The sequence below is a fragment of the Gallinula chloropus genome, assembly GCF_964237585.1.
Source record: "Gallinula chloropus genome assembly, chromosome: 17".
NCBI classification, from domain to species: Eukaryota; Metazoa; Chordata; class Aves; order Gruiformes; family Rallidae; genus Gallinula; species Gallinula chloropus.
Genome location: NC_140102.1, coordinates 2,198,172 through 2,486,529, shown reverse-complemented (window position 1 = coordinate 2,486,529; position 288,358 = coordinate 2,198,172). Strand labels below are relative to the sequence as shown.

Genomic DNA, 288,358 nt, shown 5'->3' with positions numbered 1-288,358 from the left:
CAGTTAAATGAAACTGATGAGTTAAAAATAACAGAACTTATGTGTAAGTGAAGATCTAGTATGAGTCTAAAAAATACCAAGTTTAAGTTCATTGAATCATTTCTGTTAAGAAAAATCTTAGCTAATTGCAAACTCTTGTGCAGTATTTAGGCTAATGAATGTGCTGGTGTCAGAACTCAAGCACGCACCAAAGCTAAACCAATCAGAATTCTGAAACACTAAACCACCCCAAAAAACACCCCCAAAGTGCACAGACATGAGGAACTACATGTTGAATAATACTGTCGATGTTTGAGTAGTCATCACTTGTATAAGGCAGTTGTGTAAATACCAGAGATCAGCTTAAGAAATGAAGAATGCATCTCCATAAAGAAATAAAAGCCCAATTCTTAACTCATATCTTGTCATTTCTAGTCAGTTCCTCATTTATTAAAGTATTTCTCAGTTGTTTACATACAATAAATAAAGTCCTTTAATGAGTGTGTTGAGACTACTGCACCATGGAGTCAGACATCCAGAAATGTCTAATTAAGCATTTGACCACATCCATTCTAAAAGGAGAAAGTTTGGAGACAATTACTGTGTCTGTACCTTTATTAAAATGGCTAATTAGGTTTTATTTGTAAGACTGAACTTTAATCCTCCTGCCTTGCATCCATTCAACTGAATTACCAGCTAATATTATAGCGTTTATTCTCTGAACTTTAAGCATGGGCCTGCCTCCAAAGACAGCTGACAATATAGGTAGTAAACTCTTTAGCAAGTAAGTGTACACATCATCAGAAAAGTCAAATTCTCATTCATAAAAAGTATGCAAAAATCTCTTCTACAGCATTATATCTTTCCTCTGTCAAGACAACGTACGTGCTAAGATGGTTGTACTCATCCAAAACCTGCCAGTTGCCAGAGCACATGTACAGATCTTAGAGCACACAGCAATGATGGCAATGACAGTGGGTTCCAGTTCTAATCATCAGCTCTCTGACCATTACTATAATGTTTATGATTACAGCAACGAGTTGAAAATTCCCCTTTCTCATGCCAGACAGCACTTAAAGGAACTAGCAGGGCTAAAAATTCACTCCACACATCACAACTTCAGTGACTGATCTAACCTTGGTGTCTGTACTTACATGGCAGCCACCTGGTTTGTTTCTCTTCTCTCCACACCAGTAAGCCAAGCATTACCTGCACAGCTGATTTATTTATTTATTTATTTTAAAATCCAATCACTACAGCAAACTCAATATTTTCAAACCTTGAACTTTTCTGGACTTTGACTTAAATTTTTAAATTGTCCACTCCTTAACTGCAGTATGTTATCTCAAAGTTACACCATGCTGGATTTTCTTTCAACATGACAGAGTGGTGGACATCATGCTTTGCTTTGTAAATTTAGAATATAATTTTCCTTCTGTGGAATCAGCTACAAATTTACACACTGAATTCCTTTCTAAGCAGCTGCAGAGGGCTAACTGCTAAGAGCAGGCAACAGCAAAGCCCGCCCCCATCTCAAGTGGGAAGCCAGGCTGCAAACCACCAAAATGCCAAAGGCACAAAATAGCATACTTGTCCCAATTTCTTCATGTTATTTTGGTATACTTTAAAAAAACCCAACCCAACAACAACACATAACTCATTAATTATAACCTTTCAAAAGTGTTTTCCTTTCCCCCAAACTGTTAAAATTTAGTAGAACTGCAGCCACAGATCTAATAAAACTATTTTTAGCCTTTGTTATGCAGAGAACATCATGAAGAGTCCCATCCTTCTATTAATGCAAATGTATTGAAGCAGTCAGTGCAGGAAAATAGAAATGCACTGTTTCTTTGGACTCCAGTCTCTAATGTCGTTGCTGATGTGCACATATCACAGAGAAGCTAAGTAAAGAGAACACAGTCATTTCATGTGTCAATAGGTACTCCCAGCTCCATAAAGTGACAGCTATATGTATATTTTATTGCCACATTCATGTATTTTATAAATTTCCACATTTAACGTCCTTTTAATATGTAATGTTCTTATTTTCTGGTGACTGAGCTGAATTGCCAGAGTGTGTTATAAATGGAAATGCTTTTGATAATCACAGGCACTGTTTTTCTCTTTAAAGTGATTCAGTGCTGATGAAAGGGGCCAGATTGATGACCTTGCAGATTGGAGTTCCTTGTTAATCCACAAAGAAAACAAGGCACTGTCAGGGCAGTAGCTGGGCAGCCTCCCTCCAGTACATCTCCATCTAAATCCCTAAGAGAAAAATTTAAAAAACAACATACATATCCATTTCTAAGTGACAGCCTGACTCCGCCTGTTCATATCCTTGGCCTTGCTTCTTATTTTTACTAGCAGAGAAAGTAATCAAAGAAAGCAATGCATTTCTGGGATTGGATTGCTGCCCACAAGCTGTTTCCTAGCACACATTTAAATCCAGCAGCACACACCACTCGTTGGCCAGCACATGCATCTTCAGTGTGTAGTTAAAATTTGAGAACATAAATGTGATTTGATGAAGCATTGAGGTGAAACTACTGGGTCTTGGCTTCAAGCCCTCCTTTTCTGAATGGAAGTGGTTCTCATCTATTGGGTGTCCCATCAGGAACATTTTCTTCTGTGTGTTTCTGTGATAAGGACAAACCTAACCAAGATGGATGTACATAACCCTCAATTTTGTCACTGTTATTTATGAAAATGAATATATAATTTATTAGCAATGTCTTAAGTGTTGGAAAATATTATTTTGGTGTTTAGTTATCTACCATACAGTGTACAGCAGCAAGTGTCACAGCTGAAATACAAGGCCTAGACACTTGTCTACACCACCTGTAACTTCTAAGCTATAAAAATGAGCTTGAAATTTAAAGAATAGAGGCCTTGTTTAATGACACACAAATGTCTGCAATTAGGGGAAAATATGCTAGCATAGAAATGAATAAACAAGTAAAAACACTGGATTTTAAAATACCAAAAGTAGCTCAAACCAGAACACTTAAAACAGACCTACAGGGCTTAGTCATCTGGCTACATGAACATGACAGAGTGATGTGACCAGAAAAAGGAGCTTTTTGTTGTGCAGAGAGCTGTGAGTCTAACAGCTTTCTCCAATCTCCTGCCATTTGCAAGTAAAATTCTGCCTGCCACAGAGAAACAGGGAATTGATAACGGGTCATACCCTAACAGGTACCCGGTTATAAAGCTGTTTTCTTATCTCAATAAAATGTCATAAATAATGACCTGCAAATCTTCATGGAAACTACCCAGAACATGCTACCTACTGCTAAAGGAACAGGGAAGCATCAAAATATGCTCAGTGTGCTTTGCTTTGAATCACATTCTGCTCCTTTATGACTACGTTTCACATTTTATGAATTCTAAAAGCCCACACAGAGAGAAAGAGTTAAATCCTATTTGCCTTGCTGAAATGAATAGTTTCAATTACATCTTTGAGACCATGTGCTCAAGCCAAGATACTTTTGGCTCTATATGAGCGTATTTTTTAAGTGTTGCTAATTATTTATATAGCTCATTATCTCCTTGCTACGCTGAGCACGACTCATTTCCCTCGTCCACCCACTGCCTCTCAGGTAACAATGAACTAATGGTTTGGATGTGTCTGAAACTATTACTTTTTCAGGTGGGAAAGAATTAACCAGCTCAGCTGCTTTAGAGGAACTTTCAGTGAAATCCAAAGATCAGATCTCACTGTTATTAGACTGGAGAAGTAAGGTACTTACACTGGTCCTTTCCCCCAGTACAGACAGCTGTGTGCCTGAGGAAAGCATAGGAAAGAACATCCCAAGAGATGATTGCTTCAAAACTGGTTTAACTACAGTAGCTAATGTCTATCCCTCCAAAATAAAATAAGCCATTCCAAGGCCCCAGTTGGTGTACCAATACTGGTGCATACTTCCCAAGGAGAGAAGTGGCCATTTCTGTAGAGCATGGAGCCTGCAGGCCAGCATACAGTGGTTGGTGCCCCTCTAACATGACAGAAAGCAAGGCTTATGGGCAGGCTCCCACAGTCCTTAGCATGTCTTTACACTGAATAGATAGTGTTAGAATGTATTTACACATGTTAGTTGCAACTACACACAATTTGAGAGCCCTGTTCTGCAAAACCTTATGCTTATCCATGGCTAGTGTGATTCGCCAGCAAGCAGCAGTGGGATTGCTCGTGCTGGTTATTTACAGTGGTAGGTAACTGAAGTATTGCAGACACCTTCACCTACCTCACAACTGAACAGCAGTCTGGCACAATGAATGTTTTCCAGTGTTTGAAGACACCCCGAACTCCACACAGCCAATGTTTATCAATTAGAAACAGAATTGGAAGGCTTCTTTGGAGGGCAGAATCACAACTGCTACTTCAAATCATAGGTGCAACCTCTAGACCATTTCAACAGAGAAGCAGTTTCTATGCCTTTGCTAAACTGATCTTGTCCAACTCCCAAATTCATTCTATTCTTATCACAGCACCTTACCCTGAGAAAGTAACTCACACCATTTCCTGATACGAACTGAATGTTCCAAGTTGCAGGAGTGTTTGCTGAAGGACAATGCTGAAGACAACAGTACTTCTGACATTAACTTCAGCTTCATTTGCCGTAAGAATTAGAACTTATGGGACTGTAGTTTGCAGTTGTGTAGTTACTTTTGATCTAAACACAAACTTTCTGCATGATTTATCTTTTATATGCCTTTTCTCTGTGATGTGCCCCAAACAGACACACAAATACTGAATCTGTGCATATAAAATATGCATGAGTGCTAAGCACAGGTTAAGACAGGAACCTGTAAACTTCAATACGCACTAATATGCTCCTGTTCACAAATATCAGTTTTTCTGGCTATGTCTGAGGAAAGAGGACAGCTCAGGAGTAGAGTTTTATATTTCTCTTTGACATTCAATACACTTCTCCCCAATATGCCTTTTCTCTGTGATGCACATCTCCAAGGCATGAGCTCAGCATAGGTTCTAATATTCATATTCAGAAAGGGATTTCGTTTAAAATCTCTGTCTCCCAGCTGTGCTGCCTTCACAAAGTGCTGTACACTTTGTACAGCATTTATATGAACTGGAATTTTAATCCAACACTCCTGGTAGTTTTCAGCCAGTGAAAAGTCTGGTAGCTCTGAGCAGGTTTCTTGCTGCAGATCCAATCACTAGTACTTGTCCAAGAAACAGAGTGAAAAGTTTGTTCAACATTTATATGCTGTTAGACAATTTTTTGCTTATTCATATAGATAAAGCTGTATCTTGCTTGAACTACTCATATTACTTGCCTTCCCTTCAGTGGTACTACTGGCAATTAGAATTTGACCTATATTGGGGGGAGGAAGTGGAGAACACCAAGACTGGCGAAAAGACTTGCAGATGTTTACAAATGGAATACAGACTATAGTGATTGCAATATTCTGCCACATAAAGGCTTGAAATACATTGAAAGACTTGGTCTGGTTCAGTTTGAGAACAAGACAAGAAGTTGAAGAACTAGTTGTTTCAAAACAAAAAACCAGCAGCAAAATTAGTATGAAATGGTTAGGTTTTTGGCAGCCTCAGCAGAAAGAGCCTCAGACAGACCCAGACTGAATATGAAACAAACAGAGGTTTTAGTGCGCTTCCTATTGGAGAAAACTTAGATATTCACTCTGATATTTTCATCATGTGGGTTATAGTTATGACTGTTTGAAGATAAAATAAAAATTCTCATGCATCTGGTAAAGGGAGTCAATAAGTCAATTATTTGTATATTAAATCTCAAGCCCAAATCAGACAGCCAGCATCTAAATTCACCTCTGAATTCAGTAGTAACACCACTGAGCCTAAAGAATTTAGTATGGGGTTTAAATTTGAGGCTTACTTGTTTTTATATCATCTGAATACTTTTGTCTCCACCAATTTACTGGATAAGTAGCCTTGCAAATGAAGCTGCTACAAAATTCTGCAGTCTGATTCATTAGGGAAGAAGTTAATTAAATCGTGTTCTCTCCTCAGATGCACTATTTTGACTTAAAGATGATTAAACAAGAGGCAAATGTAATTAGGATAGGAAAAAGTATAAGCAAAATAAAATTAATCTTATCATGCATTTCAGAAAAATGAAGTAATAAATCACCTTGCTCCATGAGCCTTTTTTTTTTTCTCTAACTGATAATGTATTGAGATTCTCTACCTTCCTTGCCTGATACAAGTATTACATTTGTTGAGGCAATTTAGAAGGAAGCTGGGACTGTGACAACAGACAGTACATTTAGGGGTAAGATAACATATACAGCCAGGCTTATGCAGATGGCAGCCTCTTGGAGAGTAACGAGCAGAACACTGGGCTCTGAGGTTTCCAAAAACACTGACTACCTTCAGAAAGACAAAATCAAGATTCTCTCTCAAACAGAATCACAAATCCTATCCCAGGTTCAGAAAATAGCTGTTTTGGGGAGGTGGAACCTTCAAAGGTGTGTGTCACTGTTTGCTGGCTGGATGTGAGTAAATGACAGAGCACAACATGCAAAAGGAAAACCCGTTTCCTGAAAGCAGGAGCTGGCAATGAGAAGATCTGCATTCAGTTTGAGTCTATCTTTGATTCTCTTTAGATATTAATTAGCTCATTTTTTCTGTTCCTTGTAGAGGAATAGAGATAAGAATGTTTCATTGCTCTTGTCTGTTCAGACTGGCTTCACTGCTCAGTTATCTCAGTTATTCTGAAATAATTTTGGGATGCCTCCCAAACCCACAAACACAAACCCAAAAAGCCTTGTTTTCAATATAACAATCCACACAGTTTGAATATATCATATACAATAAAGATTATCAGATGGTCTTACATTTGAATTCTAAAATTCAGTAGAATTAATTAATATATTCATGAGACAAATCTCAACTACAGACCTAACACTGGAAATATATGGGGTGTATTTTTTCCAGAATCATAAAAAGGCAGCATTGCATCCAGTGCAGGCAAAGCTTCCCTGACTCTGGTAAAGGCCTGACTCACCTGTGCTCTTTTGAACATCTGAGCACACCTCATCTCTCCAGAGCTCCCAAAACAGCCACTGCCACACGTGCAAAACACTCGATCCCAGGCAGGGCCAGCCACACTCCTTTAGAGTTTCTGCTCTCCTCCCGACCCACCCTGACTGTGGCTCTGATTAGTCCACCAAAAAAACAAAAAGGTAACTATGCTGCAAGAGTTTTTTCTATTAAAAGGTCAGCAGTGTTTTTAAACTGAGGGAAAAAGAATACTATATTCTAGGGAAGCAAGGAAAAAGGTCAGCCTGCTTTCATGGCTACTAATTTAATTCAGTCTTCTACTGGACACTTATCATTGTTTGGGCCTTTAAATATCTTTTAGTGCTTTCACTCAGGAATGAAATAACCTGCTTGAAGTCTGATGAGGAAAAAAAATCTTGGTTAAAAACACATTAAGATCTATTTTTGATGGAAGATCTCTTCACAGCCTGCAGGTAGGAAAGGCTTTTATAGTACTGGCACTGTATCAACAAAACCAACACACACTTCTACATCTGCATGGGCAACAGTTAATCATTATAGTAATAGTGCAATGTATATTATACATAACCACATTAGTATATTGTACATTATTACACTATAAAGTACATTGTACTGATAGTATAATAATGATTATAATAATAGTAATAGCATTAGAAATGAAATGTTATGTAAGTCATTCTATTGATATGAAGAAGAAAACTGATGATGGAATGGTAAAAGGAAATAAACTCTTAAAATAGCTCATTGGCACTCGGCACCATACATTTAAAAATGCTCAAGAGAGACCTAAAATTATAAAAATTCAAATACAGTACCATTAACTTCAGAACTTCTCAAAATCCAAATACTGATTTTAGCCATGGATATTTTTGCTGTCATAGCCAAAAATCTCACTTGAAAGACAAGTAACATTAAAGAGCTCTTTTCATAGAGCCAGCTATCCAGGCTAAACACAAAGCATTATAATAAGATACATGAATGCTTCTGATATTCCACTAATACCCAGACTCATTGTTCTGCCATCATTAAGAGACTACAACCCATCTCTGAACAGCAAGCAGTATTCAAAATATTTACAAAGTTTAAGACCTTTTTTTTCCTTTCAGCCCAGTTTTTGCCTATTATTACAAACATCTTGTGCCCTGACCTCAGCCGACAGTGAATCCAAGCAAATGTTTGGGAAGCACGAGAGATTCCTACTTTGCACAGAGGCAAAAAGGTTGAAATGGAGCAGAGTGTGTAGCTCAGAGAAAACCATGTATGGCAGAAGACTAAAGCAATTACAGTTTTTCCATCACGAACTTGTGATAGAAGGCTGTATCTCTGCAAACTGCTGTTGTTATAGAAACTCTGCTGACATGTTGTTACTATGGTGCAAGTGGCATTATACTCACACTAATGTCCTTTTTATCAACCTTGGTTCAAAATTCAGAGCACTTTAATTTACAATCAGGGATCTGCACGTCATTCGCTGCAGCTGCAGGCAGTGTCAAATGCTGCTGTTGCCTGGTAACTAACAGGTAACCAGTGCAAGGCTGTTATATTTACCTACGTGGAAAGCTAATGGCAGAAGGCAAGGGAACATTTGCCTGTAGATAAAAAAATTTGGTTTCTGTGTACTAAAATACAGGATTTTCCTCCTGCAGTGAAGCCACTGCTGAAACAGACAGTACCAGAATGAAAAGCTGCACTTGTTCTCATCTTCAGTGTCAGCAATTAAAAGTTGTTGTTGCTGAAGTAGGCGTGGCAATTCATGAAAATGAAGTAAGGAGTGAGGAGGAGTAAGTTAAAATTTCAGTCCAAACTGCTGTAACTACAGTATGAAAGAAACTATTTAATATTTTGTTAGGAAATTTTCATCCTGGCACCAGAGTATCTAGTGCTCTCACTACCCAAACACAAGAGGCTGGTTTGGGTGTCCTAAGTTTACCCTTCATCCAGAAGGCTGCTACTGCTCAGCAACTGTTTAGATTTTTGTGTTTCCCTTTAACTACTGACAAACCCAGCAATGGTTACAATGAACGGACTCAAAGATACAGTCTACACCAGACTGAAGTGACCTGCTGCAAATAATCATTTCTCAAGATCCTAATCCAAAGCCACTGCTTTTTTGTTTTACAACACAACTTGATGCTTCTTGAAAGCATGAATTATTTGTGTGAATGAAGCTAACAGTAAAATTCCCACTAATTTTAAAGGCATCCTATTTTTGCCTCAAGTTGGTCCTTTCTAAGTGCACTCACTGGGTCTGGGTCTACAAACACCTACCTAACTTATCAGATGCCTTCTGTTAAGGGAATTTCTACACACAGGGTTAGAAGATTGACTTCACTTTTTTAAATAGAAATATATTCCACCAGACCTTAACATTCAGTTCACATCACAGCTATGTAATTATTCTTTTCAGAAGCAGAGATGCAAAGAAGGCATTAACAGCCGTTCAAAATATCACATTTATGCACTTTTTTCTTGTCATATTAAGTATAATTACTTCTGATGCAATCAAACTCATATCCTTCAAATGGATAAATCTAGCACCAAAATAGAACCTCAAGCTTCAAATATCAGGCTCTTAGAGCAAAGCTTTAAGCCTTTACTTTCAGTTCAGTGAGGTACAATGTAATAATAGTGAGAACATCAGCTTTAAAAATAGCATATTTTACTGACTTTAAGTTATTTTGGTTTTTATTTGTTGCAAAGTGGTATATATGAACTATGTCTTCTCAGTCACCAAGAGATGTAGATCAAGTAACTAACCAAATTGTACGCTCCTCAGAACTCATCATTACCTGAAAACATATCACAGTACCTTATTTTTCATAACACCTACCAGGCCCAAAGGGTCTAAAGGACTTAGAGTATGCACATATTATTCACAGAGATATGAACATATATCCTTTTGGCTGGCACAATAGCTCATTTTTTAAATGCAAGAGTATAGAGTAGTAGCAAATATTCATACATGTTGGTCTAGTTATTGGACTTGGTCTTGTTTAAACACAGATATAACTTCAACTATGCAATAATGAATTGCAATCAACTCTATGCAGGTACAAAAACTGTGTTAATAGCTATAAAGCATTGTTATAGAATAAACCTTTATTAGCAACTTCTCTGTCCCTTGCACATTCTAAGTAATACAGTACATTTCCTATAGGTTTTAATATTATTTATAGTCATTAAGACACCATACAATACCAAACATAGTATTCCCTGCTGTCTACTTTTCAATAATCTGTGAGTTGAACTCACTATAAATGTAATTGAGCCATGTTGTGTTTGTTCTTAAATGAAAATATTTTATCTGAAAGGAAGTATTCAGGACACCCCACTGTCACACTTATTCCTCCCTGGAAGATGTCTTCAGGTATACTAACTTTATCTTATAGCTTTTATATGCAAAGAACCCTGCTAAAAGGTTCTTCTGTGAATGCAATAGGTGCCTGAAAATCACAATGCATGCAAGCACACAGAATTCCAATTGGAAAAAAATGCTGACATTCAGAATCGAGTGTCAGGATGTATACACCAGCACAGATTGGAATGTGCTGATCACAACCATTAAGCACTGAGTCCTGCACTTTTATATTCACATATCCAGAACAAAACATTGGAACTAACATTTGTGTAACAGTTTTATTTAATAAACTCTCAGTTCATACTTAAATTATGCCTCAAGTACATATGTAGGTTAGTAAAGCACTAGTACTTGTCTACAAGATTCTAAGGAATCAATACAAAACCTGTTGCTATAAAGATTATGGAGCTAAACCTTCCTTCTTTCAAAGACAAAAAATCCCAAGCCCTGATGTTAGTGCACATGCAAACAAAACCACCCAAACAACAAACCAACCAAAAGACCAGGATAGACTGCAAAACTACACTTGTCTTTCAATTAAACAACTGCTATAGAATAGGAAACCCAGAGAGGACTTACTAAGAACTGCCAGTGATGATGCTCCTGATTTAAGGTGGTGACATGAGACTTAGAAATCTGGTTCTCTTCTAAAAAGTGGTTGTCATCAAATATTTTCTGTGATGTTGCAGGTTGCAGACATGATGAATCATTTCCAAACTGTGTAGAACAAAACAAAACAAGTGACCAGTCTGTTAAAGTGGCATTTATACTAGCTGACAGTGTTGCATTAACATGTTTTCCATTGCACGTGCTCAAAAAAGCTGCTCCAAAGTGATGGTTAAATATACATGTTGGCCAATAATCAAACACCATTTGCAAAATTACTTGATAGAAACCAGACATTCCCAAGATAGGCACAACCCAAAGACACTGAAAGTAATGGGAAAACTCACAGGTAAGATTCTAATCTTCAGGTAAGAAGATTCTAATCTTCTTAATTCTAAAAATCTTCAGTTAAGATTCCAGCTATTTATAATTTAGCTTCCTAACCCAAGAAAAGAAGCAATAAAAGTAGCTGCCCTTCCTTAAACCATTAGTCAATCAACTTTAATACCACCTACAAGAAGTAAGTTTGTAAGACTTAATTTACAAGGCTATAATTCAAGTGATAGAATGAATTGACTAGAAGGACAGCGTGCAAGTATGAGCAAGAAAGAAACTTCTACTGGCATGGTTAAGTTCCCTCTAAACCTCCAATTCAACACTTCCACAAGAGACACATTGAGCATTTGAGCAGTGCATGGGGCCAGGAGGTTTATATGTCTGTTCATAAGTGATTCCCTTAATTAAACCATGTACAGTGTATGATTGTTCACATACATACCTCGGAAAGGCTGAAATTTCAACACCATTAGATGCATTGATTACAAGAATAGAAAAAATAGAACTGTAAAGATATTTTTCCCAGAATTTCTCACATTCATGTATTCAAATCATGTGCTTCATGGAAGTTAGCTAGCAGGACCTGACACTGAAGCAGTCTGGTCCTGAAGGACTGCACCCCGTGGAAGGGACCCACACTGGAGCAGTTTGTGAAGGAATGCAGCCTGTGGGAAGGACTCACATTGGAGCAGTTCATGAAAAACTGGCTCCTGTGGTAGAGATCCCACCATTTGATTGGTAATAAGTTTATTTCCCCAAAGGAATCTGCTTTGCCAGCTTTTTGTTATATTTTTCTCTCCCTTGTCCAGCCTAGGAGGAGAAGTGATAAAGTGGCTTTGGTGGATACCTGGTGACCAGGCAGGGTCAACCCGCCACACAGACATACTCAGAAAACAGAGGGTGTTTTGCAGCTAATTTCTGTAAGAACTTTAGCTGTGTCCTCACTTTTGCACAAGGTCTTCACAACTCTGAACCACATGCTCTGTCTTCACATCCCTCTTTTTGCAATATTCAGGTCAAAATAATTGTCTGCAAAGATGCTAAGGCTCTTGATTGAACAGATTGAGGTGTTGCCAACACAGGTGTGAAGCAGTAAGGCACCTTTCAGTAACAGTCAATTTGGTTTGCATTTCAAAAACTAGAAAATAATGAAAAAATAGTAGAAAGATTTGCAGATCAAGATCAGCAAACTAATTTGAAATGAGCCCTCATTTTTGCAGAGGTAGCTTCATTTCAGCTGTGAGAGGGTAGGAAAGACCTTCAGAAATGCTGAAATGCAAGCCCAGACAGTGTACAGTACTCTGGACCCAACACACTACACTGTGCAGTCAGCAGGGCAAAGGTAGCAATAGCTTCCTTCCACCCAATAAACAGCATTTAGACCTTGTCTCATCAACATCCTGTTAAAAACTATCAAGGTATCAGTTTCCACCATCTTCCACCCCTCAACAGTCATATTTTCACATAAGAATCTTTCTGGTTCTTCCTTATGCCCAAGAAAAGATTCTCTATGAGCATTTGTCACAGGTATCCAACTGCCCTCCTTAAAATGCTAAGTTGCTTCAGTACCTAGAAAAATGAAATTATTCTCAGCCAAGCAACACACCAAGGTTACTCTCACCCCACCAGTGTTGTTCCATGACTTCCTCCCACTCCCTCTTTCTGTCTTATTAATCTTGTATTACCTGGTGAACTGTGAACTTCTCAGAGAACTTACTTTTGTTGTTACACATATATAACACAACACTCTCTGAAGTCTGAATCTCTGCTAAAACTCACGATGCAACAACACAAAAGAGCTGACATATTTAGTGGCCTCAGTAGATGTTAAGCATGAATAAGTTCCTCCAAAGACTTCAATACTCATATTTTTTCACTAACATGGAATTCTAAAAATAATTTTGGATTAGTTCCCCTCCACACACAAAATGGCAAGGCATATGAATCGCATCCTATATGCACAAGCTAAATATCAGAGGTTATTGTCTAACAGATTGTTCAGAGTTAATGATAGATACTTCCACTCATACCCCCACATTTCCATCTATTTTAATCTATTTACTTACATAATGTTTGATATCTTCATCAGCACCAATCTAATTCTGATGGCAACATCAAGGCTGTACATGTAGGACATGGGTAATCCCACTGAAAAGTGTGCATCCTTACATTTCTGTTAGGCTTGGGCCTGGAAGCATAGGAACTTTTATTTATTCATGAGTTTCCTGAGAAGAACTAGTGGTTGCTTTGTTTCAGCTGAATAGGATCGTAATTCAATCTTCACTGGAACCTGTTTATCTGAATGACTCATTAAGGTGCAAGCTGACTGCTAAAGAACTCTGTTTCATAACAACAAAGCCTTTTGTCAGCAGAAGATATGTTTTGAGAAGTCACTTTAGAAAGTATGACTTGATCAGAATTCATTTTTGAGAGATAGTACCATTTCTTCAAAACATAAATTAAGTGAAGCACCTTCACACCTGGAACAGTAAAATTTTGCTGCATGGGTTGTGTCATTGGGTGGCAGAATGTTTTATGGGCACAGGCCTTGAAAATGCAAGCTCACAGCTGCAGGGACACTGGAACAGGAGGGTTTTAAAGTGCTCAGGATTTGGTATTCAGGCACAGGATTGGCAATCAGCTTTTCAAACAGTGCTGTTGCTATTCCTTTGAAATAAGTCTTCCCAAAGGGCTGAGTATGAATGACAAGGAGTCAACTGGAGTTTCACAGATCTACAGCACTAGTATCTAGAGTTTTACTATAAAAACAGGTAAGAAATCTTAGAGCCATCTGCTTATGATAATATTCATTAGGGAGCCTTCATACACAAAAGTTGAATAGTTGACCCTTTACAGATCTTTTCCAGAGGTCACTGCTATAGCATCACACGAGATCTAAGACAACTCAAAAACCAGAGGAGTTGTTCTTGGGAAGTTGCCTAGGAGGCAGAGCACAAGAGGTCAAGTGATAGACTAAAGTTACTGCTGGCTACTGCTTCAACAGCTCTGGCGCCAAAAGAGCAGAGTCATGGTTTACAACGGAGGCAGAATACAGAGGATTTATGTTCTTGTGACATATAAGTTTGCTTTTACATTCATATTCACACAACCTTCATTACAGATACAGAAAAGATATTACAAATCAGGTGCTGAACTGAGGTGTGTGCATTTCCTCAGGGTTTTTTGAACCCTGGAGAATGCCTGCTTCTTAGTTTCATCCCCTGATTTGGGACTTGGATATTTTAGTATCTTCATCCTAATTTAAAACTAAGACTTATCTCTGCCACAGAAAGGAGCAGAAAAAGCACTTCAGCTCTTTCAGTGTTCTAATGGCGTAAAGCCCTGCACTTTATAAATGAGCCTCAACTGGATATGCAGTTAGCTATTTTACTGCTCGGTTTGCACTTGACAACAGTTTGAAATAGGAATTATTTCACAAATAATTCTTTCAGTTTGCCCCTAGGCCCACGGGACATATCAATTTTTGGGGACAGTCATCACTTCAGTGCAGAAGGGAGTGTGCTAGGCATGGTCTTGCACACTGTATTACAGCTACGACACCAGGAAACTCCCACTAAATGAAAAGGGAACTCCTGAAGACCATTGGAATAGACAACATGGAAAGAGATGTTTACAAAAGATGAGTAGGAGATGAAAACACATTTACTGTACTTAAATAAATCTAAATAGACTCACTCCTTGTGTTCAGCTGACAGTCTATGGACACATTCCTGACAAATATTTTCCTAGGGATTTTGCCTTACAACATCTCCACTCTTTTATTGTATTAATTTAAAAATCTTTCCTGTTGAAGCTGATCTTTCTGCAAGTGTTCCAGTGATCTAATTTAACCTTCTTCCTCACTCATCTCTATGCAAAACCATTTGCTTATACTTATTCATCATATGATCTAAAAGGGATTAAATACATATGGTTCATTATTGGCTATTAACCAAAAGCAGACATTATCATAATCAACAGTACTGAAGCCTTATTATTTTAGGGTGACTAACCTCCAGAAGGGAGTAAGAGGCCAAAGCAACATGCAAGTCCTAAAAGCTGCACTGAATTATCTTAAACTTTAACATTACTTAGCAGTCATGCTATTTTATAATACAGTGATATAAAGTATCGATACATAAAAGTTCAGCATAATGAGCCTTTTCTACCATGGTCTATTGGACATTTAAGTCTTTTTTCAGTCTACATATTTCTCTTCAAGCTGAAATCAGCAAGACAGAAATGTCAACAAAAGGTAGAGGTTTAAATCTGAATACTGACATTCTAAGGAGCAGCTATAAATTCATACCTTCATTCAAGCTCCCTTAAAATTGTAAGTCACATTGGAGTCTAAAACAGTATTTCATCCAGTACATTTCATAGCAGCTAAATGTTTTCTGATTGGTGACATACAAATACTTTACCAACTTTGAAGATAAAACAATATAGCTAAAACCCCCAAATTACATTAATATTCCTTACAATTACATTGACATAGTTGTGAAGCAGTATTCTGGAAATTAATTTGAAAGATGCTGTCCCTGTGTCATATATTTTACAATCTGTAACTGTACATTGACTTTCATCCCGTAATGCAAGTGACAAACCCACTGTGATTGAAGAATCCGTAGCCAAGTGACAAAAGACATTCAACACAGAAGGCAAAATGTCAACAATTATAAAGTTATCAGTCTGCTGAAGCAATTCTTAAATGTTGTGTTTCCATAAATCCTTCACAAAACACATTCCAATCTTTTCTCTTAAACTGAAAGGATTACCCCCAGCTGCCTCTGATTTTAATACATGTCCTTTTTCTCCTGCCTCTATCAGAGAATTATTCAGTCTTACTGAAATAATCAGTGGTATTACAATGTATAATAATTATGCAGCTCTACACTCTGTGTGGGCGTGTGCAGAGAAAGACATATTTAATACACATGCTAAGCAAGACAATATATTTTATTTATTGTCTATAATTAATTTATTACAATTTATTACTGTCCTATTAAGTCTAAGTAGGTAACAATAGGGCAAACCCTGGACTAGCAGCACTGTGGAAATGCCTCTTAATTTTTAAAATTAAAAATACCACAGAGAACGAATTCATTATCTGTTCTGTGGTAATGCAATATAATACTGCAGAGAGATAAGCAAGGGACACAACACTGTACTACCCACAGCACAGATAACTATTGCATGCTTCAACAAGCTTACAATGTCTATCTGTCCGTAGTAGCTCACATATGGCATCTTTTATAAAAAAAATGAAAAAATAGGAGATTTTACATCTGCCTGCATATTTTCACGAACAAGAAAATTGATACCATTATAGCATTGAAATATAACTACATTAAGTGCAAAAAGTATGTGATCTTTGTGACCATAAGGAAAAGGGATGGGCTACTGCACCTTGTGGAACAGACAGCATCACGGTGACTTACAGAACCCCTCGCAGTTCCTCCTAGAACTGGAAGAGAGAACTGATCCAAAGTCAAATGCCAAGGAAACATAAAATGCCTGCAGCTTCCATGTTTCCTTAGTTCTCTTACCATGTCAGTGGCCCATACCTGACCTTGTGCAGTTTATAACATCTGACAGGGTCAGAGTACAGTGATTTGGCCGCAGGCAGCCACCTTTACAAATAATACACAGAAACATACACTTTGCTGTTCATACAGCCTTGCCAGCAGAAAAAACTCTTCATGTGCTCTGCAATCTTACTCCAAATAAATAAATCTTCACCCAATAAATAAATAAAATTACAATTCTGCATTACCACCAAATCTTATTCAAATCAGTTTATCAACTCAGCCACTGACATGGGAACATGACTGAAGTTAGCTGTAAATAACACACACAGGAACACGGGAGAAACTGGAGAAGAGGTGACAAGCTTACTAAAACACCAAAAATCTTTTAAAATTTTAGTGCCTCCTAAGAAGCAAGCCTTGAGGAATTCTGAAAATTGCTGTTCAAGGAAGAAAACCCCCACGTTTAATCAGCTGCAAAATCACTACTGACCTGCAAGAAGACACCTCGAAGGACTCAAGTAAAAAAACATGGCATTTCATGATTCCTAAACTATTGCTTTTGAACTTTTTATCCACAGCATTGCAGATCTAAGTTCTCGGCTCTGAATGTATTTTTCCCTTCTGTAGCATCACTCCCCCAATCTTGCACTCTAAGACTATGATTTGCCTGAGAAAGTCATGACTTTCATGATCTCAATTTAAAATGAAAATAAGTTTTGAAAGATCCTACACTGATGTCCTTAGAAATGGTCCACACATCAGGTTTAGTGTCAGTGATGTTTAGAATCAAGCTCTCATGAAACATCTGAGATGCCATCTGGATAATCCATCTCCTGATATCTTTCCATCAGTAAGGCTGAACCATGCTATATATGTTTGTCTTAATTTTCTAGTATTAAGTCAAACGTTATCCTCCATCCTTATGGCTGAGAATATGGAAATATTTTGATGATATCTGTCCTGTTATTTGAAAGCTTTCTTGTTTATTAAACAGTCCTCAGTTTTGTACTACTACTTCATATTTCAAAGTCACAAAACAAATTAATTAGCAAGATCATGCCACCTCGTCCTTAATCTCATTAGAAAAGACTAATGGCTACAGAATCAATTCTTTCATAGAGATTATTGCCTTCACACCATTAGCCTTTACATCACACAGGATCGTTTTGAATTTTCAATTCCATTGTAATTTCTTCCACTAGTTTAATTACAACCCTTAATTAACTCTCTCCTTTAATCAACTTTATAGCTATGTCCAGTCATTTATGGCTGCATACAAAAAAGAAACAAAGAGGCATTTGCAAACCTGGAAGGCCAGCACAAGAGCTTTCACAGTATTTAGCTGGCCTTAACCTCTGTTCCAAGCATTCTTTCCTTTAAATATCCATAATAAACTCATGACAAATACAAAAAACCCCCCCACAATTTTAGCAAGGTTTTACAAAATCATGACTATTTTAGCTTTTAAAGTTCCCAAAAATCAATGGATTAGGGATTATATCAATATGCTTTGCTGTTTTAGTTTTCTGTAAATCTGAAGAATACGTAGCTTGGTTACAGTTTCTTAGCTACTCCAGAAGGTAAGTTTAAAGGGCAGGTGTTTTATCTGTATTCCAGGAGGATACACTGGAAATTTTATATCACACTTGCCATACACACATAGACATCCTGTCCTGACATGGAAAACATGAATCCACTTTGAGCCAAGGAGTGTCAGTTGCAGAATAGGTGATGTATTTTAGGAAGCTTAGCTGCTTGAGGTAAACTGATCAGAGAGGTGCAGCTAGAGCTGAAGAACTATTTCTAGAATGTCTCCAAGGTCAAATTCACTCACACAAATCTACTGTATCTGAATCCAAAACAATCCGTAGGGGCTGTCTGACAGTGAAAACAGTTGTAAACGGTTCAGATATATTAAGTTTCCCTTTAACTCCTGTATAAAAAAGGTACATGAGCCTCTCTGTTTCTCACTGAAATACAGGTATCAAATACTTGCATGACTTTTCACTCATTTGTTTCAACAGGGGCAGAAAATCCATCCTATATTTCTGCACAATTCTTCTTTGTGTTTTGTAATTGAAACAGTAACTTCTCAGGTTATATAGGTGGTATATTTTTCAGAATACATAATTTCATTTCCAAAGCAATAACTGATATTTTCCAACCTCATGCTTCACTATTATTGTAAACAGATTAATGGCACATTAGCCACAAAGCTAATATACTTTGAAAGCTGCCAGGTTGCCCTTTTTAACCATTCTGTACTGGGAAGATAGAGAAATCATCCAGAGCCATTCACCCCACTTGTTAAAACAGTCTATACATACACATGCACATATTTGTATTGGTAATTTTTTTCTGCTAATACTACTAAGTCTTTAAAGTGCCTATATATGTGTGTATATATATTTAAAATAAAGCACTTCTTATTAAGGAAAATGTGTACTTTACACAGTTTACAGTAAAGTCCAAATCCAATTTTTAGGAGTCAATATCTGAGCTACTCACAGATCCCATCAGGTTAAAAAAGATCCCTAAATGTATATATATATCACAAATTTTCTGCTCAATAAGATTTTGAACTTTCCTTGAAGTTCAGATTGTGTTGGCATTGTATATGCCTTTGTTTTTTAAGTATTTGACACTTTTTAACTGGGCATAAGGGAAAGGTGCTAGTCTTCAGTGGCCTCCAGTGAAAGAGGAGGCTGGAATGACTAGGAGCAGCCTCTGTCCTTCTGTTACCTTTTAACTAGCTCTGCCCACATCAGTGGGGTTTTTTTTCCCCTTTTCTTTCCTCTCTTTCACAAAAGAGAACTAAAACCTAATTTATGTTCCTTCCTTATTGCAATGTTGCAGATAGCACAGCCACATCCTCCCAATCATTAGATCCTACAACATGGGAGCTATTTTTGCCATTTCTTTCCACTACATCACACACACTGAGACTTTTTAACCTGCCTCCTGTCCCTCCACATCTCTGTGATTACCAAAACTTGTCAGGCCCTCATCAGACTTTTTCTTGACTAGGGCAAAATCCTTGCAATCCCAAACACGCAATTTGCCCTTTTCCAGCTGTGAAGTAGGCAGCTATTGTTATCATACTCTTTGCTTGTAAACCACTTGTGAGTTTTCTCATGTGCTAAACAGGAATTGATCTCTTAGGAAGGGCTTTGAAACAGCAGATGAATTTGGAATAGCAAATTTTCCTATAGGTTTGACACAGTTCTACTTTTGATTTGCTTGCTGAATATTCTTCCTTGTGATAATATAACAGAAATTTATTGTGATTTCGTGATAAAGAGCCTAAATATTTTTTTACTTAAATTTCCCTCTTTCATATTTTCACACACAACTCATAAAACTTTCTAGTTACTTTTTTCTTAAAGGCTTATTAGAATAAATGCATCAAAAACAAATTAGCAACAAAAAATAGAAATGCCTACAACCTCTCTGCGTGTAATTTTTTTCTCTTAAATGCAAAAAATGAGACCAAGGGAATTCTATTTCACTGAGCAAATTAACAAAAGGTCAGAAAGCTTGATCTTTGTCACTGGTGTACTCTGTCTGAAAGCTGAACTGCCATTTAAATATTTATAAGGGAGAGCTGTAATTGCAGGTTGAGAGCTGTGAGAGAACTCTGCATGGACAATACAGGAAACACTGAAAATATTCATGACATGGGAGATATTCTACCAAAGGAAAAACTTGGGTGAAGGAAAGGAGTGCTAACATGGCATTTTAATAGTTTCTGAATCAGGATATAAAAGAAGGTGACCTGAACACTCTTACTTTTGGTACCTGTTAAGGGAAGACACAGAAAAGATAAAAACTGATGAAAAATACAGTATCAGATGATACTGTATTGCACAACCAGCAGTAGATGGAACCATGTTTCATTTTTGTGAATATATTTCCAATGAAATAAAGAAAAAAAGGGGAGAAGAAACAGCAGCATACATTACAAAGTTGAGAGGAAAAAAACCTGTTCCAGACCCTACTGCATCTTTTAACATGGCTTGCTACTAGGAACAGAGTTATGTCCCAGGGTTCTTGCTAGATTATCTCCTTCCCTGCCTCATTTTAGTGCCTTCAATTAAAATACTTAACCCCCTAGATTGATATCCATTATACTGAGGATTCTTTTCAGGCAATTTATTCTATTTGGCACCATAAGAACAACAAGAAAGCTCATCGAATTCACGGTCAGCTCTTCCTACACAATGTTTGAGAAGGATGTAATTGCGAGATCAATTATACATAAGCTGTTTCTATCAAAAATACGTACAGTGAACTTGATACAATTACTTTTTAAGCCTCTGAAGACATTGAGTATTCAGCTTAGAGTTAAGAAACAAGTAGTCTCACAAGGACCAGACTGACATCCTGTTCTGTTGTTGGTCTTGCACATTCCACCACTTTTTAGAAAGGATGACTACCTGCATGGTCTCTACCTAATTAGCTCTGTGATACGGAAAGTTTTGAAACCTATCTGTCTCTGAAAATCATATACTGAATTTCAAAAGAAAGAATCACATCTTCTCAAATATCTTTTTTGAGCATATAATAAAATACGTTCACAGATTAAACAGTCAACATCCCAAAATATTCCACTGATGACACCTGGTGGAGTTGCACAGTGATGTCTACCAACTTTCAGAACACATTTCAGACTACAGGCAACAAGAGTATCAATTTTTAAGACCACAGGTCACATGAGGATCCACATTACATATTGAACATGGTATGAAATCTTTAATTCCATTTTGCATTCATGGGCCTTCAAAGGAAAGTGTGCCACAAAATGAAAAAGTGCCATAGCATTCAGACCATTTGGTATTGTGCAAAAAGAGAATAAATTATAGAACATGGTTAGGAAGATGCAAGGCATCATTAACAAGCAAAGTCCTTCATTCAGAGTAAGTCATCTCAAATGTATGACCCAGGAGCAAGCTCATGAAAAAGCATTACGATCTCTCACTTCACTAATATTTGGGGTGTCAGCCAGGATAAAAATTGAGGTACATATTTAGAGCAGCCCAATTCATGAGTTCACAACTTTTTATATAAGCAATTTGGGTTTTTTAATGCAAAGAGACTGCTTAAGAAAAAGAATGCACTGCAAAGCTCATCAGCACGTGCTGTGTCAAATAGCCACTATATAAGAGCTACTGTGAACACCACCTCTTGTTCACAAGTCTTCTCAGCAACTAGTTGAAGAATATGCACACAAAAGATAACTATTCACTTGCCTTGCTCTTACATTTGTCCAATTAGACTGTTGATAACAGCTGAAGAAAGCATACTGAACTATGTGGACCTTTGCTCTGAAGTTATTTTATATTCAAATTATGTAATATAATGTTCTTTATATCCCTACACCCATCACTACCAGTCATAGCATTTGCTAGTTTTCAAACCCATGATTTCTTATTCATTATTTTAGTCAATGTTTCTGTTTCCAATTTGGGGTTCGTAAAGCATGAGACTATTTCAAGATTTCCATTCCAGCATTCCTAGCTGAAACATCCATCTAAAGCATATTCATGCAAAGACATAGAAATCCTTCATTTTCTGTTAGCATTTCTTTCAATAAAACATGACCTATGTCATTAGTCATGCAAAGCAAACAAAAAGGAGTTCAGAATATTACTGAAGCAATTGATTATCTGAATTAATTTTTGTGAATAATAGTGTTTTGCAGTGAGAATGGGCTAATAATGAGATCGGAGGAAAAAGTCAATATTTTATCCAGCTCTAATAAGTTTATATCAATAGTGAACTCTTTCTCTACTTGGGCAGATGCTAGTACTAGGTAAGGGTAAAACTTAGGTTCCATAGAGTAGGATCTGCATTTTATATGAATTACTGGTCTCTTGAATGGCTCAGATAAAGTCTATTGATAGGAGGTGTAACTCAGTTATAAAATCCATCTCTGTACTGCTAGACAGGTCTTCCACAGGGTCTACCATCTTGAAATAAACCCTCAAGCATTTTTTTGCAGGAGGAAAGTGAGATGACTGGTGAATTGCCGCTGCCCTCTCCTGGATGAGATAAGAACGGGACAAGCATCTATAGTCCCTACTGCTCTGGGTTAACAGGGAACCGGCAACTACTCCACAGCTCTCGACTTTTATTTTCAAAGTAGTATTCTTGAATGTTATTTTTATGCTTGCCATGCGGTAAAGATATACAGAACAGCAACAGCAAAATGGCAGTGACAACAACGTTGGTGGCAATAATGTACCCTGAATTTTTTGAGAAGTTGACATTAGGATGCTGCTCCTTTCAGATACAAGAACCCACACTTGTTGCTTTTGAAAATCAGCCTTGGTGATATGCAAACAGTCTAGCTGAAAATGTGATCACAGACTCATTTCCTGTCCCAGCTGTGACAGGGTTGTGACCTTTAATAAAACTGCTTCTTCTGCTTGTTTGGGCTGCTATTGAGAAGTACTTCAATGATTCTCTGTCACCCCTTTCATAGGATCAAGAATAAAGGAGTAAGGAAAGTTTGTCATCAGAGCAGAAGAATGGGATTCAGGAGATGCAGATGGTGGATTACACAAGTGTCTCAGTAGGCAAAAGAACACAGACATGATACATAAGTGGGAAAAGTGGTTCCTAATTATTCGTATCAGTAAAACCACACACTGATGATGCCTGATTCCATCTCTCTCTGTTCAAACATCTTTCCAATCTTAGCCAGATTGAATAATTCCTATTATGACAGGAAATAGGAAACACTACTGAAAATGCTAAGTTTAGCTTGAGGGTAATTACACAGATCTAGCTTTGGGTGAATGATGATCTTGACTGTGAATGGGAATATTGTTTAGAGTTTTTAATAAACAAATTTAAAAATTAGAGCTTACTTCTCACTTTCAACTCAAGAAAGAACAATAGGCTGTACTGGAGGCTATCCAGGCATGCAATCACAGCACTGGAACAGAAACATCCATAGCCTACATCACCAGAATTATAAAATAAAAACAGACAGTTGACACAACAAAACCACTTGATAGGCAATAGAATGCACAGCCCAACCAATGGAGGAAAAGCAGGAAAACGTATTTTGATCTGAACTACCTGAAAAAGTGAACTGCTTCCTTCCAAATTAACGTAACAAACATTAGCTAAAGCTTGGGGGTTTATTTTAGACAAGAATAATAAATATTAAAACATGAAAACCTTACAGCTACCACAGACCTTTATCGGAGAGGTAGTATAATTTAGGACACCAGGTATGGCATTAGAGGAGCCCTAGGATCTATTCTTACCTTATTAACTTACCCCTCCTGTAACACGGGATAGTGACATCTATTTTCTACTCAACTGTTTCAAGGAGTTGATTACCAGTGCCAATGCTGCATTTGCACAGTCTTAGGATCTGTAACAGGGTTACTCTTGTGCCATTTCTCTGCTACATGGTGCTGAAGTAACAGAAGCCTGTGTAATCACACGTTGGCCGTGTCTGTGACAAATTTAGCTTGACCCTGCTCTCCTGAATCAGACATTTGGCAGCTAAGGCAGCACGTATGTTCTGCAGCATGTGCAGCTGTTAGAAAGGTGCGTGGAAGACACAATGACACAGAATTGGTCTGCATTTCCACCTAGTTAGTTCACGTCCCACTTACAGACCTGACAGTGCATTCAGTGTATAACGTTATCCTCACTGAAGGGTTCCAGCTTTGTATTACCCTGGGGAAAATACTAGCATCTTACTGTCTCAGCCAATACGCAAGGACTTGCATTTGATTGGGATGATTATATGTACTTGTAAGGGTTGAAATACTCCCCTTGTGCAATGTTCCTCTCCAGAGTGTTACTCTGCAATTATTTGTGGCCCTATTTTCTAAAAGCCTGGTACCCTGAAGTCATGATACGTGCTCAGTGCTCTTGAAAAAAACTCTAGCTTTCATTTTGGTTCCTGAACAGGAAAGCAATGCCAAACTGCAGACATTTAGTCACTTGAAACACTTATAGTGGAAGACCTTTGAAGATTGGCATTTGCTTTAGCAGACATCAGCTCTCAAAAGCACTACAATTTTGAGGGTCCCCATATTTTTAGTTACTGTGCCAAATTACTCTGAATTTAAATTAGGTAAATACCTAGCTGCAGAAATCCTAAATCAGTGCAAGAATCTGCTATTGAAGTTTCTATGATTTAACACTACTTTACTTTGGTACCTTCGGGTTCTGACACAAACAACTTGTGTTAGGGTCTTACATCTAGAAAGGACTCTTAACTACATGTCCCAAAAGCTGGAGTATCACAGAACATCTCAAAAAATACTGTGGCAAGAGCAAGAAATGTGATTCTTAGGGAAGAAGACCAATCGCACTATCTAGATTAATATTTGAACTCAAGAAATATTACAAGCATAAACGAAGATAAAGATGCAAGTGAAAACTCTATACACATTTCTTTCATGAAGTATGAATATCAAGTAATTTACTAATTAGAAAAAGGTTATTTAGCATAAGGATGGATGATTTCTCCATTTTGTTCATGCTGCAAATATGGACATTTCTGTACTGGAAAACTGGTATAAGAAATGTGATAAGAGCTTCTGATAAATGTGTCCATAACTATTTTTCACAGGCTAAAAAGAAGCTCTGCTTTAGCTATTAGCTCAGACTTCAATAAACCTGACTAAAAAGGAAAAAAAAAGGAAAAAAAAGAGGACTTTATGAAAACCAGATACCCATCAATGTTAAATGTTTTAAATATTTGAATGAAAATGAAAACTCACAGCATCACATATTAAGACATACTTGAAACTCAGGTTTTATGAATATACAAAGGATTCCATGGTTCACATGTCAAGAAATAAGCAACAGATCCGAGTTGTTGCAGTTATATCCTTATTCAGGAAAGCATTTAAGCCTCAATTTTTAGCAACATGTTTGAACAAACCATTGTATCATTCTGCAGAAACCAGACACTAACATCCCTGGGGTTGATTTTCATTTACATGTGTTATATATCAGACATACCAACTTTTCTTCCATTTGCACACGTTACTAATATCTTTGTTACTGGCATTATCTCCAAGTGACACTACCAGAAGTCTATGGAAAATCAGGTCTCTAAGCCCCAAGTATTATCAACCAAAAAAATGTAAATCCTTTAAAAAGAATTTGAGGTGGCTTTTAATGAGAAAATGACAGTCAGGAAAGCATCTAACTCCCTTTGACAAAAGCAAGAAGATAAGAACTAAAGATTCATCTCCACAAAGAAATCTGAAACCCAAACAAAAGCCAGAAAATATCTGATAACAGCTGATATCTTTCAGTAGCCAAACCATCTGAGTTTGCCATTCCAATTTTGGCAACAGCAAATGCATCACTTTGGCAAAACCAGAATCTCTCATCACTAGACAAACAGCATCTTGAACCTGCACTGTAAAGCCATGATTTTTCTATCCACTCCTATGTATAGTACTTTCAACGACTTCTGTGGTGAACAGCAGTACCACTGTTAATTCTCTGATCACCTGGTACCAGGGGTCTGTTGATAATTATAAATGATTTCATGACCAAGTTTAAATGTATCTGCCAAAACAGAAATTGAACCTGCAGAGAGAAAGTATTTTTTTCCCAATGCAAGTCTTTGACATAAGCCTGGCTGGATCTGTGCCTACATATGGAGCCAAAAGCATTAACAAACAGACTAGCCCTACAGCACAACCACCTGAGCACTGCAGGCTTCCCCCTGCATTCCAAAAACACTGCAGTCCACAGCTTTGGCTCTACAGGTGAATAATCTGTCATTCTGGCCACGCACTAATAGGCTAATCAAAAGAGATTTTCAGCCTGAGGAGTATAGAATGTGACTGCTTCACCTTAAAGGGAGATGTGCCAACATCAGAATAAAGCCTTCCAGTCCTAGCCACCACTTTGCAGAAGAAACACAACTGTTTTTTCACGTAGTAAAAATTTTGGATTACTGACACGTAAATTATGAATGATGTACTAATCTTTATCAGAACCAAAAATATTTTTAATTTCTTCCATAAATCTTAAAGGTGTTCAATATTAAAAATTAATCACATTTCTATACGAATTTGAACATGTAAATCTTCATGGGATTCTTTTATTTATCATCAGAGACTATACACTACACTTTACCTAGTTATCTCAGTCCTCTTATAGTCAATGGAAAAATGGGCACTTTAAGATGCAATTTATCTCCACTCTCAGACAGACACTAAAAATAGAAAGCTTTCTCTCTCCATCTAATTTTTCTAACTTATTACTGAAGTGCCATATTGCCCAAGCACTAGCCATTTGTCATGGTGATGGTGATATAGCTGGCCCCTTTCTCTGCCTAGACTTTACAGCAAATTTACCTTGACCTCCCACTTGCTTTTCTTATGAGTCACTTAACAGATACCTAAGCCCCATATACATCCACCTTCATTTCACATGAAACTCTGCCTGTAACAGCTACTGACACTTGCCCCTTTCCAGAGAACTCTTTGAATAAAGGCAAGTTAAATAACCAAATTATCACAGGTCCAGAATTAAGCCCAAGAAGAAAGAATCAATTTACTTTGACTTTCCTAATAAGTTATATGAAGATTAGTTAAAGGATTTTCTTTTTCTCTAGCCCCCATCTGAGTCCTGTATAAGCGAAAGGACAGAACTCATGATATGCAGGTCTCATGAATCTTCCTCTTTGATCTGCTTAATGAAATTGAGATTCATTGCAATTTTCTGCTTTCCATCATTTAAAGACTGCAGTTACTTTGAAGATTCCTTGAAGCTTACAATATTTTTCCTTATAACCAGATTCTATTTCTCCTGGATACAATTTCTTTATCACTGCCAGTATAAGTTGCTAATCTAAATCTTCTGTCTAAAGCAATCTAGACTTAGTGAGTTCCACAAACTTGACTTCTGGCTTGAATTTATGTAGAAACTTTTCTAGAAAAGTTTTTTGCTTTCTCTCTTTTACATGAGCCTCATATTTCTAACTACTGGTCCAAGTACTGAGATAGCACTGGAACTATGAATTCACACATGCAAAAAAACAGTGGAACAGAAGTCTTCATCAAGTTAGTGGTTCAACTGCTGGGTCAGTACTGAAGCAGTTAAAGGCATTACCTTTTCTGTTCCAGAATAGAAATCCACAATCATGTAGTGACCATACACATTACTTAAGGAGAAAGATGTTGCTTCTCTCCAAGAATTAGTCGCAAAAGCAGGACAACCAGGGCACACAACAGGAAATGCCAGTGTCCAAAGCTCCTGCTGGCTGAAGTACAATCAGTCAAATTCCTCTGAAAAAAGCCTTTTGCACATTCCCAGTTGCCTTTTGCCCATGGATCCTCCTCTGCTCCATGGTCCCATTCCTAAGACACTCATGAACGCAGGAAGCAAACAAGTCAGGCTGACAAGATGCACTTGGCATATGACATAGGTGAAACACACCACGTCATTCTGCAAATGACAGAGCAACATCCAAGGGTGAGAGAAAAGAATGAGGTTGATTTGGCTTGTGAAAGTCTCGCTTCCATTGTGACACATTTGAGAGGTCTGTAAATAGGTTATGAGGCCCTTGTTTGGACACAGTTTTGATATGTTAAAAGGAACAACACCACACTAGGTCTGATTTGCTGCCAAGCCTTGTACAGCCATTTCCTTCCTGAGGTAAGAGAACAATACAACCAGAGGAATCAGGGTATAATCTTTACATTGACCTTCCACCTCTTTACCTTCTGCAGAGCAGATTAGTGCACATTCTATTTTAATTCTGCAGGAGAGCAATTAGCACAAAGATTGGAATCCATGAATAAAAATAAACAAACACAAAACCCACACCACATCTCCTCTAAGTCTTTACCTTGCATGTTCTGCTGGCAAGCTTAGATAAGCACACTAGAGAGAAACTAAGAATGCTCCAGACGGTAAAGGTTAATATTGCTGTGGTATGGCTTGTTTTTGCACAGTGATTAGGCTTGCTGCCAGACTGATTCCTTCAATGTTTTAACTATCTGCAGCTTGAGTGATTACATTAATAAACTTCCAGTGCAGACAGCATGCTAAACTCTAGCCACTGTTCATACAGGAAGAGAATGGCAATCTTTAAATACGCTTTCTCTTCAAAACTCTAAATATAAAAGGCAAATCCTGGCCTGAATTTCTCAGAAAGGAAAATTCCTTTGAAGCCTTCAGCATTCTCTTGATTCTCAGAGGATTTTTTGGACCAAGAGAATTCCCTATCAGACAACAAAAGACTTTTTTATTTAAGGTTGTAGCAGGAGATCTAAAATTCCTATCCATCACCCATCACAGATCTGCAGAATTCGGATCCAGTCACACCATCCCTGCAAATTACAGTTTGAAGACTTAAAGGTCAAAAACATATACCTGCACTATTAAAGCTAAGATAATAAATCCTCAGAAATGACTTATATTCTGAGAGGAATTTAGCTCATGAGAAGTCAGGCCAGAAATCTTCACATCCACTCCAAAATAAACAGAACCCTAAGTGATTGAGCTGCACACAATCCCAAGTGCATCGTACAAACTAGTACATTATCAAATAAGGATGGGGAGCAATTGAATCCTGTTATGTAACAAATAAGAATACCTTCACATTGGATAGCAAGCAAGACAAAAGGGAAAATTTTAAGCAATGTATTACAAGCCACATTGCTTCACTACTCTCTGAACCAACAGCAATGAATACTTCTCTCAGCAACTGCAATAAATACACTTTGCTTTTCTTGCTTTTCTGCAACAGGAACAACTCCCTGCTTGCCCCAACTCTTGACTTCTGCCTCCACTGTATCCAGAAAGGAGATGAAAGGAGTATTTGCAGCGTGAGCCAGACATTGTAACCATGATCTCCCTTGTAGGCAACTACAAACACTTGTTAAATAGTCAATAAATGCCTTTTTTACACATGGTAGTTTCATCACTTCACTCTCCATGACTACAAGTTGTACACAGCAGTATACAACTGCAGTATTTTTTTTTGTTTGTTTTGATTTTATTTCTGCATCAGGAAATGACTGAAAACTGGAAAGGTTTCATAGATATTTTACAGAAATCTACACGTTTACCAATAAGTTTGCTCAGTGGAGCAGACCTACGGTGTGGGCGGAACATCCAGGTTTTATTCTCAGTTCTGTCACTGACTCACTGCAGAAACTTGGGGAAATCATGTGCCCTTCTAATCAAAACGGGGATAGTTTTTACCAAATAGATATGCAGTAAGACTTTGCTAATTCATGTCTGTAAGTACTTCACAATCCCAAGACAAAATGCACCCTATGAACTCATAAAACACACAGTAATTTATCTATCGAGTAATACATTTAACACTTCTTAACCATGAACCCTGTACTTGTAAAAGGCAAACTACGGCCATTCCTTTCTAAACAGACCTGCACGCACAGATCCAGAAAAACTAGGGACTCTGTGCCTCCAAATCTTCTTCCACCTCACTGAGGTGGAATCATCTGAATACTACCAGTATCAAACAAATTGCCTGGAGACAATCATGTACAAAACCAACTCAACAACTAAGAAAACAAATAAGACTGTTTTCTGTATGTTTAATCATTTACAACTTGATCTTCAGGTTGGGCTTCAACAGAACTGCTCTGCAATCCTTCTAAAGACTGAAGAAATTGAAAGGGCAGCAGTAATCCATGATGACCAGAAACTGTAACAGGCACAAATCTAAAAGAATACAATATAATGGCAAAAAGTAGACAATCTTTAGCACAGAAAGCTTACTGTAAGTGTAGCCATTTATTAGTATGACCTTCTCTTATCTTCATGGACAAAAACTGAGTTCCTATTAATAACTCGTTCTACTTGAAACAGATGCATGAGAAGCTGTCACTCTAAATTGTCTTCAATTTTGCGCCTACTTTCCATCCTCCCTTCACAGGACTATGGCATGTATGCTTATTTTGAGACACATGTAATTTGCTCATTGTTTTAACTTTATTGCACTTATCATGCTAAGCTGGAAGATTTAACTTCAATTTTCCCTCCCACTTGAAGAAAGTTTGCTTTATATGCTACTCAGCTTAAAAAGCATTTTGTGCTGGAGGTTTCTTCAAAGTCTTAGTTCCAGAATCAGGTCCAGATCCCTTCTAAAAAAAAATTCACACCTATCAAGTGACTGAAAGAAAGTTCCTTAACTCCTGCTTAATCCAATCAAAGGATCAAAACCACTACTGCAGTTAACATCCACCTCTCCAGCTGATCACTTTCCTGAAAGCATCCTCAGCAGAAATCAACACGTTACTCTGAGAAGCTGGCAAGTATGTAACAGACACAGGAGTTTTCTTGTCTAGAACACAAGCAACTTCTGGCAGCAGGGCTGCAGGGGCCTCTGTGAGGAGACACTGTGACTGCTCCACACCAGACACAACCCACCTCAGTGATGAAAAAGCAGAGGCAAAAACATCTTCATGCATCAGATCATCAAGAGTTCTGCTTATGTGGGCCTGCAAGAGCTGGGCTGAATTGAAGATGCAGCCTATGGGTAAGCCATACATACCCTGGTAACTAGCCTTCCAGAAAAAGGAACTCCATGAGCTTAAGGCACGTGGAGAGATGCACTACCCAGTTATTCATTGCCTTTTGTGCAGAGACTGCTGACACCTTGCATTTGGTTGTCATGAAAACACATCATGTTTTAAATTAACTGTACATGACTATTAGTGGGTTCTATCAATTGTTATGTTCCTTAAATCACTTCCCCATCTCTTCAATTTAATAACAGATGTTCCCCTCTGGGTTTGCTATTGAGATGTTAAATTTCCCTGGATACTTCCCCTCCCTGATCTTCATGACTGGCTTTCATTTGGCATAAACCCTGAGCAGGTATTCTTGAGACAACACAAATAATAACCCAATGTATGTGACCCCCACAGGGATAACAATTTGAAATAAGAATCTGCTTTACCCTGGAACACCTTTGGGAAAACCCTAAAAATGAACAGCAGACCTATTCACAAGACAGAAAATCTGGCAGTGAGAGATTAGGAGAAACCTAGGGCTTCTGGAGTAGACATATCTTTCAGTTAGGACCTTTGGAATTTAAAATATTCAGTCACCTACACTGAGAAAAATACCACAGGCACCATGTAAAGACTGCAAAAGTAAAAGGTTTTTCCTTACATAAATAGTGTTCACGTGGCACTTTGAAGAAGGGGTTGATTAAGAATTACTGAATTCAGTGAACAAGCCCACAAGGCACTTAGGTGAAGGTAAAAACAGAAGCTATGGTAAACCTGAGGCAGACAGATGGTACTGACAACTTACACTAAAAATGAACAGCTTTACACCATTTTTGAACACTTCTATCATCTTGACAGTCTTTTAGTGTTAGAATTGGAGCATTAAGCTTATATAATATATACACATTTTATATAAATATATATTAAGGCAGAATTAGTGACTAAGTCAGACTCTTGCCTAGTTGTTTTGTTACAATTAGGCTACAAACATGCTCTTTTATCCTTCTTTTCTAACATAAAGTGTTCAAACTGTTGGTTTATTCATGTGGCCCTTTCCTTTTGCTTGTTTCACCTTTCCTCAAAATAAACCCTATACTGACAGAAGAAGGTAAAGCTTTAAAATGTATCTTCAGTATTTCACATAAGTAAACATACAAATTGTTTCAGTTATTCATGATGGAAATAATATGGCTTGTTTCATCCATTTTTCTCCTTCCCTTTTTGATGTGTATCATAATTTTATGAGACATGTAACACAGAGTAGGATGTTGTGACTATTACCCTGAAGTATTTACTTGATATTTGTATTATTTATGTAATAGTAGTCTATTATCAATCCAATAATGATGGATAGTGATAGTTAAATGTTCCTGGGGGACTTCACAGGCCTTCTTCCATAAAGTAGGTTTGATGGGACTATAAAAATCCAAATGTATTTCTTCCCATGCACACTTGTACTGGATTACAGCAGTGAGATTCACACACATGAGAAAAGATTTACTACTTATCTGAAAAAGATAAGTTATTCCAATAAATTGAGAAATTCTGATTATAGGAACAACACAGACCTTTAAAAATACTGCAGCTCACAGGCATGCATTATTATTCTCCGTTAATGCCAGCAGGTGCAGTTATACTTTTCATGAAAGCTGCAGATAGTAAAACCGAAACACATAGTGGTACATGCCCCAAATCTGTATTTTTCTAAGAGCCATGATTGCTATGAAAATGCTGTCCTCTTGGCAATTATTACACACCACAAACAAAAGACCATTTTTATCCTCAAGGCAGTTTCAATGTCAAAGACAGTCCTATTTTACTTACTTGTAAATTTTAGTTTTAAAGGGGCGCTAGTCCACAAATGAGAAAGTTACAAAAAGCTAAACTGTAGTATATTACTGAGGACAAAGAGAGGACCAATGACAAGGAATTAAGGAGGATGCTGTCATTCATCAGAACTTAATAAAGAACGTTTCTGAATTCAGTATTAAATCAACCAAGCTATCACAGATATGAACTGATTATAATATGCAAGTCTGGACAGACACCAGGAGAAAAACTTCATACAGGGAAAATGGATGGATCTTACTTGTTAATTCTGTAGGTTCATCATAAAGATTTCTTATTTACCTCTTATTTTTGACTCTGCCTTCTTGCTGAGTTTTTTAAGTCTCTCCATTTCTTTCTTCCTCCTTCAGCAGCTGATCTAATTTCTACAAGGAACTAGTACACAGAGCTATCAAGTAGGCAAACTAGGCTGGTCCAAACCCAAAACCACACCAGGGAAAGTGAATGCTTTGCTCCACCTTTCCTTGTCTACAAGAGACTTCTGTCCTTTGCAAAATAAAATGTATGAATTTAATAATTTATTTTAAGGGGTTACATGACATTTTCTCTTTCAAACGATACTTTTAAGTAGGTGAGGAAACTAAAAACTACCCATGGCATTAACCCTCTGCAGAACTATAGTCCACTACCTCCAGCTTCTGAAAGTCAATTGAAAGATTCATCTCTGCTTTTGGTTTTCTCTTACTGTAGCTAAATAATTTCTAATACTTAAAAAAAAATAATCCATAAACCCTATTCAAAGAGTGATGCACATCAAGACTCTTCTTTTGACAGTCATTCTTTGTAAGGAAAAGAGATAGAAACGGCCATGCTAGATCTGATTCCAGACCCATGCAGTCTAGTACAAGTTGGTTATCAGATACTTAAAAATAAGGCACACAAAACAGATAGATATCCCCCTGTAACACGATCTCTATTGTCCTACAGGGTCAGGAATAAGAGATGATAAATACTAACAAAACACAAAAGCATGCAGGCCTTAACATCCCCTCTAATTCAACTACAGTCCTGTTCCATCCACACATAGTGCATAGCTCAGACGAGTCAAGGAAAACTTCCTGTTGCTTAGTTGCAGGAAATCAGAGCTGAGAAAAAATCCTTTTTAACAGCAGCAGTCTTTTAAAAGCTATTCAATAAAAGTATATTAAAAAATCAACCACATTGTTTGTCTAAATGTGCTAGCAACTTTTTACCTAGCAGACTCAATTTTAGTTACACAAATCAAAACATGGGGAGAGAGGGGAAGAGAGACACAGCAGGAAGTGGCTAAAAAGTAGAGTAAGGGGGGAAAAGGAGGCTGCAAACGCTGCATCCAATTGTTTATTTGGACTGACAGCTTTCTGAGAAGTGTTCAGTGCCCCATTCAATGAGGCTGTTACTCAGGACCTGGCCAGCAGCTCTTCCTGCAGATCAGAAATAGCAAACAGCCCAGATGTTCAGGGTCACACACTTGTTGCATCAATGTTGACAGTTATGTTTAATGAAACAGAACTGGGTGTTCATTTACTTAAAACACACATATATTATATTCACGTAGTGTTTACTATTCTCTGCTCAGAGCAGTTTTAGACAAAGAATCATTAAAACCACCCAAGCCCCACAGGCACACACGTGTGTTACACCATTCGTGTGAGCAGTACAATGGCTTCATTCAGCATTTGATTCTTTTAGCTCTTACCCATCACAGGCAGCCTTTCTTCCTGTCTTGTTCTGTTTCCTAAATTGTTCTGCCTTATTTTAAGACATTTTCCATAATCCATATATTGAGAAAAAAATATGTATTTGCAAATCTTCTATCATTAGATCATAAAAATACCAGCAGCTTGAAGCTCTTTCTAATTCATTTCCTTTTAACAGTATTTACTGAAATTAAAGAGAAAGATTTCAAAAGGAAATCTAGAGAGGTTGCAAGTTAAGCACAAGGTTTATGTTTTGTGATAATTAATACCTATCAACATCAAAGCTGGCAAAACTCTTATTTGCATCTAAAAGCTGGGATCAATATCTATAAAGAAGTCACTGAGCAGGTTTGCTTTACCCTGGGGTTATGAGAGGCTTCACCTTTTGGAACTATGAAAAAAGGTGTCTTGTTCCATGACTGTAGGAAATAAGCTTAAGTTCATTTGAGCCATCACAGCTATGACAGTTGGTATGACATGAAGGATCTACCCTGCCTTCCCAATTCTCTCTCCCTTAACAAGATTGTTTATACAGGATGCTACTCTGAAGTTTATAAAATCCATGCTTTTATTTCCTCCCTGGTAGGAACCCTCAAGAGAAGTCCATCACAACTGCTGTTCTATAACACTCATCGCTGGCAAAGTACCCTGGAGCCCAGGCAGTTCTGGTAAGACAGACATTGGATTACTGCTGATAGTGCAAGAAAAGATCTATTGTAAGTCTTCAGGTTTTATACCATCATCTGTTTGGGTCAGCCACTTGTTGCATCCTGGAAGAATTTGGGATAGAATTTGTTGGGGTTACAGCACTCTTCTTACTCAATGATTGTAAAACACACTAACTATATCCTGGTTTTGTCTGAGAGTTCTTCATTTGGTTTTTTGTCCCCTTTTGCACCTGGTGAGCACATGGGGAATGAGGGGTTGAGAAAATGACCAATGTAGCCAGAGTGCCTTAAAAGAAATTTGTTCCAAGCATTCATTACATTAATTTAATTGTCACTGGTCTGCTGTCACAATGTTGTTGTGTGTTCTCAGAGCCAAGGAATGATCAGCAGAACTCGCTCAACCTTTAACAGCCCCTCTGCCAGACATGCTAGAATTCCACTACGAATTAGAGTCAAAGGCAGTCAAGTGGTATGCCACAACTTTATCTCACAAAGGCATTTTTCTCAGTCCCTTTGGCAGCAGAATGCAGGCCACAGTTTGCTTGCACTTGGAGGGTCATCCAGTACACCCGGAACCCTCTGGCCCAGGGGTGGAAACGCAGCCACACCATTTGCCATTTTGCCATCCAGACAGCACTGGAACAAGGTGAAGCTCCAGAAGACCTGCCATACGTTGATGACATCATTTTATGGGGCAACACAGCAAAAGAGGTTTTTTTGAGAAAGGGAAGAAAATAGTCCAAGTTCTTGTGAAAGCTGGTTTTGGCATAAAACAAAGCACAGTCAAAGGGCCTGCTCAGAAGGTCAAGGGACCCGCATAGGAGGTCCATTTTTTAGGAATAAAATGACAAGATGTTTGCCATCAGATCCCAATGGATGTGATCAATAAAGTAATGACTATGAGTCCACTAACTAGCAAGAAGGAAACACAAGCTTTCTTAGGTGTTGTGGGTTTTTGGAAGAGGTCCAAATCCTAAAGAACTATTAACAGAAACAGCTGCCTTAATGACAGGTTTAAAATCCAAAAGCATTACTGTACCCACCTGCCTTACCACACAAACACAAAACTGTTTTACAGTTGCTTCTTTGTTCTTATCCTAATTCATCCAGCAGTCAACAACTGTGATAACACAGCAGCCTTAACAGTTCCCACTCAATCTTCAAATAAGCCAAAGCTATCAAATCACTGGGAATGTATGGTACATACATTTGTATAGATGATTTAAGACTGGTGAGCAACAGAGAGCCCTTCCAGCAATGAACCACTTGTAGTTTCAGTATACCCAGTAGGTAAGCAGGCAGCCATTAGGAGAACAGACAAATTGACTAGAGCCACCACAATTTATGATAGCACTTTTAAAAAAATTAATACACTCACAAATTCTTTATTATGAGTAGCTCACAGGCAAACAGTTAATTTAAAGTGAAACAAAGCATGCTTTTAGAGGATCAATACTTCCACCTCCTCCCTTCTTAAACAAGATTTAATTAAGAGAAACAATACAATGGATAACATGCTGGATAGGATTATGCAAACAATATCCATAGATATTGCATTGGCCCTGCTGAATAATCTTGGGCAAATAAACCTGAAGCACGCTGAAACTTTCTCATCTGCAAAATGGATGGAATGATACCAACTATCATTCTTAGGCACTTCATAAAGAGCTTTTAGTGATAATTGCTTTTATAAAATAAGGGCTACTGTAGAAAAAAATGCAGGTTTGCAGAATCACAAATTTCAATAAGAAATTATAAACTTGAAAATCTGGCCTCATTAAAAAAACATAATCAACAACCAACCACACAAAATTTCAACTATTTGTTCCAAGTTTCTAACTGCAATTTTTGTTGCAAGGCTGTGGCACCTCACTGCTACTGAGCCTTCCTAGCAGATAAAGAAACTGAGGCAGAAAGACCTGTGATTTACCTGGGAACACACAGCATGTCAAATGTCAGAGCCACCAACAAGACCCAGCCTCCAAGGCCATCCTGGCTAGGACACCAAAATAGGACTTACTTTCTTCAGGGCACAGAGCTGGTCAGCTAGCAATGGAGTGCTTAAACAGGACTGGATAGTGCATAAATATGCTTCAGGCAACAAAAATGTGACACTCTATGTCAAGTGGGACCAAAAGATGATGCTGGTTAAGAAAAAGCAGTAGGAGCTATAATTCTGTGGATACATTGCTGTCACTTATAGAAGTGCTCCTTTTGCAAAACAGCCACCTAATGAATTACTGCCCATTAATAATTGATCACCCCTACATAGCATTTTTTTAGACTTCTGTATTGATTTATGTTTTCATTTTGCATAATGCACCAGAGCCTAATTAAGATCCATAGGAGGTGAAGGTGTGGGGGGACTGACTGAGAGCTTCTCTATGTTTGTTCAGTACTCTGGTCACTTCGGAACTAAAATGAACAAACCTATCAAGAAAACAGAGGGGATCCTAGCATACCGCATTTAATATTCATTTGATCATTACCTGGCATGTCAGAGGGTTTAAATCTAACCCCTCCTCTCTTCTACCCTGCCGGAAAAGCAGACAGTGCAGACTGCAAAGCATTTCAGGGAAATAAGACAATTGGCCTGACAACTGAGGGCATAAATCTTGTGCCAGAACAAACCATCCACAAGATTTCTACAGTCATTGTACATAAAAAACTTGATCAGACAGTTGGCTTCAGACAGAGCCTTATGTCGGGCCCAGTATGACACAAGCACATTTTCCCAAACTACTTAAAGGTTATGTAATAGAGATCTGCAGAGCATTAGCAGTCACATGACATGTCCCACTAAGATTTCAAACTGCCACCTACAAAATTTAATTAGCAAGCAGTAAACAAGGGAGAATGGAAGAAATAGACCCCTGGAATTGACAGGGAATATTCTTAATGTTACTAACTGTATGTGGAATTGGGGGCAAGGGAGCAGGGAGGACTGAAATGAGGATTTAAATAGGTAAAGCTGTGACTGTCACAGAAGAGGGAGAATGAAGTAAACAGGGGACTGATTCAGCCATGTATTGTTTGCTATAGTGACAACTGGGAGCTTCATCTGGCTGAATTCTAAGCACCGTCCACTCTATCTGTCTTCCATAAAAGTTTAGCCCACTGACTGTCACACTCACAGAGACAGTGTGCTGAGATACCCCTCCTGATGTAAACTGGCACAGATCTCTAAAAGACCCTGCTGATTAACATCAGAGAGTATTTCCAAGTCAGTCAATGTTCTTAGTAGAGATGCACTTTCCACACCAGTGAAAAGACACTGCAATATTCCACACAGAAGTACCAAATAACATTTTTCAACTGCATTAAAAGGAGGTACAGATATTCAGCAGAAGCTGAAATGTTCAAGCCACAAAACAAATTCCTGATTCTGGGGGAATTTAATCTTGGTCTAGGAATTTTTGTAAAGCAACCCTAAACAAGTTAACCTGGCTCAAAAAAACCCCTTATTTTCCTTCCAAAATTGGCAAGAGGGGAGTATTATTGCAATTTTTTCCCCCACACGTCGAGTTCAAAAGCTTAATTGAAGCTTTCTATAAAAATGATTTATACTCCTCAGAAAAAAAAAAAAAAATCCTTCTAATGCCAGTGGAGGTGGAATGTAGAAGGTAAGAGGTGCATATGCTGATTGCCTGTCAGCCCACTGTGCTCAAACCGGGCCTTAAGGAAGGTATGACACTGAAGGGCTTGTTACAGGATAATCTTCAAAAAAAAAAAAGGAAGATAATTTCTAATTGACATTAGATGAGAACAGAAACACTACCTTAGTGTTACATTTGTAATGCTTTTCCCTTGATTCTTCAGTAATATTGTGCACTGCTGCTGCTTGCTAATCAACATCAAATGTTTGGCATAGTAACACTTATTGCCTTAGAAACCAAGTGTTATACTGTTTGTAACACAGAAAATATAAAACTTTATGATAATTGAAAAAAATATTAAAAATCAGACTATTGTTCCACTTCCCCTGTCCTGACTTTTTGCACTGTAAATGTTTCTACCAAACCACTGCCACCATCAGGGAAACCAGGCTCTTCAAACTGAACATACCCATAAGCACAACAGAAAGCTTAGCGAATCAAATGTTATTCCAAAAAGGTTTGAATCAATTCAGGTTCTTCTGACTTTTGGAAATACTTTTCTATAGATCAACAGCATATAATGGAGACTGTCAAGTGATTTATAAGTAGCATCTAGAAACCTCCATTTGGATGCTGAAATCAGTCTTTGGTCTGAAGATCTCATTTTCTAAGCAGATAAAATAAGTATAATGTAGTGGGAAGGGTTCATTGTTATTCCCATTTACAGAAAGAAACCAGAGCCCAGGAGATACTAAGATTCACACGGTATGTAGCAGAGCTGGAAGTCACACTGATTTCCTCATCAAGCGCCACACCACAAGCACAAACCAAAGTGTTGAGCCACAAGCCTACAAGCCATCATAATTTCCTCACCAAAATGCCACACACAGGTGGCTTCAACCATCCCTTACAGGATGAACATGACTCCAACCTGCTATTGAACACAATGCTTACAGATAGCCAAGAAACCCTCCATGACCACATTCAAACTGCAGTGTCAAGCAGCTGCTCCAGCAGATCATTAACTGTTCTCCCAGGGCAGTGCTCTCACTGCCATTTCCCAAAAGCCCACTCTGTGCTAATAAACTCTATTTTTCCACTGGTGAGCAGAAACTGGTTTCATGACACGTTGCTTTGAAGAAGCTGCATTTTTCCAGCACAATGGCTACATTCCAACTCTATTTTTAATCAGGTTATTGGTAGATATTTTGCAATTCTAACAGCAATGAGCAAACGCTACTGTCAGCAGTGCTTCATGACAATTCTCATCCGTGATGGGCACTCAGCTTCAAACATCAACAGTCAGAGAAGAGAGAATCATCACTGACACCAGGTGTTTTCTAGAAAATCTTCGATTTCAGTTACATAGTACTATGCATGGGAAGGTTTTCAAAAGGATAGAGAGGAGATGTTACCTATATAGCTTGCCATTCTATCAAAAGCTCACCGGACACAACAAGCTGATGCTATGAAAGGGGGAAACAAAGGATTTACACAAAAATCCATTGTAGCCAGAAGCTTGTGCTGAATGCTAACACAAAAAAAAAGTCCTAGGAAAAAGTCGTGATTGACAGATATTTCAGCTACTTTAACATATTTTTTACTAGTGATGAGGGCCTACAGCAATTTCAATTTAACAAAACCCAGTTTTCCCCCTCCAACCACACTTCATTCAACATAAATATGGAAAGGACAGGACAAAGATGCATGAGCAGTTAATTTAGTATTTCAGAATAAAGTCACTGGGATTTTGGATATTTAATTTTGATACGTAGTGGGGCATTTGACACATGTAAAGGAAAACTCCTTATGCCAGAGAATACTGATTAGCCAATGATCACAGGCATCTTATTTCTACTCTTGGCAATCCAGAAAGCCTCAGACCTCTGTAATAAACTATTACCAGAATGGACACTGTTGTGCTTATACATTCATTTCATACTCAATGCCACACACCTATCTAAGCTACAATAAGCATGCACATGTAGCAGGTGTTTAAAATAGAATGACATTCTAACAGATACATGTTTTGTATATATACACAAAAGTACATCCCTAGCAGGTATCAGTATGAGATTGGATACATACAGAGATGCTTAAGAGTTCTGAGCTTGTAATTGTCAGTTAACTAAAGTAGCACATCTCAGCTATTCAGATCATTTTCACACAGATATCTGTGGCACTGCACTGTCCCATATTGTTCCATCTCACTTTCCCAACCCCTAAAAACCATGTGCCATTTTAAAGCTATAATTTGGTGACAATGCTAAAAAAAATTCAACACAACAGATTGTTCAAAAAGGGGCTCCAGTTACACCCAAATATATAAGGTTGTATATAATAACACTGTACCTCTGTCCACTGCCTCTAGTATACAGCTGTGCTGTACGGTAACAGGCTGGAAGCCATTCAGATACACAGCTGTGAAAAATCAGGGTTGCTGTCTAGTCTGCAGGCAGCATGGCCACTTCCCTGACTTCATTTAGAGTAGGTCTTTTTCCTATTAAAAAGGAAGCAATAGGCAGAAATCCACTGCTCAGGACCACCAGATCTGTAATTAAACTAACCAAGTGTTACCTAAAAAAGACCCAACAGCCTCCTTTCATGTACTAGAAGTAATGCATATGTATTTCAAAGAATGTCTACAGTGGTGAATCCTAGTTGACATATGTAAGATTTGATCTGAATTGCCTTCTTCATTTGTCAGCTGGGTAGACTTGAAAGCCCTCCTCTAATAAAAATGTATCACCACCTGATCAGAAAAGCTGAAACATAAAGTGACTACTGTAACTTTCATATCAGTTCATGCATACTGCTGTTTTTTCTTCTTTTGAATTTATGGACATACTTTAATTTCCACTTGCCCTGTGTTTTAGTATTTCATAAGGCAGCTTTTCTTGCTAAGCAATAGTCCCTGTTTGTATTTTGATGATGCCAACCATAGTATTCTTTCTCTGTCTCAGCATACTTGGTAATTCTTAACGTTAAGATCAATGGCTCTGACTTCAAGTATTTCTTCAAAATATACCCAATCACTTGACGATCAGGCTCAGCATTTATCAGATGCAGTGACAAGAGACATTAATAAGTTATTCTGCTGAGTTATTTTATAAAATCCAGTACCTCACTACCTGCACTGGACAAAAAATACCAGTCAGTGTTCTACCACTAATATAGCAGGCAGTAACAGCTTAGAAAGAAAACCCAAAGCCTTTATATGCACTTAGATTTTCTTTAGTCAAAACTGTACTAAGACCACATAAAACTGTCATGTCGACCCTCACATCACTCTTGGACAGGCATACCTGCTCTGTCCAATGCTATAGGAATGCTATATTTTGAAAAGAGGTTGATAAAAAACCTGCAGTAGCCTCTGTAATACCAAGCACAGCATCTTGGTATGTGTTACCTAATTAACTGGTGTTTATATGCATATGCTATAATAAAATGTCATTATTCTGTTCTACGTACTCATATACATAACATACTTCCCACAAACACTATGTATAGTGTGTCCAGATATATATATAGCTGCAGAAGATCATTCCCTTCTATCAAAAAGGATGAGCTATTTACTTGTAATTGGTCTAATTTAGCATTAGAAGCCAGACAAACACCATGTATGATTTCATTAGCAAGGTCTGTATGGAAGGAGTAGTCACATAGATGACTTTGCCACGCCATGCCAAAATACATCTGCAAAGCAAACAGATACAGTGAATATGCACTGTGCTTGGGGGCTTGCAGGCAGGGGGAGGTGGGGAGGGGGAGCTGCTAGCCAGTATGATTACTAACTTTGCCCACAGACACTGATACAGAAAAGGAACATGGCACCATCAAATCTGTCAATATAGTATTTATTCTATTGCCAAATTTAAAAGTGACTGGAAAATGACATCAGATTAAACATCAATAGGAGGGAGGATGGAATAATCTAGCAAGAGTTTAATCCCTTTACCTAGTGCTCATGCAAGATACTAACACATTTTATTATTCTAAGCAGCACCTAGAAGAAAAGATCCAGTAAAGGGCATCAGCAAATTGCAGCAGAATAATAAAGTTTGCCTGCCACCGATAAGAGTTACTGCTGCATTACTGCTAACTAAAAAGAGGATTCTCTCCCACATCCCCCTAAAAATCTTCAGCCCTCCCACCCTCATTTGGATGGTAAAGCATTTAACAGAAATAGCTATTTTTAGAAAGGGTGAAATCTCAGCGTACCTTCAAATCAAGTGCTTCCGATGTTCAGCAAGATCATTGCCGAGAGAACTGCAGTCTACTGTGTCAAATTACAACCTTGTAGAGAAAGGCGGCAGCGTCGGCAGCAGCAGCATTGGTGTGTTTGCACTGCTAGTATTCAGGCTAGAAATGATTCATTAGTTGTCTGCAGGGAGGCAGGGTGAAAAAGAGAGAGCAAGCATCATCGGCCATGCAGCAGCTGCCAGAGCCTATGAAACAGCAGCGCTCGCACACACAGACGCACACAAAGATGGCTTTCCCTATTTGCCGGTTTCTCTTTCACATAGTATTAACCCCGACACGGCAGCAGAGCACGGACAGGAGCTGACAAGCAGCAAGTGGGATGGCAGCAAGGGTGTGTTTCAGTGAGGGGGGGGACGGGGGGGGAGGCGGGTGTTGGGAGATTTTATTTTACCTCCAAGTAATGCTATCACAGGATCTTCTCAGTAGGTCATCTGTGGCCTACTGGCACGAACCAATGAACTGTAATTGTGAGCTGCAATTTTTTTTTCACTCCCAAGCTGCCCAATGGAAGGCTTAGAAACTCAAATGCAGAAGGGTATTAAGACAGATTACCTGGAGCATCCTAACCATTCTGTCGTTCCTCTTCTCAAGAAAACTGTATACAATGTACTCACACAAAACTTGTATGTATGCAACGACAAGCTCCCCAGCAACTAGAGGGAGACACTGTAAGGGGATACAGGGAAGGATTTCAAATAAATCCTTTTTTAAAAGCCTAGTTTTACTATCCTCCCCCTTCCCTTTTTTCTTTTTTCTCCAGCAGAGATGATCTGACTCAGAGGATCTGACTACTTTGGTCACTCAGTTTAATGTAACTGAAATTTTAAAGGCTGATGAAGGTTAAATTATCAAGAAAACATATGAAGTTATGTTAAGTGGAACTTGTGTATTTTTGTTTCAGTGTTGAACAGAGGAAAGAAACATTGCACTCTCAGGGCACTAGTTCATTAAATTCTGTTAGTGTATCATCAGAAATACATCTCTCCATTTAATAATGTCTCACTTTTATCCCCCAATTAAGTGTCCATGCAACTGAAACAGGTGATATTAATTCATAATTCCCTTTCAAATATCAGTCTTCTCCCCCAGTTTTACTAACAGGCATGATGAGGAAGAGGAGGAAAATATTCTGAAAAGTTTGGCACTAACAAGAGGAACCAGATTTCCCCCAAAGCCTAATAATTCTTTGTGCATTTGAAACGTACAGAGAGTACTCTCATCTCTGGGAACTGGCAGCATCAGATGCTTCACTGGATGGTATTATGATCCATTGAAGAGGGTCTGGTTAGATGATCTCTCTCTCAGGTTTTGTCTCACCTGGATTGCCAGTCCATAATAAATATGAACCTTGAACCATTCCAAATAGCTAAGGAATCCTTCCAACGTGGTATTGCCTATATTTCTGCATATTCAAGTTCCCAAGAATCCATCTGAGCACCTTATTAAGGTTTATTTACCCCTAAAACTTCTAGCAATGTTGTTGAATACCACCACTCATTTGGATGAAAAGCATTTCTCTTCAGAGATTTAGAATTAAAGCATGGTGCAGAGTATCACAGTGTGGTTTTCAAAGTAACTTATTACTTCTGGAAAATCTGTCTCTTGTTAACAAACGAAAGAGCTAAAAATCTGATTCTTGCTTCCATAATCTTGGAGGCAAAAAGAAGAAAAACTAGAAAAAAAGGAGGAAAAGGGTTATAGACCATGTGTGCTTTCTTCCCTGAAGGTCTACCTTGGTACATTCTAGAAAGAATTTCCCAAACGGAAAGCCAAGGTTCTAAAAATAAGGTATCCAAGACCACTCTGATGCAAATCTCAGCCCCAGATGACCTTCCCTGAGATTACTCATGACTGTAGCGGGAACAACAAAACTCTGGTATTTTTGGAGAGAAAAGCTGCTCCTACTCGGGATCATATGTTCCTTCCCAGATTAGATTATGGCATCAGGCAAGTGCACTTTTACTTCTATAACCAATTGTGGCATAATTTTTTCCACTTTTTTAAAAAAAGCCCTCTAATTTTGGCAAGTTAAACTTCTTTTTTCCTCGGTTGAGCTACACATACACTTCAAATCCAAACGCTCCTTCTGACTATATCAGCACTTACCATATTGTGCTTCAACAACCAACAGAGATCTGCAGCATACGACACAAAGTAAGACCAGAAGACTCCAGGTGATACATTCTAGAAGTCTTTTCTAGTTTGGAGATGAGATGAACACATCTGATGCTTTATGTGTATTTGTACAAACAAAACTAAACTTTGCTAAACCAACTTGATACTTGAAAGTAAGTCAGATCTCTGTAAAATGGCACAATTCATGTGTTACACCGAACAGAGCCAACACATGCCTTTCCAAAGGTGGATTTAAACAATGTATATTTATGTATGTGTGTGTATTTATATACTATGTAAATGATGATAAACTTTCTGGAAATCTTGTTTAAAATATGGAAAATGATATTAATATTTTAAGTCACTCTAAAAGCAGAATAACCACTAATTTTAAAATGATTAGGACAGATTTACTGCTATGAAGAATTAAAAACATATTATTTATCTCAAGTAAATGTTATTTCAAATAAGCATTTAGAAACTTGAATCATTAAAACTCGACATATTTGACTTGTTATGCCACAGCAGATGAGACCTCATGTTTCATTGGAATTGTAGTATGTTAGGACATTGTTAACATTAACAGTTTATTATTAATTTGGTAGTATATGTGGCCAGATTTCAGCATCAAGTATGATATAGCTTGATAGCAACTTTTTCCCCATTCATGCTGCTGATGGGATGCTGATAGCTGGGAAAGCACATATAACAGTGCTTCTGAGAAAAGAAAGGGAATTACTGTTCTGTATGCCAGGCCAAGAAATCCCCCCAGAATAACAATCCCAATATAATGATCCTACCTTCTGCTAGACAGTATTCTCTAGAAGAAGAAATAAAAACTATATCTTTCCATATATGATACAGCTCTATGAAATGTCATTTTAACTATGTAACCTTTCACAGGCCATAGTGAAATCCCATGTTCTTTCCAATATTTCTGAATTGCATGGAACAATTAAAGTAGACCCTAAAAGATGAATCTTCCTCTTAGACCCTTAGTATGAAAAATAAATCTTGCAGTGCACTGTTTTATTCCAGAAACGAAGTCAAAATGATGATAAACCATTCCCTTCCTAATTCCACTGTGTACAGTGAGGTAGAATGAAAAAATAATAAAGGAGCTCACCTTGCTAGCTGCCAAAACACACACAGGGCCTCCTGTGGAGATAAAGGACAGCTGTCTCTGAAGCCACAACAGCTCCTTCTGAGATTGTTTCAGTAACTCCTCTGTGTCGCCTGGCTTCTGCCCCATCAGCCCTTCCTGCATGACAGGAAATTTTCAGTTTCTATTTTCTCAAATATATGGTGATAGTAAAGTATGATTTACCACAGCTAAACTTCTAGCTAAACAAGAACATCTCCTATAACCATGTGCTATATTTACGCATGTGACTTCTTCTGCTTAATTTATTCCTCTGCCACCTAAAAACCGAGACATCTTTTCACAGCCTCAGCAGGACAACATCCTACACCCTGAGTACCCCAATAATTTAGGCCTAATAAGCTTCATCTAGCTAAAAGCAAGTTAGATTGAGGTAGAAAACAACATTGGTAATTTCAAGCTTTGAGAACCACAAGAAGTTCCTCTTACATATTTTACTATAACAAAGGGCTCAGAAAAACTGATGGTGGGGCACAAGAGTAGTACAAGAAAATGCTGAGAAGGGGAGTTTGATAATAATATAGAAATTTGAAAGTATAGGAATATCACTTTAGCAACCCAAAGAACAAGTTTATATCCTCAGCAAAAGTCTTAACTTGAGGCTAAATGTATTGTGAACTCAGACACAAACTCCCTTCCTGCATAATAATTTATAAGATATTTGATATTAATAAACTACCTGTTTGGATGAAAACTGAGCAGAAAAATACCTTTTCTACTTGGTTTGAACACCACTATGAATAAACTATTTTTAATGTAACTGCTTACCAACACAATTAAGATCTTAACAACAGAACTGGATTTTTACCTACCTTCAGGCATCCTAGCTGATTTTTGAGTTCTTCACACTCCACTTGCAGCAGTTGGACCTCCATGTCTTTTATACTTTTGGATTGTTTGCTGATATTTTGCAGATGCTGGGCCTTAACATTGACAAAGTGCATTTTCTGCTTTAGTGGAAGTGTTCTGGTAATTGTTTTTGTGATGACAGCAGTGTTATTGGATGACAATTTCAATGAAGTTGAGGGGCTGACATCCTGGTAAAGAGAAAATACATTTTGCATGTCATTTTTGCTAAAGCTTTGACTGAAGCAAAGAGTATAATTCAAATTCTTTCAAAAGTCATACTACAAGTGCATTATTTGAAAATTTTCATCAGACCTTTCAATCAAACAGTAAGTGAACAAGAGACAATATCACTTGATAAATCACTGTATCCTTGTCTCTACAAGCATAACACAAAGAAATGAATATCAGAAATTTTATTTTGGGTTTTTTTTTTTCCTTTCTTTCCATTCAGTGGGTGTCAGCCAGCCATGGTCACTCCGACCACATCGATACCAATGTATTTACCACTTGATGGCAACATAGTGCTGCTGCTCAGCCACTACTTCTGGTCCTTCACTCAGTGTTACATCACATAGACAATTAAGAAGTTGTCCTTGCTGTTGAATATGCACCTTGTTTGGAAGCTGTGCTCCAGCTACATCCAAGATGCTGTATTCCAAGAGGCACAGTTGACCATGTTGCAAACCCTTCACTGGGCATCAGCTGCTATATGGTCAAACTTATTTTACAAGAGTGGTGGAAGAAACTAAAGCTCCTTTCCAAGACTAGACAATCTCAAGTCTTCTTGCTTTGCATGCCGTAATTATCTTACTCTCTGCCCTGTCCCAACGTGCTGTCTTGTGCTATAAAATAGAGTACCACTTCAGCAACAGTATGAGAACCCAGCCCAGTGACAGAGGTTTAGAATTATAGATTCGCTTAGGTTGGGAAAGACCATTAAGATCATCAAGTCCAAGTATTAACCTAACATTGCCAATTCCACCACTAAACCACGTCTCCAAGCACCACATCTATATGTCTCTTAAATACCTGCAAGTATTTAAAATGTTTCCTTGGGTGGCCTGTTCCAATGCTTGACAAGCCTTTTTGTGAAGACATTTATCCTAATATCTAATGTAAACCTCTCCTGGTGCACCTCGTTATTCGCCTCAGCCTCCTTTTCTCTAGGCTAAACAACCCCAGTTCCCTCAGCTGTGCCTTGCAAGTGCTCTAGACCTATCAAAGTTGATTTTGCAAGATAATAGCGGCATGTAATAAATTCAGTTTTGATTAGGAATGTCCATTTGTGCTGTTAAAACTGATTTTAGGCCTCAGTACCCCAGATCTTTACAGAAATTCTGATGATGAATACACAGCCATTTTACTAAAGCAAACGGCATTCTTACAAGTCAGCATGATTGCACCAGCAGCTTCCATTCACAGAACCTATTTCTCCTGTGTTTTTTAAACCAAAATAGTCTGGATATCTTTACATACAGAAAATGCACAAAAGTATTAATCTGTGGAGGAAAATAAGCTGTCTGGGTACTGTCATCAGAAATTCAGATCTCCTTTTTTCTAACATTCAGCCGTTTCTCTGAAAGTCCCTTAAACGCGTTTGAACAAAATGGCGCCCCCTGTGGCAACTCTACACACTCAACTACTGATACACAATCGTAGACTCATTTCAAGTTCTTATTTTACAACTAAGCTCAAGGTTAAGAGACAAAAACCCTAACCTCTTACAACATGCCTGCAAAAATCACACTTCCAGGCTGGTTCTGCCACTTACAGCCAGTACATCATTTGAACAAGTTACTCATTTTTCAAACAGAGTCTATGCATCAGACCAGCCTGGTGTAGCTTTAATACAGAAAGCTCGCAGGTGGAGATAAGACAGGAAAATCACTTACCTTTTACCATCACAGGAAAAACAGATTCCTCTCAGGGAAAATTAATTTAATCTTTTGCCAGTTGAGCAAGCAACACCTTCTTCTCCCACCTTTCCAAGGCTCAACTTCTACCTTCATTCCCAACTGCTTCATCTTCCCCTTCAGGAAAAGCCCGCTCCACCCTGGTCTTTACAAAATGGTGGCAGGGGACTTTCTGCACCACTGCCTGTGGCACCACCTGCTCTGACCTGTGCACTCACAAGGCTGTTTCTCACACCTTTTTCCTCTCTTTGTGCCGATTTTGCCCTTTTTCAACATGTTTTCCCAGAGGTGTCACCAGTCTGGCTGAGGACTTAGCTGTGCCCTGCTGTGGGGTGTCTGGGACTGGCCTTGCCTGGCGTGGGCAGCCCCAACCTCTCCTCACAGAGGAGCCTGTAGCTCCCGCCACCAGCACCTGCACACAGACATCCATCAGGTAGGTTCATTTAAAATACATTAAAATGCAATCTAATCATCAGAGGGTAGCCTCTGCTGAGGGGGTCAGCATTCTTCATCTCCTGTGTCTAAGCAGATCACCGACAGCCTGTCATGAGGCAGCAGCAGAAACGAGGCAGTAACACAAATGAGAAACAGGTGTGTAAAATGGCGCAACTTGAACTAACTTCTCCTTTTTAAAGCCGAAAAGGCTCCACATTTTGAATAACAAAAACTTTACTGCCCCAAACTAGAATACTGGGAGAATGTCATAAACAGAGCCTGACACTGACCTCAAATGAGTAATTCAGGTATAATCCAGCAAATGCAAGTGCTGTGCTCTAAAATAATTAATTTTGTCATGAATGGAAGAGAGCTAGAAAAGATGAATCAAACTGTGGTGTGTTATATCTGCTAAATCTGCACATGAATATTTAACAGGCAAGTTTCTTCTATTAAGCGTTAAACTGTTGAGTAAATGATACTGTAAAAAGTCTTGAGAGTTGCCAAACACTTAAGTGTTTATTGATTTTTTTAAAGCAATTTTTATCTTGTTTTTATCTACTGAAGGGAGAAGCACTGAAAGCTCTGGAGAGTGAATCCATTAGTGAATAGAAAAGATGAATCAGAGTAAACATCAGATAAAGTTCCCTATCACTAATGCACCCCAATGACATTGGAAAAGCAGTTTCCCTGTAGATAAACAGGGTGCTTGGTCACAAGGGCATCCTCAGGTTATCCTCACCACTTCCCTTTTCTATGCCAGTCTCAGACTTCATGCTGTTTGGAAAGGTGTTTCTACCCCTTCTTTGACAAGCCTCACATGCAAACTGATAGGCTGGAATCACGACAAAAGGAATTTATTATCAGGGTGTAATTTTTTTGTTGGGTGATTACTTCAATTTGACTAATGTTTTAAATTGGGTCTTGTACAATGAAAGCAGCAAATAACTGTAATTAAGGAAAAAAAAAAAAGAAAAAGGAAAAAAAATCATGATGGTGTAGTGCTATAACCAGTTAACATTCATAGCATTTCTCTTAAAACTGCAAAGGGTTAAATAATTTAATGCTGGACTATAAAAGCAAGACATAAAAACGTATGAGCTAAATCTCAGTGTGTCAGGTGCCAGGGAGGGTGCAGACAATCGTGTCCCCTGACGTAGTCACTTGTGATTTGTGTCAGTGCTGTGACAGCTGTTTCAGCAATTGGCAGTAAAGCCACTGGAAGATTTCAGAGCATGCAACACTCACCTTGCTCTTCTTAACACTTATTGAGCTGCTTTTCAGTTTGCTTCTGCCCTCGGATCTGCAGTGTGGAGGCTTTTCAGGTGTTTGTTTTGCTTTCTTGTTGCCCTTTTTGGACTGTGGAACAAAATTCATCAATAGCTCATTAAAACATATTACAACACATCTAAAATGTGTCTTAAATCAATTTGCTCTTGCATGGTAAAGCACAAGTTCCAAAGTACAGAACTAAGGAGGGTTAATGGAACAAATGAGATGTGGCATTCAGTACACAGCAGAGGACAAAACATCTCTGTGGCAGAGCCCAGTCACTAACCCTGTGCAGTGCTAAGCACGGTGTGAACTGTGCTAATGCTAGAGAATGAGAGACTAGATACCCCTGCAATCCAAATAATAAGTAATAGCATTAGGAGCAATTTGTTCCTTGCATGGCATTTTGTCTCTTTGTCAATCTCAGGAAGAATCTCATATTGGGTTTAGGTGGAAGATGGATAAAACAGCAGGGATGTAAGTAGCATGTAGTTAAATGGTAAATGGCACTGCTTCATCAGATTACACAGTCAAAAGAGGGCAGTTTCTGCTACATCCCTGGAATTAAGTGGGATAAAGAAGCACACAAAGAGGGACCTTTGTTCCTTCTGCTGTTACCCAATACAGATTGACAGTGTACAGAAGAAATATGCAGTATTATTTTAAGTGTGCTAGAGATTTAAGCATTGATTCCTTTTTTCAAGTTCAAGTTATTGCTGAAATCATGTCTGTTTTACATGATGACACATTCAATGTAACACAATCTTGTTTCCAAGGTCATAAAAACTGAGATAAAAAACATAAGGCAACCAGGGAATTGGCCTCATACCCTGTTACCCCAACATTAGTTTGGTACTCTTTCTTTTAGGAAGGTTGATGCCTCTTTCCTCTGTTCATGGATGTTTAATGGACAATTCATAATGCAGATTGCTGTTGTCCCTCATTCTCTATGCTGTCTATAAACACTGGCAAAGCAGCTGTTTTTTTTTTTACTTTACGTAACATTTAATCTTGGATAACCAAGACCGCTCCCAGAGGGTAAACAAAGTGACTGAGATCTGTTTTTCCAAGTGCCACTACCCTTATTTTCATCCCTCTCTGCTGATGGTGAGTCAGGCTGGCTGTGTTTGGCCAGCATGACTTGGCATTTTGTACCATTTGAGATGTGGGTTTTGTCTCTGGGAGAAGTTGAGCTGTGCAATGTGAAACAGGACACTGGATCAGGAAAATGAAATTTGGAGCCTCCAATCAGTCCTCAAAATTATCTAATTAGAAGGTGGTAGGAGGAAAAGGCAACCTAGCCAAACAAATAAAAGAAAAAGTGAATTGGTTCTAATGAAGCAGAGAGCTGCTTGGAATGGAAAGGAAACCTTTGCTGTTCTGCAGCCACTGTCTGTGACCCGAAGGTGGTCATTAGAACTGCTCGTACGACAAACACCAGCCATCTGTCACTCGTTGAGCTGTGATGATTTCTGCTATAGGCCAGGATGCCTGGGAGGAATCCAGAAGTCTTTTCTTAAAAATTAAACCAATTTTCTCTCCCCCATATTCTCTGATTTTTTCCCTGGTTTCATCTGAGGTTCCACTGGTGGGAACCCACCCCATCCACGAGGACAGCAAAACTGAGGGGGTAGTAAATACACACAACAAATGCAAATATACTTGAGCAGGGAGGCCTATGTGCAAGAAAGTTATTATGTGAAATAATAAACCAAAGGGTTTTTTATGTGAATTAGGCATTTTTTAAAAATGTCATTGCTGGACCCTGAATAGGATGATCCATATAAACCCAGACAAATAGGAATTTGTTTGTTGTTTTTAATTCGCCACCACACTTGGATAATAAAACCAGATTAAAACTTGTCTGGAATCTGAGCTGGCCCCATACATAAAGTCAGTGCAGCTCACTGCAGCAGAAGATGATGATGATGATGGGGGCAGAAGGGAGGTTGTTGATGCTGACAGGAGCAATCTTCACAGCAGCAGCAATTGGCACTGACACCGTAGACTACCACATTAGGAAAAACAAAACGGAAGGCTTGTTATTCCCTGGCCTTGCTCACACTTTCTTTTTCCCTTTCTGTTTGTAAAGCTCACGGCACCTCCCAAGAGTAGAGTCAGAAATGGGAAATCCATTGCCCCTTCCAAGCTCTCATTTCCAAACCAGGGGGGTCCGTGAAATCTTCCTGCCTCCTGAACCTGTCATATTTCTCTCAAACCAGAATAATTCATTTTTATAAGAACATTAAATATATTTTTTCTTTAAATAATCACTATTTCACTGCAATTCAGTTTTGATTTTACTTCCATATGTTACTATATTATGTTGTGGTGCTACATATATTAGCATGCAAGAACTGAACTTTTAAGGTTATAACAGATGGTAATGAAACAGTTCCCCCTTAATCATAGAAAACATTTTAATGCAATTAAAATAATTTCAAATTTATATTCCTAGTGCTTATATCATAGGGAAATCAATGAGGGCACTTACTTATATCTGTGGAGGATAAAAGGAATGCTACATAGAAAACCAAGAAAAGCATCCTGGCAAGTCTGAGAGTCATTCCACGTAGCACACACTTGCCTATAGCTCTAGCAACGAACCAACTTAGAGGAGAAAAACATGTAGAGGGCAAATATATGATCTAAAACCAACTCTTGTATAGGGGTATGTGACTCCAGGATTATGGGGATACATAGAGGCTTTGCCTTCATTTTCTTCAAACTCACTTGAAGTTTACAGTAATTTGTTATTTCTAGGAAATAAAGGTATCAGCTGTAATTAAAAGTACATTGCAGCACTTGCTCGATTTTATCATCCTATGGCAGTATCTGGTTTTTAAGACTGATTTTTTCCAGGGTTTTATTTGCCTCATATTGGGAGGAAAATTAGGCCCAAAAATACATGAGGGGAAACTGTATAAATGGGAACTCTGACAAAAGTGTTATAAATAGCTTCAAAGTCAAGTGAGCGCAAGTGTGCCCAGCTGTCATGCATTGGGTCTGAGCAGAACATCAGACCTTTTCTCCCAGTTTGTCCTGGCAGGCAGACTGGGTGCTTCTCTGGCACAGATCAAATCTTCAGGCAGAGGGCAAGATTACTGTAACCTAAAATTAGTGTCCTAAACTCATACGTAGGCTGTCAACTATCCAACTTCATTTCAGAACTACCCAACTTCATGTCAGAAATGCTGATCACACAATATCCTGCTGAGGGCTTTGAAAGCCTTCTGCAGAAGCTTGCTACAATTCTTAGAACAATTCTGAACCTAATTTTAGGGGAACTGTTCTAAAAACCTTGCCATCAGTAACTATTGAGGAACTGTGTAAATATGTGCTGAGAAATAGCTTTATATTGTAGGAGTAGGTTAAATGTACTCTTTTACACATGCAAATTAATTTATTTAAGAATAAATGTATCACTTAGTAGGCAGCTTAGGAAGCAGAGACTTTTATATGTGGGGAGCATGAAAAGGAGCTACAATTACTTAACAATGAATGCCTAAAAATGTAGGCACTGGGGACAATAGGACCAGTTCACCACGAACGATGATGTCACACATAGGTAACAGTCAAACACAGACCAGGCAACCATCTTCTATAAACCACTATTATCATGTGTTGTGGTAAATGCTGGAGACTACTGGGTTCAGGCATACTTTAGTCTGGGTTTAGACTAGATGACTAGTTTAAACCCACCAAACTATAATTTTAAACAAGAATTATTTATGATGAGGATAAAAATATTTCCTCGACAGAAGCACAAGAAATAGGGACAGGTTGAAAGAGCAGCTGTGGTCTTCTGGGACTATGAGCTTGGCTTTTAAAATCTCACTTCAGACTTACCAGGGTACCAGGTTTTACATGCTAGGAGAAGTTTCATAAGCTGTAGAGCAGCTCTTCTTTGATAGAATTGGCTTCATTACAGCCACAGCATAACCACCCCGCCTTTGCAGCCACCAAGAGTTCACAAATAAGCTGCACTCTGGTTGTGCTTCTCATCCATGCACTTTCTGCTTAAAAACCCACCTCCACTGTTTAAGCTGCCTACTAAATAGAAGAACTTGGGGATTTTAACTAATTACTTTGCAGATAAGGGGCAAATCCTAGAATATAAAGCTTTTTACTAATCAGGCTTTATGTAGTTCCTCTTTATAAAAAGATTAAAAAAATACATATAGTTAAAAATTGCTTATAACCACACCCCTTTAAAAAAAAAAAAACACCAAAAATCCACCCACAAAACCCAGGCAACTTTTCATGACAAATTCCGGCACGTTCTGGATTAGAAATGGTTACTCACCACTTTGTCTTCTTGTTCTTTAGTCAAGGGCTTGTCCTCTTTTGATAATAGTTGAATTGCCTTAGGGGAATCCAGTACAGAATAGCCAGGATCCAGACTGATAACTTTCTTCTATAACAGAGCAAAAAGGGCTTGAGAGCATTTCAACCTTTGAGAGAGAAGCCTAAGTTTGCCTACACAACTCCTGAGTTTTAATAAAATCAGCCAGCACCATTTCACTCGTTACAGCTTCAAGGTAACAGACATGTTACTTAGGTGTTTCTTTTTTCCTTTCTACAACCTTTGTTTCCTCCTTCCCTTCCAAAATACCCATGGCCTCTCTTACATCATTAATTCAAGCTTGGGAGCTGCTGGGTGGGTATTCTGACATGCCTGTAAAAGAAATTGCCTTTCCCTTTTTCCTCCCAGGGCTTTTCAAAAGATAACCAAGATATTTAGTCACAGGAGAAATAAGTATGCCTTAAAGTTTCCCTTTTCCTCTGAAGTATTTTATTGCAGATGAGCAGCCAAAGTGGTTTTGAACCTTGGAAGCTATTGCTTTTAGTAAGAGGGCCTCCCAAATGCTTGGTAGGTATTGTGAGGCAGGAGGTCTCCTTTACAAAGCTGCTCCTTAAAAGCAGTGGTACTGAGCCTTTCCTTTTGGAGAGCACATAGCTTCCTGTCAGCACTCAGAGATTCTCCACCTAATGGGAACAATGAAGTAGTTAATATTCAGTAATAATAGATTGTTCTTACTTTGATACTTCCAACAGCTGAGTATAAAGTCCTTAACAACAGGTCAGCATGGTTCAGATAAAAACATAGTCAGAGAGTGAACCTTAGAGTTTCAGTGGTGTTTTATAGAGTGATTTTTCCTCTCTCCAGAATCAGGACAGGGGTAAACAACATTTTCTTTAGGCCAGCAATCTAAGAGATTCCTATCAGGAGAAACAAAAGACTGTGCCTCAACACCTACCAATGTATTCTGGTGTTTTCTTCAACCATGTTTAAAAAGCAGAGGTAGATTTCTACTGAAAACATACACTTGATAGTTCTGTTTTGGAATGGGGTAGCTTGATGGCTGCAAGTTTTGCCCTCAAAAGGAGATGAGGCTTCCCACCCACCTTTCTGCTTTGCTCTGAACTGCAGGCACAGTGACCCAATTTGAGATGAAAAAGCCTAGAACAGATTTCAGGAGGAATACGCAGCTCCCAATCAGCTGGGATGCATTTATATGCTGAGAAGCTAGTATCCAGCTTGCACTGCAGAGAATTCATAGACTGCTGAGGTTAGCAACACTTTGAAAAGATTATTTAAAAACCCATCAAAAGGCCATGGCAAGGAAAATGTATCTGCAAAACACACAGAACCCATTGGGTTAGGAAATTGTGTTCTTTTATTGTGAAAACATATTGAAAATAAAAAGAAAAACACATGGGAAAATAAGAAAGAAACAAGGTCACTGTCCTGGTTTAAAAAAAAAAAAAGAAAAAAAAAGAAAACAGCAGGCTATATATTCCAGGTATTCAGTACAGAAGCAATGATGAGTTCCCTAACTACTTCCCCTAACTAAACTCATGGGTCAGGCACCAAGCCTTTCGTGTCCAGTTATGACCCTTATTTTTAAGTGACAGCTAAAACTGTATTCAGAGAAGTTATTCTTGCAACACCTGTACAGAGGAATTCAACCTAACCTTCCTGCTCCAGCTGAAGGGAGCAGCAGAAGCACAACTGCTCCTATTGGGCACCACACAGAACTAACTCTCTAATCCATTCTGGGTTGTCCAGCTGGGACTGGAAAGCTGGTGTCTACAGGATACAAATGAAAAGGTTCACACTGAAGATGCAAGTTTGCTAATGCCTCTATTCCTTGTTTAATGATGCTATGAATACACTTACCAGCACTCACCTGCAGCCTGAACTTGCACTGCACACTTCACAGGGCAAAAGATGTACTTTCTGTAGTTAACAGAGGGAAAACATTTGGAGGGGATTGACAGATTTATATCAGAACTGTGCTTACTGGCATGATGGCTTAATACACAAATTATTTATCTTGGGGATCACAGGTTCAAGTCAACTCTGCAGATCAGCCTGAACCTTTGAGGCTACAGGAGTACTGCCATGAATTTCAATGAGAGAAGCTGTCCCTCCTTCAACACCAAAAGGCCAGCAGAATAAGTACATCAAAGCTCACTTGTACACGTGCAGTTATTTCAGAAGCTCACTTAGCTGTCTCTATTCATAACTCCTTGTAGTCCTTCCCACTATCTAAATGCATTGGGTTTAGATTTCATTTCATAGCAACTATGTGAAACCCAAGACTACAAGGCTTAATAAGCCTTCTGAACTTTTCACTTCTAACAGATTCTCAAATGGTCCTCTCTTAGAGATTTTAAATACACTGCAGTAAAATTAAAATACACTCCTCCTCATGCTGTCTACTTGTCTCAAAGGAACAGAAGGTAGGTAGGAGATCAGCTGCCCTTTGTAGCATCTCCTGAAGCCAGTGGAAAGATTCCTATAGGAGTTGGATTCTAAATAAATGCCCAGCCCTGCTAGAACAGAAACATCAAGCCCCCAGACCCTCTCTGAGATTAAGGGTGGTTTTTTAATTTTTAATTGATTTCTAATCATCAAGAACTACTTCATCAGCCATGGTAGCCTGGAGTACCATCACTGCAGTCAGTGAAGCAATGCTTCACCAGTGCAGCAAATCTAGATCTAGCCTGTGACAAAAGATCATCTCCTTAGGGACTATATACTGTTTAGTCATTGCTAATGATATATTCATGTAGAATTGTCTATTTTAGCAGCAAGTTCACAGCCACACATCAAAACACTGGTGAAATTTTCATTAGCTATCAAAACACTAACAATGCTCTGAATTTCTTACAGGCAAATGAGTATATCTTTACAAAAAACCCACCCCAAAACACCAAAAAACCTCAAAATTCCATGTTTGAAACAATGTTATCATGAGCCCCAAAATAAAACTAACAGCAAGTCAAACTTCAGCTCCAATAAGATAAATGCCAACAGTAGACTGATACATAGACAGTAACACTACTGCTCCTATCAAGCCATACCAGCCTTTAACAGGCTGAGCTTTGTTTTACCCATAATTTATTGTGTTCCACATCACAATGAAAAGCCTGAACCTAAAAGCCTCTTACTACAACTGAGGTGAGCAACTAATTCTCACGTGACAAATGATATCCAGAGCAAGAGTGCATATTTGGGCATTACAGGCAGCTGTGTCATTCTGCTAAACAAAACTGTGCAAAGTAAATATAGAGGAAATTGTATGGCAATACCCTGAATTATTGAAAGGCTAGCTATGCAGAACCAACATAATTAAAGGGTCTCATTATCTTCTAAATAATCATTGTAAATAATGCTTTAGATAATTACTTCATTAGTTCTCAAAACACTGGCTTTTATTCTCCTCTGAGATTCCATCCACTAACTCTACTCTGAATAAATTGCCAAAAGGGAAAATCAGAGCAGAGCAAGCATGTGAGCTGGAAATGCAAAGAGTACTTGTATGAACTGATCTGAACCTGGGATGTTTGGAATTGTTTGTTGCCCATTTTCAGGTTAAAAGCAGTTTAGTTTTATGTATACTTTTCCTTTTCTTCAGCATGTTTTCTGATGCAGTTAGACTCATTTCCTAGCAGCTATATTTATCCATTTAAAGATGGTTGGCAGCAGGGTGGATAGAAGAGAGATTAGTCTAAGTCATGGATGACTGTCATTCTTAACTAAATATACATATTGCCATTTTTCTTCACTACAAATACCACGAGGCAGATTCAACACAAGCAGAGACTACATCTCTAAAAGAAATAGGATAGCTGAAGACCAAGAAAAGGAACAGGCAGAAAAACTTATACAATCTGCAGTTAGATGGCTCAGTAGCTAAGAAAGTCTGCATTTGGAAAAGCATCTTTTTCAACTGCACCCTGTGAGTACTGCCAGTAATTAAAGAAATGGTGTGAAAAAGTGGCAAATGTGTTCCTGGTCAGGTCCCAAGTCCATCTGTGGCACTGCAGCAGGCTGATGCTGACAATCAGGACATTAAAGGCCTTTGCCAAACGGCCATTAAAGAAATTAGAGTAGCACAAGGAAAACGGGTCTGTGTGCAGAGCAAGTCAGCAATCGGCCTCTCCTTTGGGTAGAAAGGGCACAGCAGACAAATCATCAACACTAGAAACTGAGGAAAGGGAATTAATTTTCACAGGGGTGATGGCTGAGGTTGTAAAAAGGGAGATGGGCAGCACTGCCAAGCTTGGAAACAATTGGGACATGTTTTGTAGAGATGGACACTTTTTAAAGAAAAATGCCCCAAAGCCAACTTATGTGCTGGTGTTAGAAGAAAGCAGCAGGTTTTAGGGCATTTAAGTTCCTCTTCAAAAAGGCAACCTGGTGATACTGAAGTTATTTAAGTCAACGGACACTATATAGACATTATTTGAGGTTAGAAAACCAACATTAGGTAAATACTCATGGTTAGACTGATAGACTGCCCTGACAGTGCTGTGGTGTATAAAGTACTAAGCATCAAATAAATCGTATTATTGCAAAAGCAGAAGGCTATTCTACAGACATTGCCAGGCATACATCAATCATCTCCAGAAAGACTGGGAAAAATGCATCCCAGAAACTGGTTTCAAAGTTCTACAGTAATTTCTTTTTCAAGAATAGGGAAAAGGAATCTTACTTTTTTCTCCAGTCCTTGAGTCAGTGTCAGAAGCTGGGCACTGCTAACTATGCTCATGAAAAGAAACGAGTCCCTGCAGCGTTCTCCTCCCCGCTTCCCTGCCATGCCAGCGTTGACAGGGCGTTCCCACACGGTGGCGTATCCGGGATGGAACTGCCGCCCCGCAGAGCCCATCACCCTGGGAGCCTGGCGGGGGTTGACTAGTTTTCCTCTTAAGAGAGAGACTAAGAGAGTCTCTCTTAGTATTCGCTTCAGGAGTTTCCGAGTCCAAGAGCCTGAGTCCTTAGAGACTGAGAGACTCCCAGTACTCCTGAAGCGAATACATTAGGCGTCAGAGCTGCGAATGCAGTAGAATTCCTTGTCAAACCCTCTCCTAATGATTATGGTTTAAAATCAAACATAAAATGCTGCTTCAGTTACAACAAGAGGATTTGACTGAACTCCCCATCGGGCTCCTTGTTTGCAGAGTAAAACCATCTCCCTGCGGATGCATCTTCATGTGGTCCCTTTAGCTGCCAGTACCGCACAGCTTGTGGTGTAACACACCAGGGCAGCTCGCCTCTTCCCCCCCTCCCCCCAGCACTCTGGTCATCTCATCATGAAACTCAAATGCTTCAGTCTGAGCGCTTGAGTTTCACTTGATTTTCACTTGGATTTACAGCAACAATCAAGTAAATTCCCAAGCACATCACACTAGCACCTGTTTAACAACCCAACCCTGAATTCAGATTGCTCGGAGTTTTTACTCACCTGTGTGCAAACTGGTCCTTTAGACATGAGCAGCTCAGTTTACCCCATGCCAAGAGGAGATATGAGCCCAATTCAAAACTGTGCTCAGCAGAGTTAACCTTATCCACTCTATACGGATTTAAACATTGAAAATGTTTCCTTGCATCCCACACCTATGCGGATTACTTTGTTAATTTTTTGAAGAAAACCTAATTTAAAAAAGCATCATCAGTGGTGGCTTATGTTGTTGTCATTGTATGTCTCTTGTTGATCTTCCCCATGCATTTTTCAGTGATTCATCTTTTCATTCAGAAACCATGAAAAAAACCCAAACAACCCTTGTACAAAGGTTTGGGCAGTAGTTTTGTGAGTTGGTTTGTCCCTTTAAAAGTAGTTACCAAAATAAGATGCACACGAGGGACCAAGCCAAGCAGGCCTGCGGATGTGCCTAACAGCTTCAGGAGTACCCAACTAGCAAACTACTCCGCTACTCACCTGAAGTTTACCCTTCAATGCAAAGCTCTAAGCCAAGTCAGAGCAATGAGGCAAGAGACCTGCTTCTGGCTTGGCAGCTGTTGGGAACATTTTTTTCTGAGTTGCTTTTGCAGAGGTACTCTAGTTTAATTGCTCACACTAAACACAGCCCATCTTTTCCCTAGACACAGCTCCAGATTGCTAGCTGTGCTCAAACCAGAAAGCCTGGGGCATGGCCTGGAAGAGTAAAATAGGAATTAATTGTTAATTAATTAATTAATTTCTGAAAGCATTTCTATCCAGCTGAAACTTAACAGCATTAAATAGACAAGGTTGGGAAGGAGCTCTAAATGAAATGGATTTGCCTACCCCATCGCCAGCACTGAAACAACCTGCTGTCCCCTTGCCCAGTATGAAACCTACTGATGAATTAAAAACAACTCAGGGATTAGTCACACTGTTAAAAGATAGCACCTTGACCCGCAGCCTGCTGTTTCCAAACACTGACAGAGCACCAGGCAATGTGCCAAGTCAGCCAATATCCAGCCAACACACAGCATCTGCATTGTGGCCAAATTCCTGGAGGTGTGTGTGAGGAGTGTTACCAGCAAACCCAGGTACAAGCTCTGCAGAGAGAAATGCTGATTAAGATCATCAAACCAATTGCAAAAAATCATTCAGATGATGAACTATGAACTGGAAAAGTATTCTTCCAGACTGCTGAACGAATGGGACAAACAGTGAAGGGTTTGGGCACTTTTGAATGCATCATTGAAGGAGTTACAACTAAGGAGAGGAGAAACTCCCTCCCACATCCCTGTGTTCCCACAGGATGGGCATCTCTTACTGCCAAGCTGCTGCAGATGCTGTAAGGCTGCAATGCCAGTTTCTCCTCTTCTGTGGGAATCCTTTATCACTTGTAATGAGGAACCAAATTTAGACCTCAGTTACACTAGGGGATGTAACTCATCAGTGCAGAGGGGTACACCTGGTCCAAAGGTTTAATACTGAAAGAACAAAATGTGCAGAAAATCCAAGCATCAACACTAGTTCTTTCAGGTCAGCTTTTGTCCCACACTTACAAAGCACAAGCAATACTTTCCTCAGCAGTGAATTTCTGTAAAGTACTTTAAAACTTGAGACTTAAAGCTGTCTTCACCAATTTGGACATCCACTAAACCATGGTCTAGGTAAGAGCATGGTGATCCAACACTGCCAGATAGCTCAGGTGCCATGGGGGGAATCACAGCTGCAGCAGTTATTCATGGATTTTAGAGGTAATTTTCCTTCTGCTGGCTAAAATAATCTCACAACACAGATGCTTCTTAAAAAGTTTGTGGAGTTTTACTGCCTGGGAAGATGGCAAAACATAACTCCATGTTTTTGATAGGAACAGTAAACACATAGCATGAGAGTTTTTAAAGATTCCTAGGAGTGTTTCTTCTAACATACACAGCCCAAAGGCAGAGAGAGTCTTGGAAGCTGAAAGAGGCATCTGAGTACACAGGCTGTGCTCTGCCACACAGATCCCATGTCATCTTGGACCAGTCATTTCAGGGACTTGGATGAACCAGGACTTAACCTTCCAACCCTACACGTAAGCAGGACAGCTCTGTGACAGCTCTGATGAGTGTTTGATTCTACTGTGACCTACAAATGGGAGCCAAGTAAAGCCTTGACCAGGATTTTGAATTGTTACAATTCCTTCACTTCTATGTAGCAATTTCTCATGGGACAATGACTTATTTCAGGTAAGAGGAAATTTCAGGGAAGATGAAACTATTCACAGCAAAGAAAATACCGTCTCGTTATCTTTGTTGTAAAATATAGCCCATCACCCTCTGCCCGTTGTCTAAAGCTCATGAGTTTTGTATTTAGTCCTGAGTACAGCCCTCAAAATAACCATTCACATCCTTCAGTTAACAGAAATTTGTTCTGTAAACAGGCGAAGGAAAAAATTCTTCACAAGGTCAGATCTTGTTTGCTGGACTTCCTACAGAAAAACAGTTCCAGTAACTCAGACTATTAAGAGATGCTGCTCTACTACATGAACAGTCATGACAGAAAAAAGTTGATTTTAAAAAAAGAATAAACGCATGCTTAAAGATTCACTTAAAGGTGTTCCATTCTGTGATGTAGAACAGCAGAAGAATCCCGTCTGACCTCACCTATGACACTGATTTGAGCAGATCACTTCCCACCTGAGTAATTCTTTGGTTCTATGACATAGAGGCTTATGTCACAGTTCAGGAAACAGCTTAAAGCAGCCAGTGATTTCTTTTACAAGATTACAACACACACGTTCATTCCTGCATGCCTTCTCATCTACAAGCCTCCACATCTCATTTCAGGAATTTTCAATCTCATTCCCTTAACAGGCTTGCCCAACATTAGAAACATCAACGGAGATTATGTAATAGCAGAACTCAAAATAAGTAAAAAGCCTTGGAACCCCAGAAAGTTCACAGTTCTGTGTGGTACTTCCAAACCACCTTGTCAAACACGCATTGAAGCTGCTTCTCCATTTGCTGTAGATTACATAAAAGGACTGTAAAAGGAGCTGTTACATAAAGGCACCTCTGCCCAGCCCAGATTCATTCTGACATTCCCCAACCTAAGTCCCACTCGGTGGTAGCTAAATGTTGTCCAGCTCCATTTTCTTTCAACTGACAGTACCTGAGATGGGCTGACCTTAAGAGTCTCATGCTTCCTCTAAAGTACAGATACAAGAAATCTTAGTTTTCTATGCAAAATAACCTGTTCTATTCCCAACCCACAAATATTAGCTATTTCTATCATAACTAAGCTATTTTCTAAGAACTAGTGTTGAACACCAAAACCCTTCTTTCCCCCGTATGCCTAAAAACAGGCTCAAATGCAGCCAATAAAAGCAATCCTCCACAGCACATAAACACACTGAAGTTGCAATTACTTACCATTTCCATCTATTTCCCTTTGCAAAACCCTTTATTCCAGAAGCACTTTTGTTCTTCAGAACCTAGTTACAAGAGCTTATAAACCGCCCTTATTATTCCAAACCGCTCAATTTGCAAGTGCTTTACTACTGGCAGAAGGATTTGGCATGTTTGACAGAGGCAGCTAAAAGAGGCTGGGATCGGCACCGCGTTACTGTACGTGACGGGCAAGGCTGAGCTGATTCACAGGTGCAAAGGCTGCCCCACTGCCTGCAGCACCAGGGAGCCCGCCACGGTTATTTTCAGCCAGATGAATGCATCACTGCAAGTTCCACGTTAGGTAACCTAAGTCTTTAAACCCTCATTTACACTCCCCACCCCTCCCTTCCCCAAAAAACAACCCCTACAACCCACATCCAAACTGTTCTCTCATAACCACATTAGGCACAACTGTTTAAAAAGGTGGGTTTTTAAAAATAGTATCATTTTTTTATATATATACAGAAAAAATCCTTCCTTATAAGCAGCAGCTCCCTCATTTCCCTTGGTCTTCTGAATTTATGAGGCTCCTATTCATCAAAACTCACACAGTGCTGTGACAAACAAACCCCGCGTTGCCTAGAAATGCCTGGGATGCATTTTACACTTGAGAGCAAAGAGAAGCAGAATGAAGACAGATAATTTTTCCAAACAGTTTATCCTATTGAATCCCCTTATGCTCAGATTTGGCGGCCCTGGGAGGAGCAGCAGACCTGCACTTACAACCAGCCTGAGCACACTGCTTGTACAGACAATTGTCAGAACAGCCATGTAACATTTTCCCTATGCTCAGGTTTTATTTTCTTCGTTTGCCTTATAGTTTCTAAATTCAACATTCCCACTCCTATCCCATTTTCCCAATACCACAAAAACTAAGATCAGTTACCTTAGTCAGGGGTTGGCCAAGTCGCAACTTCTCAGAGCTCCAGTATTAGCCCCACATGCACATCCCCATGGTGTTAAACTGCTACCAAAGCACCAAGAGTGGCACAACCGACCTTGCCCTCAGCAGTACCACACACTTGCTAGGGCACTGACTGTATGGAAGGCTCATGTGTGATATACAGAGGAGGAAGGAGACAGAGAAGTGGCACCAGGAGAGAAGCACCAGTCCCCGTGGCAGGAAGATATTTTAATTCTGCACTGTGATGAGGAATTTCTGAGAATACATTAATATTTTTACTAAAAAACATTCCCACATTTAACAAGTTTAATATTAAACTAGAATTTCATGGGCACAGTTTAAATTAACAAATCCCATTAATACCTTCAGAATTATACTTACTTGGATCATCTCTATACCTTCTTGGGTAAAGTTTCAGGAAATACATTACCTTTAGGCATGTAGGCTGTGTGACATGTCATGCAAAAACATACCAGCCTTCCTCAAGCACTCACTGGAAATATTCACAAAGGTCACAGTAACATCACGAATATAAAAATAGCCACAAGACAGTTGCTTTGATAAATTTATTAGTGCATAGGTTAGATTTACTTCCCTTCCAATGTTAACAGAACAAAGAGGTTGATGGGAAAACCCCTTGTTTTGTTTTAAAACAAACTCATTGAGGCAGCTATATAACAAACAAGTACAAAGTATGGAGTGGCCTAATCCGATTTCTGATCTTTATTGGTAAATTATTGCATTATAAATAAAAAAATTCAATATGATGGGATTTGGGGGTCATTTTATATAATCAGCCGTTAAACAGCAGAACTGATTTTCCTCCCCCAATCTAATTTGTTTATCTGTATAAATAATATTTAATGATAAAAATCTAGAAGAACTATAGAATAAAAATATATTTTACCTAGAACAAGTACTGAGGCAACCAATCTTTCCTTACTTTGCATGTAAACGTCCTCACAACCATGGGTGAGTGCTCTGGACTCAGAGGTAAAGCAATTTGTTCATTAATGAAGCTGAAATTTTCTGAGCGACTTCTTTATGGCTGACTTGCAAAAAGACCAATGATATTTGTTTTAACCATGTTTGACATCTGAATAGCTCCAGCACATTCACAGTGTATTTGGACACCAAAGCAGGAATATTCATACAGACTATATAAATTGTAAACTTCGCTGGATTTCATTACATCCGACTGAATTACAGTTTACTGAGGAACTTTGATCTCAGACACTATCAGCAAAACACAAATTTAAGGATTCTAACCTCTCAGGCCCAAGTTACTGCAGTAAACATCATAGCTGAGTATTTGGAAACATTGACATGTAGTTTTAGACTGTCTTTAAAAAGGCACACATTATACTTTCCTCTAATTCTCTTACAGTGTAAATATATCTACATATCTACATGGATATTCTTAAACAATGAGAAGCCAAAAAATCAGTTACAAATATTTTACACACAAAATACAAAAATAACCTGTAACATTAAATGCAGTTATTTGGTTATGTGTGAAGCCTGTCCAGCTTTCAAGTCTTGCAAGCTAGCATTACAACAGGTATAGCTACTAAAACACTTCATACATGTTATTAACACATACACTTCATAACAAGTCAGTGTCTTAGTTTGTATCATGTTTCAGACTTCTGAGGGAGTTCATCCCCATGTGCTATATTATATTCACACATCAGCGTTTGCAGGCTACTGAATAAGAATCCTACCTTGGCTTTAGAGAGAAAACCTGGAATTTTTATCATGTTTACACGGACAATAAGGCTGAACTTTTGCACCATAATTATTTGTAAAGTTATCTGCTCAGGTTCAAATTCTTTTATCAGAAATGTTATAACTAACTTTTTTATTATAAAAGGCAATATTTAAAGCAATTCACCTTAGTCACATTGAAAAGAAGAAATAAAAAAAGCTGAAAAGTGTTAAAAAGGTTGTGGGGTTTCTTTTCCTCTCACGTAATGCAATAGGCTGACAGTTAAATAAGTATTCTTTTCAGGATAAAATATTTTAGCACTTGTTGGAGAAAATATTTCTTAGTATAAACCTTAACAAGGTTAAGGTGACTAAATAATTAATACACTTAATGGCAAGGCTACATCTCAAAAACGTTCCCAAGAGTGCTAACAAAAGCAGCACTGAGGAGTACTAAAATTCGTGCTTAGAATTGTATTAGCAATAGGAAAAAAAGCCAAACAGTCAAAACTCAAGTCTCTCAACTCCCTATTTAAACTGTTTGTAACACTGAGATACAAAAAAAAAATCTTAAGTTACATTAGTTTAAAACAATTAAGAGCAAGTTTCAGTCTTACAAATGTATAGTTTATGATGAAAATCCATACATACACTAATACATTCTCATCTTCATTTATGAGTAAACATTAAGCGTGATTTTGTTTCATTTTTAACCATTAGTCATAGGTCATCACCAGGGAACAGTGTAAGGCATCATTTATTACAGAGGTTGGGTTTTAGGGAAGATCTAGTTTGGAGTTTCTGGAGGTTGGTAACTCTTGGAATGCGCTTGCTATCATAGTGTTGTTGCTAGGATAATTCCAAGTATCACAAGCAATACAGTTACACATATAATAATGAACATCAATTTCTGAAAAAAAGAAAGAAAAGTTGAGATTGAAACACCCTGTCAGACCCAGAATTGTTTAAATACAGCCTAGCCACAGAGAAATATTAAATACTGATACCTAATCTCAGTGTTTGGGTTTTCTTTCTACAGAATACTCACTGCTATCATTTCTTAGGCTTTCTTTTCTAACATACATGTAACCATAGTTACAAGACAGAGCTATCTGTGTTAATATTTCTGCAGTTCCCAGAATGCTTGTTATTACTCATACCCAACTTCTGTAAATACCATTACCTAGAGAAACAGATGCAACAGTGAAGGTTTACTTATTGAGGTCAAGTCTAAGTACAGTAACACTACTCACTATCACCCTCCTTGGATAAATATTTGTGGTCTGCTCAAACCTTAACAACTGTACACTTGGTGGAATTCAATAAAACATCAGTAAAAACACCGTGTAGGTAACAGCTCAGGAGAGCTGCAAGGGGGGAAAAACCAAACCCAACCCAAAACGGAGGGGAGCCCAACTTCAGGTCAGGTGTTTCTGACTATAAGCAATGATACAGTATGTCCTGTTAACTGCCTGCAAAGCAAAGCTGTGGAGAATGGTAACATCAGAACCAAGCACTCCAGAAGAGTATTAGTACAGCGAAGTGAGTCAGGTGTCTGAACAAAAACAGGCCATTCATAGTGCTTCATACATGCACTGAAGCCACTGCTGTAAAAAGGTGCATTTCTACTGGACTGTTTTCTACTTAGCCTGGGTAGGGGTTATCTTAAGTAGATTAGTACAGTCAAAAGCTGAAGAGTGAAAGAATTTTCAAATCTATGTCCTAAAATTCCAGCTGCAATCTTTGCAGACTTCCTTTTAAATATACATTGTTACTTCCCACTGTTTCATTTAGCCTAGTATTAACAGTGTTGAAGTAAGAAATTTTAGGATGTTCTGCAAGACCTAATAGCAATTCATGGTTGTAAACATCTACTTTTATAAAAACTCTACTTAAAACCAGAGAAGATCCTACTTGAAATCCCAAGTGTAACTAGCATCCCCTGTGTCTCAGTGCATATTATCTGCTGATAGGAATTTTGTTTATTAAATAATAGGTAAATCAAAAGGAGCAGGAAACACTAATTGATTTTTTTGGGTCGTTTCCTTCTGCCTTTACAAGTGTGAGGTGGTGATAGTGTTCTGTGGATGAAGCAGCTTACCACTATGAGTCAGTTTTAAACAGTCCCAGAGGTACAGAAGAGCCACCAAGGCACCTCGTGCCAACCCCCCCAGAACCACCCAGATTTTAAGGGTTAGTAGAACAACACTAGTTACCAGAGAAAATACAAGAGCAAAATTAGTTCATTCGTTACTTACTGCCACACTGGCAGGAAGTCATGCATGCTGAGGTTATCCAAGCATCACCGAATACCAACAGACAAGCCAATAATTAGACCAATTATGGAAATCAACACCAATGACACAATGATAATTATCCACATTTTCTGTCAAAAACAAGGTATTTTAATATTAAGCACAACAAGAACTGCATTTATTTCCAGCTTATAAAATATTCTGGTAAATTTTTATTCAAGCCTGCAGTATTCTCAAGTTGAGATAAACTTATCTGCATGCAAAGAATAAACCATTTTAAACAATGTTTACAGGTAAATTAGTATGATTAATTACCTATAGAATGATCAAAGATTAAAAAAATAAATCACTGTTTACAAATACATTAAGTGGGCTCTTTGGACTCTTAATAGTTTTAAGTATAAAGATGCGTTACCCGTATGTTGGTGTGTGTCTATATAAAGATACATTCACTCCCTCAAACCCAAATCGCCAAAAAACCGCTCAGAAAAGCGCCAAAAGGCAAAATTACATCAGAACATTTCAGTCATTCTGCAGCCATACAGCTAAAAAATACAAAAATAAACTACTTGATAGTTTCATTTCAGATTCAGAACTTGGCTGGAAAGAGACACACTGAATTCTATTCAGTGTCTATCCAGTGTATGTCCTCGACTACAGTGATGGGAAGAGAGATACAGAACTACAAAGTTATGGATAGAATCCTAAAAAAAAAAAGTAAGCCTCCTTCAGCAAAAGCAACAAGTTTATTTTTCCTGCTAAAACATGGTGATTTTATAGCTATAAATCCAGACATGCTTACCACGACCTTTCTGCTTATTTAGAGGGTGAGTAATTTAAGGTGTCGTAGTAGTTCATAAGACCCATCAGTGAAATTATCTCTTAATACAGTAACTCTTCTTTTGGGGTTTTTGCAGTGTAACAGCAGCTTAAGTGGAAACTGTGAACACAGCCATAGCTGTGCATGAATTGCTTATCCATTTTTGTAGTACAAGAAGTTTCTGTCCTCCTACTAGCAATACCTATTTTTAGTATTAACTATAAAGAATTAATTCCCATTAGAAATGCCCCACTTCCTTCCAGATTGCTTGTTTTGTTTCTTTTTTTTTCTTTGTAAAATCCTTTGGTAAATCTTCTCCTGTCATATATTAATTGGTAGCAGTGCTTTCTAATCTTATTCTAAAGGTCACAACTATAAAAAAGTAAAATGCATATATTAATTCTGCCTTGAAGGACTGAACACAACAGCAACAGAAAAATCAACTTATAAGTGAAGGTCACTTCATACTGTGCTAAATGAATATACTGGCTGGCACAATTACAGAAAGGTAGCATACCCTTCGAGCTTTACTTTGATATTTAACTGCCTTTTTTGTCTCTTCTTTTGCATGTTCCACGTAATCTGATGCATTCATCACGTTCTTTTCTATGTTGTTGATCATTTCACCCTTAAAAATGGAATTTTAAAGAAAAATGTTATTATTGGAATCCACGGGTCCTTGTTTAATAAACCTCAGAGAAGAACAGCTATCAAACATCAACAGTTTTTTTAAACAAGCAAATAATGTACATATAAGCAGCTGACTTTTTCTTCTTCCTTTGGTGTGTGAACGAAAAAGGGCATGAGAAGGGAAGGCTCAAAGAGCTAACCAAACAGGAACAGGGCAGAGCAAGCACAATTCTCCCTTTTGCAAGAACAAATACTTAATATCTTAAAACATACCTTTGAATGTGACATATGCTTAACAGCCACAGCTAAAACTGCCATACTAAGGAGATTGGAAATCCGTAAGGGGGAAAGGATACTAACTATTTAGACATAAGGTTCTAAAGAAACACACACATAAAATAGCAACTTCAAAAGCTCCTCAACTTGGAGGGTTTGGAATATCAATACATAATAAATTCAAATTAGTTATGGTGAATGAAATTTGGTAATGAGATGGAGGGCTGGTGAAAAATTACAGGAAGTCTATTACCTGTGTTTCTGTCCATCAGAAGAAATAATCAGCAGCAGTAAACAGCAAAGCATTAAAGAATGATGCACAAGTAACTGTTGTTCATTTTTTAATTCAAAAGAAAACTGCTACCATTTTGCCTGGGCTATAAATTTAATATAAAAGCAACACAGGACTTCTAGGACAAAACTCAATTTTACAAGTCCTTTTCAGGAATGTTTCTTTCCTCAACTTTATTCTTGTCACTTTCCTGCATAAATCAAGGAATTTTAAGAGCAAAAGTTAAAAATATTTTTGTTACATAATTTTTATGTACAGACTATAAATAGAACAAGTTTAGGTAGATATCAAGACAAAAACTATGAATGAGACTACTTGTCAATCCATTTACATTCATGTTAGTTACAGCAGTAATCACACCTTTGTATTAGGGACTAGTTGCACACAACCTTGCTAAGTGCAGTTCAGTCTACCCCAGGAGTCCATTGCATAGCTGTGAGAATCCTAAATTCCCAATGTATTAGCCCACAGAGTTGTTCTTTCTTCAATATGCATGACATGTTCAATCATATTGCAATATAAGCATGCTGTTGAAAATATTAAGTACACCAACTGAAAGGAAAGCTTATGCCTACTTATTTACAGCATATACTAACTACATCTAGGCTGTACATTAAAACAAAAAACCTCCAGTGATTAATTTCCACACGTTCTAATCCAAACCAATCACTGTATTATCTGAATACAAGCAATTGTTTCTGCACATTTCCAAGAGGAAGGCAGGCAGAAAAAAAGTCCCACTTATGTCAAAGTGTTTGAATTGGTTCCTTTACCTGAGTCTCCACAAACATGGCCATGTCCATGAACATTTCATGTAGCTCCCGTATGCTGGTTTCCAGTTTCATAATATCCTTGTGACGGGACTCAATTTCGTTCAGAGCTTGCCTAGTTATTTGAGAGTCTGATATAATCTTCAGGAGAACAAAAGAAGTTAATTAAGTATGTGCCAAGACACTTCTCAATAGTGGAAGCAGCAGAAAAAGAGAGAGAAATAACTGGAGCAGAAATACATACATCAGAAGTGAAAATTGATGGGTTACCACTCTCTAACATTTCTTCCAGTTCCTCATCAGTGGTGGTCTTTCCAGCTAGGAGACAAACAGCACTTGACATAACATCACTTGTTCAGGACAGAACATCAAACTGTACAATACCAGAAGGATGACAATTCTAGAAAACTCTCCTGTTGAGCACTTTCCACAATGCAGCAATGGAGCATTCAGCCATTGCTTACTGCATTCTGCACATGGAAAACAGGAAGATACCCAGTAATAGAGAACAGCTAGAGATGCAAAGCTACAATAAAGAACTCTTGGGTGGTGCTTTTGTCTGTGTGTATTGGGGTTGAGGGGTTTTTTTGTCAAATCAAAGACTTTGATTTGATTAGAACCATTTATGATGTACATACGAACCTTGCTAAGTGGAGCATTATTCAGAAGGATAAACCTGAGATTCAGAGTACTTAAATAACAATCAATATTTACCTATTCAACTGTGTCATACTGGCAACTAATTTACTTGCTCCCCACTGCTGAATGGGCAATAAAAACCTCTACGCAAATTTGATTAAGTAACCACCTGATTATATTCGTGTCCCACACAAAGAAGATTATTGCCCATAACATACCTTCACTTCTACTTTTTGGACCCCATCTAACAATTAACATTGTTCAGTATTTCACATATAAGCAAACTGAAGTTACACAACACACAGAAACAATTTCTACTGTACAGCTTTAAAAATTACCCATCACCTCTCTGTTCTTCCCATGTAAAGAAAGTTGAATGTCTGTAATAGCATTTATAATTCTATGCACCAGATGCAAGTTACAATCTGAGTATTACTTTCTGATATTAAGTCCCAGGCATTCTGCAAAACTGACTTTAAATTTTTTAGTACTGAGAGAAAAACTGAAGGCTCTAATTGGGTCATAACACTGACTTAGAAGGTCCACGTCCTGAGGCATTACAGTTCCTCCTCTCAAACATACAGGTAAGGAGGATTTAACTTGCTGAACTGTAGCATGAGAAGCTGCTGACAACTTGAGAAGCACACAAAAAGTGAAGTCTTCTTGTAGTTGGCCAACTTTTCTGTTTGTATGTCCTACTTCAGCACTACAGGGATTTGCTTTTACAGGAGATATTAAAAAGGCTATTTTTAGGTACAAGATGTTCTGAATATTTTCATCCACCTTTGAGGTTGATGCTGTAGTACAGAGTAGTGACAGGTGTCTTGCTGAATACTCTTAATAATCAATGATGAAAAGTCAAATGTGAGTCAGTCAACAAATGATTAGAGTGCAGAGCTGATTTTATGTCAGCTGAATTTAACAAATGTTATTGACAAAAATAGCACAGGAAGAGTTGTCCTGTTTAGCATGTTAATTTTGGAAAGGCTTTTAATAACACTTGCCATCTTTAGAACGCAGCTTTTCTTAATGTTTTGTTTAAAGATGCAGCATTGAAAATAAATGAAATAAAAGGTCTTTCCTTTCCTAATTTTCTACATAAATCAACTAGTGAGTTTTCTCTATTTTCTTGACAGCTGTTCAGTGCCACTCAATAAAATTACTTTTCTCCCCTCACATACTTCAAGATCTCCAAGTTGTATGACACTTCATACCATCTTTAAGAAGGAAGGGAGGTACTAACACCACATTTCATCTTTTTAAGAAAGCATATTTGAGGTCACTTACTTATCTCTAATTGCCTCTGTATCCGACCTTTGCTGCGCTCTCGGAACAGTGTTTGGGTCTCATTGTATTCTGTCATGACCTCCACAAACTTGTGAGCTAACACAGAATGCTGGGTTTGGGGGATTTAAAAACGGGGAAGAAAAACAGTTATTTATTTCACACAGCAAGTACTACTGTACAACAACTGAAAGTGGTAGTGACATTCCAACAAAACAGAACATCAAGTTCTGAAACTGTTTCAGACAAGTGAAACTTACTCTCTGGTTCACTAGAATCTCTTTGTTTTCTTTAAACTTAGTAGGTGATCGTACCTGTGTTTTCCTTATCCTGAGGTCCACTGATGTCCGATTAGCATTTTCACCCTGATCAAAGCTTTGTTCAATAGCTAAGAACACAAGAACATTATGAGTCACTGCTCAGTCAATTATTTAATAGCATAGCTCAGTAACTTTGTAAATACTATTAATTATGTCTTTTCTCCCCCCCGATACAAGCTCCCCATAGACATGTTTAACATTTCAGGCAGAGAAGAGAGATGGCAGTAATATGTCAATATATACACACACACTTTGAATAATGTCATTTTCAGTTGCAGAATATACTTCTATAGAGGAATTACTTTGCATTGCAATGTTCTATGCTGTTTTTGAAAGCAAGCAAGCAAGGTCTTTGCCCTGTTCCACAAATGAGGTTGCACTGAGACAGGGTATTTATCAGCAGTGAAGCTTGACGTGAAGGAGTGAAGCAGAGAATGATACTGTTACTGACATGGGCTACACAGCAGTTGGCAGGGAAGTGGTTCGTGGTTTTGTTTTTCCTAAGTGCTGTCCAACCCAATTGATGCATGCATAATACAACTTGTAAAGTTGAGAAGTTCAGCTGCAATGCATTAAATTTTTAACACCACCCTGAATCATTACCAGCAACAGCAGTTCTGCTGATCCTCACAGCTTACCCTTTAACCTCGCTCGGATTTTATTAGCGATCTTCTTTATTTCCTCATTTAATTCTTCAAGTTCTTCCTTTGTTCCTGTAAAAAATATATATATATACTTTTAGAATTGTTAATGATTGACAGCAGTAAGCCACAATCTACAACTCTACTTTGCAATCTCATAGCTGTATTCAGTACAGTTTACTGTACTTTTAAGTACTTTAAATGCAATTTACAGAACAGCGCATCAGATTCCTGCTCCTTATGACAGGCCTTTACACTTGGGAAATTACCAAATCACCCACTAAAGTACGTGATAACGTAGTTCACCTTCTTTCTCAATGTAACACTTCAGGGTACTATTCATTTGCTGGTCAAAATGTAAGTTCCCTGAAGCCTATCAAGTGAAAGTACAGATATCTCTCTTCTTTTAGTTCTGTGTTTTCACAGGCTCATTGCTTTTAACCTTATGAACATGACTGTACCATACACTACTTTGATGTTTTGAAGAATACTAAGCAGAGTATCCACAAAGAACCTGCTAGATCTCTGTTGAGGGGTTTACGGAAGACACTAGATCCACATGAGCAATGCCACGTTCCTGCACAAATCAGATGCATTACTGAGCACAATTCTTAGCACAAACACAAGCTGATAAATGAGATGAGACCACAGACTTTGAACATGGGATGAACCCTTATTAAATCTGAGATTGACTGCATACAAGTTCTTAAGACAAAAAGCAGTCTGCAAAACCATTTCTAAAAATACTAACATATGCCCATTGATGAACAAAGAAAAATAGGGGGAAGAATAAAAACAAAAGCCCACAGTTCAGTTGTCACCAACAAGATAAGCGTGAAGCTCCCATTGCAACATCCCCCCAAAATATCTTAGTCTCTCTCCTTCCCCTTTCTTTAAGCCCTGCCCACAAACCCAGGCATGCCTTCAACTAAGCAGTGTTGAGAACCGAGGAGGTTCTGTGTTTCTGGGTAAGTCCCTAAACTTTAGAGTTCTCTTCTCAGAAAGCACATCTTCCCTGTCAGCTCTGGACTGACAGACCCTGTACGCAGAGCTCCAGCATGGCACTCTCACTACCACTAAAGCTGTGGTGTTAGTGTCAAACAGGACCATGCCCCCACTGAAGAAGAAAAAAAAAAAAGATGACAGGTCTGCTGCATGAGCCTCAGTTGACAACTTCAATATTTTCCCAAATTAGAAGAAATTTAAGTAGCTTCTAAGTTTCTGAAGACACAATCAACTCCAAGATACCACATCAAACTGAGTTTTGATCTAGCAAAGGTTTGGATGATGCAACAAATGTATTCATTCTAATGAGACTTAAAACAGTTAAAAATCAGCATATGAAAATGCTAATTCAGTGTTAAATATAGAAACATTGAAATAATTTGTGTTACATTTTGCATTCTGAACACATGAATTTGTTACCTATACATCGCTAAACTCCCCCCCCCCCCCCCCAAATTATTTCAGAGTATCTAGCCACAGATATCTGAAATCTGAGAGAAAAGTGATACTTACTTCCTTCGGGATTTGGTGCTGACAGGATAATGCTGTGCTGTTTCTTCACTTCTTCCACATTTTGTGCTATTTTTGCTATATTATTTCTAATTTCCTCAACCTAGAAGAGGAGAAATATGGCAATGAAAACATTAGAATAATCCAGGGAAAAATAAAGAGGCCCAAACAATACCCACTCCCCAAATTGTTTTAAAAAAACCCCAAGTATTTCATTGCAACATTTGCAATTGGAATCCCAGCAGAAATGCTGACATTTAAACAGCTTGCATATTTAATTTATGGAAAAATATAGTAATAGCAAATATATTATGTGTGGCCAAAAACATAGGTGCTACTATTCTTAATAAAAAATAAAGATTTTAGAATTCTTTAAGCAAATTACTTGTCATTAGGGAGTTAAAAACACTTCTACACAGTAAAGACAGAAAATACCCTGAAATAAACAAACAAAAGCCTTACTGAGGCTTGATTTGGAATAGCACTATGGGTTTAGATACTTTGTTAAAACTAATTACAGAAATTAAAAGGCACAGAGGGAAAAGTGTAAGCCTGTAAGGCACAGTGAAAATTATCATTTTACCTGTTGGAAAAAGTCATCCATAAAATGGTCTTTTTCAACAATAACTGTCTCCCCATCTTCATTTCCTTTACACTGCAAAAGACAACAAAACAGTATCACAGTCAGAGGATTGTAGGGGTTGGAAGGTATCTCCAGAGGTCATCGTGTCCAACCCCATGCCAAAGCAGGGTCTCTAGGACAGGTCACACAGGTTGGCATCCAGATGGGTCTTGGAATATCTCCAGAGAAGGAGACTCCACATCCCTGAGTAAGACTCAGGATACTGTTCTGAAAGAACAGCTTCTTCCACCTTGCTACCACATGCACTTCTCTGTCAATAGTCTGCAAAGTCAAAAAAATTAAGTGAAGTTCCCCTTTTCTGAGGACTGTAATCTAAAAACAAACACACAGAGAGGTCAGAGAAAGTCACCTGACAACCACAGAGCTGCAAATGCTAAGCCACGGGCTTCTCTGTAAACTGCTTCAGGACAGAACCAGTCTGTAAGTGATGTCACAGGTTTCATTACCTGACATAAAAGTTACTAAGATACAACTTGGCCTATAAAAGTTCTCTCACAGGATAAGGACACTTCCTCAGTGAGTCACACACAAACTGAAAATAATGTTCTGTTTACTGAGGCGGTAAAATCAAACCCTCTCAAAGATACTACCAGGGGTGCTGATGACTGACTTGTGATGCAACAGCTACACATCTAATGAAAGCTAGAACAAAAAGCTATCAACATCTCACTAGTTTTGCCCTTGGGTGCTTTCAAGGCTGCCATGCCACACCAGTGCAGACGTCACTATGCTACACTAACCCACACATGCATTCCATAATTGATAAAGCCGTACAGCAGCAGCCAGGGAGGCAGGAGCTCAAGCTGACAGGCTCTCCAGAGATGATCTGCAGGGCAGAGCCCAATACATTCACTGCATCCCACTTCCCTAACCCTTGAGCCAGCCCAACAGAACATATGGATCTTGACACTAACTGAGACTCAAGTTTTGTCAGAGGCAAACAGAGAACTACTGTTCATCATAAAGGCAGAATTCCAGCTTTCTCATTCTCTAGTTCCCTCTGTAGAGCACAGGATGCTTGAACTGCATCGAATCAAAATTAGAACAAAATTCTTCTTCTACCATCAAATCATGAATTATCTGTTAGAAAAAAAAATACAGGACTAGTAACACGAAGGGATTTTCACATGCAAAACTTTTCTCACAAGTCCCTCTGCCTCTGACCTTCTAACACCCACTTTCTGCTCCTAACCCTTGAACCTATTACCCAATAATCCCTTTGTTTCTGGTTTTATTAAATTAGGAGATACATTATTATTTGCATAACAATCCAGCAATTTAATCCAATGTCAAAAGCTGCTACTATCTAATAAAAAATGTTATAGTTGATGCTACATGCATCAAAATCTTCAAGAGAAGTTTTGCTTTGTGACAGTTCCTTTCCTGCAAATTCAGGGAATACTTTTGTCAGAAATCATCTGCTTTTTATGGTCAGGGGAACCACAATGCCTCAACTGAAATTACAGAATTTAGATGTTATTGCTCTCCCAGACCACCCTTCAATCACTCATAGTGCTGGATGTCATCACAGGCTTTTTCTAGTTACTCATTTTGCAAAGAGGAGTGCTAGAACTTGGTATTAAAGAACCTGTCCTCAGGGACTGTAATCAATTAACAGTCTTGCTTAATACAAATGACCAAGGAAGTCTGTGCCAAATGAAGTTACCCAACTCTTACCCATACTAGAGACTGCCCTACTATAAAGGTACCAGTTTTAAGTTGACATTTAAGAATAAGCTACACTTGAAAAACATAATTTCATTACCTACATAAAAGATGACCACCTGCTTATATTTACTGTGCAAATAATCTTTCTAATTGTTTATAGTCACATCCTGTATTTAATTAATTGCACTAAAAATAACAAAAATGCTATCGGCTAAGAAACTCCACATGTCAGCTTTCAGTTTGGTCAGAAGATCTCGATGAAACATTAAACACCTGAGTGAATCTTCAACAAATGAAAGGTACCAAAAAAATCTCCCTCAGAAGTCTTGTCTGTGACTGCTGGGCTGGAAGGAAGCAATCACCATCACCCTCCCTGCAGTCCATCCCACCTTCATTTCACTTTCACATTTGTTTGCAATGACACCAAGTGACAGATAAATTTCCTGTCTACAGTTTGTTGGAGGATTTATGGGCAGCCCACCTTGAACATCAGCACTTAAGAAAACACCTCATGACCTGTCAACCTCTATGCTCTACATTCTTGAATCACCACTGACCTAACTGTATCATCACATACAGCTTACATGATAACTCTCTTCAACTTCAGTGATGCACCTTCTTTTGGCAATCACACAATTCAACCAAGAACTCACATCTGTCATCAGCTTTAGCAGAAACATACAGTTTCCTCCAGACTTTACCTTCTCAGTATAAGCACTGTCACAAAAAAAAAACCTGATAGAAATCAAAGTTTCATGCCAACACCAAGAGCAACCTAATGAAATCTGTTTGCAGCTCAGAGCGTGACCTTGGGACTGCAAGTCTGGTCAGACAACTCCATAAACAATCATAGATTTATAAAAGATATCAAGTTCCCTCAAAAGTTGGCTTATATGACAGAATCCAGATATTCAGAAAGTATTTCTCAACTCCAAGTAGGAGCTGTCCTGATGCTTTACCAACCTCTAACACCTGCACCATATAAACAATAAGCCTAGCTTGCCATGTTTTACCAAATTAATTACTCAACTTTTGAAACTGAAAACACCTTCTGACCTAAAACCATCCTTATTGCTTGCCCTTGAAATTCCAATCTAAGTTAGTTACTGCTTGGCCCAGATCACCCCTGGCAGGCTGCAATGGTACCAACTGGTCATCACCATCCCCAAGGAGCGGGTTACACAGTTTTGCCTTATAGCAGCAGTGTGTCAAGTAATTCCTTTTTACCAGAGTGGCCAGAGTTCTGTCAGGCAGCTCTGGCAGGTCAATCATTAACATACACCTAGTAGCACTATTGTACAAGCAGAAAAACTGTATGGTAAGCAACTACAAGAAATGACACTGTTAGGACATGGAAAACAAAGCTCATCTTCCAAAAATTCCAAGTTCAAACACAGACTAATGTAAGGAAAACAGCTTGGTAATGTTTTCCTCCTCCTGGAAAGGATCCTTCTGCATTTTTTCTGTACCACCCAATAAAGTGGCTTACATCTTACCTCTTTCTTAAATGTTTTAACAATAAAACTCATTCAAATTTTTTTGTTAACAGATGTTTAAGAGCACATCTGGTTTCAATACCTGATACTAGCTCAATGTGCTGAGCTGAGTGTCTGAACACAGATCCTACAACTCATTTTAAGATGGGAGAATATTTTACACAACCATTACTACATAGTTAATCTGTTGGGTTTTTGGTTTGGTTTTTTACCATAGTATGTACTAAAAACTACTGCTGAAAACAGCACATTGGATGAGAGAGAACCTTTTATTAATCTTTTAATCATACACTCATTTATCCTCAAAATAACTAAATCCAGCCTAGGATTTGACCAATTGTCCGATTAACAAAATCAAAGGACAAACTCAAGCAGCTGAAGCAAGCCCATTTCAGCCTCCTTAGAGTAATTTAGAGATGACATTCAAACAATCCCCAAGAAGCAGGCATACACAATTACTGTTGTTATCTTCAGAAAAAGCATGTACTTCACAAGACTTTCTCTAGCTAGAAAACAAGAGGAAGCAGCATTATCTGAAGGCTCTATAATCTGCACGCCTTCAGCAAGCCCTTTTTCCAGCAGCCACTCGAGCCCTGCTCAACTGCCTAAACACAGTGTATTAACAGAAGTATCATAAACTTCTTATAATTTTATCTTAATGGCCCTAAATACTGATAAGTAACAGTTCTCCCTCTTCTTTGTAAATATAAAGGAAAATCTAAAAAATGTTGCAGCTTTAGCTGAGAAAACAGCTTGCTTGCTATCAAATGAAATCCAAACACCCCCAGGAGGACATAGAAATTTAAATTTATATTTAGATAAAATGGGTCTGTGTCGACTGGCTAAAGCATTAGGATCTCTTAAGCTACTTGTGTACCACAGAGGGTCTTTGCAGGAAATAGGGTGGATGGAATTTAGGGGTAAGGTACAGTCAAATTAACACACAATGACATTGTTCTATCAAGACAAGGCATTCCTTAAGATGCGGCAGGCCCAGGCTTATTCAGAAACCACAAAATATAAGCTCTTCACTTAACGACTTAGCCAAACAAAACACAACGGAACTACACTGTCAAACTGAAACAGTTCGGAAATTAGGCAAATAAATGTTCAATGTATTATTTCTTTGGATTACTTATTCCTTTTTAAAGCAATCTTCTCCAGGTGTGACCAAGGAGCACTGTTCAACACATGTATACGAGTAAAGAGAAACTGCTTCTCAAAATGGTACTTTGTGGTATTTCAGGTAAGAATATAAGTGGAAGTCATTAATTTTCACTGGGAACTCGTGGAACTAGGTTTTCCTACAAAAGCCATCTCCCTCAGGTATGCAACTTTGCAGAACTTCATGCCAACTACATGCTTTCACATGATAGTGTAGATGGGATCTTCAATAACTTCTACCTTTATTTGATTAAGTCTCTAAAGTATTTGTTAATTCTATAGCCAGTGAAAACCATGCTGATGAACATAGAAAGTACTACAGAAATAATGACCTTTGTATTACAAGTAGAAGCTTGCTGCAGTAACTTCTCAGTTCAAGTAGCTTGTTGCAGTACAGTAACATTTTCAGATCTTAACTACTACAACAAGCTTAAAGTCACCTACATGCAGTCACTTTAAGAACTTTTAGCTCTATCTGAGGGGGGAGGTAAGGTTTGGTTTTGCTTGTTTTACAATTAAAACCGTACAACAGACCACTGCTGCTTCCTCCCAGTCCACATGAAATCTCTATGCTTAGGACTATAAATTAAAAGGTAAATACCATCACTGTTTGCTGCTTCCTCCTTCTGAGAAGCACGCACCACTACTGAAATTTGGCACTACCTGGACACGTTTAGGAATAGGGAAAGGGAAGAAGTATACCTGAAAGAAATTACACATTTCTTTGGCATGACTGAAGCATCCTTCCTGATAAACATACTACAACCTAACCATTGGGAAACCTGTCAGATGGCAATTCATCCTTGTGGAGAGGAAGACAAAGAGCCTGGTAATCCCATCACTTCAGAGACAGAGCTTCCAAGATGTGTTTTGTGATTCAGAAGACACGAACTTAATATCATGATGGAAGAGCCCCAAACCCTCATGCCAACACCAACATGGATGTGGAGTCCCAGAACTATCACAGGAACTCCTGTGTTCTCTATTTCCACTTTTTTTTTCAGAGGGGGGGAAAAAAGTCAAATATCCTTTTATTTTAACCAAGCCATATCCTGTTGAAAACAGACATGACAGTACCTCCCTTCAGCTTGCCCTTCTTTTTTTAGGATACTGCTTCCAAAGCACAAATAAGGGAAAGGAAAAGAGTCTATAAACATAACCAGCTACCATTTTGTAAACACACGAGAAATAAAACCCGCAGATGATGGCTTTATGGGCGCGTTCCTACTCAAACCAGCTCCCGGGCAGAGAGACCTACCCCACCACCCCACGGGCAGCTGGAAACACAACTTATTATCTGGTTTATCTGCCATTCAAAACGCGAACGCTCGCAAGGCGCTGGAGGTCAAGAGGAAACGGGGAAGGTGATCGACAAAAACCGGGGCAGCTTCAACTTCGCTGCCAGCTGCCCAGGCTCCGACGCGCCTCCCCGGCTCTGGGGAGGAAACCGCCCCCCTCCCCGAGAAGGGAGCTGGCAAACAGCGTGAGGCAGCCGGAGGCCTCCCTGCCCCCAGGGACGCGGCCGAGGCGCCGGAGGCGCGGAGCCCGCGGCGGAACATCCCCCGTCCCGCCGCTGACCGTTACCTCAGGCGGCGGTGACGGCCCGCACGGCCTTCGCCCCTACGCCCTACCCGCCGCCGCTTTTGTCTCCTCCCTCCCGCCTCACTTCCCCGCCTCAGCCCGCGCCCCGTTTCCCCGAGAGCCTCCCCCGCCGGCTACGCCGCTCCCGACCCGCGCCGAGCCCCCGCCCTCACCTCTGCCAAGTCGGCCAGCCGGTCCTTCATCCCCGCGGCGGCTCGGCGCCTACCCGAGGCTTCCCCGGCTGCTCCTCGCCCGCTGCTGAGGGCCGCCCGGACCGCTGCCGCCGGGACCGCCTCCCCCTCTCTCGCCCGCTCCCTCCCCGTTCGGCCGGGCGCTACGAACGAGCCGCGCCACCTCCCCGCTCTCCTTCCGCGGGACGAGAGGCAGCAGCCCCGCCCCTCCGCCCCGCCCAATGTCACGGCAACCACGGCCCGCGCATGCGGAGAAAGGGGCGGGGACGGGACTATGTCCCCGCGCCCCGGCGGCGCCGCGCAGGCCGGGTATGTGCAGCGACCATCCTCTTGGGGGACCCCGCCTTAGGTAGTGACGTCACGGGGAGGCCGCGCGGGCGGGGCGCCTGTGCTGCCGTCCTGAGGCGGCTGCGAGGCCGCAGCCAGGCAGCTCCGCTTCTCTCGGCTCGGCTCGGCTCGGCTCAGCTCCCCGGCGGCGTCAGAGCAGGCGAGAGCCGTCAGGAAGGTATGGCTGAGCAGAGCACCGCCACGGCCGTGCTGAAGAGGGGCTCTGCCAGAGAGAAACGCCTGGTGACGGGGAGCTGAGGGGTACAGGGGCACCTGTAAGGAGGTTCCCGCCCCGGGAAGCGGTGCTGCTCGGCGTACCCCCGCCGCCGCGCAGCCAGGCGCGGTCCCGGGAGGCTGTCAGGAGGGAAGGAGTCCTCAGGAGTTGCGCTGCCATTCTTTCTAGCTGAGTTTTTGTTGAATCGTTCTCTAGCCCGTGATGTGGGTGGGCTGCGGGCTGCCCCTGATTGGTGTTTGGCCCAGGAGGTGTAGAGGCAGCGTCCCCTCTGCTCATCGCAGCCCACCGACGCGTCCCTTGGCCGTGTCACAACGCCCCGGTGCGGCTTGCACGCTGCTCTTCACCCACGAACCAGCTCCGAGTGATGCGGATCACGAGTGGAAAGGAAAGAAACCTCAAAACAAAGCCACACACACCCCTATTCCCGTTGTGCAGAACACGGCCCATCGACCAAGTTTAACCCTGTCACTGAAACCTGTCACCTGTTAGTGGCGTTTAGGGCTCTAGTAAAACAACCAAACTCAGCCCCAGTCCTCAACCTGTACAGTTACAGGTCTGCTTTACAGGCCTGGGGGCTTCTAGGAGACACACATGGAAGGCTGAAAGACCTCGGTGTCCTGAGGGGCTTGCTAAAAAGTACTACTGGACTATAGTCAATTACCTGTAATTAGTGTCTCAGTCCTGTCACATACAGACATTACCTTTTGTATGTTCTGTAACTCTGTGTCCGGCAGCTGTAAATGAAAGGATTGTTACTTTTGGATACAGAGGATAATAATCGAACCCATTGTTTTGCTCATGTATCCAAAGTTTTATTCCCGTGCTGGATATGGATTTTAAAGATCCTGAACTAGCAATGTAAGTGGCTTTAATGGCAGTAAATTGCTGACTTTTTGTTAAATCTACCTCTGCCCTTCATCACTGACCTAGGAAATGCTTATCTTCCAGGAGTGTGGTCTCCTAATGGAAGATGTGGAAAAAAATAATAAAGTTTGTCTTTTTAATATGTATTTTGATTCTGGTTTGCTGCTGTGTGATCCTTTTTACCTATCCATGCTGAAAGTGACTAACTTCCTCTTCAAACCTTGCAGTGTAGTTTCCTGTGTTGCCTTGAACACCACCGTCCAGACCTCCATTCCCCCTCCAGCACATATTCCAGAGCCATTTCCGCAATTGCTGCTTTAACTGGGAAGTAAATTATGTTCCTTTTCATTGCTTCCCTGCCTTCCTTTACAGTTTACGGAATGATTTTGCTTCCTGCTAATGGAGCAGTTACATTCCAACAGGCTGTTTAGCTCTGTGACTGATTATCTCCAGGACTACCTTCTGTATCATTCCTCATGGACTTAGTCACCACCTTTTGTTTTCTGCATTTATCTGTGTCAGCGAGTCCCTAAGTTTGTTCACAGGTGACCTGAGTCAAGATCCAGGAAAGGAAAAGCATCTTTTAAAAGAAGTCCTCATTCTGCTGATTATCTAGCGATACCTTAGATTCTAATCTTTTAGATAGTGACCTAACAGTGCTGCTGAGTGCTTGGAAGTGTTTCCATGCCTTTGCAGAATGGGGCTATCTGGAGAAGACCTTTTGTAGCTCCTCTGAACTGAACCCTTAGTGATACATGATGATAAAAACGATTATTAAATTTAGGATTCCACTGAGGAATTTATCTTCATTACAACAAAACAAATATTTGTGAGTAACTCAAAAGCTGTGATAGGAGACTTTTTAATTAGATGTCTATCTTAATTATTCCAAATTAAAGAATTAGATAGTATTACCATTTAGTTTGCAGGGGGAAATACAGTTTTACTGATGTAGTTGTAACAATACTGAGAAGTTTCTGAAGTACACTGAGCATTTCATAGTTACAGATTGATTTTTTTTCTGCTGGAAGTGTTTATGTTCTTAAAAACTGCCAAACTTCAGTAATGTGGCTACTATTTATATAATGCATGCCTATTTATCAAGAAGAGAGGTGGGATTCACAAGGGTTTTATAAAGATAGCATCGTGCTGAGGAAAAAATTAATTTGAGTTACATCTTCTAAAAAATATCCTTTCTGACACCTAGAGGTGATCAGCAAAAATACTAAAAAACACACAAACACAACTCGCCCAAAAAAGGGAAAGCAAGTTCAACAAGCCAGTGATTTTTCCAACAAAGAAAGTCTTATGCAACATTTGGACTGGCTTTACACTACCAAACAAGCCCGAACTACAGCAGAACGCAACCTCTCTTCTAAAGCTTTCTGCAAACATAGCCTGTGTCTGTAGAAAATGAACAAGAAATGAGCTTTCTGTATACATCACCAGACACGAAATATTTTCTATGTTGATTAAATACAGAGATACTAAAAAAACCCCAACCCACACAGTCTAGATCATGGGGCACTACATAGACCACATGAAATTTGTTTAGGTATACTGGAGTAAAAATCAAGAGACCTTAAACGTCAGTGTGAACCCAGGAGCTTGATATTTATAGATCTATGTGAAACATGCTATTGGAAAGTCTGTTTTTGAACAACTTGGTTCAACTGAAATTTGGCCTTGTGAGCTTAGAGAACTTAGTCCAAATGCAGGGCTTCCCAAAGAAGTTTCCATCAATGCCCTCCCTAGCCACTCAGGTTGTACGAACTCACAATGTCTTAAGGTAGAAGGAAAGTCCCTGTGAGCACAGCCTGAAAGCTGTTCAGTTAAATTCTCTTGCTGCTTGTAAAGACTTTATTAAACCATGGTGGGCACAGTGTAAAAGGTGCTCCAAGGCACTTTGTGTGCTTAAATGAGTTCCCCTCTAAATACTGTCATATTAAATTTGAAAAAGCTCCAAATATTCTCAGTTCAGTCACCTGGAGTTCAGCAGAAGCCTATTCACAGTGCACTGGAGCTTTCAGCTGTGGGGACCAGGTAAGTCTGACTAGAGTTACAGAACGATTGACTTAATAACTGGATCCTAGAACAGAAAGCTATTTCATGGGGAGTTTTTTATAGCACCTTGTAGGACTTGGTGTAAATACTAATTATACTCAATTAGAAAACCCCCAAATAGTCTTAATCCAGGCACTTGGGGTGTGGTAGGAGCAGCTCACGGTGCCCTGTGGCCTTCAGTGGTGGGGACCAGGTAAGCCTGGCTGGAGCTACCGAACGACGGGCTGAACAAATCGGGCCCGAGTACAGCCAGTTCTTTCATGGGGAGTTTTTCCTAGCACCTTGTAGGCCTCTGTCCACAGCAAGTCACCCCAGGTGACTGAAACTCTTCCTGACGCGATTTCAATGACCAAACTGATACCCCCTCGCAGCTCAGCCGCACCCCACAGCACACCTCGGGCTACCTCGAACCCGGGCGGTGTCTAACAGCCGGGCGGGAGGCAGTTCAGCGAGCGTGCGCGCCCTCCTTGCCCACACCGCGACGTTAGCGGCTGCCTTCATCGAGCGGGCTGAAGGCTGGCAGGCCGCCGTCACCCGCGGGGAGGCCGGGCCCGTCCGCCCGCCGCTCAGGACCCGCAGGCCGCCGCGCCCAGAGCAGCCGCGCGCCCAGCCCGCTCCCGCCCGCCCGCCCCCTCCCACGTGACGGCAGGCGCCTCCCCCTCCCTGCGGCCGCGCGGCGTCGCTCTCCGGGTATTTGAACCGCGCTTCCGCCATCTTCCCAGCGCCCAGTCACTGAGGAGAGCGACGCGGAGAGAAGCCTCGCGAAAGGTAACGAGGCCGGGACGTTTTCCTATTCCTTCTCTTTCTGGGAGCGGGTGGAGGGGAAGCGTGGCCGTTTGTGAGAGGGGTGAGCGGTGGGGATGGCGGTCACCGTTAACTGCCGCCTTGAAGCGGGGGATAGGCGATAAGGTTGGGTTGTAGTGAGGCTGGGCCTCGGGCGGGCGTTGTGGCTGGGATACCTGAGGTGAGCGGTGCCCCTTCTCCCCGCGGAGCGGGAGGGGGATGAGGCTGGGAGCCGCGCTCCGCTCCGTCCCAGATAAAAAGGCGGGAGGAGGGTTGGAGCGGGGCCTCCAACGGCCCCAGCCTGCAGGGGGGAGGGGAGGCGGCGCGCGCGCTGCTCAGTCATGGTGGCTCATGGCGGGGAGAGCGCGTTAGGCCTTCTGGTGGGGGCTGGGGGGGGTTGCTGAGGCCCGGCCAGGGGAAGGCCCCGCTCGGGAGCCCCAGAACACTCGCTTCTGGGCTTTCCCGATCAGAAGGCAGGTCCCAGTGAGGGACGGGATCCGGGGCAGGTTGGGGAGGGCTCTCTGCGGAGCGAGGCCGTGGTCCGTTGTCGCCGTGGTGCCCTTCGCAGGCCGCGGCTCAGCCTCTCCTTTTTGCAAGCCCGAGAGCTAAAGGGGTGCGGCGGCAGCCTACCGTTACGGGGCTTCGGGGGTGGGCGGGGAGGTGCCGCCGCCATTACCGCGCGCACTCCCGCCGCATGCGGGGAGACGTGGGGGCGTTTCCTGCCCCATGAATGGGCCCGGGACCACGCGCGCTGTAATGCCGGAGAGGAGGGCGGCGGGGGGGGGTGGGGGGGGAGCGGCGGCGTGGGCCGAGCCTCGGCCGCTTCGCCGGCCGCGCCGAGTGGCGCGCAGAGCACGCGCCTGAGGAGGCGATGTGGGAACTGAGAAAAGGCGCCCGGCCTCTTCCGCCTCGGCCTTGAATCGGCTCGCCTGTTGTGAGCTCACATGCTTCCATTTCCCCTGCAGACCCAGCATGGCCGCCCAAGGAGAGCCCCAAGTGCAGTTTAAGGTAAGAGACTGGCTTGAGGTGTGGGGTCCTTTTCCTCTTCGGTAGGGGAGTACTAAGAGTGACTTTTGAGTGCCGACGTGGATGGTGGGTGTAATTTCTGAAATGCTGATTTTTCCTTATATGTCCAGTTAGTTTGCTATAAGTAGGGTACATAACTCGCACAAAAAGATCCTGTTGCACCGCGTTGATCTGATGCTACCTGTAGTTTAGTGTAATAAATTTTACTGATGTGTTGCATATAGAATGATTTTGAAACTTCTAGAAGTGAAGTTAACAGCAAAAAGTGTTTGGAATTAATTAAAACAGCCTGTTTTCTGCCATGTGTTGTTTAGGAAAGGAAACTTTAAATGTTAGGAAATGGAATGTTCTGGTGGTTGGTTTGGGGGCTTTTTCTTTTTAATAGCTACAGGGCTGTGAGATGGCCTCATGAAAGGCTGTTACTTCTATTCCTTAGAATACTCCATTATTCTAGATGTTAGTAGGGCAGGCTTCTTGTTTAAATTCTGGGATTACTGTGGATTTCTCCAGTTTGTGTGTTTAAATGAGTTCCTCTAAATTGTTACCTTCAATTTGAAAAAAACCCAAATATTTTTAGGTCAGTTGTTTGGAGTTTAGTTTTCAGCTGTGAGAATCAGTTAAGTCTGACTAGAGTTACAGAATGATGGACTTAACTTGCTGTACTTGGATCCAATTTGTTATTTCGTGGGAGTTTTTTATAGCACCTGGTTGGACTTGGTGTTAATAAGAATTACTACTACAAAAATGAGCACGAAATGTTTCCACAAGTGTATTGCTCTGACTCTTTCTTTCTTTATCAACAGCTTGTCCTGGTTGGTGATGGTGGCACTGGTAAAACAACATTTGTAAAACGTCATTTGACTGGTGAATTTGAAAAGAAGTATGTAGGTATGTGTGAACAAATAAGAGATCTAATATGTTAATAGAAGTGCAATTCACAACTTGCTAAATCCACTCTTTCTTTTATAGCAACGCTGGGTGTTGAAGTTCATCCTCTGGTGTTCCATACTAACAGAGGCCCTATTAAATTTAATGTATGGGACACAGCTGGCCAAGAGAAATTCGGTGGCCTGCGAGATGGCTATTATATCCAAGGTAAGATGTGTGTATGTGGGAGTGTTCTCTACCTCTTACAGTTCAGTGATTTAGTTGTGTTGGTCACTGAAAGCTGTCAGTATGGCTTGCAGTGATGAGCTGGTTTCTGGGTCTTCAGGCTCTGCTCATAAGTATGATTTTTGCTAGGTAACTTGCACGAATGTAGGAATGTCTGAAGAGTGTGTCAGTGTGGTATGGCAGACTTGGTATTAATGAAGAGTAGTGGGGTGCCTTAACCACTGAATTTTATCAGCAGCTTTTTGGTAAGAGGTGAAAGTATTCTTCAGTTACTGGAAACTTAGAGCTTTATTAACGTACAGTGCTAAGGCAAGGACTAGCAACACACAAACTTAAATTTTAGGTAAGATTAAGTTGTACATCTCCATGCCAAGGTCTAGCCGTCTTTTAGAAGGAGTACTGATAATGTCTGTTGTGCTTGCCTGAGCTCTGTTGTCAGTACTTCAGTCACTTGCATATCCTTAAATTTTGCAAGGGATTACCAGAGTTTGATGTTCATTTTCCTTTAGAAGTCTCAGTCAAGCCCCCTTGTTCTCTGAAAAACTGCTAGATGAGGGCATCCTGAGATGTTGACTACTTCACCTGTTTGGAAGTCTCAACAGGATGTCTGAGATTTTGGTACAAATTAATTAGGACCTATTTTACTATTATGTAAATACAAGTTGACTATTGTAGTCCTTGCATGTTCTCATACCATGCAGTGCCACGTTAGTCACTGGACAGATGCATTGATGAAGCTAGCTGGTATTTAAGAGGGCATTCAAGATGTGAGATGACATGATCATGGGCTGAGTTCTGTGGACTTGTGTGTTGAGCTTGTTAACAGAACGTGGGCTCTCAGAGTTACAAAGCTGAGAGGGTAAAGTTAATGCAAATGCTTAACCCTACTGTGGAATTTCTATAGGTATATCTTTCTTTCATATGAGGAGGAAGTGCTGACTCTCCGGATGTAACTCTTGACTGTTCTTTTCTTGCAGCTCAGTGTGCCATCATAATGTTTGATGTAACATCAAGAGTTACTTACAAGAACGTACCTAATTGGCACAGAGATCTGGTACGAGTATGTGAAAACATCCCTATAGTGCTGTGTGGCAACAAAGTGGATATTAAGGACAGAAAAGTCAAGGCAAAATCCATTGTCTTCCATAGGAAGAAGAATCTCCAGGTACGTTGGTGTGAGTTACAGTGCTCAAATTTGTTGGGTCTGACTGGAGTTGGGTTCTGTGTAGTGATGAAGTATTATTCTGCCTTGGTCACTGCAGGCTGTAATGTTTCAACTTTACATCCTGCTGTTGCCTGAACCTAACTTCAGGGAAGGGGGAGGTAATGATAGTGAATATGATCATCACTGGTCTTGAGCAGAAGCTGTAAGGTCTTCAGGAGCTTGTGTATTTGGTTTTTGTTAATCGGAATTAGCAGATTTCACAGAATTGAAACTAGAGTGGATCAAGTCACAGGAAAAAGATAATCTTTGGTCAGGTGGGATAACTTTTCCATTACCAGTTTCTGCCTGTTTGCAGAAAACAGGCATTTCTAGATACTTGGGTTGTAACTTTCTGAAAGGTTGAACAGAAGTCACAGTCAAAGAACACTGAGATAAAAGCAGAGCTGGTTGTATTATGTAGGTTAATCTTGGTATGCCCTAAGTATCAGGTGTCTTTAATTTTTGATGCATACACTTTTTCTTTCAGTATTATGACATTTCAGCTAAGAGTAACTACAACTTTGAGAAGCCTTTCCTCTGGCTTGCCAGAAAGCTAATTGGAGATCCCAACTTGGAGTTTGTTGCCATGCCTGCTCTTGCACCACCTGAAGTTGTTATGGACCCAGCACTGGCAGCACAGTATGAGCAGGACTTACAAGTAAGTGCAAGGACACAGAGGGCAGCTACATGTCTTGTAACCAGTGTTTGGGGGCTGCTGGGGGAAATAATTGAAGAGCAGTTTTTGAGTGTAACTTCTGTGTTCCAGATTGCTCAAACCACTGCACTGCCAGATGAAGATGATGACCTGTGAGGGATGAAGCTGGAGCCCAGCGTCAGAAGTCTAGTTTTATAGGCAACTGTCCTGTGATGTCAGTGGTGCAGCGTGTTTGCCACTTTATTATCTAGCTGAGCAGAACATGTGCTTAATCTTTGGGATGCTGAAAGAGATGAATGGGCTTCGGAGTGAATGTGGCAGTTTAAAACAAAACTAAGTGAAAAAAACCAAACACAAAACTTCATATTTTGGACCTGCATATTTAGCTGTTTTTTGGACTGCAATTACTTCCCCTTTTGAGTTTCAAATATAAGACTGCTGCAGTCACATCAGAGTGTTAAGTGGTAAATCTTGTTCCTGTCATTCCCATTCTTTTTTGTTTAGATAATAAAGTTGTATTTCAAGTATCTCTAAGCAAGTGAACTTTCATGCATTAAGAAAACTCTTCAGAACACCTTTTGTTCTTCAATTGAAGCTAGTACTTGGTTGGCTACTGCACTTCTCTTTTCTTCCCTCCTGCTTCTCATGTTATGCTCCTCTTGCTAAATCAGAGCTAACAGTTAACCTTCCCTTAATTTCCTGAAGCGTAACTAAAGCACCTGAGTAAAGCTGAACTACCTTTCAGGTAAAAATGAGCTGTGGACACTTGACTGGTAAGTGTGACTGGATCAGCGTTCCTATGACATGAGTATGTGGTCTGCAGGGTGCAGAGAGAAAAGTATAGTTCAGCTTGCTTATGCTACCATTGGTTACAGTCTCTCAACTCCTAACCTTTGAGTATGTTCTACAGTATGCCTTCATGGAGCTCTGCATTTTTAGTACCCAGAAACATGGCATCTAGGTCTCTTAGGTGACTTAAAAGCTGTATCTTTGCATGGAACATTGTTCAGTAGGGCTAGAGCTGATCAAACAAGCATCTCAAAATTCACTAACTAGAGAACAGCTACAGTTAGAGCTGAGAAGCTCTTCTTGGCTACAAAACAGCATATTAACTAAAGCATCATTTATATAAATATCTAGACTTAACTGTAACTGCACCAAGTTCTTAATTTGAAACTCTTAGCTTATTACAGCACAAATGGTGGAAAATGTCAACTTTAACACTATCTTGTAGAGATTAATCTTGGTCAATATTAGTACTGCTAGTAAACAAAACTGAGATACCATTTTTCAGTAGTGTTTGAGTACATGAAGCCTTGAACTCTTCAGTTTTGTATTTTTGGTTTCTTAATAAAGTGGAGCATTTCATTTATTCCTTTTAACTTGGATGTTTGTGTATATAACTCCATTTGAATATTCAGCTCTTCTGGTACATGGTAGTACAAAGTCTGCACTATGGCGATTATGCAATACTGTTGTAGAAGGATCATTTTGAAATTAATGAGTTTTGGAGTTCTGTGCTTTGGGGGGGTTTGTGGGGTTATTTTCAGTTACCCAATGAGAAGCTGAGCTGAAATTTGTCACTTTGAGGTCCTGAATACCTCATACACTTAGTTTGTGAAGAGACAAACTTCCAGTTAACATACCATTGAATCTTCCTGCTGCATCATCTTGCTTTAATTTCATATTGTAGGTTCTTGCTTGTGTTGTTACTAATTTACCTGTGCATACCTTGGTTAATACTGCTAGCTTAACTATCTGCTGCTGCTTTACTGAGTATTTTTTTTGTCTTTTAAAAAACACTTAAGCATCACAAATTCATATAGGAAACTGCAGTAGTTCTGGAGTATTGTTATGCCTTAAAGTACAGCACTGAAGTTGTATTTCTACAGTGTGTCTGTGAGCTCACAACCTGTCTCCCCCACACAGGTACTAGAAGGAGTTCAGTTGAGAAGGTTTGTGACAAGTATAAGCTGCTCTGTGCTTCACTTTGTAACCTTCAGGGTTGACTTCCAAGTTCACAGAAACAGATACGTGAAGCAGGTGGCAATGCTAACACTGCTGTAATCTCTTCAATTTAAAATGTTTTGGGAAAGGACTTCAGTCTGCTTATACTTAGTTTATCAAGCTTAGTCCCTGTTAATTGTTGGTTATAAATAATGTAGGTAGCGGTAATAGGCACATGCAGATTTTTCAGTTGGAAGTTCTTTGGCTGTGCAGTTTTACATGAGTTGGGTTTAGGCCAAATTAAAATTTTAACTATTCAGTCAATTATGAAGGAGAATAAAAGCTGTTCAAGAACCTCTGTACTAAAATAGGCACATCTGTTTATTACAGCTGCACTGTTACCAGGACTGGAGTACTTTTGTTGCAATACCTACTGTGTTGTAGTTGCTTGACTGCTGCGTGGTTAGATGAGAGTAACTAGGAGTCGTGTCCTCTAGATGCCAGTTGGTGAGGTTTTCCCTCACTGCAATCTGTTTGCAGAATTTAAGTAGGTTTTTGTTAAGACTGTGCTCAGCTTTTAACTTTCAAAAGCAGGAGGTATGTTTGCTCATCTTCGTTCTGGGATAAAACTGGCCAAGCCCAGAGGCTTGAATAGGAAGAGTAGGTGAAATTGTGCCCATGCAAAAAAAGGCAAAAGCATTACTCCAGGGAACTGGCAGAGGAAATATCTTGCTACTTAATGCCTTTAACTGAAGGAACATTTTAAAACTGCCTTTAACAAAAAGCTAGGGCTGCCCTTGCATCTCAGGATTTCAACAGAATCTTTTTAAATTGGAGAACGCTTCTGCACAAGAAGGAGAAATCATGCTGTGCAGGTTGAAGCATTGCCCCTCTTCTGCCTACAGTGCAGCAGAGTTTCTATTTGTTAATTCCTTTACAAATGATTCTGGTGTGTTGCTAATACTCTTAATCCAGACTGATGCAGAAAATGGTGCTGGGACAACTGTTTCTTCTGCCTTCCACCTTTCCAGAACAAGCCAGTTTCCCTGACCTGTAGTGGCAGTATCACAAAACTGGCTGCTTTCTCTCACCTGAGCTCTGGTAATGGTTTGTTGCTATTAGATGAGGCTTGATTGCAGAGTCATTCAAGTAACTGAAGAGCTAAATCTATTGGTCCTTCAATCTGTTTTCATGAGTGCAGGAATTTATAGGCTGGCTTTGTGTGTCTGGCTTCTGTGCTAGGCAGGAAAGTTTGCCTAGATTCCAGCACTAAATGAGGATATGCATGGCACAGCTGTCCTAGGCCTGTTGATCTTTCAGACCCTGGAAACAGCTGTAGGGATTTTGAGTTTTAGTTTCCCTTTGGCTTGTTTGTAATTGTCCTTGTGCTTCAAGCTGTTGCCTTTGCAGTAAGGAGAGCAATAAGGTCTGATCTAGAGCTTGCTCAGCTGCCTAGCAAATGAGGTTAAGTTAGGCTTGGAAGAATTTTGTGCTTGAAAGGCAGGCTTAATGTGACAACCTGTTTAACAGACTTAGTGAAATTTACTGATGAGCCAAACTACAGTCTCTTCAGATACCTAGTTATTGAGTAATTGTAGGGATGTTGAAACATGATGCCTTTTATACTGAGTCTTTAGTGCAGAGCTTGACTTTTCTAAAGTTACAGATTTGAGTGTACAAAGCAATTACTTTTAATTGGGCTGTGTAGGTAATTCCCTTAAACTTTGAGAAGTGAACAGGTTGCTCAATGAAGGATACCTCCCCAAAATGAGCTGCATCACAGAATTGGGCTAGTGTTCATACTAGGGAACCAGTTCAGTAGAGGAATAGGCTGGGTTTTATTTTATTTTGGGTAGTCATAGTTGATGTCTATCTTGATGTGATGCTGGAATTAAAGAACCAGATTCCCATATTCCTGCTACTTGCTGAAGAGGAAGAAAACCTGAAAATCTGGGGGCAAGTTTTTACTATTAATGTGACAAATTCATGTTTTGCGTGATACCAACAAAAGTTCTAATATTTGATCTGCTACCTTTGAAGCTATGGTTTTAATATGTTAATGCAAGAATTCAAACTTGAATTCCATCAATATAGTTCCAGGTTACTAGGAGGCAATGAGCCTGATGAGTCTGTTGCCTGTTTCCATGCTACACTTTTTTAATAGCAATTTGAGGTCAGGTACACCCCATTGTCACTGTAAAGTACAGTTACAATCAGGAAATTCATGTTGTTGGGATCAGTAACACAACTTTTTCCTTCCTGTCACAATTAGGTGACAAAATAATTCATTATGCTCTGAAGCATTAATACCTTTCTTGGTTTTTTGTATAACATGGTAAGCTATAGACAGACAATCAGGTGATCTTATTAGTGTTTCTATTTCCTTGAACTTCCTTTTCAGGTTAAGAGTTGGCTTGTGGGAGCCAGTAACATGAGCTGATTTCCTGCTTTTAATACTGACTCCTATTGCTGCTGCTTTGGAAGCTTTTCACCACAAAACCAGGGCTAACTTGCTGATGGCTTCTGCATCTTGGTGAGTTTAGAAAATAGCACTGGAGGTAAGCACTGAGAGTATAAAAGGAAGTTAACTGCCCTGTCAGGCTCTCTTGATTGGTTAAATCACTTAAAATATTTGTTAAAATTCCCACATCTTGCAGGGTAAGTACTAGGGAAAGAGCTCAAGCCAGGGAGGTTTTGTGCTATTTAGAAGTGAATCATAACAAACAAGAAATCTGCTTTTTGGGGCATTATTCATTGTCCCTTGATTCCAGGTTTAGTATCTCTAACTGCCACGGGTCTGGGTGTGGTGTTTTACTTGAATACCCACATTGGTTATGAGTCAAAACTTGGTTCAAAGCACAGTAGATAAATAGTTCTTCAAATGCTGTGTATGAAGTGGCTGAGAGACACATCACCTGGTAGTGTGAAGGGTGGGAGTTGCTGCTGGCTGTGTGGGGCTTAAAGCAGCTGGCAGAGTAGTTCTCAGCTCCCTGGCTGAACGAGACTGATACAGCTTGAAAAAAATCCTAAAATCCTCGTTGTGGAGATGGAGTGGTTACCGCATAACTCTTTTCCTCCTGCTATCTGTGTACAAACAGCATGTAGCAGCTGAGTGGACCTAATTCCAGGCTTGACTGAAACGCCTCCGGAGGGAGAGGGAGGATGGGTTTTGCGGTACCGCTTCCAGCCACGCGGTGGGGCGCGCAGCCCGCGCAGCTGCTCTGCCCGAGCGAGATGCGGTCAGTCGAGATATACCTGTTGGGGTACGAGCGAGCGAAATACAAGCGGTGTGGGTTCAGGAGGGGAGTGATGTGGGTGCCTTCAGGTTAGTAACAGTAGCGAATGACTCTAACGGGGGTACAGTAGCAGAGGCTGGTCGATAAAAATTAAAGCTGAGAATTTAAGAGGTGTGTTTTTGTACAGCATTTCTATCTGTTGCAAAACAAATATAATTGGACCTTTAATAGGGTTATCTCTAACTTAAATCCATCATGAGTGTGGAATAGACCAAGGCAGTGAGTTACAGGAGGATTTTTGATGTTCTAATACTGTTAGCACAGCCAAGCTTAGGCATTGCAATCACACACTTTCTCATTTTTCCTACTCTTGACATCTTGATAACTGACCCTGAATTAATGTGGTATTTCAGCTGGAAAAGAGGTCTCTTCACCTTTCTCCCTTACTTATAGTCTCTGTGTTCTTTCACTCAGACCATCAGGTTTGAAATCAGGCTGACTGGAAGAACTGCTCTGTGGCAGTTTCCTGCAGTCACATTGGAGGATGCTGCCTAGAAGATTTCTCACAAGTGCCCTCTACATATTTTGTTAGTGAAATGCTGCATCTGTGCTGCCCAACTGAGGTCTCTGCTTCAGAGTGTAGAACAACCAACTGGCTGATTCTCTACATAGGCAGATTCCCTGCTGACATAGTGCTTGTGGAACTAATGCCCGAGCACTGGAGCTTGGCCAGCGTGGCACAAAACCAAGGTGGCATCTTCAGAAGCACAGCCTAGACTGTAGGTAAGATAAAACACAAAGCAAAATGCAGTGTTAAGCAATGAGACGATGCTTCTGTGGGAAGGGGCTGAGCCTGTGAGATGGGGTATGAGGAGCTCCAGAGCTGGAAGAAGCACACACAGAAGCTGGCCACCAGGAGGCTTTGGAGAGCAGATGAAGGACAGACACAAATTATGACTAGAGAACAAAATTTTCATATGCTATTAATGTGACTAGTGCAACATTCCAAAGCCTAACTAGTTGTAATTATATTGTATGGAAACCTACTATTATATATCAAACCAAATAGAAGAAAGAAGTAGAGGGTAAGAAAGATATAGACTGGAGAGGAACTGCCAGAACTTTCCTTGCAGCTGAGAACTTCACCACAGTTTGGTATCCAACGTGTTGTGAGAACTCCCTGTACCCCTACGTGAGAGAGGCTGACTGTAGTGCTGACACACTATCAGAGCAAAATACTTCATAGAGTTTGTTCCATCACTAATCTCTGCTGTGCACAGGTCACTTGACTTAATTAGAACTTGTGTGGTTTAACTGGGAGTCACTGTAACACCCTGCAGCTTGAAGATTACTTCTCAGCTAGAGTGGTTTGCCACGTTCCTGTGGGTGAATAGCTTTGATTTTTCCAGATCAAGTGCTACTTCAGTAAACAGCAAGAACCTTCAGTAGCATGTAAAGGATAAATATGATTTAGGCATGTAGCAGATTCTGTGCTGCAGTTCCAAAGACGTACCCTGGGGCAAGTGTTTCTCTATTGCCTGTTTTATTACTGCTTTCAGTTATTTCAGCTGACAACTTCTACAAGGGCTCTTCAAGTGCTTTGGTTATAGGCTTTTAAATGGGTAGGTGCTGTTGTGATGTGTGTGTCCAGTGTCCTATACAACGAAGACCCTGTCCTGACCAGGAAGCTTCAGTACAACACACTGGAAACAATGCTTTTATTTTTCACATAAATATATCAGCCTCCCAGAAAAAATGCAAATGAAAACTTACAGGTATAAAATCTCCTCTTCTGCCTTGGTAAAACTGATGGAAGAAAATAATGCTGTCTGGGATTGATTACACTTCTAAAAGGTTTTTTTATTTCAGTTCCTGTGACCTCTGAGTGAAAATTTGCTACTACTGGTTTACTGCTGGCATAGGAATAATGCCTTTATTCCCTCTGAGCAATGGATAAATCCTGCCTCTAAATACATGGCATGTATCACTGGCTATTTAAAATCTGACATGTTAAGTTTTGGATTGGTGTTATCACAGCTACAGGGTTGAGTATAGAATTGTTTTTTACTTCACTCCACAGATGTTGATGTGGTAGGTATTCCTCGATTCCTGCTCTTCACCTCAGCTGCCTCTGCTGGCTTAGACCCCCAAGAGAAGGATGGGAAACAATCTCTTGAAAAATCAGTGTTTCTAACTAATTAGGTTCTGAAGAAGGTCACATCAGTTGGCTTTAGGTGCAAGTGGCATCTGTAAATGACAGCTGTTAAAGGAGCCTGTGAAAATCACTGTGAGACTAAAAAATCCTATAGAAAAAAGGTGAGAATTTTATCTCCATCTCATGTTTGTTTTCATAGTCAGAATCCCATTTTTTGGATGGATGATTTTGTAGCATTAAGATCAGCAGCAGATACCAATGGGATTTCTTTCTTATGTTTATTGTTTGGAAAATATGTTTTTAGCCAGTTCCATGATCCCAGGGTGTGTCTTGTGGTTTTAATATCTCTGGGATGGCTGTTGCAGCCAACAGATGTAAGTGTGTTCTTTACCTAGATTGTGAAGCATTACAGCAGAGGAGGAGTCACCGTGGCCAAGGGAGTGCATGGAAAAGAATTTCTGCTGAGGTTTGCTTTATGTATTGACCCCCTTCTATCAGTGGGAACCTCCCAGATGGAAGTACCTGAAACTTACAGGGCCAAGTCTGGATCCTAATTATGGAATTCAGTTTTCATGCTTTTAAATTAATGACTCTGTTTCAGATTTGATGACTCTTCAGATCTTAAGAGCAGCACAGATTTGGAAGCTATTGCCACCATTCTGGCCAGCTCTCTTTACTCCTGTCCACACCCTCTCATTGCTTTTCCCACTTTAGATCTAAAGAAAGAAACTCCAAAAGACAGGGAACAGTTTTATTTCCCCGTAGAATGAAAAATCTTTAATATGTACATCTGTAATAGGCTCAGATGTTCTTACTGAGAAGCAATTTGCAGATTGGCTTCTGGGTGTATTCTCCATTGGTGTTTCAAGTTGTTTCACAAAGCAGCTGAATGAAACTTGCATGGAGTTGCTTTTACCTGAAGAGTGAGAGAGAATTAAGTATAAGACTGTGAGAGAGAAATTGGCACAAATTCCAAAGGCAAAACTTTATCACAGCACAATACTTCCATAAGACAGAAAACCTGGCTACCTGGAAAGAATATGCAGCTACAGGCAGTGGGTTTTTGGCAAATAAAATTTGGCTTAATCATGTATAGAAGAATTTATGTTGTATTTATAGTTATCCAATTTTATATCAGCTTGACATTAAGCTCAGACAATAAGTTTTGCTTAAATCTTTGGGGTTTTCACTTAAGCCTGACCTATTTGGAAAAAAAAAAATGAAGTCTTCAGTGTATGGAGTAAGATGTTTAAAACTTTGCTACAAAAATGGCTAATGAACAGGATGATACAGGAAATAGACAATTAAAACTAATCAAAGAACTCCTAATTAGCAAATGGGACCAAAAAAACCCCTTAAATGTATAATTTATTCTATTATGTTATTCAATTATTTGGTGTTTGAATCAGTAGGCTCTAATCTTTTCAGAAAGAATATACAAATCATCTTAATGTTAGGTATCTATATAGCATAATACAAGTATTTTCATCTGATTAGCCTGAATTTTATTGCCAAAAGAATTGTATTTTGTTTTCTGGCACTGAGCAGCAACTCCTCTTTTTTCTAATTAGAAAAATATTTTCCTGTGATAGTGTTGGTCTTGTTGAATGAGCTCCAAGGTTTTGGTTTGTTGGCTTTTTCAGACTGTTCAGTTTGTCCTCTTTGGGATAAGCAACTCAAAGGAAACTTCATACAATATTCTTCTGCACCTGGTCTACTCTCCAACTAATTTCTCAAAGCATCTCTCACTAATTGGTGTGTCTCAGGGACCTGAGTCATGCAATGGCCACTACCACCCTCTGTCTTCAGTTAGATGGCATTTTGCAAATAAGAACTGCAGTGTCTAAAATTCTGCTAGTAACTTTTTTATAGCTTTTCTAGTTCTCTGATGATCTGAGAAGGATTTGAGTCACTCGGCAACTATCTTGGTTCAGCCTTGAGAAAAGAAGCCTGAGAGGGGATCTGATCAATGGGTATCAATAGCTGAAGGGGGGGACACAGGGGGCCATGGGCAGCCTCTGCTCAGTGTCTGTGGGGACAGGACAAGGGGCGATGGGCTCCAGTTGGAGCACAGGGAGTTCCCCACCAATCTGGGGAAGAACCTCTTGCCAGTGAGGGTGAGGGAGCCCTGGGACAGGCTGCCCAGGGGGTGTGGAGTCTCCTTCTCTGGAGAGATTCCAGCCCCGTCTGGACACCGACCTGTGTGCCCTGTCCCAGGGACTCTGCTTTGGCAGGGGGGTTGGACCCCATGGGCTCTGGAGGTCCTTTCCAAACCCTACAATGCTGTGATTGTGATCTTTGTGCAGGTGGATTCCAGCCAGAGTCAGGGGCTCAGTTAAGAGCTCATGAAGTTGCTTGTCACATCACATCTGATAGCTGCTCATTCAAGATGCTATTGAAGGTCATGACCCTTGAGAACCTGCGTGTTATCAAGACTCATCCTACTGTTAATCACAGTAACAGAGATGATGATAAAATCTGTATGTGATAGAAGTTCCAGCATGAGCAGCAGTGATGTCCCTCCCATACTGTGCATTCTTTCCAAGGCAGCACTAGCTGTACAAGATCTTTATGTATAATCTTTTCCCATAAGGACTAGAAAGTCTTGATTTGCTTTTTTTTTTATAAAAATTGTTCTTTAAAATGTCTCAAGGGGGTTGGGATTTTTTTCTGTTGTATATTGGAAATCCAACTTGATTATATTTCAGGATTTGCTGTGTATTTCTTGGTTGATAAAAGCCAAAATTAATATTGTTTGAAGGAATGAAAAAGGAGAATACACAAATACATCAGTGATCCCAGAAGCTAAGGAATCATGGCAAAATAGACTTGGAATGAACCAAAAAGACTAATTTAGCTCATCTTCTTGCTGCAAGGTAAGACTGAGTGTTTTCATACTCTCTCTGATGAGTGGTTCTCCAGCCTGTACTTCAAGATATCCAATCATGCAGACTGATTCAAAACAAACAAAACCCCAAACCACTACAAAATAACAAACCCCAGTCTACCACCTTTAACAGATGACTTGCAAAAGGTAGAGATGGAATCAGGTTGATTTTTATGGTGGTTCTAAATGCAAAAGTAAGTATTTGAGTTTCATAGCTCAATACTTTATTGAGTATTGCACGAAGAGCAGTAGAAAAGAAGCTGTATCAATCTTGAGCTAGCATAGCAACCCAAACTGATTGGATCTTGTGGCACCCTTAACAGCCTGTAAAGTAGCAGGAATAAAAATACAGTCACATATTTGTTATGAAAAAATATACTTCATGTCAACTATACAACCCTGTTTTCTTTTTGTAACAAACACACTTTCACACATGATTTATTACATGGAAACAGTGAAACTTAAGAGCAGCAGCTACTCCTGCTGGTCCATTTTTGCACTGAAAAACACAATACACCTTCATTTAAATTTGCCACCTGCTTAGTTGAGGAAGTGCTTAAAGAAAAGGGACCAGGTATTTAAATGTTTGCATTTAATGTTCTAAGAAGATGGTTTAAGTACTTCAAACCCTCATTCCCTCCTAGGCTCCACAGTTCAGTGGATGTTCAGCATTTAAAACAATGTTGCAGGGATTGTAGCTGATGCTGTCTATGGAGAACTTAGGGCAGGAACAGAAGATGACACATCCTCAGGAATAAACACTAATAAAGAGCCTTCAAAATAAGAGCAGAAAGCCCCTGAGCTGTATATTTTGGTTTTGCTGAGATTTGCAGAGTCTTGGCTTAGGAAAGCACAAGAGGCTGTACATCTTACACAGTTACACTGCCAATTAATATTGCAAATTATCATCATGGCTTCATTGTAATACACCAAGGTAGAACACAGGGAAGGAAATAATATTCCTCAGTGTCTTTGAAGGTGCTGCAGATGGCAAATGATTCTTCCCTCCCTCACCCATAGGAAGACATGATTAAGGGCAGCCTAGAACTATGTCTGTCTTTTAGATGGTGTAAAACCCTGCCTGGAGAAAATTCTTTTGAGGGAGAGGATGACTTGCTGAGACTGAAGGAAGCCACTTCAATAGCAGTTGTTGTTTTAAGTAAGGGAAACTTGTGAGAATACAAGCAATGTGCTGGAAGCACTAATCAAAATATTAACCAATATGGAGTGTTTTATTTAGATAAAATTTATTTAGTTCACCTGGATGATTTTTTCTCTTGAATTTTCACATAATTTTGTCCTCTATTGCAAACTTTAATTTATAATATAAATTACTTTCATTTTAAAAATGAGTGCTTGGTAACTAAGTGCTAAAAGGCATTGCCTACATAGAAAATACTGAAATATGAGAAACATTCTCAGCCAACTCACTGTAATGCTCCTTCTCAGTTTCCTTTGCTCCAAGGAGAAATGAGTGATTGGAAACGGGGAAAAAAAAACCAGCCCCAAGCCCAACAACCAAAACCAACCAACAAACCCAACTCTTCAATCTACAGCACCTTTAAGTGCTGCCAAAGGCAAGATGGACCTGTCTGGCATGAGATCGGGATAGTTGCTTTTAAAATGCGAAGTCATCACAGTGTGAGCGAATTGGACAGAGCTGGTGTAGACTGAGCCATGGCTCCTTGGAAAGGCTGGAGTGAGCCACACCATGGGAGAGACAGCTTTGAATCTGCATTGCAGGCCTGATACCCACAGCCTTGGAATACATGAGATGTAGCTAGTAGAAAAATATGAGTCTTGAACTCTTTCTTGCCTACAAACTCTATGGTTGATTTAATTTTTGATCCTGGGTGTTTATGTTCTTTGAGCACATAACTTATCCTCACTACAAAAATAACTGCTGGTGTAAAGCTGTGTGCTGAGAAGGTGGGAAGTTTTGCACAAGCTCTTGCTCTGGTTCCCTACAGATGTGCAAATATAATCCAATTATGTAAATTACCCATCTGAAGTGTTCCCAGAGAGTGGCAGAGTTGCCCTGGATGTTCCCTAGAACAAAGGACAGCTGAGTTTAGTTTTAAAATGATGGGGTTGGCTGTGTTTTGTGTAAGTGAAGTGAAATAAAGTCAGTTCTACAACTGTTTACTTTGGATGTCTGTGAGAAGCCAGACAAGCTAGCACCAAGTACAGTTAGAACAGAATTAGTTACCACTAATTACCGATCTAAGGAGATGAGGGGTGATGTATCCACTGTAACCACCTTGCAAATAGCTTCTGTTACAGGCAGGAAAACTACTTGGATCAGGGAATCGTTTCAATCCAGATTATTTACTGGTGTATTAGTAGAGACTGCGGCAGTAGATAATTTTTACACAATCTGGAGTTTAGATTTATTCCTATGATATTCCTTTCTAAATGATCTGTTAAAACATTTTAATCCTAATAATGCACCAGCTTTCTTGTGGGGTTAATTATTCCAATGAAAACAAAGGAAAAACTCCTGTACTACAGACCACTTATCTTCTGCAGCATAAAACATTCTTTAAAGGATTATTTCTCTGCTTATATTTACATAGTTAAATGGCTGGATTTTTAACTTCAGGTTATTTTTAATTTCCTGGCTACAGCTAATCTTTGTCAGTAATATAATCACCCTCCATGAACACAGGGTGAACAGGGAAGGATGAAACTGAAAGCTCGTTCATTAGTGCAGGGCAGGTTGCAGCCACGTTGCTGTGAGAGCCGCCGGACACAAGCAGCGTGTGTCATAACCATCTCTTTCGTTCAAACTTTCATTCCCATCTCCTTCCCCCTTCAAAAAACCCCCAAAAAACAAGGGAGGATGGGTGTTGTGGAGAGGAAAACAAGTATGGGAGGGAGACCTGGGGCACATGCTGTGTGCTGTTTGCCAGGCTCTCCTTGTTGCTGCAGCTCATCAGGCTTTCTGCTCGGTTTGGGGAGCTCACCCTACCTGTCAGCAAATGTCTGAGCTGCAGAGCAACTCCTCGCTGGCCTTTTACCTGCTCTCTGAAAATCTAGAGGTCTTTCAGGGGCTCCCCAGCGCTGTAAAGCAGGGTCACAGCTTTCTCCTTCCTCTCTCCCTTAGCAGGGCCCCAGGGCAGCGGGGTGGGAGAGCTGCGCTGGGGAGAAACCTCTCCAGCAGCCTTAGCGCAGGCTGCCCAGTTTACCCAGCACACGCAGACCTTTGTGCTTTTATTGACACGTGTGTGCTTTAAATGAGCAGGATTTCACCCACAGGTTCATCCCCTGTGGTTGTTTGTCTTCCCAGAGTCGGAGAGGTTACTCCAGTTTGCACACGAGATGCCCAGCGCTGCCTCTGGCCTGTGGTGGGAGCAGTGTGACTCCTCAGCTCAGGTTTCCAGAGGATCACAGGAATAAATTCAGAATTTGTTTCTGCAAATAATCTCCAATGTCTGCTTGCAATTTACTGTTTCCACAGAAATTTCTGGCAGTGGACATGTTTGCTTGGATTCTCACAATTGTTTTGGTAAGCATATTCTTTCCCTTGACAGGCCCCTCTTGGCAAATATTTCAAATTCCTGCCTTCCTCTTTTCACATTTTAGCTTTTCTCAGGATTTTTTAGCTGCAGCTCTATTATTTCTGAGGGTGGCTCTACTTGTTAGTACGTGATGCAGAATTCCTGGAGTTTATCCTTCAGGATATAGAGGAGTTTGTGGCTAGCAGTAATGAGGGAAGGAGTCTGGAGGGGAATAAGCAAAAGTAAAACTGTTCGTAATTAAGTGTGGAGCTAAATTTTTGTAGGAACGGAAATTCAGATTTTTCAAAATGAGGTTGTTGGAGGCCTTAAATCAGGGTTACAAACAAAATACACCTTTAATTTCAATCATGAAATTAAACTTAGGGAAGATGGAAGTGTTCGTGTGGCGTGAATGTCATAAGGATTCCAGAATTAATGGTGATCCCTTCATTTGTTAAACCCTGGAGTCCCATCTACTCACCAGTCACTTGCGTGGAGCCAGTTACTGCCAGAAGCTTGGGAAGTTCAGCATTGATCTGAGGAGCCAGCTGGGTCAACGAGCACCACGGCTGCTACCAAACTTGCTGTGCTTCCAGCTGTATACATGTCAGCAGAGAACTGCTCTACCCTGGAAGTTACACCCAACTCCAGCCAAGAGTTTGGTGCAGAAGCAGCAGACAAGTACAAGGCTGATATACTCAAAGAGTAGAGCTAAGAAAGGAATCAGACTAATACAGGGTGACAGGGGTGCCTGAAGAGATGCAGCCAAGAGCCACCAAATGGATGGGTGGGGAGGGAAGGGTAACCAGGGGTCACCAGTCACAGGGGGGCAGTGGCATGCATAGGAACAGGAACTCATGTGCCGCTTCTCCAGAGATTGGGATCTTCTGCATCCTTCGATTTTTGGGCAGGGAATGCTTTGAGGTGAGGAAGCATCTGGGGCTGCAAATAAGATCTAATTTATTGAGAGAACTTTTGGCAAAAGAAAAGGTGAAGAAAACAATTTGAATTTCGCTGAGGTCCTGGCATGGTCTGCTTCTGGAGGTTAGTTTCTGATCTTGCCTACACCACCTTTAAATGGCTCGTGTGCAGAGGAAGAATGGGTTGATGTGGAAATGTGGGAGAGATGGACAGGGATGGAAAGCCCCATTACTCCTTCAGTTCATTTCACTGAAAAGAAAATAGAATTTGGAGAGAAATAAAAACAAGATTTTACTACAGAGGAGCAGATTAAATGAAGAATATCAATTAGTTCTAATTACTGTATCTTACGTATAAAATGATGGTTAATATTTGTGACACAGGTCAGAGTGTAATTGGGAGGCTCTTAGAAAAATACTTCAATATAATTATTTTTTAATTAAAAAAGAGTGGTAACTATAGAAATATTTTCCTAGTTCTTTAACTAGTTTTATTGTGCAGCTTTGTGCTAATCAGTGCAATGGCTAATGCCTCAGTTTCCCCTTCTTGATAGGGAAACAGTAACGTTAATCCTTTAGAATGACATGTGATTTAAATCAGTGTTTTTAAATCCCTGTTTCTTTTAGGCAGAAAGGCAGTCTGTTCTTGCACTAAATAAACCTTGCCTTGCCTTCAAAAAATTTTGTCTAAAACTTGTTTTAATTTTCTCTAGCATTTGAATTATAAACACTGGCTCTGGCTTTGATTCTTCAAGCATGCAGATTGCTAAGAGCTGTAATTCCTTTTATCTGTTTGCTGAAGCACATTGACTTGTTTTCACTTGTTCCTAGCTGGCTGGTGTTAGGACCCAGAAGAGAGACAGCAGCAACGTGATATAAATAGAGTACCAGAATGGGACAAAGTTTGAGAAGAAAGCATGACATCACTCAGACTTGCTCTCCACCCAAAAAGATCTGGGATGGAGGTGCAAGTGTGAGCTGGACAAGCGAGGAGTTAGCAACTCTTTTCAGCTCCATTTCTGAGGAGGCAGAGCGAGCTGGACGCCCTGGGTGCTATAAGGAAGTGCATTTTCTTGCTAGCAAAACCAAAACTGGCTTCAGATCTCTGACAACGTGAAAGTAATTGAAAGGAAAAGACAACCAGAGGAGGAAAGTTGAAAACAAGATCTTTTTTTCTTTTTTTGGCACAGCTTGTAACAGAAATACTTGACTTCTCTCCACGGAGCTGTACAACTTTGGGGTCTGATGCACACTCCTTTGAGTTTTCCTCCAATCAGGATAATTTATTTGCAGTTAAATGAAGAGATCAAAGTGTGAAGCAAGCAAATACTACTTCAAGGGTCTGCAAGGATATTTTGCCATCACTGGAGGAACAGACTTTTTGAACCTGCATGGAAAAGGTCCCTTTGCTACTTTTTGTATTAAAAGGGAAACTTATGATTGAAATCCTACTGGAATTTGATCTCAGTTGCACTTTTAACCTTAAATAGACCATGGAGAATTTATTATCTCTGCTCTGTTGTCGTTATTCTTTGCTGCTTTTATTTCAGTACAAACATCAGGTAATGTTCTGCATATGGTTGGTATTGAGATCTATCTGGATTCCTCTTAGCAAGTTTTGCCACACTGTGTCTCACTGTGAAATGTTTTATGTGCAGGTGTATGGAAACTATTCCCAGCTACCCAAACACCCAGGTAAGGAACATTCTATTTCTGTTTTTGACAGAGTGCTTTAATATTTATTTGCTTTTTTGTTAGAATATTTCATTTCCTTAGGTAGCTCCAACCAACCAGCAATCCTACACTTGAATGTCAGCTCTGTATTAAAAATGTAATAAAGTGTCACGGTCCCAGGCTTTTTAAATTCAGCAACCTACCTACTAAATATTCCACACAGAAATGTATTTGAAGAAAATGGCTTGTATTTGATAGGTAGAAAAAGCCTATACATGCTGTTTGCTGCTTATTACTTCTTTTTTTGAGCACACTTTTCTGAGTCAGACCTCTCCACAGGCTGTTTTCTTTTTCTCTCTCATTGTCTTTAGTGTTCAGCGTTTTCAATTCAATGGCTCTCAGTTAAATATGCCAGCTTTTATAGTTTGCAGTACTTTGGCATGGCTTCAAGTCGTCTACCCTCCTCCCAGCTTTCATGCTGAAGTTTATATCAGTTATAGGGGATATTAAGGATCTCTCATCTGTTTTCAATGTAGAGAAAAACTTCCTCAAAGCTTATTTGGGGTCTGTGTGTGTAACTGCACAATCCTGCTATTAATATAAATAGTTTAACCACAAGCCTCATGGTGGTGTACAAGTACAATTTTCCTGCTGTACCAAGTCATGTATTGCTTTGTGCTTTTCAGTTTTAACCATATGCAATTATTTTCAGCCTAAAACCCAGAGCAGTGTGGGAAAGCCATGTTTGCTGCTATTGCAGGACTTTCAGCCCGATTAGATTTGGTTTTTTAGTTCAATTTTCACTCAAAACTAAAGAAATACAGCCTAATTTCTTGTGCATGAGGATCCATAGCTTCTAGCTGATGGAATAATAGGGGGGGAAAAGCCTCCAGCAATAAGGGGGCAAGTTACAGAAGGTTTATTTTGCAGAACAGTGAGTGTTGGGAAGGGTCACTGCGAGTGATGCTCTCTGGATCTGAACTAAGCTGGAAACAAACCCTGAGGTTTTGCTCTAAATACAGGATAGTGACGTACTGAAAGGACACTGCAAGTGTGCCTTGAGTTCAAGGCAACAGGTATTTGTTCCGTTTGTGGAAGTGGGGTAACTGCATGGCTTTATGTAGTTCAGAGCTGGGAAAGCCACTGCTGTGCAATGTGGTTCCAGGCAATTCACTTTCTTATAGATCTATTTCCCTCCCATTTTCTTCTTACTTTTTTTGCAGCTGTTAAATGTAGATGTTATGGGACTGATGCCCACTGTGGCAATGCCTTTGTACTGCTGCTACTAAGATACTTGTGCCACGTTGTGCCACAATTTTTTTGGCATAAAATACAATTTTCTCCTGTTATATTTTTCATTTTTCTAGTTTTGTCTCTCTCCCACCCCCTTTCCCACCATATCTCAACTTTAATATTTTTTTTTTCTTCCTTAATACAAAAGGGAGGTGTTAATAGGAGCAAAAGATATTTGCAAATTAGCACACTGCAAAATGGAATTGGTAGTTTGATGAAAGTGGGATGGAGGTGCATTAGCATATGTGGATCCTCTTGATAGCATAGAAATTTATAAGTTTAATTTCTTTTTGCAGCAGCCAGGATATGTTCTTTGAAGATAAAACCAGGCACATACCCAGCTTTAGTTTATGTAAATGCAAAAAATCTTGTGCTTATATTCCATTACCTAAGTGCACTTTGCCATCCTCAGCTTGGGTTGCCTGGAATTTTCAGATTGGGTTTTGTGTGCTTGGTCTGTGTCAACAGCATCTTCGTCCTTTTGTTAGGTGTTGTGCCTTCCTCTGTATCTTCCAAATATTCAAAGGAAACATGTAGCCATACAATTTAATCCATTTCTCTAAAGGCACCCCCATCTTATTTATTACTCTCTGTGGGAAAACGTCTATGACAACTGGCAATGTTTCTACTTAGGTAGGCTAATAATAGATCCAGGTCAATTATGAATAATTTGTTAGAGATCTTTAGCTGAGTTTGGAAACAAGTCTGAGTCGTTCTTGCGTCCTCACAAGATGCAGAGCTTCTCTTAGTTCTCTGCTTTCAGATCTACAATTGCTTGTTGTGATGTTTAGCAATTTTATCAGCTTCATGCTGTTGTTAAAAAGAATAAATGATAGGATCCTCTCTGTGCCACAGCTCAAACTATACTGTGAGAACATCAAACTGATCTCCACTGTGTGGCCGAGGCGGTTACAGGAGGCAAATGAAATGTTTGCACCTTCATATCCATGCTAAAGGAACCCTGTTTGCATCCATGACAGTAAAACGATAGATTAATGAATTCAGCAAGCTATTTTCATCTCAAGAGTGAAGAAAAGTGGGGGATAGACTGTAAATGTCGAAGGGCACTGGTTGTGATTGGTTTTAATTTGCACACTAGGTGTGGGGAGCTTTCATAGGGTGTATGACAGTTGAAGTGCTTCCTCAGAAACTTCTCTCTATCAGTTTTGCACCTCAGGTTCTTGAAAGATTGCTTGGGAATGAAAAATGATCGTAGGGCAAAGAGCTCTACAGATACAGCATAGCATAAATACTCACTCTCTCTGTACCAGTTGTCTGTTGTGTTGTTTTCCCACCTCTCAAAGAAAACATGAACTCAAGCTAGTAGGACAATATGCCACGATGGTGAACAAAACACATTCTCATTTGCATTCCCTGTAAAATTTCTGTATAACTGTATCAACCTTGTAAAAATTTATTTCAGCACAGCTGGTTGAAATGAATTATTTGGAAAAGAAAGGTTTCTTGCAGCTAACAAGATGATGAGAAATTAAAATGAATGTTTTTTATGCATTATTAATACTTTACCCATAAAATAGAATTCTTTTCCACAAAAAATGTGACTGTTTTGGACAGTCTGGTCAGGTTTGAGTGATCACATCTAGAATCTGTTCAAACTCATCAATTAGACTCTGCTGATGGAAACCAGGAGGTGTTTTGCTTTTGTCAGCTTGTGTACCTGTTGCTAATGAGGACATTCAAGAAGACAAAATGTTCTTGTCAGCCACAAGGAACTGTTCTGGTTTTGGTGCCGTGGAGAAGGTTCTGAAGGAATAGGTAAAATGCCATATGGAGAGCAGTGAACTCTTTTCCATGTGTTACTTAGTATTCAGGAGCCCTTTCACTTGAGGAATATCAAATTCCTTCTGTTATACTAAGTTTTGCTATATGACTCTGTTATGATGAGGGTAATCTGGAGGCATCAGGAAGACTAGAGTCTCCTGTAACAACTGTACGGGTAGCTGTGTCCTCAACCGTGTTGCAAGTTGTCCACCGCTGAGTGCTGCTTCTCAATACATCACTGTCTTTCCATAGAAGACTAAAAGTGCAAAAACTCTTGGGTTAATATAACCTGAAGGTGGTTTTACAGTGGGGTTTGGAGTGAGCGTAAATTCCTAGGAACTCTCCAGCTACTCCCTTGAACTGCTGAGAGGAAACAGGAGTAGAGGTAGTATGGAGGCTGAATGCTTCCCTCATGCGTTGCCTTGCCAGTGTTTTGTATTATCCCTGTTTGCTTTTAGTGCCTGGGTGAAATCATGAAATTATTCTTGAGTGACTCCTCCACTGTTACTTAAAAGAATGTTGCCTCATACACCCGTAGAGATTTAGTCAGAGATTGATGCACATACGAAGTACAATTAAAATAAAATTAAATTAAAATCAGTTGAGCTTTAAAAATAGGTTTTCTGCAGTGGCCAATCAGATATTTGGCTTTTATCTGCTCTGCTACCTTGATTTATGATCTCAATTATGTGCCATACTTGATTTACATAAAATATCTTGTTTTACTTAACCTGTTGACCTCTGGTTTTGTTCTTTTCTGTGGAGACTTGTTACACTCCTTGTTGGTCCTTACTTCAATAACTTTTTAATCTGTGTTTTCTTGAAAGGGTTCAAAGTTCTTGCATCAGCTTCACATTACTGGCCACTGGAAGATGTGGATGGAATTCATGAGTTCCGGGATACAAATGGAGGTACACAAAGGATTTGTTGACAATGGCAATAACATAAGAACTTGTGGCAGTCTAAGTAGAAAGGGAATAGGAGAAATGGAAGGGGTTACATTTGTACCACAGCAGTGGAATTCCTTTTTTCCAGTTAATGTTCTGCAGCACTCCAATGTCCAAATGGTATTGTATTTGTGAACTGATTTTTATAGACTATCCTCCGATGCTTTATGGGCTGTCTATGCATTGTTAAGGTTATAAAGAGAAAAGGTTTATGATCCAGAGAGTCATTGAAATCACTTTGTTATTAGCTGGTTTGGTACATGCATAACATGAACTAATATATTCAGTGACTGAGATCTTTGATTATGCCATCAGTGAAGGTGCTTGCTTCTTTCTGCTTTCTGGAAGGAGATAAATGCCCACAATCTTCAGGGGCTTTTCAAAATTGTACATAATATCCATAGAAAAGAACTATAAACCCTTACATGATTAGTTCCTACTCTGTTGTTTCATTTTTTGGATATTTCCTTAAAAGCAGGACTGCATCATTATTTCAAACATTTTTCCAATCAGGCAAAACCAACAGGTTTGATAAGGCAAAACTCTCACTGATTTGAAAAAGTCAGGAGGATCCCAGAGGGAATGATATTAAAAGGCAGTCTGGTTGGATTCAGCAGTTTTCTTATTCTGTTGTTTTGCTTCAGAACCAAAAAGGGTGATGGGGCTTCCTGGGGATGTGCTGGTGATGTGATTAATGGAGCTTTGACTCAAGCCCTGCTTGCTGCATCGTGGGCATGCAGGGGAAACTTGCAGCTGTACTCTGCCTCCTGAGATTCAAAGGTCCCTTAGTAATTTTCACAAGTTGCTTTCTCTCTCCTGCTATTTCAGCCAGTTCCAAGGTGGGTGGGTGTAGGTTCCTCACTTGTTCTCACACTATAGTCGATGACCTTGGCAGTTGAGCTGAGCTGCTTTGTGCTAGTGCAAAGGGTAGCTGCTGTGCTACTGCTGATGACTGTAATATCTTTACCCAGAAAGATCACTGCAGAAGATTAAATCAGCAGGTAGAGACCTTTACAACCTTCCATGAAAAATGTTACCAAAGGGCCAAGCTATTGCTATTTATTACACAAAAATGGCAACATCAATCTCTATTCCAAAGTGGGAAAAAGATCCTTAAGTATCTAAAACCTTTTATTCTGGAGGTGTTTAAGTATTGTAAGCTTAAACTTTGACCCATCTGTCCACAAATTTTCTTAAAAAATGAAATCAGCTGACCAGAAATAATGATGGCAATGTTCTGCTCTCGTTAGAGTCTGATGGCAGCATTCCCATTGACTTCAATAGAATCATTATTTGGCTTGCAAAAGTTACCATAGGAGTTCTCTAACACTGTGTTGAAGTGAATTTCTGATACTGGACTTCATGGAGCTTCAGCACTTCATATCTAACATTTTTTGGCACTGATGTTACATAGATGTTGTTCTGAAAGTGCTTGAAAGCGATATATACAATACAGTTCTTGCTAAGACGGCTGTTGATGTTAGATTGTTTTTCAAATTCTGTTAAATCACATTATTTCAGTGCAATTGAGAAATGTTTTCAGTTGTATCTTGGAAGAGATAAAGCAGAATATATAAAGTTCCTGATCCTACAAACCTTTACTTACAAGAATAGGGCTGGCTCACATGAGCAATCTCCTTTCACTCCTATTATGACATTGTGTTAAATAACTTTATGAATCAGCCAGCTGCATGACTTTGCTGAGAAAAGTTTGGAGGACTTTGTCTCCCTATTATTTGCTGAGGATGCTGGTAGCCAAAAGTCTTTTCCTCTGCAGTGCAGCTCTGGCAATGTTGATTTTTTTTCCTTAACATTGGAGGGGATAGTTGAAATTCTTCTCAGTTGCTTATATTTAGTGTCTTATAATACACAGATAGTATTTCAACTGCCTCAAGCAGAAATTTTGTGTATCTATCTGATATTTGAATTGGATATACCAGAAGATTTTTTTCTTTATTGCTGTAATCTAATGCAGGTGACAATTTGCTTGTTTTTGATACAACTCTGATTACACAACTCTTCTGTTTATTGCTAGTCTGTCTTGTTTTTCCACTCATCATATCATGCAGTTATTTTCATTCCATGTTTCTCCTCTTATAATCCTTGAAGCATCATAATCTGTCCATCATGTTAATCCATTTTATTTGTTGAATTCATTGTGTGTGAAACCAGATTTATATCTCTCAATGCGTTTGTGCTGTGAGAGGGACTGTCAGCCAATTAATTTGTTGGTTATCTCAGCAGTCGAAGCAATTGAAAGGAAACCAGGAACTTGGTAGAGTAGATCAGAAAGATGTGGCTGCGTTCAGGTTTTTACTCTGACCCTTTGTTTTTCATGCTTTTTTCTCCTGAGCTTTTTGTGTGCAAATCTCTTGGTTTTGTTTTTTTTTTTCTTTTGAACAGAGTTTTTGCCTTTTCCTTCTGTAAGCTCAGTTGATCTGCATCCCAAATCAGTGTGTCTCTATTGACTTTTGTGGGCTTTCCATCAAGCTCCATTTGCCTGCCCAGGGTAAATAATTAGTGTACAAAATACTTGTAAATGATCAAAATAGATTTATTTTTTTTTAAATTGTGATATATAAAGAAGCTAGTAATTTTGCTTATGGAATTTCTTGTATTTTAATACATGCCAATTGCCTCTTCTCTGTTCAGTGAGTACAGCTGAGGAGAGGCTGGCACTATTTTTATACTTTCCACACGGTGCTTGTACATCTGATGAGGTCCTTGAGCTCTCTGCTCTCCAGACTGAGCAGTCCCAGCACTCTCAGCCTTTCAATGGGCTTGCTTTTTTTTTGCACTGGGATGCCCAGAACTGGACTTGGGACTGGAATTGTCCACATCAGAGTTCCTTACCAGCATGATTTCAAAGCCCTTCATCTCCAGTTGCATTTTTATAGGGTTTTTTTAATCTTCAATTACTCTAAGGAAAAATACTTTTAATAATATCATATTTACTTAATCTTTGTAATTAAAGAATGTGATGTTTACATGCGTACAAGTCCTTGGGAGAAGTGGTTGTATGATCATTTTCAAGGCCACTGACCAACATCTGTGACTTGTACTATGTTGAGAGATATGAACTGGTCAATTCATTACTGATTGTGTTTATTCATTGTTTTGCTTATTTGCTTATTTTCTTTTGTTGTTCCACCCAGCTCTAAGAATCCACAACTTCACTGTGCTTCCTTCCCATAACTCTACCTTTGTATATACCAATGACTCTGCCTACTCTAACTTCTCTGCAACTGTAGGTGAGGATTTTACATATTTTTTGTTCTGCATTTGTCAAGCTTGGATGGTTCTTGTAACATTGGATTCAAAGTTAACACTGAGTTTTGGTTCAAAGGTCTATTTGTGCTTATATTGGCATCCATTATTGAAAAATCACTCCTGCAGTGTTACCTGAATTACTCTGAACTACAAGGGAGAGGAATCTCCCCATGCTAAGCAGCTCAGAGAGGATGGGCCTCAGCAGTCTTCCAAAACCTAAAATAATTGTATTAAACTTAAAAGGAACAGAGATTACATTTCAGAGGATCACGTAAGAAAAGATAGGTTGACTTCTCCCCCTGTCCCAATCTTTCAAGGTTAAAAGAAAAACATTTAATAGGAATTTTTAAAAGACAAATGCAAACAAATTTCCAAAGCATGGAAGTCAGATCTTGTCAGTAATGACATATTTGATTAACTTTTTTTAAAAGGCAAGCAAAAGTCTGCATATATGTCCTTTTAATTACATATCTATATATACACTTTACATCAATAGGCCAGGCAATAAAAGGAAGAATGGAAAATGAAAAGTCTCAGTCAGAAACCTGGCACATTGGAAACTAGTTATATCTACACTAGCATAAGCTTGCAAGTGATTTAAGTCACAAAGCTTTATACTTGTGTAGGTGCAATTGAAATATGACCTCTTGTCCGCTTCACAATTGGCTATTAATTCTTCTAGTTGTTTGAAAATCTGACTTAAGGAGAGGGATGGAAATGATTGAACTGCCATATGGGCTGCTCAGATACTGGGAGGTTTATGTTAGAATCCTAAAGCCACTAGTTTTCTACTCTCTAACAGTAAAAGTATGCTGGCAAATGTGAACTCTGTTAATAATGAACTTCAGCCCTCACTTATCTGCTTTATAGACTATTTGCATAGTTCTCACATAATAAGATATATTAAATATCAACATCAAAAAGAGTGACATGAATGGCAAAGGAAATGGTTTTGACACAGGGATGCATTACCTGATGGGCTTTATTCTGCTTAATTTAGAGAGAAGTGACTCGAGAAGAACTCAGAAATCTTTGCTTCCTATTGAGTTGTCTATCATTGTAGATAGACAATGACAACTACAGAGAGAAGTCCCTTAGATCCCACCCCTCCTGTGTGTTAGACGATTTTTGTGCCTTCCTCGTTTCCTTTGTGATCTCATTAGATTCTTAAATATGCAAGAGCAGCTAGCTGGTAATTTCTGCAACAGAGAACAGGGAAAGGTTGTATTGTATTCTCATTGCTGCTTCCTCCCTTGGAGCAACTCTTCCCCTAACACTTTCAGAAGAAATTATGGAGAAAGGGTCTTAAAACCAACGTTGTGGATCTTCACAATCCTTGCAGAAATGCCATCATAAACAACAGTATTAATATGAAATCCCAAACTGAATATTTACCTTCTGCCTGCTCAGGAAGAGATGACAGAGCATTCTGTGTTCTGCTGAACACAGGCTTTTACCACAGAATATTTTGATTGTGATTTCCTATTGTCTTCATTGCTAAGATTAGTCTTGGGACAAACAACATGAGTTTATATCATCATCCATCAGCTGGACTCTCACACCTTAGTGAGGTTTCCTATAGTAAAAAAAACCATGCCTTGTTTTTTGGTGTTCAGAAGACTCATGTGCTTTAGCTGGTAGGTGATAAATTAACAGTGCTTTCCTTTAGGAGGGAACACAAGAAAATCACAATCAAATCACAAGACAATTACTCATTATCCATGTTAGACAAAGGAATAATTTCCTAATGACAACGATGACATACCATAGGATGTCTGAGAAGGAGATGTATTTCTACCTTTTGAGTATAGCTTGTCAGTATGTTTCATTGAATTATTTTTTTCAAATGCAACGTGGCTTTTGGTCACAAAATTTCACTTTCAAAAAGTGAAAAGAACCCAATTCTGCTTCAATTTTGATAGATTAATGTCAGCCTAACTGTAAGACAGAAATACCTCTGTGATGTGTCAGGTGTTGAGAACTCTGGAAAGCAGAAGATTTATTCAGTTTCCTTTGAAGTAATAAATTTTGGGTATATGGGTTCTGTCAAATAGTCTTGATTAATCAAGAACCTCAGTGATGAGGATGATTTTTAGAAATTTGAAATGAAAGAATTATCTATATGGTCCTTTTAATAAAATCAACCAATGAAACCACCACCCAATCCCAACCAAACAAAAAAATCTCAACACCCACTACCCAACCCCCCCCCAAACAACAAACCAAAACAGCAACAACAAAAACCTAACAAAAACAAAGCTAGAGCTGGGACAAGATTAAAAATATGAGGTATATGAGTCTCTTAAAATCACCAGGAAGTTTCGATTTATATAAAATATTAAACTCTTTTTTTGCTTTTCCTTTAGATATTGTAGAAGGAATGGTGAACAAAGGAATTTATGTCACTGAAAAGAAAGGAGTTACCTTTCTCTTCTTTGGAAACTATAAAAATTCTTGCATTAGTAATCCAGAAGTTTGTGGACCTGAAGGTGAGTAAATTCATTAATTACTATTTGCATTTCTTTTCCTGTCAAATTATGTAATTCAAGATTCATTGTTTCTTTCCTCACTGAAGTGTGTACTCTGATTTTAGCCTGATACTTTTTCTTTATTGACTTTTGCACGTTGATTGCTGAAGAATTAGTCTTTTCTAACTACAATTTAGATTAGAATTAATCACCAACTAATCAGATCAATGATCTACAGTATAATTAATTTAAAAAAAACCCCAGAAATAAGATTACAGTGCCCAAAATCATTTCTGTGACAATAAGATCATTTTGTCCAGGAACTGTAGCTTGCCAAACAAACTGTTCTAAAGGTTTCAGATTTAGGAGACAGTTTTTCTGTGGCCTCTTAGCAGGAGTGACAGGGATATTTTTTAGATTTATCTCTGGAGATGATAAAGTTTTGAAGTCTCTGGTGTCTTGGAATCCACTTGTCCTTATAAGTGCCTAAATATCTTCATTCTCTGTTTCTTCCTTCTCTTCCTGGAGTAGGGTCACAAAATGACAGGTGGAATAGGAATACAGCTTTAATAATATGCTGATTACAGAAGGTGATTAAAACCTCATATAAGCATCAAACCAACCATACAACTATTCACTAGCCCAAAACATTCACTAGAGATGTAACATTCAGGAGAAATGAAAGGATAAGTGGAAAATAGGGGCTTTCTATACATGAACTCCAGCACTCCCTAAGCTCGAGCAGTACTGTTCACATCGAATTTTCTTGGATTTATTGATTTAGGCCATTCTTCAAATGGGTAACATTACTTGAAATAAGATTATTTCTTTTTAAACTGCTATATTAAGTGCTGTGTATTAATTTTCCAAGAACAGAGAAACTCAAAGAGCAGATGGTACATGGCTATTACCTGAGAGTATTACAAAAAGGAATTCAGTCTCCTACTGTAGGCACATTTACTGATCCATGCTGTATGTTTTCCTGCTCTTTTTCATACTACTGGGAAATAAAAGTCATCACTAAGTCATATTGTTTCTGCATCTACAGTATAACATAATAATCAGAATAAATTACTTGTATAGTACCAGAGCACTCCCAGGATCTCCCAAACAAGGGCATTAAAAACATAAACCACTGAAATGTTGAGCAGATGAAATGTGAAGAGAAGTGGCATTTTTGGTCAAAAGAAACAGTTGTGAAAGATGCAAGAGAATCTTCTTAGTGCAGGAGGAGATGAAATAAAACCAACTGGAAAAGCTGCACTATTAGCAGCAATAGCATTTCCTAGAGCTGTGTGCTTGCTGGGTGCCTCACTGGAATTTCTAGTTTTGGCATTTCCTGAACCAAAATGCACATAAGGAGGGTTTAGATCCCCAGTTTTCTTGTGGCTATGGGATGTTCAGCAGCTGTATGTGGTAGTCCAATAGGATACCCAGGCAAAGATGGAGGAAATGGGCACCACAGTGGGTGTGCTGTATGACTTAGTCTTATTAACTTCATCTCTCAGCCTGTGAAGAAGGAATAACAGCACTTCCACGCCTTTCAGGAATATGTAGAAGCACTGGGAAAAGATTGTGAGACACTTGGACAGAGGAATCGCAGTAGTAAGAGGGCTGGATTAACAGAGGGAGCCCTTTGGGTGGTGAAGATGGTGTACAGATACAAGGAAAACTCATGGCTTTTGGAAAGAGGGTTGGAGCAGTGTCTCACCCTGTCACTGGTGTGGCAAAGAAGCTAGAATATGAACTCAGGCTTATCTACTGCTGAAGGTATTTCAACTTGTTTACAGCACACCTCAAATTCCTCAGTTGGGAGTTCACAGCATTCATAGTTTTAAACACATATCCATCAAGAACTGGCAGACTGAGATTGATGATGTTCATATACTGATTTATTTCTAGGAGGCCAATGATAATTGCTTAATATTTCCATGGTGATTATTTTATCCTCTATAAAGCAGTTAGGGGGTGGTGTGTAGATCATGAAAATTGATGGGTGCTGTCATGAGGATAAACAGGAATTTCACTTAGGAAGATACTCCATAGTTGAATTATTTATTGTGCAATGATATAATTTCAAACTTTTCTTCTAAATTAATTTGACAAAAATATATGAAAAATAAAAAGGCTGTGTGCCAGAGGGTAGTGAGGGGGAGTAGTTCTGGTGACTGAATTGAATTGTCTGAGGCTTCTCCATCTTCAATCATACAATTATAAAACATTAAAAAACATCCTATTATTTCAACAAGAAATATACATAATAGTTTGAGGGCTTCATTAACTTGTGCTGGGCTATCTGGTACCAAATTGGCAAAGTTCATACTGTCTGGGTGGCCTGAAGAACTGCTGAGTATAAAATCATGCAGAGAGATATTTGGACTACATGTCAAGAGAGCATAGTCAGCAAGTGATTGTTCCCCTCTATTCAGTGCTCATGAGAGTGTATCTGAAGTATCTTTGTCCCCTGGTACAGAAGAGATGCTGACAGAGCCAGTCTGTGTCCAGCAGAATACTTAAGGGTCAGTATGGCAGGGGAGGCTGAGGCTGAGCATGCTAAGGTCTGGCTTCATCTACCTGATGGGTGGTTTTATATAGAAGGAGATGGAGCTCAACAGTCTTGGAGATGCATAATGAAAATGTGACCAGCAACACAGGCTCCTTGTAGAACAGGAGATGCTTGTTAGAACTAAGGAAAATAGGTTTTGCTGTGTGGGTGACCAAGCACCTGGATGGTTTGCACAGAGGCTTTGCAACCTGCATCTGTGGTAACATGAACATCTCAGCTGAGCACCCAGACCTGGCTCTGAAATTGGCCCTGCTCTCAGCAGCACTTTTGACAAGGTGATCTTTAGACTAGTGTGCTCTGCAGGTCAGAAGGCTGGTGGGATCCTGGGCTCGATCAGCAGAGGGGTGGCAGCAGGGACAGGGAGGGGATTGTCTCTCTTTGCTCTGCCCTCCCCAGCTGGAGTCCTGTGTCCAGAGCTGGGGCCCAACACAAGGAAGATGTGGGACTGTTGGAGAGGGGTCAGAGGAGCCACAAAGATGCTCAGAGGGCTGGAGCAGCTCCCCTACACAGAGAGGCTGAGGGAGCTGGGCTTGTTCAGCCTGGGGAAGAGAAGGGATCTCATTGCAGCCTTCCCATCCCTGAAGGGAGCAGAGAAACAGGAGGGGAATCAGCTTGTTCAAAGGGCAGAGACTGGCAGGACAAGAGGGATGGATTAAAGCGAAAGGAGGGAAGGGTTAGATGAGATATTAGGGGGAAGTTTTTACAGAAAGTGTGGAGAGGGGCTGGAACAGGCTGCCCAGAGAGGGGGTGGGTGCCCCATCCCTGGGGGTGTTCAAGGCCAGGTTGGCTGGGGCCCTGGGCAACCTTGTGTAGCTCTAGGCCTGGAGGTTGGTGGCCCTGCCTGTGGCAGGGGGGTTGGAACTGTATGATCCTTGAGCTCCTTTTCATTCTGTGATCCTATGATCTTCAGGGTTGTTGCCAATTTAATTTGTTATGATTCTTTGCGGCAGAACCTCTTCCACTTCTGCACTTCATGAACTTTTTCTCAACCTGCTCTGAGCTCGGATTTTATTGTTAGCACTTTGTACCATAAATTCTGAGATGAACATTTTTAGGAGCTGTTTAGCCAAGCCAGTTTCTTTGTAATTGCATTTGACTGCAGAACCTCTAGAGCAGAGTCGCTGTGAACTTCTGCAGTGCAAGGGAGGTTTGATTTGCTGCTTCTTTCAGTCAAGCCTTTTGAGGTAACCTTTATTAAAGAAACAACCCATCCTGTGGAAACTGTATTTCTTCACTAATGTGTAATATGAAGAGCTCTTCGATTTTACAGTGTCCTGGTTTTGGCTGTGATACAGTTAATTTTCTTCCTAGTTGTGGGCATAGTGCTGTGTTTTGGGTTTAGGATGAGAACAATGCTGATGCACACTGATACTCTGGTTGTTGCTAGGCAATATTTGCACCAAATGAAAGACTTTTTGGCTTCTCACACCACCCTGTTAGTGAGGGTCTGAGTGTGCACAAGGAGCTGGGAGGGGACATGGCCAGAACAGCTGATCCAAACTGGCTAAAGGGATATTCCATGCCATATGATGTCGTACTCATTATATAGGTTGGTGTTAATCTGGTGGGGAGCTTAGACTGGAGCTCAGGAACTAGCTAGGCATCAGTGGAGTATGGGTTGTGAGCAATTGTGCTGTGCATCACTTGTTTTGTATATTCTTTATTATTATTAATTATTTATTATCTTCCTTTTTTGTCATATTAAACTGCCTTTATCTGGACCCTGCATATGTTTATATCCCTTTCTTTTACATTGCTGCTTTGCTTTCAGCAATTACTGGAGCACTGAAGTGTGAAAACACAGGTAATAACATGCTTAGAAGAATTAAAGTGTAATTAGCAATGGGTGCTACTCAATAAGCATGGGCATGCTGGCAGCCAGTTAGCACATCAGCAGTCAATGCACCATTTCTGGCTCTGCTGGAATTTGGTCAACATCAAAAAGAGATGTAGGTGCTGGCTGAGCATATGGAGATTTGAGGACAACTTGTGTTTTGAAGTCAGAGGAGATTACAGGAGGAAAAAGGGATTATGACAGACAGGTGAGAAAGCTGGAGAGATAAGGCAATGGGAATGGAGGCAGAAACCTGCAAGAAAAAAAGACTTTTGGTGCTTAAAGAACTGGATTTTAATTGATAAAAGCTACTCAGGAATCAACGAGCAATGCTATGTCCTGGATACGTTCCCAATGTTAAACCTAGGAAGAGATATTTATTTGGTTCAAACTGATACCAGTCAACACCTTAACTTAAAAAATGCTGCTCTTGTTTCTGTTAGCAGTTTTGTCTTCAGAAGCATTCCTATGCTCTGTGTTCTGGAGTATTGGGAAATTTTTAATTGCACTTTTTAGAAATCAAAATCTCCTCTCCCTTCCTTTCATCAGGAGTAACGTTTTCCTTTTTCTGGAAGACTCAAGACCAGCAGGCCAAGTTCCTCCCTGCCTATGGTGGACAAGTCATTTCCAGTGGCTTCAAAATCTGTTCAAATGAAGGTGCAGGCTCAGTGGAATTTTACACTCGTGGGAATGCAATGATGAAGTGGAAAGCAAGCTTTAGTCCCCCAGGTAATTTTTATATTTTATTTTAAAAATTCTTTGTTGTATTTTACTTCATTGTTGCAGAGAGATCTAGTGGTATGAGCACAACTTCAGGAAAGAGAAGTGAATATGTGAAAATAGCCACAGAGCTCTCTGTTCAAGAATTCACTTGGGGGGGAGAGAAAAAGTACAAACAAACCAACAGTGATACTGTATCATAGACTATTTGCCATTCAGTAACAACACTCAGCCCCAACTTCCAGTTGTTTCTGAAGTGGAATTGTTATTGACATCAGTGAGAACTCTAGTAATGCCTATGACAGTCACTAGATCCTTTCTTGCCTTAGTTGTAACATAGGGCTTTCTCACCTCACAGAGCTTTATAAATCTGTTACAATCTTATTTTAAGAGAAGAGCTGCTGAATGGGAGGAATAATTTTCTTGTTTGTGGATTTTCCAATCCAAGTGAAAATTATGTTTCCAGCCTCTCAAGTCTACCAGAGAAACTGTGGCAACTTTTTGCTTGTTCTCCTGTTCTTGCAGTCTATGCAGTTCTTCTAAACTAAGTTTTGAGACAGTATTGAAGAGACTTCAGATCTTGGCCAGTACTACTTAGCAAGTGTAATTTATGGAACTGCAGCAGGCCCAAGGAAGAGTTCAGACAAAAGCTAACGGGCATTCTGCCAGAGTATGGGCTTCCCCATGGGTGTAAAGATTAATATACATGACATCAGTGTTCCATAATTCACTCTTAGCACTTCCTATACAGCTCTGTAGCATTGCACAAGTCAGCAGAAACTTACTGAACAGGAAAGACTCTAAATAAAATTGATTTATGGGTTTTGCTGTGACTTTTAATGATTTGCAGGTCCGTATTGGACTCATATTCTCTTCACTTGGAAATCAAGAGAAGGACTGAAAGTCTATGTCAATGGAACTCTGAACACAACTGATCCAGATGGGAAAGTTTTCTATGATTATGGAGACCCCAGTGCAAATCTGCTCACTGGGACAGAGGGGGACCAAACCAAGCGCTATGTGAACGGGGCCTTTGATGAATTCATTATCTGGGAAAGGGCACTCACCCCCCATGAAATTGAGCAGTACTTTACAGCTGCTGTAGGTGAGTATGTGCACTCTTATAATTCATCTGTCCAGATGCTGACTTAAAAATGTTTAGTGCCCAGGTTTTGTGTTTTTTTCACATATTTCAGCTATTAAATGTAATTTTTAGAGGCAGAAAAAGTCAGATGTGGATGGCACCAAAATGTGGCAGTCCAGGTGTCTCTGGAGTCTTTTCATCTTGGGTTCTGGCTCCTTTAAAATGTCATAAAACATTACCAAGACTTGATGTGTCCAGCCATTGTTAGATCCCATAAGAGGAGCAGGAATTAGACTTGAAGCAGAACAGTATTAGGAAACACTGATTCTGGATTTCTGACTTGGGCTCTGGTGGTTGTGTAGCTTTGAGCCAATGATGATAATAGTTATCCCTGTAGTTCCTGAAACAATAAAGACTTACTAACTCACACATGCCTGTGAACTAAAAAAAATTTAGTATAAAAGGCAAAAAATCAGGATTAGAACCAAGACTTAAAAGACTGGTCAGTAAACTCTGTAAGTTTCTCCAGAGATCTTTTATTATAAACGTTTCACTACAAGAAAGGCTATTGGTAGTAAGTGCTTGTGTGTGCATAGCAAGTAGAAAACATCCCTCTCAGGAATAAAGCTGTGGGGCATCTGGAACGTTTGGCTTCACTGGCAGTTTCACTGCTTTCATTTATTCTTACTGGGTAACTGAGAGCTAAAGCAGTTACACCCATAACTCTTGTGCTTTTATAATCCATGGGAACTATTTTCACTAGAGAAACTCTTTGAATAACACCTGATCCATGCCTGGAAATGAGAATGTATGTGTATTTCACTTCCAGGTTTGATTATAGCTATCAAATGCATACAAAATATATTTTCTCAAAAAGAAAATACAAACTGGTTTATATAGAATTGGAGTCACTTAGAAAACGCTCCATCTGGTGTATAATCAAGCAATCTGTTTGCTTTGACACACAAATAATAGCAATTGTGCTCAAGGTGTTTTAGATTAAAAAGGGATTTTTATGGAAGTCTTCATAAATTTTGATGGGGAGAGTATTCATTTGATATAGGAAATAGTTTTAAAGTCTTTAATAAAAGTTTCATTAACTTTATAATGTTCTGGGCATGTTGGGGAGACAAAAAAAAAGAAGTTTTTTGTATTTGGCTGTTTTATCTTTCACAACAATCTAGGGTTGCTATAACACTACCCAACTCAAAGCTCCCATAAATCACATTCTTTGATTTAGTGGAGCTCAACAAGAACGTTATGTTGCTAAACTGAAGAGCAGTAGATTTTCAAATTGACCTGATCCAGCTATATGTGTGCCCTGTTTCACTGACAGAGAAGTATGACTCATATAAATACAGGGAGAATGCTTTCTTTTTTAACTCCTTGAATTCTGCTGAACTCCCAGCATCTTTCCTCTGCAGCCCTCTGCCCCTCTGTCTTCACTCCAACAAGTAATCAAGGCACCGTGGAAAGCTCCTGCCATGAACCCCAATCCTGTTCAGTACTTCAGTTGCTGCTTCTGTCCTCTGTACTTGGGTTTGGAAAGGGCTTTTCTGGGGCTCAAAATATCTGTTTGCAGGGCATTAGTTCTCATAGCAAGTGTTTGAAACACTACAGAAAGACTTGGACCCTTATCTAAATTTTTACTGATTTGTACAGAATTTTGCTGTATCCTACTTCTCAATCCCTTGTGATTTTTAGAAGGCTGTAAAGCAAAATACCTGATTTATACATTGAGATGTTCATGCTGGAGCTTTTGTGAGTTTACTGCAATTTGCATGACATTAGGTGGCTTGGTTATTTTCTTAACCCCCTAGTTCACTGGTCTTTCAGGGTCATCTAGAACTATCAATTTTCTGGGGGAAATAACATTCTAGCCTCTTAATTTAAATTAAAGTTGATGTGCATTTTCAGGGGGTTAGGAATTAAAATGTAAATTTTAATGTATGTGCCAGGTATATGTCTCTGATTTGGTAAGTGTGAGGAATTTCAAGGCTGTATTATATATTATTGCAAAGTACACCAGGGTTTTAGAGCACTTGAGAAATGGAGAACATCGAATTTTTTATGATTTTCTTCTTTGAAGTAATAGACTGATCAATTTTTATAAAATTTCCAGTTTGATGGAGGAAGTTAGAACACGCTCAGTGAGCAATGGATGTTACTAACCAACACAGTTATTCTTGTTTTCTGTTTATTGACCTTGGAGGACTTAGCCCAGCACCAATTCTGTATTCATGTGGTTTGATGTAAGAAACTTTATAGGACAGTGTGGGTTTTTTTTAATAGAATAATCATATTCCTTTCGGATCCATGTGTAAAACATGTCTCATATCTATCTATCTATCTATCTATCTATGCATATATATATACTCACATATATATATATATATCACTGCATATATATATACAGTCACATCTATATATGCAACCACTCTTTGTGCTGAAATATCCTATTTCTGGCTAACGTAAATTCTTCCTAAGATGCAGATTAGAGGAAATGACCAATAAATCCCTCTGCACAGAAAGGAATCAATATGTTATTGAAATGCAGTAACTGGAAGCCATCCAAAATTGAGTTTATTCTTTCTATCTTGACAAATCATTTATGACATGGTAATTTTTGATGAATGTAATACTAGTAGGTGATGCTAATTAGTGTAGCTTGTCTGACTAATAACAACCTCACAGTGGCTTGAAATAAAACCACCTAATAGAGACATTATATCTATAGTCTGCTCAAACTACTAAAGAAAGCTGTGTTTGGACTCCTTGAGCAAAATTAGGCTGGCCCAAAAGCCTTAGTGTGCCACCATTTCTACCAATGCTCTTTCATTTGAGGGTGATGCCTTAGTTTTGCTGCAGACAATGAAAATATTTCCATTGGATTTGAGTATTTCTTACAGTTGGGTTTTTTTTTTGTATGGAAAAATCTTTCTGCACTTGTCTTCATGGGTGTGATTTTTATTTGGCACTAAAGCAATTTAGACTTGAGATATAAGTAAATATTAATATTTGGATATCATAGCTGAGGCTTAAGTCTCATTTTTTCCAGCCTCTTTATGATCCCAGTCCAAGTTTATCACATACAGAAATGCAATTAGTTTAATTAAATTAAATTGTCCGCAGTGACTACAGATTATTGTTTATTTCTGATTGAGAAATAGATATTAAAAAAGATAATTCTGTAGATACTTTACGTGAATGTTGGGGGAAGAGGGAGCAAAGATGGATGCCAGGGTTTGAATGGTACAGTTGTCCTTTTTTATTGAGGTACAACACTTCAGATTTCCTGTTAGCAAGCTAATGTTTAAGTGCTTAAGACTTAGACTTAATTCCAAAGCTCATTTATATGAAGGTGATGGAGTAAGATAGATGAGAAAAGCAGTAAATGAAGTTATTTAAATAGGTCTGTGTAGCCACTCTACTGCAAATAACTGAAATGCACAGAACAGCAGCTGTGTTCCTTAGTTTGAACTGATTCACCCTGCAGTGGGAATATCAGGTTGTTAACATTCATGTCTGTATTTTCCCCAGGTGTGCAAGTTCTGCTGCCTTCAACACTTCCATGGTCTTTGACTACTACAAAACCTGTGGTAGGACAGTACTCATAACTCTCTTCTATAATATCAGAATATATATGTATATATTACAGTTACAGACCCTCTTCTCTTTACAGTTTTCATTAATAGCACTTTCTTAATTCCCCAGTCATAAACATTTTCAGATATGCATAGGGATAATTTTTAGCCACTATGGGAACATGGGAGTGCTATAGAACCCTTAATGTAGGGATAGATAATTTTCTATATTTAAAAACTGGAAAAATGTAGAAACTTCTGGGACATGTCAATGAACTTTGAAGGACATTCAAAATTGCTCTGCTAATTTATCTTTAATTCAAAAAGATACCCACCACAATCATAAAATAAGAGTTTTTATCTATTGTATAAATGGTTAATGAAAAAGATTTGAATAAAGTTAATTTCTTGTATGCAGAATACATACAATCAGCTGTAATCAGCCTACGTGTAATTAGCTGTTGCAATGTGTTTTCTTATCTGCAGTGTCAAAGTTCTATTAGTTCTTCTTGTTTGCAGAGACTTTAAGGAAACCCTGGCAGATAGGGCCTGAATGGCTAATGAAAAGATGAAGCTCTGACTGTATATTTTGTTTATCTTATCTTTCTGTCTCTGGGCTTTCCTTTTCCCTGGGCTTATGTAGCCTCCTGTGTGCAATCACAGCAGTCTGCTCTGTCTCAAGCTCCCATTTAGGCTAAAATGATAATAAAAAAGACTGCTGTTTGGAATAATTTCTGATGAATGTTCTCTCCCTCTCCTGTAGCTCTCTACAAATGCCTATAGTCCCATCATCACTAATCTGACTGAGGAAAGAGGGAACTTCCGCTCCTCCAACACCATGCTGGGCTACCTGGAGAATGTCTCCATCGCCCTGCCCAACAAATCCCTGTCAGAAGATACTGCTCTAAGCCTGACAGAGGTAAGAGTCTTTCAGGCCTATGTCAGATGATGAAGAAATACTGAAAACAGCCTCACAAGTTTTTACAGAGTGCAAAAAATACATACAAAAAAACCACCAGAGGAAAATAGTTCTCAGGGATATTATTTAATGCATAAAATATAAATACTTGGAACTGTGACCACACATCAAAAATAATTATATAGTTGAGGAGGAAACAGAAGGAGGAGAAAATAATTTGTTAATGTGTCTCAGCTGCAAGTGTATCCAATGCAGCATATGTAATTCTGGACAGACCTTCAGCTTTTCTCTGCATGACCCAGCTGATCCAGACTGTAGCCATTTGACATGATGATGTTGTAATCACAGCAGTGACTGCAGCAAAGTCACTGGATTGCAGGGGTCAGAAGGGACCTGCAGGGATCGAGTCCAACCTTCCTGCCCAAGCAGGGTCCCTAGGACAGGGCACACAGGTCGGCGTCCAGACAGGGCTGGAATCTCTCCAGAGAAGGAGACTCCACACCCCCTGGGCAGCCTGTCCCAGGGCTCCCTCACCCTCACTGGGAACAAGTTCTTCCCCACATTGGTGTGGTACTCCCTGTGCTCCAACTTGAGGCCATCACCCCTTGTCCTGTCCCCACAGACACTGAGAAGAGGCTGCCCATGTCCCCCTGTGTCCCACACTTCAGCTATTGATCCCCATTGATCAGATCCCCTCTCAGGCTTCTTCAATCCAGGCTGAACAGTCCCAGCTCACTCAGCCTTTCCTCATGGGGAGGAAATCTTCATAGCCCTCCATTGGACTCTCTCCAGGAGATCCCTGTCTTTGTTATCCCAGGGAGCCCAGAACTGGACATGATACTCCAGGTGGGGCCTGACCAGGGCAGAGCAGAGGGGTGGTGGAGGTAAAATGGAGGCGTGGATGAACTCATAGCAAGCTAACTGTCTTTGTGCCTCTATCAGTCTGGGCCTGATTAACTGCCCCAAGTAAAAAACTTCTTATCTTTGAGATTCACACCACACTAGAGGGTTAAAATGTTATCAGCTGCTGCTGTCTAGCTGGCTTTTTGTTGGCAGTTACTGCTCCTGTAGTAAACAGTGCAAGCTGCACCTCTCTGGCTTCTCTTGTGCAAAGTTGAGCCTCACTGTTGCTGGGCTCTGTGACAGCAGGGGAAGACACCGAGCTCTGTTGAAGGTGGAAGGCTGTGGGAGAGGGCCTGTCTGTGGTGGTGGTGGTGTCCTTACCCTCTGTGAGTTAATAGCTTTGCTTTGCAAGGGGTGCCCGTCACAGCCCAGATTGCTGTGTAGACATACCACAAATCTCCACTGAAACTAGTTCACAGGAAGATCAGGTCTGAAGCTTAACAGAGTAATTTATTTTTGTTTGAGCTAATCCACAAAGGGAAAAACATAAAAGATGACATTTTCTGCAGCCTGAACTGAGGACAAGGGGTCACGTTCTGCTAACATGAAGTTAGCCTTCTGTAAAATGATGGGCATCTAATTCCCTGATTTCAGCAGGCTAGAAAGCTATTATTACAGTAATCAGCTCTGGCCTCACTAGTGATTGTTCCTTTAAGCCTGTGGGTAATACCAGGGTGACAAGGATTATTTACTCAGAAAAAACAATATAAATAAATGCTTCTGAAAAATACATGGGCAGCAATTGATAGTTTGTGTTAAAAGCTTTAGTATTTGCAAACTGTAAAGCTTGGATTTCCTGGATCATAGCTTAATATGCAGCAAAAACCTCTCTGAAAAGCTCTAATATGTTGTTTCCTTTGTTTTGCTGAAGATTTTGTATGGGCTCTAAATTGAAAATGGAACATCAGCCTGTCAGAAATTGTACCTGTTGCCCACGTCACTTCGGTTGCCATTTGGTTGCTCATTCATGCTATCTGATGCTGCTTTGTGTGCCATGAAAGAGCTTTGCAGACAGAAATGTGGGGCATGATTATCTTTAGCAAAGCTATTTTGGGAAGTAAACACAAGAGAGCCCTGATCATACATACAGCCCCTGTCATTTCTCTGATTGATGGTTGGGCTTTGTATTGTTTGCAGCTAATTCCCTGGAAGACAGGGACTGAGTTGCATGCTATTTTCTGTAAAGTTATCTCTGTCCTGATTTGTCAGATGCCTCACAGCACAAGAAAAATTGATTTAAGTGATATGCAATAAGCTCCCTGATTACTGACACACAGTAATAATGCATTGCTCCTGACAAATCTGACTTGTGTTTTTATTATAACGCTGCTGCTCAGTAGCTCCAGCACTCCCAACTTTCCCTCCCTTTCCAGTGCTCTAGCACATCCTTTTTGGAGTCATTCTGGGGTGAATCTATGTCCTGAAAAGAGATACTGACTGAATGCTCTGGGCTCTTTGGGCTGGGTCCCAGGTGTAGGATGAGTTCTGTGCCAGGCAGAATTCCACACTGAATGTTTGAGAGCAGCTGCAAGGTTTGAGCTGCCCTAAATAAGCTCATACAGCAAAGTTCTGATACTGCCCTATGTATTATGGCTTATACAATTATGTATAGGTAAGTCTTGCAGCTTTCTTCCACATTTCTCAGTGGAGTCTTTGTATATTCAGTTCATGCTTTTAAAACACTATGACATTTAAATTTAAGCAGTATTTGTGGAGTTTTTCTTATAATTTTCTCCACTTCTTTCTCCTCCTACTTGTCAGACTCCTTACAGCAAGGATTGTACCGTGCTGAGCGCTAGAACAGTGCCCACCATGGCAAATCTTGACCTCAAAACCAACTTTTAAGTGCAAAATGTAAGCAGATAATAAGTTGTATAAGTGATGGCATCCAGATATTTATTCCATGCTGTTGAAATATGCAGTCATCTGAGACTGAGAGGGGCATTGATGTCATATAAGTTTAGGTAAAAGGGAAGAATAAGTTCACTTCAGTCTTAGTTCCAGGCTTGTCACCTCATAATGATTGCACTATGAGAGTTTCAAAGCAGAGTTACTTTTAATAAATAAACTATTACTTTAAAATGTCACCATACAGCACATGATGAGTGCTAGCAGGTAGAGATCAATCTGTGACTTGAATGAAAATGGGCTTGTCATCTTAAAATAAATCCTAGCTGCGCTCTGCCTTAGATCCTTACAAGGAGATGTAAGTGATTAATAAATAAATAATCTGGGTTTATTTATCCTTTTAGGCATTTTTAAAAGCTATTGAAGACTTTCTGTTATTGCCCAACTGGATTGATGTACCACAGGTAAGACAAATGGGCTTAGATTTGTAGGTTACTTCAGCTGCATAATTTCACATGGATAGTAATGACACTGGTTGCCTCTATTTTTCTTGTTAGGATTTACTTTCTGGCATTATGACTTCTTTATTTCTCATATGCCTCTTCTATATTTGCAGTAAAGATCCACAAACAAAACAATATTGTCATTTTCTTTTATAATGTGTTTTTGAGGGTTCAAGCAAGAGAACTTTAATCTGCTGCAGTTGCCGCATATTTCAGGAAGAATGAAACAATTATAGTTATAAAGTAACAGATATTGTTACTAAAGTACATGTATAATCATCTGTTCAGCCATCCTTTTTAGCACTGAAATTTTATATTTAAAAGTTTATATTTGTTTTCTAGATTGTTTTTTTCAAGGCATGTGTACTGTGTGGTAGTGTTCAGCTGTTTAGTGAAGTGAAGGTTTTAGATTAAACCTAATTTAGGGAAAAGTAATTTGTACCCATGTACTTTCTCTTCTAGTCTGCCTGTTAGAGTGCAGAGCAATACTTGGAGGAGGAACCCAGGGATTTCCTGAGGTTCTTGGTTGAGCACAGATTTCAGAACAGAGAGCTTCTAAACTGAGAGGAGAGGCTAGTGTAAATTAAGGTCTCATTGAAGCCTAAAATCCTTTTAAGACAAAAGGAGGCCTTAGCCTAATATCCTTCATGATTTCTGATACAAATAGATTTCAGAGAAAATATTTTTATTTTCATTGAAACATAAACTCTGAGATATGGATGAAGTTTCAACCTGGAGGATTGTTTTCTAGGGGACATATAAACACTTTGAAAGTAGCTTTATACTGAGGAAAGGCCAAACTGTAGTGTCTCATCCTCTGTTCCTATAAAGATCTGATACCGCTCTGTACATTGTCAAAATCACATGCTCAGTTCTTGTCTGCATTCTGCTGAATCCTGAGTCTATTTGAGTGTCAGATGCTGGTGGGAGCAAAGAGTCATTTAGAGACATTCTATAAAACATAGTGTTTTGTAAGGTCAGGCTCTGGGTGGCATCAATTTGTGCAACACTTTATCCACACTTTATATGTGGGATCTATTGTGGAGCAAGTCACATTTGAGTCTGGGCGGTTGATGAGTCACAGAGGGATTAACATGGCACCTTGGCATTTTGGGCTATGAACTGCAATTTCTTCTGGTGTAGAGCTTTCTCTTTCTTCTTCCCCCAGACTGCTCACATATTTGGCAATTTAATTCAAACCATCGACAGCGTGATGGCTCACATGACACGCAATCTGGATGAAAACTCCCTGCCTTTAACTCTTGAGGGCACATCATCTGTGGCAGGTAGGATTCAGCAGAAATCTTCTCTCTGGACTCTCTCAACGTCCTAAACAGTTCTGTCTGTGTTTGCAGTTGCTCCTTTGTCAATATGAAGGTGGAAATCAAACCAGATTCTTTCCTTTTGAATATAAAACTGTTTTAGTTGTAGAAAAATGACTGTGCAGTTAGTCCAGAGCTCTGACTGTACTTGAACTTCCTTGAGGTTATTTAGGGAAGGGTTTAGAAATACCAATTCTATGAAATGGATCTAGTAATACTATACTATACAGTAGGCAGTTAAAGGGCTTAGAGCTCTCATGCAGCACTTAAAATTTGCCTATGCCTGGGTGCTATAAAACTTTAACTTTGCAAGTTTTTCTGCAAGAGATGGCAAATAATAGGAATAGTTTTGACCTTTTAGGAGAATTTTGTTTTACTACTTTTTTTTTTTTAGCATCCTAGCACCCTAATTTCATCTTTCAATTCTACAGGTAGCAGAGGTAATTTATCTGTTCTGGCATTCTGCTCTGCTTTGTTGAGACCTGTGTGAGGGGGCAAGTAACGTGAGCAGTCACCAGGACCATTAATCACTGCGTGTGCGCTCTTGGACACTGGCATTCTCAAATGGAGCAGTGGGGGTCTGAAATAATGCATTCAAATGTCAGTGGAAGAGGGTGTTATCAATCTGTTTTGCTTGCCCTGGTAAGCTCAGTGTTTGAGCACGGGTGAAGTGATCCGTGGTATATTAACATCGCATGTACCAGCTACTCTGTCATAAAGAAGTCAGATATAAGAGGCAATTTTGTACATGGGGAATTTGTTATAGTTGCTGCAAACATCTGGGGTTTTAAATTCAAGACTTGCAATAGCTATTAGGGAGGGCTAGTTAAATAGTCAAGTAGGTTGTAGAGGCTTATTGATTTTATCATATTTTTTGTTTGCGTTATCACACAGATTACACCTTGGTCAAAATGCATCCTCAGACTTTGAATCTGTCTCACTATCGATTTCCATCTCGAGGACAGAGTTATATTTCCATTCCCAGTGAAGCTTTTCATGAAAAAGGTAAGGGGAAATTTCAAGGGAGGAGCAGGGTCATGTAAACAGGGTATCCAAGAATGATATTGCTGGAAAACAGGTCTTGGGTTGCTTTATTTTTCCAAGTAGCTAATTGAATTACTAGTGATCGTAATAGGTCCAAAGAAACAGCACTTCTTCTATCATATTAATGAATGAATAATGTGGTAGAATTTTAATTCAAGTAATACTAATCTTGAATAATACAGCTGGGCCACAGAGACTGAGGCCATTTAATTTTTGACATCTTTTTATGTCAGAGAAACCATAATTTCACATATATTACTTTTAGTCATCTGAACTGGTTATCCTTAAGAAATTCCAGGATGTCAGATCAAGTTTTACTTATTCCTTCATGCAAAAATCATCTTAAAATGTTGTATGACATTAGACTATAAAATATCAGGTCTAAGCAGAATAAACAGAATAAAGATGCACACCACAGTCACTGCAAAAAGGCAGAACCTATAAATCCACACCTAGGCTAAAATTTTAATAATCTCAAAAGCTGGGGGTAAGGCAAAAACCTGAACCTTTTTCAAGGCTCTAAAAGAACAACGTTTGAATTGAATTATCTATGTTTTAATTGGGGATTGAGTGGCAGAGTGGAATCACCAAATTGCATTCTCAAACCTGATTTGTGTGCCCTAAATTGCAACTCAGTGAATTTACATAACCTCCAGCCCTTTCTGCAGTCACCTCTGTTGAAGGAACACTGTTCCCTATTCATAAAGTAAAGTTAGCTGCAGGTAACCTGCAGTGAGAAGTACTCTCATAATTACTGAACTGTCTAGCTGGTTTGTGATGACAGCTCTGTTTCTTTGCACTGGCAGGGGTCTCTGGCTGGAGACTTAACTGCAAGCACTCTGAGGCTTGAATAACTATAATTGCAAACCAACTTGCAATGCCAAAAATAGCCTGAGAGGACTTTTTTCCTTTCCCACTTAAAATCTCTCACCATGCACATTTATTTTTCTTCTCTTCAGAACATTATTGGTTGGTATCCTGAAATGATCCAGCCCATTAAATTTTTAACTCTTTTTTTTCCTCACTTCTGGATAATTTTAGCCTTTATGGTACAATTTTACATCGTCCAAATGAGCTAACCTAAACCAATTTATGATTCCACCTTAAAGAGCTGACGCTATGAACACTTGGAACCTAGTAAAAGGGATGGTGCAAGACATCTGTGTGGTTCACACTTAGAAAAAAATGATGCCTTTTTACTTTTCTACTTAAAAGAATAATCAGAAATCTGCTAAAGCAAAGATATGGAAGTCTACAGAAGTCAAGGTTCTTGACAGGGAGTTCCAGGTCTAGGAGAGAAGTGTCTCTTGCTTATAATGATCACTGTGAGGAATAACCCCTCTTCCTTTTTCACAGCTTGGATTACCATTGTCGGCCTGTTCTACCATAACATGCATTATTTCTTTCATAATATCAACCCTATGGATACTAAGTAAGTATCTCAGACCTCTCATGCTGTAACAGCTTGTTTATTACCTTAGTGATATAACTTTATAACAGTCATGTCATTATCAAGTGTAAATAAATTACAACCCATAATCTTGATTCTGCAATATTGAGGACATGGAGTCATTAACTACAGAGAGATTAAAGCTTACATTAGATGTTTTACTTTCTGTCGTAGTAAAATAGATTCCCATAGCGACATGTTTGTCTGTCTTTTGTCTTCTCCTTACACCCATCATACCTGGTATTAGAATTTCATCAATTTAATCTGTCTCCTAAAAGGAAATTACATCTTTCCTCCTGACACATGTGAAGATAAAGCTTGCACTTAAATGAAACACATCACATCCTTCTTTAGATAAAATCTGAATCCTAATCCTAGAAACCTGTAAGGTAATTTTACAACAGGAGACCAGGCAACGCTTAAAAGACCTTTTGTTTTATATACTGCATCAATGAAATCATTAGCAGATAAGATAAAGTAAACTGAGAGCTGTGTACCACTTGGCAGTACAGCTCCCCAGGGAATTTTGCAAGGCCATTCATGTAAATCATTATACTTTCCTTTTAAGCTTTAAGCTAGAATGACTTGATGTTTTTATTTGATTTACACTGGAATAGGTGGATTAGTTTACACTTTCAGTCTTTTCCAGTCTGTGACTTGGTGTGTTGTTCATGGCAGCAGAAGGCAAGATGCAGCATCTCAGCTGGCATAAAAGTCAGGGATTGCCTTGCTCTCTTTACATGCAGGTACACAGAATGTCATGATCACATTGTGAACTTTAGGGTTAAAAATCTTGGTTTATGACATGACTGATCACACTGATAATCATGCTGGTATTATAAATAGCATTTTTAAATCAAGTACCAAGTTGTACTGTTGTTTATCCTGCACTCAGAAAAAAGAAGAGGCACTAAGCAGGTGGCTGTGAAGGACCCATGCCAATAGTGTGCAATATTTCTTACTGGCATGAAAAAACAAGACAATTTATGATAGTTTATGATTTTTAAACAGGAGGATCAGTGCAATTTATTAAGATGATAAGCTACAATCTCAACATCTCAGAGAAAGAGAATTAATGTTGGTATTGCAAACACAGTATCATTGAAGGTGCTGCATGTCAAAACACTGTTCTGACACGTTGTCATAGAGTTAGAGATAGGAAAGTAAAAGTTTTATGTCAACTTTGAATTTTGGGGAATAGGAAAACCTGGAGATCCATTTCTGTTCCACTGAGTGGTATGTATTTGTATCACTCTCTTTTGAGAAGGAAGAATCTGGCCCTGCTGCAAAATGAAGTAGAAGCACAAAGATGAGAAGAAACATCTCCTAGCTGTCTTTTAATCCAAATTACTTGAACTGTTTGCAGTATGTAATGCACTGCTGAATCGCATCTGTAAAATTCTAGATGCAGATCTGCTCAGAACAGCATCTAAAAAACCTGTAACACAGGGAATGCTAACTTAGCAATTTTTTTTCCTGTGGAATCGAACCCCGGGTATTCAAGAAATTATGTAAAAATAAGTGTGCAGTTCTCGCCTGCTTGGCTTTCTTTTTTGTGTTGTACTGTAACTTTTATTTTTGCTTACATTTCACTAGAATAACCACCTTTTCCCAGAGTAGTTAATTTTAAAGACTTTCTTTTATGTTTCTTCTAGCAACTGGGCTTCTTGAACACCTGTGATTTGAAGCCTGTCCTTTCTCTTCCTAAGGGCTTTTTTTTTTTCTTTTGTGGTGGAAAGTTAAAACCAAAAACTCCTGGAGTTTTTGTGCTGTACAGAGAGATGACTTCTATTCCCAGACAACTTTAACTCCCCTTTAGAAACTGCTGTTTGTTTTGAATACAAAAAAACAACCAAACAAACAAACAAAAAGGTTCTGAGCCCAGTTTTTCTGCTCAGTTTGCATAAATCTGTAGTAATCCCAGTGAGGATAATTGACTGCCAGACTCACTTCCATTTAGCATACAGGGCTATGCAGAGGAAAGACTTGGATGTACAAGCATGAAACACAGAGGCAATGTTTCCAGCTTGTGCTGAAGTATTTTCATGCTTCAAAATTCATCTAACTCTCTCAAGTGACATGTCAAATAAAGGGTATGGAAAACACGTCCATCCTGTTAATCCGTGCAGGAGAAATCTTGTAACATCTAGTGGTTTTTAACATGATGGGTCCTGTCTAAACAAACTTTTCCTATCAGAGTAGCAAATTCTGCCCTCAGTTGAAGAAATCTGATTCATACCCTGCCTGCTGGGAGCAGAAGTCCTCTCTGATACTGATGTCCTTTTGTGGTCAGAGCTAAGGGCTGGTGCTTAGGGTTGTGCTAAATGATTTTTGCTTGATTTGACATTGCTAAACCAAGTTATTTTAATAGATGACAACTTTTTCTCCTGAAATAAAACCAGGAAGCCATTGTAAACATGTGGCAGGTGTAAATAAGATGGTTTTTAATGTGCTTTGTAAACTGGCTCTTTCTGGTGGTGTGCTACATTTGGAAACCCACACTGATGGCTAATTCACCATGGCTCATATTTCTCACAGTAAATACCATTCATTCATATGCTGAAGAGGTGGATGAGACACCATTTTACTCCTTCACTGATAGTGTAAAAAACTTTACCCTACAGCCAAATGGATCTCAATGTGCCAGAATGTCAATGTCGTAAGTTTTAGCTGAAAGGAGGAATAAAATGGTTCTTATGCAGTGCAAAACTGCTTCAGCCTAGGGAAAAAAGCATTACCTGGGCTAATCAGATGCGTAGTAAGGTTCAGGGGTTTGTATTCTCACCTGAGGTGCTTGCTAACAACCTGAACCAGACAAAATCAACTTTTCAAAGCTATAAGTTACTTCTAAATATATTCTTCTGCAGGTGTTTTTATGCACTATATATGTGTGTGTCTTACTAATATGTATGTTTTATTAGGCAGTCTGAAACTCTTGCAAGTTCTCTCCTGACTTTAGATTGCTTTTCTTAGGTTATTTTTAGATCCCTTACTTTGCAGGATTCTAATTATGTAAAGCATTTTCAGCAAGACTTGTAAACCTTTGCAAAAGAGGAGAGGAATGATGGATTAGTTCTGATATCAAGTCCCCTAATATTTCTGTTTCCTTCCCAGGATTGCCGAAGCTGCTGCCTACAAAGGTTATATGATCTCAGCAACCAGTTATCTTATCTCTATCAAAGTGGAACCTCTACCCAAGTTATCCCACAATCTGTCAGGATCTCCTCTTATTACCATCCAGCTCACCCACAAATTGGTAAGTCAAATGGAAACTACCAGTTTAGTCAGGGCTGTTCAAACCTTTGGTGTCTGTAATGACTTCTTTGTATTTATATTGTAATTTTATGGGCATTTTAGATGGTGTTTGTGACTGCAATATTATGTTTTTCCAACCATTATGCTTCAGTGACTTCTGTTTCCATGCAAATTTGTGGTATGAATTTGTGCTCTCTCATGAGAGCTGTCAAACACAAGAATTCACTTATGGCTCTTGCTTTTAAATCCACACTGAGACAACTGAGCTGTTTGGAACGTTGTGAAGAATAAACCCAGAGAAGGAGCTCCTCCAAGGGCAGATACAAGTGTGATGGGCAGAGCACCTCTTGGGATAGGAGGAGTGGAGCAGGTTCAAATCTCTGTTCTAGTGGGAACTGCCCTTTTTACAGAGCAGAGCGTTGTGGCATGGTGAGAATTAGAATTTCCTCAGAACTGATACATTCTTGTAAGGCATTTCAATTTTTACCAAATGAGCCCATTCCCGCAAGAAATTGGTAAAAAAGCTGGTTTTGTTTGCTTTTGGAGAAAAAGGCAGCTCTTTGTCTTGCCAGTGGAAAGGAGAATAGTGGAGCTCAAACTCTGAGGTGCTGGCATGGTGTGTCTGTGACTTACTTACAGCATTGCATGGAGATGGAGAAGAAAGAGATTTCTATTAAATGCTTCCTAGAAAACATCTCTTACATGCTCTGAATGTTTTGTCATATTGTTGTTTCAATGGCTGTTTTCAAGCCAGATTATGGTTTTACTCTTGGGCTTACAATAAAGATGGAGTAGGCTACAGAAAACAAATATCTGAAGAAACCCTGAGGCATAAAATGATGTGTTGTTTTGCTGACAGTTTTATTCAAGCTAAGGACTCTCCTGAATATCTCTGGTGGCCTCTTAGAGACAGGAACTTGCAAAATGAAGCCTGTATTTAGTGTGGATTGCTTATAAGATGTACTTTGCTTGCTTTATTCAGGTACCTCCTCATGCTTTGATAGGATGATTCACTAGGAGGCTGTTAAAACTGTGGGGTTTTTCTTTATGCCTGTTGACTTTCACTGAGATGATCGTGGGAACTTGGTGTTCAGATAGAAATTTTCCATTTGTCTTCTGTCTTCTTCTCTGTTTTAGTCAGCAGAATCCATGGGAACATGATAGGAGCATGTCTGTCTAATACACGTTGTGTATAACACATACAGGTTGGCTGGGAGTTTTAGTCTCTATCTAGAGCAGTTCCCCCCTTATTTTGTCACTTAGAGTGTTATTTTTGTCCTAATTGTCGCTGTTCTAAGAGTTTCTTTTGTTGCACAATCCCTGAAAGAGGTTTTTCTGTTATTCTTTCTTATATTGTAGGAAAATATCAAGAGCTTTAGAATGATTGTTTTACAAGGAGACTTAATCAAGGATTTGCAATTAAATTCTTTGCATAAGAACATAAAAAATGATTGCCTTTTATTTTCTGCTGTTATGAGGAATGTTTATCTGCTCTTTCTATCCACAATAGCTACTTTGATAAGACAAAGACATAGCTTACAGGTAACAAACAATTCTCATTTTCCTGCTCTGTAGATATAGGGTGACAGTGATAACCTGAACCAAAAAATTGGCTATGTTCCTACTGGATAGATACTCACATCAAACTCACAGCTTGGCAAATGCACTGGCAATTTTAATAGTGTGTCCAAAGACCAAAACAGTAAAGCTACAGTTCAGGTCCTTAGTGCAACCACCCTGAGGCACATCATTTTGGCTTTGGTATTGAATGGACATAAAGAATTTCAATATGGGCTTGTGTGGAACTGTTAAACTTTGCAAAGTGTTAGTCTAGAATTTCTTTGGAAAAGCTTTAGACAATATTCCCAACATCTTGGAAAATTCAGATGTATTTGACATCTTCAGACAGGCATTGTTCTTCATAATGGTAAAGATATTGAATTGCATTAAATATGCTTTATAAAAATTACTTCTTTACAGTCAGTTGCAGTATTTATTCTACTATAAACATTTCTCTTTGTCAGCAAAATCTTGTCTAAACTAAGCCCTTTGAGAGGCAAAAGCTGACATGCTAATTTACAATAGTCAGTTGTTATTCAGGAACATTTCAGTGTAAGACAGACGTTTTTTGACTGATTTTAAAAGTGCTGATGCTCTGCTCTTCAGCAGCTTGGGTCAACTACTGTCTCCAGCAAAAAAGATAAGAGATCAACTAATCCCTTTGGTGTGTGTGGGATAATGTGAATACAGATGGTAGTTTGCAGCTGGGAAGAAGCTTTAATTTTGACCTGCCCAAAAGTTTTGTAACGCAACAGGACATTTTGTAAAATGATTATCCTCAAAAAAAATTCCGTTTCTGGCAAGATGTTTCTCATAGTAGGAGCAACTAGAAAAGAACTAACATTTCACTTCTGTGATCCAAGAAATTACAGCACAGGGTAGAAATTTAGAAGAGGTGAGTGTCAAGCCTGAAATGTATGACACAACATGCTCTGGGAAGTGTCAGAAGAGGCAACAGAGGGAGAAATGGTGTAAAACTGCACCGATGTTTTGTAAAATCCATAGGACTGTGTAGCATAGACTTTGATTCTGAGCATGCTAAAGTCACTTTCTGACATTGTCTTGAGGACAAAGTAGCTGTAATTTCTTGTCTTTACTGACAAGGCAGCTAACCATCTTCCAGCTCATAGAAATCCCAGTTTGGTATAAATCCTGGCACATTTGGTGTGAAGAGGGTAAAGGACTGGCTGAGGTGATGAGACAAAAGGGGAGCATTCATACCCTGGGTGATGCATCAGAGCACGCTGTGCTCACTGCTCTGTTCCTTCCTTACTGTGGACTGTTGCCTTAAAGTTGCCTTAGAGCTACAAAAAGACTTGTGCCACATTAGTTTCAACCACTTTAAGGCTGCTGCAGTTTTCTCCAGGGCTTTATTTTCCCTTTCTTTTTAACAGAGGGGGAGCATGTGCAGCTGCAGATTTAGAGAATTATAAACTCTTGATTGTTACCCTCTGTGAGAGGGCCTCACATGAAGATTAGATAAGAATTGGGAATTGTTAATGTAGCTGGTTTTTCCTGACTAGATTTAATGCAAATGCCATTTTAAAAATATGTTTGATTCTGGGGGGAAAAAAAATGTGTCTTACTAGGTTATTACCAAGTTAAGACTAATCTAGCATTGTTCCCTCTCATTCCTTTGCTCCATGTGGTTCCTTTTAACAAACGTAGTGCTTGGGGAGTTGTCTGCCTCTCCATGAAGTGTTAATCTTTCCTACCATTTTATTACACTGAATCATTCAAACAGCTGCTTCTCTCATTTTTTTTTGACCGATTCCCCTCTCAATCATTTCTCAGCTTCTGCTCTTTTACTTTCTGCAATGAATGCTTCCCATCAGAACCCCACAGTGACCTGCTTCCTCTATGCTTCTTGCTAGAAGAGCGCTTTGTCAGTGAAGCTTTATCAGCTGTCCCTGTTAATCCCTCCTCATGTTCTGTTATGTGACTTTATTAAATCTCTGGAGCTTGGAGCCGTGTGAGAGTGTCAGCACTCATTATTTTAAGTGCAGCCTGCACACCTGGGAAGTGCTGTCTTGGGGTGCTCCTTTGGAGATGGTAAAGTACAGGGAAAAGATAGACCTCCTCTTCTCTGAACTGTGCTCCCACTATAGAAGTTGCTGGTAGGCCTCTTGCAGCTCATGGAGGTAGAGGGAAGGTTAAGGAACACTTTCATTGAGCTTTTAATGAGGCAATGAGAATTTTGCTTCTAAAAGGTATCAGAACATTGTCATAGAATCCCAGACTGGTCTGGGATGGAAGGGACCCCAAGGATCACAGAGCTCCAACCCCCTGCCACAGGCAGGGACACCAACCTCCAGGCCTCGAGCTACACAAGGTTGCCCAGGGCCCCATCCAACCTGGCCTTGAACACCCCCAGGGACGGGGCACCCACCCCCTCTCTGGGCAGCCTGTTCCAGCCCCTCACCACTCTCTCTGTAAAAAATTTCCCCCTAATATCTAATCTAACCCTTCCCTCCTTCAGGTTCACTCCATCCCCCTTGTCCTGCCAGTCTCTGCCCTTTAACAAGCTGATTCCCCTCCTGTTCCTCTGCTCCCTTCAGGCACTGGAAGGCTGCAGTGAGGTCCCCCCACAGCCTTCTCTTCTCCAGGCTGACCCAGCCCAGCTCCCTCAGCCTCTCTCCGTAGGGGAGCTGCTCCAGCCCTCTGAGCATCTTTGTGGCTCCTCTGACCCCTCTCCAACAGTTCTACATCTTTCTTGTGTTGGGCCTCAGCTCTGGACACAGGACTCCAGCTGGGGCCTCACAAGGGCAGAGTAGAGGGCAGAGTCCTCTCTGTTGCCTTTTGCCTGGCCAGCAGTGGGCCATATCCCAAGGTTTGTTTAACATCATTACTGATAGGAAAATAAAACGAGAGAAGAACTGATTCTCATTTGTACACAAATATTAGTGCTACCATGAGAGAGACAAATCAATGTGGAGCCAATTTATTTTTATGGCAAGGTAAGTGTTGACTAATTTATATATTGATCGAGGGAAAACAATGGCTTTTGCCCACATCTGCAGAATAAAGGTGTAATTTTTTACTGTGTGGACTTTGCCAGAAAAACCTGAATAAAATACAATTAAAACTATGACTCTTACAGAGTGTACTGCAATTAAGGCAAAAGAAAAAATAATAATAAAGCTTGTAATTTAAAAATCAATGTAAAGTTCAGCACTTTGTTACGCAAGTTAAATCCTTGCTATAAAGAATACAGAAAATCCATTGAGATCAAATGAGAAATGAAAGTAGTTGCAGCTAATTTTCTTGCTTCTGGGCAACCTTAAAATACCAATAGTCATTATGATGATATACAGCATCTCTTAACAATACAGCAAGAGTTCTGTGTTGTTAATGTTATTAACCAAAACATCTCAGGACTTATTTTCTGATAGGAATCCATTCTAAAAGCTGAGAAAGATGCAGTAACAAATAAAAAAGGGAATACAGCATTTTATTAAGCACCCTGAAGTTTGCCAGTTGTGAGAATCACTATTGCATTGTATTACTCTGTAATTCATAAACTTCATTTCCATGTCAGAACAGACTTAAGCCTTCAGGGATACAACCCTTTCCATGTGTTATCACTCATTTGTCATGAAACAAGTCCTCACTGTTGCTTTGCAAAATGAGTCCTTTGCCTCTGAGGTGGATATTGCAACAGGGGAGAGAGAGCATCATGAGGTGATGGAATGTTTTTGGAAGCGTACAAGTGAAGTTTTACTTCCAGCTTTAAGTTTAGTTGTTGGCATTTCTTCTTTAGGTATGTGGGTAGTTTTATATGCCAGCTTCCACTTAGTATCTCTAAAATTACGTCTTGCTTAAAGAAAATAACCACTGGTGCCTAGACCCGTGTTATCAATGTCCAGCAAAAAGCATCTGTTTTTTTCTCTTTGAAATTCCTGCTTGCAAGTGACAGTGCAGTAGCAGTTGGAGGTCAGTCAATACCAAGCAATAAACTTTGAAAAATCTTGCTGACTTATAAACCCAGAGCTGAACTCCACAGTTATCCTATTTTACAGAACTGTGGCATCTTGTGCTGCTTCACTCTCTGCCTTTGAACGCTTGTCACAGGAGGAGAAAATTACTGGTTTATATTTGACATGATCAAATCTGGTCCAATGATATAGTTCTGTCCCAGCCATGAGCATGATTTTTAAATTCAATTTATTTCCCCTTGTTTAAGTTCCTCATCAGTGACTACATCCTCAAAGCATCCTTGCATGTGGTGATGGCTTACTGCAGGAGTTCCAGCTAGTTGTGCTACATTTAATGAACTGTCAGGCTTTCTGCTAGAAAACATTGTATTTCTCTGCACAATTTTAATACATATGTATACACATTTAAACATTATTTAAAAAAAATCCCTGCAGAAGTGAAGTAGATGACATTTGGATGTTATAATTTTGATGCTTAAAATTATAAACAGAGAAGTAAGGATAACATATTGCCAGTCCCTAATCCCCACTGAGTGTGAGTTCTGTAAAATCTCTCTTGAGATCAAGCTGTTTTGAAGTGGCAGAAGTGAACTGTAGCATTTGGAATAGCAAAAAACTGGATTTAGATTCAAAGTCTCAAAATCTTTCTTTTTTTTTTAAAAAAAAAGGTCAGAAATAGTTTTGCTGATCGAGAATTTCAGATTCACTGGAGTCAGGCACTTTGAGAGAATATATTTTCAAAACTATTTTGTAAAGATATATATTAAATCTACAGGGCAAATTTGTGATTTAATGATCTATGGTGGAACTGCTGATTTCCATGGGGCTACGCTTTCAGTCCTTGTCCTAATGATGATCTAATGTTGCTGTCAGACTGGTACAACTCCATTCTTCATTATTCATAACGATTTGAAAACAGAATCAAGTCCAGAGACTAAAAATATGAAGATTTGTTTCAGTTTCTGTTGATTGTGCCTTGCAGACAGTGTATTTTGGGGAGTAGAAGTCTAAAGCTAATGCATTGCCATTCGTTACACTTTGAATAATCCACAGAAAAGCATGAAGAGAAAGGACTCTTCAGATCCTCTGGACCTGTTGGTTTAACTGTAGGCAGGTTCAACTCATTCTGTCTTCCAGATCAATGTTCCAGATCAATTACTGTGGTGGGAAGTTTAAGAAAGATGATCTTATCTCTTTACCTTGATATTTTTTTTAGTCTGATCTTTCACATTTCAACTGTGTCACATCATACATCACCCAGGTTGATACTGGAAGTCCTGCACACACTGACAAGCTTTTAAGATCTAGATTTTTTTTCCAAGCTACTTATGTGGGAACACAGTAAAACATAGTAAGATATGACAAGAAATAAATCAGAGTAGACCATGTATTCAAGTGCTAAGAATTGCTCTCTAACCAGTTCTCTGTCTCTAACGTCCTATGTGTATCTCTGAGAGGCAGAATTGCCATGATACCTCTTGTTGCACAGGACAAGCCCGAGCAGATAAATTGGCCAACACTTAGGAGGAATACAGTGAAAGCCCTCTGTATAAGTAATATCTGAAAACACTAAGTGCTGTCAGGACATGTGTTAAGTACATAATGAGAAGAAAATTCAAAATTGTGACTGGTGACAAAAATTGTCACTAGTTCTGTCAGCTGAGGTGCCACCTATAACCATGTACTTATTCAACCTAATTTATTTTTATTGTTTTCAGTAGTATGGGATGTGAATAACCTCTTGTACATTCTCGGTGAGATGCTTTGATAGCAGTTGCTAGGTTGTTGAATTCTTTTTTCCACACCAGTGGTGACTTCAAACTGTTAGCACTAAGTATCAAGGGAGCCAGGCTGCTTGTACAAACTGTGTGTAGTTTGATCTCTTTGCTCATGCTTTTTCCCTTTTTAGATTGTGGGTTTGCATTTCTGTCTTGCCAATTCAAGACATTGTCACAGGCTTCTAAGCAAGTTCCTAGACTTCTGGCATGTCTGCCCATGTCTCTCTGAAACATCTTAAGCTTGCAGGAGTGATTTATATGGCACGAATGACCAATATTTAATTGCATATAAACAAATGATGCTTCGCTTGGAAAATGGCAAATATACTAAATCTATTTTTGTCTTCCTGATTTATGCTCTGCTGCCTTGGAAATATATGCAAAAATGTAGTGAAAGTGATAAGGCTAACTGTTGTGAAGACTGAGCATATTTTGAAAAGAATCAGAGGTCTTCTGTATATGCTGTGGTTTAAGGCATCGCTGTGGAAAGACTGTGGGCTTTTTTAATCCCTTGCCTCACTACTTTTTGTGTCTGTGTCCAAAAGAGTGCAAGCTCTCCAGTATATGGATGGTAACAGTAAAACACATTTGGATGTGCTTCTAAAACATAGACTATTTGAGGGTTTTGCACATGAAGACCCTCTGTGTTGCCTTGCAGTCTGAGGGGATCTGGCTAGGAACTCTTGAAAGTTGCACATTGTCATGGTACATGTTAGACATTGCTGATGAACACAAGGGATGGCTTTGGGGAACTGAAAAAGCTTAGCTTGTGATAATGAGGGTTGAAAAGTTGTCTTCAACTTTGGTGATAAAGTAGTGGACAGTTTTCAATGGAGTCACAGAATGTTAGGAGTTGGAAGGGACCTCGAAAGATCATCTAGTCCAACCCCCCTGTCAGAGCAGGGTCACCAGATTGAATCACACAGGAACATGTCCAGGTGGGGTTTAAATGCCCCCTTCATAAGGAAGATGTTCCACTCCCTTCATCATCTTGGTGGAATGAGGAGGATTTGAGAACTCTGCAAGTCCACTTAATACAAATCAGTTATTTTTTTTCCCACCTTTAAATAGTCACAATTTCTGCAGGAAAATGCTGTGAGTATGTCCTTGGTCCACTGAAAGGGAGGACTAGAACCTGATCCACGTTGAGAGAGGAGCCCTCACAACCATGATAGAAAGGTGGGGAATGTTGAGGGAGTTATAACAGCCACACAGCCTGAGGCAAAGATGGTGATTTTGGAATGCATTCTACCCTTTTCCTTATGCTCCCGAGCTGCTGTGTGTAACCAGCAACGGACAAAGGAGGCACCTGCTCGGCAGTGGTGGGTGTGATCTGCCTTTGCCTTCCCACAGCAGCAGCTCTTCTAAAGCAGAGCCAGTCACCCGATGCCGCGCTGCGGCCGTGACCGCGCTTATTACAAGGCAGCGCTATGGCTAAGTATAGGCTGTGTTACAGCACCGCCACCCATCTAAAACAAGGCTTGTATTTAGTTCACACAACACAAATAAAAACTTTGGCTTAGAAAACAGTGTTAATTTTAGCTCTGAAATGGCAGAGGAGGCAGACTTTAGGGAAATCTGTGGATGGTGAGTTTCTGGTTCCACTTGCTTCCCTCCTAGCTGCTCCGCACGCTGGGCGTTTTGACTCCGCTCCCCCTGCTCTGCAATGGAACTGGGAGACAACTGCTGGTAATAGAAACTTGCAGTTGGGTCTTTTCATAGGAAATGTGCAGCTGCTAAGGAGGGATTTTCCCTTTTGTGTTGGGTGGTGGGGTTTTTTTTGCTTAGAGTCCTTAATTTAAGAGCCGAACACGAGCTGGGTCAGCAACAAGATTCCTATCGGGACAGGGCCAGCCAAGAGGAACTGCATTTCAGTGACTCATCCTGAAGCTAGCTCTGGATACTCCTCTGCACTGCCTCGCAATAAATTTCAGTAATCTTGATCTGCTGGAGCATTCCTTTAATGACTAACATATGCTTGAGATCAGAAAGTACACTCTAGATGGAGGGCTTATACAATAACACTTCCAGTATGACAACCAGAGCATCCCAGTTTAGGGCAGAGAGCGAAGAATGTAGCAACATTTTTTACAGGGATTACTCATGTGACTTCAAGCAAGGACATTGCTAAGTGCTTTGCTAAACTTGAGTGTCAGTGCTAAACAAGGAGAGATGGAAGATGTGAAAATCATAAATGGACAAATCCCATCATTAAATGAAATAGGAAGAAATTTAACTAATCTGCAGTAAACAAAGGATGGATAAATTTCAAGTTCTATTTCAGAATATTAATCCATTGTTTAAAAACTAATTCCTTACATTCTCATTTGAAATTTCTTTCTTTTCCCCATGTTTTTCATTTTCTAAGCACTTTTTTCTTTAAGAATTGTTTTCTGCAGATTATTAGATTTTGATATTTTTACTTTTAATTGTTATTCTAGGACTGAGCCTGGAGATGTTCTGTGCATATAATTAATGCAGGGGACTAGATAGCATGCTTTATATAAAGATCATTTCAGAATCATTGAATCACAGACTGGTTTGAGTTGAAAGGGACCTTAAACTTCACTTAGTTTCCAGCCCCTACCATGGGCAGGGACACCTTTTACTAGATCCGATTACCCAGTCCTTATGGAGATAAATGTAGAAAGAGTTGTCTCAGAGGCATGGATTTATTTTCTTAGTAAAAAAGCTATTGTTCTACTTCAGAAAAGAAATAGATAAGCATTTCCAATATTAGTTAAAATCAATTCTCATTAATTAGGTCGAGTCTAATCTAGCCAACTGGTAATTTTTTTTTGCTTGTTTGCTACATCTGTATCTACACCCTAATTTAGTTAGTCTATTTGTATATTTATTAACTTACTGTTAATATTCAACTCCAAATTCCTGAAAAATCAGCAAGAACTGGAGTGCTATGCCAAATAATGGGGGGCTTTAAGTCCAGCTGTTCTGGTAGAAGGAAGTTACAATGCTTCCATCTCAAAATTAAACCGCTCCTTGTATTTATATTATATATGGTACACTGTAGGAAGAACTTACAGGGTTAGGATGATGAAATGTGCTTTGACAGATCATATAAGGATGTAGGGTGGAATTAATCCCTAGATGCACAGTTTATGTGGTGAAAAATGTCTAGTCACTGGCTTTTAGTCTGCTGCCAGTCGTTAACTTCATTATCCGGCATTCACATTAAGCAAAGATCTGTGAAAAAAATTAACCCTGGACAGTATGATTAAATCTCTTTGTTCAGTGGAATCATGTAACAACTGGTGATATTTCCAAAAGTTTGGGGGTTTTGCTGTAAGCTAACTCAGGACTTCCAACCCATTTAAATAGGAGGAAGAGGAGAGGTGATGTAAAGCATCAGAGCAGCTTTTCTCCATGCGGTGGAGAGATTGCTATGACATCCGTGTTAGGTTGGTATGGAAAGCCTCCATAAGATCAAACCCTTTTGCTATGCACAGTGGACACTTTCATACTCCCTCTGTGGGTGTAAGGTAGGGAATGTAGGAATTAAATGCTCAAGGAGGTTTCTAATTAATAAAATTACAAGGGAAAAGGCATCCTGTTTGCACAAATGGATTGGGCCATGTTAAGCTCTGTGAATTCTGCTGCTCTTTGGCAGCAACTTTTACAAAGGACTTTTTATTAGCCTAAAAGTTTTAAAAATAATTTTAATACTGATAATTTGAGGAGCACTGCTGTCTCTGGGTCTTTTTTCCCCGTCTGCTGCGATGATGGATATCAAATACAGCTTGAACAGCCAGCTAAAAAAATACATTTGGAGAAAGCACCAGACACACCAGGGAATTTGGTTTTCCTGAGCGATGGTTGTAATTATTCAGCTGCACTGATGAAATCTTACTGCTTCCCATTTATTATTAGGGAAGACAATTCTACCCTCAACAAGTTGTGGAATTTCAGATTTGGGAGAAAGCTTTATTTTTTTTTGTGGTTTGCTTTTTAAATTTTTTTTAGCTCAAACTTAGAATGAACCTTTCTTGGAGCTTTTTGGGTTTTTTTTTCTTTTTTTTTTCTTTTTTCATATGGCAGCCAAATGATAATTCTTCTTTCAGGAGTATTACTTAAAGGCCCTCAGAACTAGATTTTTTCTATTTTTTTTCTCAAGAAAGTTAGCCTCACGATATAATGCCATTAATTATACACTCCAACTAATCAAGAAAACTAGAACTGTATTGAATTTTTATTCTAATCTGTTTCCTCAGTTCAAAAAAAACTTTCCCCCTGGATTTATGCTATAGTCAAAGTCCTGGTTTCCATTGATTTCAATACATGAAACTGTTGGGATGATCTGTTTTTTAGCTCAACAGTCTTGTTTGCTCTTGTTCAAAGTAGAGGAGAAAACATGGCTATAGAAACTGGCTAAATAGTTACTGGCACCGAGTTGTCACATGGAGTCAATCAGGAGCTCACAGAAATTAATAAAGTGGTGCCAGTTTGTGCTAACTGAGGGCATCTTCTCCAGGAAAGGCTTTCTCAGGCTCAGCCACAGCAGCCCCCAGAATGTTACTGTACAGCCATTGTACTTCAAAAAAAAAGCTAAAATCTGCAAAGATGTGACCACTGCAAACCTGTGGGATGTTACCAGTCAAAGGTGTTTTGCACCATTATTTCAGACTGGTGTGTAAAAGTGTTAAGACTTAAAACTAACCCTGAAACTGCAGTTGTTTGATGAATGGCAGAGCACACTTAAGAGGTCAGAAAGTTCCCTTTCTTGGTCCTGTGAATGCAGAGTTGGGTCCTATTAAAGTGTCACCAAGGAGCTGTGACAGCTTCATGTGTTTCTCCTTTACAAAGCTTTTGAGCTTTAGGTAAATTCCTCCATTTGAGTTAGACCAGGTGTTAGAGGGCGTCAAAGAGGTGTGGGCAAAGGAAGAAAATAATCTGAGGAATAATTCAATATAAGAGGAGAAAACATAGCACAGACACCATTTGTGTGTTAGAGAAACAGTACTTTGCTCTTGGGAACAGCTGCCAGTGTGAGACAAATAGGCATAAATTCAGCATCCTCCCAGGCCTGAGCTCTCTGGCACAGCAGCTGAGTGCTGTCACCTCATTCACTTCAGAGCTGGGCGTGTTGTAAGGTCAGGTTAACTTCAGACCTTTCGAGTCACTTTTACCAAGTGAGGTTCAGTTAAATGCTGAAGAGGAGGCTGAGGGGAGACCTTATCACCGCCTACACTGCCCTGCCAGGAGGGTGCAGAGAGGTGGGCGATGGTCTCTCCAGCCAGGGGACAGGAGATGGGACAAGGGGCAATGGGCTCAAGCTGCCCCAGGGCAGGGTCAGCTCAGCTGGGAGGGCAAAGTTCTTCCCTGGCAGAGTTGTGGGGCTGTGGCACAGGCTGCCCAGGGAGGGGGCTGAGTCCCCACCCCTGGGGGTGTTTAAAAAAAGGGCAGATGAGGTACTTAGGGATATGGTTCAGCACAGGATGGGAACGGTTGGACTTGATGATCTTAAAGGTCTTTTCTACCTGGTGGTGCTGTGATTCAAGGTCAATGTATTACTGTATTCATAGCCAAACTGGCAGGAGCGATGAAGGTGCAGGCTGCAGGCAAACACAGCCAGGAGAAGATGTTTCTCCACGCAGCCATCTATTTGGTATGGGCATGTTTCTGCTTGGGGTCCTTGGACCAGGTGTGCACAGCTGCTGCAGCAAGCACAGCTCCATGCTTGACAGTGAAATTCCCACCCTTGAATCCTAACTAGAGGTACGTAATTTGTCTCACAGGGAACTTTCTGCCTTACTTTCTTTTGCAGATGTCTCTTTAGCATTAAAACATACAGGAAAGGAAAAAGAGAATGGGAATGATCAGTTGGGAGGAGGGAAATGAGATGCTGTGTGCCAATTGTTTAGTATAAAAGTCCTGGACAATCTCTTGAAGGCAGCATGGAGGGAACAAGCTCATAAATCTGTTACTAAGCCTGATTATTTATTTTAAGAAATACGTAACCTCACATTTGTCTAACCATCTTGGAGAACGTGATGTCACTATAAATCATGTATTTCTCAGCTAATCACACAAATATCAAACCCAAGTATATCCTTGAACATCAAACCTGGTGGAATAATAGAAATATTTTCAGTAAAATTTATAAAAAGGCTTGCAGAGAGCAGGTGCTTTATTGTTACAAAGTCTGTACCCAAGGGAACAAGAACACAACTTCAGGATGTAGTATATTTCTTTATTGTATACTTTATTCTTCTGGCATAATCTGCAGACTGCTGATTAGCTTTTTACTTCCCTCAACTTGAATATTTTGTATATACCAGAACTAGATTTCAATATTTTAACTCATTCTTTGGTTTTTTTTTTTGAGTAAAGTAAGTAAATATTATATTTAAAGAAAAAAAAAGCTGCAGCCATAAATATTTCTTCACCAAAAGAAAAAAATAATGTTTGCTTCCTGCAACTATCAACTAGCCAGCAGAATATAAATGTACTGGCAAGAATATTTCACAGAGTAACAAATCTTAAGTGGTTTCTGAGCACATTTCCTGGAAGGCAAACTCCAAAACACCACATTTTAAACTGTGGCTCTTAACTTAAAATCATATTGCTTCAGTGTGGAAAGAAAGAATAACCTGTGACTTTGGGGATTGTCAAAGGTGTTGATGTCTTGAAGTTTACATGTTGAAATGCTCAGAACAGGTGTATATTCTGAAACCCCATGCAGTTAAAAGCTCAGCCAAATCCTGAATATAAAAAGAAATGAGCTACTGGGTAACTTGCTCATTGTTTCGTTGAAAGTCTGTGAAACACCACAGATAAATTCTTTTATTATGCCTTAATGTCAAAGGTGGTGGCTGACCAAGCCATATGCTGTTTGGACCTTAGACTGCCAACCTGCAGTCTCTGCCATGGGAACAGAGTCCATGGAGACTCCTTATCCTACCTGAGGAGACCTAAGATCTTCTCCTTTAGTATTGGAAAGACATTATTTATATAATAATGATCTTATGTCTAAGTATTTTTTAAAGCAGAGGTACAGTATATAACAGAAAGGCTACTTTTCTGGTGGCTGCATCTGTCTAAACTAGATGTAATACCTTCAAGTTAGAGTAAGCACAGATGCTGAAGCTTGCATTTCTTGTAAGCAGTGACATTTTCCCCCTGTAATCTACTATTTCCTGATGCTTTTATACATATTCACTTGACTCTGTCTTCACTAATGATGTCAAACTACCCAGATATTTACTGAATTAAATGTAATGATCACTTGTATAGAGGCAATTCATCAATATAATGTCTCCGTACCAGTGCTACTTCTCAAAGAGCTGCTTCTTGCATTCACTTGTTCCAGACATTTCATCCTTATCTTTGCTGGTGTGCAAGTCTTGTAGGACACAATGTTGTTACTTAGATATCTAAGATTCTATGTCTTATCGTGTTTTCTTTCAGGTTATCAGGAATTTTATTTCCATGCCCCAGCTTTTTGGGTCTGAATCTTGCAGCTTGCATCTTAGTGCTAGCAAAGAGTTAGCTTCTGAGTTGGAGAATGCTAAACCAAAATGTAGAGGTTTATTTGCTGCCCTACACACTGAATAGAGTAGACAAAACTTATTGTACCTTAACCAAGGGTTAAGAGGCAGGAATAACAATCCAATGACTGTTCACTGGCTGCTGTTCCAGTGGGTCCCTGTAGCAGTTCAGACAATGCATAGGGCTGGATCTCTCCAAGTATTTGGATATCCAGTTACCCTCTGTTTGAAGGAAGCTTGCACCCTGTTTGCATTTGAAAACCTGTGTCAGGGTGTTTTTGAGCAAGATGTTGGTACTTTAACATCCTACATCAATGACATCTCCATGTTTGCTCATCAGCACTGACTGTCTGTGCAGTCAAGAGATTTTAGTTCTTCCAGAATATGATCCATCTCATGCCAAGGTATTTGTTCAAAATATATTGGATGAATTACTCCTATTTGTCTCCACTGGAATGAAGGGAACCTGGAGTGATTAACATCTAGATTTGCTCAGCTAAAACCCACCCAATGTGTCCTACTTCACCCTATGTGTCTTTCTTTGCTGCAAAGTCAAGCACATCAGCATCAGAGGGAAGTTCACTCCTGTGGGCAGTATGGTGAAGGGGACAGCAGAGATCCACTCAGGAATCAGAGGTACCATTTGTGCTTGTCAGATATGGACATTTATATTTGTAATGACTTCAGTTTGGATTAGTGGCTGAGGAAAACTTGCCTTTAAGCTTAAGGGATACATTTGTACAGATAGAGGGGGAAAAATGCTAAAAGGAATAGGTACTGATACTATAAAAGTGCTTTATTTTTCCTTCATAGTCTGTCTTGCATGACTGAACCAGATTTTATATGTTTTGATGACACCACAAATGTGACATTTCAGCCCAGAGCTATAGAGCCCTGAAAATAAAAATGTGTCTTGGAGCCCCTGATGGATGACTGACAAGGCTGGAGCTTCCAAGCTAATGGGAAATGATGACAACCCCTGCATACAGATTAATTGTTTCAGTCTGAGCTGCAGCCTTTCTCGTTTGTCTGACAGAACTCTTTATATGATGTTGCTTCATAGCACTGTGTGCTGAACAGGAGATAAAGACCTATCATTGAGCTGTAGTTTGTGCTCGATTACAAGATCCAAACCTCAGCATTACTTGTGTTCTGTAACTCCTGGTGAATGGATCAGGGCTTGGATCATAGAATCATAGACTGGGCTGGGTTGGAAGGGACCCCAAGGATCACAGAGCTACAACCCCCTGCCACAGGCAGGGACACCAACCTCCAGGCCTGGAGCTACACAAGGTTGCCCAGGGCCCCATCCAACCTGGCCTTGAACACCCCCAGGGATGGGGCACCCACCCCCTCTCTGGGCAGCCTGTTCCAGCCCCTCACCACTCTCTCTGTACAAAATTTCCCCCTAATAGCTCATCTAACCCTTCCCTCCTTCAGCTTTAATCCATCCTCCTTGTCCAGCCATTATCTACCCTTTTAAAAAGCTGATTTTTCCCAAAATAAGGACCAAAGCACGAAGCAGACTTGAGCCCACGCTCAGATTCTCCTTTTGCATGGGGTCAATCTGGCACAGATTGTGTCTGTGTTACCTTAACCATGCATGGTAGGTGCCTGCCCACACCCCTCAGCTCCCTGCAAAGGGTGAAGGAACTGCCCCGTGCAAGGTGCCACCTCCCTGTGCTCCTGATTCTACCACCTCCCACCGTGCTGGGGAAGTGACTCGAGCATGTTTGATTGGGGAATACAAGGGCCAGTATAGACAGTAATATTTTGTACACACTCTGTCCTTCTGTCACAGAACATCTGCCAACGTCAGGAAATGTGGGCTAAAAATAAAGGTAAATTTCAGCCTGTTTATAAAAAATATATATATATAGTTGTGCAGCTGAAACATATGGTCTGTTGAGGATCTAAGTACCTTATCTTTTAAGAACTAACTATACTGAAATGTATTCAAGCATACTCTATTTAATGTACTCCAAGCTTGAGAGTGTGGCAAAACTAGCTGGAGCTTTGGTGTCTATTGATGAGAAAGTGTTATGTTGTTACTCACGTTGGCAGCCAGACAAATGGAGTTTGTAAATGTAGTTAGTAAATGTAGTTTGTAATGTAACTGCTGCTGCAGCTGTAGGGTGTCAGTGTGTGATGCAAGAGCTCTCTGCTCTGCCCCTCTCTGCCTTCTGGTGTGGATCCATCCCTCTTGAGGAGGAGTACACTGGGTGATGCTAAGGATGAAGGCTGCAAACCCAGGCAGTTACCCGTGCAGCTCTTTCAGAGCAGAGGGCTAGTTCTGGCTGCCACCCTAGCTGGCACGTAGCTGCCATGCAGATCAGTAATTTATACCACAGTGATAATACGTTGTAGTGCCAGTAACTTTTTATAACTCTCATAAAATCCCTTATTCCTGTGGGGAAACATTCCTCCAGTGTGGGCAGTAAAATGATCACTTTCAGATGTCAGTGTGGACTTTTACATTGATGTGTTGCCAACTATATATTAAGGCGACCAGATTTTCTAGGCACCAAGTCAAGGAGAAGTAGTTTGGAGAGGTGGAGGGAGAAGGAATGTAGACCCCACCTGGGATATCCCACAAACCTGCAGGCAAGCCAGGAGTCCCCTTGTCTTCCTCCCATCGATCACCCACTCCTCTTTGTAGCTTGAAAGTCAGATACTAAAAGACCATGTCGAATGGCCATCACAACCTGCAGTGTTATTTCATTTAAAGTCACTTTTTCTTATAAATTAATCCTTGTCCTACATTCTTTTGGTATAATCTGTGTAGTATTTTCCAGGGTTCATTCTGTCCTGCTCGTGCCAGCTTCCAAAAGCTCCAGACTTTGAGAAAATGTTAGCAATGAGGCTGCACCTCCCAGCACTGCTGTGCCTGGGGGTGCCAGGCCAGCCTGGGGAAGGAATGTGCTTGGAGAGCACTGGGAACTGGAGATGATTTTTCTCCTGAAGACATTATCATTGGCGTTAAGTATCAAATAAACCAAACACAGCTCAGATACTGCATCTGTTTAACTGTTGGAATTCTGGTTGGATCAGCTAGTAAGTCACCTTCCACAAAACACACCAGCACAGCAAACTCTTTAGCACCCTGGAGTATTTTTTTCCTGTTTTCTTAATGAACAGAAAGTCCCTTCTGAAATGCTGATTGATTCCCAGTGTAACAGAGTCAAACCTATTTGTGAAAGCTCCAGGTTTCCTGCACAGAGGTTGTGGAGGCTCCGTAGTCAGTCACCGCTGTGAAGTCTGCTTATGCTCTCAAATTTTATGACATATTGAAGTTGTTTGTAAGCTTTCTTTCTAAGATTCTTCCAAGTAATTTCCTGACATTTCCACCTGAAAAATAAACAATTACAATGCTATTACAGTAACAGATGTGCTTCTTCCTACGATTTAACACTGCAAAATAAGAAGCAATTTTAGACTGAAAGCCTACAACTACCTGTATTTAATTTCTCCTATATGACTAGTACCTAGAAGGGTTATACTCTTGATTCCATGTGCCAGGCAATAACTTTATCCCTTCTACTCGGTTTGATGAAAGATCAAAGATGGTGGGTAAGCTGTGATTGGTTTCAGAGGATCTGATTTAAGCTGTTACAGGTACACAGTATTTGAAATTAATGGAAAAATAAGATCCATGAAAGAGAATTGCGCTCTCTCTATAAAATACAACAAAGATTATGGAATTAAGAAATAGCTTTTGCAGATCAATACTCAAATAATGCAGCCAGTCTTCCTGTTTTCTTGCTATACATATCAATTCCTCACAGTTAATGTAATTACTGACTACACAGATCTCCTCAGTAGCATAATAGCTCCGATTTGTTAATGGCATTTGAAAAAACAGAGTGTGCTGGTGAAAAATCTTGTAACATGCTGTGCTTTGGTTTTAATTAAACTTTGAGTAACCTTTATCATCTAAAAATCACAAATAAGTAAGATGATGTTTAATTTGAAATCGAAATAGCATAATTTTAGCATTGTCTGCTTAAAGATACATGTGTGGGATTCTTTATGGGGACAAGATCTGTATTGGCAGATCATAGGATCTTTTTTTTTTTCAAACAAAATATCTACAGAAAGTAAATACTATCAGACACCAGTTAGCATGCTTACTTAATTCAAGTTAAGGGCAGAAATAGCTTGTGGAGTACTGCTCTGGACTGGCTTTTTCATTCATAGGTATATCATCCCTAGCAAGCTTGTTACATTGGATTCTCTAAACAATGAAAAACTATAAAGAAGATGAAAACTTGATTGTAGTAAGTCTGCATGTTCTAGTTCTCCTGGTATTGCATTTCTTTTAGACAACAAAAGGAAATTTAAAAAAGAAAAAAGTCTTTTTCTACAGATGCTATAGAAGGAAACTGCTGTCAGGAAACATTAGCACATTGTAAAGCTGTTAAATTTATTGGAGATGTTCATCAGGAATGGCCATTGTGCAGTGGCATTCGCTCAAATGTGATTTAAAACCAGAACTTCTGAAAGAAGTGTCTTGCCTGAAATAGAGCATAAACAGAACAAGATGGTTTTTGGAAAGTAATGAATATCCCAAAAAAAGAATAGCATAAGAATATACTTCAACATGTCCAAGTTTTCCTGAAGTTGGGGGTACTGTGTTTAACATTTGTTGATGGAAAACACAGCAGAGGTAGAAATTGGGCTGAAAACTTGGGTGGGGTGATATTTTCAGCCTGGTATTTTCTGTGGTTGTGTGAAGCCACAACACTGACCTAAGGTCTTTGTTCTGTAGCCATGTTCTGTAAAAGGAAGAGCCTCCTCTTATCAAACCTGACAGCTGTTGCTTGTGAAGAAACAAGGAATTCTGTCTTAGGAAAAAAAAAAAGAAACGCAGATGCTAAAAGAGAAAAATATCCTTAAAATTCTATCAGTTGCTAAAGAAAGAAGCTCCGTTGCAGAAATGTTCCTTGTGGTGGGTAGGAGCACACACAGCATGTGATCTGGATACGTTCTTGGAGCAGGAACTGTAAACACAGACTGGTGAGTCAATTCCAAATCTGACTCCCTGTGTCCATGCTCCCTCCAGCTAGGGGTGGGGGCAGGCAGTCCTGCTCTGGTGCCACTTAGGAAATACCTGAGCTCTTGCTTGGCATTTGCCACTCCTGCTACAGTATAGTTAAGAGACCAAGGTTGGCTCCAACTCTTTTTTTAGCCACTCTAAAAACGGGAGCATTTACCTGGTTTAGAGAAAAGGTCAGTTCAGACTTCATTTCTTCAAGGAATGCCCATTAATGGTTGTACCTCACCTCACATGGATATATTACAGTTCTAATGTGCATATGGATTTCCCCAAATTTGTTGTCACATATGGACTTTGGCAGAGGAGGGGTTGCTTTAGAATTAGGTCTTTGCAATTAGTTCTGCAGAGGCCTAGGTTGCTCAGGAAGAATATATGAAAAAATAGTTCTCTTTGCTATGATATAATCCTGCCTTCTTTTGCAGGTTCCTTGGACCACCCACTGTGGCTAGAGAGTTAGATGCTTAGATGGTGTATTGCAGGCAGATTGGGCTTAAACATCTGGAAAAAAAAAAGAAGGAAAAAGTCCCTGGATAATTATTGAGTTGTCAATAATTATCCTTTCCATGTTGTTCTTTGTTTTTCCACCTGTTTGAAATGTAATGAGAGATCATCTCAATGGTAAAAGGATTTTAAGATTTCCGTTCATTCAGACATTGTAGGATGTTTCCAGGATGTTCAGTCTCAGGAGGCTCTTGGTTGAATGTGGGATGGCAACAAAAACTGTAAGCTGCTTTTGTTTTTGGTTTGAGAAGGACAGGGAGGAGAGTACATAAATACAAAGCTGGGTAAATAAGAAGGACCATGCAGCCAGGACCACTCTGTGGAAGCCTGAGCTGTAACTACTGTAGTTCTTACTCAGTCTCTCAGTGTATGTGGATCTCTTGACTTTCCAAATGGGCACTAAACCATCTGGTGCTTCCTTGTTTATCTCCTCTATGGTTCATTCTTCAGGTCAGAAAGAAAAACAACAAGGGCAGCTCTTCTCAGCCTGTTTTCAGTCTGCCAAGGTCCCTGCCTTTTCTAGCCCTAGCAATGAGAGACTTCTCAACTTTCTTAGGTAACCCTGAGAAGTATGACACTGGCATGTCCCAAAAGGCACCCTGATGGGCAGTAATATTAATGTCTAACACTCAGGCATGCACTTTACCTTGGTGTAAACTTGTTGCTGGCCCTGCTCCAAGCTCTTCTTTCACTGCTTGGGGATTTGATGAGTGTGTAGAGAGGTGAGGGTTGGTCTCTTCTCTCAGGTAACAAGCAATAGGATGAGAGGAAATGGTTTAAAATTGCACCAGGGGAGATTTAGGTTAGATACCATAAAGAATAGGCTGGCCAGGGAGGTGGTGGAGTCACCATCCCTGGAAGTATTGAAAAGACATGTAGATGTTGTGCTTGGAGATGTGGTCTAGAGGTGGACTAGGCAGGGTTAGGCTGTGGTTGGACTCAGTGGTCTTAAAGGTCTCTTCCAACCTAGATGATTCTAGGATTTTTTTATCCAGGTGCCAAAGAACTAGTGGTTTTGTGCAGTGTATGGATACATCCACACTACTCCAGTTCACCTGCAGAAGGGAGGATGTCCATCATCTCAGGCCAAAACCCTTAAATCTAACTAGATGTGGCAGAAATTCACACAGTACCAGTCCTGGTTTGCACTTAGATAACAAAAGGTAGTTAAGCAAGGAGAGCCTGGCTGCATCTTCTGAGATGTGCTGTCATGGAGGCTGTGGGACCAAGCACTGGGAATGGGGGAATCCAGCTTTGTGGTGAAGGTGTTAGGGGCCCAGTGCAAGGAAAGAATTGGAAATATTTGCAAATAAAGATGTCAGTTGTTCACTCAGTCATCTATTTGCTTGTGGCAGAACAGAATGCAATCTGTTTCATGCATTAGAGTGCCTGTTCCCAAGGCACCCCGCTCATTTGTTTATAAGGCAGAGCACATCTGCGGAGCTACGCTGGCCCCTGGATAGGATGATTTCATCAGGAGTAGTGGAGGAAGGCCAAATGGGTGCTCTTGTTTTGCAGTCAGCCTGCGACTTTCCTCTTGCAGGTCAGTGAATTCAGCCCTCCCAAGCAGGGAATGAGTTAGGTGTGTAAGATTTCTCACAACCAGCCACTTTGAATTGCATCTGCACCTGCTGTTTACAGCACAACAGCAAATACACTTCAAACAAAAAGACAAGAAATTACCCAGAAGAGCAGCAGCCTGTCATGTAGAAAGTGTATTTGCTTCTTTACATCTCACCATGCTCTAAAACATTTAGGGGGGATGGATGGTTTCTGTCATTACATATTATAAATCACGTCAGGGTATTTCTTGGGAACACTTCTTCAGACAAATGGGTTGCTTGCTCATGCTAAAATAATTTGCTATGTCCAGAATACATATATGCTGATGAGAGTGTTTCCATAAAAACTTTGCATCACAGTTTTGAAGGAGAGTAATAATATATTTTTGTCTTTTTTGGAGTTTTACTCCACTATGCTAACAACTTAGCTATTTGTTACTTCTATTTTCCATCTTGCCATATGTGCACAGTCTCTAAACAAGGAACAAAATTGCCACAATACCCAGTTCACAACTGGAGTCACATTTGCAACGAAAGAGTTTGAAACATAAAACCCCAATTTGCACAAATTCTGTCTTTTATGGATGTAAGCAATGGCATGTAGAGTAAGATTTTTAAAAAATGCTCTATATTGGTCTGACTCTCCTCAGGATTTGGCCTGACGAAGTGTGAGGTAGACAGTTCAGACCATGTCTCTGCCCCACACAATGTGAGGTTTCTTTTCATGCCTCCCTTTGGAAAAAGTAATCTGGAGAAATATCTGAAAGTCATTACTGGGAAATAGTGATAACTGGTTCTTCTGTCTCTGTTGGTGAACTCTCAGGGAAGTAAACGTGCAAGGTTGGTATGGGGAGAGAGGTATTTTCCCTTTATACTTTTTTGCCTCTGAGTTTATAATTTATGGTACAAACTTTAATAGCAAGTCAGCACAAGGAATGTGTGGCACTAATTTACGTTATTCACTGATTATTTTCTAAGAAATTGGATTGCACTTTAATGCTTCCTTAACAATTGCCCAAAAATGTAAGTGATCCTGGGCCAAGTCCAACTCTGACTGCAGTGTGCAATTAGCTGAATCACAGGCCATTTCCAATAAATTCTAGAGCACAGGAAAATATGTACTTGGTTCTCAGAAACATTTGGGCCAGCACCACACTACCATTGTTTGCTCTTTACCCCAAACAATAACACTTGCACAGTCTATGTCCTTCAGGGATTTGGGTTTGCTTCACTGATGAGTGGTTGACAGGCATGATAATCCCTATCTACTAGGAAGTTCTTCAGGGTTGAGTGTGTTGGCAAAACCTTTTCAGTGTGAATGAAGTTGTCATCCCAAAGTTTCTGTTTACTCTGCTGTTCTCTGTGCCCTGAAGCCCAGGGTGTGAAGTACTTCACAAAACAATTTAAGAAATCTCCCAGCATTATGCTTCTTTGATTCTGTTGAAGCTGAGCTAAGATCCCTTACTAAAGCTTAGCTTAAAGGAAAGATTATACTGAAAGGAGCAGCCTTTTTCCTTTTTTAACCTTTTTTTCTTTCTTCCCCCCTTCCTTTTTTTTTTTTTTTGTACTTTCCTGTTGTTTGTCTTCACTAAAACTTGTAACTTTGGGTGGGATGAATTCAGTGTCCTTTGTGCTGAGAGTATGGCATAGCTCAAAGTATTTATAACCTTATTTTTAAAATGGAAACATTTCATTTCAGTATTCCAAAACAGAACTTAAATTTTTGTTTTAAGGTGACATACTGAATCTGATTGTTTTCAGGGTGTTTCCTGTTTCGTAATGAAACAAAAGTCAATGTTTCTTTATGTAGGGGGTCATTGTATCAAAGAGGAACTTTTATTCCTTGTCAATCTAGAATATCTCACCACAGCTCCCTGCCCTCTCTGCTCCTTTGGTCATTGTAACTGGACTCCTCTGCTCTCTGCTACACCATGCTCATTGCCTGAGCTGTCTTCCTTGGTGCTCAGGAGTTTCTGCTACTTTTCTGTTCCTTGTTCCATGAGCAGCAAACTGACAGTGCAGACAAACCTCTCAAGGGCAAAGTTTTCCAGGTGTATTTTTTACTGTGATACCCAACTTTATAAAGCAATTTAGTAGTCCTTTTTTTTTTTTTTAGGTTACCTTTGATTATTCCTTCTGTGTGTCTGACATTTTTGATCTCTTTTTCCTTCCATTTTCTGGCATTTACAATGGATTTAACTGAAAGCTACTGAAACAAAGCATTTAGTAAAGTGTTTCTATAGCCTTTTTATCCATCTCCAAATCTTCTTGTCTACCCTGAGACAGTATGTTCATGAAGTTTGGCATATATGTTGGAAAAGACAAAATTGGTCTTATTTTTATTCTTTCTTGCGCTCTCTATATAAAATCAGTGATATTTTCATTTTCTTAATAGGTGTCTGAAAATCAAATTTCAGTTTCTGTACTGCATACCAAGATCTAGTCTGTATCAGCAACAGCAAAGGTATAACAGGACTTGATTCTTGAATTAGGGTGCAGAACATAGTAATGATGTCTGTCTAGGTAAATAGTGAGAAGATAATTACTGAAAGTCTGCTATAGCTCTGTGTAGGGTGTGCACCAGGTCTCCAGTTTGAGTCTGTCTCACTGGAATGTTTGCTGAGAACAATATTAACCCTTTTTTATTGTCTGATATGTATGTTTGACACCTCGTTTCATACCAACAAGCAGAGATTCCACACTTGGAATCCAAGCTTGTTTACCTGAGCAGTTGTTTTATAGTTCTTGTAGGACCTAGCAGACATGGTTACATGGTCAGAGGGATAAAGGGGCAGTTCCATTGTGGGAACATCAGAAATTCCTTGGGAACATCGAGGTAAGCAAGAAATTCAGGAGAAACAGGGGGGATTGCAATCCACCCCTGCTGCCAGGAAAGGGTTAGGGTGATTAACTGCAAGGTGGATTGGCATGTTCAATGCCAAATTACGAGATGGATAGGACTGAAGGAATAATAGAATGGAAATAAGACCCCACTAAGTTGCAGCAACTGTACAAGGCCAAAACTATATAGTTTATTTATAGATATAGTGGGCTTGTTTCTTCCTGGGGATAAATCCAGTTTCTTTTAAAGTGTTATCCCAGGGTTGGTTTTGTCTGATCTTTTGTAGTGTATTGGAGATGGATTCATAAACTGCTTTGCTCTTTTAAATCATTTTTCAGAGAATACTTACTGAGAATATTCTGGGGCCCATCAAACTTCTCCTTTCCTGCCTGCATCACCTACCCCTGATGTACCCTTCTGTTCCTCCAGCAGAATTGCTTTGCACCTCCTCTTAGGAAAACTTCCATTAACAGCCAACATAGCTTCAGTGGCATAGCAGAGTATTCTTTTTAAACAGCATTTCCTTACTGTCATCAATGTTTGTTTCATCAGAAATTAGTCATGTCACCTGTTACTTTCCAGGCAATCATCAAGAGTTTTTAACTTTGATACTGTTCCCTCTTTGAGAATTTAATTCTTATCTAGGAGGAGAAGGTGTCTGACCCAGGGGTTGTTAACAAAGTACCAGCTATCATTACTATCGCCTAAAAGTGTTTGTTGTTAATAGTTGTTCATTTAATTGCGGTGGTGTTCTCTCTGTCTGGATGATCATCAGCCTTATTTATCCACAAAAAAGAGATAATGGGCTGTCGTTGATTACTCCTGGCCAGCAAGTAAGCACCACGTGGCTGCTCTCTCACTCCCCCTGATGAGATGAGTGTGAGAATGGGAAGGTTGGAAGTGAGAAAATTTCTGGGTTGAGAAGCAGTTCAATAGGACAAAAACAAAAAAGGAAGATTATAATAATAATATATCAATACATTAAAAAAACAAGTGGTGAACAGCACAATATCTCTCCACCTGAAGTTGATACTGTGTAAGACATGCAGCTGCCCAGCCTCTCAGCCCACATGTACCAGCAAAGCAAACCAAGGAATTCCTTCCCCACTTCCCATGGCAGGCAAGAGTTCAGCCATGCTCAGGACAGTAGAGCTCCATTATTTGTCCCAGTGAATCTGGAAGATGATCTGGGTGATGCTGTGATGTATTTTACTGCACGAGGACTGAGCATTGTGCTTTGCTCTTACGCTGACTCCACCCATCAAGTTCGATGAGAATTAAGCAGTGCCCCTTGTTAGGGGCTTTTGAGAAGCCCACACAACATGGTTCTGAATGTTCTGACCTCAAATAAGAACCCAGTGTTCCAAGTATCAGCGAAGAGCCTTGGAAATCAAGGATAGAAGGCTTTTCTGCTCTCAGCATTTCAGATTAGGCAAGTCTTTCTTTTCTCTTTATCTCAAATACACATGCTCTAACTGCCTTCGTTTCTGGTGCAGTGGCTCACTCCTTGGAGACAGTATTCTGCCTGATGCAAGAACTCAATTGGACATCAGTGAGCTTTGCATAAAATCATATGTAGGACAAGTCTTCTGGGCTTCAGTCAGGCAAAACTATGGAATTTATTAGTTTGAAGTAGTGTGGGAATTAACTGTAACAGTGTAAAGACTTTGTATCACCTAATTTTCTTTTATTTAATATAATACCTTATGGTGTAGACTGGTCAAGCTCGGTACTGTGATCACTTCCCTGGGGATTCTATTCCAGTGCGCGACCCCCTCACAGTAAAGAACCTCTTTGGGTGCATAATTCATCCTATGCTCTTACTGTGGTGGGGTTTTTTAATTTAAGATCTTCCAAAACCCTCTAAGCCTTAGCTTGCTCAGTTGTTCCTCTGTCTCTGTGTGTTTTAAGAACACACAGGACTGATCCTAAGACTGCATTTGAGAAACTGAACTTCAGTCCTTTGCACAACCATCTCACCTCAGGCACAGCCACTGAGTTTTAGTCTTTCTGCTTCATCCCTAGCATGAGTATACTAGATGAGATCCCTGGTTTATGTTACAGGGAGTAAATGAAATAGTAGGTCTGAAAGGAAGAGGATCTTTTAAATAGCTAGGTAAGGTCTTTCCTAACAAGATGACACAATCCAATAGCAACTAGAATGTTGAATTAACATTGCACAATATTAGAAATTGAAGATCATGAGGGAGAATAAATCCCCCACACCCTGGTCTTAATTTATTTTAAACAGCAAATTAAGCTCATAAGTCATAGTGTGAACAGAGTCCAGAAAAATGTCAGTTCCAATAAATATGACAAATAAAAGTATTGGCATAAACTCCAAGGATTTATATCATTGGAACCACAATAAGGCCTTCTTTAGTTGATCTTGAGACATGACTCAAAATGTGAAGAATGAGAAGATAAATACAAATAATGGGTTTTTTTTTTCTTTCTTCTTCTTTTTTCTTTTTTTCTGCATGCATAAAGGGTTATTTTTAACTCAGTAAACATTTTCATTTCAAGTTAATGCTAGCCAGTGCCATTAATTGGAAGAACTTCTGAGCGGGTTAGCACAACCAGTTAAGCATTCAAGATAATCCGTACTGAACTGTCAGGGAGTTGGATAAAATAGATTATTGTACTAATCAGATTATAATAACCCAGAGCATGGTTCATGGTTTTCATAATCATCTCTTGGTGATGAGTTCTGCATTACGGTTCTTTAGATATAACATTTCTGGAGAGAGAGAGTTTATTGTGCAGAGCATAAACTCTACACTGGTATTTCTTCTATTGCAATCTAGGCTATAAGAGCAGAGTGATTGATGCACCAGGCAGTGGGGGCAAGCTCAGGAAAGTTTGTGAAGAAGTCTTGTCTAAGAGCCATTTAGTGTGAGCGAAATACAGCCCATGCAAATGAGTGCATTGAGGAATTACTTGTGCTTTACTGACTTGCTGGCACTTGCAGCTCCCATGGTTGCTTTTTCCGAAGGATTTAACTTTTCTGGGTGGCTGTAGGCTTACTGTTACAAGCTGCTGCACTGGCATCCTGACATCAGTGAAAGAAAATTAGCCATGGGCTTGGCTCTGTGCTTCTCCCTGGGTGTAGCTCCATGAACATCATCAAAACTATTTTTGAGGCCTGGGGCTCAGACCTGAAAAGGCTGAGAGACCCAATTCAGGCAAGTACAACAGCATATGTGTAGGACAACTCTTGTTTCAATGAGTTTTTGACCTGAAGTACCTGAGATATTTTTCATCCTTTAATTAAGTAACATCAGTGTTCAAATAACAAATACTGCCCATGAAAGAATACATTTATAGTCATTCAAGTGATCTCCACTGGAATAATTGGCCTACAATCAAGCTGTAATTTGCCCTTTCAAGGAGATTGAATGATATAGATTGATTTAAAAGATGGAGCGCCTTTTATTTTAGAAAATAATGGATGTTCATTTCACATTCCACATTTTAAAAAATAATTAATCATGAAATGTCATTCAGCCAATCTGAAATAGCTTCTGACAAAAATAAAAGGATTTGGCACATAGATTTAAGCTTATACCAGTGGGTGGTAGAGGTGTATGTGTGTAAATTAATCATAGTCTCTGTGGCCTTATTTACAATGAGATTTGTCTTGTCTTTGACTATTTCAAACTATATTGAATTATTGTATCCATAAACATAGCCACAAGGTAAATTGCTCAAAGTGTCCATATCAGGCTGCCTTCTTCATTTTCTGGTAACAATACATTTCTTTATCCAAATCCTCTTATTCTTACTCTGATGCCTGGTAATGATAGAAGCATCTGGGGAAAATCCCCAAGCAAGAAGGATCTGCAGTATTTTACAAGATGAATTGCCCTGGGGTCAAGGTTCTCAGTGAGTATAAACTGCTGTAAAATATGCTGAATTCGGAAGATCTTGGCTTTCTTGCACTGAGTGGAGAACATGGACCTTATTTTCCATTGCCTTGCACTTTGTAGCCATGTGCAGAGAGCTCAGATGCAAATCTAATCCTGTTCAGTAGAATTTGAGGCTGGCCTTGCATACAGAGAAATGACTAGACAGGGCTCTGGGTATTTGTGCTTTTGCAAGATTTGCTTCATTTTTAGTCTTGTAAATATCTTTCCCTTTTTTTTTAATTTGCCCTTTAAATTTATTTTTAATCCTGATTTTTATCAAATCTTAATGCTATACAAGATGTCTCTTCAATAGATAACTGTTTAAATCAAAGTATTTAATTTGAGCAAAGCATCACATTGTGCTGATCCAGAACTATGAGAGCAGAAGAAAATGCTGACGTACAAATGGCTGTCCTGTAAAAAGCTAGGGAAGGTATAAAAAAGATAGGAGAAAAACCTAAAGCAAACAAAGGAGTTGACCAGCAAGTTAAATTATAAGGGTAAAGTTTTAACCCAGCTGTACCAGAAAACCTTGGAGCTTTTGTGGAATAAGGCAACATCTTCAGTCCGGAAGGTCTGAGTAGAAGAACATAGGAAATTTGGAGAAATTCAAGTATTTGCTCAAGCTGTGAACCACAGTACCTGCGTCTTAATTAGATGGGGCACCCACCCCCTCTCTGGGCAGCCTGTTCCAGCCCCTCACCACACTCTCTGTAAAAATCTTCCCCCTAGTATGTAATTTAAACCTTCCTTGGCCTTGTGATACAGTTGGATCAAGCTGAGCCATCAGAAAATCTGTCTTTATCCTAGGCAGCAGTTAGGGGTCTGCCTGTGATACAAACCCCAACTTCTGGAAGTTCTGGTTCTCCAGGAAAAATTCAGATACTTTGTATCTTTCCAACTAAGGATCTAATTTCTCACGGTCTCTTTGTTTTATTCTGTCTCTTGCAAACAAAAGCAGGGATGCTCTTCTGTTGAGCTTATTCAGTATTCACTTGTTTTCATTCATTTTACCCACATCTAGAGTGTTGCTGAATTAATGTATAAATTGCTTTTGTTCATTATTTCAGTCCTGAATATGTAAATTGGCTTGTTGTAAGGATAAGTATGAAGATGAATCTATTTACATAAGAAGCTTATTTTCATATATTACTCCATCTTTTTACTACATTTAAAATCTTTATATATGGTCCCTCAATTAAGGCTACTGTGGTACCCTTGAACATTACAGGAGTGAACTAGAGATGTATAAAGTGAATATTGATCAAGCATTTAATATCTAAAATCTGTTTCTGGATCTGGCATAATCTGCTCCTGTAATTTTCAGCAAACTATTGAAATACAGTTGGTTCACTTTGAAATGAGAGGAAGTATCATTAATTATCTATCTCAAGAAGGAAAATTTTGCATAATAATTCAGTGTCTCAGTTTTTCCCATCTATGACATGGGCACAATGATTTTCAACTTTGTTTGTTCTTAACCATTCCTTTCAATTTAGATATTTGTCTCTTTAGAGCTGAAACTCTGTGTGTGTGTGTGTGTGTGTGTGTGTGAGTGTACTCTGTGCTTGGGATATTGGCACTTAACACAAATATTTGGAACAGAGATTTTAAACTACAGTGCTGCTGCATCACTGCTTTAAATTAATTGGCAGATAATTTATGATACTGTTTTTGAGAAGTCTTCTTGTTCCAATTCATTTATTTAAAAAAAAACAAACAACCTCCCATCCCCACCTTCCAAATAAGATCTGTGGAAGCCACATTCTAGTCCTGCTAAATTCAATGGCCAAGTTGCCACTGACTTCAGAGAGACCAGGAGTTTGCTCTTTATGTATAGATATTATTTTTTCATTCGAAGCAAGTGAAACTAACTGAAAACAACTGGGCAGCTCACATAGTTGCTGGTTCTCATATGCCACAAATATTTTACTATTTGGTTTGTGTCCATTTCTCATTGTAAACTTGAATCAGACACTTAGTATTCATCTTGCTAGTAGTATCTTCAGAGAAGTAACCGTTATGCGAAATAAATCACTGAGTTCTGTCTAGAATTATTTTCTTAATGATTTTGTGTTTTTAGCTGGACCTCTTGTATATCATCTAATGTGATAGGAAATACCATGCATCAAAGCAGCACCCTCAGTTTTCCTCAGGTGGCTGTGTGCTTAGTTTCTGTGATTCATCTAGAATTCACCTATGTTTTACTTTATTATTATTTACTGGAACTGATCTCTTGGAGAAACTTCAGAAGATAATTTAGTCTTCTGTTGAAGTCACCATCTCAACTGGAAGATTTAATTGGAAAAGCCATTGCACTCCTAGTTTCTAGTGGAAAAATCTCTCTTCCTTTTCCCAACTATTATTTATCCAGATAAAGAGCTTGTATATTTTTATAGCAGTGACTTCTTCCTTCCTGAGCTCTCTGGAGGGAAATCTCAAGCACTGGAGTTTCAGAGTTACCAGCAATGCTCAGATCTCAAAGCCCTACAGGGAATCTTTTTTCTTCACCACATGAATCTCTGGACATCTGATCTTAGTACGTGCCTGCTCTTCTTCTGGACACTCAGAACAGTTCACAGGGAAGGCATTAGCGACCAGGTGAGCTGCCCAAATTTATTGGTTTAGTTTAGCTTACTTTTACTAGAAATAAAGTCCTGGCCAGCCTGGACCCAGGGTGGAACCTTTCTCCAATCCTGAAGTTTTCAATCCTTGTTATTTTAGTACTTTTTACTGCCACTGATGTGATTGTTTGACTTATAGTTTAAGAGATTTGGGAGTTTTGGGAGAAAAAGCACTATATATAAATGAAAGATATTATTATTACTATTACAGGGTTCTCCATAACTTTTATAGTTCATAGGCTGTCAGCATTTTGTTTAGAAACCCTGTATTTTAGGTGTCTGCAGTTTGGCCTTGAAGTTGTCCTCAGAGTTAGAAGTTGAAAAACTAGACACGAGCTCAAAGCAAAGTTGTTTCTCTCCTCTTTCCTCTTCTGATAAAATGAAAACAAGCTCTTCAGAAACCTACATCACAAGGACTCAGATAAATGACACTCTTTGCTCCAGGCTTTGTCATGCTCCAAAATATAAAAAACCCAACAACAAACCACTCTCCCACAGCCAACCTACAACCAGCCCCCAAAGCAGTGTTTCTCTCTTATTTCAATCATAATCTCTGGAAGTGATCAGCCCAGTAGGACAGACCTTGGTGGATCTGATCCTCTTGCCACCAAAATGAGTGAAAGAAATTAAAAAAACCTTGGGTAAAGCAGTAGGGTAACAGGGAAAATGCTCATAAAGATGATGTGTACATCCTTAGAAATGTAGGTGATGAAAATGCCTACAGCTCATTTGCATATATGCCATGGGGAAACATGTGGAGCAGTTGTGCTGTCAAACTTTGGACTTGTATCTCACAGATACCAAGGTATGTGTTCTGGGCAAAGATTTGGAATGATTGATAATTTAATAATTTGCTGTATTATGTATAGGCTGAGAAAGGAGAGAATGTGATCCAGGAGAGAAATAGCAAAATGTTTTGGAAATGTAATAGTATTTTTGTTCAGAATTAGGGAACAACTTTTTTTATCACTCAACAATTTCTTGGGGGAAATTATATGGAAAATTAGGTGTTTTCAATATTTTATTTTTAGAATTTCTTGACATTTTTATATTTCCAGTTCCACATTACACCAAAAAATGTAAAAGCCAAGTGAAATTAAAACAGCTCCCCCATATCCAAACACAATGTATACAGGAATATTTATGTCATATAAAATTTCAGGATGAACTTGGAAATAGATAATTTCACCCCACAAAACAATTTTCTGGACAGGCATACATGTGATTTTCTTCTTCTTTGCTGTACATCTATGAGAAAGCTATCCAAATCTCCCCAACAGGTAATTTTATATTTCATTAGGCTTCTGACTAGGCTGTTTGTGCACTCAACTTTTATAGCTGTGGCTCTTTTTTTGGATGTGATCCTTTTTACTATCAGATAAAATGTTGTCTAATTTAACCTAATCGTAGAGTTTGTTCTGTGAACAGAATGTATTATCTGAGACCTCCTCCCTCCTGTGTTCAGCCACGTGTTTGCATAATTTCCAACCACAGTCAAAGTGCTGCTGGAATCATCCAGAGAGTGTATTTTAGTTTTTCAGCTGTGCTGTGTGCCCAAACACATTATGTGTTTCAGCTGGAGAACAGAGTAAACAGAAACACATATAGATGTATAATGCTAGAATTAGATGCCAGTAGTTCTGTTTGCATAATACCCACCCTGTTTCAGCCTAACATGGAATTGTTCTCTCAAACAAATGGCTGTGACCTCGAGGAGTGGGGGAAAATGGCAATTTTCTTTTGTTTTCATCAAACAGCCCTTCAAGAAAAGTATGTTTAAAAGCCACAACCAACCAGACAAAATAAGCTCTTTTTTTTTTTTATAGGGAAGAAAATTGTAAGTGTTACAATCAAAATGAATAGAAAAAACCCCATTCCTTTTAATTGTGGGAAACCTGCACACGTTAGTTTTCTGTGGGTATTTTAAACCCTGCCTCAGCCCTCAGCATGCCAGCAAACTGCTTTATATAGCTTGTGTCAGAGGAGCTGTGTTAGTAATTGATGCTGGGCAACTGGAGCCTGCCATGCCAGAGTCTCATGATTGCTATGTTGCTTGGCCCGTGTGCGTTATTAACGGCTGGAGAGCAGTCCCCTGGTGTAACATACATTAAAGGCTGCTTGTGTTAATTACTAGGAAGAAGTAAGCCAAAGTAGGTATTTGGGATGTCATTTTTTGTCAGCTGAAGTTGATGAATCCAAGTGTAGCCAGTGCTGTAACCTATAATATCCATGGACCACATAGCTGCACGCTGCAATTTACACAACATATATAGCCATCTACAGTAATGCTGTTACATGGGTTGTGTTGCTACATGTGCTTCAGTTTATCTGTAGATTTTTCAATATTTTACCATGTTCCCACTGAGGCATCTAGTGAGCAGATGAGAGTGGAGCCCCATGTGCTGGTTCTCCAGCGTGTGGTTGATAAAAGGATGCAATCTAGTTGCAATCTCATTTATGTACAGTAACGTCAGGGATCAGAGTAGTTTACTGCTGTCTGGACTGCCCAAGGCTGGAATTAGTTTCACTGTTTCTTCTATTAAATTAAAAAATAATGTGATTGTTGTTATGATTTGAGTCCTTGAGGGCAGGGAAGAAAGAGGAGCTAAAAGCAGTACAAGTGGCATGTGGATTTAGGGAGAAACAGTATTTTAATAGTCTTGGTTCTTCAAGCCTAAGACATGTGTCTGCAATACAGATTACAGCTAATAGCCCTCAACAGTGCATCAAATAGCTCCTTGGTACACCTGAATGTTTACATTTCACCTTTGCATGGCTTGGCATTTACTTCATCTTTCTCTCTTCACATGCAACTTGTTGCGATGGTTATGTTGCATCCCCTAAATATCCCTACTAACAGCAAACAAAGATCCTCACAGTGGTGCAGACCAAAGGATGTGCATAATTTCTGTGCCTGAGTCATCCTTTCTTTTCTTTGGGAGACTCAAGTGGGAATGATACTCACGTCTGTGCTCCCAGATCAGTCCCTGGGTTTCTCTTCTCTGATGTGCAATGCCTAAGCTCAGTGCAGGTGGTTGAAATGTTCTCCAGCAAGACTGCAAATTTCTCTTTGCAGAAAAGCAGATTATACTTTTGGGAAGAGGATACAGCTGGAACCAGTGGAAGAGATTAAGGAGTAGGAAGGGCCATTGCATACAGCCACCACACAAATTCCTCCTCTGAATACAGCAACTCACATTTTTAAGCTTTAGGGTAAACTGTATCTGCATCATTCAAAACCAAAATACTAGAAAAGAGAGCAACCTGGGAAAAGAAACAAACTAAGACAGGAAAATGTACCCTCACAGTGGGCCCCACTTCTGTGCTGTAAATGGCGCTGGTGCTGTAAAGCTCTTGTTGGGCTGGCAGCACTTTCACATAATGAAATCTGGCAAAATCTGAAGTCTCTGAGGGTGTTAATGGAGAATTTTGCTGGCCCTGCGGTGGAGACAATGATCCAAAACGCCTTTAAATCCCAAGAAAGGCTGTAACTGGCCTAAATGGGTTTGGGATCAAGCCATGGATTCTGTAATGATGCTCAATTCCTAGGCAGATTGGGGTGGACATACAGACACTTATTGATTTATCAGTCTCAGTTTCAGCTTCACTCACCCTGATGCCCTTACAGGTCCAGTGCAAGACAACGAGACTAAGCAGGACAATGACAGGTTTGTTTATAACACTGCATTAATTAATGTCATGTTGAACATGCTTAATGACCAGATTGTTAAAAGCTGCTTTCAGGTAGCAGACATTAAAGGTTAGATAGATATTCCTGAAACATACGGACTCACCTGAGACATTGGATGTGGCGTTTTGATTTAGTTGCTCTTCCTGCTCTTGTGAGGTTGAATGTGGAAAGAACTAGGAGAGTTTGCCAAGGCAAACAATGAGAAGAAAAGTAGGAACACAGCTCAAAAAGGTCTGGTTGGATCAATAGTTTGCTGATGGGAAATGGGCAGAAAGGAATCACTGCTGTGTAGAAAATTAATAAGAAGCCTGGCTATGTTATTGAAGTCCTGCTGCAAGTGCTTAGAAGATTCCCCAGCTGGTCTTTGCCATCCACTGGGTGCACTGGCTGCATCTTACTTAAAATGTCCCTAATGTACTGGGTAGTGCCAGTGGCAGCTGACTGTTATGTAACAAAGGTTGAAGAGGTGTCAGTGGTAATTCTGTCAGTAAATAATGTTTCAGATGGGGTTTTGCTGCATTTGAAAGTTGTATTTTCTTTCATTCCTTTAAGTGAAGCTGTCTTAGACAGACTGCAAGTTCCTTGTGCACGTGGCTGAATCCAAGAGGAAGAGATGTATTTTCCCTTCCCTCTTCCCATCTTTCTCTCCCCTTCCCCAGGCCCTTCTGCTTTTTGATTCTGTGTAGCACAAGGAGACCATAACAAAAGGCTGGCCGTAAACTAGAAGATTGTGTTTAAATTATCTTCCTTTTCTTTTGTGTTGAGGCTCAAGGCTGTTTCATTCCAGTGCTTTAAACTTTTGATTTATTAGTGGGCACAGCCTGGGCAATCCCCTGCAGTGGTCATGGGCCCCACTAGGTAAATTACAGCCTTACTGGGGGGTTTTATGAGAGTTCTTGTGTGATGTTCCCATTAACTGCAGCAAAGCCTTTTGTGTGCAGGGCAGTCCAAGAGTTACAGTGATAGCATTGATGCCCCTGATAACTTACTGTGCTGAAGAGGATCTAAATACATCTCCAGAGAAGCTTGTTTTTTCCTCTTTCTCCTATTCCCCATTTTTAGAAGTACTTTATTTTGAATTACTTCCCACAAGAGTTTGTGGAAGACCCTCAACTAGCTGAGAAATCACTTTGTTTTTTTTTTTTTTTAATGAAACGCTTTTTAGTATTCCTAAATAAGCAGTAGATGATGTGGACATGGGATAGAAATGTATAGCATACATTTCAGTAGGATACTGAAAGTTCTTAAGCTGTAAGTAATGATTGGAAGAAATCTCTTATTTGGACCGTGTATTGCTCTGTGACAGGTTAACCATCATATGTTTATTAAAAATACATTTATTTTTAAGACTGTCAACCACTTGTTAAAGTATTTATAGACTGTGAAGAGAAGGTCTTAATTGGAAGTGTTGCCCCATTGGAAATATTCCCATGAACATCAGCAAGAATGTTTCCAAAAATAATGGCTTTCTCAAAAGAAAGAAATCTCCATGCTCCCTGGCATAAGGCATCCCAAGCCAGCACTCAAATGACACTGAAGTAGCTGCTGTACTGTCCTGAGACACGGTGTTCCCAAAACTGGACTGTCTTTAATAACTCTTACTCGCAGCAGAACAGGAATATTGTGCCTTGTACCTGCTGAAGGCACACGAGGTTCAGTGGGAAGGAACAGGTGCCTCCAGCCCTGTGATGCTCCTGTCACGCAGCAGCTTGCTGAAGGTTTTTGCCTTTTAGTTTGTAGCTTTTCTGAGGTCCTGTAGAATTATGCTGGTAAATTAAATTGTGCAGTCAGCCATTTCTGTTTGTGTACCATTAGAGTTTTATTAGATAGAAAAGCATTTCCCCTATTCAGGCAATATATTTTACTTACAAAACAAGAGAAGGTCCCAGTTGATTTGCAGGGTGCCTGTGTCACAGGAGCTTACTGGAATGCAAGGCTCTGACATGCAGCGTAACTCCTGCCCACTGCTTCTTGTCAAGATGCTTTAAAATCCATGTTACCACACAGTGACATTTCACTAAGTGCATGAAGGAGAGAGGACAGGGGTGTAGCAGCATTTCCATTAAAGGGAGAACGTAAGATCTCTCATTCTTTGCCCATTTTACTGTTGTGCTAAGTAATGGACAAGCGAGTTTGGAGATTTTGCAAAGCTCTAATGGCCATAGCTGCATTCCTCCAACCATTAGATCAGTTTCCAGAGGGACCCATTGCTGATTTCAGGAATCACATGGAAAAACTGAGCTCCAGGCAAACATTGCAAACTGGGAGCTGAGTAATTATGGAGGTATTCATATTTATGGCAGAAGATGCCTTGTGTGGCACTTTGTGATATGCCCAAACGGATCAGCCAGCAGGCAGTAATACCTTATCTGGCTGCTTACTCCTCTTCCTGAGCGTGCTTTGGGTTTGCTTTGCCCTCTCTGTTGTACAGCACAACTATTTTGGTGGAAAGGTGGTGTAAACTTTTGGTTGAGGGAAAAGAGGAAAAGCAGGGATTATCTGCAAAGTGGTGAGGAACTGAAAGGTGGAATGTTGCCTTGCTTTACAACTTTCACCCTGGTTGTCCCAAAAGTTAAACGCGCAGTGAGAATTCAGAGCCCCAGGCACTTGTCATGCCTTGAATTTCTCTGTGTTGCTTCTGTCATGCCAAGGACTCCCTGGCTGGCAGAGCTGGGTGCCCAGGGCTCTCCAGCCCCTCTGCCAGCCCACCCCACCCCATGAAGTGCTGGAGCAGGGTGGCTGGCTGTGCCAATGCTGCAGCCTCCTCACGCCATCCTTGAGCAGCACCAGACTCATAGCAGAGCCAGGAGCATTGGCTTGAATTGTTTCCCTGTTGTTGCTGTGTCAGCAACAATATCTCTATCTGCATTATGTCTAGAGACATACACAAAGTTCTGCTAACTTCCATTTTCTCATCTGAAAAATGAACTCAATGGCTTAGTCTCATATTACTCAATTTTCTAGCTGGAGTTAATGGACCAGGCCTAATTCCAGACTGGTTCCCAATTTGTTGGATGTGGTGATGCACAAATCAAACAGTTTCTGGCACCCTGATGCTTCCAGTGAATGAAAAATGACTCTAAGCTAAATAGTTGTGTGATTTTCATCCCCATTCATGCAACAGAGTGAAAGACAACTCATATTTGGCAACTGTACAGGAGTGGGAGAAAAGATTCGAATCAGAAGAAGAAAAATGTAAATGTTCTTTAGAGACCTTTTTTTTCCCACAGTGAAAAGAGAAGGAAAAAAAATGCTGTGGAAATGCATGAGCTTAATCCTAGAAAGATCTAGTCAGGAGACTGTGATATCTTAATGGCATGTTAAAGTCTAAGGAATAGAGAGTGTTGTAAAAAGGGGTGTTACATCTCTCTGCTGCTCAAGAAGCATTGCAGAAGAGTATTTTTGTCTCAGGATGAGGATTAACTTTAGCCCCGATGGGGTGCAGATCTGGGTTGTATCTGAACCAAGCAGTCCTGCTCCTGTCCTTGCCTCCCTTGCCTTTGTCTCCTTTACTGGCTGTACTGTCTCATTTACTGCTTAAGATAGCAGTTGTAGCTGATTAATGTGATAGAAAACTTGCTGCTTGTTGTTGTTGTTGGGGTTAATTTTCTCATTTTCAGCTCATTTGCCCTCTGGCTGTATGTTTTGCTAGAACCGGAGCAAGGAAAGCAGTAAGCAGGTGTGTCCCCCCCGCGCCTGGGGCTTGGGGAGCGAGAAGTCAGGGGAAGAAAGTCCCCAGGGTCACTGGGTATTTGGGAGGTATTCAGATGATCTCAGGCTGTTATCAGAAAAAGCCACAGCATTAGGCTGTACATGGACACAGGCTTCCTCACTGGTCTCTGCTGACTTCAGCCGGATTCCCACCGTGCAAAGCATAACAAGATACAGGGGTCATATTTTAGTCTGAGACATCGCAGACTAAATAGGTAGTATAATGAATGTGAAATGAAACACAAAGAGCCAGGAAAGAACCTGTGAAAAGTCAGATGGGGAAAGTGAATTTGGGAAGAAAACCAAGTGTTCTGAATCCAAGTGATTTTCTGATTACACAGAATAAACATTCCCTTATCTCACCTAAGTGGGGCTGACTATCTTGGCCTTAAACAAGCCTAAGTTTCTTGTAATATTTTCCAGTCTGGTTACCACAGTCTTATCGCAGAAGGACTGTGTGCTGTATCTTTCTGAAAGTCTTTGTCATGAGATGTGGCATTGCAAACGGAATGTTTATTGTACTGTGTCATCATTTATATTCCATTGCTTCCATTGACTGCATGTCCCACCCCCTCTCTGGAGATTAGCAGAGTCAGGGAAAGGATAAATGATGATTAGCGGCTAGTCAGGGGATGTAAGAGCTGAAAGGGTCAATATAAAACAAAGGCTGCCACATATAATTCACTAAGAATGTGAGGCATTGCTTTTCAGAGGCAACATTCACATAGCCAGGATTTTAATGAGAATGGAAAATGCTAAAATATAAATCCAGTCCTAGCAAAAAAATATTAGCAACAAACGTACTGAGTGGTAAATATTTTTCCCATTAAGCCTGGTATTCTGTTTCTGGCGTGAACTATTAAAACGCCTCCTAAAGCTTTCGTTAAATCACGTCTTCAAAACAGCCTTTAAAACACAGAGCTTTGTTTGGAAAGGAGCGTTAGCAAATGTGACTCCACAAATGTATGGTGATGAACCAACTGAACCTCTTGAAAAATCCTGGCTTGTTCACAGTGCGCAGTGCAGACCTGATCAGACTCTCACTGGTGCTGATGCTTCTGAAGAAGCTGGTGTTTCCCTTCAGGAGTATGATTTTATCTACGATATATCTACATCACAAATCAGAATCTCATTAAGTTACGTGCTGTGCACACACAAAACAACAGGGGTTTTGTGCCTGTGCCTTGAAGACCTTGCTCTTGAGTGCTCACTTGGCTCTTGCTGCTTTGCTCTCACCTGTGTTCCTCCCCACCAAGGGTTCCTAAGCCCTTGCTTTTGCAGGTGTGTACATGAGAGACAGGGTTGTGCTTCAGCTGGACCAGCAGTCCCGTCTGCCTTGCCATATTCCTATTCCCCTGGTGTCGTCTGTCTTTATCCTGCTTCACGGGCAGTTTGTAAGCCACAGCAGACCTCTTTCATTCCCAAAGTTATCCATTTCTAGAAGCTAAATTTCTCCTTGGGGGTGAAGTGCAGGGCACTGAAATCTTTATAATGAAGATAAATGCATTATTCCAAATTATTCCATAAACGGCACATTATTCCTGTTATTATCATGCAGAGTACATGAAATGTTAATGTTTCACTGCTCCAGGCTCTCAAAGTCCTTGTGCTCTTCAAAACTAAGGATGCAGACTTTGGTTTTTGTGAGGTAAAATCTTTGTGCTTTTTCTTTTTGTCCAATTAGAAGAGGCAATACGTACTGGGAATCTAGTTTGGGCTAACTACTCAGCACTCCTGACCTGATGTGCAAAATTGCCCAAATAGTCTCTAAAGCCTCTTCCATAATTAGTTCTTGTGATTTCCAGTCCTGCAGGAAACAGATGCTTGCTAATTCAGACATGGTTTGTGTATTGGTAAAGAAGTGTGTAAAACAGAAGCAGAAAGTGCCAGGGAGCCTTGGCATTGCTCTGGGCCTTTGTCGCTTCCTGTTGTCTTTGAATTCAGTGTGACTTCTTGTCACTGATGGTGCCCCTAAATTGTTAGGACCAAATCTCTGCTTTAAGGGTTTTCAGTTCCAGCTGAGCTTTGTGAAATCTGGTTATCAAAAACCAGGCTTGTCTCATTTTGGATGTGAGTGACGGTATAGTGGGAATCAGAGCAAATCCTTGTCTGTCTGTCTGTCCCACTGCCCTCCATGGACAGTGAGCATAGAGGGCAAAGTGTCTAATTCCTGCTCAGCTGGTGCCAACCTGTCCCAGTTTCTTTTTTCTGCTTTAAATTCTCTCTAGCCCAGTAAAATGGGGGTTGTGAATCACCACTTCTGTTTAAATGTTAAATCTGAGCATCTTGAATGGTTCTGATCTGATGCAAATGGTTGTCTTCTAAAGCAAACAAACAAACTAAAACAAACCATCAGGAGGAAAAGCCCAAGCACTGTTTTGGAAACTAAGAATTGTGGAAATATTACCTAATAAGAAAAGTATTCTCAAAACTGTGCATCCCTTTAAGGGATTATGCTTTATGCCTGTCTTCTGGTCCCTGTCACAGCTCTTGTCATTACATGGATGTTGTTTTCTGCTCAGAGCCCTGGGTAGTTGTACGGCAAAGGGAAATAGTTCTGCCTATGTCAAAATACTGCAGGTGAATGGGGAAAAGAATTAATATTTGTTTACCTCTTTCACTGTGGTTCTGTTAGATTTGAAATGGTGTCCATTTTTAAATAGCCTTTCCAATATCAATCAGACCAGTTGTTTTTCCTGTTGTGCTTTCACATGAGTTAAGAAAAATAGAAGAGATTAAGAAAGGGTATGTGGAAGGAACATCTGCTTCTCATTTGAGGAAAGCAATACATTTTTAATATCATAATGCAGAGTAGCAGAAAAAGGCACAGCAAAAAGGAAACAAAAAACCCTAACGACAGACACCGTCATCTATTTCGCTAGCAGTTTTGGAAAGTTTTTGTGAACTTGTATCGGCATGACCACAAAATCTACTTTAATATGCTGATTTTAGGGAGGGTGGTGAAAAGCTGAAGCAATATTTCATTCATCTATCCAAAAGCCTATGCAACTAGAATTTTGCAAAGCTGGGGGATGGCTTGCACAGACTTTCACTTAATTTGCATTAAAAATAGTGTTTTCAAGGAACCTAAGAGTGCAGAAGCAGCATAAAACAGTGCACTTTTTGACCAGAGGAATGAATACAACAGCCAGTTGCATTAATAGCCAGCCTTGGCAAGTAGTATCTCACAAAATGACTTCTTGGAAGAACCAGACCAAACGATCAGGTTTAGGGAAGTTTCGAATTTTCAGCTTTGCTCCATTCGTGCTCAAAGCTTACTTTCAGTCTGGTCCATCAAACTCAGATGTCATAAAACAGATCAGAATATAAAAGGCAAACAGGACCTTGGTTAAGGGAGAACGTCCCCCTGGGATTTGGTGGCTACAGCCTCTCAGCAATGTCCACTACCAATGATACATTTCCTTTAATTTGCCAGTCTGACAGACTCAGCCTGAGCCCTGACAATCAAGTTGGATTTCTGCTGTCTGGTGTGAAGTTCTGGCAGTTCTGAGCATGTGCCAGATGAGAAGGGAGATGGCAAAAGCAGAAAAGCTGCTCTGCTGGGCTTTGCATTACATTAAAACAAAATAAGGTCTTTTAAGCAATGAGTAACTGCTTCAAGACGGGCACCTTGAGTGAAATAACTTGCATTTTAAATTACCTGATTTAAATTAGATCTCTTTGGAGCCAGACTGCGATCATTAATTTTGGAGAGGTAATATCTAGTTGGAGGTTATGCCCTGAGTCATTTGGAGGCAATGTGGAGTGTCCCACCAAGTTTGATGACAGTGGCTCTGCGTAAACAATCCTATCAATAACGTGCAGGAAAGAAACTGGCTTTCGCTTGCTCTCTCATTTGAACTGACTTGCTGAAACTCAGTCAGGTATACGCTAGGTGTTTCTGTATCAGTGTCTTCACTGTGTGCTCCTTAGTCCCATCCTTAGATGTCTGAATTTTGTGTGGGTTTAGAGGGCTGTCTATATATTTATATAAATATATATTTATTTTTTTACTTACATATCGATATAACTGTGTAACTGTAAGGGAATATCAAAAGCATCTAGCTGCTATATTGCTAATTGCTTAAATGAGACTATTTCCAGAGAAAGAATATTATTATTTTCACTTTGCCCATACTTTGGAACAGAACTGTGCTTTAAAGGACATGAGAAATAACTTTTCACTTAAGCATTAAGGCAGTTTTCCATACGGATCATCGGTTCAATCCTGTGTTTATTGATGCTCACATTAGGGAACCCTTCCATGCTCAGCCTCATTTCTCACTGACTGGCATTTAAAATTTTTAAACATCAAATATTTACTGTTGTAACTTGGTTGCTGCCCAAATTGAATTTCAGAGGTCCTTATCCTGCAGTTTCTATTTGTGCAGGCCTTCCATTGAAGCCAGCTCCACGCATCTCTAACAAAAAATCAACCTCCTTCTTTCTGGCGCTATTTTTCAACCTTTCTGTGCTTTCCATTTATTACCATGATTTACAACAATATTGTGAGTATTATTAATCCAGATTGCAGTCAATGGGAGTTTGGCATGGTTTTATACTGCAGCACTGCATCTTGAATAGTTTTGGCTCCCAAGCTGAAAGAATTTGGCACGCAAGCGCTTGTCACGGCCCTGTGTTAGCAAATACATACAGAGCATTCATCATGTCCTATGCACCCAGGCCAATGAGAAAGGAAAGGGGAAGAAATATATTGATGCACTTTTGTGATCTTTTAAACTGAGGAGTGCGTGAGAACATAGTCCATAGAGAATACATAGTGGCTTAGTGACGTGGAGCAGGTGTGGTGGTTTAGGCCTGGTCTCAGCTTTGCGCGCAGAGGTTCCTGAGTGCAGGCCTCAGCTCTGGCCCACTGGTGCTGTGCTGTTTTAACTACAGGAATGTAACATCTATGTTGGGGTGCGAATATTTTAGCTTTTAAAAATAAAGATAAGATTTTTGGGAGCTGTGCATGTGTGTTTAGGGAGATTATAATTTTACCTCAGTGGTTGCGCTCAAGTTTCCATTGCCAAAATTGCCGCTTTCCTTTGGTAGTTTGGAAAAAACCTAAAAATTGTATGCTATTTAGCACCCACAACCAGAAAGGGAGCTATTACTCTTCTAACATTGTCATGTCATTGCACCTAGACTACATTCAGCAATCACTGCCCCAGCCCTCCTAGGTGCCATGAAGCCTACCTGTGCTATAAACAGGTAACTTGAAGAGGATCAAAGAGATGAGCTGAGGAAAGATGAGCACCAAGTCATAATTTCAATTTCTCAGATCATACCCAACTGTTTTATGGATGCACAGTGCCTGACAGCCCACACTGAGGTCTGCAAGTGGTCAGATGTTGTCATCACAGCTGTTAGATGAAGCCCCTTGTTCAGTGCCATAAAAAATGATAGGATCCTGTTAAAAAGGTTGGCGTTTTTATTTAAAGTGATGTGGACTTGTTAGTCTAAGAAAATAGCAGTATATTCTGATGCTGATCACTTTCAGAAGTAATATTTTTTTTTTGCTATGCACAATAATTAAAAATAAGAGACAACTTCCTCATCCATTCCCTTGTCCTTTTTTTCCTCTCTTTATAAAAGTGCTATCTAGTAGAGCAGCCAAGATATTTTTCAGTCTGTTGCTTGTGGTTTTTATTTCTTTTGGGTTTTTTTGTGGGTTTTTTTCCTTTCTTTCTTGTTCTCACAATGCTTGCCCAATACAACAGCTGTTAAGTGGAGGACTCTGAGAACTGGGGAAGGCTATTGGTATAGCATTGGATTAACAGTATTTTTACAGGAAATTGATACATCAACTATTTTTAACCTCAGGCAAAGGAAGCATCAAACCCAATCCATATGTAATTACATATGGCGACCTTTTTTAATTTCAGATACCTATATAGCCTCTGATATCTCACTGTGATTTTTTTCTTTTATAGTGTTGTCAGTCATAGTCTTCCACCCTATTTTTATATCTTGGGATTTAGGGTTTTTTAAAACTGTATGATTGTACCATTGAGAAATGTATTCAGTGAGCTTTCATCTTGACCCTGGGAGCCTACAGTGTTTTGCTCATTGCTTCAGGAAGTGTGTGTTGGCATTACTCTGTTGACAACAATGGCCTGGATGTTATGAGTAACACACTATAATTCCCTATTCATAAGTTAAAGTCATTTTTGTACAGTTTGTAACATTTTCTTTCACTACATGTGCTAGTTAGAGCTTAGGGTGAATCAGTTAGACTCTAAACTAAAATAATTGGGTGATCTAAGCCCAAGGTCTGTTGCAATGCAGTTTTCTCAGAGCTTGGAAGAGAACAGAAAATATAGCCACTGTAGAAATAGGTGATTATTCTTTCTTTCTTTCTTCCTTTTGTTTCTTTCTTTCTGTCTGTCTGTCTTTTTCCAGAGAACTGAATAGATGAATATACCTTAAAGTTTTAGTTTTCTAGGTAATTAGAAGTAGATTGTATAAGGTGGAAGGGAAAGTCAGTAAACCTTGTGGTCTAGGATAGTCACACTGGCAGGATGGGCACTGTGAGGACAGGAAATCCTTCTATTAGAAGCATCATTTTAGTCTCTAATTTAATCCATAAACCAGAATAAAAATTTCTTTTGATTCCTACACCTGTAATGATATTTCTCTGGGGCTGTGAACTGCACAACAGGCATAAGCATACTGACAAGAGGCTTTCTTGTCTTAGTGCCTTTTCTTGCTACCTTGGTAATAATCCATTTGCCGTTCACACTGGAGAAAGAAAGATGTATTCAATTAGAAGGTGGATACCCTTCTCCCTTGGTGGCCACTGCTATCCAGCTAAATATTTGCTTTTTAATTTCAGAAGAGGAGAAACAGCCTAATCTCATGAAGGTTCACCCCACCCTCTGCTTGTCTTCCCTTCCTTGGCAAGCTTTCCCAGCAGCTGGCTGACTGGTTTTCTTCTGCAGTTGTGTTCCTGACATTTCCTGCAGCTAGCTTTTCCCCAAGGTTTCCAGCAGCCCTTTCAGCCCATTACTGCCCTTTTTTTGACCTCTTCACCCACTAACCACAGCCTTGTTCTTAGTTCCCAGCGGGGTAAGTACTGAATCCCCATCACACAGCCGTGCACGCCCTCTGTGTGCTCTCACCATGTCCAGTGAGTTTCTGTGGCTTGCTTGTAATTCCTGCTTTACTGAGAGGCAGCGGTTAGTGTAAAGGGATGCTCAACAGCTGTGATGGAAACAGAGATGGTCCTTCTTCAAGGTACCTGCTCCCTTAGACAGACACAGACTTTGCACTGTGTCTCACTGGCAAGAGGCTTCTTTCTTCTGTTAATTTGTTTCTGAAGAAGCTGCACATCCCCCTCTCCATGCAGAAGGACTGTTTTAAGGAACCTAGATTAGGGAGAATGGATGCACGGATCCTGGATTGCTCAGTGTGCTGGTACTTTCCCTCTTCACACTACTGAAAGCTGCATAAACTGCCCTTTCACAGGCTTTTATAAACACTCAAGTGACTTAATCTTTTAGTGTAAAAGCCTACTTGTATATTAAGCTTTCTGTTATCAATGTCATTAAATCAATATCCTCGCTGCTACAGGATCTGAGTCACATATAAACTGTCACACACAGTTTAACTTAAGAAATGCAGTATTGACGTACAGCCAGTTCGTTTCTCATAGATTAGAGAGTGCTTTGAAGTAGAGCTGCTGAAGATCAGAGAGGGTTTATTCCTCATTGTAGCCAGTTTCTTATATGTTGGGGGGGTGTGTGGGGGGCTTGCTATTTTAAATGATGGTTTTTGTTGCAGAACTTCAAAGAGGTCTGAGAAGATGAGTATTTTATACCGTTATCATAAATAGCACTGAAAAGCCTTGGGAGACCTGCGTCATGTGAGTTACAGCATGGGACATAGTCTTTAAAAGAAGCAATGAGGCAAATTGGTCTGGACCCTTCTTGTGTGCACATTATTTCTCTCTTCTTTTTCCATGTGGTTACACACAGAGTTCTGGTCAGCTCAGAGGCTGTGTAGCCTCACTCGGTTTAGCTGTCTGTCTCATGAGTGACATCTGTGTTTAGAGTTAAAAATGGAGAAAACCAATAATTTGTCCATTGCCAGAGATACTTAGTTGAGGGTAAAAGGTACATCTGGGATTTATTTTTGTAAAAAGATATACAACTGAAGTACTATGTCTTCTTCCAACCTGACCCTGTGGTACCCTTTCCATTTAGTGTATTAAGAATCGAGATTTGTCTACAGATATCTTACAAATCAGAAATGACAGTTATTGTATGGTCTTAGCTGTTAGTGCAGCAGATCTGTCTCTCTCTCTTGCTCTCCTTTTTTTTTTTTTGCCACCGTTTGTCATACAAGAGAAGTAATTTGTAATACAAACTGACTATGGATGCTTTCAATTGCTTACTTCAGGAAAGCTATAGACATGATGGACATAACATTATACAGCGTAATGGCAAACATTATGCTACATGCCCTTGCTGCTGGTAAAACAGAATGAACTCTGCCAACAAAACTCTACATTAACTGAAGTTGCAGCAGGCAGTTTTCCAGCCTGGGGTTATGGATCATTAGTTTTCTGCAGTTTCTAAACTAGTGCTCTTCAAGAGTACCCTGAGCAGCAAGAGGTGGGATTAAGGGAAGGAAGCAGTTTCTGAGAGACACTCCACATTTAATAGTTGGTTTGTGATCTGGGAGGTGTGTGGGACCCCTGCTCGTGGTGAAGCACTTTCTGAAAGGAGCAGATTTGATGGATTTAGCAGAGAACATACCAGTTTCATCCTGAAGCCTTGCACACAGCCTTCACAGGGCAGCCAGTGATGGGTAAAAGCTTTCACAGATGAGGAAGGAGTCCTCTGTATTAATTAATGTGATATACTTGAGTTGACTGCATCCCTCTCACCACAGCTAGAAAAAAAAAGAGGCACAAGCCAACTGGATGTTATATCAGTGAGATATTTCCTGGTGATGAGGGACATCAATCTTGTCCCATTATCACTTCCCAGTGTGGCACACTTGTGAGAGTGTGAGGTTTTACCATTTGCTTCGCTCCCCTTATGGAAAAAGCCTCCAGGATGACACCAGAGTCCAAGGGGAAAACAGCCCCTCAGCAGATAAGTGGCAATCTTTCCTCTTCACAAAACTCTGCTGCTGTGAGTACCTGGCCTGTAATCTCAACTGCTCCTATGATGAAGGCTTAGGGAAAACAGGGTGGGTCAAGGAGCTGCAAATTTTGTCTGGGGATGTTGCTCAAGCAGATAAAAAAAAATCCATTTATGTTGTCCAGAGATGTGAGTCAAGAAGTAAATGGCCTTATCTGCAGCATAGCTGCTTGAAGTGTGTGGAAATCCAGGATGAATGTGTGAATGTCCTGGGTTAGGCTGAAATGGTTTATTATTATCACTAGTGAGGAGGGAACTGTGCTACCTCGTGCCTGACACCCGTTGTCAGACCTGTGGGAGAGGAGGAGGAAAATTGCATCAGGGACTTCTTGTACTTGGTTGAGTTTCAGCATGATGAGGCAGGGGGACTTTTTTTTTTTTCCTTCTTTCTCTAAAACAAGGACAGCAATACTTGGTTATTTTTCAGCTTCACAGCAGAATTGTGTTGCAATAATCCGGGGGCTGTTAATTGACCAGTGACTTGTTTATCTTGAAGACTCTCGTAATTAAAAAAATTGCCTTAAGGTAGGGCCTAACACAATGAGGACTTTGGGGATTTATACATTAGAAAGGGTTAACAGATCTTGAAAATCCACTAGTATGCACATAACAAGCTATCGCTTCACTCCAATATAATTTGAATTATTTTGTCATGGAACTGGTGTAACAGAGTGGAGAATGGGGTTTGAAAGCTTCCTGAATGGAGGAGATTTAGTGGCTAAATCTGTTTATGGAAGATAGAAATTATGTCATTATAATGCTAAGGTGTGTTAAAATAAAATCTTGAATTATGGCATTGGTCTTTCAGTTTGATTGCATGTTCTAAAATAATCACTGTTGTGGAAAGAAAATGCCTGTGAGTTGGTTGTTGCAGTACACATATTTCAGTGCTATGAATCCTAAAATGTGAGATTTTTATTGCCCAGTGAGAACAAAATCCAGCAAAGCCAAATATATGCTGAAGACTAAAGCTGCAATCCTGCCAAAATTAACACATATATTTGTGCTTATATACAATAAATAACCCTGGTTTGCTGTTAGCTTAAATGGGACACGGTTTTCTCACTCAGTGACATGAGTTTAATCCCAATGTGTAAAATTAAGACTGAGCAGCAGCCTTTGCATGTTTGGAGTTTGTGTTAAAGCCACCAAGACTGACAAATTTTGCTTTATGGTGTGTTAATCTGGAGTAAGTCTATTGATGCTGTTATAGCAATGAGAATTTAAAGTGGTTGAATAGTGGAATTTAGTCCTTTTTAAACATTCCTTCTATTTCTTTCTTGCAGACTGCCAGACAATACAGCCAAGCACTAAATCAGAGTAACAGAGTTCATCTTTACTGTGCATTTCTGGACTATAGGTACGTTACATCATTTGAAATTCTTTACTTGGCTAATTAAATTACACTCAGTTTGTGATGCTATTTATTACCCATGTTCTTCCTGTTCTCTTTCATTCATGGAAATAGTTAAAGAAATTGAGTCCCTGGTTTCCAAAAACACAATCTGATTGTGGCTTCTTCCCCTAAATAGGAGACTTGCTATTCACAGCCCCTTGTGTTAGGTAGGTAATTGAGAGACTGAAAAATTTTGGAAGGAAAACTGCAGTCTGACACAAATTGTGCTTATCTTGCTTTATGAGTATGTCCACTCGGGCAGATGTTTGGACATTTTAAGATGGCAAACCTCCAGCAGAGCCATTGTTTTCCCTGGATCTGTGCCTGTGTCACAGCATCATGTGAGATCAGTATTTCAGAGCTGTGAATTTTGGCTGATGCATGGAATGGAGAGATATTATACCTCTGAACCAAATAAAAAAAAATAAAAAGGAAATAAATATCACCTTAAATTTCACTCAAAATAGGAACTATGGAAAAGCAGTAGCTTTTTTGTTCTTTGCTCTGAATATATTTAATCTGCTTTTGATTTCCAAACATGCTGCTCTCCCTGAATTAGTTGAGAAAGAACACAAATAGTGAATTTCAAATTTCATGGGCATTCACAGTTTTTGAGCCCTAATGGCATAAGCCTAATTGATTCAGCAATGGCCTGCAATGCTGTGATCCCTCCTATCCAGCATGCACGTGGGAAGGTCGCTGTAATTGTTTTATTGAAGTCTTGTTTCAAGTATGTTGAACTGTCCCAGCTGTTGGCAGTTACTCGTTGTTATGGTTACTCGCAAATTACGATAAATTAGAAACAGATTTTACTGAAGAGAATTAATATGGTCAGGGCATTGTTCCCGTGCTGTTTTCCACTGGGGCTTGGGTCCTTGAGGCTTTGCCTCAGGATAGAAACTCAGATAGGAAATCTGTCCTTCCAAATGAGTTTTATTTGTGTCAAGATGTTCTTATTCCTTAGCGGATGTTAGTTAAAGAATAAGCAATTGGTTTCTGACCTACAACAGACTCTCTTTGAGAAGTCAAGGAGGTCCCAAAAGACAACAGAAGTGTGAGGCAATACCTATCTTTAAAATAAGCACAAGAAAAACACACACCACTTGGTCGAGCTTCTAGACCTGGACTAATATCCAAAGTAAGAAATGGTTAAGAAGCGGGCAGTTTGGGTGGGTGACCTCCAGTGCCTCAGCCCATGGAGCAGCCCCAGATGTTTGCCTGTGGTTTCTATGTCCCCACTCCACTGCAGGGCTGTGATAACATGGGGATTTCAGGGTTTCCCTGCCTCCAAGAAAAGCAGACACGTGAGGATCACTTCCCTGCGCAACCCTGGGACCAGGACATACAGCCAGCCCAGCTGTATCCTTGGTGGAGCAGGAGCTGCTCTTATTACCCTTAAGGATGAAGTGACAAAAGCCAGTTGACATGGATGTCACTAGAAATCATGCTTCATCAGACGGAATTACTTGACAGGATGAGTGGGACAGTGGGTAAGGGAGAGGCAGCAGCTGTGATATGCTGACTTTTTGACTCGTGCGAGATTATTGACTTGTCTGATGTTATAGATCTCAGAATACAGAAATTTGGGATTCAGTGAAATGCCCTAAATGGGTGCACAGTGTAAAGAAAAAAAATGTAGTTATTGTTCACTGGTTGGAAAACTGGGAAGAAATCTCTAGAGATGTAGGGTATGATCTATTCTGGTCAGTATTTCCCTTAACTGTTTTCATGATGAAATGGAGACAACACTAGCACTGTTTGTGGGTGCTCCAGCCTGAGATGATTTTTTATCTCCTGTATAGTACAATGCATGTCAAATTAACCTACATAAAATACATTTTGATAGAGATTATGTTCCATTTTTGTGTGCTTTGCAGCAATGGAACTGGTGTTTGGTCTAATGAAGGTTGTGTGCGTGAGAGTGGGGACCTCAACTACTCAGTGTGTCTTTGTAACCACCTCACTAACTTCGCCATTCTGATGCAAGTGGTGCCTCTGAAGGTGAGATTAAGCAAAGGAGTAAATCTGTCTGTTAAAAATGAAGCATAAATAATACATGGGTTGCATCCTCACACAACATCAGTAAGTGATGGGAACTGGGCTCTTTATTGCCCAATTCAGGCTTATTCCACATCTTGCTTTCTGGGATGGTGTTTTAGTACTTCTTGATTATATTTATTTTTCAAAACTTTTGGGAAGTGAAATGAAGTGTGAAATGAAACACATCTGTGGAAGATGGGAATTCTTTTTACTTTTATTCTCACCCTTCTGGCATGAGTTCTTATAGTGTTAGGCAGAAAAAGTACTAGAGGACATTGTACAGACGACCCTGGCTTTTATGATTTATTTTCAAGACAGAGACAGCTGAGATGTGGCTGTTTAAGACTTTTGGTTACTAGACTTGTGAAATATGAACAACTGAGGTTGAACTCCATGTGAAGCAAGCTCTGCTGCCAGCTGGCCCCTGCCATCATCTCTGCCAGCTTTCTAAGTGCCTCCATGCTGCTGTTTCTTCACCTTGTTGCCAAGCAGGGGCCTGTGCAGAGGAAGCATGAGAGAGAAAATGATGCTTTCGAGTTGAGAAGGAACCCCTTACGTAGAGTTTTCTCTATGCTCACTTTGTCCAAAGCAATACCAATCCAGCCTCTTTTCAGCTGGAATATGACAGTTCCCCTATTTACCCAGGACCGTGTGCTTTTGTTCCTGGTCATCACTGGTGTCACATGAGGCTTTCATGGCAAACATGCTGCTCTCCTCTCTAAACATCTTCTTCTCTTCACATTACCTTGTGATGCCTTCATATTTCTTCAGATATGGAGCAGAGTGTCTGCTCCTTGCAGGTGAAGTGCTAGTTTGTTCCTGCTGAAGGACTCCTCAGAAACTCAGCACCAGGCAAGGTCAGCCCCATCCTAGATCTTAGCAGACAGGCAGCACTGCCATGAGCATGAGACATATGTTTTTACTGCTTCTCACAGGGAGGATCCGATGGGGATGGTGATGGAGGCCTGCTCTGGACAAACCTCTGTTAATAAATAATGAATGTGTAATATAAATAATTTACAGGCTGTAGGTTTAAAGAAATGTGTACTAATTGTCTGTCAAATTTATCCTCTCTGGCACACTCTCAGCTTTCTACAGACACCATCCTTATAATATAAATTAACAGACTGAAGAAGAGCTTTAGTAGGGCAGTAGGAGTCTGACTGTCACATTTATCACTGTGTGCTGCTAACAAGCCTGGTGTCCTCTGTAGTACAGCTGGAGGGGTTTTGTCAGCTCTGTTGGCGTGAATGCAGTGACTATATGGCCATGTCTCAGGCTCCTGTTAATTGGTTTGAATGATGGGTTTGCTCTCCTCTTAGGCAGCTACTAAAGCTACTTAGAAGACTCCTGCTGCAGGATGAGCTGCATGTGCTCATGGGGGTGGCACAGAGGTTCCTGCAGATACAAAACTCAGCCTGACTGAGCAACAGTGAATTCTTTTCAAGGAATGAACCATCCCAGAGTGCATTAGGAGTTACTGATTCAGCAACACCCTTAGCACAACTACTCACATGCTAATCCTGGTTAGCTAGTGTAATGGGGTCAAAGTTGGGGTCACAGTTTAGAAGATGGTCTGCTATTCAAAGAGCTTAATTAATACCCACAGCCCCTTTGTATTAGTCTAACCATCTGAAGATGGGCAGTGGGTTGTTCAGGTCGCCCAGTTTTAATCTAACCATTCTTATCTTTATTACCTGCAAAGCACCAAATGACCCCAGTGGGTTTCCAAGTATCATTTTACTAGGATCTCCTCATACTGATAATAAAATGCAGCTTTGCTTGAAGAGCTTCCCATCTCGTGAGACAAAAATAGCATGGGGAAATACACTGTTATTAACTCTGTTTTAAAAAGCAGTGTACAGGGATTAGGAATAGTTAGGAGTTTTTAAAAATGCATCTCAATTCCTATCACTTTCTGTTGTATTTCCACCTAAAATCCCATTTTTGAATAGAAAAAAGATGGGAATTTATAAATTTGCAGCAGGCAAAGTGAGATGCTGAAAGGTGAAAGGAGTATTTCCAGGATGTTCCTAGTGCAAATCCATGAGAACTCAAAATGCTTGCTGCAAACTTCAGTGGAAGATAGTGGGGGCTAGGCAGAAAATACACAGAATCACAGAATCGTAGGGGTTGGAAGGGACCTCGAGAGCTCATAGGGTCCACCTCCCTGCCAAAGCAGCTCCCCAGCTCATACTGCACAGGTTGGCATCCAGACAGGTCTTGAATATCTCCAGAGAAGGAGACTCCACACCCCCTGGGCAGCCTGTCCCAGGGCTCTGTCACCCTCACTGTGAAAAAGTTCTTCCTATACTCTAACTTGCAGCCATTGCCCCTTGTCCTGTCCCCACAGACACTGAAAAGGGGCTGCCCATTTCCCTCTGCATCCAATACTTTGATTTCTAACCTCTTGAAAGGTTTTCATCCCGTCTGTGTTTTAATTCCAGTTCCTCCAGTTTGGCTGTTATGTAGTCCCTCTCTCATTGCTCATCAGGAAATCTCACCCTGAATCTTTGACCAAGAAATGTCCTTTAAGGTGACTGTTCAGAATTATCTCGTGGCACTAACTTTTCACCAGTGGAAAAATAAATAAATACATAAGTAATTAGTATCTTGGTTGTGTAATTGGCATGAAGCTGAGATTCAGACAAAGAGGAGATCGGGACAAAGACAAGCGTCCTGGCTTTTGAGTGATAAAAGCAGACTATGCTCAGTTACAAATTCCTAAAACATTTGCTAAGTATTTATTTCACATACCTCAGCAATAGAGACTACTGAATCAACTAGACAATTGCAAACTTCCCCCAGGCGTCCTTGGAACCTTGTTAAGAAAATTTTAAAATGCTGTGGATTTCAAATGCAGATGCACAATTTATTCACCATGCTCTGAAATTCATGAGCCAAGGTTCAAAGGGGCCATATAAATCACCCCTTGGAATACTAGATTGTCAGTGCTCTAAGAAATTCTTGCAGTGATGTTAGATTTGTTCTTGAACTTGTGTGTGTTTTACTTCTTCTTTTTCATCGATGGAGCTCACAGATCATAGGAGAGGAGAAAAAGAGAGGGTGGGAGGATAAAACTGCCCACATTTAAACAGTGTTTATGTAGCTATTATATATCTGTGGCTGTATAAATAGAACTAGATGAAATTTTTCCACACTGTTTTTGACAGAAGGTTTATTTTTTGTCTAGATTCTGTTTTTTTTCTACAAAAAGGGCTCTGCTTTTCATTAGAAATGTAAATAATTTATTGGAAATGGATTGCCTGAAAACTGGAGAGGTTTTCATCAAAAGCTTTATTTTGGTACAAAACAGTGACTTCATTCTTAATGGGAATTCTACTTTGGGTGCTTTCTACTCCCATTCCCCCCATGGAAAGTATCATTTCCCTTTCCGTTGGAGTGAGAAATGCAACTCTCAGTGTAGCACAAAGAGGCAGCCATCCTCTCCATGGGCACAGCAACAGCCTGTAACCTAACAAACTGCTCAGGAGAACAGTAAAACCATGTGTGAATAGTTCTGTTGCCCCTTGCAGAAAGGTAAGTGATAAATAAATAAACAGTAAAACAAATAGAGACAGGGACATTGAGAACTCCAAAGAGGTGCAGTGCAGACCAGGATGTATGCAGGAGCTCCAGACCTGGGTGAACATCCCTAGGGAGAATGCTGTTGATGTGGAAATCCATGAACTCTTGAGACCAGCTCAGTGCTGTAAGTGTTCTGACTCTCTCAGCTCCTCCTCATTTTCATTTTGCTTACAAGAAAAAAAAAAGGGAGGGGGAGGAAGCTTAATCTTTCCATTGATGAGACCTTGCAGCTTTTTAAAGAGTTTGCTGTTCATAACCAGAGTACAGCATACTCTCCAAGTTCAGACAAAACCAGGGTGTCTCTAAGCAACAAATACTGAAAATAAGTGACCTTCCTCAGAAGTAACCTGCCACATAAACACTTGTGCTGAGCGCTTCTCATGATGGGAGTGCTGAGCTTGGATGAGAACTATTTAACAAGGATGAGGACTTCTTCTCCTGAGTTATGCTGAATTTGAGCAAGCATCTCTTTGCTTAACTCCTTCCCTTTGTTCCTTCACATGGTTAGGGCTAGCTTTTTCCACTTACAGAACAATAGCATGATCTAGACCTTGCCAGCTGTGACACGCTGTGAACCTGCCCCAGTACCTCCCTTCCTGCTGGTACTGGTCCAGCCCATTTTCACACCTTCATCAATATCCTTCAGATCTCTGTATGTATTTGCACTGTGCATTTCTTTTGGGCATAAATGCCTTTATATATTCTCCAGATTCTTTATTACTGTGATTTTATTGTAAAGTACAGAACTTTGTTCATAATTTATGCACCTGGTGTGGGAAGGAATTATCAGATCTCACCTGGATTTAATTTTGTTTCAGTGAGACATTCACAGTACACAGAATTATAGGGTATCTTGCATCAGACGGTGTTTTTTCTTGAAAACTTGAAGTGCTGTGAGATTAGGAATGCTGACAAATTGTTAGATGTTTATGGAGCAGACTGTCAGGTGGGTCTAATTTCTGGGGAGCATAGAAAGGCAAGAAAGATCTTAGGAACAAGCTGTGTGTTCTTGACTTTTCTTCTTTATCTTCACTCAAAACAGGTTAGATATTAATTCAGTGACTATTCTGCTGTATGCCAGCTGGGAGTAATCCCCAGAGACTGAAGTAGTATTTTTATTCCAATATTTCTGAGAAAGAAATTGAAAGAGAGAGAAAAAAAAATTAAATTCTGCAAATTTAACTTCAATGTGACAAAATGAACCTCCACTCCCATAGCTGGGTGCTATAGAGCAGCCTGTGAAGGAACAGGACTTTGAATGCTGTGAATTAGCTAAAACTGAGCTTGGATTACAAGTGTGGTTGAACACTACTCCAAGTTTTATATGAGTTTCAGCAAGAGCTTGAGCACCCTGAAGCGACAGTGGTTGTGAAAGAAAGGAACGAACAATACCACTGATGAGCTGGAGATAGATGTGCTCTCAGTGGTGCAGGGGATTAGCAGTTGTAACAAGTTTATTTGAGGAATGAAATAACCATCTTGGAAAAACTCACAACCATGTGGTGCTCAGATGTTGGCCTGGCACTGACCTGTTTGCCTGCTGATGAATTGGCCCACGTGGAACACCAAGATTAGTGGTGGGTTTATCACTCTGCTGTCACGTCTGCATCACAGCTGGCACACAAACCACTGGGATTCATTTGTCATGTTGGTTTTAACATGAGAAATGATAGCATTTCTTTGGAGTTCTGGAGTTTAGTGATCATCAACTGGCTTCAATGAATAAGTAAGTTAATTGTAGGTAAACTGTGGCCAAAGATGAGAAGAATGTTCCTGAAGGGACACGTTCAGCTGCTGATTCAGCCTTTGGGATGCTGCATGGATGTAATTAAGGCCAGCACAAGATCAGAATTTGGAAACTCAGTTGAGAAGCCTTTTCCCAGCTCTGATCAAGTCAATAAGATTGAGAATTTTACAGTTGCATTTCCCAACAAAATGGGTCAGTGGGATGTGCAGAGTAGTTCTGCAGATATTAACTGAACCCTTCCTCTGGGGAACTTACGGCACTGATCAAGCTTCTTTTTCTGATGGGGGGAAACTGAGGCAGGGTAAAAAAGGCCCTCATAGCAAGTCATTGTTAAAGCAGCTCTCTTGGGGGGTTGTGTCTTTCTCTTTCCTTGGTCCACAGAACAATGTTCCAGCTTTTCCTTCATCTGGTGCAGTCAGAACAAGCCCCTACTGCCAGCTGCCCTGCAATGTTATAGTTAGGGAGACAATGGTGCATTAATACAGCTGCGGGAGGAAAACTAAATAATCCATTTAGTTTGACGTGTTTACATTGGTTTATGTTTGCTTCTTCTGGAGAAAGTCCAAGAAAAGGGCACCCAGGGTGATATGCTCCCTGTGGTAGTTCTCCTGTAGCACTGTAGTATGACTGTCCTCTGCTGTGCCGCGGCTTATCCCAGGATAGGAACAGCGAGGGTGGGAGAGGAGATGTTCCCTCAAGCAGGTATCCTCTGCTGGCACAGAGCCTGGGGTGGTCTTGACCTGCACCCAGAAGTACCTCTCCCACTGGAGGGGAAACAGCTGGTGGAGGGGTCCCGTTCCTGGGGTGGGGGGTGGCGGACGACATCAGGAGGAGAGACGTGGGCAGCGTTCTGGTGGCGCAGCGAGACAAAGGGATGTCACAAAGAGCTTCCTAGACAGCAGGAACCAAACCCAACACGGAGTAAGCCACAGTACAAAAGCACTCCAAAGAAAATTCAGCTGCTATTATTTTATTTTGGGCAGCTTTACTTCCTCTCATCAGTCAGTGGGGCCCTATGCTCCTGCCAGGAAACATGCCAGCCATCTGGCAGTTTTTATTTTTATAGTGATCCAACAACTACAAAGCATGCCAGGCTATTTGTACCATCTGCCACATAAATGTCATTTCAGCAAAAGGATGGTGGACACCTGGGGACCCAGAGTTCAAAAATCCTTTTAAAGGGGAACTCGTTGTCTCCCACAGCAAAATAGAGTTTGAGGTTTGGGTCCCCTCTCCTCTGGGTGACCTGTGCAGGACACAACTGTAAGATTTATGGCTCTCAGACTGTTCTATTAAATTGTCTTTTTTCCCCCTGTTTTTTCCCCTCTGTTGGTCTTTTCCAACTGGGAATGTACAAAAATGCTCTGAAGTTCCCATGTGGATGGGCATTTCCAGGAAACTGATAGTGTTGGACAATCTGTGGTAGAAATTGTCTGGGTTTTTAAACAGATTTTCTGCGTTTCTGAAGCTGGAAATGGCTTCGTTTCTCATCCCGTTTGCTGCTCTTGTTCCATAATTCAGAAGGGAGGATCAATCGATCTAGTTCAAGCTGCTCAGCAATGGACTTGAAAGCAGAGAAGCGTTTAGAAAGGGGAACATATTTAAAAACCTCTGATCTTGCATCTGGAGCTACAGAGACAACCCATAGCACCTTTAGGGAGCCCAGGGTTTTGAAAAGGCTTGGGGATTTGACTGGGAGGTTCTAGTTAGAAAAGGGAAGACATCCCAATTTTCATCTTAGGGGCAATACATGTGTTTTTATTGCATTTTCCAGTGTTACAGCTGAGTTTGACAGCAAGTTTTGACAAGTGCATCTATTCCTGTTTGTAAAGACTGGTTTGAAAATGTCCCAATATTGTGAAACACTTAAAAAATATGGGGGGTGGAGAGAATAGATGTGTAATTTATAAGTTCAGAGCATTGTTTTCCTAAATCTCCTATCGTGGTTATTAGTCAGACATTGTGCTCAGGAGGCATTAAAATAGCAGTCTGAAATGACAACCTTTTTTCTTACACTTTTGCAGCCAGCTGATGTTAGGATTACACCCTCTAATAGGACAATGAAGTGGAAATAATGTGACATTCTCCGATTTCTGCTGTTTTGTAATTTTATTATAATTACTTTTCTCAGCACGCTTTTCATTGCTGGGAACATAAAAAGAATAATGTCTTAGTCCAGTAATTTTTCTTTTTCTGTTGCATATTTAAAAATTGGATAGGCATTGCAATTTTTTTGGTGTCCTGTTTATTACCATTGGCAGTTTATTTAACTGAAGAGATCTCTACAGACAGTTTAGACAGCCCTTACCCATCAGATGAACAAAGATAAATCAGCCTCTGTGTTTATTCTAGCATTGCTTTGTAAACTTCCTTTGCTCTTTCTCACTCTCTTCACTTTCCCCTCCATTTTATTGCAGTGAGTGTTGTCCCCATGGAGTAACACATCTCACTGATGCGCTCGCGGTGTGATTGTGCATCATATTTCTTTTGTCCTTACCGTGCCCACGCTCATCTTTCTTCAAAATCGACGTTGGTTTTTAACTCAGAGCCATTGTTTCTTCTTCTGTTATTCCGTTCCTACTCCAGTACAGCTCTGCTGATTTTGATTGGATCAAATAGGAGATTTTCTGGTCATTAATCCCATATAATTCCATGGAAAAAGTTGGACTCATTCTGAGTCTGACTGAATCCCTGAAATTCCCAAGGGTTACTGAATTTCACTCAGCAGTTGAGAACAAAACAATGACTTTCTACTTTGGAAATCACAAATATTTAAGGGTTTTATGTTTGAAGAGCATGAAGCAGGACTATTTTAATTGGAATAGTTAAAAAAATACACAGACTTCCTCTCTATGATGGAAATAAAAGCACTGAGCCACTTGGCAGCTAGGTCTTCTTGCTGACTAAAGGATTTCCCTATGCAGCATAAAAACATTGTGATTCTTCACCTTTATCCATCACTGTTCTCTGTTGAATATCTGTAGTCATTCTGTACTGCTGAGTTCAGTCTGTGTCCTGTGTTGGCTTTTCCATGCCCTTTCTCCCCCAAAGTGTGGTGGAGGGGATGTTCAGGGCTGGGTACCTAGAGACTTGACTGTGGTGCAAGGCACAGCTAGCTGCAGTCCTGAATAGAAATGGATGCTCCTGAATCAAAGCCAAGCCTGGGATAGGGGAGGTAGATATATTAATTTTCATAGGATTTAACTGGGAGCTGGGTATTTAATTATCCTCAACTGCTCTGAAAAATCTCAGTCTGGCACGACACCACCGTTTCTCTGCCTGAAAGAGCCTGCTGGACCCACGCTGGGTTTTATTCTCCTTGTAGCCCTCTCTGATGGACTTCGTTTTGGCTGCTAATTGGAAAACAGGATGAGTTGGCTCTTGCTCGAACAGAAAGTAGAGAACAGATGTAAAAATCTTAGGTGAATGGGCAAAAGGATCTCCTTCAGTTTCACAGAGGATGATCTGTTGTAAATAGCAGCGTTTAACATTCCTTGGGAAACACTGTGAGTCCCAGGCAGAAAAACCACACTGCTGTGGGCCACTCAAACAGAGATATGAGGAAGAACTTGGAAATATTTGCTTTTCTGATCCCCAAACTTTAGTAGAACTTGGTACCACTTCACAACCTGAGTCCTTCCTCCCTGCTACGCTTCCTTCAGGCTTCATTTGAACCAGAACCTTGCTGTGTGCAACTCGTAATGAGCAGATTACCTGCTGTTTGATGACATCTTGCCCAGAACTACTTTAAAAGGTGACGTGGGCTTTTAAAAAAAATACTAATTAATACCTTGGCAGAGGCATTTGGAAAATTCTCAAGTTTTCATGCCGCAGAGAGAAGTTTTAAATAAGCAGCCACCAGGCTGGGCTGGCGGTAGGAAAACACTCCTTTAATCCTGAAACCCCCCTTCGTAGCACTTTATTGCTGATCACTAGGAGTTGTGGAGTTAATAGAGGATGGGAATTCAAAAGCAGTTCTGCTGGAAATGGCTGATAAAGATGATTGTGCTGCAAAGCGTGACTCTGCTAGGTGCTTTTTCTTTACCCCCTCTAAACTTGTGGTATCTGATACATTGTGGCTTGATAAAAGAAGTCTGTGATTCGAGTTAGCCTTTTCTTTCTGGGAGCAGTGATTGTGCACTGCCTACAGCCCCACCAAAATGGTTTTTATGGTCTCAGTGAGTAGACTGAGCCTTCTGAACCAAACACAGATGTTAATTTGGAAAAAACATAATGTTATGTACCTAACAAAGTGCTTGGCAAGCTGAAGGAAAACAGATTTGTATTGTTATTTTTATTTAATATATAAATAAAGGCCTCACTGGACTGAAATTGAATTTCAGCAGCCTTTCTGGAGGCAATTAAAACCATTAGCTTCATCAGCCAAGGCCAGCATTTTAATGTCTCTGAAACACTCAGGCTGCCAAAGTTAATTATTCATCCTTTTCTTAATTGGATTCAGATTGCTTTTTAAAGGTGCAGCTTCAATAGGGTTGGCTGAGCCTTAATTTTTCACCCCTACCTCTCCTTCCTTCCCTCCTCCCTCCAAGAAATGTCTCATAAGATGTTGTTTCAAGCCTTTGCAGAAGGGTTTGGTGGTGGATTTCAGCCCAGCTGCTTGGCAGATCTCGATCAGTTTGATAAGCAGGGTGAAAACCATCCTTCGTTGTAAGTAACTGCATGGTAGGACCACTGCTTTTGGCTGGAAAGGTGACCAAGAGGGACACTGAACTGTAACTTGCTCCTATGTTTGGGCTTAGGGCAAAATGCACTTGTGTCTTACAGCAGTAAAGAGATAACTTTAGTTTTACAAAATGTATACACTTTATAAGCAAAAATATCATATTCTGTGTTCTACTGGTGGGTGATACTCTAAATACAAATGATGGGTGTGTTGTCATTGCAGGGCTCCCTTTTTAAGGCTGTAAATTTTTTGTTGTTATCCAAGAACATGTATTTTTTGGAAGAAAAAAGCAAGAAGATTTCAAAAGCAGTTTAGATGATGAAATTACTGCTTTTGGTGGCTAAATTGTGAAGTTATAATTTGTTATATGGACAAACTCTTTGAGGATCAGCTATGACAAACCTTTAATTATCTGCACTCAGCCCTTTGTCCTGGGTGTTGCCTCCAAAGGCAGATACAGAGGGATATTCTGCACTATGTAAAGAAGAAGGGCCAGGAAAGGACATGTCACACAGAAGAAGGGGACACCTGGAAGGGGATGCTGGGCAGAGGGAGCCCAGTGCTGCCCAGACAGATGCTCTGATCTGCTGGTTTGCATTCCCCTAGTCCATTTAGCTTTGTGATGGGTCGTTGTGCTGTGTGGTTTGTACAGTTGCTCATTAATGTTACATAAATAAGTTGGTTTTCTGTTCTAGATAAAACAGATCAAACAAATCTTCTTTGAGGCTCAACTGACCTTTTCCAGATACTCCAGAGATGAAAAGTTTCATCCCACTGTAATAATATATTTTCATCTTCCTGGGCAGTTATTTTAAAACAGGAGAGTTAGCTGTCACTCATTTGCTTGTTATTAACAACATAACGAAGGAAAAATAAATATTTAGAGTTTGAACTGGTGTATTTCCAGGATCATTTGAATTTCCAAAAGAAAAACGTTGAGCAATGCTTTTGTGAGGGAGAACAGGGGGAAGACAATAGACTATAATACTCCAGATGGGTATAACTGCTGAAGCCATCAGATCTTTGTCCATGCTGTTAGTGACACTTGCAAGGTAAAGGGTGCTGGAGCCTGAATTAAAAAAGCAGGAGTTACATATGGAGTATGAATTTTTGATTTGAGTGTTTGTCGAGGCTGAAACTGAGAAACATCTGTCTCTCTGTGGTCACAACTGCTAACACTCATGACTCCACGAGCTTGTTTTCTAGCTTTCCAGCTTGCTGCAGAGTAAGAGAATGACCTTATAAACTCAAAGAAGCAAAACCCTTTAGAAGAAAAGAATAATTTAATGTAGATTGGGACAAGAGTGAGAATCGGGCTCGTGGGACTACTTCACAGATTGCTCAATGTTTTATTTGGTACTTTAAAATGCTGTTTTCTTTAGTAATAGCATTACAGCCTGATTAGCATTTTTTGTGCTGGCTACAAGATCATCCCAAATTACTGCCTTCTATTCCGTGTCATGCCTGAAAAATCTCAGAAACACTGGCTGAGGTAAGATGCAGTGGGCTCCTATCAGGGCACTGGAATTATATAGGGAATGGGTTCTTAACTGGTGATGCACAGTGCTTTGACAATCCAGGTGATTCTGAACAACTGCGTGTGTGTGTGTGTTATCCCTTCCACTGTGAGCACAGACACACATCACAGCTGGCTTGTGAGAAGGTAGTAGAGACCTGATACTTAAAATACAGGTTTTCTTCTCTCCTTATACCATATACCTTTAGAAATGAGGGTCCATACCCTGGAAATCACTCCAGGGCTTCTTTCAATGCTGTGCCCTTCCCCCCGTGATTCATATTACCCACAGAAAGGAGCTGGTTTCACTGCCTGGAGCCGCTGTGAGCAGGGCCTGCTCTCCTGCACACCTCCAAGCCACCACTTCAGATTGGGAGGAAATATCACAGGGCCCCTCCTTTTCCTTAATAAACCAGAAATCCTACAGAGCTACCTACAGGTCTTCTGTCACACTAGGCAAGATGACACTGGGAACTGCAGTGGTGCTGCTTTTGGAGTGGTTGTTACCAGGCTGATGTGGATACTGATTGTCACTCAAAGCATCATCACGTTCTGGTTCCATTTACTAGAAGAAGAGCAATTTCCAGTTCATAGATGTGGAGACCCAAGTAGGTTAATTTAGGTTTGAATGAATCTTTTACATTTTATTGAGAAGTTTCTTTTTTTTTCCTTTTTCCTTTTTTGTTTCTAAGTAATACTGGCTCCTCTTGGGGGAACTCGAATCGTGTCTTGCCATGTCCTGCAAGGGTTTCTAGAGGAAGGCTGGGCTGAAACCATGAGAAAGCCTCTTTTAGGGCCATGTTATCTAAGATAGAAAGCAGTTGGGAAACGATGTCTGTGTGATTGTTTCCTTCTCTCCAGTGTATTATTGAAAAAAACCAAAGGCTTTGATTTTTTGCCCATTTCCACTAGATGGATCCCCTGTACCTTCTGTGCTCATGTGTGACACTCAGGCATTACCTTTGCTTCCAGACCTTGCCTGCCTTTGCCAATGCAAACACTGTGATAGGCTGTAGCTCTAAATGAGCGCTGAGCAGCTTTGACCTCTGTAGGGAGCGTTTTCTGGCTGCAGGTGTTGGGAGCGTGTGGAGTGAAAAGCAAGCCTTGAACTGCTGAGAAATACTGAGTTCAGAGCGACTCAAAGCTGGAAAAGCTTCCTCTGCTCCCCTCATCCCTCTGTGGAGCTACAAGCCACCTGTAGCTAGAGGAAGGGATGTGTATTGGAGCAATCAGGAAATAAGGTCCATGCAGTTTGGACATGAATATCCCTGATGAGGAAATAACGTCTAAACTGCTGAATTCACCACACAAGTTATTTCTGTTTAGGAATAATCTGTGAAGAAAGGCTATACGTGGCTTCTCTGGCAGATGAGGGATGATAGGAGCTCTTTTGTAGAAATTCTATGGACCTTTTAAGCTGGTCCAGCACACAGAACACTTTTGTTTCTGTAATTGATGCTGTCGAAGTCAGGGAAAAGGAACATATCTTTGGCTGAAAGAGAAAAAAAGAATTAATACTAAAGAGCTGCATCATATTTCCTAAGACCTGTAACACCATAGCAACAGTTGTCTTTCAGTGTTGCTGCTGCGAAGCTTATTGCATGTGAGCTGATGCTGTTGGCAGATAATTACAAGAAAAAACACATTGGTTTTGTCTGTATTGAAAATCCTAACCACATGGCATGTTATTTCTCTTCTTTAAAAGGAATTTTAATGGGAAGTTTATTGGTAGAACTGGTTGGGTTTGATAATCTGTGATGAAATACTTTGTTTGGGGGAGAATGTTTATTGTGTGTGTGTGTAAAATAATGGAAAATCCCAAACTGTGAGAGAGGATTATTTTTATTAGATAGAGTTACTGAGGAAAAATATTGGAAAATATTTTTGTTCCTTTCAGTATTTTTTTCAGAATAAATAAATATTTTAAATGAGTTTTCAGCTAGGAATTAAATTTGTAGTGAAAAGGTGTTGAAACAAAAACAGTATTTCAACCATCAAAATTCAATCTTTTTGATCGACCACATTATTTTCCTGCCTCCCCCCCGCCCCCCCAAAATGTTCAGTTTATGAAAATGTCAACTCCATCCCAAGTCAAGGCAGGAAAAATGTTTGAAAATTCTTCAGAGATGAGAAAACTTTCTCCTGCCTAGCTCTGTTCTCCTGATTATATATTAACACTGTCTGGCTCCCTCTGTGGGGTGTGGCTTTTTTGTCATTCTTTATGAGAACTTGCATGGAAAATTAAAGCACGCTTTCTGATTAATTTAGGATGAACGATCACAACCCACTGTCCCTCCCCATTGAAGCTCTCCAGGCTTTAACACAGATCCTAGTGACAGGCCCTATGGTGTTACAGATTAAATGGTCGTGAAAATTGAATTACTTCTACCAAAGGTGCCTGTAGGTGAACACAGAGGCTGAGACAAGAGGCTTTTCCCTCTGGCTGCTCACACCGGGTCTTTTCTGTGGTTTCCATTCTGTAAATGTCAGGCTGGCTCCTTCAGCAGGCACTGAAAACATGATACATTAAACAAAACAAGCGGGCTATAAATGGCCCGTGATTTATGGGTTATCTTGGTTTGTCAGTTCTCACTGTGGTGAAGCACTCTTGGTATTTGCACAGTGATGTAAATCGTGGCAGCGTGAGAGCGTCAGGGAAGTGCCCTGCGAGCTGGGAAAGATCCCACTGCTGACAGTGTTTGTGCAGCCCGATAAACCGCCCTACTCCCAGGCTTGACACTGGCGCAGCAGCGGGGAAACAAACTGATTCGGAGGAAATACTGACTTAGGAAATAAAGGAGGGAAGCAAAATGCCACGGGCATGTGGATGCCCTGGCTGTGTGACAGTCTGGAGTTGGGTCTTCACTTCCCATGTTGGAAACAGCAGCAAATAATGGTGCACATCAGTTTATATATATATGAGTGGGTGGAGGAGGAATGCTGTGTGCAGGGGGGCTGCCCTGTGGTTCTGTAGTGCCATATATCAATTAATAGCTTTTATTTCGTTGTTTTTCCTTTGTGTACAGCTAACAAGAGAACACCAGGTGGCCCTCTCCTCCATCACTTACATTGGCTGTGCTCTGTCCATCTTCTGCCTGACGATCACGCTGGTCACATTTGCTATATTGTCGTGAGTAATTTTAACTTAATACCCACTGAGCAGCTCTCATGCAGAAAGCCAAGCAGTGGCATTTCAGGCCACTGGTTAGGATCCCTTCAGGTGCTCAGGATAAAACAAAGGCTATTAATTCTACAACCTGCCTTAATTAGATTCTGCACATGTATTTGTAACAGTTGGTTGGTTATTTCTAAATGACTTTCATTTCCTGAAATGGGGTGGTCTTTCCATAGCAACTGATTTCCATCCAGTGAGGGAATTTTGGGATGCTGTAGAAGTGCTTGGTCTGAAGCTCAAGGCAAGTATAACATGAGTGAAGACTGCAGAATCATCTCCTCTCCCTCTCCTGGGATACATGTTTGGAGTGTGCAGTCAATACTTCTTTTTCCTTTACAACGACCTTACCTGTAAGGCAGTCTGTTTATGAAGGTATACCCAGAAAGGCAGGCTTGGCCAACACCAGCTGCTTCCCTTTTGTTTCATACAGCTTGTACTTGGTTACAGCATAGAAACCACTTTTATAGTCAGGTATCTCGCTGGGGAAGGTTTCTGCTATGGGATATTTAGGGTTTTATGCCTGTCTGTAATAACCCAGTCATGGTAACCGAGTCTGAGGCCCAGCTAGACTTGATACTAACGTTACTGAAAAAGCTTTCATAGAGAAAACCTGAGAAAGGATGAAGTTACTTGTCCAAGGTTGTGCAGCAGATTGGGAGCGTATCAAGGAATGGGATTCTTGTTGCCTTTCACACACTAACCCATGTTCTTCCTACTCCAGAGTTCAGTTCTTATTTCTGTGCCTCAGCATGTCTTTTGGACATCGTGTTAAGAGGCCGGTTTCTAGGAAAAAGGACTTGCTGAAACCCAGTAAACTGATTTCAGTGTTTGTTTGTTCCAAACCCCATATTATTTCCAAGTGTCAAGATCTGTGTTGGTCATACTTGGATTAAGTGTGTAATGCATGGCAAAATCCACTCCAAATAACTCCAGCGTCTGCCTATCTGGCATCGCGCTGTTGACATGCTTAGGCTAAGGGGAATGATCTGCTCTGGTTTCATCTGGGAGCAAAACTGGATGTGTTTAGAAAGGACAAAAGAAAAGCAGCCAAAGGAGCTGGTACTGCTGCAGCAGAGCTGAAAACTCCTTGAGAAACCGCAGGCAAACAGAAGACCTGGGAAGAGAGCTCGGACCCAGCAGACTGCCACAGGGTTAAGCACCCCACCTACATAAAGGATCATTCAAACTGCCAATTAAAAATAATTTGATTAGGTTTTCAGTGGCGAGCAGGGCCTCATTAAATAGCTGAAGTGAAATTTTGCAATGTGGTGTTAGATGACCATGAAGTAAGTGGAGAGGAATCTGGCAAGTTCTTTGCTACTCCACGTACTGGCAACGGCGGCCGCTTCCCAGGAGGGCAGAACTGATTGCCTTCCGGGTAATGATGTTCCAGGCTACAGCTACATGAAGTTCTTTGTTAGAAAGTCATTGGCACCAGACAGCCCAACCTGTCTCTTTGTATTCCTTTTAGGACATTGATACCTCTTGTTGTCTGCTCTTCATGGCCTTCTAACGGAGCAGTGCTGGGGGAGCAGAGCTGACAGTACGCCATCGTCTGCTCTGTCCCCTCTGGGTCACCCTGGTGTGGGGGGCATGCTCAGCATCTCACCAGTGATGGCACAAGCCATCACCATCCAGTGCAATACAACAAAAAGATGGGAGTGTGCACTGTTGTGTTGAAGCACTGCCACTCACATGGCCAAATGGCCCTGACATGGCTAAAGCTGATGGTGGGGATGGCAGGCAGTATGGATTCTTTTTAAAAGAGGAGAATAAAATTATGTGAAAGGCCTGAAACATTCATGTTTGTGTTTGTTTTCTACTTCCTTTTGCTGGATGAGAACAGAAACACGAGGTCAGAAGACTCTCAGAAAGCACTTTCTTGTCAGATTTCCAGCAGATTTTGCAAAGCCAGAAGAGATAGGTTCAAATGATGTTGTAATCAGGGGCAGGTCTCTGTCAAGACAGGCACTGCCCATACACATAAGCAGTCTCAGTCATGTGCTCGAGAGCTGCTAAAACTGCAGTAAAAACTGGAACCAACATTCTGCAGTGTTCCCTCATTTCTGATACAGGCAAATGCCAACAAAGCAAACTGTGTTGTGGCAGTGTGGGCTAGCTGGTGCAAGGTGTGGTGTGCTCCCTGAGAGATGTGGATCTGACTTCCTGGACAGCACAGTACCATTCAGGATCAAGCCCTTTTTTAATGTTCTACCACAAGTCATCAGCAGAGCCAGTTAACGTGCGAATCAGTTTTCCTGCTGCCTTCAGGATGGCAGTCAAAAAGGAACCAGTTAGGTACCACTACATCCTGGTGGAAGGAGTGCTCAAAAGACATCATGGTGACTCCACCAAAATGAATGATCCAAAGCCAATCAAAATGCTTGTTGAGAAATCATAAATACGTTTGGGTTTCTGTTATATTCACGTGTCTTTCTATCTTCTGCCAGGTCTGTCAGCACCATCCGCAACCAGCGCTATCATATCCATGCCAATCTGTCCTTTGCTGTCCTGGTGGCTCAGATCCTGCTTCTCACTAGCTTTCAGTTCAGCCCTGGAACGGTAAGTGCTAGAAAAAGTGGTTGTGTTTTCTTGAGAGGGGCCTCCATGGAATTAATGCCACGTGCCACATGCAGGAAAGTGTTAAAAATAAGACCACTCACATGCAAGACACTTTCTTCTATTTTTAACATGCCTTAGCCAAAAATGACATCCTAAAACACTGGGTATAGTTTCCTGTCCATCCAAATAGTGTCATAGTGTCCAACCATTCATGGTATGCACCCATCACATGGTAAAATCCTGTAATGGATAACATTTCCATTGTCTGTTCAAGTGCAATGGTTGTTTTCCACCTGACATGGCTTATGCTTCTTCCCACAGATTCTCTGTATTGAAAACTGTAGGAGTTCTGTATTGGAGAAGATGGTGTGCTTTTTGTGTTTATTTCTCTTAGGGTTTCACATTGGCCTTTTGGGGGGGGGGGGGTTGTTTGGTTGTTTGTTTGTTTTTGTTTTAATCACCTATTCTCTGCTATGGTACAGTTCACCCTTTTTCTTCCACATTAAAAAGTCATCTTATTCTGTTAGAAAGTTAATGAGCTTCTTGATGGAGGGGTGGCAATTTCTTCTGGAGATCAAAGCAGAAGGTCTTTAATTTTTTGCTCATACAGTTTGGTTTATGTTGTACAACATGCTGCTTTTCTGAACAGTAGATTTATTAATCATGATCTCTACTCTGGAAATTCAGATGATTTTTAAGTATCAGTGTTTATTTTACCTGAGTAATCATCAATGAGAAAAATAGAGCAACTGTTGCTTAATTAGCCAGAGCTAGCAGAAAGCACTACTTCTATGCATTGCTGTTCAATCAGAGATGCTTAATGTTGTAAAACATGTATAAACTTCTCTTCTAAGGTGACAGCTTAAGCAAATGACAAATATCTTCTCATTGCTTATGTAGTACTGAAGCCCTGTGCATGTATAGGCATTTTCTGCCTGATCACATGGATCAGAACTTGAAATTACACATTGATTCAATGGATCTGCTACCACAAGGTGGGAATTCCTTGTGTGGAGTACCAGGATCTAAACCATTGAAGCTGGCATCTCAAACAGCTGGGGCAGATTAAGACGAATATGCCAAGTTAACAATATTATACACCAGTGAAACCGATTTGTTTCCACTGTCATGTTTAAAAACTGCTATTTATAGCAACATACGGTCTGTGGATGGAAAGTTTCACCTGCAAAAAGCAGAAACAAAATCTGATTTTAACATAATCTTCCAGCGTGCTCTGTTTTCGTAATGGGCAAAACTTGGCTACTTTGGTGGCCAGCTGTTGCTTGATATTACTTTTGACAAGCAGTGAGCAGTTTCTATTAATCTTTTATTCTTTCTATTCTCTGTACAAGTAAATCAGAGGTTTGCTCACTCTTTGTTTTGCTATACAACAACTACTTAAATTTTTATTCAGCTCAAATGGGCCCCCTTGAACTGTTGTTAATTTTATAAATAGCAATCTCATTTGGTTTTACACAGGCTATTATTACCTGGGGATCTAAAAGCACTTTCTAAAAGTAAGTTCATAGTCTTTTGCTGTTTAACATTCAGGTATGTCCTGAATGAGTTGGGTAATGTGCAGGGGAGAAAATGGTAGGGAAGGGTTGAGGAGGAAAATGAAATGGAGATATAATGTAAAGATCCTAAAGCTGAAAAGCATGATGTACACACTATCTGCTACACTTGTACTTTTATTGTTTTAGTGTCTCAGGACCAGGGGTGTTGTGATTCATCTTCTTATTCTCCTCATGTCCTTACCTCCTGCACGCTCCATTCTCACTACCTTTGACATCAGTTTTAATACCTTTAATTACTGCTTTAATTGGACTGTAAAAAGGTAGTTTACAAGAAGATGAGGCAGTGTTTACTAGAAGGTGTAAAATCTTAATCTTCTTCTGGTGTATCTAATGCTAAGCAGTCTGTAAGGGCCCTTGTTTGAGAGGCCAAGTGGTGCTGGTTTGCTGGTACTGGGTGCAGTGCAGTAGGGGATGCAGCATGGAAACCGACCCAGTGCTGCATCACTTTCTGGCACGAGTGCCTTAGACTCTCCATCCTTTTCTCACCTCTGTCTCTAGGGACATCTAGGTTTTGATTCCAGGTATACCATACATAATGTTATAATTTAATCTGTATTATTAAATAATTTACAATTTATGCTGGGGCAGTTTTCCTTTTGTAGTGTAGGAATAATTTTTAACCACAAGACTCCATTTCCATGAATGGGACTTGGATCTTTCTAATGCATCCAAGAACATATTTTTTATGTTTCATTTTTAAAAAGATGGTTCCTAACACCAGTAGTGCTAAAACAGCAGTGCTAAATGATCATGGCATACTCCAGGAAGGCAACTCTTCTTTGAATCAGAATATCTTTCTTCTGGAGAAAGCAAGTATCTTTGCACACAGCGTTTTCTCTCTGTACTGCCAAGTCCCTAAGATACCTTTGTTATCCACATGCCAATCTAATGACCTCCCTTAGATTTGCAGCAGTAGATGAAACTGTTTCTTCAGAGTAGGTTTGCTGTCTTAGACTCTGCTATAGACTAGAGAGCACCATTTTTTTCAACAGAATCCCAAACAGCAGTGTGCATTTTACAGTAATTACACATCAGCATTTCTTTAGGCTACTAAAACCTTCTGAAGACCTGAGCATGCTTGTGGGAGAGAGCTTAGTACACACAACATTGCCTAAAACACTTCCAAATAGAGAGATGAAAGGAGCTGCTTTTGTTTATGATATATGTATACCTGCAGAAATTCAAGACTGTGTATCAAAGCAGCATACAGGCTGCAGGGAAGGACATTTTCAGAGGGTTTTTGTATAATGCAGTAAGATTGCCAGTTAAATTGAAAACACTATTATAAGTTGAATTTAGAAAATGTATGCATTTCTACCTATCTGGTTTAAGACTCTCCTCAGTCAACAAATGACACTTATTTTCTGAGAGGTGTTTCCAAGACTCTGCTTTGCTTTCACAGCAACTATAACTTGATAGGCCTGGCTACTGCCTAGGCTGATTTTTCTATTTCCACACTCACAAGTAGTCAACTCTTAAGAGTACTGGTAATGAGATCTGTCTTTCCACAGGTAGTCTACCCAAAGTAGTGTGCATCATGATACAGCAAGGGACAGCTGCTTGGTTTGATCTTTAAAGTCTCAGCTTTTCCATCCCTTTTTCCAGAAGGCAATTCTGTCATTTAAGAGTACCTTCCAAGTAATAATTAGGGCACAAATACAGAACGAGTAACGATTTTGCTGGGGGTTTTATGTAAAAATCTGTAACTTGGTATTATTCAAAATTATATACAGACCAGCCTCCTGTGTTGTATTTTTCTGCAGTTTTGTGATGCATATTGTATGGTTACACAAAAATTAGAAAGTATCCATTTAACAGAACTAGCTTGTAAGTCAGATTTCTGTTGCATTTTTATTTTCATGGATTATTCTTCTGGTAGAAATCCAAAGCATTAAAAGGGATTTCACAGCCTTATGATAAAATCAGGTTTTACGGTTTTTGTCAATAACAAATCTGGTTTAGTTTTATGTCACCAAACAATGTGAAATACTAAAACATTCCCAGATTGTACTTACAGGAATTAAAACCAAAGTTATTGCTTTTTAATACATATGGTCACGGTGGATTTGCATTATTAGAATGTCCTTGCACTAGCACAGAACCACAGTACAAACAGGAGGGTAAGGAAAAGCTTCGATTTCCATTGTGCCATCAAGTCCCAACATTTGAATTTTCATTAGTGTACAAAATCCCAAACCATCGATGAAAAGAAAGGAATGTCAACACAGGGCAGCTAAGCTAAGGCAGCAAAGGGAACTAACAATTAACACCTGAAGACCACTGGGGCAACACACTGGTTCCTGCTAATAATGGATAACTTACAGGTGAGGAAGGGAAACCTTGAGGAAGCACAAACAAGCCTGCCCATTTACAGGGACTGCATGCAATCAACCCCTCAATGTCTGTAGGTGTCACAGAAAGGTCGTTACAGCTACAGAGCAGAATGACCATCATCAGTATGCTACGAGATGCAGCTGGGACTTGTTCCAAGAGCCTGTTTAAAATGTGCCTTAACTGAAGGCAAACCAAACGAGGTTATCCTGTGGTAGGCTCATGGGCAGCCACATCTGTTCAATTACTGTCTGATGAGTGAAACCACTTGTGGTGAGACATCCTTGAAAAGCAGTTAGTGGGGAAAGGAGACTGTGCTGTGCAGATACAGGAGGAGTGGGGAAGAAGAAAGGATTAGCTTTTCCTGTTTTCATAAGGTGGGTTGATCAGAAAAATGTAAAGATCTCTTCGAGGAGCAACTCAAGGAAGAGCCAGGTATTAAGCCCTGACTGCATTTCTTGTAGCCTGCAGTGGGCCATAAGACTGAGGTGGGTGGAAACAGGACTTAAGAGGATGTTTTTACTTCTTGCTGCATCAGCTTAATCATGGCATTGCTCTCCTTTGGGGCTGTATTTGTTTCACTTCAAAACATACCATAGCTTAAACTGAAACAGTTAGTCCAGTGTGCATCAGGTGGGCTGATGGTTATTTTTTCTGTTGCTTAAAGTTCCATGTTAGCTGCTATTTCCAGAACCTTGATAGCACATAGTGAATAAAGAACTATCAAGGAAGATTCAAACTGCCTGTAAACTTCCTACAGAAAAGACTTTCTTTTAATCACTACATGTGTTCTTGTTAAATACCAATTCATATGCAGCTGGGTGCATAAATCAGGCTATGAGAAATGGAGAATTCAAACAGGCAGATAAACTCGATGCCCACCACAGAACAATTAGGACTCCAGAGCTAATGATAGCTTGCTGTAAGGTTTTGGAATCTCTGTATCAGTATTGCTGATGGAGAAGCATGTGGGACTTGTACAGAATTTCTAACCAAGATAGACATTCACACAAAGTGATGTAATTTATCCTATTTTTAATATGAAGAACAGCAAAGTAGGAAAGCCACAGGCAAAGTACAGCTAAAATGCAGGTTCAACACGGTAGCTTATTTCAAACTTCACATGTTTTGCTTGAGCTTAACTGATCTGCTGACTTTCTACCAGTTCTCCACAGAAAATGAGGCATCAACTATGTTGTTTTTTCTCCCATCACAGAACAGGGAGCAGTTTACAGGACAATCCCTGTGCTCCCACTTCTTTGACTCTCCTGTATTTACCCAACAGGATGCTGACCCCTCACTTTTGAGTTTTTAGGGATTTTGTAGACTTTAGTAAGAATATTGCTCCTGCTATTATAAATAAATAATCAGCTGGAATTTACACATCACATTTGGCAATGTCTTTTGTTAAAAGGTAAGAGGACTTCTTACTCTGAAGCTATCTGAAAACTCTGTAGAACAATGAAATTCTCTAGGGCTTTGTTTTTAAGACTGTTTAACTCCAGTGATTCAGCATTTTGTGTGTAAATGTATACAGAAATAATGATAAAAAATAAAACCAATGTGACTGCATGACAAAGTAGTAACATATTGATTTTTGTTCATAATTCAGGTGCCTTGCAAAATCTTGGCCATTCTCCTTCATTTTTTCTTCCTGAGTGCTTTTGCATGGATGCTGGTGGAAGGATTTCATCTCTACAGTATGGTGATCAAAGTATTTGGGTCAGAAGAGAGCAAGCACTTATATTATTATGGCATCGGCTGGGGTAAGCATTTAGTAGCTGCTGGCTTTAAGTCTCCTCACTGTAGGACAAGATTATATTCAGAAGCACATGTAAAATTGTCATCTTAGGATCTTAGTTTGCCTTGCTAAGAGTGTGTCTGGTGGATAAGGAAATGCACAGTTTCTCTAACTGTAATCAGACTTTAAAATGTATGGTCCCTAAACTAACGCCAGTGCAGTGAATTCCATGACCTCCCTAGGCCAGATCAGATCCTTAATTGCCAAAACAATAGCAGAAGTGTGGGAGGGAGGTCTCACTGCCCCCCTGTGTTATTAATTTTCTTCTAACACATAACACTGGCTTATTCTACCTGTGTTCTGCAGTCCAAGCTTGGCACAGTAGCACTGGAGTATCACAAAGCTTCCTTAGCTGGTGTTTTGAAATCTTTAGATGGAAAAGGCTGCACAGAACCTCAGTATTACTATTAAGGATAAAAAAGTGTGAGCACTGAGGAATTGAAACAGAGTGAGTGGTTTCAGTCTTCTCACAGCAGATGAAAGCTGGCTTGATAACATAGTCCTGGGGGTACAGCAAGGATGCTTGACAAGCCTCTATGTTTAAAGAAGGAGAAGATCTTACACATGGAGTCAAAAGGAGAGATGTAAAAAGATAGCAAAGGAATATCTTTGTAATTAGAGTTCATTTCAAAATATGTTAAAACATGCATTATCTTCCCCCCTCCCCCCCCAATTTATTTGGAATCTGAGTGAAAGCTAATTATATCAATAATAAAAGACCTCCTGCAGTCATAACTGGAATATTTACTACCTGTTGGTAGCATGCAGAGCTGGGGGATATCACAGAATCACAGAATGACAGGGGTTGGAAGGGACCTCTGGAGATCATCTAGTCCAGCCCTAATAATGCTCTTCACTTTTATTTATATATATAAAAATTTCAACAGAGGCCTAGTTGTCCTTTTTTTTTTTTTTAGTATGTTTTTTTTTATCCTGTGCATCATTCCTCTTTTGTTTTAAAATCTCCTCCTTAGCAGCTCTGTTTAAGGAACATTTGATACCATCCTCTGATGAACACCACATCTGCTAGGTTGAGTTTGGTCATACATGTGTCCTTATCCTGGTTTCTTTAAGATAGTTTTTGGGGTTGTTTTTCTGTTAAGTAATGGCCATTTTGCAAGCCAATTGCATGCACCTTATGGCTTTGGTTGCTAAAATTTTTCAAAGCTGTTTTGCTGAGTTTTTGGCAGAGTCCTGTCAAAATTCATATTTTTTTTCCCAAAACCACTGCTCCCTATAGGCTAAAAGGAGGAATTAAAGATTTTCATGTACACAGACCCAAAAGTAAGAGAACCTAGACAAGCTCAGGATTGAAAACTCTGGAAAATTGTGGATTCTTCAAGGTTTAGTGCTAAACATAGAGAAACCTGCTGATGTTAGAGAGATACCTTGTGGATTTAGTAAATCCAGAGCTCATGGAATACAAATTCAAGTGGATCAAATGAAAGAAAATGTTCTCATAAACCCTTGAGAACTCTTTCTCCTTCAGAAACATTATGTAAAAAGCCATAACTGTTAATAAAATAATAAGAACTGGCATTTAATTCACTGGGGTATTTGCTTACAGCAGATGCTTTGATTAACTTAATTTACAATCAATCATTAATTACCTTATGAACATAAATTAATGATTTATATATGCCACGATGCACCTTTACCCTTTTTTTCCCCCTGGCATTTTGTGTAAGGTTTATTTATTGCAAATTGGCAGTGATCTACAAAGTGATTTAGAAGACAAAAGGATAAACATGGCATCTGACTGCAATATGACTAGCACTGAATGTTGCATTTTGCCTCATTTTATTGCAATATGATTGCTACCATTCAATTAGTAGTAATTAACACAATGAGTACATAGCCCATTGGTACATAACCCAATAGGTTGTTAAATGTAGTTACTAAAAAGTCTCTAAAAAGTGGTATTTTTAGTTATGCTTGGGATGACAATCCCTCAGGCCCACCAGTGGGTATTTGTCACTAAATTAGATGTACAATTAAATTACAGGAGGCACCAGCAGTAGAAGGTTCTGTGTCAGTTCTTGTAGCAATGTTGCTGGTGATGGTTCTGTAAGAAACCTGGTGCCAAGCTCTGCTGCTTAAATGCAGCAAAGGTACCATTGGAGGCAGATAGCAGGAGACATTGTTCATATAACAGTACTACATTTCTCTGTGTAAACCTCTCAAAAGCTCTTTTTTAACAAATGTTTCAATTTTGGAAAGGGTGTTCCAGTTGTTATTGCAATAGTGACTTGGGGAAAAAAGAAGTTTTTCTGAAATCCAGTAAATCCACCATGTTGCTGGGAAAGAGGTTCTATTGCTTTATTTTGTCCTTACAGCTCCAGGTATTTACATTTTAATGCAATGTTGAATTTCCTTAATCATATCTAACATCATGTCATTGCTGTGAGTGTGTCCAAACATCCCTGAAGTAATTTAACTAGGCAACTGCATTCCAAATTGTGTTGATAAGTATCAGGGCAACCTTCATTCAGACAGCAGCAACTGTCTGCTATGTAACTCCAGTGTTCATTCAGATGGTAATAGATGTTGCTGAATAACGATGTTTTTGAGAGATAAAAATCCACAGTGCAGTGTTGACTTCTTAAATGCTTAAAAGGACACAGAGGTTTGTCAGTTCCCAACTTTGTTTCGTTAGATTCTTGGTTCTGAATACCAACAGAAATGTTTAATTAGAGATCAAGCGTCAAACTGCCTTCAGCAGCAGTACCTGTTCCTGTTCTGTGGGGTGGAGTTTGGGTTGTTCCTCCAGGGACTTGATGAAACTGTGATAGAGAGAAGTTCTATTTATTCCATTAAATTCACACATATAAATAGAAGTCTTGCAAGGCTGGGGAAAGAGGCTGAAAAGGTTTTGTCCTGAAATTATTTTTTTGGCTCTTAAAAAGAGGACAAGTTTCCATTGAATGCAACTGTCCAAAGGAAGCTGAGCATTCTTGTGACATCCTGAGATCATAATAGATATACATTTTCCAGCATCTAATAAAAATAGCCATTTTTTGGCTTAACTAATTATTATAGTGACCGAAGATGGTAGACAGAAGTTGAAGACAAGGACATCACATCTCATGATAGTCAAAACAGATAATTCATTTCTTTGTTCTTTGCTTTCAATGGATTGTGGCTGCATTTGACGTCTGCAAACTCACAGTTTCCAGACTAATGATAAACCTCAGTCCTGAATTTATAAACCCAGGCTCATTATTCTTAGTATGGCAAAAACACTGTGTTAGGTACATGTGTCAAAGTTTACAAAGTCTATTGATGTAGTTTAGCCCAGCCAGTAACTGAGCACCTCACAGCCACTTGCTCAACCCTTTCACCCCAAAGGGATGGAGAGGAGAATGGAGAAAAAGCTTGAGGAATGAGTTTAATAGGATAACAAAGGAAGGAAAAAAATATAATGCTAATTATATAATTATATATATACATTTATATATAAACAATGCTCACCACCCACAGAAATAAAAACCATTCTGATGCCCAGTCTATTTCCAAGCAACAATCCGAGCTCACTTCCTCACTTCTATCTGGAGCATGAGGTGATGAGGTTCATGGCAGGGAATATCCCCGTGGCCTGGCTGGGTCAGCCCTTGTGGCTGTGCTCTCCCAGCTTCTGTACCTTGCAGGGTTTGGGAAACTGGGAAGTCCTTGACTTTATGTAGACACTAGACCTAGCTAGCAGCAACTGAAACCACCAGTGTGTGACCAACATTCTCAAACTAAACCCAAAACCCAGTGCTATACCATCTACTAGAAACAAAATTAACTCTGTCTCACCCAAAACCAGGACATCTGTCTGTATGAATGATAATTTGAATCTTGAGGCAATGATGGAGATGGGGACAAGGGACTCTACACTAAGTATCAATGATCTTCTATCATCTATTGAGATTTCTGAGAGATGTTACTCCTGTAAAACGAATTCAGTGGTAATCAGAGACAGGATACCAAATGTGCAGAGGTGATTGAAGTTCCTGTGTATTATCCTTAGTCCCAAGGGTTCTAAAATTGCCTCAAAGACTGCAGTTGCCAGGAATTCAAAAGAGGAGCAATTTAAGGAAGGTGATAATATCCTACCTGTAAAACTACCTTGGGATTGATTGGGGGAAAAAAAATAAAATGACTTTGTTGCCTTGGTGATTCAGCACAGCACACACATTATTGTAGCAAAACTTTTCCCACCCACCCCGTTGTAGGATGCTGATGACAGAGTTTTGATACTGGAGATTTTGCTGTGGCACTTTTGGCCTTAACATGTTTTCCCTATTTCAGACAATTTCTTTTCTTTTAGAGGCCACCTTAGAATGAAGATTTTGTTCTGAGCTGTCAAAAGACTTAAATTACCTTATTTGCTGCTGTTTGGTGCAGTCCCAGACTTCTGCCTAGATACAGAGTAAGGCAGCAGACGAAAAAAGAAAATAATAGAAAATTAACTTCTACAAAACAAATGGGAGGATATACTTTCCCCCAACAAGTAGATCTCTTCAATATTGGAAGGAAATATACTTTCACTCGTGCCTAACGCTTCATCTTTCTCAATAGATGACATATTTGGCCTTTTAGAATTAATGTCCTAAATTTGCTTTGATTTTTCTGCCACAGAGTTTCTGTAGCCTGCCTGTTCCTCTGCTATGCATAGAAGAAGCTTTCAAAAGCCAGCATGCAGCTCTACAGGCATTTTCCATTTTATTTATCATTAGTGCCTCTGAAACGTAAAGCAAATGGATTAGGGGTGAAGTTTAACGCTGAAGAAGGGGGCCTGGCTGACGTTCGTTTTAGACTTCACCCTAGTGCCTGTATTTGGGCTGAATTCAGGGACAGTCCTGTCTGAGCAAGGATTGTGTTATTTGCCTTCCTGTGCCAGGTATTAAGAGTTTATGCCTGCTCTGCAGGCTGGATTTTGATGCTGAGTTTGGGGGGTAGCTTTAAATTAGCCGGCTTGGGGACCCAGAGGACTCGAGCTGCAGCAGCACACGACTCCATGTGGGTTGATTTACCCCATTTGGATGTGATGCTCTATTGCTGCAGGTCTACAGAGGCACAGATGACACCAGTGCCATAGATCAGCTGCCAGAAAGGTGTGCAAGAATATTTTCATCTGCTGCTGTGCTCTGGAAAGCACAGTCTATTGCATCATAAATTTGGTGATTTGGAGTAGGGTTGGTGAGCATATTTGTAGCATCTACTAACAGAGAAAACATTCAGATACAGCAAAAAAACCCATAACCATAATTCTTTCATGGATGAAAGCTACTGCCAGCACAACATTAACATTGCCTATTATGGGTGTAGACCAAACTTCACAGCTCTTATGTAATTATTACTGACAAAAGATTAAGCAAACATACTTACTTTTGTGTATAATAAATAATCCATATGAATTCTTCAGTCCAGATCAAATCTTATGATCCCCTTAGGCTAAATATATTTTTTCAGCTGTTAGGGGATTTATTGAAGGGTTGTTTCTTAAAGGAAAAAGACTCCAAGTTCACTGTAACAAGACCTTGATTCTGCCTCCATTGCTGTTTTCCATTTAATGCCTTGTTAATGCAAAGAAAAGGCAAACAGTGCACTATAGGCTGCAGACCATTTTATTCTCACTGACTTAACAGCTCTTTTTATGCAGATGACTGCTCTATGCTTCATCTGCATAAGTTTTATTATCTTCCAAAGGAACTCTGTATTTAATTTTCTTCTTCACTGCCATTTAAAATTGATAAAGAGTCCTGCTAAATCCTTTGAATAGCCAGCATTTGACTTGGAAAAAACCTGCCTGACTGGAAGTCTAAGGGAGAGTTAGTTGGGCACAGGTATTCTGGCTTCTGTGACCAAGTCCCTGCTGTGAGAAGACAACTTGCACCAGGAGACAATCAGTGACAACCAACAGTGTCTACTCAGTGGCCAAAGGTGTGATTGGAAATGTGTAGACATACCCATGGGACTCACAGGGGGCTCAGGTACCCACAGCAGACTGAGTTTCAGAAGACAGTCTTATCTCTGTGCTTAATTGCTCTGTTGACTGTAATTATTTGTGATTTTCTTCAGATGTGTGTAGGACTTCCCTACAGACATTGTAAGCTAAAATCTTGCCTTTGCTTAGGTCAAATATTACTTCTGGGGAATTATTCCTGCTTTGGACAAGAATGGGAGAGCAGAATCAAGTTTACAGGATATTAAACTTCATCCTGCAGACTGAATTCTAAAATCAAAGACCTAAACAATGCCTGCAGATGCTGCTCCTTAACTACTGCCTGCCTTTCTGATTTATAAATACAAGGTGCTTCTAGCCACAATCATTACAGAATGAAGATACCTCTTCCAAAAATGATAGTTCTGTCATTACTTTGCAGAATTTTATGGGGTTGGTATGGGTAAGATTAAGAAGGAATTGCTTGTCAGGGAATTTTGAAAAGCCTCGTGCAGGAAACCTAAAGAATTCTGAAGAATTTAAGAGCAAATTGAAACTTTAAGCTATGATGTATAATACTCTGTCTGGCACCCAGTTATTGAATTCCATAAAGTGATGAAAACTTAACCTTCTCATTTTATTAAATCATACAGGAATTAACAATCACTTAATATTTAAAGGGATGAGACTTTACTGTATTCAGACCTGTTGGCAAGAAAAAAACTGGCTCTCCCACAAGCTCCTGGCCTAGGAAACTGCTGAAATGGCACAATGGGATATTGCAGTGCTGGGGGCTGGAGACACGCAGCTACCGCGAGAGCAGGACTGTAACCTCCTGCCTGTGTATAATCCCTGTGTAATCCACTAAAGCCTCCTCCACCTCCCAGGCTGCAGCACATTGGACCTGTCAAAACCCATTTGGAAACACAGTCTCCTTTAAAAATAGAAGTCTTGTAGAGATATTACATATTTATGTTAAAATAAGTCTTGGTCGGGCATCTGAGTGGGATCTGAGCTTCCTTGTGCCTCTTCATAGCCATTTCTCTGCTGTGTGATGCTCTAGATAACCAGATGTCACCATTTCTGTGCTCTTGCCTGCTCGTCATGCACCCTTTCTTTGCACTCAGCTTTGTTTTCTAGATTGTTCTAGATTTCTCCCCACTTACTTGGGGAAGAGTGCTTAAAATAAGCCTCCCCAGGACATTGCTGCTTGAATAGCAGGAAACAGAAATCACATCAACAAAACCAGGCTGAAAAAGGACTGCAATTCCCAATGAAATTAGCACTAATTCAGTTTAACTGTTAAACTAGTACTTTATTGAAAAGTCATTTTGTTTGTCTGGCATTAATTGCTTAAAACATGTTGCATTACACAGCTGCAGGAGGATGCAAAGTCAGACTCAGTTCTAAAATTCTTCCAAGCTGGTCTATGGTTAGGAAATTTAGCTGGACTTGTGGGCTTTACTGGAAGATGTGCTCTTGTTACTGATGTTACCATTGCCTTTGCCTTTTTTGCAGGCTGCCCACTGGTGATTTGTGTAATTTCCACGACATCATCCCTAGACAGCTATGGAGAAAGTGGCAAGTGAGTATGAATATCTCCTCAGTACGGGTGCAATAGGGATGAGGAGCTTGATGGGGCGCTGTTAACAGGGATGTATTCCTGCACGATCCTGCTGAGGAGCAGGGGGGACAGCCTGCAAAAGCATGGCTATTAGATAGGCACATCCTCAGACCTAGAAGTCTCAGGTTTGCATTTCACAGTTGAGGTGATGCACAAAAAGCTCCTGAGATGTTTTGCCTGTTTTTCCCTTTCGCTGTGGAAGGTGTAAGGGCTCCTACAGCAAGCTCCCTGCTTACCCACACACAGAGTAAAGCATGGGATGAATCATTTCCAACAAGATGAGAAGTCTCTTTGATTAAAAATATTTAATCTTTTGAAGAAAACTGCAGTTAAACATCTATCTGAGGACCTGGAGTGGGTTTTGTTAAAAATTTTGAAAATTCTTTCTAATTTGGAAAGGGGAAAAAGCAAATTTATCTGAAAGAATCACCGCAGGATTCAATCCTACCATCATGTAAGCAAAGATTAGGAGTGAGGGTTATCTTTTGCATGTTACATGCTAGCTTATATTGTCACTGCTGTGAGCAAGCCACACGAAGCTGACAGCGTGTTTCCCAGCCTCTGCCTCACCACCAGCCAGGCAAGGCAGGGAGGGCTTCAATTTATCTCCTGCTACAATGACAGTGCTCGCAGCACTGAAATGAGTGCCTGTGATACAGGATGCAAGAACAACAAATAGCAAATAAAACCTTCCCTTTCTTCCCATCTTTCCGCCCCTGATGCTCTTTGAAGGCGTGCTGGGGCAGATGGCTGTCACTGGCTCTGCAAGATACGAATGGAAATGAGATCCTGCCTCCCAGTTCCCCAAGAGCCAGGGGAAAAGGAGCGTCTCATTGATGTTCTATCATGTCTCTTGCTTTTAAAACCCATCAGTCTCTTCTGCCCTCTCTTTTACTTTCTTTCACATTAAGAACATTGCTAATGAAATGACTGTGTGTTTCCTCTGAGGTGATTCTGGTTTTTCCCTGCAGCTGCTGGCTCTCGCTGGAGAACGGAGCGATCTGGGCTTTTGTGGCGCCGGCGTTGTTTGTAATTCTGGTAGGTGAACCCACTGCTGCTGCTGTTCCCTTGTCTCACATCTGTGTCAGCCACACCACAGAACCAGCTGAAATTCTGGTGTCAGTCCTTGTGCCAGGCCAGCCAAACTGAGGGATGAGGAACGATCCAGAATGATCTTTTTTTCCTCCTCTGAATTTTGTGCACATGAATTCTCACATTGTTAATCTGACTCTTCCAAGACAAAAATCCAACCTGAAATACTGGGGCAGCCCTCTTCTGAAACAGTGGTTAATGACTGTGTGGAGCCAGGTAATCTTGGGACTTTTAACAATTCTCAGAGAGGTCCCCCAACAAAACAAACTTTGGGGTTTGTTTCATATATACCAGTAAAAGCTGATTCCACCCCACTGGTACTTGCAGCTTTTCCTTGCAGAGAGCTCCCTTTTCCCAGCAAAGCTGAGTGCTCTCAGCAAAGAGGAGCGTGGGCAGTTTGCAGGCAGCCAGCAGCCTGTGGGAACAGGCTGAAGCCGCAGCCTGAGCTGTCACCCTTTGGGGCAGCTCTGGGGAAGGGAACAAGCTGCACCCTCGCTCTTACAGCGACAAGGACTTCATGCTGTTCCTCTGGCTCTGGCATTTGATGTCAGGCTGATGAAGGGGGGGGGCTGTTAAGGCAAGCGTGGGGGGGTTCAGGCCGCAGACACCTCTGCCAGCTATAATGAACATCATCTTTCCAGGGGAGAGCGCAGGTTCATGGCTCTGATGCTGATACATGGATGCTCTGCAGCAGTTTAATTATGCCCACACATTAAATTACAGTGAGTTGTAGCTTAATCACAGTGATTACTTAAGGAGTCAGGGGTGTTTGCAGGGATTAAGTAGGAGATTATTTCTCTTCAGCACTGTTTCCAATACTTTAATTGATCAGGTTATCTACGATTTTTGCTGCAGGTTACAATGTCAGAGTGACAGTATGAACATGGAGTAGACTCACTGATTAGTGAAATCAGGCTCTCTTTAAAGCTTTACTTACAGTTTAAAGGCATAAAACCAAATCTAGACCAGAGTCAGCCTGCAACGGGGGTTAAGGAGGGGCAGGGAAAATAAGATCCTGACAACTTCCCTGGAGAAAGAATCAGAAGCCACTGACTATAGCTTGTACTTCCCTAAGGAAGCTAGGATTTCCATGGAAAGCAAAAAAGAAACTTCCCCAAACACCACAAGTCCTGCTCACAAGCCCAAGGGAGGAGGGAGGGCTATGAATACAGCATTAGTGTTTGCCATTGCATCTCTCTGTAACTATTTGGCAGGCAGAAGGTGGCTCCTTGGCTGACCTTTTCCATCGCAGGGAATTTTACACTGCAGCTGAGTGGACGTCCTAACATGTGCCTGGGAGACAGTGAAATCAGCACCTCTTAGAGGCAGCCCAGCTTAATCCAGCATCTTCCACCCCAGAAAAACTAGGCTATATAAACATATATTAAGAAAACAATGAAAGGAGTTGCTATATTGATGTGGCAGAAATTGCCTCAAGTTAGCATTTTAATCAAATTATTAATGACAACACTGGAAAGTCCCTGTGCAGGAAGGGCAGAATTTCTTTTACCTAAGTGAAAGCATATACATGTAAATAAGAAATGATGATCACTGGACTAAAGCAGGCTCAACAGTGCTGAACTCTGTTCCAACAAAGTTAACTTCTTGTTAGCCTGTGCCTTAGACCTTCTGCATGTGAGCTGATATTCAAAGATATGTAGATATTGATGATTGGAGAGTAATTAGAATAATCTAATATGTAAATGTCTTCTTCTCACGTTAGCACTTTCTGGCCATCGCTCAGCAACAAAGGAGGAAATGAGATGCAACCAGGGAAATAAAATCTTTCCCAAACATGAATATAATCTTTGTCCAGAGATGATATCAATCAAAACATGGCAGATAGCAAAGAGCTTACTCACCTGAGTGAGCACAGCCTTCAACAATTTGCATGTGTAGCTGCCTGCCAATGGAAGTAAGGGCTTAACTGCCTGGCTCTCCCTTTTGATATATAACACTCGTGCAGCTCAAGTCATATTCTTATAGGGATACAAATATTTGGAGAAAAAGTGAGCTCACAAGGTTGATCCACGTAGAGCAATTCATTAAATAGTCTAAACCCAGCTCTGCCCAAAATAGCAGCAAGCTAGCTGACAAATGATTCTCTCCGGGCACTGAATATGCTAGCTGAAAAATGTGCTAGTGCCCATAGGGAAATAACAAGGCTGAACCCTGGTTTGTGTGTGCATGTGTGCCTGTGCTCTTAAAATAACAAATTAGCCACTAGTTGCATGAACTAGTGCTTAGCTCTGAAAATGTGTTTCAAAAGGCACTTTTTGACTCCTTCCACGAACAGTTTCTCTCTGCCAAGAAGAAGGGATTATGCTGTGAAGAAAACAGGGAGACTGCTCTTTTCAACTCCCACTCCCTTGAGACTAGGCAGGCACAGGCTGATTTTGTCCTGCCACAGCCTCACAGGCAATATAGACACCACGGAGCCTTAAACCAGAATGATGTGGTGGGAGTGGGACTGGGGAAAAAATACTCATGCATAGTTTTCTAGGGAGTAATTCACAGAAACCTCCCAGCCCTACCTATATGGGTTCCCATATGTGAAGTGCTCTTTCCTTGGGATCTGAGTCAAGGGATGTGATGAAAGAAATACTCCTTCTATGTATAGGTCTTTTGGCTTCTACTTGCATCTTAAAGCTTGCTCTCCCCCACCCCCAAACCACAACACTCAAGCCTTTATAGCATCCACAAGGCAACTTTGCATAAAAATATTGTTCCAATTAATTTGAAAACCAGATTTGAGCCAAAGTGGAAGTGGGACGTATTCAAAGGGAAAAAAAAGGAACACAAAAACTTGACAGAGCACCTGAATTTTTGGAACAAGACATAAAAACTTCTGGCAGAAGGCTTTGTTTGTTATCAGCCATCTGCTGCCTTGGTGTGTTTCCATAGATATGGCAGAATTAAGGAAATTCTGTGGAGAGCATCTGTGTACACAGAGCAGTGGGTGAGCAGCAGACAGTGAAGGACCCATGCGGGGGGAGACGTTGGGATGTAGTGGCAAGTCCTTTCTGTTGTTTTCCCTGTAAGTAGTTATTTTCCTGGTGGTTTTTAAAAGTCTTTCTGATAAACAGAAAGATTTTCATTAGCTTGTTGCTCAAAGTTCTGTGCTGCAGGGACATCAGCTTTGTAACCTGTGTCTTCAGATGGGACACTGTGGAACTCGGGTGCCAGGCTGAGGTTGCCATCACTGTCTTCAGCTGGTGCTTGCTTATCAATAATATATATATAGATATATATATAAAATATTCTCTCTTTTATGTCTGCTAATCATACATGATTTATTTCTGTTGCCTCATGCTATTTATTCATAACTTTACATATCAGTGCAGAATTAGGATCATTTTTGCTGTCCAAATAATCTCTTACTCTGCAGGTAGGCTCACTGGTTGAAAAGTGACAATTTGTGTCCCTTTTTTAGACATCATTCATCATGGGAAAAGGTGGCAGAATTGGACCCATAGTGTTTAAAGGCCCTGAAACAGTAGGATTCCTCGAAGTCATTGAAATCAAGCACACACTTAAGTGCTGTGGTGGATTAGAGCTCAAATGAACAGACTGCAGCTGCTAAGACTCTCACTCTTTCTTATTAGCACTCAGCTAGCAGCACTTTTACTATTTTAAAATGGAATTCCTTCGCTATTTTAAAATGAAATTTCTTCTTACTTAACCAGCAGGAAAGCATGCAATGTTTTTTTAAACAAGGGGATGGGTTGTAAGAAATTAGAAATTAAGGATTAATATTAGGAAGAAGTCAGGGATCTGTTACACCTTTTGTTGTTGTTGTTGCTGTTGTGTGTTTCCTTTCCAACCTCAAAGTCTTGCTCTGAAATTCAGCTCTAATTGGTGTATGAAGTCTAAAATAACTCAGTTTAGTCTACTCAGTCTGTAGTTGCTCTGGGATAGAGAAGAGTGAAAACAGGCTTTCCAAAAATCATCCTCCAAGATTTCAACATCCATCTAATTTAAGTGCCTAGCTGTGTATGGACGTGTGTGATGGCTGGTAATGACTTCTGATGAGACCTAGCTACAGGCTGCAACTGCAACAACTTGTGATGCTGGTGTCCTACTAATGATGTCATGATAAGGATCAAATTACCTTGCACCATGAGGAGAGTATGTTAAACCTCAGTTTGGAAGAGTCAGTTATAACTCCTTGTACTATTGCCCGAAGCTGAAGTGAAGCCTAAAATAGTTTGTGGTTTTAGAGGGAAGCTGGTCAATGGATTTAATTAAGGCAATATGTTTTATCCATTTTTTATTTTAGTTCCACCGTCCTGCCAAGCCTTTCCTTGGCTAGGATGCAACACAACACATCAGAGGGTTTCACACATGGGATTTCTGCACTGCACTAAAGCAGCAGCAAAACATCTCATGAGACTTGGAGGAAATCTGGGGGAAAACTCTGCAGAAAAACCTAAGTGATGCAAAGGATTTGTCTCACTGTGTCTGGTCTGACAGATTTTTGATGAGAAAAGATATTGAAAGAGGTCCTTTTGACTCATTTAACTCTCTCCTTGATCTGACAACTTTTAGTGGGATGAAGTTGTCACTAGAGTGAGCCAGAGCTCCCTTGATGTCATGGGGATCTTTCCATGCGCTCTGGTGGGCTTTGGATCAAGGCAACAGTAATGGGAACTGGCAGCTCCTGCTGATTTCGCAGAGACTTGTGAGTGCCTGGGGTTGGACAAGCTGTCTCAAAAGGAACCCTGTGAGTTAGGAAACAAGCACTAATGGTATGAGCTCTATGTTTTTGGAAAGTAGAGTGTGGCAAGTACCTGCAAGCAAAAATATTCCTGAGTAATTTTAAGGCAAAATAGCTCCAACTGTCAGGTAAGCTGGCCTTTCAGCAAGGTGGAAAACAGGAACTCTATACAGTTCCCTTATTTAAATGTTTATTCTTCTAGTTTGAGCGTTCTTATATAGGTTAAAGCCCAATGAGTGTTTCACTGACTAAGCAATCTCCTATTCAAGTAACTGGCAAAGTTTTTATGTCAGGCGCCAAAACTAGTAACTGGAGAAACAGTTCAGTAGCTGTATTTTGGTTTCCCATTGGAAGGGTAATTTATAATCTCCATGCTTTACTTGCTCAAATGCTAGCAAAGGAAGACATTTATAGCTAATCTGTTTATTTGGGCTGGGTGAGATTACTATAATTTCTCAAAATACCTAAACAAACATTTTGAAGGGCTTCAGGAAATTAAAGTATAGAACTTTGGGACTTGAATGTAATGGCTCGCTGCTAATTTTACAAGGACCTTGGTTTCTATTAGCAGGGAGATCACAGTCTTTCCTTCTCATCTTTTAAACACATTACTAAGGCACTTTGGAAAGGATATAGTCACTCTGACTGCACAAGAGGAGAAGCTCAAGGTCTTTATAAATTCCAACTTTAGAACACCCCAAATACCTAGGAAAGTAATTTCCAGTTTAATTTCTTTTATGTAAACTTGTGCTGTTTTCACAACCAGATCTTAGGGTTCACAGCCAGTTGGCAAGATTCTGAGTATTCATTTGTTGGTGCTTATCATTCAGAACTTTCGCCGGCACCTGTCAGTGGAGGAAACTCAGGATTTGAAGAATTTAGGTGGGTTGCGGTTTTTTGGGTTTTTTGGGGGGGGTTACTTAATTGATTTTTTGGGGGGACTACTTGAATATGCATTATTTAGGCATAATCCTCATATTTTAAAAAATGCCATGCAGAGAGCAAAATCGAGGAGTTTCTAAAAGAATTAGAAATGGAAGGAAGGGTTAAGTGCTAGTGAGGCTGGCAGGAAAGTACTGTTGTCTGCAGCTATCAAACAAAGGGATCATGGAACAACTGTGCCAGGATGAACTTGAACTGTCAGGGAGACAAGGAAGCATCAGCAGGCAAGGCTGTTATTTTGGATAAAAGACTGAAAAAAAGCCTGCTGAAAGCTAATGTGTCAGGGAAGAAATGATGGGTACAGAGAGGCAATTCCCATGAAAAGCAGGAGTAATGATGACCATCATTTGGTGGACATGCAGCAGAAAATTGGAGAGTTTGGAGGAGAAGGAGGAGGGAGAAAGAAACGAGAAAGTGTAGCTTGTTCCTGCTCATCGTTTGCAGCTTCAATCAGCATATTTACCATGTAAGTGGGTTTCTCAGAAATGCTCATTACCATCTCAAAGAATGTATAAAAGATATTTACAAAATATGCTTTTAGTGGGAACAGGGAAAATGATCCCAAGACCATTGAATTTCACTTCTTGTTCATCTCTCTAAATCTGGTTGAACAACAACCAGAACAATTACAGGCTGAACAATCTGTAATTGAAAAGCTGTCAGGTTCCATGGGGTATTCTTGGGATGAGCTAAAAAGCTGCAGCAGGAATAAACTGTCACAACTGTGCTTGTTCTTTGTACCAGGTGATGATCTGTCCTTAGGAAGCTAATTTTGAAAGAGTGGTCAGAAGATTTGAGAAATGTCAAGGAAATCATTCTCATCAAACATTTTTAATTCATCCTTCATCCTCAGAATTTGAGTATTAACATCAAAATAGAGTATGCTTAGCAAGCTTTAACTGAGCAACAGCATTATATTGAAGTCTTCTCTTTCTTTTTGTTCCATAGTTCAGCAGAGTTTTGCTCCACCCTTGTTCTTGATGCTAAATACCAGCTTTGTATCATTTGTCCAACTTGGGAGCGAAGGGGGGAATGCATCTTTCACCTTCACATTCTCTCCTCTCTTTTCTTTTTCTTCTTTAAACCCAAGGTCTCTGCACAGAAAGCCAATCCTTTCCACATTTCCTTCAAGTGATTGAGATTTCCTTCCTTCCTCACCTGTGACTCCAGAGCAAACTCTCTTTTGTTAGACATTGTCAGTGTTACTCTTTTCAAGATTTCCTACTTTTTCTGGTGGGAATTCTTTTCGGTTTATTGATGTTCCTGCTGGGCCTGACATCAAAAAGAGCAGGGCTTTTGAAGAGCAGACTTCAGGTTTGATGTATTTTCCTCATTGCTGTTTTAAAATAATCTTGTGCCTAAATTGCAAGCAGATTTCTTTGGTAAGAGGCAGGAATTGGGCACTGCAAGGCCAAGTGAGAAAGGTGCTCTCTGCAGCCTGTGCACATGCAAGAACAAAACCAAAGAGCACGCAGACACATGCCCCTATTCACTGAAGTTCTTGGCTAATTTATCAGCTGGCAATAGATTATTAGGGTATTTATCTGTGCAGTAGGGCTCCTGAGAAACCTCTTTTGCCAAGGCTCCTAATTTCTGTATTTGTATAATATACTCCTAGAGCAGTTTGCAGCTCTGACACAGCCAGCACTTATTTCCTGACCAAGTCCTGTCCTTTCTTCTTCTTCAGGTCAATATTGGTATTCTCATTGCTGTCACGAGAGTTATCTCAAGAATCAGTGCAGACAACTATAAGGTCCACGGTGATGCCAACGCCTTCAAGTAAGTTTTTCTCATTCCAGTTATATTCTAACAAGCTAATAATCTCACAGGAGCAACGTTGTATCACAGAGATGGACTGCTCCCAGAACACCAATCTCATTCTTCTTTCCTAAAAAAGCAAATAATGTTAAAGGTCACATATCATTCTCTTGAATGCAGCCAGTTAACCTCTATTTTATGAAAGCCAAATACTGCATGGGATGAAACCTGTGGTTCAGCAGGAGCTGAAGTGTTTTCCTGCTTATTATAGTCTCCAGCACTTGCTGATAAGTGATTTCCCCTTTTATTAATGGAGATTGTCATCTTCATGCTATATTCAAAGATAAATCTTACAGATGATCATTAATCTGTACTGGGGTATTGCAACTATGCTGCCCCTTCTGAGGATAAACCTTGTTTCTAGCCCCACTTCAGCATAATATTTAGGCATATGCTTATCTTTTAAGACTCTCTTGGTACTGCAAAGCATACAGACTTATGCTGGGTTTAAATGTGTGCTTAAATTCAGGCAGGTCTTTATATCAAGGTGCCTTGAGCCTCTTGGGATGGATGGTGGCCTCTCTGAGAGTGTATAATCTTGAAAATGCTCCACTAGCAGGAATAGAGGCGAAATGTAAGGTAGACAGATCCCTACACCTGAATAGCCAAGGAAAAGTTCTGATTCTAAAATCTATAGCATTACATATGGGTAGCTAAGAAAATAATTTAATATAGTGAGTTTAAAGCAAAATGCTGAATATTTCATTTTGTATTTTATATCTCATAAAGATGCTTTAGTCCAGACATAAAAAGGACACTCTATATAACTCAGGGAATATGTAATTTAGCTTAGAAGAAAAACGTGATGATGGCTTGTGTTTAATGTTTTGGAGTCGCAGGCTGTTGTATGATAAGGATTTGGTGTCACTGCTCTGAAATGGTATCATAAAGAATAATGTTTATGCTTAGATTACTTATGTAATTTTTAAAATTCCATTAAGTTTTAAATATTGGTGACAGTTACCTAATTGAAGTTAGTTTAGTTATTGTATACTTACCCAACAGGAAAAGAAAAACAGTAAATAAGTCTACACAAAAAAATCTATAAGATAATTATATTGCAGTGAAATGAAAAGACTGGGAATTAAAATGACTGTTTCGGGTTTGGCTGAGTCCCTGTGACCTTCAGAAATACCAAGGAAATATAGAACCTTAGGAAGCAAATAACTGTATATTATCCATGCCAATTTCTATAAGCTGTTAGAATTATGAAGACGAAGGAACAACCTCCATAAGTAGGAGACACAGACTTTGCTCTATGTAGTGAGAAATTTCCTTACTTGTATTATAAAGAATTGATTCAATCCACAGTGCATCCTGCACACTAATATTAATTAATTTTTCAAAACAAAGCTCTGTGTGTGTACATAAGTAAACCAATTTATGGATGGTCAGTCTAGGTGTAAGGTGAAGTCCATTTAATGAGGAGTTTATGTCCTTAGTTAAAATCTTATGAGCTGTAGGTTGGGAATGGTGGAGCTCTATACTGAAAAGGTGACTTCTCCAGACACCCAGGCTAAGAGGAGCTTCTTGTGCCAAGTAGTTTTTAAAATACAGTTTCAGGATCTGACCTAACAGAAGAGAGGGTAATGGAGAAAAATGGCAAACCATGGGAAGATATATCTGAAAGCATTCAATCAATAAATCATTGGTTAAGCAGAAATATGCTCTGATAGAACAGCTTTTCCTCATAGAACTAAATTTGTTTAATGAAATATAATTGAAGGTAAACAGAACATACAGAATAGGTCTTTTTCTGTAGATATCATTACAGAAGCGGGTCCTCAGGTGAAATTTGAAATGAGAAGGGCTTAAATAGCTTTCCAAATAAGATCTTAGAGAGTATTCATACCCTGATTCAACATAACAGTGAGGCATGAGTTTCATGTACAGAGGATGTCATGGGGAAAGTAACCGTTGGAAGAAATGTAACACTGGGTTTCATTTTCTTGTCATCAGTATTCCATATACAGGTGAGAAGTTTCTATGTCTAGTGTGAAATCATTCTGTCCATAGTACCCTTTTCCAGAAAAAGGAGAGAACAAAACAAGTGAGGGTTCTGTTCCTACAGCCACATGGGAGAGGCTTTATATAGTGAATGGCCTCCAACCACTAAAGGATGCTGGATGTTGATGAGGGGTTGTTAACACATGAGAGTGGATAAGCACAGCAAAATGTATCAGTGCCAGAGAGAACAGAGAAATCAGAAAAAACACAACAAACTCTGCAGTTTCTGTCAAGCTGCTGTCAGCAAGGGCTACGAGGTAGTTTTTGAATCAACGAGTTCAATTGGCTTGGGGAGGAATCACTGAAGACTGCAACATGCTTTGTGTAACCTGAGCCTTAAATAAGGCACCTGTCAGGCAGCCATCTGAATAGTGCAGCTCGTTTGGTATTAGCCATGGGGGAACTGCACTACATCAGAATCAACTTATCCAGCTGAGTTAAAATGGCACAAGGTGATTTTGGTGAGACAAGGAAGCACTTTGTCACCTCGTTGCTGTTGTTTGCTGCAGTGAGGTGGTACATAAGGCACAAGTGAGTTTTTAGTGGTGTGTTCATGGATTCAGAGAGGCAAAGGCAGAAAATGAGAACTGCAGCACACGTAAGGGGAAGGCTGCTCAATCCAATAAGCTTGAGAGGGGAAAAAAGGGGGATTCCCGTGCTGTCTCTTCAAGCTGGAATGAAATTTAAGTGGAAAGCACAATGAGAAACAGTAAGTTGCTGTCTGCAACAATTTGGATGATAGCACTTCAACAGCAGGGTTTCAAAGTTTACCAGTGATAATGAACTGAAAGGCATAGCAAGACTGGCTGGAGAACAGCAGCAGTGCCCATGGCAAGAGGGCGAGGGGGTGCCAGCACCAGCTTGCCTGCCCTGAGTAACTCAAGACAGTATTTACAACTGCCTGTAAGCTCAGAGCCTCACACTCCTGGCTCCTGTCGAGTTCAAACATGAACAGCCATTGCAGTTTGAAAAATCCCAGCCCTCAGGTTGCACAGAACAGGCTCATCATCAGGCTCACCTCTGGCCAGGCTCCTCTGCCAAAGGAAAAGTTCAATCCTGCAGACACAGCCTGGCTGCCATTTCTGCTGTAGCCTGGCTGGGAGGGTGCCTGACCCGGACTCATCCTGCCTATCTCCGGAGCTCAGTAAAGCTGACACCTCCACCCAGACACCTGATCAGCAGAGATATGGGTGCCCCTGCCGTGCAGTTCAACTCCTCTGCCACAGGTTCATCTCACTTGTTGTAAAAGTTCTGATTTCTCCCATGTGACTGAGGGGGTCTGGGCTGCCCAGCATGTGCTGGGTTACCATTGCTGTGCACATCTCAAGCTGGGTGTGATAACTCACACCTCTGAGGCCATCAGCCCATAGCTGAGCAGAGATTACTGTAGGAAATTATCAGAACAAAGGCGCAGTTTTGAGCTGTGATGGTATCAGTTAGAAAGGATATTTATTGTTAGGGAAGCCTTAGTACCAGAGCATATTTAGTTTCCCTAAAGATTAAGTTACTTGGCAACACAAGTGGGTATTACCAACAAGGCTTGTTTCTCTTGGCAACAGACAGCAATAAACTGGTGCAATTATTTAGAGTAATTGGTCCTGATTTTCCATATGGCAACAGGTCCTCTCAAATGTGACTACAGCACATACATCAGGGTGAGCCAGTGCCCTGCTCTGAAGGCAGCGTGAGTCAAACTTCGTGTTTAAAAGCCAGACTAGACAAGGAGGTTGTGACTAAAGTTCCTTCTTTTTTTAATCACAAAATTAATTTTATTCATCTTCCCCATTCACATTTCGCCCAGAATAACATGCAGTACATGGGCTGTTTGACCTGGTCAGGCTGAGGTGTTGCTTGTCACATGAAGGTATCTGGCAGCGTCTTGCTGAATGTTTTATTCTGGTTTTAGAGATACTGGTGTGGTCATGGCTGTTCATCCAAAGTAAATATCAGCAGAGGGGTGGCAGCAGGGACAGGGAGGGGACTGTCCCTCTCTGCTCTGCCCTCCTGAGGACCCAGCTGGAGTCCTGTGTCCAGAGCTGGGGCCCCAGTACAAGAAAGATGTGGGACTGTTGGAGAGGGGGTCAGAGGAGCCATGGGGATGATCAGAGGGCTGGAGCAGCTCCCCTATGGAGAGAGGCTGAGGGAGCTGGACTGGTTCAGCCTGGAGAAGAGAAGGGACCTCATTGCAGCCTTCCAGTGCCTGAAGGGAGCAGAGAAACAGGAGGGGATTCAACTTTTTGAAAAGGTAGACAATGGCAGGACAAGAGGGATGGATTAAAGCTAAGGAGAGGTTTAGATTAGATATTAGGGGGAAGTTCTTTACAGAGAGAGTGGTGAGGGGCTGGAATGGGCTGTCCAGAGAGGGGGTGGATGCCCCATCCTTGGGGGTGTTCAAGGCCAGGTTGGATGGGGCCCTGGGCAACCGTGTGTAGCTCCAGGCCTGGAGGTTGGTGTCCCTGCCTGTGGCAGGGTGGGGGTTGGAGCTGTGTGACCCTTGGGGTCCCTTCCAACCCAGACCATTCTATGATGATTCTATGATTCTATGAATAACAGGACCCCCAAAATAAAGTATAGGATAAACAGAAGCAGCAGCATAAAAGAGTAAGTTTATAGGACACACACAAACTGCAAAATGCTCAATAATTTAAAGAGAAATGAATATGATTAATTAATTAGTATATGTTTGGAGATGCTAATTAATGCAAATGAGACTCCTGTGACAGCCTGAACAGTAAGTATTTGGTTGATGTAGACATTGTTGTGCATGCATGACAAGACTCACATGTTTAGCCTCTGAAACTTTAATTCTGCATGAGCAGTTTGCTGTTAAGAGCTGAGAACAGACTTCTTATTGGCCTCTCTATTACTTGGATTTACTTCAGAACATGCTTTTGGTAGTGGTTCCTAAAGCATATTGAACAGGAGTGTGGAATGTGTGCTGTTTCACTTAGCTGTGATTGGTTATATTTGAACCTTTTATTTGATGATTAGCTATTGACTCTCAGCAAAATAATGTTGGGTAATAACATAGCTGCAGTGATTTGCATCCAGGGAACAGGTTTTCCACCAAAAAGTGAATCTGAATGTTGCAGTTTATAGAATATGGAATCAAATACGTTGAAGGATTTAAATGCACACATCCAGCATTAGTTTGCATTATGCATTCTTCTTCACTGGGCCCTCTTTTAGGGAAATAATTAATCATATGTTTGAATTTAGGCATATGAGTGGTCTCTCTGAGCTTAAGGCAATTAAAGCAGATTAGTTTAATGGAATTGCTCACGTGCTTGAAAAGACACATGATTACATTTCTGAGTTATGGACTATTTAAACTCTTTTTCTTACTTATTTCTGCTGCATGTAAAGTCTTCATTCCAATCAGTGCATTCATTATCTCTTATTAGGACCTAAGGAGCCTTTTTTCTTGCTGTTGTACCCCTTCAAAGCCTTATTGCTGTGTTTACTTGGGAAGTTACCTTTTTTTTTACAGTGAGAGAAGATATTTTATGAGAGAGCTCTCTAGAAACGTGCATGGGTGAGAACTCTGCCCTCATGTTGTCTGTCACAGTTGCTGTGTTGTTACATGACTTACCCAGTTCCTGCATTACAAGGGTTACAGTTTAATACACTTTTCAAAGATCAAAGTTTTGCATTAAGGCTGATATTAATCATAACAGAGACATGCATGTCTCTGCTGCAGGAACAGTAGTTTTAGTCCAGAAACACAGCTGGCATGCTTAGCCACACCACTGTGTGTTCCCAGCTAGTCCAGCTTTGCATTGTATTATCCAGAAGAGACAGTTGCATTAACTTTTCCTGAATAAATTGCCCAGCCCAACTCCTATTGAATACTTTCTCACTGCTTGCTCTGAAATGGTCCAAGGAGTTGGAAAAAAATCTTTTTTCTTTATAAAGTGTATACTTCAGGAGCCAGTGAACCCGAAGTGATAGCCATCATAATCATCCACTGGGAAAGCAATTATGACAAAATTAGAAAGATTTCTTAGCTTTTTTGCCCCATTCTTTCTTTCATTTTACTCATTTCCTTCATACCTCAAAGCTTGATCCTCACTTGGTAAAATAATGAAACAGCCTCTTAGCTCTCTGTTGAGGGAAGGAAAACCTGTCAGTCTGTTCAGTGAAATTAATCACTGAATATTGGGATCAATGGCAGTAGGTGCAGGCATGGGAGCAGAGCAGTGCTTCAAGGAAAACTCATCAGGGCAAGCAAGCTGTGTAAACTGTGGCATGAGTCTGTTATGCATTTTTTAATACAGCATAAACCACTTTATGTGGAACTGAAAGCAGAGTACGTAGGCTTAATGCAAACCCGTTCCTTTGGTTATCTGGGGAAAGAATGTACAGAAAGATTTTCCCTTTGACAGATAGAAATACAAGAGGGTTGTCCTCCACCAGCTCATGATGCTGCAGACATCTGTATGGTTTAACCGAGTAATTGACCATTCCAAAGCACTTTGCAAAGCCATCTATTACCTCCCTGCAGCACACCGAAGGCGCCGTGGCAAATTGCTCATCCGTTTATTCAGTGATCCGTTCCATGCCATGACTCTGCATCGGTGTTTTACTTTGTTTATAAACATACCCCCTGCCTTGCAGCCCTGTCACCCTTCTGTCTCAGATACCAACACTTGGGGAGAGTGCTGATAGCTTTGGTGCTTTTTAACCACCAGGCATTATCCTGCAAGACACCCAGTTATTTGTTGCATTTTGTTCCTGTGATTCCATTCCTGTTTCGCATCGTTGGGAGGGGTTGGACCCAATGATCTCTTGAGGTCCCTTCCAACCCCTCTGATTCTGTTTGAGGTCCAGACACTTTGCTTTCTAAAGGTTATCTGCAGCTTTTAATTTTCACAGAGCATACTTGTCAATCATGGCACTTGCTTGAAGCTCCCATGAGAGCTCTCCAGATGAAGGATATACCATAATCTTCCTCTGTAGCTGAATTCCACCCCCTTTACAACACCATTATGAAATTCCTTTTTGCTTCCCCCTCCCTCCTCCAAAATGGTTGATGAGAAGTTAGTTTGAAAACTCTTCTGAAAGTCCACAGGAGTTCATAATCAATAGCACTCCTTTCACTCTTTCTGGGTGGCAGATGGTACAGCTCAGTCCCTGGAGAAACAGAGCCCCTGCTTTCATGTGCTCTGTTGGGAAAGAAAAGAGCTCTTCCCCTTTGCTGTAGGAGAGGCATCAGTTCGAGGGAGCGGTGTGGAGGCCAGATCTGCTTTCAGCAATTCCTTTTCTTGACAATTCTAATTGTGTGTAAGGAATCATGTTCATTGAACATGGCTTCAAACAGCATGAGTGATGTACCTCGTGGAAAGCCTTGGAAGGAGGAGAGTTGACTGGCAATAAAGGAAATAATTAAAATCAAAGTATTAAGCAATGACAATTAGTGAGCTGAAGTGCTACTGCCAATGATAATGCCTGCAACCTAATTAAATTTTTGGCTCATTGAATATGACAAATACAAATGCAGTTTGGGTATCTCCTTATTAGACTCAGAGTTTTAAACTAAAGATACATGGGTTTGAATGGTGCTGATGAGGGTATTAACGAGGAAGTGCTAATCTTTTAGGAACCATAATGACAGTAATGGTGGTGCTTTCTTTACCACAGATGCTGAGAGTCATAGTGCTGGGGAAAGTCTCCAGGCTACGTTGTGATCGTTCAAGTGTGTTTCAGGCACATTGTGGGAGGAGTTATAAAAGCTCATAAGGATGTACAGTGTAGCTGCAGAGAAGAGGCTGTTCTGCAAAACCACAGGAAAAGGCACAAATAGTATAGGCTTAAACTGATGAGAAAATCAAACATCTTTAAGCTTATGGCAGTGGGATGGGCGTTGCAAAGCGAAGGAGTTGATCACCTGGAGAGCTGCTAGGCTGCTGTCTTTGAACGGCTTTCAGAAGTGGTTGCACAAAACGTCTGTCAGTGCTCATTCTGGTGCCAGGAGCGACAGCTGATCCTGTCTCATGGCTGAGCTGGACAAGATGCCATCGTGTCCTTCCACAGTGTGGGGTTTTTTTTTTTTCTTGCTTGTCTCCTTCTGAGCCAAGATCATCCTTTGTGAGGATTGTTTTCTGCATGTCATTTCTCCTTAAGCATGATTTGCTGCTCCAGGGTAATTGGGCCTGTTGGTTGTGGGCTCCAAAGGAACAAGCAGCTCTAGTATCATGTATTTCTTGTATTAGGCAGGGCAGGAAGACAGAATTCTGTTTGAAGGTGTCCCTGCTCGTTGCAGGGTGGGTGTAAGCATAGTTAGACCAGATGACCTTTAAAGGTGCCGTCCAATCCAAATATATTCTATGACATAGGTACAAAGTATGCTAGGAAAACTTGATAGTTAAGAGGTGCTGGATTTTCTGAATATAAGGATATAATTATTTCCATCAGAGATGCTAAGGCATGTTTGTTTTCCTAGTTGAATGTCAGGATAGAATGAGGTTTATTAAACCATGGTTATTAAATCCCTGTAATGAAACCTTGTTCTGAGCTCAACAGAATCAGTACTGGGTCATTTCTGATGAGTCTTTTGCAGTAAACAGGGGTCAGGTCAAAGATGTGGTTGGCGATATGACATTGAGACATATGGGAACAATCCAGGTGTGGCATCACCAGCCCCCCAACAGAAATCTTCACTTTTTGATTATCAACAGTGAAAAGAGCTTTGAAATTCACATGCTTTTGTTTTAAAAATCTTCCTAATTGTTTATAGGTTTCAGTCTTTTAATATCTGATTTTAAGCCACGAAAATACTGGGAGGAGGAGGAGGAGGAGGAGGACAGTGTTATGAGTCACAGCTTAATGTCTAGTACCAGAGTAACAATTAAATGCTGGTTGTTCATCTTGAACTGGTGCAATTCACTGTGAGCAGCGATAACTCCAAGGAGTTTGCTTGAACTGCTGCATTTACATCCTTGGTCCCATTTATAATCCTAGAACTCTGATGTCAGCTTTATGCAGAATAATAAGACAAATATTATAGTTATGCCATCACATAAAGTAAATGCTTATTTAAACGTGCACCTTGTGCAGAGCTCTAGGCAAGCTTGTAAATCACTACCCAGCTCTTAGGTAAGTGTGATTTACATATTTTTCTGACAATGCTGTCTCAAAATAAAATTAAATAAAAGAAAAATGCCAGTAAATGCAATAAAGAAAATGTCCTGTTTTAGAATCAAAAGTCCTTTTAAACTTTTAGGTCCGATTTTGAGGTAAATAATAAAATGCCATTAACTCTAGAGATGTTACTGGTGTTTTGGAAGTGGAAATTGGAAATTATGCCTAATTCTTTTCAAATGAAAATGATGTGAGGCAGAAACATATATTTTACTGAAAGAAATGAAACAAAAAAGCACTTTTATTTTAGAAGAATATTAGAAATAATCAAAAAGGCAGTTAAGTCAGGTGAAAATTGAAAGCATGAGAATGTCAAGAGCAGTGAGATATAGAAGGGGAGTGCTGCAATCACCCCATGAAGAGCCATTTTCTTTACCTCTAGTGAGTTTATTATCCCCAGTGAGCCTCACGTAGCTTCTCCAACCACCCTCCTATCTGCCATCAGCCTGCACCCCACGGGGCAGCTGGCAGGCAGCCTGCAAACCTCCTGCTCCTGGAGACATCAGGAATATTGCAAAGGGGTGATGGAGAAATGAGGACGCGGCTGGAGCTTGGCAGGACCGAGCCTGGATGTTGTAAAGAGTTCAGTAGGGCAGTATGCAGGTTTTAACATGTGTTCCATTTGCAGGCAGGTCCTTGTGAGAAGGCAGCCATCAAACCATGTTGATTTTGACAAATTAGAAGATTTTTTTTTTTTTTGGCAACTTTTTTGACTGGGCTTTTAGTTGTGGCATTGACTTTGGTAACAGGATAAAAACCAGACTTTGCTGGTCTTCTTCAGTGCCAGCTTAAGAAGAAATCAAGTTCCTTGAAGATGCTCAGAGGGCTGGAGCAGCTCCCCTATGGAGAGAGGCTGAGGGAGCTGGGCTGGGTCAGCCTGGAGAAGAGAAGGCTGTGGGGTGACCTCACTGCAGCCTTCCAGTCCCTGAAGGGAGCAGAGAAACAGGAGGGGAATCAGCTTGTTAAAGGGCAGAGACTGGCAGGACAAGGGGGATGGAGTGAAGCTGAAGGAGAGAAGGGTGAGATGAGATATTAGGGGGAAGTTCTTTGTAGAGAGAGTGGTGAGGGGCTGGAACAGGCTGCCCAGAGAGGGGGTGGATTCCCCGTCCCTGGGGGTGTTCAAGGCCAGGCTGGATGGGGCCCTGGGCAACCTTGTGTAGCTCCAGGCCTGGAGGTTGGTGTCCCTGCCTGTGGCAGGGGGTTGGAGCTCTGTGATCCTTGGGGTCCCTTCCAACCCAGACCAGTCTGGGATCCTCTGATTCCTCACACTGCAGCACTGCATCACTGAACACTCTTCTGCAGCTGGTGTTAGTCATCCTCGGAAGCAGCACTCACCAGCAGTTTGCAGAGCGCAGCCAGCCAGGCAGTGTGACTGTAGCTGTACGTCAGCCATTCTTTTTATTTCCTTTTCCCCTTATGTACATTTGAGATAGGTGATCAAGCAAGCACAGGGCTATTTATTTGCCAGTGCTGCAGTTAAAGTGCCTATGAACCATTACACAGAAAATGGCTTTTCTTTCTCCGTTTATACGCCTGACCTTGATCGCTTTGCTGTTCGCTGGTAGCGTTGCCATGGAAATAGGAGAATGATCTTTCTGTTGATATCATTGCATAATTAAGGGTCACTGAGAGTGTTTAGGTCAAGAGATCATTTTCAGAGTTCAACTCCTCCGGGGGGTGGGGGGTGTGTGTGAATGTTATTCCACAGAAATGCTGTGTGTGGGCTAGTGGGTGGTTGTGACTTTGTCATCCTAAATTAAACTATGAGCCCCACTGACTTCAAGATAAGAGCCAGAAATGTTTGCCAAACCTACAGATTTCCAATAAACCCTGTCTCTGTGAGGTTGCTTTTCCTGGGTGCTCCCAGGCATGCAGAGCTGCCAAGCTACGAAGTTTGTTGCCACTTGTCAGCTGACTGTGGCTGTGTAATTGCTCCAGACCAGTTTGAATTGCACATAAAACACAACCAGTTATACTGGTAAAAGACTCTGGTGATGGAAAGTAGAGTCTCTCCAGGGTGTAGCTATCTCAGAAGGTTTTTTTTCCTAATGCCTTCTCTTAAAAAGCTTCATTTTTCTACAAGGGCATCTTAAGAAAGGACAAATAAGAGCCTGTCCTTCTCCAGGAAACATTAGCAATGGTTTCTTTCTTTCCCTGAAAATGTATATAATCAAAACTTGTCCCATTTTTCACAGGCCACATTCTCTAGATTACCAGTCATTTTTGTTGCTTACGTCCAGAGTCTTTCCAGAGGACCATACTTCTCTTGAAGTCTGGTACCCAAAACCCAGCATTACGTTCCAGCTGAGGCATCACCAGCACGGAGCAGAGAGTAGGAGTTAGTGTCTTGGTTTGGCATCCCAGAGCAAGGTGGGGGGGGGGGGGAAACCGCCAATGTGGGTTTTCCTCACTGGCTGCAATTTTGTAAGTCATAAAAAAAAAGCTTTATAAATTGTATTTCATTATCATCAATTAAATGAAGCTTGCTCCATGTTAACACCTAATCCTGTGCTGTGGACAAGTCTTGAGATGCTTAGGGGTCAAAAAAAGCCCCATCCATATCAGCCTCATAGTTTGCTAAGCCAAAACAGACATACTCTGCTATACTGTTCCTGTTGCCTTTGCCTTTATTTTTACACAGAGAGTTTTGAAAGGTTTCTACAGTTTCTATAGTTTCTGGCTCTCTGAGCAGGTCTACATTTTTGATATAACCTTTCTTTTTCCCTGCGTGTCCTTTCTGAACAAGCTGTGCCCTTTCCTATCAGTATTCCAGGCATGTCAATTGTTCCCTCAAAACCTCCTGTTATGTAAGGAAAAGCGAACACTATGAGGTCCTTTTCAGAACTTGTGTAATTTGACAATCCCTCTTTATTAGCACCAGGTCTGTCATCTTGCTTTACTGCTGGGAAAACAAAGATTTTCACTGCGTGATATAATAACCATAAAAAAGATTCAGATGGCTGTAAATAGCACAATAAGACTAATTTTCAGTATATTGTTTCAAAATGACTTGCAGAGTTTTAGCCAATTAAAAATAGTAAGTGTTGGGCTAATGTAGATTCATGTCTCACACTGACAGTCGACCTAGGGATAGTCTGTACAGAAAGCTGTCCTGAGGTGGAAGGAGTCCTGCATTGGGAGCTTTGAAAACAGATAAAACAATGGAGACTGTAGTGGAAGAAATAATTAGGTGCAAGTGTTGGAGAAAAGAAGTAGATGACATCTTGCCTGGTCCATCTGGCACCCACAGGCAGGGTCTAACCCTTCGGGACATTTCCATTGCCTTGTCCTTGGAAGAGACAGGTAATGAGTTTTCTGGGAATAAGCTGTTGTAACAAATTCCTTCTCCTGGGCTGAGTCCAATGCAGAGCCAGGCGCTAGGTCCCTGTTAGAAGAAGGGGGGAGTCTGAGGGAACATCTGTTTTCACATATGCAGAGCATCCAGAGCAGCCAAGGTTAGATTATCCTATTAATATGTTGCTCCTATAACTAACTTTATCTTCATATTTGGCAAGTAATTATTTGATATCTTTGCCTGGTCTAGAAACAGAAATAATACCATAGCCTTTTTCAGCCCAAAACTGGCTCGTGGCTGACTGTGTATGGATGAAACCAAACCAGATCATCCTGAATAGGCTTTGTTGTCTGGCTGTGAGGAAAAAAGTGCTGCCCTTTCCTTGTGTGCTTGCTCTGGAAGGTGCAAACTGGAAAAAAAAAAAACCCAAGAGGACTGTTCTACCTTTGGAAACAAATGGATGCTTAATAACAGCATGCTAGGTAAGAAAGACCTGACCCCTTAGAACATTGCAATTTATTTTCTTTTTAAAACAACAAAATCTTACCCTTCTAGACTTCCCAGTCAATCTGCTTTTGTGAGCCTGTTAAAGAATCCCTGAAGTGGAAGTGGGTAATATTTTCTTGTCTCCCCCTCCTCCTTGCTTCCTTTAAGTGAACTCAATAATCAGCTTTTAAGGAAGAACCAAACACTGTAAGAAATAGGAAAGTGAATGCTTTTTGCTCAAGAAATCCATAAATCTTCACTATTGTAAGGATCAGGGCTTGTTATTTTTCTTTTCCTCACAAGTTGCTTTCATTCTCCACGTGGTTTTCTGAGAATATGATTATTTTGGCTCATGACTGTGGCCATCAGCACCAACTGCCTGGAAATTTGTTCAGCCACCCATTACCACAGTCTCACAAAAAAAAAACCCCTTTTTCAACATCTTTTTTGGTATTTCCAAAAAAAATTAACATGTGACTGTAACAGATAGTCAACCCTTTAGTCTACCTGGCAATGCACCCTTGTTGGGGAGCTTATTATAAATGACTGTAGGCAAAAGGGTTGTGTCATCGCTCACCTATGGTGGTGCTCAGCAAATGTTAAGTGAGCAGCTAAGGGGAAATATTTATATTGTGTTCTTTAGAGGTTGCTATGGGAAAGAAGAAAACATATTCTGTCACACTGTGGCTGTTCCTGAGGTTCAAGTGATGCTTCAGTAGAAGCAGATCATGAAAGAAGCACAGAGACACACAACGTTTTGATGATTAAAGCACAAATAGGCAACAAGGCTCTTCAGGAGCAAAAGTTCCCAGTCACCTTTTAAAAACCTGATGAGTTCAATAAGAACAGAGAAGCTTTTGGGTGTCTCTTGGCAATGAATGCATATAGAACTGGGTACCCTGTGGTACAAAGCCTGTCCGTGCTGTATCTCCTCATCCAAACCCAATTATTAATACTCCTTGGTTGGATGTGGAACATTCTTCCTCTGTGAGAACAAGTTCTTTTTATTTTCTTTGATGACTCAATGGCAAAGTTCAGTGGAAAATCAGCTCTAACCTTGGGCTTGAGGACTGAGAATCAGAGAATGCTGTCTCAGCAGCAGTGCCATGACAGAATCAGTGTCAAAAAAATGTTGGAGAAAGGAATTTCAGAAAGAGAATGGAAAAAAATCCCACTGCAAATTCAGTTTTCCTGGGAAAACCATAGCCACTGAAAAATTCAGCTTGCAAGGATATTACAATTTAGTTCTTTATATTCTTTTAATAGCTTGCATTAGAGACAAGGAGAAGGACAGGTTTTAGTTAAGTACTTCTTACTTTCTTTGGGAAGTACTCTTATTCTTTTGCAGGTTTAGGATAAGGAGGAGACATGGGACTGGATCTGCAGGAGGACTTCTTAGCAAGGAGGGGCTTCTTAAATTCCTGGTTGGGTGCTGAAGTCACAAGTCAATGCTGCCAGCCCCTGGAATTGACTTCTGAGCGTTAAAATTCTTAAGGTGCCTTAATTTCTGGTCACGGCCATAATTTTGTCAGGCTTGATTGGGGTTTAAAGGGAGAGTTGGATTTCAGTCCCTGCTCCACTGAATATTTAATATAGAATAAGAATTATTAATAAAGCAGGGATTAGATAGGACTCCCCTCTCCAGGGGAGTGCCTCACGACTAATCTGTGGAGCACACCTTGTCTTTCTGACCTGGTGAATATTTAATTATTTACTCTAAGTGGAACAGATTCAGTGGGCAAGAAGGATCATCAAGGAGGCAGTCAAAGCGCTCTGCTGGAAGAAAAAGAACTGCAGCCCCATGGGCAGAAGAGTGATGTGAGTGAGCCAAGGCCTGCTGTATCCTGGGCAAATGCTGGGTCTACTACAGGCAGCTTGAACTTCTGGGCAGGCTGCTGAGAAGTGGCATTGCTGTGGCACCATCTGCCTTCTTGTGAGGGTCTGTGGTAAGAGGGCTGGGTATTGTACACTGGGTGTAACAGGAGAGGAGTACAGCCACCCCCTTCCCACTCACCTGATAAAAAACAATCTGAATTTATGTCCTAGGGAGCTGCTTGGGCAGGGGGGTTGGACCCGATGATCTCTCGAGGTCCCTTCCAACCCCTCCAATTCTGTGATTCTATGAATTTTCTTGCTGTTGCAGCCTAGATTTATTTTCACAGCTACCATGCATTTGACTATCTGCATCTTCCCTGGATCCTAAACAGCACCCACCAGAAAGAACCAGTCTGAGGTGTCTGTAAATAGTTCTTGTTCAGTTTCACAGCTTCACTTTGGAAGGGTGAGTAACATTTGGGGAAATGGGAAATGGCATCTGCAGTAACCAGTGGTTGGTTGGGGTTTTTAAGGTAAATTTCTTATAGTTGTGCCTAGAAATCACCTGAGATGAAGCTATGAACTGGGGAGGTGCTAATTAGAAGACATTTCTTGTGCCATCAGCCTTATTGTCTACATAAACAGGACAAAGCTTAGGAGGAAAAAAGGCCCGTGTATATTTGCATGAGTTCACGAGCTACTGCTTGGTGGCAGGAGCAGAATTAAAATCCTTTCTGGGAGGAGAGCTTTACCTGCTAGGTCAAGATGTCTATCAGCTTTCAGAGATTAATTTAATTTTGAACCCCCCCCCCCCAAACACCTACTTGCGATGTCACTCACATGCAGTGTGCAGAGTAAATTGGTTGTTAAGTTAGAAGGGGTCCTGAGGGATTTAGCTCTCAAACCTGTGCTCTGGCTGCTCCACTGAGCTGCTTATACCACCCACAGCACCTTACTCTACTGACACTTGGTTGGTTTTTATTGAGGAGTGAAAGGGAGCTTGATCCTCTAGACTCCAGATGAGATCAGTGGCTTTGGATCAGTCCTGAGGACTGGTGTGTGTTTCCACTGCTATTCACTGCCCAGTTCACAAACAAAATGATGGGTTGTTATCAGTATTCTTCCATTTTTCTGTTTGGTGGTGGCAACTCCCCACCTACATCTCTCAGGATTCCTTTTGCTCCCTGTGATGCCTTGCAAAGCTGGAATCGAATCTCACTAGCCTTGGTGACTATGAAGCAGGTACCCTTAAGCTGGGCACACAGGGCATCGCTCCTCTGACTGTGTGCCCTGATTAAAGCCAAATTTCTCGTATTTATACAGATTAACTCTACATAAGCATTATAATTTCTAAGAAAAGGCAGGGTTATGCAGACTATTTCCAGGAAGTCATTTACATTAATTCCTCCCAGACAGAGCATGCTTAGTGATACTCAGGGGGTCTTTAGGGATGAAGGCTGGACCTCTTCCTCTCCCACAGTACATGCTCATTACGTTTCTTCTCCATAGTTACCAAAACACTTCCCTGGGCTCAAAACCACATTTCTGCACAAACTAGTTAGGAACCCCTTTTAGCTGAAAACAAGATAGACTCTGGCTCTTAATTGGTCGTTGGTCTCATTATTAATGACTCCCATCTTCACTTCCTTCCATTTCAAGGCTGTTATGGCTGAATTTTGTAGCCGCTCTCACGAAGCAGCTCACACAGTCACAGCCACATTCTACTAAAATCCAAACCCAATCTATTCTTAAAACCATGAAAATTCTTATATTATATTGTCTCTTAAGCTACATCTACATCAATCTATTCAGGTTACATTTCAGTGAATCATTTGGGGGATCAGGTGAGAAGCAGCAGCACACAAACCCCCCTGAACGCCGTGGTCAGAACCGTGGTTCCCCAGCAGCTCTCCAGCTTCTAGCTAAGGGGGTCAGTGAACTCTGCTCGTAACTGAAGCTAAACTCAACTTTACCCAGCATTAAGCCTGAGATGTTAGTCACAGGTTTTTTTTGATTGATTTGGTTTTATATAGAGCACCAAGGATATTACTGCAAGTGGCTAGTGAACGGTTTAGGAAACGAGAGAAATTTCAGTTAAACAGCCTGTTTGTCAGGGGAGCAGTTTTGGTGAATTGTTGTGAAGGAGTTTTGCTTTTTTTAGACAATATTTCCCCCAATTATTAAGTAACCTTGGCTTATGGGCCTGAATTTAGTTCTTACTTCAGCAGGCATCATGACTGTAAAGCGGATGTCAGAAGTCTTAAAAGGATTAGTGCTCCACATCTAACCAATAAAACTGATTTGTGAATTAGGGGTCCCCTTCACAGGACTAATAAACTTTTCTTCCTGCCAGCAGTGAAATTTCTTTTTTGTAGCTGTCAGTGTAGCTGCTCTGCATTGGTGTAAGGCATTGACAGCATGCTCAGGGCAAACAGCAGCCAAGGGCAGAGATTAAATAAGGGGAAGGGAGCAATCTCAGACCAGCAGAGCTGGTCCAAACCAATTGCAAACACAATAAAACTATAGAGCCCAACCCCACGCTTGGAAAAACGGTCCCAGGAACTTCAGTAACAGGGCAATGATTTTATATGATGTTGGTAATGAAAATACATCTCAGAGGTGCTGAAACCTGTACTGCTTGTGCACTGGGACCTCAAAACAGCTATGGTAATTATCCAGACTTATCAGAATTCCCTTCCTCTGTGGACTGATTAGTGCACGCTGCAGGGGCTCGGCTGGTGCAGATGCTGGGTAACGTTCCATCTCTGACTGAGCACGAGACACAGAAATATCCACATCCCATACTGAAGTGACTGCTAGAGCAAAAGCAACCAAAGCCAAGTGAAGACATTTGGAGTGGAAGATCCCCAGTGAGCAAGGTTTACTGCTCAGGAATTAGAATTCAATTGTGAGAACAGGAAAAAGGGAAGAAAAATGGGAGGTTTTTTCAACAGGAGATTTAAAGGGTGAGTGCATGTTAAATGGACAGCTCGATTAACAATTAATGAAGAAAGTTAATGCTGCTCTTGCAAGAAGCAGATGAGAAAAATGTTCAGGACTCTATCCTGCCACCTTCCAACAATGGGGTCGATGCAGGAGTGCTCAGGGGAGCAGGGCTATATAGGAGCTTATAAGGACCAGCAGTGTGTGCTCAGAGCAGCCTCTGTGGATGCTGTGACCCTGTGTGGTGCTGATTCATTGCTGCCTGCTCTTTGCACAAACCAGGCATGCAAATCTGAATGAAATCAAGTCATGCCCAAGTGGTTCTGGATGAGAAGGGCTTCTGAAGCCTCTGCAGCCCAACTGAAGAGAGTGTTAGTGTTGGGGCAGAGAGCAACAACCTTAAACTGTAGACTGAATTGATAGGTAGGCTCTGTACAGCCAGTAATATCCCAAAGGCTTCTCTGTGTACACTGGATATAAAAATTTAATGAGACTCGAGATTTCTTTTTGATTTTCCTGAAGTTGTCTAAGTAGTAACAGGTATAGAGTTATATATATATATATTGGCAAAAGGAAACAATAGAAAGGGGGAAAAAAAAGGAAATCTTTCATGCTGTTTTTGCTTTGTTCCTAATTAATGCCAGGGCTGATCGTTCAGTGTATGGAGATGCACAGAGGCACAAAAAGCTCACCAAACATAATGCAATTAGGCTGCAGAAGAGTAACAATAGCTGAGCTTTTAGAAGTGTGTGTGAAAAACAGGCTGTTAGGTTGCTTCTGATCTCAAAGGCATGAGAAGGTGCCCGTGGGAGAAATTTAGAGGGTCCTTTACAAGGCAATGCCCATCCTGTTTCCTGACACATCAGGGCACAAGGATAAAGAAAGATTTTAGCAAGGTTTGTCAAGTCCTGCTAGGGCCAGACCTCAATAGCTGCAAAGGGACACCTGTCCCTGCCCCAAAGTATTGCTTCTTCACCACACCAACTTCACAGACAGTATTAAAGCTCAGGCAATGGTAGTGACCTTTATTTTTAAGGTTGCACAGCTTAAATCATGCAATACTCCTTCTCCAAAACCAACATGGCTTTGATTGCATTCTCTATCTTAGCGTGTTAGAACTAATCTGCTAAAATATTCATGCAGCAAAGAAAAATGGGAATAATAATAATAATAATATAAAAAAAGTATGTGCAGTGTGTTGGAATTAATGTGCTTGGTGGGAAATTAATTCTTGTGTTTCCAAGATTCCTTAACCTTGCCACCTTAACAGTGTTCTGATGCAGCCTTTTGCATTTAGTGTTTTTCTCTTTTAAAGTTCAAAGATGAAATGAAATAAGAATTGGGAGGAGTGGGGTAAATGGAAGAAAATAAAAGAGGACCAGGAACAATAGAGCAGTAGAACTAAGTCCTTTGGTGGGTGAGTAAAGCTCAAGAACACCTTAGACTAATCATTTCATGCCTAAGATGAAATTCGGAGCACGCAAGCATAGAAAGCTGTGCAATAATTAGACCAAAAAAAAGAAAGACTTAATGAGATTTAAGTGATACATATGCAGAGCTGACCCTTAGAAAGTCTGAAATGAATTTCACCCTCACATGGCTGCTCCTCTAAAGGGATGTGCACGAAACATTACCACATTCACATGGAGAATCCCGATGGCTGTATTTTGTTTTCATTTTTGGCTAGGTATTTCTGCTGCACTTGTGCTGGACCCTCTGCTTATCAGTGAGTGGGCTTTATTAATACAAGATTTTAAAAAAATAGGAGGCATTTGGAATGTTAAAGGCTCCTGAAAAATCCAAGCTGTAAGAATGATTTTCAAAACATTGAAATCGAGTACCTAACTGTATTCTGCCCCCCACTACAAATTACAGGTGAAGCTTTTTATGCTCTGACTCAAAAAGAAATAATGAAATCTTATTTTTGGCAACAAACCAGCCAGGGAAAATTATATTCCAAACTGCAGATTTTATAAAAATTGAGAGTGTAAGAACAAAAGAGAAGGAGAAAAAAAGGTGGTTTGTAATGAAGACAGTTTTACAAGTGTAGCTGCAATGGGCATACTAATCACCTGCTCGATCAGGATAGAGGGGATATCTAAAGCACCATGGAATATGAATGTACCTCTGGGTGTTGGTGCATCCACTACCCCTCCTGTCCCAGGCTGTCCTGAGTCCTACCAGATGGATTTTCCTGAAGGTACAAGGGCTCTGTAGGATTATCAGGTCTTTCTGCACAGAGGTGGTTGCAGGAGGTCGTCTGCTGGCTGCTCCCCAGCAGAGCCCATCTTATGTTAGGGTTGAAAGGATGAACTTGAATCTTAACAGAGAGAAAAAAATCCCCAGGGCATCCTTGATTCATGAAAATAAACTTATACCAGTTGTTTTAAAACTGTACCTTTTAAAGTGCCTTGTTTAATTAAATAGGAGAGGTCAAGTTTTAAGGTGTTCCCTCATTTTCTGGCTGAACAAACTCTTTGCAGAATTGAATTGTGCAGAAATATTCATAGCCAAGGACATAAAGATATGAATCAACATTAAAAAAAAGAAATCAAATAATTCCAGATTCTTCCTTGTCCCAGATTTCCCTACAAACCTGAAGCTTATGCAGTTCTTCAACATACACTTTTAATCAAGGATATAACAAAGTGTGTGCTCAGGTCACTGAAATGAACAGGATGTCTTGTCTCCAAGTTTAATTAAAAGATTTTTTCATTGCATTGTATGGTACAAAATTCTCATTTGTTTTATGTTTGTTGTAATTAGAAGTGGTCTCTTGTCATGCAGCTCGATGCACTCCTCTCCTGAACCTGTCTGTACTTTAATCTGTATGAGGGGGTAAAAGGCACAAGTAGGACATTAATCTTCCTAAAACAACTTTCTCTCTTGTGCAGGTTTCCAGCTAAATAGAAATCTGTTCATTTCTGAAAAGACCTACCTCTAGTGAGCATGGACATGCTTGTAGCTCCTCAATACCCCCCTTCCCTTTACTGCCCTCTTGGCTTCTTTATCTGTAATTGCACCATAGACTAAATCGACTCACAGATTATAAGCACATATCTAATTGTAAGCCTGTGCTTAAATCCCATGGGCTACAACAGGAGTTAAGGGTTTGTAAGTGCTGTGGTAAATAGGGATTAGATCTATCTGCCTTTTGAGTCAGGACATTTCAAATGGGGACGGTTCCCTTCTTTGTGCTTTCTGCCTTGTAGCTCCAAAATTGTCCTCTGTTACCCAGGAGGAGGGGTTTGTCCTTTGATAGCTGTCACTGGAAATGTGGTGCCTGGGTGTGCAAAGGTTTGACATCTATTCATCGCTGACAAGCAAAATTGCACTGGGCTGTCTAGTTAGTAGTGTCTTGACAGCAAGAATGTTTTGCCCTGTGGGATTCATGGGAGTTGTTGAGTGATTATGGGGTGGCCAGACATCATGAATGTTTTTGGGTTGTCCAGTGCTGGGAGATAGATGTAGAGCCCTTCCTGGAAAGGGGTGAGCGATGACTTAGTGACTCCATTATCAGTCACCTGGCTCTGCTCCATTGTACACCTACCTGCCTTTACGGGATCAGATTGATGTGAAAACAAGCTGTGGAGGTGTTTATTGTTTTAATCAAAAAGCCAGGTGGATTAGGCTGAGGACAGAAGGGCTGCCATCTCAGATTAAGCCAGATGGGCTGGGGGTCCATCTAACCCCGCATCCTGACTACAAAGGTGAAGCAGAGAGATTCTTCCTTGAATATGTACTCCCACCTGTCAGCACACTAAAGATTAGGAACTTCCTGCACACACAGAGCTGCATCTGGATTGTCACATTTAACAATCCACAACAGAACTGCCTTCTGTGAATTTATAGGCTCCTTTTCAGGTGTCCATAGCACCCTCTGGCAAGGACTCCCATAGAGTAATCTGGTTGTCTTCCTATTTTTTCCCTGCGGTTACTCCAGGAACACTCTGTAGGGCTGTTACTACAATACTTTTGAAGTCGGTATCACAGGGTATACACAGGCACAAAAGCACAATTCTTCAGAGCAATTCATTAGCATGAATCAGAGATGGTGCTCTGAGGGCTTCATAAGGAGAAGGCAATGGGAACATTAACTACAGGGTAAGCAATAATCTTTGAGAGCTAAACTCCATCAGATGTGCCTGTGTGTCTTGAAGTGGCTGAGTGGTGTTCAGCTGCAGAGACAGATATTAGCAATGCTTATGTCAAAGCAGCAAACGGATGCACATGTTGCCCATACCCCTTCTGCAGGGTCCTGAGTGCTCCGTGAGGTTTGGCTGCCCTTAATTCCTGTTGCAGATGAAGAAAATGAGCTCCCTGTAGAAAACCCATAGTTCTTTGGTATTTGATGTAGAAGGTTATGAAAACACTGAAGAGACCTAACTGTGATCTTACAATTCTAAACACAATGCCTTTGTTTTCTCTGTGGCTCCCTTTGTTTGCTCTTAGTATAAAATTTGTTCCACAGAATTCAGCTGTTGCAGAAAACTTTTTGTGATCACTTAATTCTCTGGTATACTACAATTTCTTTTCTTCTTCCACTATAGCAAACACCCTGTGCATAACTCGTTACAGCAAAAGCAAAAATCCCTCTTGTTTTCTCAGTACTATTAGCTTTTCACCTGTCATACCATCTCTTACTGAAAGGCTGCCAAGTCTTCCAAGCTAAGCAGAGTGAACATGTATCAGGAGGGACCTCCAAGAAACACAGGCTATTTCAGCAGTTGGCACACGGTTCTTTGAATCAACCCTGAACAAAGCAGGCTGGAAGCAGAATAATACTGGGGTGTTAGAGGCTTTGCATTTGGCAGCAGCATATCGTGTTTCTTCCCATTTGTGGTGATTAAAAATCCCAAGTCACTGTCTAGAAGAGAAATACTGTGTTGTCTTGACCCAACTGTAGTGGTCAGCAAATGTGTTTTGGTTGTACTATGCAGTGGGTTTAGCTTTTGAATGTGATGTTGCCCTTATTCCCAGTTTCACCCTCTGTTTTTGACTCATACCTGACTCCTCACTGGCAAAATGACACTTCTCTGCAAACCAGACATGCCTGCAGTGAGGTGACCATCTCTCCATCTCTTCCCCTGCACCCTGTTACTGACTCTCAATCTGTATTTATTCCATGTGATACTGGAGCTCTGTCATCCCCATTTTCACAGATGAGGAATGAGTAATTAAGAGACTCGCCTGTTAAAAGAGTTTTATGGCAAAGAGAGTCTCACACACGCTGCCTTGTTCCCAGGGCATAACTGATCAACTCCCTGGTGTGGGGGCTGAAATTTGTTCCACTGTCTCATCACATTCCCTATTTTCATTTCTCTTCCAGGCTAACAGCTAAAGCTGTCGCTGTTCTCTTACCAATCTTGGGAAGCTCGTGGATCTTTGGGATTTTGGCTGTCAATGCCCATGCATTAGTATTTCAGTATATATTTGCTGTTTTCAATTCACTACAAGTAAGTACCTGGTGGGAGAGTTTGTGGCTACCGAACTGCTGCTGAGATCCAATAAGTGGATCATTAGTAATGTTTTCACATGCTTGCATTTATTGGATTTTTTTTTATATTCCTTCCTCTGTTTTTCAAGTCTGTGCTGGCCATACAGCGCTGGCAATTGTTTAGTCTCTGTGTGAACAGGGCTTTCATCCCACTCCTTAGTGTTTCCAGTAGCAATAATTAAATAAATGAGACAGTGAGCTTAAGAAATGAAGTTCCTTCTTCCAGCATCATGTTTGACAGGCAAGATTCTTCAGTAGAAATGCCAGGATAATTTTTCAGTGTCAGTCTGAGGCTTCATTACTGAGACTAAATGAAAGGGAACAGAAGTTTGTGGGAAAGGTGTGGTATAAGGAGGAAAGTGGAGCTATTCTGCATGATGCATGTGATTCTTGCATAAAGGCAACTAGACCTTCATCTTCACACATCAATCCAGAAAAAATAGCTCTGTCCAAGATAGTATCTGCCCAGCTTTAAGCAGAAAATTCAGTCCCTGCCCATGGCAGGAGGGTTGGAACTTGATCTTTAAGGTCTCTTCCAACCCTAACCAGTCTATGATTCTATGATAATTCTGGTTACAAAGGGGGAGAAATAATGAACTCCCATCAATCCTTTTTTTCCTCGGGAACAAATAGCACTCTGGTCACAAAAGAATTACAACAGAGTCCTCCCCAAAAGCTGGTAAGAAAAGTTCCAATTTCATCAAAAATAAGAACTCCCTAAAATAAAATAAAAAGGGGATGGGACCTTTTCACTTCCCATTGAACAAAAAGCCCAAAGATAACAAAATTCTGTTGTGAAAGTGTTCATAACACCAGTATCTTGCTTTCCTAATGTGAAAAACTATTGAGCTGCTGTTTCCCAAAGAGCATTTCCCCCTGATTTTAGCTTAGAAGTTCCGTTTAACTTAGTTAAACTTAGAAGTTCTGTCAAGCACAGACAAAGTTCTGCTGTTGTCATGAAAACAGAATTCCTGCTGCTTTTCAGCCAGATTTCTCCTCTAAGACCCCAAAGGTTAGGAGGTGCTTTTTACAGGAAAAAGGCCCAGTGACCTAATGCTGCAGGTTTAGCATGGGGAGAGTTTGGCCTGTTCTTCATTATTTATAGCTCTCCAGCTACTCAATACCTGCTTTATACAATACTGCAAGAAATACACTATTGTATTTCATTCCTCACCCTTCTCCCCTTTATCTCTTTTCAGGGATTCTTCATGTTCCTGTTTCATTGTCTTCTGAATTCAGAGGTATGTAACCAAATGGTGCAGACAAATTTGGGGTTACCAAATTCAAGTAACACGAGTGTAAACTGAGAAAAGACTTTCTCTGCTATCACTGCCTACATCCTCTTTATCACAACATCATAAAACTGGTCCATCACTCCCAGCCAGTAATCCTTGATGATCCTCCTTGTCTAAAGAATGACTCTCTCACCAGTTTTTCTTTACGCAGCTGATTATTTTCCCCTTGGTGCAGATCAAGATCCCCTTGATCTTCCTACATCAGTAGGGAATTTCACCCAAGATCTTTAAATAATTTCAGTTTTCAAGAAGCTGGCAGTGGGTTTACGTCCTTGTGGCATCTGAGTACCATCTGATACCATCAGGGGTGCAGCAGCTTCAGGGAGAGCCTGCCCGGTTGGGAGAGATTGTGGTCCAGTCTGTTAGACCCATTTTAATTAGAAAATGTTCTAGGCAGCTGCTGAAAATGGATATAATGGCAAATCTTCCAAAGCTTTCAAACCAAAACAGAAAATACTAGGGATCTATGCTTACATGCTCTGCAGTTTTGGGGTTTTTTTGCTTTTATTATTTGTCATTTTTAACAAGATTAATAGTAATACCGTAATTCTTTGTATGTCTTGGAAGATGGGATAATCCAGGTAACATGAAAGTGTTGCCAATGAAATGAGAGATATGAGAGGCTATACACTGTATAGCTTCACATAGAAATGGCTTTGTATTTAAAGTATGGGTACTTGAAAAGAAAAGCTAAACACAAAGAACAATGTAGGAATGGATTGTTTGCTGGTTTTTAATACAGTGACATTAATGCTGAGGAAGGATAATGAGGAAACAATTGGAAACTATACATGTGAAAATAAATACAACTTCTTCAAAAGATATCCTCTATCTGGTTTCATTTCTCCCCCAAAGGTTAGAGCTGCCTTCAAGCACAAAACTAAGGTCTGGTCCCTTACCAGTAGTTCAACTCGCAACATCAATGTGAAACCCTTCAATTCAGACATTGTAAGTATTCATCCTTCCTTTTTTATTCTTTTTTTCTCCTCCCCACAACCCCTATTGTACTTGAAAGTGTTCCACATTAAATTCTGTTGGAAAGAATAGGACACAAGAAGGCACAGGGGTATTTTTAGTACCGAACCTAATGCATGGTGTAGACAGGTGGAATCAGCAAGTATTAAGCTGTGGCTACAATATCTGTTTTGAAAGCAAAGGACAAAATTCTGCCTTCTGGTAAACTATCAAATAAAAGTAAACAAAAGTTTTTGAACTCTTGAAGAGGGTTCAATGAGACTATTCCCACCAACTGTAATGGGCTTCATATTACACATTCAGGCAGCATTTTGGCAGTGCATTTGTCTGATGATGATGGCTTTTTGATAGGGCACTTTTACATTTAAGCCTGAGGAATCAACTCTTAAATAAGTCAACACTTGAATATGCTTTCCTAGCTTTCCTTAAATTTGTTTTTATAAAGAACCTGACTTCCTACAAGAGAGGTATTATTAAGTGATTGCTGCCAATCACCTTAGATCCTGACAATAACTGTTTAAAATCCCTTTATGGCAGTTGCTCTCAGGACTCTGTGACAACGCTGTAATGTAAATAGATGCTTTAAAGCTTTTACTTCATCCAGACAAGAGTGGTTTAGCAAAATAAATAAATCTACTTTCAATATGATTTTGTTTTCCAGATGACTGGGAACAGGCCAGGCACAAGCCCCACAAAACTGAACACCTGGGATAAAAGCACCAATTCGGCCAACCGCATTGATTTATCAGCAGTCTGACAGCAACACCAGCTACCCAGTGAAAATTCAAGCCATACATTCAGGACCTCTGACACAGTGCCCACCAGTTTGTTCTCACTGTTAATACCAGTAGAAAACTGTTTTGTTTTTTTTTTAATCACTGCCTAATCCATTGGGAATTGCCCTATTGTTTTGTTGAGCCCTCATCTGCTTGCCTTGTAACATGCCCTGTCACTTGGCTATTAGCAGCATCTGTAAAAATAACCAGCACAAACATACACTGGATGGTTTTGTCAGCAATGATGAAAACACGAGGTACAAAGCAAAAAGGGGCTTACTGCTCTCTCAATCATTCCAGCTCCCAGAACTGAGGAAAGGCAACATACCTCTGGAAGGATGGATTTTTTATGCTCTAGAATGAAGTGCTTCCCATTGTGATGTTGTAATGGGGCTATTCTGGTCTTGCTGTGCACTCTGTTTACATTTATTACCTTACAGAATCCAATTATTGAAGTGAAGCTTATTCAAAATACATAGTGTGGTGATTAATTTAAATGCCACAAGGAAGCCAGGACTTGAGGGAGAAACAAGTTCCAGCTACTCAGCTCCCAGCATGGATGTGGAATTAGCAAAACTAACACACTCATATGCTCTATGCACATAAATAGCATACGTAACATGCAATACTCATGGCCTTTTGGTGTTGTAGGTACTCCTGCTTGCATCCTACCTGTAAGAGGCAGCGATGGCTAAGCCTGTCCTGTAGCAGTCCCCAGGATTTCTGTTGCTGATTTGTGTCTGCTGACATATTGCAATACATAATGTATGTATTGTTTTGCCTGAAGCTTTTGGATACAATCAACAACTGTCCATCAAGTGCATTTCACAAATGCACTGTAGCTTTTGGAAATCAAAACCTGGCACTGTGACTTATCTTCTGCTGGTCAAATCAAGACACTGAATTCCAACCTCAGAACTGTAACATGATGATATACTGTGAAGACAGCCAGACTGCAAATAAGTCTATGTATTGTTACCTACAGACATCTTTTAAATAGGTCTCTGCAGAGTCTTTTGTGGTTTCAAACCATAGTCAGTACTTAGCAGGGGAAAACCCACTGTAGTTTCTCTTGTGACCAGTACTTTGTAGGTTCTCAGAGTGATGTTTGGAGGTGCAATCATGGCTGTGCCAATGATTCACCTTTCAAGCAGACAACCCCTAGGGGTGCTCTGAGCCCCTAAATACCTATCTTGCCTGGAGCCATTTCCAAAGGGAAGGCTCCCTTTGCAGAGTGGCATTGCAGTCATTTCCTCTAGGTCTACCTTGTTTGCAGTAGCTGTCTCCCTAACACACCAGGTACACTGCTTTGCAGGAATTACCAAGGTATTTAGCTTTCCTGGTACACTGAGCTGTTAAAAAAATACAGAAGGAAGGAATATGCAAATATTCAACCTCATTTTTTGGTAAGGGTTTATTGTGAGGGGTTTTTTTTCTTAATTAAAGGATTATATCTTCAGCAGCTCAGGCCATTTCTGGTACCAGTGAATCTAGCCAGATATCTGCTATTGATTTCCAAGAGAAAAGGTATTTGCACTCTAATATGCAGGGTGGAAATTGTTTATTGGCTAGTAAATAAAAATAAATTGATCTTTAGGGAACAGAAAACATCCATCAATTAGGGCTGGATTTAGTGAAGTGTTTCATCCAAAAGAAATGGAGCTGAAAGTTTAGAAAACATCAATGCATTTCATTTTTGATTGATCCAAACCAGGTTTTCTCCATGTTTCCTTTCTGCACTAGAAAAAAACCCAATCTGTTTCAGTTTGGACCAATCTTTTTCACGTCCTGTGACTCTCCCTTCCTGGCCAAGACTTGTTGGTATGGTCACCAAACTGAAACCCCACAGTGTCCCCAAATTTGCCTGTGGCTACAATTTAGCATATACTCAGAAATTATCTTAGTTTCACTAGATATATGTTGGATTTCTGCAGCTAGACCAGAGCAGAATGTGACATGCTGCTTATCACACATAAACGTGCATGAAATATATAGGCTTCTAATCTTGTGTTCCCTATTGCTAAGTTACTCGAGCTGCTGACAGGTAACTCTGAATGGGAGGGTCAGTGTTTAACAGCTAAATATCTAAAGGTCTATGTCTTTATTCTGGCTTTTGTGCATGGCTTTTTCCTAGCATTTTCTACATGACTCTGTCTTACAGCTGTGCAAACATACGGGCTTTTCTTGGCCTGAAAATGGTGATTTATTATTTTTTCCCCCCAAAAGACACAGTAGGAGGAGCCCTTGGAATGTATGGAGGAGATTGTAACAGTACAGTACTGTGATAGTAGAGTTCAGTGTTTGTAGTGTGTGTAGGCAGCATATTTAAGCATATTTTTTATACTGGAGCATGTTGTTTTTGTGGTGGTGTTTTTTTGGTTTATTATTGTTTCACTGTGACCATGGATATAGGTTGAACCCCTCCTTGATCATTTCTAATCATTGTATTATAGCCTGAACAGGTCTGTGAATGAACCAGAGGACATACAAAAGCTTCTGGTTTTAACATAACCTTAATTTTTAAGAATATTCCCTTCTAGACAATTTTGATTTCCTGCATTTCCTCCTGTGCTGATACACATTGGTCGCCTATGTCACTACCCAAGACCCATATGAAAAGAACGTTCAACATATAAATGCCAGTACCAAATGACACTAGTTCAAAGGGCTAAATCTGCTTTTCACCCAGGTATTCCTTACTGTAAAATTGTTCCCCAAAAGATAAGAGTGCGAAGACGTTTTTCATTTCTATACCTTTGAATGTGACACAGATATATTGCATATCAAGGGAGCATTTATTATCCTGCCTCTGCTGAGACCCGCTGTGGATAACCTGCATCCCATGCTTTAACTTTGGAACGTTGCTTGTGATGAAGCAGTTTATCTTGGTGTTTATGTCACATGAGGTGAGGAGCAAGAACACTGTATTTATAAAGGTAGGTCGGGGACGGGGTTTCTTCTGTTTTTTGATAAAGTAGTAAAAACCCCACACTGTACAAATGTGTTCTGTTGCCATCTAAGTCCATTCTTTTTCTTTGATTAAATGTGGTTCTGTTGTTACCGAATGCAGCAAAAGTACTGAATAAGAAATGCTCAAATGAATCTTTAAACAATCTCTTCCTGTCCTCAGTCTTTTGAAGCCTGAAAATCTTGCTGTTTATTTATGGGCTTGTATATAGCAGTTTTTGCAATATGTTTTTTTCAGGACAGCATCATTTTGTCAATGGTATGAAATCTTAATTGAATGAGATGTGAGTTTTAAAATAGGTAATGTAGCAAGAATGACTTTGCCAGTAAGTACTGAAATAATTTAGTTTTGTTTTGGTTTTTTTCCCCCTCAAATAAATAAGAGATCTTAATTTCCTAAAAGAACTTTGTATTTCTTAAAATTATTCTTTTGACAAGGGTTAAAAACAACAGCATAATTATGGCTCCACTCTTAAAGCTACTAAGGAAAGTAACTCCCTCGCCTTCAAGAAAGGAGCTTATTTTATGTAGTAGCTGTCACAGATTATTTCTTCTAACCCAACTATTCCAGCGACCTGGTCAAGGTCAGTTCCTAGGTGAAAAAGTGACCTTTACAGATGTGACAAACTGTTTCTGTCTCAGGCATGGTGGGTTAACTTCTCAGCCTACCAGATCTCTGAGTATAGCAGTGTCACTGCAGATATATATATATATGTATGTATATGTATTCACATCTATTTAGTGTGTGTGTATATATTCATTTATATATATACAAAATGTGTGTGCATCTAAGTGAGGGAGTATACACACACACGTGTGTATATATATCTGTGTATATATATCTGTGTATATATATTCTCTGTCCCCAATCAGAGAAACTAGCAAAGAAGGAATAGGAAGAGACTTCTGAAGTCAGTTGGTCTGTCTGTCTGTCTATCTATCTATCTACACACACAGAGCATTTGCCAGACAGCAGAGGGGGGCACTCGCAGCAGTAATTCTCCATGGCTGTCTGCAGCCAGGTGACTGTAGGAACTATCAGCCACTGACTATCCATGTTCTGAATGCCTGGGGGCACAGGGGTGCTCAGAAAGGGTGCTGAGTCAGAAATGCCAGGGTTTTGTCATTGCTCTGCTGTTACCCTGCTGCGTGACCTTCAGCAAGCAGCTTTCTTGGACTGTGTTTATCCCATCAGTGAAGGGGATACTGTCCTATTTGGTGTTTTCACACTCAGAGGTGACAAATGGCATTTGTTATTAAATACTGATGCTACACAGCAATTTTGGTTCTTTTACCTCTTGCTGGCTCTTGTGCTGAGGCCTGAAGCATTGTACAGCACAGCCCCATACCTTGTCCCCACAACTGCTGCGCTGCATCTTTAGGCTCCACTGCGGCCTGTTGCCATGGAAAGCATCTGTTAATTATACTGCATAAGGACAGGGATTTCTCCACCGTTTCTTCCTAACATCTGCAGAGATGTCCTGCTCACTGTGGCTGCAGCATCTGCATGTGAAGCAGGGCTGAGCAGCTCCCATGGCCAGGAAAGCTGCATCAGAGTGTAAGCAGGGAATTCCTTTGATGATTTCCCAGTGCTCTATTAAGGGGGTGGGATCCCCCTGGCCCTTGGGGCAGCCAATCGGTGGCCTTTCTTGTGGAAAGAGATCTGAGAACCAGCACTAGGCCTCCTGCAGAAAGAAATCTGAGATTTAGAACCAGCACCAGGCCTCACGTCAGTGGCTCAGACTGAAACCTTGACATTGGGCCTAGTTTCACTCTGTAGCAGGGCGATGGGTCATAGTCAAGCATATTACAAAAATTGTGGGTTCTTTTCTTAAATTAATGCATATTGTATTCCAACTTTATTACTACTACACTGTTATCTGGAAATGATAACATATATATCCAGGAACGTTACATCTCAAAGAACAAACAGCTCCAAAAGCTTATCATCGTGGGCCTGCACTGCTGCAGATGACATGCTTTCAAGGTTAAAGCTAGTTCTGGTATGATTAATAGGCTTGCCAACTGTCTCCTCTGTGTTGGATAGCTGTGTAGATGTAGTGGGGTGATGATGGAAAGTTAAATAGGAGGGGGATTATGTGGTGAAGAATAACTAGAAAATTAAACTAGAATAACTGAAAAATTAAAGATTGGAATTTCGATGCAAAAGGTGTTTCATCATCTTTCAATACCCATTACAGAGAAACCATCCTCCCTTTGTATCCCCAAATCCTTTAGCAAGGCATACAGAAAAGAATGCTTTCTGGCTATTCTGTGAAATGTCGAGGGTATTTTTAACATTTATCATTCATGACAGAATAATAAATTAGATAATTTTGGCACTGGTTTACATCATGTTTGCCTTTAAAAATATTTTCATTATATCTGCGTTATGCTTGGATGACTCAGTGTAGTATGTCATGGATAGTTATTGCTGTAATTGCCCTTGTTCACACAATTTTCCTTCTTAATAATCCCATATGTTCTTGGAATTCAGACGCCATATTTCATCTTGTCAAGGGTGATTACAATACTAAATGTACCACTGACATCAGCATACACACCAGGTGCTGACACGTGACAGAGATATCACAGAATCACAGGATGATAGGGTTTGGAAGGGACCTCTGGAGATCATCTAGTCATAATGGTGGCTGTTAGGCATTGTTCAGTGCATCTTCACCAAGAGTTTCCTTGACCAGCTGCTATGTTGCTGAGGGTAATTCCCAACAGGGCATTTGCAGGCTGGCTAATTTACCTATACCAAAGGCAACTGAATTTTCTCTCCCCATGTTATTTGCTGTGGTTACTGAACAAAAGCAGGCTTGATTGGGCATTGCATGTGTTCCTTTAAGTGTGTGCCAAGATAAGCATTTGCTTATCTCTGCTTATGAACATGGAATAATGCATAAAACAGTTCCAGAAAAAAACCATAATAATAAATTGAAGCACAATGACCAGCTGTGTCACTGCAAAACCTTAAATTTAGTTTGTGCTCATAACATTCTGGAGGAAAATGCACAACAAAAACACCTCAAATTTTTACCCTTCCAAAGTTAAGCAGCAAAAATCAAATGCTCCTTGAATTGGAAAACCTAGGGCTCAGACTAGGATTTTGACAATATTCATATTATGTTGACTATAGAATGTTTCGTTCTGGCATCTTTGCTTCAGATTCTGCACAGAAGATGTAAGCACATCTTCTCACTTAGCCAGTCACGTATCACTAATTTGTCATATTTTACTATCTCCAAAGAACAAAAAAGGGTGAGGTATCATGCATGTGTGTGTGTGTGGTCATAGAGGAAAAAGGGAAAAGCTCAGTCCTCCTCCTGACCCATGGGTCTTTCATACTGATGGCTGTGTGGGAGGCTTCAGGATCTGAGGCTTGCATCTGTGAGTAGTGGCAGCAGCATCAAAGGGCATAATTATATAATAAAAAAAGCCTGTGGACTATGTTTCATAATTAGTAAGCTGAATATTGTGCATTAAGATTGTATATTATGCATCAAAATCTCAGATGTGTACTCAGTAGAATACACAATTAAATACAAGTTTATGTATATTATCATCCATGATACAGAGATATTTTTTGGTCATACAGTTTCATATGCCTAAATGCCTGCTCAATATTGCCTGCTACTAAATGCAAGTCAACATACAGCCATACACAAGGTCTCCCAGAATTAGTTCTTTAAAGCTAGACTATCCTTTATTTGGTGCTTATAAATAAATTCTTATACCTTTGGACTAAGGGGATATCAAATCTAGGGGATATCAAATCTAGGAGCTGATTATCATCTGGTAAAAAAATAGTTTGATGTTGGGAGCTCTCTAAGCAGCTTGCCTAAGCCTTCACTGCTACTCAGCTGGTAGGAACAGTGCTCAATCAGTCTGGGAAAGTTAATTAAAGGTGTCAAAACTTCTGCGTAGGGCAAATGGTACAGAGAGACCTATCACTGTGCAGGTGATGTACAGTGTGTGGAGAAGAAAAGAGTTTGAGTAAGACGTTGATAACACCAACAACTAATGGTCTCAGTCATGCTGGCACGAAAGAAATGGATCTGAAGATCTCACATCTAGAATAAACTGATCAGCACTCTGGTAATACTGACAGCCAGATCTCCTCGGGTTATTCACCTGTTGACTATGGTGGTTTTACACACACACAGACACACAGACACACAGTCTCTACTGAGCAGAACGTTCTGGATAGATAGACCCATTGGCTTCAGTGGGTCTCTGCTGTTCTGATGATGGATGCAGCTCCCAGCAATACCTTCCCACACATGTTTTCATCCACTCCCCACCCCCCCAACACACCGACTGTCTCCACATCAGCAGCAGGTCCCATATAAACACAGACATTCCTGCTGACTTCCCACATGCCCTGAGCCAGCACAGCACCACACTGTCTGTCCCCAAGAGCCCCTGAGCATTACAGCTGTGAACCCCCTGTGGGAATTCCCCGCTGCCAGCGCTGGATGTGGCTCAGCAGGACCTGCAGCAGGTTCTGCAGCACACTGCACTGCCAGCATGCACAGAGACACAGGGCAAGGCAGGGAAGGGCAAGTGGTGACCTTCCACATCCCTAGCAGTAAATGCATCATCAGCACATCACTGCATGTGAACTCCCCACGTGCAGAGCTGTGCTTTTGTTCACAGCATGTGCATTGTATGTATTACGTTTCCAGCACTGACCTTTTTACTTGCACTGCCTATCTTGTCTTCAGGAGCAACCCTCCCCCAGTTAAAAACAGAGGTTGCCCCAGAATAGGAGGAATTGGCATCACTTACATTTTGCAGGGAAGAGCACAGCATTTCATCGTACAGCACTGCTGCAGAGCCAGGGGCTGTGACATGCCTCCCACCTCCTCTCTGCCACAGTGCACGTAGCTGCTGCTGCTTTCCAAAACACTGCCAAGGAAGTTTCTCTCTCTCTCAAACCCATTAAGGAAAATGAATAATCACAGAAAAAGCCATGTAAGTGCATTTGTCACAGGCAAAAAGCCACACCAGTGAAGCAGTGCAGCCTTGTCTCCTTTTCCAGTAGGGGAGCAGGAATCACCCCGAGTGTCACAAATCTGGATTTCTGCATTCTATTCCACAACAGAGCTGGAAAAAAAAAATACTGCTCTCTGTCTGAAGGGTCTCCCTGTCAAAATCAGTTATTATTTACACTTAGAGACACTCAATACAGGATACATTTGTGCTGTAAAATAACTCACGCTGTGCTCTGCCATCGTAAGAGCAGAGCTTATTTAGATCACAGTCGCCACTTAGGAGGATTTCAATGGGCAGCAAAGGGTAATATTTGCTCCATGACATCAAGAAAGTCACTTCTATGAGTAATTTCTCTTTGAATCCACAGCAGTTGAAATCAAAGGAACTTCTGAAATCAAACTTATTTTCCAGTCTGTCAACAGACTCAACCCATGAAAGGAACAGGCACTGCAATCCCAGGCACTGAAGAGCCGGAAGTCCAGGACTTGCCACCTTGTGCAGTTACAGCTCTGCTCTGGGGCTCAGATTCAGATGACAGCAATACACTGATGTCTAACAGGAGCCCCACAAAAGCTGGCACATGGAGAGGGACTTGCCTAAGGCAGAGAGACAGAAGAAAGAGTGAGGCCAGGAAAACATTCTTGGTCCTGTTTCCTGCAAGCACAGCAGCCTTGCCTCCAGGCTGAAGCAAGGCTCCCCACCTCAAACAGGCTGCCCAGCCCTGACACAGCACCAGGTCCCTGCTCGCCTGCAGCAGCACAAGAGCTGGAGCATCACTTGCTCGCCTGCACCCTGCATCCTGCTCTGCTGTCATCTTCCTTCAAACACCTAAACCCTTCTGCAGAGCTCATTTGAGTGCAGAGCAAACATTAGCCATAACTCCTAATGACAAACAGCAAAACATTTCATAGAGCAACTTTTAATAACGTTTTTCTGTTAAGAAAATGTTTGGATCTGTGAAGACCTGACTGTTCTTACTGCAAGAAAAACACAGTCCCTCCTGGATGTGCATCAGCACAGCAATTTAACATGGAAAGAAATATCAGATAATTTTCTTCCTACATATCAAAGCTCTTCATTTAATAGAGCTATTTTTTCAGATAACAGCCTCAGTAATGGCACTACAAGAAATGCTCATTGGTAAGCTCAAAACAGCTAAACTCAAGTTTCCTTCTGTGTACTATAATTTGTGAAACATTGTACTTTCCAAGATGAGAAAGTAAGAATTTAAAGATGCAGTTTAAAGAGGGAAAAAAAACCCCCACCCAAACCCAGAAAACTGCCATGCAAGATGAGTAATAGAAAGGCACAGTGCAGCCTTACGCATTGTTTGGGCCAAGGGCCATAGGCAGCAACTCCCTTTGTTCTATGGAAGTGATGTACAAAGTACACACAGCATATACACAGCTTCAAACTCTCCCTGGTTGCCAGCACAGTAGGAGCCTGGCCAAAATTAATCTGATTTCAGTCAAGTAACATACCTGCAGAAATGGAGGGATACAGAGGATCTGCTGGTGCGTCAGAGCACACAATGGGGAGTGCCAGAAGGAGCTCTTCTGCTGAACGAGAAATCCCCATAAACCACAGAGAAGTTGGTCACCTGCTGCCATAGCCAAACCCACTGTTACTCCTTCAAGTTACTCCTGCCAGGAAACAATACAATTCTCAGACATGATAACAGTGACAGTAAAGCATAACAACACATCATCTGTATAACCAGAACTCTCTGCCTCTGACTGACTAAGATGCAACACCCTCTCGTCCATGCTGTAACTGTTTCTAAAGCTATTTTATTCCTTTCATTGATAAGAGTTTCAGTCAGAGAACTCCTGCCTATTGCTGACTTTGAGGGAGTTGAAAAGTATAAAAACAAATTGTAAACTGTGTCTCTTTGTGCCTATAAAGTTGCAGTCCATGTTAAACCACTCTTGTTCAAGCAGCCATTGAGAGTGAGAGCTGTTGAAGACAGAGCAACTTGACAGCTGCTTGAGAACAAGGACACATTATAGAGAGGAAAGCTGAAAGACGTGGTGTTTCGTGTTACTTCAGTGTTCCTCACAGCTCCTGTAATTACTACCCTTACACCTGTATGATTTCTCTGCACAGTATGAGTGCTGGACCCTTCTTTTAATCTCACAAATGGACAGCATCCTGGTTTTGAGCAGTTTGAAACTTAAATTTCTGATCTATTAGGTGCAAATGTGGTGTTCTGTTTTTAATCCTTATGCATTTTCAGTTTGAATTGTATTTTCAGTTCATGACATTATAAAATAAAGGTATTTAGAACTCCTGGATTCCAGTTATCTTATCTATTTGGCAATTAACATTCTTAATGTGCATGAGTACCACTAGGCACCTCCCCCAGTCCTTTAAGAGTAATTTTGTTAGTTACTTGAGTAATCACTCCCCAGACTCCTCTGTTTCACTTACCTGGCATTAGCTGTTCAAGTGAAGCCAGAGCAGATGTCACAAACTATAGGCATTTCTCTCCCACATGGTCTACAGGTACTGCTTCCCTTGCAGTATTAACTTTGGGACCAGCATAGGGAAGAGGTTATGCTACCTCTACTTCTACCTTCTGTTTTTCCTTCCTACAGATGGTGGGGTTTATACAATTAAATTAATTACAAGTCAAACTGTATTTGCCAGGGAAGTATGAGGCAGGTGGTCTCTGTTTACGATAATCAAACACCTTCATAGGTCTTGTTCCCCTCTTCATTCTTTCAAGCTGGTTACTTCCCTCCCCATAAATACCACTTCAGTTTGTTTAACTCCTCCAGCATTTCTCACTTGGTCTTGCCAGCACCTACATCAGATCCTGTAAACATCCCTTTCTGAGATGTCTCCATTTTACCTTTTGCCTTTAACATTTGCATCTGACATTGCTCTGCCTGGCTGGGGAGGCCAAGGTTAGGTGATAAGGAGCAACACGTGGCTATCTATAAAGCTCAAGTGGTAAGTGGCTTATTTGTAAACACTCATTTAGAGAAATCCATACTTGGCCAAGATCTTTCTGAAAACATCCCCTCTGTGAGCCCAGGCAGCTCTGTGAAGTAGATCCTGGAGTGCTGTGAAATGGCATCAGTGAAGTTAAGGCAACTCGTACCACCTGAGGGCCTGGCCCAGCCTGACTTCTCTAGCAGCTAACAACCAACTGCAGCCCTGCCCAGGGCCTTGAGCCTTCTCCTTACCTCCCCTCTCTGCTTTCTGGCTCAGGTTGGTTCTGGCCCCACTGCTCCTTTTCTGGCCTAGCACGGCGTTTTGCCAGGCTGCTGCTGGCTGAACACCACTTCTAGGCGCCTTACTTGCTTCTGTGTTTTAAATTTGGCATAGGATGGATATTGGGGCTCTTGAGACACTAGTTTCTAGTGAAGGTATTCCTCTCATACAGATAGATCAAGGGCACAAACTTCTAAGTAGCTGGTTTGAATTTATTACAACTGGTTCTCTAACAAGAATTGACTTTGCAAAAATGATGCTTTGCCCCAGAAGTTTCAGAAGCCCTGTGTCAGCAGGGGCACAGAAAGCCCCATCACTGGGTCCAGTGCCATGCAGTGGCAGATGAATAGACTGCCATAATCAAGGTTATTTCCTGCTTTATCGTTCAAAAACCAGCGGAGCACTATAGGGATGTGGCCTCATGCAGGCCCTGGTTTACAGGTTCTGCTTGGATGCTTCTTGCTCCTGGTCTCCAACTTAATTTCTCATATCTCATGATCTTCAAGGGTGCACCAAAAGAAAAAAAGGATGTCTCTGAAGCAGAGAACTGTTGATCCTGAGATTGATGACATCTGGGTTTACCTCAGATATGCACAGCTGCAGTCTTCATCCAAGTCACAGAACACACTCAAGCACCAGCAAGCACACAAGGGCTGCTCCCCAAGTCTGCCTCACTCTAATGGTGGGTCACCGGTTTCCATGGCAACCCAAACTGGGAGAGCACTTAGAATTGATCTTCTTATTAATAAATTCTTTGGCATTCAAGAGAAATAAGGAGGCCCCTTACTGAAGGTTATGTCAGGTCTCCTCTGACATAAGCTACCAAAAAAGCTAATTTAATTATCAACCTCTCCCAGGGCAGCAATACTCCACCTCATACCCCTGGCTGGGCTCAATTGCCTCCAACTGCTACCAGAGACCATGATTCTCCTGGTCTTGTGTTAGTCCTCTCTGTGCCCCACTCAATAAGGAATTAAGTTTCACTGGTGTAGAATCAGAGGTACCATAATAAGCAGCGTGACAGAAATGCCTTGTTGGATCTACTGGATGATGAATACAGTAAAACTCAATCAAAAATTAATTCAGTTCTCTTCAGCAATTGAGGAGATAGCAGGAGATTTAATAACAGAACAGCAAAGTGTGCCCTAATTTGTGAAAAGTATTCTCTCGAGCAGCTTTGTGTGCAGTATTTACAGGGCTTACCTGCTATTCAGTATTATTAAAATAAACACAAATAATACTGTTGATGACAGTGGTGCTTAGGGACTAGCAAGAAACCAGGCTACATACGCAGGAGGTAACAGCCAGTGTCCTCTCTGGTAAGTGGGATAAGCTCAGTGAACAATAAGCAGTAAGAGCTTTCTTTTGCCATACTCCCCCTGAGTTTACTTTCTGCCATTAGTAAGAGGAGTTGCTGGAAGTGGTTCTATAGCCTACTTTTATTAACCAGAAATATTTATACTGTTGAAATATCTAAAGGCCAGAATCAAAACCAGAACCCTGTGGTACTGATGACTTGATGTACTCAAACTTTTGGGGCCATTTTCCAAAAGAGTTATACAGATTAAAGGGATGTTCACACTGCCACAAGAGATGGGAAAGGCAGCAGGAATCCAGAGCAAAAGCAGAGACACTTTTCTTTATTCAGCTAAATGATATTAAGAGGGATGGGGAGAAGAAATAATAATTAGCTAACATATAGTAAGAGAATGAAATGAACCTGGTACCTAGTAACATTTTTTCAAAACATGACCAAGGCGACTGACTCCAAGTAGTGTTCTGGTTTGTGTAATTATCAGGCAACTATGAAAACAAGGAAACTAAGGTTTATTTCTCTGCTAACTGGACTTTAAATAGTTAATTCAAGAATTACAGGGAATTGATTACCTGTAAATGTCCATGACTGGAGTTAGATCATCTGACCCTGGATTAAGTACTATCCCTGAGTCTGGTTTCTTAGCAGAGCCTCCTGTAGTCAGCTGTGGAAGAGAAAACAGGGAAAATGGAAAGTGGAGGTTCAGTTCAGTTCTCCTGAAAGTATAGATCATTTTAAGATATTTAATCTGTACACACCCATCTTAAAGTTTGGTTTTCCTGTGTAATATCTGGGGCTTTCTATTTTCTGCCCCTTTTCTCAGCACCCTTTGTGTGGAGCATGTCTCTGTGCCGTTTCCTTCAGAACCTGCTAATATCAATCTTGAACAAACGTTTGAGCATCTTCTTTTGGAAGTTGTTCTTACTCAGAGCCCTAAGGCAGGAATCCTGTCTGATACCCAGTTGTATTTCAGCACCAGCAGAAGATGACAGAAATTTTTGTACTGAGAACAGTAAGCTTTGGATCAGGCCCTCACTCATGCTTGTACCCCTGGAAAAAGGCCTAAATTTTAGTAAAGAAAGGAAAGGCAGCATGTTAAAACAACTAGAGATAGCAGTTAGAAATTAAGAGGATAAAAGCCTTTTGTTTCTGCTTTTTCTATAGAGTATGAACAGGTCCCAAATCTATTTTGAATCATCAGAAAATTCAGAATGAAAAGGGGAGGCGGGGGGGTGAGGGGGGAATATCCTCTCAGTTTACCAGGCATTGTAATATTCAGTGTTCCCGGAAAAAGACAGTCCTGGTTTAAGATCCAAATTACAGATACAAGCTGGCAACAAAGCAAATAGGATAAGAAATGTTATTTTATGTAAGGAAGGTGGGAGAAAAGGCACGTGTTTGTTATCTTGCTTAGAGCAGCCCAGCTCTCTGTCAGAAAAGGCGACATTTACTATCAGCCTTATGAGGAAAAGTAGATCAAAGAGGAAAATACCAGACAGGAGGAGCTGAGGAGGCTGCAGTCCTCTCTTTCCCAATTATCATTGCTTGGCAAAGCATGCATCCTTCCAGCACTGTGATGCTGAAACAGATACGTGTAACCCAACTCCACCATCCAAACTTGAGTAGCATCCACCTCTTTTCTAACACATGTTTAAATGTAACTGAAGATGCTAATGCATTGCAAAATGAAGTCCTGACTTCCAGAATAAGAATTGAGTCTGGTTCCCAGGGCAAGAAGTTTCTCACACCCCTCTCTGTAACACCTGAGCATGTAAAGCTAAGGAAAGCACTTCATGTTACGTACGTGCCTGGACACTGCGCTGGTGTTGAGGCAGGATGCACCAATATTATCCTTTGGATAAAATGGATATGTAGCTCTATCTGTCACTCAAAGCCTCAGCTGCACCAAAGAGCTTGTGAAGCTGTTCATCTTGAATAGGCTCCTCTTCCTATGTAAGGCACTCAGGCCAAAAGGTGCCCATTACTCCTTTTCAAGTGGTCTAACTCACAGACCAAACTGTTTACAGACCCCAGTTGTAGAAATAAGCCAGAGGCAAAAGTGGTGGTTTTGTTCTCCTTCAGGTAAAGAAATTCTATGCAATAAATGGTCTGCAATAGCTTAAATGATAAGCATTACCACACTGGTTCCCTTTTTCTCACTATTATATTTATTCCTGATAACCTTGCAACATTATTTCTAATTTTCTAATTACTGCCAGCTATAACATGGTAGAAGTTTCCCTTTTTAGAATTCGCAGCCTTAGGATACTTGTTTGCTGATGATACCCTTTCCCTTACAGTTAAGAAGAAGAATTAAAGACTTATATCCAGCTGAACATAAATGAGTCATATACATCGCTGTCAGAGTCTGTCTAAGGAATGATTTGTGACTACATTTTCTCTGCTTCTCATTCAGGCAGAAATCATTAGAAAAGATTTAATCAAGAAAGAGTAATGAACTTGATAGAGGCTGGCCAGACAAATGGGAAAATCACTTGACTTCTGTTGAGATGCTGGGGTTTTTGAGTTAGACCCTGCATTTTTTATTAAGTTAATAAAGCCTCAGTTGTCTATTTCAGCTGAACTCCTGTTTCCCAACTATAAGTCAAATTGTAAGTCAGATGCAAGTCTGCTCTTAGAGATCTCTGTATGCACACAGGTATATATTGATATGTACACATACCTTTAAACTTGTAGATTGGAAAGTCTGGGCTATTTTGGGTTATTTTGGCCCCTATATCAGAATTTTTTTATCTGCAACCTTGCTGCAAATTGCAAACCCAGATGATCAGTCCTGGCTTGGAAAAATCAGGATGCTTATGAAAGCTGCTGGTGCTTAGACATTTATAACTTTTTCAAAGAAATGAGTCTTAGTAGGATCATCAACCAAAGAGAAACAACATTAACCATCACCCCACAGCAGGGCAGCCTGAGCAGCATGAGCACTGATTCAGCCAGTGCCAGATCTACCCTTCTTTATGAATGAACCAAACACCTGAGGGGGAATACTTGCTTCAAGGAGATAAATCAGGTTGCTAGACCTGATTATGTCCTTGTATGACATAAGAGCAGTGCTGCTCTTTTGCCTCTGGAGATGCAAGGGCTGCCCTGGCACACAGACACTGGCCATGTAACATCTGCTTTACTCCAGTGGAAAGAACCCAGCCTAAGAAATTTATGGATTGGGCATGCAATGTAGGCATCAAAGGCATCATTTAAAGTGACTTAGATGGGGACACATGCCAACATACTCCTAGCAAGCTCCCTCCCTCTGTGGGCAGTTGTACTACACCTTTTAGACAGGTTGGTCCTTGAGTGGAAAGGGCAGGTGGCCCAAACTGTGCTGTGTGACAACAAAGCTTCTGAGTTGCCAAATGTTATTCCAAGGAGCCTGGCAAAGATCTTATAAAGCTAACTTCATATTTAGTAGGATTTTGGACAGAAACTGGGCATTCATCCCAGAGCTGAAAAGCCAGTATTTTATCTGAAAATTTACTCTCTTTACTCTTAGAGAGGTAATGTGTCTCAGTGCTGTGCAGAACAGGGTGTGTTCAGTACTCCTGTAGCACTCATCTCAGCCTGCGTAGCCAGAGGCACTCACTGTCTAGCTTTTGTGTTCTAATGAGGAAGTTTACCGGTCAATTAAGTATTCAGGAAGGAGCATTTGATATGTGAGTGAGGAATAATTTGGCTGCTGAGAAATGTCATTTACCATACCCTCCTACTCCATTTGTTTTCAGGAACTGGAATGTACAAAGATGTAGGCCTCATTTTGCATTAGCAGCATATGCCTGGTGTAATCACTTATGATTATCACAGAAAGTGAACACAAGTTTTTGGGGGGGAGGGAGGGGGTGAATTAGGAAGCTACAATGGAATGACAGAAGCTGTTCCACCATAAGTCAGTTTTAATAGTCAGAAAAATGCAAGAAGATTCCAATGCTACTCTTGTATAGCAGCAGAGATTTTAACATCATTATTTTCAGATGAGCATTTATACAAAATTGAAATCAGATGCATGGTGGTGATAAATAATGACTACATCTTGAGTACCTGAAATCTACTCTGTTTCTGCCTCTGAAGTACTCCCCTTTCTGGATGGTCTCTAGCATGGAAATCTTGTTCATAATATTCACATGAGCATTCTGAGGTTATTGTATCTTACTTGAGGAATGCTCCAAATCTCAAAAAAAGCCCCCACAAAACTAAAACTTAACCAGAATTCTTATCTTGCATTTCCATTATTTCTAATTTCCTTGCATTCTTATCTTCCAGCTGAACAGAGGAAGGTGAAGCAGAAACCCCCAGGCTACCCTAAGACTGTCAGCATTTGACTGTCAGTTTACAGGATGAAAAATTTTGGGGTTGAAAGATTTTGCTCCTAGAAACGCTACAGACATTCTGAATAAAAATGATCTGTGACATCACACAAAGGGAAAAAAAATCACTAATTCTACACTACAAATAATACAAATAACTCCATCCTGGTTTAGTCAATGAGCCCTCCAATTTGAAGCCTAATGGAGCCAATTGTTGAAAGAATTCCAGCCTCCTCAGTAAGATTTATGTCATGTCTTGTTCTGACACTGGATGAGATGTTGACATTTATTAATGACTTCACAGTAACTACCGTTCTTCTGTTTGCTAAGATCTTGTAACAAATGTTCACAGCTTGCCATTCACACATAATCTTTAGTTGTATGAATCAGTAGGAAGTGACTAATTGCAAAAATATTGAAGACTTACAAAGTGGAATATTAAAACAGAATATACACTGTGCCAGCCAGAAAATGTTTGGTCAATTATTGGGTCTGTTTTTCTCATTTGATAAAACATTCTATGAACTAGAAAGCTCTGCATCAACCTTGCCTTTGGGTAAAAACTCCAACGTTGGAGTGTTCCACCCCCACCCCTTTCTTCTTTAGGCCAAACATTCGAATATTTTCAGGAAACAAACATAGAGACCCCTTCAATCAAAGTTTGCTGCTGAATTCAAGTAAATCATGTGATAATCTTTTGTCCCCCTCAGTATATATTTGTGGTTCGCTCCTCACCAGCAAGAAGTGCAGAACAGGGCAGCATTGTTTAAGGCATCAGTTTACACTACTGGCCATTTCACTTGAGAAAGAAAAAGAATACAAGGCCTTTACACAGAAGTGTAATTTCCAAATGGAAATGTAAGAAGAGGAAGAAAAGTATTTGCAGAAAACAAGCACAGATACTTTATCTCCAGATTATTTCTATTCTATACATGGAAAGAATCCCTTTCTCCATTTCAATATTGTGTTTTCACATCTCCTGGTGTGAATCTTTATTCTGGTTCTGTGCCATGCTGATCCACCCACTCTCTAATGAATACATTAGGGACATTACCAGGCAATCTGGAAATATTGAGGTGAAAAAAACTAACATTTTGCAGCAAGGTATATATTCTCTGAAGTGCAACCTGTTCCTCACACTGCATTTTACCATGAAGAAAATTATGCTTCAGGAACAAGGCCTTTCCCTTTTAAAAAAAACCCTCATGAGTTACATAGCAGTCCAGCAGCCTTAAATCATTTACCTTACTCTGATGAATCTGTCCTGAGAACTGTTTAAATTAAATTTAAATTAAATGCTTCCAATAGAAATATGAAAGGCATGGCCTAAAGGCGGGATGGCAAGCAGTATTAACAAGGTCACTCCTGCCCCTCTCTTCTCTCTAGACTCAGAGTGGAACAAAGTGAACAGAACCAGTACCATCAGTCTGGCATAAAGATGATTTTTCTGTCAGTATTATTCCATATTTGCTTAAATTCAGATGTAAAATCTTAGGTTTTGTCTTTTTTTTTTTCAAATCCTAAAGATGTTTTGTATCAGAGTCAGAGAGCCTTGACTTACCTCAGTCTTGCATGGCCCAAGAAAGCACACACAGAGATCACAGCGACCAAAGGCTTGGTGGCAGTTACCCTCAGAGAACAGAAGGGAAATTTAGGCTGGTGTCATCCTGAATAGAAGAAAATAGTTAAAAGGCTATTGAAGATGATGCTACTGATAGTATCTTCTACAACATCTATTTATCTAAGAAATGTTTTGTGGCAGCACTTTTCTACCTTTATGACTTTTTAAAGTACAGTGCTTTCATTTTTCTGTACCTCTGAGCTGTCCTGGATTATATATAAAGGAAACTTCCAAAACAAGAACAATAATGCTGTCCTTGTTTCTCAAAAAAACATTTCAAAGCTTGATAAACACTGACTTTATCACTGGTCACAGTAGCAACATCACTAACCCTGGATTATATCTCCACAGGATCATTCGGGTAAGATTCTTTTCACTGTCTTGCAAAACAGGGTAGTGCAGCATTACACTTCACCTCCTATGACACAGGAATATAGCCCTCCCTACCTCACACTGCCATAGTACAAGAACTTCCTTCTCATATTGGTGTTTCTTAAAAGACAAGCTGAGATTTGAGCCCACTTCTCAAGAAAGGGAGGTCACTCCCCTGTGACTTGTCCAGCTAAGCAAGTACTGGGCACCTGCTCACCTGCATGGCCAACCTTGTCACAGCCAGGACCATGCCACCAAGGCAAAGACAAAGGCTTTGGCCATTGAGCATTTCCAGAGACTGGGAACTTAGATGCGAAGGAACCTTAAAAGCAGCAGATAGTGCTTTGGTTGGTTGGTTGGTTGGTTGGTAAAAAGCTTCCCTGTGGTCACAAATGAAAGCTAAAGCTTTGCTTTTCCCTTCCTGACCACTCTTGAGGATCTTCCCTCTGACAACACTGGCATTTCTGAAGGTTATGGCACCCATGTGTGACATTACTAAAAGATCTGGAAAGGATTAAGTAGCTGCATTGACATGTTTAGATGAGTTTGGTGCCTTAATCTTCTAATAGGTTTCAAGCAATGGATGGGTTAAATTTTTTAAGGTACCAGAGAAGCCAAATTTCAGATGTTTTATTAAAAGGAAACAGAATTGTTGACAGCTTGCATTAGTTGACAGACACTGTAAACGCAGGCATCTATTTACCCAACTCAGGCTAGACTTCAATTTACATAAAACTTCAAGATTATTCTCAACTTTTAAAAATCTGACTCAAGCAGAGAGAGAGTAGATGTTACCCTTATTCAAAGTGTCAATCTTTGAAAAAGACTAGAAAAAAATCAATGCAATCACTGAGCACTCATCAATCTTCTAGCATTAAAAACTGACCAAACACTCTTCAGCTTCAAATTCCTCATGTGATTCCTAATAGGTAACTGTGATCTACATCTCCTACTAGCCAGGTGGCTTAAAGTCACAAATGCATTACAGCATGGTTAGTCTTTCCTCTAAGCTGCCATAAAAGGCATGGACAGTCCATGGGAAGCAGAGTATCAGAGGAGCAATGGAGCTTCTCCAACTCATTCAACAGGTCCCTGCTTTTCATTTCTATCCTAAACTTAAGAGGGGGAAAGCACTAAAGACTGCATGTTACACTCCAAAACACAAGGACACTGAGATGCAACCTAGAGGTAAAAAGTCAAGTGAAGGTCCCCCTCAGTCTTAGAAAAACCTGTAGAATAAAAGCAGAACTCTGCAAACAGCCAAATGTTCACAGAACAACCTAAAATCTATTTATTACTGGAGCAAAGAGCATGCAGCTCCCACATTTCCTGACATTATGGCTTGAGACCCTTCTCCCAGGCCAGCATGAGCAATCAAGGCTATTATCAATAACAAGACTTGGGAGTACTTGCTGGCTTTCTCTTCTAACTGCTAAAAGCAGGGCATTTAGGGCTGGTGCACAACACGTAGGGTACAGCGTGCTCTGCTGCTCTCAAGCACTGCAAGCTGCTCCATCGTGTACTTAAAAAAAGCACTAAGAACTAGTCTCTTTGTGCCTTTTATATGAGACAAGAATGGGTGGCATTGGCAGGTGGTGGCACTGGACAGTCTCAGGGGCACAGGGGCTGTCACACAGCACAAGGCAGAGCATTCTCTTTTCTGGCCTGATGATTTTTCTGCAGGTACTTTCCTGAAATGACATAAACACTTGAGCACAATATGCAAGCAGAGAATCATTGCTCATTTGCAGAAGGATAAAAGGCATTTGATCACTATCTCCATATACTAATTAGACCCTTTTCAACGAACAGCATGGGCAATTTTGTGATTTCTGCTTAAACTGGATTCAAGCCTAACCTGGGTAAGCATTTTATAATATGCTGCTGGGTACTCAGCTGTACTTCAGGTTCGTTTTTTTCATGCCACTACACTAAGCCTCACAAGGTCTAAAGGATTTGAACAGCTAAATCCTGCTTTTATAAGTGACTAGACAGCTGGAAGTCCAAGATCACGTAGGCAAAGACATTAAAATACACTCACTTCCTCAAATGCACATTGATACCTAGAAAATTGTTCAAAAAGCAACTCTAGTCCAACTTCTACTTTCAAAAGGTGGTTCTGGAGACACAGCTATGTGGTTTTGGCCCCATGTCACTTAATGATGTGCAGCTATAGCTGCATAGCAACAAACTTCCCTTTATCTGAGGCTTTAATGCAATACTTGTTTTGTATGCTCTTGTATTTGAATTTGTAGTCTCCAAAACAGTAATATTCAAATTGGTTTTAGTATTCCCTTTGCATCCTTGCAAAAGAAATCTCATTCAAGTCAAAAAGGTTTTTATTGCCCATTGATCTGTATAACCAAAACCTGCAGCAACTAATTTCCCAGATTAAACTAATGAATTGAGATTGCATCACTAGACTCCTGAGTATTTCAAAAACAGGGACTAAGGAAAAGAGATTTACTGAAGTTAAAGAAATCTCTGTTTTAGTTACATTTTCATAGCTCTTTTGGTCAAGATGAGGTGCCAGTTATCAGTATCTAAGATAAAGATATATGATGTTTAGAAATGGCATCTAAGTCATTATTCCAGAGAACAAGCCGAGTAAGTGTGTTATTAATCCTGGGTTCTTAAGCCAATTTAATTGCTGTCAGTAAATCAGCAATTATTTATGTAGCTTCTTTACAGTGAGTAACTACAGGATTGAAATTATTTATCACACAGTTGCTCTGCAGAGTAAATTCAATCATTATTTTTTGCTGAAATATATTGTATGAGGGCACATTTACCTGCTTGTGTTGTCCTGTGGTCACTATGTGTATTGTACTCTACATTCAGCACAGTATTTTGAGTGAAAGTTTTAGTTACCAACCAGCCCCTGCTAATGGGAAGTCATCTCCACTTTGCATAGGCAGAACAGATATATATGTGTAAAGCTGTTGGTATTTAGTACGTTGCAAACCAGCAGGGATAGGATTTGCTTTAAATTAGAAAGAAAATGAAGCTTTAATTGGAGAGGTCAGAAGGTGACTTGGATTCATTTGCCAGCCAGACACATCTTGGCAAAGGTTCTGAATGATAACTACCACACTGGCTCTGGCATCGTTTGGTTAAAGCCTGTTGCAGCCAGCCCAAGCCTTCCCATTCCCTTTGCATCCCTGGGAAAGCAGAGGTCCAGCACCATGCAGCGTGTCCCCAGGAACACAACTGCTTTACAGCTTTCACTGTGGCAGACACCATCACCTGCAACATCTTGCCCAAGGTTGAAACCAGTTCCTACTGAGATGTGTGGGTTTTCTATCTCTATTTACTGGCTGTGAGCAGCAGCCAGAACAAAACTGATGAATCTGTTAATCTGACAAGCTTGCCATATACAGGATTCAATTCGTAGCTCTTGAACAGTAGAAAGAATGAATTGTCAGTACTAGTCACAGGTTCTCAGGCTAGGGATCTCCATGTAAGTCAGAGTATCAAAAATGATGTGAAATTCAGCAGGATTCAAGATATGTATTTAATGTTATGTCACTAAAACCAACTTCCATACTTACTAATTTGAGTAGATATAAGAAATAAGAGAAACCAGCAAAAACTTTGAAGAAAGGAAAAATGGAATGGTTATTTTGGGCAGATTAATTAAATAAAGAGACTAAAAAGAACCTGTAAGAATAATCTGCAACAATTCAGACAGCCACAACCTGGGTGTTGGTAATCCAGATTTTGTAGCTATTTCATAGAAAAAGTGTATCAGAAACTTGTGTTCAAATCACCCTCTTTGGAAGCCTGAACAGCTGTACTGTTATTTGAAGCCCACTTATATTGGTCACCCACTTGGATGTCCTCAGGACCAGGAGATATATGATGGGGAAGGGCATGGTTATACTATAGGTATGCGTAACAGGGCTACTGACCTGAGCCTATTTGTCTTTTGTTAAAATAGAATAGTCTTTTGTTAAAAATAGAACACTTTCTAATCACAAAAGAACAGCCTGGAGACTGTATAGACATGAAGTACCTCAATAACCACACTAAATAGAACGTCCAGAATAATATCCAAAGTACCAATAATAAAGATGTTACAAGTATAGTGAACAACTATGAACAAATGGCTGCAAAGTACAAGACACTGGAGGTTTTGAGGGTATGGACAAGCCTTCGTATTAGCTCTTAGACTGTCGCAGTGATTTTCAAGAGATGAGAACATTTCCTCTAAAACTTCTGCAAGCTTTAAGTTAAAGAGACTCCCTGTTGTCTTTCTTTTCAAACATGTCATTTATTCCAGTAAAAAGAGGCCAGGATCTCCTGAGGAGAGTCTGCCAGAGCCCAGGATTGCTGCAGGACCCAAGGCCTGTCGTTTGCTTCCATTCTGCTACTCACTGCAAAGAAAGTATTCGAGAGCATTAGTTATGCTCTGCAATCATGGGAGCTATTTTCCAGCCAGGGTTTAGGAAACCAGCAGCATCTTGCAGGCGCCAAGCTGGCATAACTCTTGGGAAGTCTTCCTGAAGGCCATCTACACAGAGGGGAGAGGGAGAGAATCTGCAGAGTATCATCTGGATCTGATTAAGGAATTTAGATGTGGCAATAAATGAATAATAACCCCTACAGAACATAGTAAATGAATAATTCTGCTCTGTACAAAATCCTCTGTGTGTTTGTTAAACATTTAAACACTATGTACTTTTCATTTACATTTAAATTAAACTGGAGTCATTCAGTTCTGAGGCAAACATCCATGAAAGTTGCTGAAAGAGTTTGCAGTACTTCCAAATGCAAGGTAATAATAGTATTGTCTTACAGAAGTAACTACACGTTCCTGGAAACGGCAACCAACTGTGATTTCCTTAGTGATCTAATTGCTATGCCATTGCCTCTATTATTTCATTTTGCTCAGTATGAGCATAACCAGATGCTGGCTTTTCAGAACAGAAAAATAATGCTTTAGATGTGTGAAAGGGAAAGGTTGGAAATGTGATAAAAGAAATTCTCCCAGGATCTGGTGAGAGCTCAGACCAGAGAAATTAAAGTTAAATGATACATGTAAAACTCCTGTCCTTCAGATAGCATACAAGTCTCAGGAACCAGGAGACATGCCAGTCAAAACTAACTTGGATTTAAGATTCATTACAAACTGGAAACTCAAAAGAGGTTAAACTTATTGGGGGGGAGGGGGGGGAATAATCATTATTTTCAAGACAATAAGGTCCATTTTCATATAAAATAAAGCTCCTGGACAGCTAAACATTGAGAATAATGAGAAAAATAGTATAGGATCACACTATAGGTTCCTAAATACAACTGAAGATTGAGCCTTCTCACAGAAATACAATTGGTCCTAGCTGGGAGTAGAGCAGCAGGACGAACCCCTGCATCTGTTATTGCATCCTGCTGTGAAGAGCAACACATCCACGTGTCCGAGACAGGCTACCTCAGTTAACTTCTAGCTTGGTTCCCAGACTCTAGTAAGATCACCAAAGAATGCCACAGACTTCTGGGAATCTCCCACTTGAGTTTGTATTTCAATGTGTACATGTGCATTCACTTCATGGTCTCTTTAGCACAAAGAAACCAGGCTCCTTCCCAAGTAAATATCTAAATGTCTATCCACAGTTCTGAGTAGGAGCTATAATTCAAGGGCTGCATGGTCAGGAGGGACCCATTGCTTCTTGGTCATCAGATGGCCCTGAACAGACTTCTCAGCTAACAGGAAAGGAGAGGAAATACTTTTTGGACAAATAGACCCCCAGCCTGTATTTCACACATACTCAGCACTGACATTGTGTCTAAATTCCAGACTAAATTCAGGAAGCAGAGGAAGAAGGAAGAAGAAAATCTATACAATGCCATGATATTTTAATTAGTGTCCCTGGCTATAAATCTAATAAAAATAATTATAAATACTGGTGGAAATACATAGGAGAAAAGAGAACAATCAAATGCAAAGAATGGTGAATATTCCTACCAGCTGCTGAGAGCAAAGGGCTGCAGGGAAACTGGCTGCAGGGATCCCTGGGTCTGCTTTTACCTTGTAACTCAAGGCCCTGAGCTGCACTGAAGCATCTGACATTGGCTCAGGCTACGCAGTTAACTAATTTAACTGACATTTTATTTTCATTTCCTTGCTCTCAGATCAGCCCCTATTGTTCCTCTGTGCCATCTGCAAGTACAAAATGTTATCTCGTCTTAATTTTAATTGTTACAACAAACCCACTCCTGGTACAAATTCTGGCAACATTTCAGGTCTTTGCAGAAGGCCAGAAGAAACCTTGTGGCCAAGTTAAATCCCACTTAAACTTGGTGAAGTTTTGAACTGCATTTAACTGTGGCACAGACAGTCTGCTACACCCGCTGTTGGGAGCAGACACACATTGCAGGGGATTCTATGCTGCTGCCCAAATAGTTCCTATCTTATGGAGTAGATCAGTGTACATCTCTAAGGTATGTGCTCTCACTCCATAAACTTTTAAAAAGTCGATTCTGGAATAAGCATAACAATTCTGGCTGCTCAGTTCCTGTGTAATCACACACAACACAGGATAAATACACAATGAGGGTATGCAGATAAGGGGGAACTGGCAGGGTAACCAGTCTGATTATTAGCTGGCTGCTGGTAACCTTTGCAATGTAATCAAAAGTAGGTTGGCTGCTAAGGCATCTGTTTTATAGAATGGTGGTGGCAGGCTCATACTGTGCTTTTGTATCGATTTTCTCAAGGGAATTTTTAGCCCTTCAAGGTGAGGGTCTGATGTGTTGACTGTTGTGATCCTTTGAAGGTCAGAGCAGCTCAGCATCATCTTTCAAGGCCCATTTCCCTCCTCAGCTTGAATTACTGCATATTCCCCTAGAAGAGTTCTCCCAGTGCCATGACTGTTCCCAGCAGCTGTCCTTGTGAGCCATTGTGTATATTACAAGGCTGTTTAAGTCCTTTCTTTTATTTTTTGCTTCTTCTCACCCCAGTGAGTCAGTGAGCTGAACTTGCTCACAAAGAAAGCAGGGCTTTGTAGACTGACTGTAGAGTTTACACCAATGTATCTAAAGTGATGCCAAAAGCTCTAAGGATAGGCTAACACTGGTGTCATTTTGACTATCAAACCCTTTTCTATGCAGTGTAAGCAAATGCAGAGATTGCCTCCTCACAGGCAACTAAGGGGCTAATTAACCCTTTGAACTGTCCTAACTCTGCCCATCTGAATGTACACCAAAGCTGCCCCAGTGCAACCTCCCCCCCAGCCTTTAGGGAGCAGTCAGGAACTCACACCAAAGCCATAGCCACACTAACTCTTCAGCAAAGTCCTCTCTCCTGCTCACCCACAGCTGAACCTGCATTCTAGAAGAGAAATCCGGAGGTTTTACAAAAATTATCATTCCAGTCACATAAGGCAGAACGATCTGAGCAAGACATAAACTCTGATGGTAGATGAAGGCTTGTGATGTGCTAGATCACGTAAATTGCTTAAACTACTATGATTAACAAATAAATCTATACACAATTCAAAGTACACTTTCAGACAATTCACCAAGGGCTATAATCACATACTGAGTTATTCAGTAAGTTCCAGTCTGATCTGCTCAGCGCTTTCTCCAAAGAACATTATTGTGTTATCTAAGCCATATTCTTTAAGTTATCAGTCCTAAAGTTGTTTTTTTCTCCCTTTCAAATCTAATTCTCACACTTATAAGGGTTCCCCTCTGTCTCTACATCTGCAATTGTAGTGTAATCAAATGCATTTTGTTTGATCGATATCAAGAAACACACTTTTCTATGTACTACCCCAGGAAGAAATGTTACTCCCAGCTGTACTATTCCCAAATGCAAAGCATTGTGTCTCTGATTTTATGATAAGCTAAATCTAAGTATTTCTAAGTTTAAAAACATAACTAGTCTATAGGTATGGGCAGGTATCTATGCAACAAAATGCACATTTGAGCCTAAATCATGAAGAAGAGATCACATTTCCAGGCAGGAAGGGAAGGGATTGTGAACAGATGAGAGAAGGATTCACCCTGAAAAAGTCAATAGGATAGAAAGCTCACACAATATATAACTGTCTCTGTAAGTTACCTCTAAACTGTCTGAAAGCCTCGTGCATAACACTGGCACAGCAGAGAGAATTAAAACGATTTGAGCCCCAACCTGCTTTCCAGGTGGAGGCAGTTGGCTCTATGTGTTCAAGGAGAACACTTGGCACAGGATATCACAGCAACAAAGAAAGCTGCTTGACCTTGGCTGGTGACTTTCATATGCAAATCTAAAGAGCAGGATTGTTTCTGGTCACTTTTCAGACACTTGATGCAACCAACAGTATTTCTTCCTTATGGATGCTCAAAAAAAAAAAGGAGGAGGAAAAATTGAAGTTAACCTCATGATCAGAGAGTCACAGAATCACAGGGGTGGGAAGGGACCACCAGAGCCCATGGGGTCCAACCCCCTGCCAAAGCAGGGTCCCTGGGACAGGTCACACAGGTCGGTGTCCAGACAGGGCTGGAATCTCTCCAGAGAAGGAGACTCCACACCCCCTGGGCAGCCTGTCCCAGGGCTCCCTCACCCTCACTGGGAAGAAGTTCTTCCCCAGATTGGTGGGGAACTCCCTGTGCTCCAACTTGAGCCCATCGCCAACTTGAGGATACAGAGATACGCATGGGACAGAGAAGATGGATGTTGCACAAAGGAAGAGGATTACTAGAGCCATGGGTGTACGTTTGGCAGTAAACATAATTCTCTGGAAGCTAATACAGTCATGAAAAGCACGATTCTAAACACCCAGAGTTGCATTATCATTTAACCAGCAACATTTCATTTCTACCAGTTGTCTGACATGGAAAAAAAAGGGGTTTTATACCTAAAATATGAACTTTGTCCAAGATAAATCAGCTGAGGGGGAAAAAAGCAACCCAAACCAATTTTCTGAGGGACAAAAAGACAATGTTTTTGTTTCAGATCTGGCAATTTTCTTCTCCCACCTTCAATTATCCATAATCTTCCCCCCACCCTTCAAGATGAATGGAAGCTTTTGATTTTATAAAGATTTATTTTTGTACTCAGCCTCCAGTTGAGAAAGACACCTGTAGCCCTGACAAACATCTCCAGGTCTCACTAATCAGTGCTTTTGTTTTCTTTACAGCAAATTTAATACTGAGGTTGAAGGGAGAGTCACAGAGACTGATGACCTCTGTTTAATGACAAATAGGAACAACATTGGGAGTATCAGCAGAGGCTGCTCCTCGCTGATTAAACAACACACTCTAAGCCCAGCTGAGAGCTCATTTGTAAGGGTGAGAGGTGAATTCAGCTTTCATGTCCATTTAGTCTTTGATATGTCTACCTAGCCTAAAAGCACAGGCTCCAATTAGCGACATCAATCATCTATCCCACTACTATCATCTCACAACAACCCCCTTCTTTTTGATAAGCCACAGAACAGTCCTAGCTGGTAGCAAACAGATTGTCCTTTTCACATTTGGAGTATGACTTCAGAATAATTTTGGTACACAAGAAGTATTTTTGACAGATGTATCTGATAAATGGTCTGGGGGAAATAAAAGGACAGGTTTAACTGCTTAAGGTTAACTGGGAATAAAAGGCTGAACTTTTTAATTACAATGGCCTTTGATGGATATAGTCATTATGTATGAAACAAAGATGCAGAACAAGAAATGATAAGGAAAGAGGGAACACTAACTGATGAAGCTGAAAGACTGCTGTGATGGTGGGCTGAAACAACAGTAGACAGCTGATCCCAAAGGACTCCATGGCTTTTCTTATCAGTATGTTTTTGAACAACTCTGGAGAGCACAGCACAGAAGATTAAAAAGAACAAATAAACATTCATATTTCTCAGATGCTTGTCTAAATCCTGTCCCTGAGCTTGGACCACAGGCTTTTCTGTTTATTAAGGGCATATCAAATCATACAGTAAATTATATTTACAGTTCTGTGTTTTTTGCCTTTCCTCCCCTCCAAAATACAAGGAAAGGTATCTGGAACACGTCTTATCCAATGAGAAATGCCATTTATATTCACAGAAAAATCCTATATAATTTTATCCTACCCTACTATTACCTGTATTAAGTTAAAAATTTGCAAGACAAAGCCCTTAGTTCACACTCAATCTGATTTGCACCAGAGGAATCCCTGAATAACTCACATCACAACAAAACACACATCAATCTTAAAAATACGTTCTTTGGTGAAAATGTAATTTATTCCTTTTTTTTTTTAAGTTGAGAAATCCATATGCAACGAGCAAAGCAGTTACTCCACAGTCCTTCCTCTCTGAACACAAAATATGCAAAAGGCACAGTAAGAGGGATGCTACTGGAAGCTATTGAGTTTACTTGTTCCTGGAAACTCATGCCATCATGCTTTTCTGTACACCAGCCAGGAGAAACACTTCATGATATGGGCTTATAATAAAAAGCCCTGGTGTGTGTTACTGAAAACCTATGAAACCCAAATTTCTTATCTAATGAAATGAGCACAATGTGCTTTTGAAAAGCAGGAGGACATGTTCTCTCCAGACCTAGAATATTCCAAGATGTTCCTCTGACCTCCCTAATTTTGAGGCCAGTGCTTAGACTGGCTGAGGAACAACGTGACTCTCCTCCCCCTGCCCCACTTCTAGGCTCAGGGACATTCCTCAGCACATTCCTCTCAGAGACAAACCTCCTCCCCTCAATGGAGGACTTAGCATCTGTTCTTTCTTTTTCCACTAAAACCAAAACACCTCATCTCCTGGATCAATTTATTGAGCTTATTTTTCAAATGATGTGGCCACCCATTAAATAATTTGAAATCATCTACGTTCAGACCCCTTTGGCTTATCTTGTTCTACTTCTTCGCTAACTACAAATATGGTGAAGTTTTCATAAGCTCCTAGAGTATAATACTCAACTTTAATGAAACTCCAGAAAACAGTTGTCAGGTCTCAAGAAGAGAAACCTTGCTGGACCTTGGCAGAAAGTCTGTCATCAGGCTGCTACAAGATACCACAGGGAATGCCAGATGATGTCCCTTCTGCCGACTCAGTCTTAACCTTCAATGCCACTGCTCAGTGTTGAATCCATACTCCTCCCTTAATGACAGAAGAGCTCATAATCATGTTAGAAAGTGAGGGCTGAGAAAGCCCATTATAAAGCACAAACCACCATTCACTGCTGCACATCATCTCTTGGTAACTAATGCAAATGAGTCCCCAAAGATGTATTTACTGAACCAGACAGCTGTACAGGAAAAGAAATGGCAGGATATAGCTTCTGCCCGTAGGTGATGGTAAAATTGGGTTGCTTTTCATAATTATAGCAGTGCAGACTTAAAAAAAGAGGAGAGAAAAATTTGTTCTTTGCTAAGGTTTAAAACCAAAGATTTTAAACTCTTTCCCACTGTGATGCTTGGCAATAAGTCAGACTAACCAGAAGTGGTACCTTATTCATCTGTACTGTCAGTCTGAATCATTGGCATTTCTTTATAACAGGGGCAGTCATCAAAGTGCAGTTCATCAAACCAGTGTAATTAAAACATGGCAAAATATTATAACCCCTTAAGCACAAAGTGATTAGGACTCTGTGCTTGTAACACAGAGATTTTGAGGTCTAAATGGCCCTCAAACAGCAGTGTCACACAACCCTGTGTTACAAGACTTAGTGAGCCTCACAGCAAGCTCTTTGCTTGAGCCGTTTTCCATCCCCAAAGCAAAGTGCAAGGTGGTATGTGGGGAAGAAAACCTCTGCTCGTTGGGTGTCCATCTTTAGCTGCTCTGTGTCACAGCACTTGAGCTTAGTGGACTAAACTCCCTGTGCATCACTTTCAGTGTGCAGCTTCCCTGCCTGGTGGAGATAAGACGCAGCTGTTAGTCCTCTCATGTGTACTAAGGGTGGACCAGTCACATCTTGCTGGAAATAAACTTGGCAACATTAATCTCAGTGAAATATATAGGGACTGAAATCTACAGAGCTGTGCACGTCATTGCTTTAACACAAATATAACAATCGTAAATTCTTTTTATGCAACTTTCAAAAGGGCTTTTCATCTTCTTGGCCTCCAAAGTGTTTTATGGCCCCTGATTGTGATTCTGATTTTATGAAAAATTTAAACTAATGCTCAGCTTTTAGCACATTCCATCTCACCCGAATTCAGCACAGCCATTTAGGACATGGTTAGGTTTCACTGAGGTTAATGCCTTGCTGGATTAGACTGAAAACCTGCAGTGCTTGCGACCATTTGGTCACTCCTAAGGTGCTGAATATACTAAAGAGGATGTGGGAAAAGAATGGAGAATGGATGATGCAAAGAACTGGCAAAAGCTCTGGAAGTATTTCACAGCTGGGGTTTCAGTGGACTTTTTCCTTATGAATTTTCTACACAAATTTCCACTTCTCTGAGCATGTTCTTTGCAGGAACCTGGCAAGATTAATAGCTCAGTGCCTGGCCTCTAGCATGTCTGTGTAACAACAGTTAAGAAAATTTCTAGACTTGCACATTTTAGAAGAAAAAAACCCCTCACATAACCAATACACAATGTCCAAGCTAATTTAGGACAAGAAACCTATAATTTGACATAAGTGTTTAACGGCCTTAACATTAGTGCCAGCATTCAACATTTACTTGCTGCTTTTTTTCCTCTTCAAGTCTTGGCTTCAGCAAATGCCAGAAACCAGCTGTGGATCACGACTGCATCAAATTCTTTCTCTTAGTAAACCCTGGGTCAATCCATTTGCCAAACACGTCAACAGAAATTTTTCACGTTCCTTTTAGAGAGTACCAGGCTGATTCTAAAGCAATTACAGCCATGACAATGATGCTCCAACTATGTCTCAGATTTTTTTCTTTATATTTTTGACCGAAAAGGTCTGAAAAATCCCCAGGGCAACATCAAAGGCTCCCCTCCTGACCTTATTTTGCCAAAGTTAATTAAAACAGAAAACAAACTGTTACTTATTTCCATACTGCGTTTTGTTCTTGTCCTGTAGGAACTTGAATACAAAGGGAAGTTGGTGCTTTCACAGTCACAAATCCTGACTCACTTCATCAAGGAGTGCTTCAAAGTCTAGCAGCTGATTTGAGAGTAGGTTCAGAATGAGTGATAAAGGCTCGGTGTCATTTGCATTTTAACAGCAGCTTTGTCTACTGATTTTTAATATGTTATGGAAATTGATTCTCTGAACTGCCTCTGTAACTAGTTATTCCTCCTCTTTTCCCCAGTTGCTTTCATTCACAGCTATTGCAGCTCTCCTGACTTCACTAGCCTCAGAAACCCAGGCTCTTAAACTGTAGGATGATAATTGTGGAAATCCCAGTCTCTGAACACAGCAGGTGGTAAATAATGTTTGAGTGTGTGGGTGAGAAATATGAAAATCAAGGGGGAAACCCTGAGGAAACCTGAAGATGTTTTTGAATAGGAGTTTTTGCTGATGGACGTCTCCAAGGCAGATGTCCAAATCTGGCAGCCTGAGCCATGCAGATGGCAGGCAGAGCCCTCAGGTGTGAGGAACTGTGTCTCTGCTAACGCGCTGCTGGCCACAGAATTCCGCCCTCATCTGTAATGAGAGCAATGCCTTCTCCAGACAGCAGAGGAAAACAGATCTACTCACCGTAAAAGTACTATGAATTATAAAGAAAACAAACAACAAACCACCTAAAATACAATTTCAGCTATCCTCTAGCTCTTGCCTCAGGGGGAGAAAACTCTCAGACTTACATGCAGTTTTCCCTTATTTTGAGGAAGGCTTGATTTTGGTTACACGATTATTTGCAGGTCACATTAATCTGGTGGGCTCTCAGCTTTACTGTTTAAATGTACTTTACACTGGAAGTAGCCAGGAAACTGCATTTTCTATGTTCCAAAAGAAAGAAATGAATGGGAATTTCCCTTAAGTTTCAATTCCCAGGATTGATTCAGCTTCATAGGCATTTAATTATGACTGTTAATTACTTTCATAAGTACTTTCCATTCTTTCCAGCCTTTTGAACCCATCCTAATGTTTTATTTCTTAAATTGTCAAAGTCCTGTTTTATCCATTATGAGCAGGGCAATCTGAAGCTTTAAGATCTTGTGGACCCACCTTGATAAATCATCATAAATATTTCACACAGGGATATTTTCTTGTTGCAGTTCTGGGTGTATGACTGACCCAATGCCATCAGATGTAATATTACGAGCATAGGAATCACAGAGTGGAAGGAACCTCAAGGGATCATCAAGTCCAGTCCCCAAAGGAAATTGATTAATGTATTCTCACTATTTGGCAAGCAGAGTGCACACTGCTGAGAAAACACGGTGTTAGCCATAGAGTATTGTATTTTCATATGGTTTTTTTCCTCCTCAAGAATGTCTCTAATATATTTGAATTAAGCTAGAGTGGGAATTTAAACTGCAAAAGGGATCCCTGAACAAGCCCATGCCAACACTCCTGTTGGGGAGAAGAACTTCATTCTTCTTGAGCCAAGCCCACTTCTGACACAAGGCACGGAGCACATACCTGAACT

General features: G+C 40.3%; 3 protein-coding genes across 5 annotated transcripts; 2 read left to right on the top strand and 1 right to left on the bottom strand.

The window, feature by feature from the left end:
• Positions 1-65,750: 65,750 nt before the first annotated feature.
• On the bottom strand, positions 65,751-83,242 carry STX2 (syntaxin 2; the record flags this gene model as incomplete). 3 transcript variants are annotated; one of them, XM_084272196.1, is made up of 11 exons in its annotated part: positions 83,067-83,242; positions 76,925-76,996; positions 76,345-76,444; positions 74,824-74,898; positions 74,180-74,253; positions 73,869-73,977; positions 72,187-72,260; positions 71,946-72,083; positions 70,492-70,602; positions 69,237-69,285; positions 65,751-67,809 (listed from the first exon to the last, which is right to left on the bottom strand). In XM_084272196.1, exons 1-11 carry the CDS (start codon positions 83,094-83,096, stop codon positions 67,676-67,678), a joined length of 966 nt encoding a protein of 321 aa, XP_084128322.1. In that variant the 5' UTR covers positions 83,097-83,242. The 3 variants fall into 3 exon arrangements, with proteins under 3 accessions (XP_084128322.1, XP_084128321.1, XP_084128320.1); XM_084272195.1 differs by lacking the exon at positions 69,237-69,285; XM_084272194.1 differs by lacking the exon at positions 65,751-67,809 and having other exon boundaries at positions 69,202-69,285.
• Positions 83,243-87,260: 4,018 nt separating this feature from the next.
• Positions 87,261-91,882, top strand: RAN (RAN, member RAS oncogene family). Its single transcript, XM_084272232.1, has 7 exons — positions 87,261-87,342; positions 88,323-88,365; positions 89,187-89,271; positions 89,353-89,478; positions 90,474-90,661; positions 91,188-91,358; positions 91,467-91,882. The coding sequence occupies exons 2-7, from the start codon at positions 88,330-88,332 to the stop codon at positions 91,509-91,511; spliced, it is 651 nt and encodes a 216-aa protein (XP_084128358.1). The 5' UTR covers positions 87,261-87,342; positions 88,323-88,329; the 3' UTR covers positions 91,512-91,882.
• A 15,554-nt stretch (positions 91,883-107,436) lies between these two features.
• On the top strand, positions 107,437-255,040 carry ADGRD1 (adhesion G protein-coupled receptor D1; the record flags this gene model as incomplete). The annotated part of the gene is made up of 26 exons (XM_084271978.1): positions 107,437-107,562; positions 107,659-107,695; positions 111,577-111,660; positions 114,852-114,947; positions 117,333-117,455; positions 122,384-122,563; positions 123,405-123,659; positions 127,179-127,237; positions 127,986-128,141; positions 131,297-131,356; positions 132,564-132,681; positions 133,612-133,722; positions 135,118-135,193; positions 138,326-138,467; positions 187,578-187,651; positions 189,565-189,688; positions 204,289-204,392; positions 206,888-206,999; positions 212,520-212,673; positions 220,156-220,222; positions 221,233-221,299; positions 228,700-228,791; positions 251,846-251,972; positions 253,213-253,254; positions 254,164-254,256; positions 254,945-255,040. The coding sequence occupies exons 1-26, from the start codon at positions 107,494-107,496 to the stop codon at positions 255,038-255,040; spliced, it is 2,718 nt and encodes a 905-aa protein (XP_084128104.1). The 5' UTR covers positions 107,437-107,493.
• Positions 255,041-288,358: the final 33,318 nt, after the last annotated feature.

Bases quoted from the DNA above. Each gene is read 5' to 3' on its own strand.
- RAN (XM_084272232.1), top strand. From the start codon at position 88,330: ATGGCCGCCCAAGGAGAGCCCCAAGTGCAGTTTAAG. The intron at 89,272-89,352 runs GTATGTGTGAAC...TTTCTTTTATAG, and splicing joins ATTTGAAAAGAAGTATGTAG to CAACGCTGGGTGTTGAAGTT. The intron at 89,479-90,473 runs GTAAGATGTGTG...CTTTTCTTGCAG, and splicing joins AGATGGCTATTATATCCAAG to CTCAGTGTGCCATCATAATG.